General features: G+C 42.5%; 6 protein-coding genes, 1 long non-coding RNA gene and 1 pseudogene across 9 annotated transcripts; 7 read left to right on the top strand and 1 right to left on the bottom strand.

The window, feature by feature from the left end:
• Positions 1–2,316: 2,316 nt before the first annotated feature.
• On the bottom strand, positions 2,317–16,944 carry LOC113017964 (NLR family CARD domain-containing protein 3-like; the record flags this gene model as incomplete). The annotated part of the gene is made up of 10 exons (XM_026161044.1): positions 16,916–16,944; positions 16,748–16,831; positions 15,836–16,074; positions 13,134–14,889; positions 9,353–9,526; positions 9,024–9,110; positions 8,347–8,520; positions 7,003–7,176; positions 2,836–2,882; positions 2,317–2,687 (listed from the first exon to the last, which is right to left on the bottom strand). Coding segments are annotated over exons 2-10 (3,066 nt in total), but the record flags the coding sequence as incomplete, so codon positions are not given.
• Positions 16,945–33,294: 16,350 nt separating this feature from the next.
• LOC113017973 (uncharacterized) lies at positions 33,295–66,244 on the top strand. 2 transcript variants are annotated; one of them, XM_026161053.1, is made up of 5 exons: positions 33,295–33,427; positions 44,582–44,914; positions 62,966–63,298; positions 65,649–65,969; positions 66,060–66,244. In XM_026161053.1, exons 1-5 carry the CDS (start codon positions 33,394–33,396, stop codon positions 66,119–66,121), a joined length of 1,083 nt encoding a protein of 360 aa, XP_026016838.1. In that variant the 5' UTR covers positions 33,295–33,393; the 3' UTR covers positions 66,122–66,244. The 2 variants fall into 2 exon arrangements, with proteins under 2 accessions (XP_026016838.1, XP_026016839.1); XM_026161054.1 differs by lacking the exon at positions 33,295–33,427 and adding an exon at positions 43,900–43,922.
• A 5,630-nt stretch (positions 66,245–71,874) lies between these two features.
• On the top strand, positions 71,875–82,730 carry LOC113017970 (uncharacterized). The gene is made up of 7 exons (XM_026161050.1): positions 71,875–71,994; positions 73,892–74,239; positions 75,574–75,906; positions 78,102–78,200; positions 79,745–79,750; positions 81,895–82,230; positions 82,639–82,730. The coding sequence occupies exons 1-7, from the start codon at positions 71,958–71,960 to the stop codon at positions 82,728–82,730; spliced, it is 1,251 nt and encodes a 416-aa protein (XP_026016835.1). The 5' UTR covers positions 71,875–71,957.
• Positions 82,731–92,876: 10,146 nt separating this feature from the next.
• On the top strand, positions 92,877–235,633 carry LOC113017929 (uncharacterized). Its single transcript, XM_026161026.1, has 7 exons — positions 92,877–92,949; positions 96,667–97,014; positions 101,138–101,446; positions 101,539–101,632; positions 233,689–233,699; positions 234,916–235,260; positions 235,331–235,633. The coding sequence occupies exons 1-7, from the start codon at positions 92,877–92,879 to the stop codon at positions 235,420–235,422; spliced, it is 1,272 nt and encodes a 423-aa protein (XP_026016811.1). The 3' UTR covers positions 235,423–235,633.
• LOC113017981 (GTPase IMAP family member 8-like) lies at positions 136,887–148,603 on the top strand. Its single transcript, XM_026161064.1, has 5 exons — positions 136,887–136,910; positions 139,002–139,694; positions 140,665–141,288; positions 144,451–144,459; positions 147,371–148,603. Exons 1-5 carry the CDS (start codon positions 136,901–136,903, stop codon positions 148,117–148,119), a joined length of 2,085 nt encoding a protein of 694 aa, XP_026016849.1. The 5' UTR covers positions 136,887–136,900; the 3' UTR covers positions 148,120–148,603.
• LOC113017984 (uncharacterized) lies at positions 153,223–163,714 on the top strand. 2 transcript variants are annotated; one of them, XR_003271639.1, is made up of 5 exons: positions 153,223–153,360; positions 161,583–161,679; positions 161,774–161,797; positions 161,918–162,013; positions 163,210–163,714. It is a non-coding gene; the product is annotated as an uncharacterized LOC113017984 (long non-coding RNA). The 2 variants fall into 2 exon arrangements; XR_003271638.1 differs by lacking the exon at positions 161,774–161,797.
• Positions 190,819–192,916, top strand: LOC113017977 (GTPase IMAP family member 4-like). The gene is made up of 2 exons (XM_026161058.1): positions 190,819–190,967; positions 191,743–192,916. The coding sequence occupies exons 1-2, from the start codon at positions 190,958–190,960 to the stop codon at positions 192,513–192,515; spliced, it is 783 nt and encodes a 260-aa protein (XP_026016843.1). The 5' UTR covers positions 190,819–190,957; the 3' UTR covers positions 192,516–192,916.
• Positions 235,634–253,126: 17,493 nt separating the features above from the next.
• Positions 253,127–274,058, top strand: part of LOC113017962 (butyrophilin-like protein 2) — a 32,405-nt pseudogene continuing 11,473 nt past the window's right edge.

The raw sequence follows: 274,058 nt of genomic DNA, 5'->3' as shown, positions 1-274,058 counted from the left end.
TTGGGTTAAGTTTTCCCATTCCTTCTTTAGTTCTCCTTCATTTCTTGGCTTAGTGCCCCCATTTTCTTGCAGTTATGGCAGATACTGTCTTTACAAACACAGTACTTGCCAAAATGTGCCTCCCACACTCTTAGACACTTGATGTGCATCGGCTTAATTCATATTGTTGTCAGCTTTCCGTAGGTCTTTAGTGTTATTAGCTGCTGTTTCTCTTGCTTTAGTAATTTCCAACGCTTTCTTAAAGTCCAGTGTGGGCTCCCCTAACAACAGCATGTCATCCAGCATGCCCCCAACTCAGTGCTCTGAAAGCTGTCTCAGCTCCACCACATATGCAGCCATTGAAACTCCTGCGTGAATGAGTCTGGAATTTGAAATGCTGAACAGTCACGGAGGGTTTCAGGCAGTAATGATTTTGCACCAACGTCACCAGTTCTTTGAAGCTGAAGTCCACAGGTTTCCCAAGTATTGTTAGGTTACATATCAACTCTTACATCCTCGATCCACATGCACTGAGAAGACTTGACCTTGTTTTTTTTCGTCCTCAATGTCATTTGCCAAAAAAGTGTTCCAGCCTATCATATTCAATCCAGTCACCGTCTGTGAACTCCATGAGTGATCCAATCATAGTGATAGATGCAAATTGGTGATCTGACTGCAAATTCCGTAGCAAAAACTCAAAGCTGTCTACATTTAGTTTTTACGCTCATCACCAAAAAGGTGTTATAACCTCAGGAAAATGATGCTCGGAAACTAAGAGCCTTAATCGGGACATTTAATGATGACTTTCTGAGACGTCAACAGTTAGCCACAACACAACAACACATACAGAAACCTGAAACATTCCAACAGGGAAAACTCTGAAAAACCTCTGAAGGATCCAGGGTGCAACGCCACGAACACTCTGTACAACAGCCACATTAACCATTTACCCCACATATTTAAACTATCTGTCACCATGTATTTAGGTTTAGTATTATTCACTTATATCACAACTCTGCACCACATGTTATGTGAGCTCCTGTTAACCCACTGTTTTTTGTGAGATTTAATCATTAGGATTAACATGTAAAACACTGACAAACACATTTAGTCATAATTGTTGCAAAATCAGTCTTTGTAAAATTGAGAAAATACCTGTAGTTTAAACTTAAACTAACTTGACAAGGATTCAAAAGTTAAAAGCTGGCTAGAGGAGGGGTACAGGATCTTGGAGAAGTAGGGTCAGAAATGTCCCCATCAGCGCTTTCTGTCTAGATCCCGGTGCTTGTTTTGCTTGCTTTGCAATGTTGTTTTGCAGTTCATATGACCGTTTAATAAACTGCGTTTCAATAATTTATCTTTTCTAGAGGATATTTGAGTGCTTTTGATTTTAATTGGATCTTTCAATAAAAAGAAGGTGAATCTCTACATCATCCGGTGGCCATCATCTTGTCTTCAAAATTTGCGACCCAACACCCTTAAAAAATTTTAAAAAAAAAACAAAAAACTTGGTCATCTGTGCACATGAGCTGACATCATGTAGTTCATCTTCTCACCAGCAGAGGGTCACAAATCACCATCAATGAAGAGATCATGGAGATGTTAGTGACATGAGAGCTGTGCGTATTGATCTGATCAATACATGCAGTTTGTTTTATTGGATCAATTTTTAAAAGCAGCTGTTTTTATACAATGACAGAAACATGAGATGCTGAATGTCTTTAATAGTTTATACACAGTACTATTGGATGTCCACTCATTCAGCTATGATGGAACAATCCAATTAAGAAAGAAATCAAACATTTGGATTCATTTTAATGAGCTCAGACTTGGTGAAAATGCAGAGGAGCTGGTTGTGACCTGAGCTTCACAGAAACACCACATACTATATTCACTGTGACGCTTTGAGTGGGAAAAGACAGAAAAACAACATGTGGATCCTGGAATAACGGGAGCTTCCATCTTTAAAGGACTGAAGAGCAAGAAGTTTACAAGGAATCATTCAGAACAGTTTCAAACATCAACTGATTGAATCCATGAATCTGAAAACATGTTTCTGAGTGAAAGAGACAGACATGTACAGACTGAACTATCTGTTCAACAGTCAGAGTGTTTCTCTAACAGGAGACACTCTTTACACTCCACTCAGCACAGAGTCACTGAAGAATCATAGTCAAATGAAAACCCAGGATAAAGAGTTTGAGTGAATGTGGTGTTGAAGGTGTGGAGGTGGATCAGAGTGTCAGAGGAGACTCTGTAGAAGGACAGAGTGCCAGCAGGACAGTCCACATACACTGCTGCTCTGTTAGAGACAGAGGAGGAGGAGGAGGAGGAGGAGGAGGAGGAGGAGGAGGAGGAGGAGGAGATGGGTCTTTGTTTGTTGTTGTGCCTGACAGATTGAGGACCATCATCAGAGCAGATCAGACTCCAGGAATGAGCATTGTATCCAAGCACACAGTCAATGCCCTTTCCTTTCCTTCTGATTCTTCTGTAACTCACAGATATAAAAACTATTCCTCTCCACTCGACCTCCCAGTAACAGCGACCAGTCAGACTATTTTCACACAGCAGCTGTGGATGCCAATCAAATCTGTCTGGATGATCAGGATATGAAAAAGTCTCCCACACACGTGTCACCTTCGTGTTGTCGTCAGACAGTTTGAGCCATTTGTGAACTGTGTTTGTGTCGATTGTGAGTTGACAGGAATCTGATGGAGAGAACAAACACAATCCAGCTGCAGTTATTGATCCATCATCTGTTCATTGATTGACACTTTGATGATGACTCCTGACATGATGAAGATGGTTGAATGTGTGCTGCTTTGTTTTCATGAATCCCATTAAAAACACACTTACACTTCCTCAGACCTGGTCTCAACCATCGGACTCCAGCAGGCTCCACCCTGAAAGGAGGGGGGGGGGGGGGGGGTGTCAGACCAGCACAGCCTTAGCATGCACACATGGACATTGCATGGTTCTCATACACATACTATTACACACTAACAAAAGGAACAGTACAACATTTTTACAAATACACTTTAATCTAAACGTGGATAAAACTGCTGATGACTGGACTGATCCTGGATCTGTCAGTACACCACTGTATTGAATGAAATATGACTGACGGGGTTCAAACACTTTTTTCAGGGTTAAATTCAAGCACTTTAAGCACCTTCAAGGTCCATTTTAAAGGTTTTTCCAGCATACCCCCCCCCCAAAAAAAAGACAAGAATGGCAGTTTCGACTTGCATTACCTGAGCAAGACCATGTGAAAATTATAACAAATCCTCGGTGAACTGTTCCCCTTTTGTTAAAATGTAGAAAAATGCACCACACAAAAATAATGCAAAAGGAAAACTGTCAGGTTTTGTATTGTTGATTGTCATTTATGCTTAGAAATATCTACTTATATATGATTAGAGTTTTATAATTAGTTGTAGATTGGTAGAAGTTTGATCCTTAATAGTCTGCAAACTTTGTGTGCACACCTACATCCTGGGAGCATGGGAGAGGTCGTACATTGTCTTATTGTTTTATGGCAGGATAAACGTGGCTGTGTCTGTTTTAGGCTAAGTGCCTTTGGTTTAGATGAACTGCAGGACTTCCAGACCAGCAGGTTTAGGGAAGTCATTTATGGAGTCACACTCTGACCCCCCCCACACACACACACACACGGTACTCTTTGTTTGTATGTAGACGTCATATGTTAATGAACCTATGCATATTAATGTAACCTCAATAAAAGAGCAGTGTTACGGGGGAGCGGACGAGAGCAACTGGGGTCAAGCGAAGGAACGGTGCTTGTCCGGTTCTCTCCGTGCACGAGAAACACGAAGAACTTTGCCTACTTCGTGTCTTGCTGCTGTGTAATTATATTGTCTTCAACGTTCCAGCGAATAGGTTCAAGCTACAAACCTATCAAAAACGTTGCCTTATATAACACACATCTCACTCCTGTTGAAAAAAAAATTTAAAAAATGAAAACCTTCTCACCAGATAGATTTTTTTCTTTTGTTTTTTTAAAGCCAATTCCCAATAAAACTAACTGTAAGATGTTTAACTACATTGCTGTTTGTATTATTGCTCAAGTCCTAAATGATCGCTTTTAAAAGTGTCTGTGCTAATAACAGTTTGTCCCGTACTTCAGCTAGAATGGAAAAAAGACAAAGCTCAAGTTATTCTGCGTCTTTGCTGCACAGCTGCCTCTTCTTCTCTCATTCTCTCCCCTCCCTCTTTTGTTGCTCCATCAATCATGAAACTGATCAATGATCAGCTGATCTGCTTTTCTCTCTCTTTTTTTTTTTTTAAATAAAATCGCCCACTTTGCGCCAGAAAGCTTGATCAGCTGTTGTTAGAATGTATTTAATATTAATTTCTAGTATCAGCTGATGTTTGCTGGAGCCACAGCTGTAAAGCTGCTGGTCATGATGTCGGTTTGGATATGTGGTGAGAGGGAAACATGAAGATGAAACCAGGAGATGTCCTTACTGAATCATCAGAGCTGTGATGGAGAAACAGGTTTACCTTTTAGGTGACATGAATGAGTTGAAGGGAAGTTATGAACTGTTTCTGAGAGACAAATAACACCAGGATCCTTTTTTAGGTAGCTGACAGCTGGTAACTGTGCAGGGGCGGGTCTAGCAAAGTGTTGCCAGGGGGCCAGGTAGGGCATTAACAGGGAGAGGGATTACTTTTCTTTCTTAAGCTACGTCCACATGTACACTGGTATTTTTGAAAAACAGTTTTCCCGTTTTTGTTTTTTTAAAATCAGGGAAAACGCTGCTATGAACATGCCAAAGCAACAGGTGGCGATATATTCCTAACCGTATAGAAATGTTGGCCAATCTGAAGTCCAGAAGGCTGGGTGAGAAAGAATAAACAAAGATAGCACATAGAAGCAGAACTGAGTCCTGTGTGGAGGGACAGTAACTGTGTGTATATGTAAGCATTTAAACACTGCAGAGAGTAACAGTATTTTGTGCAAGTCCACCATTGTAGAAATTCATTTCACCGAGACAACACGGCGCACAGTGTGATGTCAAAAAAGGCGCACACCTTTGACGCTGTGTTTTCTTTTCCTCGTCCACACGTGAATGCAAAAACTGAGTTTTCAAAAATATCCACCCTGGCAGGCGTTTTTAAAAATCTCAGTTTTTAGTGACCAAAAACGCCGTTTATGTTTGGACGAAAGGTGCAAACGCATAGAAAAATCTGCGTTTTCAAAAATACCTGTTACATGTGGAAATAGCATTATTCTCATTTAAAATATCTAGCTTTTAAAAAAAATTATCTGAAATTTACAAACTATTAATACATTTATACCATCAAAACAGTGTACATCACTGTCACAACTAGGGATGGGTATCGAAAACCGGTTCTTGTTGAGAACCGGTTCCCACCGTTTCAATTCCTTGGGATCGTTTGCCATTTTTGCAAACGATTCCCTTATCGATTCCAGTCGCCATGAATGACGTCACCACGTTGCGGAGCGTCATTTACCTGGCAGGAAACACGGCACCTAAGCGGCTCAAACGCTCAAAAGTTTGATTATACTTTATGAGAACCGATGACAACAGGGCAACTTGCAAAGTAGATATTTCATTTAAGGGAGGAAACACTACAAATATGCAAAAGCATTTGCTCACAAAACACGCGATGACACGCGTTTTTAATTCCGCTCCGGACTCGTGACTCTCAACCCAGCAGCAGCGCTAACGTTTGCACGTCCTCTCCCGTTAATGCGGCAGGTAAATAATCAACTAACAGTGCATATTATGTTAGCGCAATCTGCCTTATTACAAGACCTGCCATTACTGTACATGTAGGTGACCATGATGAGACAGACAGACAGAGTCTGGCTGGCGCTCGCTGGCAGTTCTCGCTGCAGTCTACCGGTAGCGTCTCCTTTCAGGCCAGGATAGACGAATGTCACCGAGCAGTGACTAAGTTTGTGGTCAAAGGCTTGCACCCGTTTGCCACAGCAGATGATTTTTGGTAAGTGAATGTGTTTAATTGTAGGCAGGGACATTACTGGATATTCTTGTGTAATTGCCACAGAACAATTTATGTTATACTTTGTTATTGCTACAGAACAGGGGTGCTCACACTTTTCCGCATGTGAGCTACTTATAAAATGACCAAGTCAAAATGATCTACCCACTACAAAAATCCAAAACATATACTTATTTATAAATATATTGAGGATTCTTTATATCTACAATGTATATACATGCATAACCGCAATATCCAATATTTCACAACACAATTAACTATGTAAATTTTTTGTCATTACCTGAGTTTACTCTGATGACTTGCACTGAATTGAATCAGCCAGGGATGCATAGTCCGGACAGTAGCTGCTGACGGCCAGGTTTAAGAGAAAAAACCGAGAGCTAAAAATTGGAGTTAACTCGCTGACTAGCTTGTCAGTTTTACTACACTTCGCGCCGCTGTTTGCGCATGCGCAGCGACCTAAGCGTCAGAAAAAATCTGCTGTCATCTGACTGGCTTCCCTGTATCAATCAAGTGACGGGATGGATGATAGGCTGGCATCTATTTTTTTAATGCCATGCGATCTACCAATACTACCTTTGCGATCGACTGGTCGATCGCGATCGACGTATTGAGCACCCCTGCTACAGAAGAATATTTATTTTATTATTTTATATTTACAATTTTTTTCCTTGGGGACCCTGTGACACCACATTGAAGAGCCATAGGCTGGAACTCTTAAGATCTCACTGTTGGGTTTGTAAGGCCATGTTACTCCTAAATTTCTATCTTGTTCAAAGAGAGGATATAAAACAAAGTTCTAAGCTAATCGACCTTAGTGTTCTCCTTTTTTAAAAAAAAAAAAAGAATCGATAAGAGAATCGATAAAGAATCTAATCGTTAAACAGAATCGAAAATGGAATCGGAATCGTTAAAATCTGATTGAGCATGCATCAAGAAAAATAGGAAGTGAGTGAAGGACATAAGAAATGTTTCCAGCTCTTCCGCCTTTGTCAGGCATTCTCTCCATACCTGAGAGTGTCCAGTCTCCAACGTGGATCCTTTTGTCCAGCCGACAACAGCTCCATTCCTGAGTCTCCTGGATGATTGTAGCTCAGGTCCAGATCTCTCAGATGGGAGGGGTTGGAGTTCAGAGCTGAGACCAGAAAAGTACAGCCTTCCTCTGTGATCAGACAGCCTGACAGACTGCAGACACACAAAATAACAAGCAATCTGTGAACAACAATTTTATGGATGGCTAACACAACAACATCCATTTCCATCCATTATATTTAAAATGACTTTATTTATAAGATAAACTAAGTGGAGAGGAGAAAAAAAAAAGTTGAGGACATGCAGTAGTGACATATAAAAGCATCAGTAGTAAAACTAGGGGAGTGGAGAAGAAAGCAGAGAATCACGGGAAGTCCACCAACAGTCTGCGCCTGTAGCAGCATAACTAAGGGATGGTTCAGGGTCAACTGATCCAGCTCTATCTATAAGCTTTATCAAAAAGGAAAGTTTGAAACTGATCTTAAAAGTAGAGAGGATGTCTGTCTCCTGAACTCAAACTGGGAGCTGGTACCACAGCAAGTTGTCCTACTGTGAGAGAGACTTCAACACTCATATGGGTAAAGACAATGAGACTTGGATGGGTGTGATTTTAAGGAACAGCCTAAAGAGAGGGGCTGAGCTGTCAACTGATCACCACCTGGTAGGCTGTTGGATCAGATGGCGGGGAAGGATGCTGCACAGACCTGGCACACCTAAACCTATAGTGATCTTGCCCTAAGAACACTTGGCAGAGGCCCTGGTCTGCAAGCTCTTTAACCCCCACCTGTAGCTGAGCTTCTGAGGGAGAATGGGGACATTGAGTCCGAATGGATGATGCTCAACACCTCCATTGCCAAAGCTGCTGCACTGAGCTGTGGCCACAATCCTTAATTTTTATCTACAAGGGCCTGATATCAATTTATGACATCATACTGCCACTGTTCTATCAAAATTTAAAACATATGTGGATTTTATTTTTCTCAGAAACAAAAATTAGGTACAAAAAACAAAACAAATTATCTGGTAATTCTTTGTTTTTACATTCATCAGGTCCCAATCTCCCTCATAGCAAAGAGAAATTAAAAATGCATGCCATGACAGAGTTCGGGTCTTAGGAGATTAATCCCCCCACCAGCCCAACCAGAAACCTTTCTACCGGGTGCACTGCGCTGATTCATGTTTCTAAGCTACCACAGTGGTTCTCAAACTTCTCACAATGAGTACCACCTCATGGCTCTTGAAGTATCACCCTTATGATACTTTTTGTGCAAAGATATAAATCACATTTTAAACGATCCTCTGTGGAAAGATTTGAATCCTGACCTGAGAGTTTCAAGGTTACATTGTGGACTCTGCAGTGCAGCAGACAGAAACTTCACACCCAAATCATGCAGGTTGTTGTTACTCAGGTTTAGCTCTTTCAGACTTGAGGACTGGGAGCTGAGAACTGGGAACAGAACTTCACAACTTCCCTCTGACAGGAAACAGCTACTCAGTCTGAAAAATTATCGAGAACACAACACCTGTGTTAAAGTGTAATCGTAGTGAAGAGAGAAGTTATGAAATGATATAACACATAGATGACTTTTATTGAATTAGCTACAATTATTGGTTATTTTTGGCAACTGATAAAAATAAATAATACTGTTGATCTGACCTTAGTGTTTCCAGTGTACACTGTGAAGCCATTATTCCTACAGACCGAAGATTCATTCCTGAATCCCACAGCTCAGAATTATTCAGGTCCAGCTCTCTCAGACTAGAGGATTGGGAGCTGAGAACTGAGGACAGAGCTTCACAGCTTCCCTCTGAGAACTTACAGCCCATTAGCCTATTTAAAAAAAAAAAAAAAAAAAAAAACACCCACAAGAGTTAAAGTGTTGTCAGCATGGCGTTATTGCCAATATTCAATCCTGTTTTTTTAAGATGCAACAATGATTGGCTAAACTTTAATCAACTTATTGATTAATTCTGAAAAATAAAATGTTACTTGATCTGACCTCAGAGTAATCAGCTTGCAGTTTAGATTCTGCAGTCCAGCAGAAAGAGTTTCAGAGCTGCTCTCCGAGAGGTTACTGAGACTCAGTCTGAAAATTATAACATGAACAATGAAACACTCGTTTTACTAATAAGCTACTACATTTACCAATGTGTTTTAAAATAATCCTTAATGCCTGGGATTAAACGGGTTAGAAATGTGACAGTTTAACTTGGGGATAATGAGAAATACTAATAAACACTTATGAGTGGCATTTTTAACCGTTTCATTTGTCAGCTGAACAAGGGAGAAAAAAAACAAAAAACAAAACAAAAAACTGAATATACTGACCTTAGAGTATTCAGTTTACAACATGAACTCCCCAAGGCTGCAGACAGAAGCTTTACACCTGAATCGTCCAAGCTGTCGATCCTAAGGTCCAGCTCTGTCAGACTAGACGACTTGTAGCTGAGTACTGAAGTCAGAGCTTCACAGCCTGCCTTTGACAGCTCACAGACACTCAGCCTAAAAATAAAGAAGCATGAAATCTGTGACATTTGTTAAAAAGAGAGGGAGCAAAAATAAATAAATAACACCCCCACAAACACACACGCGCGCGCTGTAGGGACACTACAAGTCATGGTTAACTAAAAATTTCAAAATGTAAGCTGGAAGGAAGGAACAAGACATAGCACAGAAACCATAGAAACAACCAACATATGCAAAAGTAACCGTAAACAATAAATGTTACTGAGCAGCAACCAAGATAGTGTGTTTCTGGGATTAATTGTTTGTACATCTCTGTCCACACCTGTGTCTGAGCGCACTTGTATTCATAGGGTTTCTCCATGTAAATGTCTTATACTGGGTGTGGCGAGGAACAGCCCTGCCACATAGGACATGAAGCAGACATGGAGGAGACTCGGGCACCAGAGAGCCAGAGGCCCTTCCTCCCCAGAGCTCGAGAACCCAAGGAGGACCACAATCACACCACCCCACCTAGAAAAGTCACCCAGCAGCACAAGTCACAGGCGGCCGCAGAAATGAGCCCGCAGGCTCCACTGGCAGCTGGCCAGGCCAGAGCAGACTGAGCCCTGGGCCAAGCGAACCGAGGACCCTACACACCCCGGAAGAGGGAACCCCGTTCCCCGAAACCCAATAATAGCATGGTGTCCAGGCTCGGGCCCATCTAGATTGGGTACCCTGTGCATGCACTCACCCACCCACAACCTGGCAACACACCAGCCATGACCCAAGACCCCCAGAAGTCCAAGTCCCCAAGCCCACCCAGGACCCACCAAGGAACCACACAGCTACCAGGCATAGGACTGACATAGGAGCCTGAAAGAATCTTATTTTGGTATACCGTATTTTCGGGTCTATAAGGCGCACATAAAAGTCTTAGATTTTCTTCAAAAAGTGCGGCGCGCCCTATAGTGCAGTGCGCCCTGTGTGTGTTGTAAGGAGGACGTAGTAGAGATCACCATGAGAACGCTAAAGAGTGAAGTGTGGGCGTTGATTGTATATACCGCTACAATCGCACATACCTGTATAAAAGAACAGGTATGTGCGTTATGCAGAACTTTGTTGTTTTAACAACCCTGAAAATGGCAAAGAGACACGCTTATGAAACACAGTTTAAACTGAAGGCCATCAGCTACGCGGAGGAACATGGAAATCGAGCAGCCGCGAGAGAATTTAAGATTAATGAATCGATGGTTCGCAAGTGGAGGAAGTTGGAAAACGAGCTCCGAGAGGTCAAGAACACGCAGCTGACTTTCTGCGGACATAAGGCAAGGTGGCCCGAGTTGGAGGAAAGACTCGAGCAGTGGATCATCGAGCAAAGAACGAGTTGGAGAAGCGTTTTGACGGTCACCATTCGACTAAAAGCAGTTTCGCTAGCAGAAGAAATGAAAATTGAACATTTCCAATGAGGTCCGTCTTGGTGCTTTTGTTTCATGAAACTGTGCCATTTTTCCATCCGGACCAGGACTACGGTAGTGCAGCAACTTCCAGCGGATTATAAGGAAAAGCTGGCCATCTTCCGCTCCTACTGCAGCAAACACATCGCCGACAAACACATCCAGCCCAGCCACATCACTAACATGGAAGAGGTGCCGCTCACTTTCGACATCCCGGTGAGTCACAATGTGGAGAAGAAGGGGACCAGCATGGTAGCGATACGCACAACGGGGTATGAAAAGTCTTCTTTTACTGTTGTGCTTGGCTGCCATGCTAATGGACAGAAACTGCCGCCAATGGTGATTTTTTAAGAGAAAGACTTTGCCTAAAGAGAAGTTTCCAACAGGAATCATCATTAAGGCAAATGAAAAGGGCTGGATGGATGAGGAAATGATGAAAGAGTGGCTGAGGGAGGTGTATGTAAGGAGACCAGGTGGTTTTTTTCCACACATCACCATCGCTGTTGATCTGTGACTCTATGCGTGCCCATCTCACAGCCGATGTGAAAAAAACAAGTTATGCAAATGAACTGTGAGCTTGCTGTCATTCCGGGAGGCCTGACAAAGGAACTCCAACCGCTGGACATTGGTGTGAACCGGCCGTTCAAAGTAAGGCTGCGAGCGGCGTGGGAGCGATGGATGACCGATGGAGACCACAGTTTCACCAAGAGTGGAAGGCAGCACCGGGCGCGTTACGCCACAATTTGCGAATGGATTGTAGATGCTTGGGCTAACATGTCTGCTGGCACTGTTGTTCGAGCTTTCGCAAAAGCCGCCATAATTTCCGAGGAGCCGCACAGCACGGAAAGTGACTCTGACGGTGAAGAAAGTGAACCTGGAATGTTTGATGGAGATTTAGCGCAGCTGTTCAATTCAGACAGAGGATGAAGACTTCGATGGGTTTGATTGGTGACGATTACAGGTAATAAAAATGTTAGTACCAAACTCAGTTTTGCTCCCGCTTTAGTTTTAAATATGCATACTTGTATGCACCCTATAATCAGGTGCGCCTTATGTGTGTGTTAAATACAGTAATGGCACACATAACTGAGACTGCGCCTTTCAGTACAGTGCGTCTTATGGTCGTGAAAATACCGTAATGGATACTGGATGTGCTTGATGTTGCCAGCTGAACTGGATATAATGCACCAGATCAGGTTGAAGGGAAATAATAATGTTCCACCAAGAACACTTCTTATGAAATTTCTCAACCCAGTCTTGACTAGGTGGTGATGGAGGCGATACTGTGCAAAGGAGGTAACACCTCAAATCTGATGAAACACCTGGCGACGCATAGCGTTTTTTTAAAAGCCGCGAAATACATCGTATTTGACAGCTTGCTGCAAGACCTCACAACAAGCACATCTACTGCGGGTGTGGTGCCTGTTATCGGACCCGGAGTTAGCAACATCCCCCAAGAAACTGAAGAGTAGAGTCCTGGCCCCTAGCCCTGCCAGTGTAGCAGAAATGGCGACGGATGATGATGACAGCAGCAGCTGTTCTTCTCTGGGCGAGTAGCTTAATGTCGTTTGTGTGTAATTTACGTTGAGTAGGCTAACCACGTTATTACATTAATGCATGCAAGGTGAACTAGCAAACACTGTCGTAGTTACATGCGGCTGTCTTCTTGTTTGATGGCAGGTACTCCCTTCATGTTGTATCAACAGAAAAGGCTAACTTGGTTATCATTTTGCAGAAAAATAGAGACTGCTAAAAAAAAAACGTAAGAGGTTTTTGCACAAAGTTTGTGTTCTCCATTCTTTAAGCACAGTTTAAGAACCGGCACAGTTTCAAAAGTACTGGTTTGGCACTGTTATTGGATAAAACCTAAACGACACCCATCCCTAGTAACAGGACACTGGATTAGTCCATGAGTTTTTGGTATAAAGTAAACCGTTTTGAATAGTACTTTGGTAAGTGTTACACCGACAGATGTCTCAGAAATGTTGATACTGTCTGTTGCTTTGAATTTTTAGGAGAATCATATACTTGATTTAGTGCTGATGATCATTGCACTTTAAAGTTTTTTTTGTTTTTTTTTTTTTAAATGGACGAGCACCCATCACAGTGCTCGTCCAATTTGTTCATGGCACGATTGTGCCATGAACAAATTGCAATTGTTACTAGAATAAATATTTAGAAAATAAAAGCCTGATCAGAAATTTCCTTACAAAGCTTTGTTGGAGACTTTGATCACTGGCAGCAGCCCCACAAGAGCCCCTTCTGAAGCAGAGTATTTTTTCAGGTCAAACACATCCAGATCTTCTTCTGATGACAGTAACATGAAAACCAGAGCTGACCACTGAGCAGGAGACACTTTATCTGTGGAGAGACTTCCTGATCTCAGGGACTGTTGGACCTGCTCCACTAGAGAACGATCAGTCAGTTCATTCAGACAGTGGAACAGATTGATGCTTTTCTCTGCAGACAGCTTCTCATTGAGTTTCTTCTTGATGTACTGGACTGTTTCCTGATTGGTCTGTGAGCAACTTCCTGTCTGTGTCAGCAGGCCTCGTAGGAGAGTCTGATTGGTCTGTAGTGAAAGACCCAGGAGGAAGCGGAGGTACAAGTCCAGGTGTCCATTTGGACTCCTTAAAGCCTTATCCACAGCAATTTGGTAGACATGTTGTTTTTTCATCAGATTGACTTCAGAGTTGATGAAGGTCAGATGGACATGAAGAGCAGCCAGAAACTCCTGAACACTCAGGTGGATGAAGCAGAACACCTTGTCCTGGTACAGTCCTCTCTCCTCTTTAAAGATCTGTGTGAACACTCCTGAGTACACTGAGGCTGCTCTGATATCGATGCCACACTCTGTCAGGTCTGATTCATAGAAGATCAGGTTTCCTTTCTGCAGCTGATCAAAAGCCAGTTTTCCCAGAGATTCAATCATCTTCCTGCTCTCTGGACTCCAGTGTGGATCTGTCTCAGCTCCTCCATCATACTTGACCTTCTTCACTTTGGCCTGAACCACCAGGAAGTGGATGTACATCTCAGTCAGGGTCTTGGGCAGCTGTCCTCCCTCTCTGGTTTTCAGCTCATCCCCCAGAACTGTAGCAGTGATCCAGCAGAAGACTGGGATGTGACACATGATGTGGAGGCTTCGTGATGTCTTGATGTGGGAGATGATCCTGCTGGCCTGATGCTTATCTCGGAATCTCTTCCTGAAGTACTGCTCCTTCTGTGGGTCAGTGAACCCTTTGACCTCTGTCACCATGCCAACACAGTTAGGAGGGATCTGATTGGCTGCTGCAGGTCGTGTGGTTATCCAGAGGTGAGCAGAGGGAAGCAGTTTCCCCCTGATGAGGTTTATCAGCAGCACATCCACTGAGGTGGACTCTCTGGGGTCAGTTAGGATTGTAGCTTTGTGGAAGTCCAGAGGAAGTCGACACTCATCCAGACCATCAAAGATGAACACAACCTGGAAGTCTTCAAACCTGGAGATTCCTGCTTCTTTGGTTTCAGTAAAGAAGCGATGAACAAGTCCCACCAAGCTGAACTTTTTTTCTTCCAGCACATTCAGCTCTCTGAAAGTGAATGGAAATATGAACTCGATGTCATGGTTGGCTTTGTCTTCAGCCCAGTCCAGGGTGTATTTCTGTGTTAAGACTGTTTTCCCAATGCCAGACACTCCCTTTGTCAGCACTGTTCTGATTGGCTCGTCTCTTCCAGGTGAGGCTTTAAAGATGTCTTCTTGTCTGATTTTTGTTTCTGGTCTGTCTGGTTTCCTGGATGCTGTTTCAATCTGTATGACCTCATGTTCATCATTGACCTCTGCAGTCCCTCCCTCTGTGATGTAGAGCTCTGTGTAGATCTGATTCAGGAGGGTTGGGTTTCCTGCTTTAGCGATCCCCTCAAACACACACTGGAACTTCTTCTTCAGATTAGACTTGAATTTAAGATGACGATGACACTTTTGAAGAGCCTCTGAATTAAAAACAGTAAGAAGGATGATTAGTCTATTATGGTTTTTACAGTGTCAACCATTATTTATATAATCATGCATTTCCATCTTAATAACTTTCGTTAAAATCTCAGGAGATATTTGGGTAATTTGAACACAAATCAAATTGGACCTTTCATTGAACCATCTTCAATTAGCATGAAAATGACATGTCACAAAGGTTAGAAACATACAATTCTAGATATAGAAAATACTTAAATATTTTATTGAACAAGGTCATTTATTTATATTAACATCCATGAAGATGCTAAAAATGATAGCCTAAACACAGCATTTAATTAGTTAATAGACTGAATTGGCTTCTCTCAGTGTGTAAAAGAACCCACACAGATTTAGTTTTAACATATGGAATAGAAACTGAACATCTAACAGTGTTTACTGAAAACACTCGTCTGATCATTCCCTTATAACAAAGCCTAATACAATAACGGATTACACAGCAGTGGAGAGTAGATTTCACCTGCACCTTAAAGCGGGATGAAATCTAATAAGCCAGAGATGAAACAGCGTGTCACAAATTTAGAAGATCATAATTTAGCCTCGAAAAATAGTTGGTTGCTTTATAAGAAAGCCCTCCGCAAAGCCAGAACATCTTACCATTTGTCACTGATTGAAGAAAATAAGAACAACCCCAGGTTTCTCTTCAGCTCTGTAGCCAGGCTGACAAAAAGTCAGAGCTCTGTTGAGCCAACCATCCCTTTAACGTTAGCTAGTAATGACTTCATGAACTTCACAAATAAAATTTTAATCATTAGAGAAAAAATTACCCATAATCATCCCACAGATGTAGTATTAGCTACAGCTACTTTTAGTACCGTTGATATTCATTTAGACTAAAACAGCCTCAGTTTAATACATATCACAAAATTAATTGTGATAATGTTGTATCTGCATACTGCGCAGTCCGACCTTCATTCATCCTCTTTAAAATCGAGCTCGCCACCTCCAGTTCATTGCCCGCATACGTCTGCAGCACCAGTGTAACTGTTTTCAGTCTGTCTGCATTTTCCAGTTGGCGTTTAAAGACTTTGGGGAAGTCATCGCCAGGGTCATTGTGCAGGTAAAACTGGAAATGTTTCAGCTCCTCGTCTCCCAGATTGTTCAACATTTCAAGCAGCTGCACTTTCACTGCCTTCTCCGTCTTTGGCCTGTAAAACATGTGGACATGATTCATAGTCAGTAAGTCTCATCATATGTCGAATATACTTATTTAGGACATTAAACAGCAGAATAAATCTTTGCAACTGGATTATAAGGACCGAGGTTTTTTTAAACTGTCCATTTTACTTATAGATTTTTGTGGTATTTTAGTAAACGCATGAGGAGATAAGGCTTGTTTGTGTAACAACTTGCTTATTAAATTATAAATGATTTAAAAAAGTGACTAATTTTTATTATAGGAAAACAATATTTGTTCAAGAAAGTTAGTCTACTGCAAGAGGCAAAAAGTAAGATACAAATATCAGCAACAAGGATTCATCTACAAAACATGAAATGTAGAATCAGCAGTACTACATCTTGGCAATGACATCTACTAGGCATGTATATGTCACTTGATGTAACTTCAGCCTTGACACTGCTGTTGATATACACATTTAAGGAAAATTAAGAACACTGAGCAGCTGGAGTCCTACAGACACTCAGCCTCTTCACACCTCCTACAACATCCATTCTTTACATGATGCATTTGTGGAAACACTCCAACACACACCGCTTCACATATAAACATAGAAATGTGTGTGAAACACAGCTGAGCTGACATTAAACATGATGGAGGATTTATTCACAAACACTGAGACACAACATTTAGACACACATTACCTCTTTGCAGGAGGACAGATGTTTTCTTTAAACTCATCATCCATGTCCTTTGACTCGTCGCTGAGTGGAGGTCCAGGTTGGTTCCTGTGAATAATGATGGAGCAGTGATGTGAGTGCTGAGCTGTGACATGGAGAAGAGTCATGGACAGTTAGAGATGGTCATCTCACCTCTGAGCTTTGGTCTGGCTCTCATGTTCCCCACACAGAGTGCTTTTAGAGGGAGGGGCTCCCTCCTCTCTGTCCTCACACTGATCCATGCTGCTCAGCTCACACACACGTTCTACCTGCAGAGGAAACAAATCATCAATCGAGAGCTTTTGATGTGTTGGACTAACATCCACAGCTTTCATTTTTTAACAACAAAAAGTGTCACAGAGAGATTAGCCTCCAAATCCTCCATTCCTGTAGTCCTACAAAGCAGCAGGTCAAACATGGCCATAACAATGCCCAGGACCAAGCTGACAGTTCATATTCTAACTGCTAGCTAAACTAATTATCAGTTAACCCTTGTGTGGTGTTCGTATTTTTTGTTACTCAGCCAGTGTTCATGGGTCTGGTGGACCCGCTAGAGTTTTGGCTTTCCAAATTAACACTATCAAACAATTTTATGTTAAATTACTCAACAATGTTTACTTCATCCCACTTACAAGCCATATGAACAGCAAACATGGTTAATTTTTCCCTTTACCTCTGTTAGATCACATTTATGAATTAATGTGCTTCTCGTTTTTGTTTTGTTTTTATAAAATGTTATAAAAAATAAAATCAGTTATAATCAAGTGGAGTGGAAAGACAGCATTTCTTGGGCAAGAAGATCATTCAATTTCTCCCTTTTTTTTTTTTTTTTACATCCATATTTCTTCATTTGTTGTCTGGTGGGCTTGTTCTGGTCCTGGAGCTGGCTTCTCATGGGGTACTCATCTTCATTTGTTACTAAATGGCGCTCAACCTCACCCTCTTCTTCAAAGTCACTGTCAGACTCTGAATTTTAAAAAATGTGATCCTCATATTCTGAAACTTCTTCCCCGGCATCATCATCAGAAGCCCCTCTCTCTTCCAAAATCAATAAGGCCCTCGCAGCAGATAATCTTTTGCCATCTCGATCAGTTGTGATAAAGAACCACACTGGCAAAGTCTTATTTACAGCATTATGCCCCTAATTTGCAGGTGGGACAGGGTATGAGAACATAAAATTTGGATCCCTCAAGAAAGAGGGTAAAATGTGTGAGATGTCAGAGCAGACGGTGTTGGTAGTTGAATTTTCAACAATGTTGCAACTTTGTGCGGAGCAGGAGGGGAAGAAAACACTATCAGCAGCACCAGAAAGGAGGAGGACAGAGTGTGGGAACACAGGACCTGCACTTTCAACACTTTTATTAGACCTGGGTCCAGTGGACCCGAACACCTTGTAAATGCGTGGGGGGAGGTACAGATTTGTTTCGAAAAAAACTGAGTACGGGTCTCACAGACCCGAACACGGGTTAATCTGCCAGCAGTTACTGTGGAACAGCGGCCGAACTCCGTGTTTAGTCTGATTCCTGGATCACAAACAGTAACAGGAAATGGCGGACACACTCGGCCGAGTTACAACGGGCTGACTGTTTAGGAAACGACGGTTTTGTTCCGAAAATAAAAACAGTTTGTTGTTTAAAGAAATCAAACATGAGCTGAACTAATAGTAAAGTTCATGAAGACAAACTGTTAAAGGAGGAAACAAAGCAAACTTACAGTTTCTTCGCACAGAGACACGAACAGCAAGCTCCACTCCACACCCGAACACTAAAAGCTAATGTTAGCCCGCTGAAAGCTTGAAGCTCCGCGCGTATGCTTCAGAATCACTGTCTCAAAGTGTGATTTGTTTGGCCAGAGTCACGTGATCAGTGACGTCGAAGAATTCTTTAGAACTTAACTGTTTCGGTACCTGATTTAACGGTTCGTAAGGAAATGATTAAGTGATGGTCAAATGAAGCTTTCTGAAGCTCTTTATTCGAAGCTGTTCAACACAGTCTTCTCTGATGACATCAGATGCCCCAAAATATGAAGAACAGCTTTAATCTACAAAATAAAATGAACTGGTTCTTTATGAATTTCCACTCCACAGAGTGGAGTTCACAGTCTGATTTTGGGCCACCGTTGTGTTGCTTTGAACATGTATTTTTCGGGTACGTATTTTTGACCTGGGGATAGAATTGGTTGTTAAGTGGAAAGAAAAAAATGTTTATGAACTTGTAAAGTAAAATCATGGTGCATTTAAGGTTACCCTGTTTGGGTTTCATTTAAGAAGAGAATTTGTATAACCTTGAGACCAGTTTTCCCGTGCTTCACTCGTGTAGCCTACATTAGTTTGAAGAAGAAAAACTTCCACGGGACTGCGATGTGAAAAGATATAACAGAAATGTATTCCACAGCTTGCAAATCTTCTTACAGGAGTAATCAGGTTGAACTTATCCTCAACACAAAAAACTTGCTCTGTTCTCCCTGGTTGCAGCGTCCCTCCCACATTGCATGCACTCATTTGCATAAATCCATGTAAAGTATTATTTGGTCAGCTTTTTCAGCCTTAACATATTTCTGAAATTCCCTGGACTCTTTGAGGAGTGTGACATGCATGGATGATGAATTATGAAGAGAGCCTGAATATTAGTTTAATGACATTTCCTGTTCAATTTTCAAATCGTTGAGCTCATTCAAGTGTGAAATTTCTCACGCATGGGACTAATAAAGGTTTTCTTATCTTAAGCTATCCAGGGATTTATTTCTGTTTCTCTTTCCTTGATTTTCTTTTTGGATTTTATCCATGCGTGTTCCTGGACATATCCTGATGTTTCATTCAGATTTTCCGGAATTTTCTTCTCCTTTCTTGATCTATTTGTTTTCTGTAAAAACTGCCAAATTATCTCCGTTCCTCCTGGCGAATGAGTTTTGACAAATAGTGAATAAGTTAGGCTGATCCCTCATTCACAAGGGGTCACTGTTGCAGTTAGCTCTTATGATAGATGATGAATGAATAAATGGCCAAAGCATTAAAAGAGGCAACAATAAAAAAGAAAAAAAAATCCCCGAATTATTGACCAAATATGTTGTTGCTTGAAGCACCTACCATTCTTACATGCAGCATGTTCTAGATTTCACCATGAGAAACCAACGGAAACAATTATTCAACAAGTACAGTAATTAGCTGTTAAACATTTTAAATGTACATAGGCCTACTAAAACACAGTTTTAATTCTTTGTCATTACACTCAGTACAGTCACCCATTATTTTAATGAGTCATTTCTGCACTCACATCTAAAACTTCGTACACTCACATGAGACACGGACCTTCACAATAAAACCGGAAACAAGAAATAATTCATAATAGTGATATGCGGATCGATACTGAAATATCGATTTCCTCCGATACCAATCATCATCATCATCATCATCAATCATCTATGTTCTAGAATCGATTCTCACATTAAAATATCGATATTTTAGTAATTTAGGGTAAATTTGTAGTTTATCATTAACAGGAACACAGCGGAAAGAAACTATTTCATTCGGATTGTCTACAATTGGAAGGAACTACTTCCTCTTCCACCTTTCATAGTCATGTGCGAAATACGGCTGTATAAAAGTCTCGCAGCCCCTTGGCGTGCGCACTCACAACAATGGCTGAGCGTAATTGGCAAGGCAAGGCAAATTTATTTGTATAGCACAATTCAACAACAAGGTGATTCAAAGTGCTTTACAGAGACATTAGAAACAAAAACAAATAAAAAGCATGATTTAAAATTGATTAAAACAAGCAAGCAAACAAACAAACTAACTAAACACACACATTTACATTCACACCTGTTCGCGCGATCTGAACCCTTATCATAAGGGGAGCTACCAGTCCTTCTGTGGACGAGCTACTTTCTATTTTAAATGCCCTGAATTTAAAATACTCTCTAATTATTGGAGTTATGTGCGGACGTATTTTACATCCACAAACAGCCAAGACGTGGTTTGCGATACATGTGGCAAGAAAGTGAGGTGTTGAGGCAACACCACAAATTTGTCAAACACTTCAGAGTAAATCATATCACAGAATATGACCAGCGTATGTTGAGGCGACAGGTGCAGGCAGGCAAGGTGTTCAAATAGCACAACTTCAGGTTCTTTATTTCTATATGATGAACTCTGCATTATTAAGTGATAAGAACAAGTAATCTGATGTCCTATAATCATTATGAAACTATAATTTGAGATACAATAAATAAAATGAGTTTTTGTACAAAGTATCGGTATCGGATCAGTATCGTCGATACCACCCTGAATATTACTTGGTATCGGATCGGAAAGGAAATCAGTGGTGTAGGAGCCATATGAGTTGTTCCTTTTTGACTAAATGGGTTGGTTTAAATGGACTCACTGTATTGGTGCACGGGTGTGGGGCGTGTCTCATGGGTGTGGTGGATGATAAATGTGTTTGCACTCACCTAGTGATGGCCAAATGAAGCTTTCTGAAGCTTGTATTGAAAAACGGTTCATTACTCGAAGCTTTTCAACGCAGTTCTCTCTGGTGACATCTGGTGGCCAAAAATATGAAGAGCAGCTTGAATCCACAAAATAAAACCAACCGCTTCATGATTGCCCACTCCACAGAGTGGAGTTCTGTCTGATATTGGGCCTCCATTGTGTTGCTTTGAACGTGTATTTTTTGGTGGTTAAAAATGTTGTTTATTTCTTTAATAAATAGTTTTGACCAGTAAACTCTCCTTGTTCAAACATGCACCATGGTGTGGTCTTTCTTTGCTTGTGACTTCTTCATGTTAGTAAATACAATAATTGAAAAATACCACGTTACATATAATATACATATAATAATGTACAACACATTATGGAGTATGCTTCTGCTGTTAGGTCCCGCCTCCATGCAGGTATGCAATTAATCGCCGGAGGGGTGTATTTATAAATAATATTATATTAAGAAAATTTTCCGAGACATATTTTTGACCTGGGGGTAGAATTGATTGTGAAATGGAAAGGGAAAATGCTTATGAACTTGCAAGTTAAAAACATGATGCATTTAAAGTAACCCTTTTTCATTTTTATTTAAAAAGAGAATTTGTTCTAGTGTGCGATGGCCGAACTTGTTCCTTTTCGTGGAGATAATTTCTCCTGCCTTAAGGAAAATCCCGTCACATGGCACATAAGAGGCTGGAGTGCAGAGAAACTGGTAGAGATGCAGTTATACAGTCTACCTGGGCCCCACCAACTATCAGCTAAAGAGAATAAAGAAATTCAATTGCTGCACATTTGGCAGACTAACATTTTCAGATTAATTAAACAATAAAATATATATTTTTATAACATTACATGTAAAGAGTCAAGTGGAAGTTTTTCTAAAGTTATTTAATGATATTTATATTATGGAAGCAGATTTTTGACATTTTACCTTTTTCCCGTTTTCAGATATACACTCAACAAAAATATAAAGGCAACACCTTTGTTACTGCTCCCATTCCCCATGGGATGGACGTAGAGACCTAAAATTCATTCCAGATACACAATATAACCATCCCTCCCAAACAGTGGTCACAAATCAGTCCAAATGTGTGGTAGTGGGCACATCTGCCATATTGAGATAATCCATCCCACCTCACAGGTGTGCCACATCAGGATGCTGATCTGACATCATGAGTAGTGCACAGGTGTACCTCAGACTGCCCACAACAAAGGGTTAATAACGCTCACCTTCACTCCATTTTCAGAGTGAAACAATCACTTGTGTTAAAATCTGAACATGCCCATGGTGTTGATTCAAAATGTGCTCTGAACGGCGTTCAGTTCTGTGTCTCCATGTTGGGTGATTGCTTAGTATTAGTACATGTGTACACAAAGGGTTGTAATGCATGTTTGTGTCTGTGTCTGAAATAAAGCATCAGTCCAGTTTGAGTTCTTCTTGTTTGTGTGTGTTTTTTATTTCAAGCAGCAGGAATAAAAAAACAAGTAAAAATGTTAATGAAGTATTCATGTGTGAGACAGTATGCTGACAGTACTTTGTTCAGCTTTTACATTTTACCAGTCCTGGCCTCACAGCTTCTGCTTTTATTGAACCATAAGGGTTCCTTTTAAACTCTTTGCAGTGTGACTATTTTTATATGCAAGCTCTTCTTCAGCTTTCTATTTTGGCATCTCACTAATCTGCCACACTCTTCATCACCTCTGTTCTGGTTATAAGAAGAATTTTTAGATATTTAACACATTATGCATCTACTGAATTTCTACTTTGAACCAACCACTTATTAAACCAATATCAGATTACAGAAAAGCAAATAATAAATGCACTCTTTCACATCACAAAAGCTAAATAATAATCAAAGTCACCACTGAACAGCCAATATTTAATGCAGCTGTAGATGCGCACAGACAGTTTCCTGCTGCAGTTTATTTTAATTGGATTCTGTCACAGTCTCACAGTGAGTCATAGTCATGCCACTTTCACTTTTAATTCATGTTTTCCTTTACATTTTGCAGTATTTTATTTTTACAGTACTTTAGTGATCACTCTCCATTTACATGTTTTTTGTGATTGTGGTGTATTTGTTTCATACTAGTCAGAGATTATTTTGTAGTGTCTTCAAATGTCCACTAGATGTCACGAAAACTCCCCGAATATGGAACATGAAGTAGATCAACCTCTCTCGTCGTCTTTATGGCATCCTCTAAATACACATACATGCATAAAAAGCATTCACTCACCCATTCAGATCATTAAATTTAGGTGTTCCATCTCTCTCATAGTCACAAGTATATAATGTCAGCACCTAGCCATGCAGACTGCTTCAACAAAGATCTGTGAAAGAATGGCTCGCTTTCAGGAGCTCCTTACATGTCAGCGTGGTGTCGTGCCAGGATGCTACGTGCGCAACGAGTCCGGCCACGGTCCGTTAGGGTCATGGATGAGAAAGTCCGGTGTGGAAGAATTTGACTGGACTGCACAGAGTTCTGAGCTGACATTATTTCTTATGGATTAACTGTTGTTGTTGTTTTTGTTTTGTTTTTTAAAGTCAGTATTATTAAACTTAAGAGACGTGGTCAATTATTGATTATATTATTAATAATGATCATATTGATCCTAATGATTAATACATTCATATAATTTCATGTCTACAGCATCAAAGGTCTGTGATGATTTCTTAATAATGTCGTTATGAATTTGTTTGTGGAATCGGCTTAGATGAGAAAGTGGATCTGTGAAAAAGTGTTAGAGGTGTGTGGTGTCTGCCAGCAGTGTCTGCTGCTCCTCTTATCGCCTCACCCAGGCACTCCTCGTTTCCCCTTTCAAAAGGCTTCTTTTGTCTATTAATGAGGTGGTTAAACTAGCTAATCTCCACCTGATTTACCGGGTCTGCACCACACCCGCTAGTCGTTGAATCCAGCGCAGGCGTTGACGTTACTGTCGGCTGGACCTGCGGAGGGATTCTCAGCTGTGATGGGTTCTCATGATTAGAGTAGTTTGGTCAGAGACTGGAGAGTTTCAGGTGTGGCCTGTCATGATAACTGTGACAAAAAGATACCTGAATAAACCTGCATTTTAACAAACTATTACTTGAGATCGGGAAGCCCAGGGACGTATCTGCCTTCATGCATGAAGCTGAGCTGTGGATCAGCTTCATGCCTCACAGCCCTGTCAGACTTTAGCCTCACGCCGACACTTCCTGTCAAACCGAACCTAGCCTGCTGTCAGAGTCACAGCTGAAGGAAGAGCAGGAGTGTGTGGGAGCTGCTAACAGAACTTTGCGGTTTTTAAAGGAGGATGATGATGTTGCTGCTGCTGCTGCTGCTCATTAACGGTAAGAACCTCTCTGAATAATGATGGACCGCGGACTCTTTAGCGACATACACACACGCACATGCAAGAAAATATCAATTTAATATCTTTACTGGTGAAAGAGTGAGGGACGGTCTGAGGAATGCCGGTGTCCCCTGCGTCGGGAGGGCTCACTGGGCTGTCCAAATCACGGACAAACAGTGTTTCTACTCTGGTCGAAAGAATCCACGCTTCGTACTGATGTCCACAATTCTTTTATTCCTCTCACAATCATGGAGCACCGTGAAAACTAGAAACAAGTAAAATAATATCGATAGCACATATGATATTCATCTCAGCCACTTATTTCCTTTCACAAGGTGCACAAGTGTTAAACAAATAACAGCATAATGATTTTTTACCGTGTACGCCTTGTAAAACCAGCAGTAGAAAAGTTGTATATTCCGAAAAGTCCGCCGTGTTACCGTTCTGTCTTGTCTCTCCCGCGCACAACTTCCGGTTCCCGCAACTCACAGGAAGTGACTACTTCACAATAATATTTTAACAGAAACATTTCTTATAAGCAGGACATATCACTGGATTCATAGATTACCTTTCCTACTGCAAATGTACACAAGCATGAGAAGCAAATAAAGAAAACAAATAGAAAACAATAACGATCTCAGATTCACTTTGGTGTTGTCATGGCAACCCACACAAACATTTCAGCGTCAGCTACACTCCCACCAATTACCTTTGATTATTACAATTGAGAACGTAAATACACTTGCATTTCTCATTATATCAATGGTAATTCCCAAGCGCCATGTTGTTGTTTTAAACATTCTTGCATTGACATAAACAATATTCTTTTCTCAACAAATGAATTCAACAATATGAACAGTAGATTTTACATCTCCATAACATGTGCATGAAGTACAGCATAATGACAACTTCTATTTTAGAAGGGAAATCTAATCAATGAATGACATTTTTCCCATTTAGCTGTTTTTCACCAGGACCACTAATTTCTGAATGGGTCTCTGAATGATTGAGGGTTGGACGAGGCGTTCGCCTCCCTTTCCTAACTTCCGATCACCAGTCTGGATTGTCACCTTCCGTACAAGTCCATCATCATCCTCATGTGCTTCCACAACCCTAGCAAGTTTCCATTCATTGCGAGGAACATCTTCCTCTTTGAGAATCACAATGTCACCCACCTCCACATTACGTCTTGGTGTATGCCATCGCTGTCTCAGAGCAATATTGGCCAGGTATTCCTTTCTCCATCTGTGCCAAAATTGCTCAGTCAAATACTGTACCCTTCTCCACCGTTTCTTAGCATACAGGTCCTCCTTGACGAATTTACCTGGAGGTGGAAGTGGGACTGAGGATTTCATGGTGATCAAGTGGTTCGGTGTGAGTGGCTCCAAGCTTTTGGGGTCATTGATGTTATCAACAGTGAGTGGGCGGTTATTCACGATGCACATAGCTTCATAAAGGAATGTCCTCAATGAAGCATCATCCAACCTTCCCACACTGCAGGCAAGGACTGTGCTCAGTACGCTTCTCACTGTCCGGATTTGACGCTCCCATGCGCCTCCAGCATGACTAGAGTGGGGCGTATTCATCTGGAAGTCGCACTGATTTTCTGCTAGGTATGCAGTCACTCTTTCCTTATCAAGTTCTTTCAGAGCCTTTGCCATCTCGTTTCTTGCCCCCATAAAGTTAGTTCCCTGATCGGACCTAATGTGCCTAACAGCTCCACGAAGGGCAATGAAGCAGCGCAAGGCATTGATGAATGCGTCAGTCGTCAAATCCTCCAACATCTCTATATGCACTGCCCTTGAGCAAAAACATGTGAAGAGGAGGCCGTACCGTTTTTGATCTTTGCGACCTTGTTTGGTGTGAAAAGGACCAAAGCAGTCCATACCACAATAAGTGAATGGTGGTGTGGGATCAACACGGTCACTAGGTAGATCTGCCATCCGTTGCTCCTCTGGTGGCGCGCGGGCTCTCCTGCACTGTACGCACTGCCTGATGTATTGGGCTACAGCCTTACTTCCACCAGTGATCCAGTAACCATTGGCTCTCAGGGCATTGAGGGTTTGTCCTCTGCCTTGGTGTTGTATCTTGGTATGATGGTGTGCAATGATGAGGTTTGTAACAGCACCATCTTTAGGAAGGATCACTGGGTGTCTTAACTCAAGAGGCACAGATGCCTTCCTCAGTCTTCCTCCTACTCTCATTATGCCATCTTGGAGAAATGGGTCAAGCTGAAAGAGTTGGTGGTTGCAAGGCAGCCTTCCTAGTTTCTGGCTGAGTGTGTTTAACTCCTCTTGAAAGGCATCTTGTTGTGCAAGCTTGACGAGAGTCTGTGCAGCTTGCTTTTTCTCTTCCACGCTTAAAGGCTCAGCGGTCCTGATCCTCTTTGCCAGCCGCTGGATACGAGCAATGACGTTGACAGCTGTAGTCCATCTTGAGAACCGCAGCAGATGCTTCTGGATGTCAAACTGCCTTGCTACATCAACCTTCAACACCTGAGTAGTCCTCACCTCTGGGTCTCCCACCAGCAAATCTGAAGTAGCCTGTTTTGTGGCTATCTCTCTTTCCCATAGAAAGCTGGGACCAGAGAACCAATTTGACTTGATGAGGTCAGCTACTTTGAGGCCTCTCGAGGCATGATCAGCAGGGTTTTCTCCTGTGTCAACATAGTACCATTTCCGTGCATCGGTGGTTTCTCGAATTCTCTGCACGCGGTTTGCTACAAACACATGGAACCTTCTTGCTTCATTATTGATGTAACCAAGCACGACCTTTGAGTCTGTCCAAAAATATTCGTCATCAACCTTGAGTTCTAGCTCCTCTCTTAACATGCTGCTCACAGATGCCGAGGTTACTGCTGCAGTTAACTCAAGTCTCGGTATGGTAACTATTTTGGTTGGTGCAACCCTCGCCTTGCCCATGACCAAGGAGCAGCATACCCTTTCTCTGCTTACCACTCTGATGTAAGAGCACTGGCCATACCCTTGACTGCTTGCATCAGAGAAATGATGAAGCTCGACTCTTTGAATCTCGCCAAGGCTGTCAGGTATGAAGCATCTTTGAATTTCAATTCTTTCCAGGTTCTCCAGATCCTTCATCCAAGTCTCCCACCTTAACTTCAAGCCTTTGGGTAGTGGCTCATCCCACCCTGTGCCTCTCTGACACATCTCCTGCAGCACTCTTTTCCCTTCAAGAATGACTGGGGCTAGAAACCCCAAAGGGTCATACAAGGAGGCCACAATTGAGAGAATCCCTCGGCGCGTTGCTGGTTTCTCCTCAAGTGACACCTTGAAGGAGAAGCTATCATTTGCAACATTCCACCTTATACCTAGCACTCTTTGAACTGGTAAATCCTCGTGATTAAGATCAACATTCTTTACCTCCGTAGCACGCTCTGCAACATCGACAGAGTCAAGGACCTCTCGGCTGTTGGAGAGAAATTTGTGAAGGTGCAGCTTTCCTTTGGCACACACGGCTTGGGCTTCTTTGACCAGTTCAATTGCCTTACCCACCGACTCTACACTTATGAGACCATCGTCGACATAGAAATGTTTCTGGATGAAGTTAGCTGCGGAGGGGTACTCTTTCTCACATTGGCTGGCAAGGTGCTTCATGCCATAATTGGCGCAGCCAGGGGATGATGATGCTCCAAACAGGTGAACCTTCATGCGGTACTCTCTGGGTTCAGAGTTTGTGTCTCCATTTTCCCACCAGAGAAACCGCAGGTAGTCTCTATCATCCTCGCTCACATGAAACCTGTGGAACATTTTCTCCACATCACACATGACTGCGATGGGATGTTTACGGAAGCGGCACAGCACGGCTGTTAGGCTATTTGTGAGGTCAGGTCCTGTTAGCAGATGGTCGTTTAAGGAGGTGCCTTCATACCTTGCAGAGCAGTCGAAAACCACTCTGATTTTTCCTGGTTTTCTGGGGTGGTAAACTCCTTGGTGTGGGATATACCAGACTTTCCCCAGCTCTGCTTGGTTTTCCACTTTCTCTGCATCTCCATCCTTGAAGACACCTTCCATAAATCTCACGTAGTCTATTTTGAAATTGGGATCTCTGTCCAGCTTCCTCTTTAGATGCTTCAGCCGTACTAACGCCAGCCCTTTGTTGTCTGGGAGATGCGGACGTGCTTTGAAAGGGAGAGGCATCTCCAGGTGACCATCCTTATTTTGTTGGATTCTGTCTTTCAAGATCTGCAGGAAGCAAATATCTTCTTGAGATATGCTTCTGTCACCAGGTTTTGTGTCTGCAAAATCAGACTCCAGGGCCTTGATGACAGCAAATGGTGTTATGGGTGGCACCTCTCTGACAGACACTCGATGACAAAAACCAGTCACATCTTTAGCCTGCACACGCTGTGGTGCGCTTCCCACAATGCTCCAACCAAGATCCGTCTCAATAGCATAAGGCTCATAGTCACCCCCAGTGACGACCCTTCTTGGAATTAACGCTCTGGAGCAGTCGTATCCAATCAACAATCCAACACCACAGTCCATCAATGGGGGTATCTCCTGGGCCATGCTTACAAGGTGTTTCCATTTGTTGGCTGTCTGGCAAGTGGGAATATGTGTGCGGTCAAGGGGAATGAAGTCCCTTGTGTAGGCTGGAGGCAAACTGATGGAAACATTAGAGGAAAATCCTCTAACTTTGAGCTTGCATACTCTTTGACTCTTCACGACTGAGTCTCTCCCCATCATGGTGGAAAGTTTAAGTTTCACTGGTTCCATTGTTGCTTGTAGCTTTTCGCACACCTCCTGATCAACAAATGTGTGACTGCTTTGAGTGTCCAATAGTGCATACACTAGGGTTTCAGTGTCCGGAGCACTAAGTGTTGAGATCCACACTGGGACTATCATTGATGTACTCCCACCTTCACCTCCACTCACACAACATGATAATGACAACGTACTTTCTTCAACTGCGCCTTGTGTTGATGCTGCTGTAGAACGATCTTCATGCAATGGCGTTGGGTGACTCTTTCTGCATATGCCACACATGGCCCTGTTCCTACAGTCTTTAGAATTGTGACCCTTTCTTAGACATGCAAAACACAACTTATTTTCAAGTATGCATTTTTTCTTATCCTCTACAGACATGTCCATAAGCCTCTTGCATTTATGTATGGAATGGTTCTCACTACAGCAAATACACTGGCCATTATTGGAATTTTGTGTTGGTGTGGTCCATTTCTTTGGTTTCCCTGCATCTCCCAACTTGATTTCACCAGGGTCAGATTTGGCGGTGGAGCTTGATGGAATCGGGGGTTTCACATTTGTGGCAAACGTGTTTGCTTTTGAACGCTTCATCTCTCTTGCTGGTGCCTCTGCAGAGTGCCTTAAGGCATGTAAGGATGACACTGGATTGCATGCGATGCGTGACTCCTTAGAGATAAAGGAAGCAAACTCATGAAAGCTTGGATAGTCGTTGCCCCGATCTAGCTGCTCTGTGACATAACGGTTCCATCTAGATGTCACCCAATCAGGAAGCTTGACTAGTATTTTCTGATTCTCCTCACAGTCGTTAAGAACCTGTAAGCCCTTTACGTGAGGCATGGCATTACTACATGTTTGGAGGAAATCACTGAAATCTCTTAACTTGAGATATTCCTTTCCACCAATCTTCGGCCACCCATTTAGCTTATCTCTGAAAGCCCGCTGCACTACAAAGGAATGGCCATATCTAGCATTTAACCTATCCCATGCTTGTTGATAGGCTTCTTCATCTTTTCTGTAGAAGCTGCCTTCAAGAGAGGATTTTGCCTCACCTGCTATGTACTTTTGCAGGTAGAATAGCCTGTCTGCAGGGTCAGAGCATCGTCTCTCTATGAGGGCTTTGAAGCTTATGCTCCATTCTGTAAACTTCAGAGGATCGCCCGAGAATACAGAAGGTTCTGGAGTTGGCAAGCGAGTAAGAGCTAATGACTCTTGTAGCGATTGGACCAATGATGTCTCGTTTTGCACAACCTGCCGTTCTTGATCTGGGATGTGGTGAGCGAAGGGGTGTGCATCACTCACTTTGCTGAATGGAGGACTGCGTGTCCCATCCCTTCCCTCTTCTTCAGTGTAGACATTTAGCTTTGCCTGAATTACATCAATGTCCCTCTGATTTTCAAGTTTTCTCAACTGCTGACGTTGAGCTTCGATGGCAGCTTCCATATCAATTTCGGCTTTCTTTGCAGCCAGCTGAGCAGCCACTTCCGCTCTCATAGCTGGAATGCTAGGTGACTCTGAGAGATGGTTAGAATTGTGACAGCTGGGTGCAGTAACTCTGGAGGCTGTGGATCCATATATGGACCTAGCATATTCATTATCAAGTAGCATGCGTAACCTTGATCTTTCCGCCACCGTGTCAAACTCACCTTCATCTTCAGTCAGACGTACTCTCATCAGCTGCAGCAAGTCGGCCGTCACGGCTGAGCATGCATCGATCTTTCTTCGAAATTCTTGACTTGGTGAGGTTTGGAGTCGAATTCTGTCATACTGTTCCTTTAATTCAGACTCAAGCTTCTCAGCCTCATCCATCATATCATACATGTCACTCTCAGAGCATACTTGCTTTAACTTTGTGCGAATGTCTCTTACGTTGCTTTTCCATTTCTCGTATGTTGCTTTGAACCTCTTCTCCTTTTGAGTTAACTCTTGATCTTTCAGTTCCTGCATTTTTGGCGTTAATCGCCTTTCACGAGAGGATTTTCTTGTTTTTGTCTCAGATTTCTCAGACACTACACTTTTTTCCTCTTCCAAATCCCCTGCATCTTGTACTTCTGACATAACATCAGGGTGACTATGACCATCTTTAGACATTTTCAGACTTTAAAGGGGGTATCTTATGAAGAGGACAAGATAACTAAGGTAATTACAAGAATGGATGTAATAGGCGGAGAATTATTAAAATTAACACAAAGGAACCTTAGCTTAGATTCTTACGTATGACAGCAAATAAATTTTCAGTTTCAGCCTTCATGAAGCTTGCAAGCAACAGGTAAGAAAACAACAATAATTTCCAGAACTTCAACAGATTGTCCTTTTTTTTTTTTTTTTTACACAATCCGAAATTTGAACACTATTAATTCCTTGTCCATTACAGCAAATTTGTAGCTCATGTTCTATCCATCAACTCATGAGGCATAATAACTGCGCAATATGGCCTGAGGACTCACGCTTTAGCCTGAAACCGCTTCTTGGAGTGTCCGCTGAATCTGCAGCTCCCGATTGGTTGTCACAAAATGCAAAGCAACGTGTCCACTGAAGCCTGTAGCTCGCTGCAGGATGAGAAGCAACCGAGACCTGTAGCTTGCTGCAGGATGAGAAGAGCTTTGCACACCGAAGCCTGTAGCTTGCTGCAGGAGGGGAAGCGCGTTGCAAACCGAGACCTGTAGCTTGCGGCAGGATGAGAAGAGCTTTGCACACCGAAGCCTCCAGATGGATTGGGACACGTTTTCACTGTTTCTACTCTGGTCGAAAGAATCCACGCTTCGTACTGATGTCCACAATTCTTTTATTCCTCTCACAATCATGGAGCACCGTGAAAACTAGAAACAAGTAAAATAATATCGATAGCACATATGATATTCATCTCAGCCACTTATTTCCTTTCACAAGGTGCACAAGTGTTAAACAAATAACAGCATAATGATTTTTTACCGTGTACGCCTTGTAAAACCAGCAGTAGAAAAGTTGTATATTCCAAAAAGTCCGCCGTGTTACTGTTCTGTCTTGTCTCTCCCGCGCACAACTTCCGGTTCCCGCAACTCACAGGAAGTGACTACTTCACAATAATATTTTAACAGAAACATTTCTTATAAGCAGGACATATCACTGGATTCATAGATTACCTTTCCTACTGCAAATGTACACAAGCATGAGAAGCAAATAAAGAAAACAAATAGAAAACAATAACGATCTCAGATTCACTTTGGTGTTGTCATGGCAACCCACACAAACATTTCAGCGTCAGCTACAAACAGTATCCCACATTCTTGATTTTAGTTCACATACACTTATACTATAAAGCAGTGTCATCAGCCAATAAAGTGAATTTGGACAATTTAGACACATTGTGCATCATTTATGTACAACACAAAGAGTTTAGGGTCCAGCTCTGTGCATGCTGATATCTATCGTTAAAATAACTCATTAACAGTGAGTGTGTGTTGTGTTTATATCACATCTCTCAAGATTTTCTCTCAGTAATCTGGGCTCTGTTGTATCAAAGGCTTTTGTAAAGTCACAGAACAGCTCACACTGTATACACTGGTGTCCACTGCATTTGCTTTAGCTTCTATAAGCTGTATTGCGACGACTGGATTTAGAGCAACCTCACTGCTCTAAGTCCACACTGGTAACAACTCAAACTGTATTTTTCAATAAAATGATAAAGAAATACAGTTTGTCTAAAATCTTCAAGAGCTGGGACATTGATCTGTAATTGGAGTATGGATGTTCGTCTCTCGTTGTGTATGTTGAAATGATTTTTGCTGTTTTCAGAAACAAATACTTCACTGGATTCTTATTCTGGATGAAGAGTGAGGGTGACCTAAAGTAAGAATCCAGTGAGATATTAGTGTCACCTGTCCCTGTAATGGGAGTTCAAAGATGAGAATATTTGTAATCTGGGTAGAGTATTAAACTAGTGAAAAACTGCAGGATACAGTAGACTGCGGTGTTTCTGAGCCAGTCGCACCCGTACCGTAATATGCGGAAGAAAGGCGCAACATCGTTGTAGGTGCGGCTGGCTCGACTATGACTTCGCATGTGAGGGCTCACTCTAACGGGACTTTAAAACTGCGGTCAAGCGAGCCTTTAAAGGAGGATGAAGCTGCTGCAGCTGCTGCTCCTCGTCAGCGGTAAGAACCTCTCTGTTTAACCCGCAGTTTGAGCCTCATTACACGGATACATGCACTAGTGTGCGTGTGTCTGTGTTCGTGGGCCGGATAGCCGGACTCAGACTGTGGACTCTGCAGAGCTAGCCGTCCAGGCTAAAGCAGTGCTGGAGAGTAGCGGCTCTGAGCTCAGCACACACGAACATTTCACACTTTTTTACACTCTAACAGTTTAATTAGTTTTCCACGCGTGATGGTCACACGTGTTCCTCAGCTGTCGTAATAACCCACACCGAGACCGGATCCACCTCGGGTTAGATCTCTGTGACGCCATCTGAGTCCACGCTCACGGAGGATCAGATCAGGACAGGTGTGGTGCCAGAAAGAGACACCGCGGTAAAGTGAGCCGTCATTTCTGAGCCGCGGTCAAGCCAGCCGCCTCCTATCCGCCGCATAAATTTCCTTGCGCTTTTATACCAGTCTTTACGGTAGCGCCTTTTCGCTTTATATAAAAATTCATTAAAAATCATCCTGAGTAGTTGAGGTCCAACTTTCAACAGATTCTTTCTCTGGGACACCTACTGTACATGTGTGCCAAGTTTCAGCCAGATTTACTGTAGAATTCCTCAGAAATTAAAGGGTACTTGTATTCAATTCAATACAGCCAATACAATAGAATTATGTCAATTTCAGAAATTCATTAAAATCATCCTGAGTAGTTGAGGTTTCAACCCTTTTTCTGGTCAGTGGGTGTGTGGGCAGACAACTCTGGCTTGTCACCCAGTTGGATTTCCTTGTATTTGTAAGATGTCACTATCTACAAATCAGGACACATTAACTATGATATTTAAAAAATGACATGATGACATAGTCCTCGGTCAGTTTACCAAGAATTTCTCAGTGTTGTTCTTTATAGTTCTGTTCATCATATCATTGTTTGTGAGTCCTGGATTATTTGATGATATGTTTACATTATGTATTCTTTTGTTTGCAGTTCCATATTGCTTTTAAGTGTAGTGCTTTTTCAGCGTTCCACAAGTGGATGCAAGACTTGTGAAAACACTCTAGTGTTAAAGCCAGTCTTGTCTTCATGTATGTTTATGGTTTTGTCTGTGTCAAGCTCATGTGTCTTAGGTCTGTGTTTTAGTTTGGTGGCCTCTTGTCTCTTTCTTGTGTTGAGCCTTACGTCCACTGTCTTCTTATTCCCAATGTATCCCTGCTGTGTTACACAGCTGTCTCCAATTCCCCTAATCGCCACCCTATTTATACATTTTGCTAATCTCCCGGTCTGAAGTACTCGATTCTATTCTATTCTATTTATACAGGGAGTGCAGAATTATTAGGCAAGTTGTATTTTTGAGGAATAATTTTATTATTGAACAACAACCATGTTCTCAATGAACCCAAAAAACTCATTAATATCAAAGCTGAATGTTTTTGGAAGTAGTTTTTAGTTTGTTTTTAGTTTTAGCTATTTTAGGGGGATATCTGTGTGTGCAGGTGACTATTACTGTGCATAATTATTAGGCAACTTAACAAAAAACAAATATATACCCATTTCAATTATTTATTTTTACCAGTGAAACCAATATAACATCTCCACATTCACAAATATACATTTCTGACATTCAAAAACAAAACAAAAACAAATCAGCGACCAATATAGCCACCTTTCTTTGCAAGGACACTCAAAAGCCTGCCATCCATGGATTCTGTCAGTGTTTTGATCTGTTCACCATCAACATTGCGTGCAGCAGCAACCACAGCCTCCCAGACACTGTTCAGAGAGGTGTACTGTTTTCCCTCCTTGTAAATCTGACATTTGATGATGGACCACAGGTTCTCAATGGGGTTCAGATCAGGTGAACAAGGTGGCCATGTCATTAGTTTTTCTTCTTTTATACCCTTTCTTGCCAGCCACGCTGTGGAGTACTTGGACGCGTGTGATGGAGCATTGTCCTGCATGAAAATCATGTTTTTCTTGAAGGATGCAGACTTCTTCCTGCACCACTGCTTGAAGAAGGTGTCTTCCAGAAACTGGCAGTAGGACTGGGAGTTGAGCTTGACTCCATCCTCAACCCGAAAAGGCCCCACAAGCTCATCTTTGATGATACCAGCCCAAACCAGTACTCCACCTCCACCTTGCTGGCGTCTGAGTTGGACTGGAGCTCTCTGCCCTTTACCAATCCAGCCACGGGCCCATCCATCTGGCCCATCAAGACTCACTCTCATTTCATCAGTCCATAAAACCTTAGAAAAACCAGTCTTGAGATATTTCTTGGCCCAGTCTTGACGTTTCAGCTTGTGTGTCTTGTTCAGTGGTGGTCGTCTTTCAGCCTTTCTTACCTTGGCCATGTCTCTGAGTATTGCACACCTTGTGCTTTTGGGCACTCCAGTGATGTTGCAGCTCTGAAATATGGCCAAACTGGTGGCAAGTGGCATCTTGGCAGCTGCACGCTTGACTTTTCTCAGTTCATGGGCAGTTATTTTGCGCCTTGGTTTTTCCACACGCTTCTTGTGACCCTGTTGACTATTTTGAATGAAACGCTTGATTGTTCGATGATCACGCTTCAGAAGCTTTGTAATTTTGAGACTGCTGCATCCCTCTGCAAGATATCTCACTATTTTTGACTTTTCTGAGCCTGTCAAGTCCTTCTTTTGACCCATTTTGCCAAAGGAAAGGACGTTGCCTAATAATTATGCACACCTGATATAGGGTGTTGATGTCATTAGACCACACCCCTTCTCATTACAGAGATGCACATCACCTAATATGCTTAATTGGTAGTAGGCTTTCGAGCCTATACAGCTTGGAGTAAGACAATATGCATGAAGAGGATGATGTGGACAAAATACTCATTTGCCTAATAATTCTGCACTCCCTGTACAGCGCCAAATCACAACAACAGTCACCTAAAGACACTTTATGTTGCTGGGTAAAAACACAAGAATAATACAAAGAAAACCCCAACAATTTAAGTACCCCATATGAGCTAACATGAGTGGGAAGGAAAAACTCCATTTGAAGAGGTAGAAACATCTGGCAGAAACAGGCTCAAGGAGAGACAGCCATCTACTGTGACTGGCTGAGGTTGATGAAAAGGAGACAGGAAAACATACACACTGTGCAAGAGATACATACTAACTAATGATTAAATGCAGAGAGGTGTATAAACACAGAACGAGCAAAGAAGGAAAAAATTCATACATGATGGGAAGCCCGCAAGAGCCTAGGCTTATTGCAGCACAAATAAGGGAAGATTCAGGGGCACCTGATCCACTATAACTGTATTATTTGTCAAAACTGAGGGTTTTAATGCTAATCTCAAAAGCAGAGACGGGTGTTTGTCTTCTGAATTAATTTAGAATAGAATAGAATTCAACTTTATTGTCATTGCACATGTCACAGGTACAAGGCAAGAAAATGCAGTTTGCATCCATCCAGAAGTGCTTTAGCCATGATATAGATATATTAGAATTTATATTAGCAATAATATAGATATGTGAGTACATTACAGAAATGGGTCTATTATGGTATGTTACAATGTACACGGTATGAAGGTATGTTATGAATATGCTATAAGTATAGTTACAGGCTGTAGTGAGTACAAGCTATGTACAGGCTATGAACAGGATATAAATATAAAAAACTATACAGAATATGAAATAAAAAAAAAAACTATACAGAAGTATGAGATATACAGCTATACAGAAATGTGAACTATGCAGGTTATAAACAGTTGTAGAATTAAAAATGATCGTATTGTACAGAATGATGTGAGCTGCATCCACAGAAGAGAGGTCTAAGAGATGAAGACTCTGATTACCGTTCAACCTTAAACTTCTATAGGAACCACAAGTACACCTAATATTCCAAAATTAAAATCTGGATTTCAGAGCGAGTCAGTGAAGAAAAGCAAATATGCTGTCTCTTTATAGTCCCTGTCATGACTCTCTCAGCAGCACTTTTGATCCATCAATATTAAACAATTATTGATGCAGCAGATTGAGATGAAACCTGGCCCAGAGGTACAGTAGGTGTCCCAGAGGACGAATGTGTTGAAAGTTGGACCTCAACTATTCTGGATGATTTTTCCATAATTCTATTGTATTGGCTGTATTGCGCTGAATATAAGTTTCTTGTAATTTCTGAGTAATATTACAGTAGATCTAGATGAAACTTGGCACACAGGTACAGTACGTGTCCCAGAGGAGGGATGTGTTGAAAGTTGGACCTCAACTACTCAGGATGATTTTTAATGAATTTTTGAAAATTGACATAATTGTAGTGTATTGGCTGTATTGCATTGGATACAAGTACCCTTTAATTTCTGAGGAATTCTACAGTAAATCTGGCTGAAACTTGGCACACATGTACAGTAGGTGTCCCAGAGGACGAATGTGTTGAAAGTTGGACCTCAACTACTCAGGATGATTTTTAATGAATTTCTGACATTTCCATAATTATATTGACTTTATTGGGCTGTTTCATTGTAATTTGTGTGCGCGCATGCGCGTGCGACTGTTCGCGCGCATGCACATGTGCGCGGGTATAGGCTTTCAATCGGCACATAAAGTGAAAAGGCGCTACCGTAAAGACTGGTGTAAAAGCGCAAGGAAATTTATGCGGCGGATAAGAGGTGGCTGGCTTGACCACAAATGACGGCTCACTTTGGGCTAAAATAAGTCCAACGTGTCTCTCATTAATGATATGAAGTCACTCTGAGCAGAGAAAGGACTCCTGTCACATGAAAGAATCTGCATTCAGTTTCATGGATCCATCCTTATCAGTCCTTTATTTAAAAAGTGTCACTGACATTAAAAATGACCAAGAGCACAGCAGACACTGCAACAAATAGAAACTCACATATCTGTAGAGATACTTTAAGTGGGCATCAATGACAGATGGTTATTATACCTACTAGGGGTGCAACGATATTCGTATCGATATTGAACCGTTCGATACAGTGCTTTCGGTTCGGTACGCATATGTATCGAACAATACAACATTTGTAATTTATTTTATCAACTTTCCTTCTGACGATGCTGTCTGTGTGGAGCGCTCAGTGAAGCTGCGTTCGACTACTCCGCCTAGGCTGCACTGTTGAGCGCAGATCCACTGAGCGCTCCACACAGACAGCATCGTCAGAAGGAAGAGCGCAGGGCAAGCTAGCAAGACAGAAGTTAAGCTCTCCTTACAACATGGACCTCCCCCACCCTCATTCAGATCTGGCGTTTGGAATTATTTTGGTTTTCATGTGACGTATGACCCTGAAGGTAAGCGAGTCATGGACTAAAGTAAAACAGTATGTTGGATGTGCCATGCAATGCTCAATTACATGGGTGGGAACTAGTGTGTTAGCGCAGTTAGCTCGTTAACGTGTTGGCAGTCCAGCCCCATGCACGGGGCCATCGGCGGTAGCTCGTTAATGGAGATTTGCCGTGTTGTGGCGTTAAAGTCATTTCAACGAGATTAACCTGAAAGCACTAGTGGGAACACAACGAATATGACTGCACATTTACGCCGACATCATCCTAGTGCAAAGACAAGTGGAAGCAGACAAAAACAAGCAAGCATGCTACTAACTTTAGCCGAGTCATTTAGACAGCCGTTAGCACATGATTCTCCTTATATGTTTAATATGCTGCTGAGAATATAGCCCAGAAGAAGCGGATAGTATAGCTTTTATTTTGGAAAGAGACATTTCTCTGTAATAAACTCTCTTTTCCAAAGATGAGTGATTCCTCAATCAGATACAGGGCTCGCAATATCGCTACCCCGACGTCCCGGGGCTAGCGATTTTTCCAGTCGGGCTACCAAAATCTATCTCTTCCCTGCCCGTCGGGCTATTGTAGGAAGGAAAAATATATGTCAATGCTTTTGCATTCTTTCAGAAATGTAGCTGGGTAATTATGTCATTGGCATCGGTGAGCCACTGTCAATATGTGACATATTGAAATCGCGTTTGAATTTGCGCTTGTTTTTTGCTTCCACTTTGCAATCGTGCAAACTGTGTATAGAGAGCGACAGCACTGATCTGTGAGTGATGATAATTTGTGCACCAATTCCTCTGACATCGTCTTATTAATCGTTAGCTTACTGTGCAAACATGACAAGTGAAATCTCCCGCAGCTTAAACATGTGAGAGGTTGATCGCGCAGAGCATCGCTGAGCTTATGTGAGTGCGCGTGTAAAAGCAGCAGGATATATATTTTAGTTCTGCTGAGCCAAATAAGACAGGTCAGGGTGAAGAAGTGACAGCCAAAGAAAAGCTTACCACAAAACGGAGAAGTTATGACAAATCAGACTAGAAGGCACAAAGAAAGTGCAGCTTTATGGTTTCATGGACAAAAGAATTTCTGTGGCTGCGATATGACGAGCTAAATAACCAGGGCTGCACATAAGTGGTCCGCAGGTGCGCATTCGCTGTCAAAATAAAAAACACGCACAAGGGTTAGGGTTAAATTTAAAAACTGTACTTTTGAGTTAAAATATATATTTATAATCTTAATAAATGACAAATTAAAAAGGCATGAACATTTTTTTTGTATCGAAAAAATATCGAACCGTGACACCAAAGTATCGAACCGAACCGAACCGTGAATTTTGTGTATCGTTGCACCCCTAATACCTACATAATAACTAGAGTCATAAAGATCATTGCAAAACAGGTCATGTCTTTATTTAATATTTTCTCCTTCATAAGTCTTGTTTGTAAAGTCTCTGTATTAATATAAGTAAACATATTAGACACATCTCTGCTGTGGCTGTCAGAGAGCTGCCATCCATCAGTGAAGCTGAAACTAGATCAGATTACATGAAATGTTCATGCCGGGAGAATCAAAGCAGTTTTTCTCTAAATGGGATTCAGCATTTTATCCAATAATAGCACAAATAATGAAGTCCTCTATAAAAAGGCTGTTACACTCCATCAGTGTTTACTGGTTATACTCAGGTAAAAGTGAAAAAGTACAGACTCTGAAATTTAATCACAGTAAAAAAGTAAAAATTAGCTCCTCGAAGAACAGTTCTACTGATCATTATTGTACACAGGTAACCGAACGTTGTGCAAAATAATATAATAATAAAATATTATTAGTACATGAGAATTAAAAAAAAAGAATTCTAATGAATGTACTTGGCTTGAGCCTGTTATGTAGTATACATGCAGTGAGAGAGACAAAAAAAACAACTATTTTCTGTTGACTACACTTTAGAGGTGACTTTGCCTCACAAGCTTTAGTGACTGATGTCCACCCCCTACACTGACACTACCGTTTACAGTAGACAATATAAAGTTGGATTTCAGCGAATGAATCTCAGCATCATTATCTTAATTGCAAATTCATCTCTGCTATATTTGATGTAACCTAACTCTGACCATGATACCACAGCCGCTGTGTTATTACATAAATAATGAAATGGACATTAACATTTTTTTGTATTAATTTGAAGCATTTTAACTTTAACATGTTTCAAGACATTCGGGCATCAGTTTGGGACCAAAATCATTTTTCACCACTCAGATTAACAAAAACTAAGAAAACCAGTCAGGATGTCAGAATTCATGTTTTGGAGCTTTATGACAAAGATCTGCTGTTTCTCACTCTGATTTTTAGATTCAGGAACATGAACAGCTGCTAGCCCTCAACATGCCCTTCTCCTGTTTTCACAGCTAGCTTGTTAGCATTGTTGCTACAGTAACAGTCCTCTAACTCACTCAGCTGCTTCCAGAGAGAGGAATTCATCCTGCAGTTGGACACTCTCTAACATTGTTTGGCCTGCGGCTTTCGCTCTGTTCTGAGATCTGATGAGAGCTTTCATTTCTTTCAAAATAAAACACAACTACAACATGGAAAAAGACCCAGAGAAACCAAGTTAATGATAAAAACACAGAAAACCATAAATTTCACACTCGAGAGGCCCGGTACCGGTCCGTAGCCCGGGGACCGCTGCCTCTCTGACAGGGACAGCAGCACAGCTTCTCCCCCTGCTGCAGACTGAAGGCTTCTTGACAGCATTGTTAGCAGCAGCCTTAAATCATGAAGAAAGTGTCATATTGCCTGACTGCTTCCACATCTGCACAAACAGAACATTACTTCATAATCTGGTTGTTTAGTTGTTTAGAGATCTGTTTGTTTTAGACCTCAATAGATGTTATTTCATCTAAAAAAAAAAAAACAATGTCATTTCAAACAACTATTTGTAACTGTTGTCACTAGACTGCGTCATTAGTCTGCACTACTTCTTCAAAAAGTAACAGATTAAACAGAATGTAAACATTGCCAAACATGGAAAAATAAAGTTCAGTTTTATTTAAAAAAAAAAAAAAAGGAAATCCAGAAACTTGTGAACAGAGATGAAAAATATATAATTTTGTCACGGGGTGCCGAGGCAGGCTGTGTGTGGATTAGTAACGGACCCGAGATGCAGACTGCGTAGTAGTGAGTGAGCTTTATTTACAAAGGGTGAAGTTCAACACAAAAGAAAGGGTGGCGAGAAGCAGAACTGAAAACACTCTAAACTGGGAAAACTAAAACTTAACACGAACGAGGGTACCTTGCAGGGAGAATGACCAGGAAGACTGAAGAACAAACACAGAATGACGGCAGGGAATAACACAGACGAACCAGCAACTAACAGAGGCAGACATGAGGTTTAAATACACAGAAGGATAACAAGGGAATGAGACACAAAAGGAGGGCACCGCTGGGAGTAATCCGACCTGACGAGACAGGGGAAAGTAAACTGAACACACTGAGATCAGACACGGACCTTCAAAGTAAAACAGGAAACACATACACGTAATGACATAACACACCAACTTAACACAGACTGGGGGACACAGAACATAGGAACATGAACCATGAAACAGAAGAGTACAAACACCCAAGGTAACCAAAACCCCAGAATAAACAAGAACACAGAATATTATAAAGAAACACAAAACACTGAGTCGTCGGACTCAGGACCATGACAAATTTAGTGAGAGTTTAGTACTTTTCACTCTTAGTGGCTGCAGTGAGCCTGTTTTTGACTGCAGAGCTGTGGCTCTGCAAAATCACTAATGGAAACAAAGAAAAGATAAGCTAGAAAAAAGTGACGGGAAACCAGGGAACAAGGAAACTTAGAAGTTACAAGGAAGAAAACAGCATTCACAGGGGACATGGGAACGACAAGGAAGCAAAACTGGACAAAAGGACTACCAAAATAAAGGAGGAAACACAACACAGAAACATGACAGACTGCAAGAAACAAAAGATGAGACCAAGACAACAAGGACACAAAAGGGAGCAGACTAAATAAAAAAGTAACTGAGAACAAGAAATACAAATGATTAAACTAGGAGACCCACAGAAACTAAACAATACCAAACAAAGACTAAGAAATGTAGATCTGTATTTAACAAAAAATGACCATGATTACATTGATTAGAAGTGCTGAATATAGATAACCAAAAAATAAATAGTCTCACTGTAAAACTGGCCTCTGTATTTTTTTTCATGTGTCCTCAGTTTCCCGCCATGCCCTTACTGTGGTAGTGGAAGTATATGAAGGGGAAAGATCTGTCCAGCTGCCCTGTCAGTTCACAGATTTTATACCTGTGGACCCCACAGTGATGTGGATTCACAGGGATCTTCATCCCAAATCTGTCCACTTAAGACGAGAAGGAGGAGACGATCTCAGAGGACAAAACCAGCGTTACACCGGGCGCACATCAATGAGGCCTGATGCTCTGGACTCTGGAGACTTCAGCCTCACTCTGAAAAGACTCCAACTGACTGACTCTGGCAGCTACACCTGCTCCATCAGTGATGGGAGAGAAGAACTGAGACTTAAAGATTTACACCTGAAGGTCAAAGGTCAGCAATAAACTCCAACACCTACTTTATTTACAAGTAGTAATTACTAAAGTCTAGACTGTAGATACTCAGCTGTGCTCCAGCTACTGTGTCTACAATTGATCCTGGGCTTTACTGTCCTCTCAGGCGAGCAGGTGGAGGTAAAGGTGGAGGAAGGGTCAGAGTCTGTGATCCTGCCCTGCAAAACAACATCTGACCTGCCTGAGGACACCACAGTGGAGTGGACTCACTCTGACCCTGAACTGATGGTGGCCCAAGTGCATTCAAACAATAGTGATCACCCGAAACAGCTGGACAACCTTTACTGTGGTCGCACAAAGATGAACAAAGATCTGCTGAGAACTGGAGACCTCAGTCTGACCCTGGAATACCCCACAGAGAGAGACAGTGGAGGATACATCTGCACCATCTACAGGGACAAGGACATCCTGAGACAGAAAGTAGAGCTGCAGGTCAAAGGTCAGAGATGATGACACAGGTCAGAGGTCAGTGTTGTGAATTAAGGTCAGAGCTCAGAAGTCATAATGTTTTTTATGCTTTTCCACAGAACCATTTCCAATCTGGAACATTGTTCCTGTGGTTTTCTTGGTTCTCCTGGTTCTTCTTGTGGTTTCTGGACGTCTTTTATTTCATTTCAGACATTATTTCATGTCAGGTGAGTGTCTCCTACTACACTACCCATAATGCCGATGGTCAGCAGGTGTCCTCTGGTGGCTCCTTGACTGCGGCTCACACAAACTTGTTCCAGAAGCTGAAAGAGTTGAGAGTTACAAACAGCTGATACAGAGAGCTGAAGAGAAACTTCCAGGTTTGTTCCAGAAGTCAGAAAACCTCCTTCAGACTCAGTCATTGATCAGTGAAACAGCTCCACAACATGACTTTACTAAACAGTGTGTGTGCTTCACTGCATTGATCTGACACAGAGGCTGCATGTGGACAAGCTGTTCTTCTTCTGTGGTGGTAAACAGCAGCTGACATGGAAACATGTGCTGACAGTAAATGTTGCAGCAGCTTCAGTAAATGTTCCTCCTTGAGTTGTGCTCAGTCATGTGGTGGAGAGCTTCAGATGTTCAGACACATGAGATCTTCATGGTTTCTGTGCTGATGTGTGTGAGACATGGCCGACTGTGGAGGCTCAGTCTGTCTGTTCTTCTGCTCTTCATCCAACATGTCTGCAGCACTTTACAGGACGCTGCAGACTAGTTACCAAAGAACGAGTCAGCAACACATCAGGAACAAACTGAGACACAATCTGACTGAGACTAGAAGACAAGGAGGGACAGGTTATAATGTTGTGCTTTGTTGTCCTCTCAGTTTACCAGGTGGAGGTGTATCCAGGGGTGGAGTCTGTCCAGCTGCCGTGCAAAACCACACACCGCCTGCCCAAAGACGCTATAGTGGAGTGGAAGGATGCTTCTATGTATGACAGGAAGGTCCATGTGTATGAGAACGGCTCTGACCAGCCTGAAGAACAGCATGAAGATTACAGAGGCCGAACAGAGATGAAGAGAAACCTGCTAAAACCTGGAGACCTCAGTCTGACCCTGAAATACCCCACAGATGAAGACACAAACACCTACACCTGCACTGTTTACAGCAAGGAGGGAAACATCCTGATGAAGAAAGACGTGGTGCTCATCTTCAGAGGTCAGTGCTGTAGATACAGGTCAGAGGTCAGACTCATGATGGTGGTTCAGTCTCAGTGGCTCCATCCAATAATGTTACAGTGTTAGCATGTCTGATGTTTGTCTGTTTTGGTTTTTAATTGATTTCCAGCCAAATGTAAAAGCTTCAGCAGATGAACTGTAGGAGCAAAGTTCATGTGTGAGACTTCATCTGAAAGGTAACATCTTCTAGTTTCTGAACATGTGTTTGTTTAGGATGTGGCTAAAACACAGGCTAAGCTAAGTCAGCTCAAATCTCAGTAAAAACCTTCTTTGGTCCTCATCTATAATCAGTCATATCTGAGTCACAATAACTAGAAGATGATTTCTAGCAGAAGTGTGAATATCTCCACATCCTTTCTCCATGTTATCATCCAAAGCTGTGTGAAGTTTCAGACCTCTGCAGCTAACAAACGGAGACTTAAATGGAGTTGTGATGCACTTCATAACTGACATGGAGGTTGATGATGGGGTAGGTACAGGCTTGGGGTGTCTGGGGACACTCTTTTGAGGATGCCAATGTTCACATTTTGGACAGAGAGGACAGACGGTTTGAAAGAGGAGTGAAAGAAGCCATCTATGTCCACTGTGAGTGACCATCTTTGAACAGAGGCGGGGGTTTACGACACCAACTCTTTGCCATCTATAATCCAGTTTTGAGGTCCCTCCCCAGACGCCTTAACGCCCACTCACATCCTGGGTCATTTTTACCTCAATAAGTCATCTTATGGTGGGGCAAGGTCTAACAATTGGTTTACCCAATAATGGCTGATAATGGGCTACACCTTTTCTCACATCTTGGTTTATGTGATGAGTCACACATCAAAGGCCCATAAACCACCAACTCTGTTCAAAGATGGTCGCACAGTTGTGTCATACGTTTGTGAAGTGGCTGTTTGGTCTCTCCAATGTAGAGGTCTGGGCATTCCTCGCTAAACTGTACAGCTTACACATTGTTAAGTCTGTGTTTGAGTTTTGTCTTTGGAATGAACCAGTTTCTGTCTGAGTGTGTTGCTTGGTCTGAAATATACTAGGGGATGGCAATGTTGTTGCATTTGTCTTTCTTATCCTCCCTCGCTGGTGTCTGGTCTTCTTTTCTGTGCATCTTTGCTACCTTGATGAAAGCCCATCTAGGATAACCACATGTTTTGAGTGCTTCCTTTACATGTGCGTGTTTCTTCTGTTTCCCTTCACGCTTAGAGGGAACATGTTCTGCCCGGTGGTGTAGGGTCCTAATTACTCCAAGTTTGTGTTCCAGAGGGTGATGGGAGTCGAACAGGAGGTACTGGTCCGTGTGTGTGGGCTTCCACTAAACTTCAGTGTTTACGTTTGTTAACACCTCAATTCTTTCATCTTTGGGCCGAAGGAAGGACAACACTCGTTGTTCAAATGCTTAATCAACAATCTCTTTATTCCATACAATTCTTATTATTCCATACAACACTTTTGAGCATAAACCATCCAGAGGGGAGATGAGCGCGGGAGGATGTCCGCCTGATCTCGATGTGTCTGAGCATTTCTCACATTCTTATAGCTTCAGGAGGCCCCCACCTAGTCATAAAACCTAAACATCCACATTCTTTCTCTCTCAGTGAGCTTATGACCTTGGCTTCCTGTCCAGTATGTTCTGTTCTTTTCTAATCAGACAAATAAGGCCATGACTCTCTGAAAACAGTATTTCTTATAACTCAGTATAATGCATCATAAAACAATATCATTCATTCACCATAAATCAGCAGTCTAATGTAATACAAATATAATAGTCACCACCTTCTTCTGAGTCGGGAGAAATAATGCAAACTAAAACTACATAATGATTTCACAATCTTTAATTAGGTCTATAACGTGGCATAAGATAATATAATAATCCCTCAGGTTCACATTCTCTTCAATGCACACGGCGCAGTCCAGGAAAGGCAAACAGCTATCCTTTGTGTCTTCCCTGGTCAGTGCTGTAGATGTTTTTATCCACAGCGTTTATGTGCACTGTGAAGTAGGGCTGGGCTATATCAAAACGTTCACGGTAATACCGGTGTAATGTTGGGCAACGATAAGAAACTGAAATATGGCGATAGAATATGGGTAAAACGTGCATGCGCAGTGCCTTTGTTTACATACGCACATGGCAGCGACGCAGAATGAGAAGAGCGAAAGCAGATCGTTGAATGAAACGGATGAACCAGAATTGGTTTGTAAAAATGTTGCAACTTCAGTGGTGTGGAACTGGTTTAGCTTTCGCCCGTCAGATACACAACAAAGCACTATTTTTGGTAGAGCATGCTAGCGGGCCGTCGTTATTACCGTGTTGTTTGGAAAATACAACACACTTAAAATCAATCCTTTGATTTTTTTTCTGAAAATCGACAGTGCCCCTTATAATCCCGTGTGCCTTATGTATGAACTCTGGTTGTGTTTACTCACCTCAAAACTTTTATGTGGTCCACGGCACTCGAAAATCTGTCAAATGTTTTAGTGTGACTTTGCTAAGCTACAAACCCGCACTGCTTGATGGATTGTCGGAGCATTACGGCTATCGTAGGCAGGAGCCTCGCAGAGTGATACGTACTGTGCTTCAACATAATATTACCATATTACGGTGGCCCTGAGAGGCCAAACGGACTGCAACTTCAGAAAACACTTGCAAAAAGAAAAATGCTGCAAAAAGAAAAATGCTGCAAAAGCACACACAACACAACGGAAATAGAAAAAAAGACAATGGAAATGTTTCTGGGGAGACAATAACTGGACGGACCAGTTGCACGAACCAAAACATGTATGTATGGCTGTATCCCAATTCAGGGTCTGCAGCCTTAAAGGTCCTCAAGGGCCGCACTCAAAGACCGCTGAGGCCGGAAGTGCGAGGCTTGTAGGCTTGTGAGATGGGACGGTCTAGCCTCCGTCGTGCTGCCCAGGTTGCCTAGCAACCATGATACGAACAGCTGGAAACGTTTCATACAGCTTTGTTTGACAGAAATGAAGGAGAACATATTTTGTACATTTGTTTCTACATGAGCTTTGTGTGATTAGTTAAGTATCTGAGGCTGAGACCACAGGACTGTAAACATGATTGTTGGGCTTCATTTCTGTGCTGAACAGTCATTTAAGATTAGCTAGTAAATAACAATTAGCTAATGTTGTTCATGAGACTAAAGTCATCTCACTGTGGTAATGTAAATATAATATGGTCAATATTATATTAATCATTATTAGTTATTACAGCAGTGAACATGAACTCCGTGTCAAATACTGAGCTTCAGTAAAGATTCAAGTTGCATTTATTTATATTTCCTATCACCTTAAATCTTCACTCAAAGACAAGTATCTGTGACAGTGTGTATATAGATGTATTATATATAAGAGACAAATATTGTTTGTTTTACTATGTTGGCAATTACTACATTACTAAATTTGGCTCAGTGCTTACATACATGTGTGGAAAAAGCAAATGTACGAGCTGTGAAAACTGTTTCTGATAGAATGCAGAGTAGACTGATATATGAAATATCCTTTATTGGGTGAGAAAATCAGACCATGTCATAACTGCTTTCAGTCACACAGAATAGATATCAGAGCCTTAAACAGGCTGACTTCTGCTAAATGGGTCAAACTGGGCAGAAAGTAAACAAACACATAACATCCTTATAGAATATGATGTAACACTATAGATCAACTTAGCTCAGAATATATAAAGCATATAAACAATTACAGCAATATGATGCAACAAACACAGCAGTGCTACTGATCCAAAATACTCAAAGCTTCATAGAACTGAAACCAACATTTATTTTAGCTCCATTCTGCTGCTGATACATACTTTAGGTTTCTGAACATTAAACTTGTTGCTGCCTTTCATAGTGTGTAGCTTGAAGGCCCTGAGTACTCTGAGTACTTTCTCCCACACTGAAAACACTGGGATGATCACATTATTTGAACATTACCTAATAAGACTGATTCAGCACAGACAGTTATGTTAAACTTTCCTAGCAGTCCTTCACAAACAGGGAACAGTCTGTCTATTCTCTCCATCTGTCAGCTGCTGCTGGCTCTTCCTCCTCCTCTTCCTCACACACTGCTGAGTTTGTCCTGGTGGATCATCAGGGCTGCAAAGCCTCACAGATGATGTGCAGCAGTGGGTCCCTCAGTCTGTCCTCACTCTGGACACTTGCAGTCGTCACACATGGAAATCAAATGTGTGATAAGCTGCAGGATTCAAACACAAGTGTAACTTATAAACACATGTTCATACTTTTATTCCACAATCAGAGAGAAAGAAACAGAGAGAGAGTGCAGGACAGACAGACAGGTGACAGTCTCAGGTGTACACACTGCTACAAACAGCAGGATTTAGTGTTTGTGTTATTACGAAACAAGAAGAGTTCCAGATGGTGCAGTGGACACATGTGTGACTGCTGTGATTAAAGCATCTTTCTTTCAGCTTAACGAGTGAACCGTCAGCTCGTTCAAACACACGTTAAAGTCCGTTTGGCTCGACACCACCGAACAGAGGCAGCAATATAACATAGCTAACATTAACAGTGCAGTGAATCCTGCTTGTGCCGTGATATTCAGGACTGCAAACTGAGCAGCATCACTGACTTTCAGCTTGTTGTGTTTGTGGATATATGACTGACTTTAATTATCCATAAAATCATCACAATCTCTGTAAGATTAAGGTCGACTATCGAACGGCGTATGAAGCATATTCAGTACTTACTTTTGAAAGTTTACTCTTTGGCCGCTCCACTTCTTTGAAGTGTCTCCCAGTCCCAGTGCACTTTGTGACACACTTGTTAGCATTGTCACTACCCGATCCGTACTGGAAACCCGATTGGTGCCCCGCATGCGCGAAAGGTGTCTACTTCCGGTCGAAGCATTTTACGATAGTTACAGGTCAGAGTATCTGTTAAGATGTTAATGTGGCGAGACGAGGTTGGGATATAAAGTAAAGACTCTTCAGTTTTAACGAACGACAACGCCACCCTGGGAATTTCACCCAGAGAATACTGGAAATAACACTAAATCACCAAAAAGGCACTTAGGTTCGCTATACTCAATCCAGAGACGAGGTTCAATAATAAACAAATTGACAATTTATTGGTAATTATTTAAAACACCGAATAAAAACATAATCATAAATATTCAAATACAAATATGCTTAAAAAGGTATTCAGAGCTGAGGCTTACCAGTGGAGGGGCAGGGATGCCACACACACAACTAAAGAAAGAAAACACACCAAAACACAAGTGCAACACACTATCACACACTCACACTAATAAACTAGACAAGGCAGGTGTGTACACTCAAGGGATCCCACCACCAAGGCACCCTAGTCTCCTCCACGTCGGCACTCCGCATCTGAATAAAAGAAACAAAGAAAATTTTAATATATTACAACAAACTAATGTGTAGCACCGGGGGATAACCCAACTGCAGGACCACACTGGTGATCTACAGCTAGAAAAAGGGCCTCCCACCAGTAGTGTAACAGAGAATCCAAACTACAAATCAAAAAGCAATAAAACAACATACAATCTGAATAAAACTCTAAAATCTGGAGCAAACGGAATCGCCGTACTGCTCCAACTTGCCGTCCACACGACGATAAGTTAACAGTCAATCAATATGCACGCCAGCTGACTCCGATAACCGGCATGCATATGGCCGTTGTCCACGCCGACGACCACTGTAAAAGCTGACAGCAGCAGGGAAAGAATTCTCACAACGGGAACAGACGGTAAAAGCACAGCAAGGCAAAACAGCAGCACTTCAGTTCGCGTAGCTTGGCGCAAAACTAAGGCCCACACTTCCTGCGAAACATAATAAATAATTACTATAAAAGAACAATAGAAGGCAGAGAGCGTAACAAAAGTTGATTACGTACCAAGTAAGCCGGGTCACAGAACGTAAGCAGAATAGCTCAGAGGAGGCTTCTATAGCTACGACCAGCCGCGATGGAGGCTTCAGAAGAATAACCCGCAAATGATCTGGAGGCACCAAGATGGCGGCTTGAACAGTCGTGTTTTTTCAGGAGCTCCGAAAGACCGCAAAATTTACTAAGTAACTTTATTCTCTTTCCACTCGAACTATAACTATGGATGCCCAAAAGGTTATTAAGAATGCAAAGCTGCAATTTGTGCCGTCAAACCCCATTGTTAAGACGTCGTCGCATGCTAAAGTCAGTGACCATGGCTATGCTAGCACTGAAGCTGCCAACGTGGGCTTGAACAAGCGAGAACGGGGAACAGACTCGGCGCCGCCAACTCCTTCGAAACAACCGCCAGAGGAGAAAAGAACAAAATCTTCAGAGAAGGAAGATGATATCTCCAATAAAACTATTTTTGAAGCCATTATGGGACTTGACAAAAAATTTGAAGCACAACTGGAGGATATCAAGGAACAAAACAGACAAAGTGCAGCTATGGTTGCCAGCTTGGCTAAGGCTGTAGAGTTTAATGCTGCAGAGATAGTTGATTGCAAACTTAAAGTTGTTAAACTGGCAAATGCGAATGAACAGCTGCTTAAAGAAAATGAAGACTTGAAAAGAAGAGTGAGAGAACAAGAGCGCTACCGAATGAGGTGGTGCCTAAAACTGAAAGGGGTGAAGGAAGACAAAGATGAAAACATTAGAGTGAAGGTTTTGCAAACGCTTCAGAAGATTGCCCCTGACTTGAACTTAGAAGAGGCCGTGAATATTGTCCACCGCTTAGGGAAACGAGTTGATGGCAGAAACAGAAACATCATTATTCTATTCACACAGAGGCGAATTAAAGAAGAATTGTGGAGGCGCACCAAAGACTCTTCAACCTGCAAGCAAGAAGGCATCAGCTTCGCGGAGATGTTGCCGCAGGAGGACATACAAGATCGACAGCGCCTATGGCCTCTGGTGGAGGAAGCAAGACGTGCGGGTAAACGGGCCTACTTTCGTGGTCCACATGCCTTCATTGATGGACGCAAAGTTGAGGAAAGACAGGAGAACTAAAAATGACAAAAACTGAAATAGTGGAAACTTGTTCGCGGTCTGAGGAGCTCAGCATTTAGTACTTTTTTTTTCTTCTTTTTCTCACGTGGTGAGTGATATTCTGTCTATAGTTCATGTTGAATGTTAACATTTGTTTTGGTTCTTTAAATGTTAGGGGTTTAAGAGAATCTGTTAAAAGAAAAGCCTTATTTTTGTACTGCAAAGGTAAAAAATCAAACTGTATTTTCCTACAAGAGACTCATTCATCTGATAGTGATGTATCTTTTTGGTCAAACCAATGGGGTAGCAAAATCCTGTTTAGCCATGGCTCAATGAGGTCGGGGGGTGTAGCAATTTTATTCAATAACTTTCCCGGGGATCTTGTAATACAACGAACTGACTTGAATGGTCATTGGTTGATTGCTGTAATGAGAGTTGAAAGTTTGTTTTTCATTTTAGTCAACGTTTATGGATATAACAATGAAAGTCAGAATAAAATTATGTTAGAAGATATAACTTCAAATATTTTTTAACTTAAAGGTCGATACCCTACAGAATACATTTTAATGGGTGGTGATTGGAATATGACTCCTGATGAATGGACTGATAGATGGCCCTCAAGGACAGGTAGACCACAAAAAAATAACCTAATTATAGAATTTTTGATTAATAACAACTTGACAGATATTTGGAGAGTAAGAAATCCAGAAATTAAGAGCTTTTCCTGGTTTAAACCAAATGGAGCTTGTAAATCTAGAATAGACTATTGGCTAGGAAGTGACATCATTCTTAGCCACACTGTAAAAGTTGCAATGTCAAATGCACCTCTATCTGATCATTGCTTTATTGAACTGTGCTTAGAATCGGAAATTAGACAATCAAATAAAAGAACTTATTGGAAGTTCAATGCCAAACTTTTACAAAATGAAGACTACTGCAACATAGTCAAAAAATTATAAAAGATATTATGGCTGATCATCTAATTGTAGGATATATCAATAAATGGGAATTCATTAAATTCAAAATTAGAGAATTTAGTATTCAATTCAGTAAAAACATAAGTCAAAAGCAAAGAGAATATGAATGTAAATTATTCCAAGAAATTACTTATTGCTGTAGTAAAGATGATCTAAATACCCAAGAAAGGAGTAAACTTATGGAGTTGCAAACTAAATTAGATCAGCTCTACCTAAATAAAGCAGAAGGAGCTTTTGTGCGTTCACGGGCCAAGTGGATTGAGGAGGGGGAAAGAAATTCTTCATATTTTTTTAATTTAGAAAAGAGCAGACAGAAAAGAAATTTTATATCTTCTCTGTTAATTGATGGCATTGAATGTGACGAACCTAAAATTTTGGAGAATGAAACTTATACATTCTATTCCAATTTATACTCCTCACAGTTCTCCCAAGCAGATTGTGATGTCTTTTTTGATCAAATAGATAATCTGATCCCTAAAATTGATGAATCATTTTAGGAATTATGTGAATCTGACTTCAGAATTGAAGAGTTAGATGCATCTGTTAAGAAAATGGCACTTAATAAATCCCCTGGTCCAGATGGGCTTACAGTTAATTTCTTCCAATTTTTTTGGGAAGACTTACGGGAAATTTTATTCAAAGCTATACTGGCCAGTATTGAAAAGGGAGAATTGATGTCTAGCATGAAACAAGGATTAATTACATTAATTCCTAAACCAAACAAAGATAAACGACAATTGGATAACTTAAGGCCCATAACTTTATTAAATACAGATTATAAAATTTTCTCTAGCTCAGTTGCAACAAGGCTCAAACAAGGGGTTTCAAGTATAATTAGTGAGACACAATCAGGGTTTTTGAAAGACAGGAACATTCATAATAATATCAGATTGGTTTTAGACTTACTGGACTACAATGATCTGATTAGTGATGACAGTTTTATTCTTTTCTTGGACTTTTATAAAGCTTTCGATTCAGTAGAACATCCTTTTATTTTAGAAACACTAACTCGATTTGGATTTGGGGATAAATTTAGGAAGATAATAGATATACTGTATAATGATATAAATAGCTCTGTGTCATTAGGCTATGGCACTGGTAAAAGATTTAGCGTCAAAAGAGGAATTAGGCAAGGGTGTGGAAGCTCTCCGTTGTTGTTCATAATGGTTGTGGAGATGCTCGCAATTCTAATTAAAAACAGCAGCGTTGCCGGAATTGAGATTATGGACAATTCTTTAATAATTAGTCAACTTGCGGATGACACTACTCTTTTCTTAAAAAATGAACATCAGATTCCCCTGGTAAAACAAATAATCACTACATTCTCAAAAGCTTCAGGCTTAAAGTTAAATTTAAATAAATGTGAATTATTGGCATTAAAGGAGTGTAATTCACAATTACTGTACGATATAAAGGTGAAGAAGGAGGTAAAATATTTGGGCATCACAATTTCAAAAGATCACAAAGTCTTAGAAAAAGTAAATATTTTAGATAATGTTGACAAATGTAAGACAATCCTAAATAAGTGGTTACAAAGAGACATCACAATTTTTGGAAGAATATTATTAACCAAAATGGATACGTAGTTTATCTAGATTTATATATCCAGCTTACTCTCTATCAATATCGAATAAAGTTATTAAAACAATTAATAGCTTGAATTTTAATTTTATTTGGAGGAATAAGTGCCATTATATATCTAAAGATGATTTGGTTAAACCATACATTGAAGGCGGTGGAAACGCAATTGATTTTGACATAATGAATGGTGTTTTGAAACTTAAATGGTTAAAATCCTTCCTAAATAATCCACACTCCATTTGGTTTTTTATACCAAGTAAGGTCTTTAACACACTAGGGGGTATCGACTTTCTCCTAAAGTGTGACTTTGAAATTACTAAGCTACCTGCTAAACTCTCTGAATTCCATAAACAGGTCCTTCTTTATTGGAAAATGTTATTTAAACATAATTTCACTCCCCATAATAGCCCAATTTGGAACAATAGATATATACTGATGAACAGAAAATCTATTTTTATTCAAGATTGGTTATCAAAAGGTGTTTGGGCAATTGCCCATTTTGTAGATGAGGAAGGACATGTTCTAGGACATCAAGATTTTTGCCAAAAGTTTAATATCCAATGTTCTAAAAGTAAATTTAATCGGGTTATAAAATCCATTTCATTGTCACTTAAAAACATAGTTGTAAATGATATAATATATTCTGACATCTCCCCCAAGTTAAGGCAATTATATATAGATGGTATTCGATTTTGTGATATTAAATGCAACAATAAGTTTCTTAGATCTTCATTAAGGAGTCTTTATTCTCCAAATTTACTTAGACGTAATTACATATTAAAAGATTTCCAAAGGGAAGAAATTGGAAAAATAAGAACTGATTATATCACCTTCCCTATCCCTCCTAAAGGGAAAGAAGTCCAATTTAAAATCTTGAATAAAATTTACCCGACAAATAGACTCCTTAGTGATAGATTCAAAATAGAAGCGGGTAATTGTGTATTTTGTGAAACAGAAGAGGAGGATTTGGACCATCTATTCTTTTTGTGCAATTTTATACAAATATTTTGGTTGGATTTTCATACCTGGCTTTATTCCAGTGGGATTCAAATTACCCCATTTACCTTATTAAATATGATAATGTTTGGAGTGTTTTTGAAAGAAAAGAAAGCTAATTATGGTGTTAATGTGTTATTAATCTTGTGTAAGTATTTTATACATAAATGTCGCTTTTTTAAGATTAAACCAACACTGGCTCACTGGAAAAACGACTGAAACCTGTTGGTTAAATCTTTGACTTTAGTTAAAAAGAAAAAGGCTGCTTTTTTTGTTTCCTTTGTGGAAGATTTTGATTTAGTGAGTTAATAATCTGTTAATTTATGTGACCCATCTTTATATTTTATTTTCACTATATATGAAAGTTGCTAATATGTAAAAAATGTTTATTCTCTGAATCTGTAATATATGGTGCATTTTGTTTGTATGTTTATATTACTAATAAAAAAAAAAAAAAAAAAAAAAAAAAAAAAACATTGACAACTGAAAAAAAAAAAACCAAAAAAAAAAAAACCCCGCAAATGATCTCCACCACACCGAGGGGAAGTCAGGTGACCAAAAAGGAGATCACAGGCAAGCGACGCAGAGACACTCAAATGGCCACTATTTATACCAGCGCCCCCTAATGGGCCAGGCTGAAAGTGGGTTGGACCGAAGGATAACATTCATCCTGCCACATTAAGAATAACAAGTATCTCTTAAAATGTTTCCGATAATGAAACATTTAATATAATGTAGACAAAAACAAAAAAATAAAAAGATAGTGACAGATCGGGACTCCCGATCCTTACTGCGCATGTGCAAAGTCGGAGCGTACAAATCGGGTCTACCCGATCCGTACCGCGCATGTGCAGGGGTTTTCTTCTTCTTCTGTTCCTTTAATGGCAGTGTACTCCCCAGTGTATGAGGATACCGCCACCTGCTGACTGAGCGAATGAACCCTATTGTAAACTGAATTAGCGTCATTACAAACGTGTGTTAAATTTGATTTAGTGATAGTCGAGTGTGTTTATGCTCGTCTGTGTGGAGAGGATTGTTGGAAAAGTGATGATGATGTCCACTATCACTGTCAATTGCCAGTAAACACTTCATCTGGCTGATGAATCTTCACGTGACATATTACAAAGTCTGTATTATTAACTCTGTAATTAGGCACCATTCTTCTTATTTTACGGCGCTGTTGTTCAATCGGGGAACGCTCTCTGTTGAGGAGAAAAGCACAAATTTGTTGCAGATACGGATTATCCATTGTTTAAATGTCCCGGTAGTTTTTTTTTATTTTTTTTTTATTAGTAATATAAACATACAAACAAAATGCACCATATATTACAGATTCAGAGAATAAACATTTTTTACATATTAGCAACTTTCATATATAGTGAAAATAAAATATAAAGATGGGTCACATAAATTAACAGATTATTAACTCACTAAATCAAAATCTTCCACAAAGGAAACAAAAAAAGCAGCCTTTTTCTTTTTAACTAAAGTCAAAGATTTAACCAACAGGTTTCAGTCGTTTTTCCAGTGAGCCAGTGTTGGTTTAGTCTTAAGAAAACGACATTTATGTATAAAATGCTTGCACAAGATTAATAACACCATAATTAGCTGTCTTTTCTTTCAAAAACACGCCAAACATTATCATATTTAATAAGGTAAATGGGGTAATTTGAATCCCACTGGAATAAAGCCAGGTATGAAAATCCAACCAAAATATTTGTATAAAATTGCACAAAAAGAATAGATGGTCCAAATCCTCCTCTTCTGTTTCACAAAATACACAATTACCCGCTTCTATTTTGAATCTATCACTAAGGAGTCTATTTGTCGGGTAAATTTTATTCAAGATTTTAAATTGGACTTCTTTCCCTTTAGGAGGGATAGGGAAGGTGATATAATCAGTTCTTATTTTTCCAATTTCTTCCCTTTGGAAATCTTTTAATATGTAATTACGTCTAAGTAAATTTGGAGAATAAAGACTCCTTAATGAAGATCTAAGAAACTTATTGTTGCATTTAATATCACAAAATCGAATACCATCTATATATAATTGCCTTAACTTGGGGGAGATGTCAGAATATATTATATCATTTACAACTATGTTTTTAAGTGACAATGAAATGGATTTTATAACCCGATTAAATTTACTTTTAGAACATTGGATATTAAACTTTTGGCAAAAATCTTGATGTCCTAGAACATGTCCTTCCTCATCTACAAAATGGGCAATTGCCCAAACACCTTTTGATAACCAATCTTGAATAAAAATAGATTTTCTGTTCATCAGTATATATCTATTGTTCCAAATTGGGCTATTATGGGGAGTGAAATTATGTTTAAATAACATTTTCCAATAAAGAAGGACCTGTTTATGGAATTCAGAGAGTTTAGCAGGTAGCTTAGTAATTTCAAAGTCACACTTTAGGAGAAAGTCGATACCCCCTAGTGTGTTAAAGACCTTACTTGGTATAAAAAACCAAATGGAGTGTGGATTATTTAGGAAGGATTTTAACCATTTAAGTTTCAAAACACCATTCATTATGTCAAAATCAATTGCGTTTCCACCGCCTTCAATGTATGGTTTAACCAAATCATCTTTAGATATATAATGGCACTTATTCCTCCAAATAAAATTAAAATTCAAGCTATTAATTGTTTTAATAACTTTATTCGATATTGATAGAGAGTAAGCTGGATATATAAATCTAGATAAACTACGTATCCATTTTGGTTAATAATATTCTTCCAAAAATTGTGATGTCTCTTTGTAACCACTTATTTAGGATTGTCTTACATTTGTCAACATTATCTAAAATATTTACTTTTTCTAAGACTTTGTGATCTTTTGAAATTGTGATGCCCAAATATTTTACCTCCTTCTTCACCTTTATATCGTACAGTAATTGTGAATTACACTCCTTTAATGCCAATAATTCACATTTATTTAAATTTAACTTTAAGCCTGAAGCTTTTGAGAATGTAGTGATTATTTGTTTTACCAGGGGAATCTGATGTTCATTTTTTAAGAAAAGAGTGGTGTCATCCGCAAGTTGACTAATTATTAAAGAATTGTCCATAATCTCAATTCCAACAACGCTGCTGTTTTTAATTAGAATTGCGAGCATCTCCACAACCATTATGAACAACAACGGAGAGCTTCCACACCCTTGCCTAATTCCTCTTTTGACGCTAAATCTTTTACCAGTGCCATAGCCTAATGACACAGAGCTATTTATATCATTATACAGTATATCTATTATCTTCCTAAATTTATCCCCAAATCCAAATCGAGTTAGTGTTTCTAAAATAAAAGGATGTTCTACTGAATCGAAAGCTTTATAAAAGTCCAAGAAAAGAATAAAACTGTCATCACTAATCAGATCATTGTAGTCCAGTAAGTCTAAAACCAATCTGATATTATTATGAATGTTCCTGTCTTTCAAAAACCCTGATTGTGTCTCACTAATTATACTTGAAACCCCTTGTTTGAGCCTTGTTGCAACTGAGCTAGAGAAAATTTTATAATCTGTATTTAATAAAGTTATGGGCCTTAAGTTATCCAATTGTCGTTTATCTTTGTTTGGTTTAGGAATTAATGTAATTAATCCTTGTTTCATGCTAGACATCAATTCTCCCTTTTCAATACTGGCCAGTATAGCTTTGAATAAAATTTCCCGTAAGTCTTCCCAAAAAAATTGGAAGAAATTAACTGTAAGCCCATCTGGACCAGGGGATTTATTAAGTGCCATTTTCTTAACAGATGCATCTAACTCTTCAATTCTGAAGTCAGATTCACATAATTCCTAAATGATTCATCAATTTTAGGGATCAGATTATCTATTTGATCAAAAAAGACATCACAATCTGCTTGGGAGAACTGTGAGGAGTATAAATTGGAATAGAATGTATAAGTTTCATTCTCCAAAATTTTAGGGTCGTCACATTCAATGCCATCAATTAACAGAGAAGATATAAAATTTCTTTTCTGTCTGCTCTTTTCTAAATTAAAAAAATATGAAGAATTTCTTTCCCCCTCCTCAATCCACTTGGCCCGTGAACGCACAAAAGCTCCTTCTGCTTTATTTAGGTAGAGCTGATCTAATTTAGTTTGCAACTCCATAAGTTTACTCCTTTCTTGGGTATTTAGATCATCTTTACCACAGCAATAAGTAATTTCTTGGAATAATTTACATTCATATTCTCTTTGCTTTTGACTTATGTTTTTACTGAATTGAATACTAAATTCTCTAATTTTGAATTTAATGAATTCCCATTTATTGATATATCCTACAATTAGATGATCAGCCATAATATCTTTTATAATTTTTTGACTATGTTGCAGTAGTCTTCATTTTGTAAAAGTTTGGCATTGAACTTCCAATAAGTTCTTTTATTTGATTGTCTAATTTCCGATTCTAAGCACAGTTCAATAAAGCAATGATCAGATAGAGGTGCATTTGACATTGCAACTTTTACAGTGTGGCTAAGAATGTCACTTCCTAGCCAATAGTCTATTCTAGATTTACAAGCTCCATTTGGTTTAAACCAGGAAAAGCTCTTAATTTCTGGATTTCTTACTCTCCAAATATCTGTCAAGTTGTTATTAATCAAAAATTCTATAATTAGGTTATTTTTTTGTGGTCTACCTGTCCTTGAGGGCCATCTATCAGTCCATTCATCAGGACTCATATTCCAATCACCACCCATTAAAATGTATTCTGTAGGGTATCGACCTTTAAGTTAAAAAATATTTGAAGTTATATCTTCTAACATAATTTTATTCTGACTTTCATTGTTATATCCATAAACGTTGACTAAAATGAAAAACAAACTTTCAACTCTCATTACAGCAATCAACCAATTACCATTCAAGTCAGTTCGTTGTATTACAAGATCCCCGGGAAAGTTATTGAATAAAATTGCTACACCCCCCGACCTCATTGAGCCATGGCTAAACAGGATTTTGCTACCCCATTGGTTTGACCAAAAAGATACATCACTATCAGATGAATGAGTCTCTTGTAGGAAAATACAGTTTGATTTTTTACCTTTGCAGTACAAAAATAAGGCTTTTCTTTTAACAGATTCTCTTAAACCCCTAACATTTAAAGAACCAAAACAAATGTTAACATTCAACATGAACTATAGACAGAATATCACTCACCACGTGAGAAAAAGAAGAAAAAAAAAGTACTAAATGCTGAGCTCCTCAGACTGCGAACAAGTTTCCACTATTTCAGTTTTTGTCATTTTTAGTTCTCCTGTCTTTCCTCAACTTTGCGTCCATCAATGAAGGCATGTGGACCACGAAAGTAGGCCCGTTTACCCGCACGTCTTGCTTCCTCCACCAGAGGCCATAGGCGCTGTCGATCTTGTATGTCCTCCTGCGGCAACATCTCCGCGAAGCTGATGCCTTCTTGCTTGCAGGTTGAAGAGTCTTTGGTGCGCCTCCACAATTCTTCTTTAATTCGCCTCTGTGTGAATAGAATAATGATGTTTCTGTTTCTGCCATCAACTCGTTTCCCTAAGCGGTGGACAATATTCACGGCCTCTTCTAAGTTCAAGTCAGGGGCAATCTTCTGAAGCGTTTGCAAAACCTTCACTCTAATGTTTTCATCTTTGTCTTCCTTCACCCCTTTCAGTTTTAGGCACCACCTCATTCGGTAGCGCTCCTGTTCTCTCACTCTTCTTTTCAAGTCTTCATTTTCTTTAAGCAGCTGTTCATTCGCATTTGCCAGTTTAACAACTTCAAGTTTGCAATCAACTATCTCTGCAGCATTAAACTCTACAGCCTTAGCCAAGCTGGCAACCATAGCTGCGCTTTGTCTGTTTTGTTCCTTGATATCCTCCAGTTGTGCTTCAAATTTTTTGTCAAGTCCCATAATGGCTTCAAAAATAGTTTTATTGGAGATATCATCTTCCTTCTCTGAAGATTTTGTTCTTTTCTCCTCTGGCGGTTGTTTCGAAGGAGTTGGCGGCGCCGAGTCTGTTCCCCGTTCTCGCTTGTTCAAGCCCACGTTGGCAGCTTCAGTGCTAGCATAGCCATGGTCACTGACTTTAGCATGCGACGACGTCTTAACAATGGGGTTTGACGGCACAAATTGCAGCTTTGCATTCTTAATAACCTTTTGGGCATCCATAGTTATAGTTCGAGTGGAAAGAGAATAAAGTTACTTAGTAAATTTTGCGCTCTTTCGGAGCTCCTGAAAAAACACGACTGTTCAAGCCGCCATCTTGGTGCCTCCTCAATGTCCCGGTAGTCGAAAAGGAGGCAGAGCTGCTGAGAAATGCTAGGAGCTAACTGGGCGCTAACCGTGTCATTCAAATATATTGAATGTCGCAATGTTGACAAAGAGAGGAAGTGACGTAAAATTTGCGCATGCGGGGTACTGATTGGGTTTCCGGTACGGATCGGGTAGTGACAAGCATGTTTTGGTTCATGCAATTGGTCCGTCCGGTCATTGTCTCCCCAGAAACATTTCCGTTGTCTTTTTTCCTATTTCCGTTGTGCTTTGTGTGCTTTTGCAGCATTTTTCTTTTTGCAGCGTTTTTCTTTTTGCAAGTGTTTTCTGAAGTTGCAGTCCGTTTGGCCTCTCAGGGCCACCGTACCATATTGTTTGTATAACATCTTTTTAAGTTTTGTGGATATTATACATGGTTATGCTGAGGATATGTCGGCCAATTTCCACTGGAAATGCCTTTTGGTTAAACTGTCAGCAAGGAATTTGCATTTGCACTGTTAATTGTTTATATAACTTTAATTCACATAAAAAACTGCTGCTCGTTTAAGTGAAAATACATTGATGGGTTTTTTTTGCACTAATAAAGTTGTGCAGTTTTATTTTGTCTAGTGTCAATTATATCATCAGTTATATCGTTATGGCAAATTTTCAAATGTATATCGTGATAAATATTTTTGGTCATATCGCCCTGCTCTACTGTGAAGGATTCCACTTCTTGTGTTTTGATTTTGACTCAGTTGTCTCTACGTATCTGTACCAGTGGCTGGGTACTCTCCCCTTGAAAGAGCCAAGAGCCTTTCTTTCCACTTCCTCCATGTAAAGGTTGGCTACATGGCACAGCCATGTTTTCGCCTGTAGAAACCCTTGTTGCGTTTGAAATATGTGGTGGTGAGGCAGAGGTCTAACAGCGTGCAAATCTGATCAGGGGTGAAGTTGGTTCTGTCTTCTTGTAGGCGTTTTCTGACAGTCTCCACGGCCTCCGTGGTGGGTGTGCATGTGAAGAGAGAGATTACATCAAAGGACACCATGGTTTCATCTGGATCCAGGGTAAGTTTCTGGACCTTGTCGGTGAAGTCGGTGGAGTTCTTGATGTGATGTGGGGTGTTTCCCACAAGAGGTGCAAGGATGCAAGGTGTTTCAAAATGTTGTAAGTGGCTGAGTTTATGCTGCTAACAATGGGTCTGAATGAGGTACAATGCATTACCAGTGAAGCAGCAGCGTGTAGCAGTTAACACAAATGTCTCCATCCAACCTTGTTTTCTCCTATGTTGTCCCACAGATTACGCTGAGGTGAAGCCAGAGCACTCTGAGGTTGAATATGTCGAGCTGCCCTGCAAAACCACACAAAACCTGCTTGAAGTTGCTAAAGTAGAGTGGAAGGAACGAGGCAACAGGAAGGTCCACGTGTATGAGAACGGCTCTGACCAGCCTGAAGAACAGCACCAGGATTACAAAGAGCGAACGAAGATGAATGAAGACCTGCTGAGAACTGGAGACCTCAGTCTGACCCTGAAATACCCCACAGAGGAAGACTACTCCATCTACACCTGCACCGTCTACAGCAGGGAGGGAAACATCCTCCTGAAGAAGCAAGTGAAGCTGAAAGTCAGAGGTCAGTGCTGTAGATACAGGTTGAAGGTCAGAGGTCATGTAGGAGTTTATTTTCTAAAAGCTTTTAGTTTTAATCTATTTTTAGTTTATTCAAATGATATAAAATCTTTAATGTTTTGATGTAAAAGCCAAAAATGTCAGGTGGAGCAACTGTCCATTTAAATGAACAGACTAAGAAGACGATTAAAAATGAAGTTTTAACTATCCTAACTTCAAAATAAAAGCCTCTGGTGTGATTGAGTTTGGATCAAATCAGTAGTTTTGTTAGTTTTGTCTATCAGAGTATGAATGCATGTGATTGTCAGCACTATATGAGAACCAGTTTACCATTTACCATGATCCAGTCATTTGGGTGTTGTCAAATGTCAGGGTGTAGCAGCCATAAATATGAGGCTTTTATTGTGAAGTGAAAGATAATAAGAGTGAAAATGATGTGTCCATAGATTCTAAGTTAATACAGATAAAATACTATTTAAATTGGCAATTTGACTCACTGACAATAAACAGAGCCACACTTGCTGCAGTAAGTTTGACACCACAGCATCATGTAGAGGTATTCAATACATCCATCCATCCATCCATCCATCCATTCGCTTCCGCTTATCCTTTTCAGGGTCGAGGGGGGCGCTGGAGCCTATCCCAGCTGTCATAGGGCGAGAGGCGGGGTACACCCTGGACAGGTCACCAGTCTGTCGCAGGGTCAACACACAGGGACAGACAACCATTCGCACATTCACACCTAGTGACAATTTGGATTATCCAATTAACCTATCCCCACAAATTCAATACAATTTTATTTATATAGTGCCAAATCACAACAACAGTCGCCTCAAGGTAGGGCTGCTCGATTATGGCAAAAATGATAATCACGATTTTTTTCACTGAAATTGAGATCTTGATTATTTGACGATATTTATTTAACAATAACAATGTGTTGAATAATGGCTTTAAAGATTGTCAAAAAATCATATAAAATAGTTTGCAAATACTGATAACAGTGCAAGTGTTTGCAAATAAAAAATAAATGAAAAATGTAAACATCTATGTTTAGTGAACTTCAAAATACTGCATAATATTTATGCATACAAATAACCAAACATCAAGGCAAGCTGTGTAGCCACACAATGCACAATTGCATCAAACTGACATTGAGGTATGTCAATTTGTAGTGTTGCTCTGTGGTGCAGCTACGACACCGTAGCAAAGTTTACACACTATGTCTGCTTGATCCACGTCTGACTCCGCCAACCCATAATGTTTCCAACCACTGAAGTTGTTTTACTTCTCTTTTCAACCAACAGCATTCTTTCTTCAGCAGCCATTATCCTCTCATCTCTACAAATAACTTCTGCTTGGCTTTCCGAGCTTGCCTCGGGTGCTCTTAATTGTTTTGACGCGTGTTTGAAATGCAGAGAGGTGCGCTCGATTTGCCACACGGAGCAGCGCGAGAGTAAAGGACGAGGTGCTAATAGGGCGAAGTCAAGGAGGCCATTTACATGAAAAGGGAAAGACCATCTCTGAATCGAGGAGGGTACATCTGTGACCATCTTACAATGCTGTGATTGCAGACATTCCTCAACTCTCTGTGAATGGTACTCATGGCCATTGATCAGTGGTCTTTGATCAGTGAGCTTTGATCAATGGTCATGACAACTTGCAAATAAACAACCTGACCTCTCAGCCCCTTGTTCATTCAGTGATGCTAGTTTCAGTCATTATGCAAATGTACTGTACTGTTCTCAGTCATCCAGGTCATTGTAGTCTAAGGAGCTTGGAAAGAAAAGTGTCTGGACTTCTTTAAGTTTCTTGAAGATGGGCCAAGCTCCTTAGAATGCAAATGTATTGTTTATAAGATTGGGGAAACCTGCAGTCAGCTGAGACTGAAGAAGTCACTTGGATGATGATGAAACGTTTTCCCACTGAAAACACTATGTCCAGATGAACAGAATTTGGAATTTACTTACCTGGATGATTGAGCATGCATCAAGACATTTGAGTTGTTCCAGGCATGTTCCACTGGAAGGAGGCCCTGGAGTAGACCCAGGACTTGATAATGAGATCATATCTCTCACCTGGCCTGGGAACGCCTTGCTGTTTCCCTGGAAAAGCTGTAGGGGCTGGCTGGAGAGGGAGGTGTGGGCTTTGTTGCATAGACTGCTGCCCCTGCGACCTGGCCCCAGATAAGCAGAAGAGGATGGATGGATGGAATTATTTCTCTCCATGAGCTGTTTCTCTGCCTGAAGGAGGCGCCACTCCATCGCTTCATTTAGTGCAGAACAAGAGTCACATGATGCTGCTCTGAACACCAATCACACTTTGTACAGCTCATGTTGTGTTTGTTGTCCTCTCAGTGTGTCAGGTGGAGGTGGAGGAGGGGGCGGAGTCTGTCCAGCTGCCCTTCAAAACATCACAGAACCTGCCTGGAGATGCTGAAGTGGAGTGGGTACACTATAACCCAAAAAAGACGATCCATGTATATAAGAACGGCTCTGACCAGCCTGGAGAACAGGACCAGGATTACAGAGAACGAACGAAAATGAATGAAGACCTGCTGAGAACTGGAGACCTCAGTCTGACCCTGAAAACCCCCAAAGAGAGTGACAGTGGAGAATACAAATGTGTAGTGTATGGGAAGATCTGGAGAGCGAAAACTGTGCTGCTCAAAGTCAAAGGTTTGTTGGTTTGTGTTTGTTTGCACGTGTGTGTGGGTGGGGGGGCAGGCAATCGTTCGTGTGTCTGACTGTCTTTTGTCTCCTCTGCAGGTCAAACAAGGGACAATATGAACAGAAACAGCTGCATTGATCCGACTCCTCGGTCAGCTTAGGCCTGACATCATGTGCAAAACCTTTATACAGTGGTCCCTCGCTATAACGGGGTTAACTTTTCGCAGCCTCACTGTTTCGCTGATTTTTTGGGGTGCAATTTTGCATGCTTTTCTTTCTTTGTTTTGTACAGTGCATTGTGTTCTGCGTCCTGATTGGCTGCAGACCATTGTCAATCAATGTCTTGATGCATGCTCAATCAATCTTGTGCCGTGTCTCCTGTCCAGTACAAAATGCTTCTCAAATATACATAAATCTTGGCTAGCAGAAGACAACAAACACAGCAATGTCGACATCAAAGGCACCTGCGGTAGCACCCAAAAGGCAGAGGAAGATGCTAACCATTGCACAAAAAGTTGGACTTCTGGACTCTGGGCTGGACCAATTACAGCCGAGGAGGTTGAACTTTAAAGTTCCATATTGAGGTAAAAAGGAACATGATTTGTCCCGTACTTCAGCTAGAATGGAAAAAAAGGCACAAAGCTGGAGGTATTCCGTGTCTTTACGCTGCACAGCTGCCTCTTCTTCTCTCATTCTCTCCCCCCCTCCCTCTCCTGTTGCTACTTCAATCATGAAACTGATCAATGATCAGCTGATCGGCTTTTCTCTCTTGTTTGTTTATCGCCCACTTTGCCCCAGAAGGAGGAAACCAGCGGATAAACTACAGCACGTTTAAGCTTGATAAACTGTTGCTAGAATTTACTCAATATTAATTTCTAGTATCAGCTGATGTTTGCTGGAGCCACAGCTGTAAAGCTGCTGGTCATGATGTCGGTTTGTATATCTGGTGAGAGGGAAACATGAAGATGAGACCAGGAGATGTCCTTACTGAACCATCAGAGCTGAACAGGTGATGGAGAAACAGGTTTACCTTTTAGGTCACATGGATGAGTTGAAGGGAAGTTATGAACAGTTTCTGAGAGACAAATAACACCAGGATCCTTTTTTATGTAGCTGACAGCTGGTAACTGTGCAGGGGCGGGTCTAGCAAAGTGTTGCCAGGGGGGCCAGGTAGGGCATTAACAGGGAGAGGGGGGCACAAAGAAATTTCTTTCTTATTCTCATTTAAGATGTCTGGCTGTTATTAAATAATTATCTGAATCTTACAACCAAAGTGATCATCTGATTAAATGTATAGAAGTCCATTATTGTATATAGTAACTATTTAGTCTTATATATACCCTAATAAGCTATAGTACTTTTTTTCTTTGGGAATCCATCCATTCATTTCATTTTTCATCATGTCAAAGAGACTGAATAAAGTCCTGTCCCACTAACAGCAGCTCCATTGTATTTTGGACATTAGCGTGTCCCCTAATGTATTTTGTAATATATTCCGTTACTTTACTCAATGAGAGTAACATATTCTGAATACTTAATTACTTAATATATTGTCATGCTTTTTACAACTACATGAATGTACTATTGCTGTGTCATTTATTACTATAACTGAAGGTCACTCGCCATACCAACACCAACTAGATGTTTAAATCTTAATATAAATGAGTAACAGTAGGTGGACATTAGGTAAGGCTGCACTTTTTGCAGCGATCTCGTGTAGAAAACTATTCCCGTGTATATAAAACAGGTCCGCGGCTCCGAACCGTAGTAAAGGGACCTCTGGCTAATGCGTCGGGCTCTGTGTCGGGCTCGTAGCTGAAAACTAGCTTTACTTTGTTGTGTGGGTCAACTTTGCTTGCGAGAGACAGAGAGAGGCGTTGAAAGGCTGCTCCAACAGAACATATTGTTTCGGAGGAAAACACGAACACAGTGTACAGTCGAGTCTTAATAGCTTACTTACAGCTGGGCTCGTCAGGCTCTCTTCTTGGCTGCAGTGGTTATTATTATATTTACATGCTTCATACATGCTATGCCTGTAACTCTCTGCCTATTGCCTTCATATTAAATCATTTTTGAATAATACTTTTTAAAAATATTTCTTCACGTTATTATGTGGGCCGCAAGTAGAGGTGACATGGGCCGTGAGATTGAGACACGGGCATTAGAGCCTCCTAATGCATGTTTTGTTTGGGTTTCCACCGGCGTTGAATTACCCATAGAGGGCACAGCCTAAAATATGAAACAGGAAAAGACCGCCGTGTAATCAACAAAGTAACTGTATTCTAAATAACACCTTTTAAACGGTAACTGTAACTGAATACAGTTACTCATATTTTGTGTTTTAAATACGTAATGCTGGTGCATGTATTCAGTTACTCCCCAACACTGGTGACAGCTGGCAACTTTTCAGGGGCGGGTCTAGCAAAGTTACGCCAGAGGGCCAGGTATGGCATTAACAGGGAAAGGGGGGCACAAAGAAACACTTCTCTTTCTTATTCTCATTTAAAATCTCTAGCTTTAATAAATAATTATCTGAACCTTACAACCAAAGTTTGTATTTGCTGTAACATGTATAGAAGTCCATTATTGTATATAGTAACTATTAAGTCTAATATATACCCTAATAAGCTATAGTACTTTTTTCCATTGGGAAGATACCATCTGTGCAGTCTGCAATTCTGTTAATGAAAGATGTTGAATCTATTTAATTATTGTAGAAAAAATGATTTCTTTGTATTTGTTTTACACATGCATTAAATTAAAGTCAATTACGTCGATTAAGCATCATGAGGCAGAGGGGCTGTTCCCTATTTTTTTTTTTTTTTGCTGGGAGATGGCAACCCTGTTATTTAGGTTGTTTAATATTTCTGCTAAGTACTGTTTAGAATACCAGAATATGGAGGATGGTGCAGGTTTAAGTTTATTAGATTGATCGTTATTGCTGAATTGTAAAATATTGTGGGTGCAGTGTATTTTTTGCATACAGGTATAACAGAATAGCTTTAGTGTTTTGTTTTTTAAAACTTGTGCATGAACGTATACAAAATGCAGTAAGATATTAAAAATAAAAACAGTTTCATTGATTATAAAAAACACTATCGGATTTCTATTGGTAGCAATCTTAAGCTCCTCCATTGTTCATGAATGTGCACTGTCCCTGTGGAAAAAGTCCAAATAAAAACAACTGGCTAACCGTTAATCTGATCCAGTGTTTTTCTTCTTCTGTGGTGGATGTGTTTGAGGATAAAAGCGATCCTACATGTTCTGAAATTAGATTTAAGACTTTTTAATGTCACCAACAATGAAACCGTCTCTGACTGCCATCCATCAGACAGCAAGAAAGAGAGATCTGACTTCTCGTGTTTTTGAAGGTTTGATTTAAGACATTTTAATTTAATTAGACCAATTCAAGACTGTTTTTAAATAATTTAATTAACTGAAAGATTCAGCTTCATTTGCTTTATTTTTTTAAAAGAAAATTATCTTGTAAAGTGTCACTTGCTGTCTGCAACCAGCAGTGAGCTCTGCTGTCAGACTCTGCTTCTCTCTTCTTGTTGTGTGATGCCATCTAAAAGCCTCCAATCACCTTGCAGTAACAGTTTTAAGGCTATTTCCATGGAAATGGTAGGGTCAAGCAGGTATGAGCTCACTTCCTGTTCAGTTTTCAGTTTTATTTGTCATATGCAAGTTAGCACAGGGTCAACATTGCAATGAAATGTGTTTGACGAGCATCAGTCACTCAGCAGCATGATACAGTAGGAGAAAATATAATAAAATAAAGTAATAAAAAAACAGAAAAATAGTAAAGAGCAAAATATTAGAGAGACATGGTAAAAGAGAAAAGATGACTGAATATATATGTATCTATAAATATAAATATATGTACACTAGTGATTAAATAAGAAAATCTTGAAAAGAAATATGACGGGGGGCAGATGGGATATTGCACAGGAATGAGCAGCAGAAAATCACAGTATTGCACTTTTAAATAGAAATATCAATGACAATAAAGTGGAGTGACCAGTGCAGATTAAACAGAGTACTTGTGAAGCTGCAGGGTAGCTTCTGAGTGCTGTGTTGTGTGTGTTTAAGTGTTGTGGTTGAGGTGTCGTATGTCTTGGTGGTAAAAACTGTTTTTGAGTCTTATAGTCCGAGCAGACAGACTCCTGTAACGTCTGCCAGATGGTAACAAGGAGAACAGCTGATGTGCTGGGTGGCTGTGGTCCTTGATGATGCTGTGTGCTTTACGGAGGCATCGCTGGAGATAAATGTCCTGAATGGCAGGAAGCCTCGTGCCAGTGATGTGCTCTGCTGCCTTCACCACCCTCTGCAGTGATTTACGGCTGCTGGCAGAGCAGCTTCCGTACCAAACTGTGATGCAGCTCGTCAGCAAGCTCTCAATTGCACACCTGTAAAAATTTGAGGTGATGTTGGCGTTCATGCCAAACTTCCTCAGCCTCCTCAGGAAGTAAAGCCGCTGGCGAGCTTTCCTGATAGCAGTGTCTGTGTGAAGGGTCCAGGAGAAGTCCTCTATGATGTTGACTCCAAGGAGTCGTTGGTGTCGTTGTTGGTGGAGCCTTTGTGGAACAGGTGGATCGCTGATTACCTGGAAACACAAACACAGCTCAGACCACAGAGGAAAGGATGGCAGAACCCTAAAGGAAGCGTGTACAATTCAAACTGAATTGGTCCTAGCACAGAACCCTGTGGCACTCAACACACTAAGTGTCTGACATCGTCAGTGGCATTTCTGCTTGTGTTGGTGCCTCAGTGTTTAATGTGTGGTGGCATCTGAGAGAAACAAATAAAATGCTGGGACTCTTTACTTAAATATCCTAGCCTTTTTTTTTTTTTTTTTTTTTAACTAAATTGACTAGGATTTTTCATCAAAAACTACCAAAAATCAGCATTTGATAGGAGAAGGTTACACCATGTAGGCTCTGTGAATTTTTGTGGCCTGAATAATTGTTATGATTCATTACATAAAACATGAATGTAATTTTTAATCCTGTTTTCCTGAAACACTGAACAATCATTTTGCCAACAGCAACAAAGCTAAGTACCTTCTTCTTGTTAGTGTCTATAGAAACACTATTAAAATTTGCAAATAAACAAATGTACAAACTGGTTAAAGAAAACTGTAGAAGAACTATTTTAGCAGCAGACAGCAGGTAGGTGTTGATGTGTGGCGTTTCCCTGCAGTCCACAGGAAATTTGAGTGATGGATCTACAACAGGCACGACTGTGAGAACGTTCAGAGAGGTGTACTTCAAAGGAAATTCAACACTCACATAGCCTAAATTCATTTTTAACCTGTTCTCCTTCGGGCTCTGAGCATGCTCACGTCATTTCACAGTAATAAATAAATAAATAAATAGTATTATGTATATGTGGCCATCCCTCTGTACAACCCTTCCCCATAACACACTGTTTACTGCAACAGCTACACATGTTCTTTTTCAGCTATTTCTTAATAAGTGACTTTTATGTATATATGCCTGTATATATTGTACTATTCTTAGTTAGCGTATTGTCTGTCTTGTCTTAATGTTGGTTTAAAATGGAGCACTGTAACGAAAAATAATTTCCCCTAGGGATCAATAAAGTATTCTGATTCTGAAAAATAACAACAGCATTGAAGCTAAAAAATGGAAGACGCTTTTACTAATTGAGTTTAAATAAACTACAGCTGTTTTCTTTTAAATTGATGCCAAACACAAGAAATGACCACCAACATACTGTGATTTTCACTTTGCACAACAATGAGTAATTGTTGAACACAAAAAGCCCCACACCTTTCACCACTACTATCCAGGCTCCCTCTACCAAACGCAGAATCACTGATATCTGCGACACACGGAGACTTCCTGTTAAAACGAAAGTAAACTTTGTGCGTGGGCGTGTTTGGGAGCTGCAGGTGTGTCCAGGTGTGGGTTCGTTGGGTCAGCAGAGGATCTAACGGGACTTTGTGTCGGTTTGAGTTGTTTTTAAAGGAGGATGAAGACGCTGGTGGTGTTCCTGCTCCTCATGAACGGTAAGAAAGTCTCTGTTTAACCTGCAGCAGCTCCACAGTCCTCTTTGACCGTGCTACACTCAGGCGCAGCTCGCTCCTCTGACGAAATTCACACAGTGTTGGAAATACAGATTTAATCATGAGGATTTAATAGTGAAAGTAAGAGGGAAGGTTAGAAACAGACCAGACTAACAGACTGTGGACTTTGTAGTCACAGATTGGATACTTCTGATATGGCAGAGCTAGCTAACATGCTAAAGTAGCCTCGGGTTGCGCTGTTTCCGGTTTGAGCTGAGCACGTTCAACCCTCTGAGTACTAAAATTCACGTCATTGTACCAGATTGACTAGTGTATATATATATATATATATATACACACACATACATACATATATATATATATGTATGAGTTATACCCACATTTATATATGTATAAAAAATAGCATTTGTTCGGCTTTTCATTTCGCCATTTGTTGATTCACTTGAAGAGCAAGTAACGTAATATTGGTCAAGTGATCAGTTTGATATCAATCTTTCGTGATGCACCGTCATATTTACATTATTTGTACGGTACGAATGATTTGCTTTGGTACCTGCTCAAACTTAAGCTCTCCTTAGTATGGCTGGCTCCGTTTCTCCAACAGCGCACTCACAGGCAGCAGCTGCCCCGCCCCCTCGCTCAGTCGCTTAGTGCCTGAGCTCGGATCATACCAATATCAGGGGGGATTCACGCACAGTCGTAAATTCCCACAGTGTGCACTATGTGCTTCGAATATTGTGTGTACTTTTTGTTTTATACAGTTGTCAGCCAGGCATCTAACTATGAAAAATTACACTCCAAAAGACCCCGGGCTTCTGACAAAACAACCCGGGCTTAAGCCCAGTAAGCCACCCCCACGCTCCGCCCCTGATTGAGAGTATACCTTGAATTGTTCCATGGAGTACAGTCTGCCTTCAATCTCTCTGGTGTACCTCTTCAAGTGACTAGCCAAGGTGGTGAATCTTTGCTTAGCAGTTTTCAAGGCTTCAGGCATGGACAGCTTGCTGTACTTCTTAGACATCCCTTTCTCCATCGCACAATTATGCAGCTCTGGTAGTTTGCTAACTTTCTTCCATGCTATATTGATCTTGGCCTCTAGTCTCCTTCTTCATGGAGGGTACTGATTCTTGTGGCTGTTCATCACTGATCAATGCTGCCGTGGTTTAGATCAGTTGATTAGTCTCAATGATGGTCCCACTGGGGATTGCCTAGAATACATAATACAAACCTGGCCTGACATTCTTGCTCCCCCTTGGCGTAGCACCAGTTGTGGTCGCTTCTTCTGAATGTTATCCTCTTAATGCAACCCCCTTCTGCTTGAGTTACTTGCTTAGTAGCATTCCAACAGCAACATGTTCTCATCCTTTGCCCATTTATGTCTTCTTGTTTCAGTAGCCCACTTCTCATCAGTGTAATCTGACCGTTCACATCTGAGGCCGGCTGGGTTAGCATGGGGGTTATAGCCTGGGGACGCATAAAGGATAGAGACACCCTAGTTGGGAGTCAAACCCCAGACAAGAAGTTCCAAAGGCTACTCAGTACACTGGATAGCATAGTGTCATGTAAGCTTTGTGTCCCTGATCACTGATGTTAGAGTAAGTGGATCCAGATAATGAAAAGATATCCAGGGTATGCAGAACTCATAATATTTATAGAATTTCATAATAAAGGGCCAAGGTTTTGGTTAGCTGGCTTAGAGACCTGCAGCCAGCAGGTGTAGGCTCAAATGTCTCTGTCTTAAGCGTCTGATTTAATTAAATTTTTATTTGAGTGTCTAACTACAAAAGTGTTCTTTTTGCTCTCTGCAGATAAATGTGGGCTCTGAGACAAGCATCAACAAACAGTTAATTTGTTTTTCTGTTTGCGTGTTTCTTCACAGTTTTTCAGCATGCCCTGGCTGTCGTAGTGGAGGTGTATGAAGAGGAAAACTCTGTAATGTTGCCTTGTCAGTTCTCCAGTTATATACCTATACACCCAACAGTGATGTGGAATCGCAATGATATTGATCCCAAATCTGTCCATGTGCAACGAGAACGAGGAGATGATCTCAGAGGACAAAACCAGCATTACAGAGGACGCACATCAATGAAGCCTGATGCTATGGACACTTCTGATTTCAGCCTCACTCTGAGAAAACCAACAAAAGCTGACAGCGGCAACTACACCTGCTCCATCACAGATGGGAGCGAAGAAACAAGACTGGGAGATATACAACTGCAGGTCAAAGGTCAGCAACAGACCACAACATCTGCTGTAATTTCAGATTACATTCAGTTCTGTAGATAAAAGTCAGATTCAACATTTGCTAAATTGTTCTGAAACACCTGAAGAAATCAAAAACAACATTTCCCACAGATCTAGCCTTAGAGGAATTAGCAGCAAAGCTGAATAGAAGAGAACCTTACTGCTACAGCATTTGGAGTGTTTATTAAACATGGAGGCTAGATTGAGAACATTTAGAATGTTTTATTTACTCTAAAACACGGAGCTACCTGGACTAATTGGACTGATAAAATGCAAGTCCTGTAGGTTTTTAACTTGTCAGCAGAAATGGATCATCACTTTTCATCCATTTAGATATGATGTGAATGAGACTTTTAGGTTGGAACCACTGTCTTAGGATATGTCCATTAGGGTTGGGCGACTGGACGAATATATCGACTTTCGATAGTTTTTACAAGGGCTATTTATTTATTTACCCGTGAGTAAGTTTGCTAATAACGATGGAGCTAATAGAAGCAGTCAACAGAAAAAAAACTAATAGCGCTGTTTTAACAGCACCCTCTTTCATCTGCGAGCAGATGCACCTCCTCAGAGTGCCCCCAAGTGCTTGTCGATGGAGCTGCAGAATCTGGTGATAGCTTAGCATACTCAGCCAGATGGTGGACACGTACATGCTCATGCAAGTTAGTCGTGTTTGAGTGCTTTGCTCGCACTATATTTCTGCACAAGTGGCACACCACTTTGATTACATCCTTAGGTTTAAAGCCAAAGAAATCCCAAATTGGCAGCTTTATATTTTTTTCCTGCTGTCAGCGTTAATGCGCCGTTATCACGACTAACGCGATTAACAATTAATCCATCTGGAGCGCGTACTGAGTCAAAACCCCAGAAATGTCTCTGTCAATGCATTTCGGCAGTTTGTCCATTCTGCGCTCCAGATAGGTTGAGAGCATTAAAAATGTTAATTGTGATAACTGCGTTAACGGGGGGGTTAGTTTTTCCATGTTTGAACTTCTTCTGTGTTGTAAACGCACAAATCAGTCCGCGCATGCTTACATTGCCCCGCCTGTTTTTCCAAAGATTGAATTTGCAGAGGTTCTCCACTCAGGAGCCTCAGCAAACACACCCCTGATTTTGCAGTAGTTTGTAACTGTAGCAGCATTTTATCACTTTCAGTTTCCATTCAAACAAAAATGATCCAGAGACTATTATTATATATGATTACTGGTAACAGGTGAGTCAGAGGTCAGAAATGTAGATACTCAGCTGTGCTTCAGTTACCATCAGTATGACTACAACTACATCTACTGCTGATACTTTGGTTTATTGTCCTCTCAGAAAAGCAGGTGGAGGTGAGTGTGGGTGAAAGGTCAGAGTCTGTCATCCTGCCCTGCAAAACAAAACCTGACCTGCCTGAGGACGCCACAGTGGAGTGGACTCGCTCTGACCGAGAACTGAAGATCGTCCGTGTCCATGCAAACGGAAGGGACCGCCAAAATAACCAAAATGACCTTTACTGCGGCCGTGCAAAGATGAATGAAGACCTGCTGAAAACTGGAGACCTCAGTCTGACCCTGAAACACCCCACAGAGAGAGACAGTGGAGGATACATCTGCACCATCTACAGGGACAAAGACATCCTGAGACAGAAAGTAGTGCTGCAGGTCAAAGGTCAGTGCTGTAGGTCATAATAGACCTCTGGTACAGAGGAGAGATTTCCACCTCCTAAAAGACAGTTGTCTTGAGGCAGCTGTTGTTATTTGGCACTATATAAATAAAATGTAATTAAATCGAATTAGAAAACCCTGATGGGCGGTAACATACACTCAACAAAAATATAAACGCAACACCTTTGTTACTGCTCCCATTCCCCATGGGATGGACGTAGAGACCTAAAATTCATTCCAGATACACAATATAACCATCCCTCCCAAACAGTGGTCACAAATCAGTCCAAATGTGTGGTAGTGGGCACATCTGCCATATTGAGATAATCCATCCCACCTCACAGGTGTGCCACATCAGGATGCTGATCTGACATCATGAGTAGTGCACAGGTGTACCTCAGACTGCCCACAACAAAAGGCCACCCTGGAATGTGCAGTTTTTTGCGCTATTGGGGGTCTGGGGACCCAGAACCGGTCAGTATCTGGTGTGACCACCATTTGCCTCATGCAGTGCAACACATCGTCGCATGGAGTCTATCAGATTGTCAGTTGTGGCCTGTGGAATGTTGGTCCACTCCACTTCAATGGCTGTGCGAGGTTGTTGGATATTCGTGGGAACTGGTACACGCTGTCGTATACGCCGGTCAAGCACATCCCGAACATGCTCAATGGGTGACATGTCCGGTGAGTATGCTGGCCATGCAAGAACTGGGACATTCTCAGCTGCCATCTGCCCTGAACAATGTGAACCATGATTCATCCGTGAAGCGCACACCTCTCCAACGTGCCAGACGCCATCGAATGTGAGCATTTGCCCACACAAGTCTGTTACGGCGACGAGCTGGAGTCAGGTCAAGACCCCGATGAGGACGACGGGCATGCAGTTGAGCGTCCCTGAGACGGTTTCTGACAGTTTGTGCAGAAATTGTTTGGTTGTGCAAACCAATTGTTCCAGCAGCTGTCTGGGTGGCTGGTCTCAGACGATCTTGGAGGTGAACCTGCTGGATGTGGAGGTCCTGGGCTGGTGTGGTTACACGAGGTCTGCGGTTGTGAGGCCGGTTGGATGTGCTGCCATATTCTCTGAAACGCCTGTGGAGACGGCTTATGGTTGAGAAATGAACATTCAATGCACGGGCGACAGATCTGGTTGACATTCCTGCTGTCAGCATGCCAGTTGCACGCTCCCTCATTGCTTGTGGCATCTGTGGCATTTTGCTGTGAGACAAAACTGCACATTCCAGGGTGGCCTTTTGTTGTGGGCAGTCTGAGGTACACCTGTGCACTACTCATGATGTCAGATCAGCATCCTGATGTGGCACACCTGTGAGGTGGGATGGATTATCTCAATATGGCAGATGTGCCCACTACCACACATTTGGACTGATTTGTGACCACTGTTTGGGAGGGATGGTTATATTGTGTATCTGGAATGAATTTTAGGTCTCTACGTCCATCCCATGGGGAATGGGAGCAGTAACAAAGGTGTTGTGTTTATATTTTTGTTGAGTGTAAATAAAATCTCAGATTTCCTGCTAGGTCTCTGTGATGTTGATGATGATGCTGGATTACAGTAAAACCTTTGGGATTGCAATGATCATTGAATGTTGTGTCAGTGATTAAGGTCCTTGTATTTGAAAAAAAATTTAGAAAAGCTGTCCTCAAACATCAGCAGTGTCTGTATGTGTGTCTTCACAGTTTCCCAATACACCTCAATTATCAAGCTGCATGTAGGGCACCCACTTGTTATGCTGCCCTGTGAGTTTCACACTTTTGAACTGAGGGACCCTATAGCGATGTGGAGTCGCTCCGACCTCAGTCCTCCAACCGTCCACCAGCGTCAGGTTCAAGGAGATGAACTGAAAGATCAAAACCAGCGTTACAGCAGCCGAACATCCATGAAGACTGACGCTCTGGAAACTGGAGACCTCAGCCTGAACCTGACCAACCTCCAACTGTCTGACAGCGCCACCTACACCTGCTCTGTCAGAGCATTTGGGCTAGGACACCACACACTGAGAGAGGTGCAAATGCAGGTCACAGGTCAGCAACAAACAGCTGCTGTAGATACATCTACATCTCACATCATTAATATAAAATATTATATTAACAATGTTAGAATAACCATACTGGCTCTTTGAGCAAGTTATAGGGCTGTTCATTAATTTTAGTTTGTTTGTTGTTTTTTGTGTTTCTACACAGAACGGTTTCCATCCTGGGCCAAAGCTCTCCTGGTTCTCCTGGTTCTTCTTGTGGTTTCTGGAGGTCTTTTATTTCATTTCCGGCACTATTTCATGTCAGGTGAGTGTCTCAGAAAACCTTCAAACTCATTGATCAGTCACCATGTTTCTGAAGTTTTTGGCACTAAGTACAATGAACTCACTTTATCTGAATTTAGGAGAAGAAAATTGTCGAACATCCAAGCCTTCATGTCTTTAACACATTCCTGTAGTTTAAATCATTGATTTGTGTCATCTGGCATCATAGACAAATAAAACGGGGTATCATCTGCATAGAAATGAAAAGTGTATACAGTGTTTTCTAATATTATTACTAGGGGTGCAACAATACTCGTATCGATATTGAACCGTTCGATACAGTGCTTTCGGTTCGGTATGCATATATATCAAACAATACATAATGTTTTATTTATTTTATCAACTTTTCTTCTGACGATGCTGTCTGTGTTGAGCGCTCAGTGGATCTGCGTTCAACTACTCCGCCTAGGCTGCACTGTCGACTGCAGATCCACTGAGCGCAGCACAAGCTAGCAAGACAGAAGCTAAGCTCGTTGCAACATGGCAAATTGAACCTCCCCCACCCTCATTCAGATCTGGCGTTTGGTACTATCTTGGTTTCATCATTTCATGTGACGTATGACCCTGAAGGTAAGCGCGTCATGGACAAAAGTAAAACAGTATGTCGGATGTGCCACGCAATGCTCAATTACATGGTGGGAACTACTGCGTTAGCGCAGTTTGCTCGTTAACGTGTTGACGCCGTCCAGCCCCACGCACGGGGCGATCCGCGGTAACTTGTTAACGGAGATTTGCCGCGTTATGGCGTTAACGTCATTTCAACGAGATTAACGCTGACAGCACTAGTGGGAACACAATGAATATGACTGCACATTTACGCCGACATCATCCTAGTGCAAAGACAAGTGGAAGCAGACAAAAACAACAAGCACGCATGCTACAAACTTTACCCGAGTCATTTAGACAGCTGTTAGCACAGGATTCTCCTCATGGGGACCTGATATGTTTAATATGCTGCTGAGAATATAGCCCAGAAGAAGCGTATAGTAGAGCTTTTATTTTGGAAAGAGCCATTTCTCTGTAATAAACTCTCTTTTCCAAAGACGAGTGATTCCTCAATCAGATATTTTTTTATTATTATTTTGTTGTTTCAGCAACATTAAATTTAAAAACTGTACTTTTGAGTTAAAATATATATTTATAATTTTAATAATTGACAAATTAAAAAAGCATGAACATTTTTTTGTATCGAACAAATATCGAACTGTGACACCAAAGTATCGAACTGAACCGAACCTATTACCTAAGAGAAGCATGTATAATGTAAATAGAATTGATCCCAACACAAAACCCTGTGGAGCTCCATAACTAATTCTTGTTTGTGAATTCTTGTTTCCGTTACATGGAAGCTGGAATCTATCAGATAGATATGCGTCAAACCATTGCACATTGTCCTCTGGTGCATTCTGGCAATATCTATAGTAAATTACTGTGATAAATGGTATCAGATACTACAGTGTGGTCTGTCAGAACAAACCACACTGCCTCATTTCTTCGTCTCTTTCTTTCCCTCCAATGTCCTGTCAGTCTTCAGTACATCTATCTTATAAAGCCTGAAAAAGGCCAAAGATTTTTTTTTTAAAAGTCTACTGTCCGGAAAGACTATTAGTAACTTCACTACAGCTCATGTTGTGCTTTGTTGTCCTTTCAGTCCCCCAGGTGGAGGTGGATTCAGGGGTGGAGTCTGTCCTGCTGCCCTGCAAGACCGCAGTTTGGCTTCGCAAAGACGCTAAAGTGGAGTGGAAGGATAAATATAACAGGAATGTCCACATGTATGAGAACGGCTCTGACCAGCCTGAAGAACAGCACGATAAATACAAAAACCAAACAAAGACGAAGAGAAACTTACTGGAACCTGGAGACCTCAGTCTGACCCTGAAACACCCCACAGATAGAGACAACTCCACCTACACCTGCACCGTCTACAGCAGGGAGGGAAGGATCCTGGTGAAGAAGCAAGTGGAGCTGAAAGTCAAAGGTCAGTGCTGTAAATACAGGTCAAAGGTCAGAAGTCAGATCCATTTTATGCACTTTATTCCACTTATTCAGTCTGATGTTCTCTGATCTGTTTCTCTTGTTTAGTGTCTTAAAGGCTGCCAGTGCCTCTCTTTGCTTTAACCAACCTTTCTCTTTATTTCTGAGCTTTTTAAGGACTTTAACTGATGCATCAACCTTTATAAATCCCACAGTGTGTCAGACTGTCAGTCTTTGCATAAGTTGTTATTGGTTGTTAGTGAGACAGCGTATTAAATTGCTTTCTAACTACTGCAATTTATTTGGCCTTTCTGGTGGCTCTATAATGTGCTTATAATATCCTTGTAAGCTCGAGATGATCCTAACTCCAGCTCAGATCACGCAAAAAACGAATTCCAGCATTTTTTCAACAACTCAAATCACATAGTAAGGCATGAGTTTGTTTCAGAGAAACAGAACCTCATTTATCTTTGGTCACATGATATTCTAAAGAACGATATAGGTCTAAACCAGGGCTTCCAAATGTCTCCATCCAAGCTCATGTTGTGCTTTGTTGTCCTCTCAGTCCCCTATGTGGTGGAGGTGGATTCAGGGGTGGAGTCTGTCCAGCTGCCTTGCAAAACCACACTTCACCTGCCTGACGATGCTAAAGTGAAGTGGAAGGACAGTAGCTATGATGAGGTCCATGTGTATATGAACGGCTCTGACCAAAATGAAAAACAGCACCAGTTTTACAGAGACCGAACGAAGATGAATGAAGACCTGCTGAGAACTGGAGACCTCAGTCTGACCCTGAAACACCCCACAGATGGAGATAACTCCACCTACACCTGCACCGTCTACAGCAGGGACGGAAACATCCTGCTGAAGAAACAAGTGCAGCTGAAAGTCAGAGGTCAGTGCTGTAGATACAGGTCAGAGGTCACAGGTCATGCAGGAGTTTATTCTCTAAAAGCTTTTAGTTTGAATCTATTTTCAGTTCATTCAAATAAAATAAATTCTTTGATGTTTTGATCTAAAAGCCAAAAATGTCAGGCGGAGCAACTGTGTGTTTAAATGGACAGACTAAGAAGACCATTACAAATCATCCTAAGTTTGGGGTGGTGACTTGTACAGAATGAGAGGCACCCTGAACCAAAACGGCTACCACTGCATTCAGCAACACCATCCAGAACCCTCTGCTAGTTGGTCAGGGACTCATCCTACAGCAAGATAATGACCCAAAAGTGCAAGCTATGCCAGAACTACCTCAGATAAAAAGAACAAGGTGGTAAGCTTGAAAACATGGAGCGTCCATCAAGTATCCAGACTTAAACCCCATCGAGCTGGTTTGGGATGAATTGGACAGAGGAGTGAAAGCAAAGCAGCCTACAAGTGCAACATTTATGGGAACTTCTGCAACAGATATAGAAAGAACTTTCTGAAGAATATTTGATTTCTATTGTAGAAAGAACGCCCCAGGTGTGTTCAGCTGAAGTGCTCTAATAGGGTGATATGATACTACAAGGTCATTAAGATAGCGATAGAGAAGAGGGGGCCTGATTATTTAAGACCTTGTATGTGAGGAGCAGGATTTTGAATTCTGGATTTAACAGGAAGCCAAAACAGGAGAAATCTGCTCTCTCTTTCTAGTCCCTGTCAGGACTCTACTGCAGCACCATTCACACTTTGTACAGCTCATATTGTGTTTGTTGTCCTCTCAGTCTCTCGGGTGGTGGTGGAGGAGGGGGAGGAGTCTGTCCAGCTGCTATGCAAAACCACAAAAAACCTGCCTGAAGATGCTGAAGTGCAGTGGGAACGTGAAGAACCTGAACCTTCATTGATCGTCCACGTGTATGAGAACGGCTCTGACCAGCCTGAAGAACAGCATCACTTTTACAGAGACCGAACGAAGATGAATGAAGACCTGCTGAAAACTGGAGACCTCAGTCTGACCCTGAAACAGCCCAAAAAGAAAGACAGTGGGAGATACACATGTAGCGTCTTGACTAATGACAAAGTCACAATCAGATTCAAAACAGTGCTACTCAAAGTCAAAGGTTTGTACGCCCGCGTGTGTGTGTGTGTGTGCGCGTGTGTGTGTCTGTCTTATTTTCTGTGTGTGTGTACGGGTTCTTACTATCTTGGTGGGGACCAAAATCCCGGTCCCCACGGGGTTAAAAGCTATTTTCACACTCAAAATGTGGTTTTAGTGTCAGGGTTACAATTAGGTTATGGTTTAGGGTAAGGGTTAGACATTCATTTTTGATGGTCAGAGTTAGGGTAAGACGCTAGCGAAAACATTATGTCAGTGGGATGTCCCCACGAGGATAGCAATCCAGACGTGTGTGTGTGTGTGTGTGTGTGTGTGTGTGTGTGTGTGCGTGTATGTGTATGTGTGCGTGTGCGTGTGTGTGTGTGTGTGTGTGTGTGTGTGTGTCTCTGACTGTCTTGTGTCTCCTCTGCAGGGAGAGTTCAGGTCCAGGATCAAACAGGGGACATCAGGAACAGAAGCAGCTCCATTGATCCAACTCCTCTGATGGCTGATCAATCAGTTTGATCTGTGTGTTCTTTGATTATTGATCAGTGATGTCAGAGTGGAGTCAGTGTGATGTTGTTGTTGTGTGTTTGAGACTTTTAGTGTCCATGAAGGTCTCTGCTGCCGTAGATCCTCTGAACTGTGACAGAGGTCTCACTCTGGAGGAAACTCTCAGCACTTTCCAGCAGCTCCTCCATCATGGAGGACGTTCCCTCACTGTAACAGGTGGAGGAGAGAGGAGAGGAAGCACAGGTGGATCCTCTGAGGGAGAGGAGCGTTCTCACAGTAATGTTACAACATGAAAAACAAAGGACATTATCACATACAGGGCTCTAGAGTGCGACCAATTTGGTCTCAAATGCGACCAAATTTTTCAGTGGTGCGACTAAAAAAATATTTGGTTGCATCTGTGCGACCAACTGTTTGGGAGGCAAAAAAAAAAAAATCTGCAACCTTCCCTGTGGTCAACAACAGACACACATTATGCCCCTATCGTGGACTAAACCAATCAGAGATAGTCAGGGGCGGGACCTCTCTGATTGGCCGTGGTCCAGTTGAAAGTGCAGGTGGAAGTGGGAGGTGAGTAGCTTGAATAAAGCGATATCAATTCATTAAATCCTGGATCGACTTTTAAATATAACTGTGTTTTGCCAGAAACGCCAGATTCTCAGATTAAAGCTCACAAAACCAGTTCAACAACAACCAAACAGCAGATGAGAGCAGGTACACGGACTCCACACAAAGACGTAAACACAGAGCGGACGCATCAGAATCAGCTTTGTCTTTCTCGGCTTTCTCACCCGACGGCCCGCAGACGGACACGCTGTCGGAGCTCAGCGATCCTGATGCGTCCGGTCCGCGCTGTGTTTACGTCTTTTTGCGCTGATTCTGAGCTGCAGGTTTTGTCTCTCCAACCAAAATTCACCGAGCTGAATTTTGCTGTTTTGCTTCCACGACTATTAAAATCACACTTCCTGCACAGCTAGCTCTCTCTCTCTCTCTCTCTCTCTGTACTTCAAGAACAGTTTCCCGTCTCCAATCTCTGTTTTCTGCATTATTCATTCGCTTATTACCCACCAGTCTACCGTTGTTTACAGCGCTGTGGCTGCTGTCTTTTTCTTTTCTTTTTCTTTTTTCACTTAAATGACCTCGGACAAGAAAGCCTGTTTTTTCTGATGTTCAATACTGAAGAAATTTAAACTTTATATGCAGAAAATTGTAGAATATTTTTAAGGTTATCTGCTATAAAAAGCCAGACCAGGAAAATCTCCTTCATGTTTTTCTGTGTTTTATTCTCAGTTACTTTCACACAAAGGCATCTGCTGTGATGTTCACAATTCTGATGAAGTCAGTACTGATAAATGATCAGAGTTATAATATTTCTGACTGTCTGAGGCTAAGTTGAATCGAATCGGGACTTTGAAAACCGGAATCGAATGGATTGTAGAAATCAGTGATGATACCCAGCCCTAGTGAGCAGCCTAGGCACGACAGAAGTGGATGTAGCTGTAATAGGAAAAGAACTATTGCTAACTTTTCTGTTAAGGCCTGATCCTTCTGAAATTCATAGCCAGTGCTCTGACACGTGTCATCAATCTTTGAATGCTGAAAAAGCCCAGTGTATCCAGAAAAACACATTATATTATATCAATTATTAGAAAATTTGTGTGCGCCTAACTTTTGTGCCGGTGCGCCTAACTTTTTAAAGTTAGGCGCACCGGCACGCCCATGGCAAAAAGTTAGTCTAGAGCCCTGCACATAGTATATCACATCAGTCCATGCTGTCCCCTCACTGAGTGTCTTAACATTATTTACTCAGTAACCAACATGAACTTGTATTATCAGCAAGTGTGTGTATTTTTTTTGGTTAGAATATCAAATTAGTTTTTGATTGTTTTTGTGCAGCACTTTGGTCAGCTGTTATATTGTTTAAAAGTGCTTTAGAAATTAAAAGAAATGTGATAATATCGATCCTTTGACACCCCACATTCAATGGTTTTACAGGTGTCTATTGCTCCCTTCCATACACCTGAGTGCTGTGGCCCTGACACCATCGTGGTATAAGCACCAATAAAAGTCCACACTCATCTTCATTATGAAGGTCGACGGCAGAGTGTGAGCTCATCTCCATTAAAAGTGTCCTCAGACCTGGACTGAGATTCAGAGTGAGAGGAGAGCTCAGGGACCGCCTACAAAGTGCAACACCAACAAAAAAACCAATAAAGTTTGGTGACTGTGTTTTTAATGGACGTCTACTTTAAATAACTTGATAAAGTGTGTCGAGTTCATCACTGTAAATGTACATATTAGTAAAAATGGTTTGATAAAAGCAGATCATGAGGAATTTTTAGATTTTCACTGTGAGAAGAAGTTATTTAATAATTCTAATTTAAAAAGATCACATTTGTATTTATTACGGCAGAATGATGGACAAGATGGCCCTGCAGTATAAAGCGATCTGGGAGAAATGCCACTGTACATGATTGGAGCAGCAACATGTGTTACACTTTGTAGGTGGTCCCTGAGCACTTCACTCCACCCAGCTGCACCCCATTTCTTCATGCATATGGTGTCACATCCTGTAATGTGCATTATATATGCTTAAAATACATCAAATGCAGTAAGTATACACATTTTTCATATAAATATAGTGTATAACCTTCCTATTTTCTTTAGCCCACATAATAAACTTTACAGTTTCATAAAACATCTGAATTTATGTATTGTAAAGTTCATATAATAAATAAGTATGTAACCCAATAAATACAAAATTCTGAAAGCATAATTTGTTGATCTGAGGTCCAAAAACTGGCATTTTTTGACTACTTTTGATTCTACATTTGTTTTTCACCTTTAAAAACTATTTTCCTTGTTTGGTATCAACCTCATGTGTTTGAATGTACAGTTATTTTTTCATTGACATACTGTATTAACACAACTGATCTGAAATTACACAAAAACATAAAATTCTAGCAGTAGTTATATTTTTTTTTACTGTAAAAACATGTTTATTGAATGATTTTCATATTATGAAATGCAAATATGCATTTGTACATTTCAAAAACCTATGCATACATTTTGTAAACAATAAAGTTATATACAATTATTTACCTAAAAATGCAGCCCCTGCATCTGGCATGTTTTGTACAACTATTTAAAAATACTCAATACACAATAAGATGCCCTCAAATTTTTTGTTCCAGCACAAAAAATACAGCTGTAGCCAAAAGTTTTGAGAATGACACAAATATTGGTTTTCACAAAAATTTGCTGCTTCAGCTTTTATGATGAAAAAATGAAAATTAACTTGATCTTAAAACACCCATTTCCACTGCATTTCATTGCCGCCATAAAAGGAGCTGCTGAGATCATTTCAATAATCTTCTCGTTAACACGGGTGAAAATGTCTATGAGCACAAGGCTGGAGATCATTGTGTTGCGCTGACTGAGTTAGAATAGCAGACTGGATGTGTTAAAATGAGGGTGAAGCTTGAAATCATTGTTCTTCCTCTTAACCAGACCTTCCCAAAGTGTGGGGCAGAGCCATTGCAGGGGGGCTGCTGGATGAAAAGGGGGGAAAAAAACAAAACGCTTGGACACTGCTAGCACGGGCACCCACAGAAACGCAAAGCAGGAGCTGAAGCATCGCTGAATATGTTTCCAAACCAACTTCATTCTAAGCCAAAGACTAGAAAATATGGTGAAGCAAATCTGCCCTTTGGTTTCACCTGCACAAGTGCGGAGGTAGGTCTCCCTGCAGAATTGGTTTTCCCTGCGTCAGGAGCACACGCTGGGCTCTCCAAATAACGGACAAACAGGATCCCACATTCTTGATTTTTAGGTCACAAACACTTGTTGTAATGACTAACTACTCCTGACATTTTGGAGATGTTAGCTCTTTATACAGTAAAGTTACAGCAGGATACAAATAACATCAGGCTGATCCTGCCATGACTTGTTCCTCCGGTTTAAATCACGGACAAACAGGATCCCACAGCTGTTTATGTTTTTAAGCCCATTTTACACAGAGAGGCATTTTTTGAAAAATGTATTGATAGCAATGTTGAATATTATTACACAGGAAAAAAACAACTACACGTAAAATAATCTGCCTCTGCCTTTCTAAACGGAGGGACAGTAACTGCATGTGTGTATGTAAGTGTGTAAAACCTGCAGACAGTCAGATTAACAGTATTTTGTCTCTATCTGCAATTCCTCTCATGTAAACAATAACGTGGCGCGCAGCATGACGTGAAAAAAGGCACATACCTTTGACGTTGAGTGACCAACTCTGTATTCCTCGTCCACACGTGAACGCAAAAAAGGAGTTTTTAAAAAAATCTCAGTTTTCGGTGATTCGAAACGCCGTTTACGTGTGGATGAAACAGCTGCGTTTTCAAAAATACCCGTGTAGGTGCGGACGTAGCCTAAAAGAGTTAGTAGTTTATTTTCTTACTACCTGTAACTTATTGCAGATTACTTGTATTTGCTTAATTGTTTACTAAATGTTGGAGATGTGAAATAAACCGCAATGGAGCAAAATATGGGCGTGTGTGGCTGGAGGATGTGTGCGCATGCACGCGGGGGCGTGCGGACATTTTTCTTGTAAAACAAAGGGGGGCCCAGCAAAAAAGTTTGGGAACCACTGCTCCATGGTTAAGAGGAAGAAACACATGCAGCCATCATTGCATTGCATAAAAAGGCTGTTGTTGCTACTAAGATTGCACCTAAATCAACTATTCATCAGATCATCAACAACTTCAAGGGAAGAGGTTCAATTGTTGTGTGCGCCAGGACCGTGTCCTTGTGACAAAGTGGCTAGAACGGAATTAATTTGACATTTGTCACTTGCATATATTGTTATTTTGTGTTTTGTTATTTTACAGTCAGCCATAATGCTTTGATTTAGACATTGCTGGTGTAACTTCTCTTAACACACCCTGGTTTTGTTTGTGGTAGCAGTAGTTACATCCTTTACATCCATGCATGTGTTTTAAAGCAAACACTACTAACTATCAGGTCATCTGAATTTTCTTCTGTTTACAGACACATGTCTGGTAAATTATGTTTCTTTATGTTGCTTTGGTTATACTTACCATGTTGTGCATTCAGGTCCTATATGTGAGACAGGTGTAGGGGAAGGGCCGCCCACTATTTCCTGTTTATATAGGGTCATGAGGTCAATGATTGCATCACTGGGTGTAACCAAATGGAGAGTTTTTCATTTTGTATAGTATTGTTTGTTTTCTTTAAAGTAGCCTTTTGAGTTATATTGTATGCAGTGTTTTACTTTACAAACTATTTAGTTGAGTAAATGAGTTTGTCAGTTTCATGCATGACTTTATTCCTGTTCTTTGTTTAGAATTGTATTTTATTTGGTTTGACCTATTTGTTTCAATGGTAGGGACTAACGAGGTCAGGTGTGGGCAAAGTCCTGTATAAAGCAAGTGGGATTTTTGCATGCCTGATTGATTGTTTTATGGTAAAAGTAACTTAAAGAAGTCCAGACGCCTTTCTTTGCAAGCTCCTTTGACTACGATGACCTGGATGCCTGAGAATAGTGATGGCCAAATGAAGCTTTCCGAAGCACTGAAGCTTGTATTGAAAAATGGTTCATTACTCGAAGTTTTTCAACACAGTCCTCTCTGGTGACATCTGGTGGCGAATATTTTGAAGAGCAGCTTGAATCTGCAAAATAAAACGGACTGCTCAATCATCACTGCTCACTCAAGAGTGGAGTTCTCTCTGATATTGGGCCACCGTTCCGTTGCTTTGAACATGTAATTGGTTTTGTTTCTCGATTGGGGGGCTGGAAAAATGTAATGCGTATTTGCGTAATACATTTTGATCAATAAAGTTTCCCTATTTAAACATGCACTATGGTGGCCTTTCTTTGCTCATAACTCCTTGATGTTGGTAAATACAATAAGTGAGCAATATATACATTATACATATGATAACGCACAGCACATTATGGAGTATGCCCCTGCTGTGGAGTCCTGCCTCCATCTACTTGTCATTTAATACAAAATATTAGATTAGGCCAATTGTCCTATATATATTTTTGACCTAGGGGTGGGATTGATTGTGAACTGGAAAGGGAAAATGCTTAGGAAGCTGAGTACGGCTGCATCGTCACTGATTTGTAGAATCATTTTGATTCGATACAGGATCCGATTCAATTTGATTGGAATCTGGAAAGTTTTGCCTCAGTCAGAAATATTACAATTCTGATCATTTAACAGTATATATCCATAATTTCGTATCTATTAAAAGAAAGCTGACACATGTGAGACTTAATTAGAGATGTAAACAGAGAGTTATGAAACCTGCAGCTGCAGAAGCCAGCGAAGAAAAAAGAGGCAAACACAGCGCGGACACGCCGACACATCAAAATCTGACTCTGACGCGTCGGGTCCGCGCTCTGTGTTCACGTTTGTATGCAGAATCCGTAAACCTGCTCCCAGTTACTGTTTTAGCTGTATGGTGTTTGACGACATGTTGTGAGGTTTAACCTGAGATGCTGGCGTTTCAGGCATAATAACGTTAATTTACAAATCGACACGGGATTTTAATGAATCAATATCACTTTATTCAATTTAGCATGGATTGTAATCAGAAAAGCGATAATCAAAACCCACCCCTAATCAAGAACTTGCAAAGTAAAAACATGATCTATGTAAGCTAGCCCTTTTGTTATTTACATTTAAAAAGAGGATTAGTGTTACTGTGCGCTGGCTGAGTCTGTTTCTTTTCGTAGAAATAGTTTCTCCTGCCTTGGAGAAAATCCACTTGCATGGAACAGAAGAGGCTGTGGAGTGCAGGAACTACACTGCAAGCTGGTAGATATGCAGGTATTCCTGGGTCCTGCAGACTATCACCTAAAAACAATAAACAAAATGATTTTCTAAACTGTAGCAATGTAATTTACGTATAGTGTCAAATACATTTTTGTAGTCTTCATTAGCTTTAATTCACATGGAAGTGTTCCTAAAGTCATATGCTGTAATGATATTTACATTATGAAAACATGATTTTGGACATTTCAGGTTTTTCACTTCAGCAGATAAAATGAATTGAGCAAAATCAACTCAAAATATTTCCACACGCCATAACGTCCTCTCTTCCTCGCTGGCTCCATATCTGTCAGTGGAACGATCACCTCTTCGCTCTCTGTCACCATCAACACACTCCACGAATCCCGTGGATGATTCACTTCCTTATATCCGTTTGAATCAGGTACCGAAGCAGTTACGTGCGTAATGAAGCTTCGGACGTCACTGGTCACGTGACTTTTGCCAAACGAAGCAAGCCTCGACACAGTGCTTCTGAACCAGTGTGTTGTTTTTTTCGACACACGCTCCGGAGCGCCAGCTTCAAGCGGGCCATCACTACCTGAGAACCTTCACAGACATATGGTAAAAGGGAGATGCCAGCAATAAAGTATGCTTAAAAGAACTTCAATCGTCTGCTAATGCTATTTACTTATCAGCTTCCTTGCTGCTTAAGTTATGCTACATCACACTCCTAAAGATGATTCAGCTGCGGGATCAGACTACCACCAGTGCAGAGCTTGCTTAGGAATGGCAGCAGGCAGGTGTCAGTGTATCTGCATGCACAGTGAGGTGAAAACTTTGGGAAGATAGCCAGGTGTGAAGAAAGGTAGCAAAGAAGCCACTTCTCTCCAAGAAAAAAACAGAGACAGACTGATATTCTCCAAAAAGTACCGTGAGTGGACAGCTGGGAACTGGAATAAAGTCATTTTCTGTGATGAAGCCCCTTTCTGATTGTTTGGGGCATCTGTAAAAAGGATTGTCCAGAGAAGAAATGGTGAGCGCTACCATCAGTCCTGTTTCATGCCAACAGTAAAGCATCCTGAGACCATTTATGTGAGGGCTCACAGAGCCATGAATAAAGAATGGCACCAAAACATCCTCCGACAGCAACTTCTTCCAACCATCCGACAACAGTTTGGTGAAGAACAATGCATTTTCCAGCACGATGGAGCACCGTGCCATAAGGCCGAAGTGATAACTAAGTGGTTCGGGGAATAAAACACTGAAATTTTGGGTCCATGGCCAGTAAACTCCCCAGACCTAAATTCAATTGAGAACTTGTGGTCAATCCTCAAGAGGCAAGTGGACGAACAAAACCCCAAAATTCTGACAAAATTCAAGCATTGTTATGAAAGAATGGGCTACTATCAGTCAGGATTTGGCCCAGAAGCTGATTCACAACATGCCAGGGTGAATTGCAGAGGTCTTGAAAATGAATAAACAACATAGAAAGTATTGACTCTTTGAATAAACTTGATGTAATTGTCAATAAAAGCCAATGAAAATTATGAAGTGCTTGTAATTCAACTTCAACACGTCACAGAAACAAATGACACAAAGATCTAAAAACACGGATTCAGCAAACTTTGTGAAAACCAATATTTGTGTCATTATCAAAACTTTTGGCCGTGACTGTAGTTTCTGTCCACCACAAGACAGAGGAGCACATCACAGGCCTAAACCCTGCAGGCGTCAAAGCAGGAGGTGTTTCACTCCTGTTTTGCACCTGGAGACGGTTTATGCTGCAATCTGCAACAAACACGCTAAACATAACAAATCTCTCACATCTTAAAATTGACTGTTGATATCGTTCGATCTCTCTCTCGCTGCCGTCACTCCCAAAACTTTCCCTCTTCCTAAATATCCAAATCCCAGATGTTTCCATCTCATGTTTTTTTATTGGTTGACATGGTGCATTTTTCAACCAACAGGAAAGTGGTGGCATATTGCGCTGTCCTTAGAAAATAGTCCTAGAGCTATTTTGTAAACTTTGTAATATATTCTATTATTTAATTAGTCCAGTGTGTTACTGTTCTTCTCTTGGAGTTAATGTAGCCACATATTTTTCTTAGGCATTATTGAAGTATTTTGATTCTGACCATGTATTCTGAAAAAAAGCTTTTTTAATGATAACTCTGGTTTTAGTGGCCTATCAACATATTTTAAAAAACAGGATTTAGAAGCGTCTGTCAACCCCAAAGGGTTAATAACGCTCACCTACACTCCATTTTCAGAGTGAAACAATCACTTGTGTTAAAATCTGAACATGCCCATGGTGTTGATTCAAAATGTGCTCTGAACGGCGTTCAGTTCTGTGTCTCCATGTTGGGTGATTGCTTAGTATTTGTACATGTGTACACAAAGGGTTGTAATGCATGTTTGTGTCTGTGTCTGAAATAAAGCATCAGTCCAGTTTGAGTTCTTCTTGTTTGTGTGTGTTTTTTATTTCAAGCAGCAGGAATAAAAAAAAAGTAAAAATGTTAATGAAGTATTCATATGTGTACTGACAGTATGCTGACAGTACTTTGTTCAGCTTTTACATTTTACCAGTCCTGGCCTCACAGCTTCTGCTTTTATTGAACCATAAGGGTTCCTTTTAAACTCTTTGCAGTGTGACTATTTTTATATGCAAGCTCTTCTTCAGCTTTCTATTTTGGCATCTCACTAATCTGCCACACTCTTCATCACCTCTGTTCTGGTTATAAGAAGAATTTTTAGATATTTAACACATTATGCATCTACTGAATTTCTACTTTGAACCAACCACTTATTAAACCAATATCAGATTACAGAAAAGCAAATAATAAATGCACTCTTTCACATCACAAAAGCTAAATAATAATCAAAGTCACCACTGAGCAGCCAATATTTAATGCAGCTGTAGATGTGCACAGACAGTTTCCTGCTGCAGTTTATTTTAATTGGATTCTGTCACAGTCTCACAGTGAGTCATAGTCATGCCACTTTCACTTTTAATTCATATTTTCCTTTACATTTTGCAGTATTTTATTTTTACAGTACTTTAGTGATCACTCTTCATTTACATGGTTTTTGTGATTGTGGTGTATTTGTTTCATACTAGTCAGAGATTATTTTGTAGTGTCTTCAAATGTCCACTACATGTCACGAAAACTCCCCGAATATGGAACATGAAGTAGATCAACCTCTCTCGTCGTCTTTATGGCATCCTCTAAATACACATACATGCATAAAAAGCATTCACTCACCCATTCAGATCATTAAATTTAGGTGTTCCATCTCTCTCATAGTCACAAGTATATAATGTCAGCACCTAGCCATGCAGACTGCTTCAACAAAGATCTGTGAAAGAATGGCTCGCTTTCAGGAGCTCCTTACATGTGGTGTCGTGCCAGGATGCTACGTGCGCAACGAGTCCGGCCACGGTCCGTTAGGGTCATGGATGAGAAAGTCCGGTGTGGAAGAATTTGACTGGACTGCACAGAGTTCTGAGCTGACATTATTTCTTATGGATTAACTGTTGTTGTTGTTGTTGTTTTGTTTTTTAAAGTCAGTATTATTAAACTTAAGAGACGTGGTCAATTATTGATTACATTATTAATAATGATTATATTGATCCTAATGATTAATACATTCATATAATTTCATGTCTACAGCATCAAAGGTCTGTGATGATTTCTTAATAATGTCGTTATGAATTTGTTTGTGGAATCGGCTTAGATGAGAAAGTGGATCTGTGAAAAAGTGTTAGAGGTGTGTGGTGTCTGCCAGCAGTGTCTGCTGCTCCTCTTATCGCCTCACCCAGGCACTCCTCGTTTCCCCTTTCAAAAGGCTTCTTTTGTCTATTAATGAGGTGGTTAAACTAGCTAATCTCCACCTGATTTACCGGGTCTGCACTACACCCGCTAGTTGTTGAATCCAGCGCAGGCGTTGACGTTACTGTCGGCTGGACCTGCGGAGGGATTCTCAGCTGTGATGGGTTGATTAGAGTAGTTTGGTCAGAGACTGGAGAGTTTCAGGTGTGGCCTGTCATGATAACTGTGACAAAAAGATACCTGAATAAACCTGCATTTTAACAAACTATTACTTGAGATCGGGAAGCCCAGGGACGTATCTGCCTTCATGCATGAAGCTGAGCTGTGGATCAGACTTCAGCCTCACGCCGACACTTCCTGTCAAACCGACACTTCCTGTCAGAGTCACAGCTGAAGGAGGAGCAGGAGTGTGTGGGAGCTGCTAACAGAACTTTGCGGTTTTTAAAGGAGGATGATGATGTTGCTGCTGCTGCTGCTCATTAACGGTAAGAACCTCTCTGAATAATGATGGACCGCGGACTCTTTAGCGACATACACACGCGCACATGCAAGAAAATATCAATTTAATATCTTTACTGGTGAAAGAGTGAGGGACGGTCTGAGGAATGCCGGTGTCCCCTGCGTCGGGAGGGCTCACTGGGCTGTCCAAATCACAGACAAACAGTATCCCACATTCTTGATTTTTAGTTCACATACACTTATACTAACTTATTACTCTTGGAATTTTGGAGGTTTTAGCACTTTATACAGTAAAGTTGCAGGAGGGTACAAATAATTATCAGGCCTCGTTTTTTTAATAATCCCATCTGATAACACGTGAGAAGAATAAATGTAGCATTTTCTGTTGTCACCAACAAACAGATCGATTATGTACCGACACTCATCTTTCACTTTTTCACTGAAGTAAACCTCACTACTTCCCACGTCTAGTTGTTGGACTGGAGACGGAGTCAACTGAATCCGTTCTCCCTTCTGAGCGCGCTCCCGACTGGTGGTTATACCTACCTACCTTGGCACGACACATGGATTAGGACTGATACTGTGGATTATGTAGTGAAAGGTGACATTTGTGTCAAGGCTGCTGTGTGGCCAGGTTAGCCAGATGAACAGGTAAACGGTGAAATGGGCGTGTGGTGGATGTGGTTTTTCTTTCGATCTTTAAAAAAAAAAAAAGTAAACGCTGGAAATATTAGAATAACCAACCAGTGCAAAATTAAAAAACACCAAGTTACATGTAACGACTGTTTAATGGACAAAACTGTTTAAACCTGTGGTTCTCAAACTTTTCACAATGAGTACCACCTCATAAAATATATGGCTCTTGAAGTACCAGCCTTATGACCAACATTATAGTACAGTAGTATAGGCCTATTAACAGTTTACAGGAGACAATTTTATTTCTTATATGAACGTTATTTATTTTAACTGTCATGAACAGGATGTGACATAATGATAATGATAACAACTATACTGCATTAAAACATTCACAGCAGGTGGGATATCCAATATTTAAGTCATGACCTGATGAAACCTGCTTCCAGGTCCAAACTACTGTGTTTATTAATGTGCCTTATAATCCCGTGCACCTTATGGTCCGAAAAAATGCGTACTGCACACTGCAGTTTAATGTTGCAAAGCACCTCTTTTTAACTTCAGTGGATATTATACATGGTTATGCTCAGGATATGTCAGCCCATTTCTACTGGAAATGACTTTTGGTTAAACTTTCAGCAAGGAATTTGCATTTGCACTGTTAAAAGCTTTAATCTACATAAAAACCAGCTTCTTGTTTAAGTGAAAATAAATGGAAGGTTGTCTTTTTGATTTTCAAATATATATCGTGATAAATACTTTTGGCCATATCGCCCTGCTCTATTTGCATGTGCCTTTTTTTTATTGTGTGTTTAAAAATGAAGTGGCCATTTGGTTTTAGGCCACAGCGCATGTGTCTGTCATGATCCAAGCAGGCAACCAGGGTTTTATTTTCAGATCATTAGAGACTGTTGCAATTAAGGTGTGCATGGGTGAGAGTGAGTGTGGGCCCACCATAGTGTTTAATTATCTAGTTTTATTTGGTATTAGAAATTGTAGTGAATGAACAGTAATGAATACCACTTCATCAGTGGTACATATTAAAATAACACTAAACCCAATTGAATGAACTTATTTCCTTTATTTTGTCCTGAAATAAAGTCAAACTGATGCATTTCAGATGAAATCCTTGTCTTGTGGTTTATGTACATAGTTCATATTTTGGGTTCTGAGCAGGTAATATTGTGAGTAACCTAAACTGTAGAGACCCAGGCCCCGCTCACAATTACATGAGATGGCTGTGACACTTTTTATTTGGAGAACTGGAACCGCTTTAATTATGGTTGCAATACAGATATGACCGGGTCACGTCTCTCAGTGAAGAATTATCCTGAGCAAAACAGGATTTTTGGAGCACACAAAGAGACTGGACAGTGTGGAGTCACCTGACAGCACACACAGTACTCTGCTTTAAAGGGAACAGTACATACTGGGGAAGCATTAACAGAATCAAAACACTAAAATAAAATAACTGACAGACCTTTCTGCTCCTGGTGGGATAGTTTTGCAGTTGCAGCCTTTTAGCCTTCGCCTCTTAGTAAATCTGTCTCTGAATAAGAGAATATTTCAGAAGAACAGTGCTCATCCCTCCTCACAGAAACAATGCTGAGCAGCAGTGAAGCTGATCTGGAGGCTCACAGAATCCCAACACCTTACTGAGACGCTTCATTCTGGGATTTAAGTTCATTTATCACCAGTCCGTGTTTGTGTTGTGTTAGCTGCAGTTTTTTGTTTTTGTGATGAAAAACATGTTGGCTGTGTTCATGTGACTCATTCTGCCAGTTGGTGGTTTAGTTTGGTCTGTCTCAGAGAGATGGATCATGAGAGTACGTTCAGTTCAAAGGGAGGTTTCAGTACAGCTCATCGTGATGGCAGACTGTCACAGTGAACTCTTCAGAGGGAGCAGAAAACCTTCAGGTCCTCCAAAACATTTAACAAAGATGAAGATACAGCAGAGTTTAAAGGAAGTGCTTAGAAAATAAAGACCAGGAAGAGTCACATTTTCCAACATTTTCTGTAAACTCAGTAAAATGCACCAAACTGAGGCTGGTTCATGAGCACAGACACACTCAGTTTAATCTGTCAGGTCTTCACATATTAAATGTTCAGATTTAATAAATAAATGCATTAAATTTGAGAGTCTGAGTGTAAAACTGGTCTCTGTGTCCTGCTGATAAATGTGGGCTCTGAGACAAACCCGCTGCATGCAGATAATTTGTGTTTGTGTGTCCTCAGTTTCCCAGCATTCCCTGGCTGCGGTGGTGGAGGTGAATGAGGGGGAAACATCTGTCCTGCTGCCCTGTCTGTACTCAGGTTTTATACCTGAGGACTTCGCAGTTATGTGGACTCGCAATGATCTTCATCCTAAATCTGTTCACCTACAACGAGAAGGAGGAGACGACGTTACAGGACAAAACCAGCGTTACAGCAGGCGCACATGGATGAGGCCTGATGCTCTGCACACTTTAGACTTCAGCCTCACTCTGAGAAAACCAACAAAGACTGACAGCGGCAGCTATATTTGCTCCATGAGTGTTGGACGAGAAGAACTAAAACTGAGAGATATACAACTGCAGGTCACAGGTCAGTCAGAACTCTGGGTGGGTTAGAGACTCCACATGGAGCCTGTTATCTATGTGACATCTCAGAGTAAGAGGTCAAACTGAAGTTTTGTAAATTGTTGTGACTAACCTGAAAAACCAGCAGGAACATGTGGCTCAGAGCTAACTTCAATAGAAACAGGATGTTGCTGCTACAACAACTGGAGTCTTTATTACATGTGGAGGGTTACAATGTCAACATTTCCACTGTACACAGTGGAGAACATGAATTCTCTAACTGCAGCTTACAGAGCAGCAGGAAGTGTCCAGATGTTGTACAGACTCAGACTGGAACAGCTGCTATGAAACACAGACAGAGCAGAGACGGGTCATCATGTTTCATCCAGCTCTACCTGATGTCAGTGAGACTCTGAGGTTAATGACCGCTGTGTTAGGATATGTAGTGTGAATCATAGTGTGGTTCAGGTAACAGCGAGGGGACTGCAGAGTTAATGGCATAAAACTGTAGGACTGATGTTTATATTTTGATATTGTTCTGCTTAAGTTTTTATCTGTTACATTTATCAACCATCATCTCAGACAGCTGCTGCCTGACAGAAACACTTGAAATAGTTTCAATAGACTTTCCTGTAAGTTCATTATACACAAACAAAGCATTTACTCATTTGAGAGACATTTGTAAAAAACTAAATAGAAAGCATCTTTTTCAGTGGACTGGCTGTCCCAGAGAAAGATCCAGTGAATATTTTATGAAACCATTCAAGAGTAAAAGCAAAAGATCCCAGACACCCTCTCTACTTCTAAGGTTAGACTCCAAACTTTCCTTTTTTGATAGAGATTATAGTTTTTACGCTTATAGGGCTATAGATAGAAACAATATCAATCTGGCCAATGGTAGAGATTTTGACTATAGCTCAATGGCAACTAAAGAGTCAAGTATAAGTCAATTAAGTACCGTATCTACATTTCTTTCATGTATGCTGTCCAATAGAGGCTGAACCGTTTGAAGTCCGGCATCACTTGTGTCACTGCTCTGACTGCTGGTGGTTGAGACAGACAATGTATCTGTTAGACTTGGAGAGGAGGGCTCTTCCACATGTTGCTTCAGGACAGTCAAATCTGAGGGTGACAAATAAAAATATTACAATATAAGGTATCTACAATCAAAAACACAACACAACAAAGATACCATTTATACACAAAGGGCCAGTAAACTGCACGTGTCATGGGCTGGGTCTGTGACCCAGTGTTTGAGTTCTTATATGTATTTTTTGTATTCATTTGTGCCCTAGTTTAGCTCACCTAGTTAATTTCTAGATTGCTGTTTAGTCTTGTTCCTTAGTTGGTTATGTCATCTCCCCCTGTACTGTCTCCCTGGTTCATGAGTCATGTCTGCGTGGTTATGTTTAGTTCATGTCATGTCTAATGTCAATGTTTCCTGTTTTACTTTGAAAGTCTGTATTCAATGTCAGTGTATTCAGTTTCACCTCTCCTGTCCTGTCGTTAGGTTCATGTGTGTCAGCTGTGCTCCCATGTGTGGCCACTTCCTTGATCATCCCTCATGTGTATTTAGTCTCGGTGTTTCATGCAGTCTGTGTTGCGTCGGCTGTGTTCCCGCCCTCCGTGTTTCCATGCCCAGTCTTTTGTATCCCCAGCCATAGCATAGTTTGTTCCCAGTTTAGGTTTGTTTAGTTACTGCTCTTGTGCTGGCCTCTTTCTTGTTTGTTTCTTTTGTGATCATCAGCCACAATAGAAGGCTCGCTTTTGTTTAAGTTCACTCCCGTATCCTCACTTGTGTTCGCGCCTGGGTCCACCACACGCAACTCCACACGGTCTGTCTTCACAAACCGTGACAGCACGCTTTGATTAAAGTATATGTAACCCAACCAGTGCAGGGGCCTCCCTCCCTTGTGTAAGTTTGTGTTGGATTGGGGTGCACAGTAGAGAGACCAGTCGGACACAGGCCTTCAATTTGTGGCTCGGACCTCGCCGTTTATTCAAATGCTGGGGCAAACAACTCTGCTGCTGGCCCTTTGCAAATCACAGTAAACACTGCGTGATTATCAACATAGTAAAAAAACAACAACAAATATATAAAAAAACACATTAAGCAAAAATAATCATGTCTTTACAAAATTCCTCGATCTCAGGAATGTGTATGTTGCAAAACTAACATAGCAGGACTACCAGCAAACTGTAGCTGAAAAGCTAATGCTTCATCTTGCATTACTTTGCCCGAATGAATGCTCTGCTAACTAGCGGGAATGTAGCCCGAAATTGCGGCAGATATTACAAAATGGAACATGCACACAAACTGCTCATACTCTCATCAGACAATGCATGAACCTCTCAATACACAAAATATATGCTTAGCAAACCGCCATTTTACACAGTGGAACACTTATTTTTAAACAAAAAACCAATGCAGTACACCACTGGCAGTGCTTACCTTTGCAAATCACAGTAAACACTGAACCAAAATGGCGCCCGCACAAACAAGAAATCTGAACTACGGTGTCCTGCAGAGGACAAATGGCCAAAATTGCTAAAATTTAAAATGTATATGCAGCTCAATAATGACACCTTGTGACCAATTCCAGTCACTGCCTTACATATACTTTCTCCCAGGAGAACAGATGGTTATTTTGTATTTTATTATGGTAATATACAATTTACATACCACAAGGTGTGAGTGTCACATAGTGTGTTAGGTCTGAGCAGTCACGCAGCTTCTTGGATGATTGTGTTTCCAGGATGTCTGAAATGCATGTGATAAATCCAACTTACTGTTGTTACAGTAACCAGTTACAGTTACAGTTACCTGTTGTCCACAGGATATTAGACAAATTAAATAATGTTTATTTAAGAGTAACTGTACAAATCAAATCCTTCAAAACCTATCAGAGCATATATTTACTTACCTTCACCTGTATAGATGACAAAACACACCTCTTTGACTGCTGCAAGTTCAGGAAAGACATCCTCATCCACCTCTATACCCTGCTCATCCGTGACTTTCAGTGCTGCATTTTCCGGTATGAGAAACTTCTGCTGCACTGAAGTGAAATCATCACTCAGTTAATAACAACATTAGTACAAACCATAACTTACCTGCACTCATAAAATCTGTGAAGCTGACTTCTTCCAATTTTGCATATTTCTTTGTCTCTCTGTGTTTTACTTTTATCAACATCTTCGCCACCCACGGAAAAAAATACCTTTACTACTATGAAACACAACACAAGAAGAAGAGGTTGTTTATGGTAACTTTATGTGAACTGTGTATAACTTAATCAATAAACACTTTCTTACATAGAGTTAGCCTGTCCACACTAAATATTGCTTAAAATCTATTTAGCTAGACTAGGTTTAGCAGACAATGTGACTGCATGTTTGCCATGTCCTTGTCTTTACAGTTCTGGAGACAGGGTTGTGTGCATATCTCAGTGTGCAGCAGGACTAACTAACTGATGTTAATGGTACCTCAACATCTCATCAGTGCAGGCTGCACCTCTCTTTGGTTAAATACGGCCATTACCATGAGTCTAAACAGAATATTACTGTAGTTAGCTAACGTTAATTTAAACGTTAGTGTTAAAATTAAGAAATAGAAATAAATGTTTTCATTGACAACATGAAATGTGTATCTTAAAATACAGTAAGATAAGTTAGTTAGCTAACTTTTGACTAGCGTTAGCCTAGCTGCTATCTCCAAATCAGCATAACATACAGAAAACACATGTAGTGCTAGTTAGTTAACTTTATATTTTACTTATGCATACATGCAACCAAATATATACAAATAACATCACTACACTCTCAGAAAATCCCAAAGTAAATAAAGTATTTTTACCTCCTACATGTCGGAGTCCAAGAAAGAAACACAGATAGGCGGGGTAACGGTCGACAGACAAACAACACCAGTAATGTGTTGAATTAGACTCCTTAGCACCCAGTGAATGAACACCTAAATATTACACCACTTAGAGTACTCCCCAACACTGACTGTAGTATAAGGTGAAAAATAAACTCCAGGATATTTAACTCCAGAGATTTGCTGTGTAGATACTCAGCCATGCTTCAGTTACCATCAGTGTGACTGCTGCCACTTCTACACCTGTTACTGTGCTTTATTGTCCTCTCAGACCAGCAGGAGGAGGTGGAGGAAGGCTCAGAGTCTGTCATCCTGCCCTGCAAAACTACAGCTGACCTGCCTCAGGACACCTCTGACCCTGAACTGATGGAGGTTCATGTGTATCCAAACAAAAGTAACCTCCTGGATGACCAGGGCAGTTTTTATAGAGACCGAACAAAGATGAACGAAGACCTGCTGAGAACTGGAGACCTCAGTCTGACCCTGAAATACCCCACAGAGAGAGACAGTGGAGGATACATCTGCACCATCTACAGGGACAAGGACATCCTGAGACAGAAAGTAGAGCTGCAGGTCAAAGGTCAGAGATGTAGAAAAACACCAGGTGTTAGTGGAGGAAATTGAGGTCAAAGTTCAACAGTCATGTTGATATTGTTTTATGTTTCTCCACAGAACCATTTCCATCCTCGGCCACAGCTCTCCTGGTTCTCCTGGTTCTTCTTGTAGTTTCTGGAGGTCTTCTATTTTATTTCCGGCACTATTTCATGTCAGGTGAGTGTCTCCTACTACACTACCCATAATGCCGATGGTCAGCAGGTGTCCTCTGGTGGCTCCTTGACTGCGGCTCACACAAACTTGTTCCAGAAGCTGAAAGAGTTGAGAGTTACAAACAGCTGATACAGAGAGCTGAAGAGAAACTTCCAGGTTTGTTCCAGAAGTCAGAAAACCTCCTTCAGACTTAGTCACTGATCAGTGAAGAAGCTGCACAACATGACTTTACTAAACAGATCAATGCAGTGAAGCACACACACGTGCTTCACTGCATTGATCTTACACAGAGGCTGCATGTATACTTTATTTATCCAGGTAAAAATCTCATTGAGATTAAAATCTCTTTTACAAGAGAGGATGACGGAGGGCAGCAGAAGTTACAATGAAAACAACCAATACAAGTGAACAGAAATGTGAATAATATATAATAAGTTTACATTACGTTGTAGAAAACCAAGTATAATGTCAGCAGAAATGGTGACCTCTCTGTGGAAGTCCACGCCAAAGTTTTCTATGTGAAGAAAACTCCTCATTTACATGAACAAACTGGAATCTATCAGATATGATTCAAAGCATTGTAATAAATTCCCTTTAATAACTCTGGTGTGTTTGCAGTAAAATGTTGTGGTCTACTCTGAGGTCTAACAGGACAAGCACAGAAATAAGTCCTCTGTAACAGGTCATAAGGAGAACATTAGTAACCTTCACTACAGCTCATGTTGTGCTTTGTTGTCCTTTCAGTTTACCAGGTGGGGGTGGATTCAGGGGTGGAGTCTGTCTTGTTGCCCTGCAAAACCACAGTTTGTCTGCCTAGAGATGCTAAAGTGGAGTGGAAGATTGGTTCATACACCAAGGTCCATGTGTATGAGAATGGCTCTGACCAGCCTGAAGAACAGGACGATAAATACAAGAACCGAACGAAGATGAAGAGAAACTTACTGGAACCTGGAGACCTCAGTCTGACCCTGAAACACCCCACAGATGGAGACAACTCCACCTACACCTGCACCGTCTACACCAGGGAGGGAAACATCCTGATGGAGAAACAAGTGGAGCTGAAAGTCAGAGGTCAGTGCTGTAGATCCAGGTTAAAGGTCAGAGGTCAGACTCATGATGGTGGTTCAGTCTCAGTGGCTCCATCCAATAATGTTACAGTGTTAGCATGTCTGATGTTTGTGGCTGTTTTGGTTTTTCTTTGATTTCCAGCCAAATGTAAAAGCTTCAGCAGATGAACTGTAGGAGCAAAGTTCATGTGTGAGACTTCATCTGAAAGGTAACATCTTCTAGTTTCTGAACATGTGTTTGTTTAACATGTGGCTAAAACACAGGCTAAGCTAAGTCAGCTCAAATCTCAGTAAAAACCTTCTTTGGTCCTCATCTATAATCAGTCATATCTGAGTCACAATAACTAGAAGATGATTTCTAGCAGAAGTGTGAACATCTCCACATCCTTTCTCCATGTTATCATCCAAAGCTGTGTGAAGTTTCAGAGCTCTGCAGCTAACAGAGACTTTCAGTTTGCTGCTCTCTTCCTCTGACAGCTCCATTCTTAGGGAGCGTTAGTTCTCTGTTTCACTTTATTCCACTTATTCAGTCTGATGTTCTCTGATCTGTTTCTCTTGTTTAGTGTCTTCAATGCTGCCAGTGCCTCTCTTTGCTTTAACCAACCTTTCTCTTTATTTCTGACTTTAACTGATGCATCAACCTTTGAAAATGGAAAGAAATCAGTCAGATTCATGGCTGCATCAAAGTGTCCACATCAGCTGGATTATATCTATAGCAGCAAACAGCAGCTGATGCACAAATCTTTGTCTGTGTTAATAAAGTTGGATCAGTTCAAACAGTTTGTTGCTCTGCTTGAAAGCAGCAGTTTTTCTAATGCACCACCTTCATGTTTCCTTCATATTTGAATCCCCCTGTAGATGCTGACAGGTAACCATGTCACACAGAGCTCAAGCCTTTGAATCCAGCTGTGACTGTTGATTTTCTATTGAATGGACTTTTTCAAATCCAGCTGTAGGCCTGTGTTTGTGAGCTCATTAACAGCTGTTTGTTTAGAGAGACGTGGTCCTCACAGGACAGCCACTACAAACATATGATTTTATAGAATATGATGCATTACTGCAGATTCAACACAATAGAAAGGATTTGAAATGAGCTCAGCCTTAAACATGTGCAGCAGTAATATTGATCCACAGACACTGATGGGAACATTTTTCTGCACAATATTTCTACCCCTCCTAACTACCCTTTGTGAGTGTGGATGCTTCATCTCTTTGTTCTTTAAATGCTTTGCTTCTTTTATTGATTTTTATGCTGATTTCGTCCCCCTTTTTTCCATATGAGCTTACCTGCGATAGCTTCTGGACACTTATAGATCATTAGGACTAAAGTGTTCTTAACAGAAACAGCAACATTTTTATAGTTGCCTTATCCTCAGCGCTCCGTGTGTCTGTGGCCTAGACACAGCTGAAGCCTGTTTACAGCGTCTGGGCACCGAACAGCCTCAATAGCCTGGAAAGGGGCTAACCGCTAGGCTAACTAGCAACAAGATGCCTCTCCACAGATGACTACCACAGCCTCCTGCAGAAGATTGCAGTACTGGAGATAAAAATTCATCGCTTAGAAGTAAACGTGGAGGTAAATGGACTGTGTGGAAATGAAACAACCTTGCCTTTGATTCAAAACAATGGCGATGAGCAAGCTAGTACACAGCTAAGGAGCACAGATAACATGACCAAGAAAGTAGACTCTGTGCATTATTATAAATCCTCAAGTGATAATCCCCCCTTGGACTGTCTTGGTGCAAAACCAAGACATAAATCATGTCTCCTGGAAGGGGGAGGACGTACCACAGGCAGGGCACAGCGAGCTGAAATCTCTGAAACCGACTGGCCTTCACTTCCTACGAGACAGAGAAGCTCTTCTACCCCTGTATACGGGAGGAAACAGGACTGGACAACTGTGAATAGGAAGGTTAACAACAAACCTTCAAAACAACTGAATGTGAAACTGCAGAACAGATTTGCTCCACTATCAAAGGACCCTGGATCTATATCGGACAACCATCCATCTAAAAGTAGCGAAATAAGGTCTGAAAATCTGTTGAAAAGTGAAAGGCCACAGGGAAAGCTAAAGGCTAGGCCTGAAACTCTGCCGTAAAGGATGTACAAAGCATGTACAAAGCATGTGCGGTAAGAACACTAAAGTCCTCTGCTTTCCTAACGATATGGTCAACAACCTGAAGGAGAGAATTCTTCAAATTGCAGATGAATATCCAACTGTGACAAACATTGTTCTGCATACAGGGTCAGTCAGAGGTTCTGAAACGGGACTTTACTGGATTACTAAATACTGTAAACTCTCTGAATGCAGCTGTATTCATCAGTGGACCTGTACCACCCGTCAGAGGAGGAGACGGGAGATTCAGCAGGTTGTTTACACTGAATAAATGGTTCATATCAGCATGTGCTGACCACTCAGTGCATTTTATCAACAACTTTAATATTTTTTGGGAACGCAGGCATCTGTTTAAAGCAAATGGATTAAATTTTAACAAGTCAGGGGTGAAACTGTTCACCTCCAACTTGTTTTATTCCATACGTCATCCATCTGTGCTTGGTGCCAAGGCTGAGATAAACGAGGAGTTATCTCATAAAGAGGAACAAACAGTACTCCAAGAACAGACAAAGCTCAGCAGAAACCTTGAGGAGGAGCTCCATCTACCCCCACCCGGGAAGAGCCTCAGAAAGGAGAGACATCTGAGGCAAGAAGAGGGATCCCTATTTGCCTCCACCCTTCTCAACAACCAGGACCAGGGACCACGATCTTCCCCAGTGCCCCAAACCCCTGACAGGCCATCACCCCCATCACCCCCATCACCATCCTCCCCCTCGCTTTCTCCCTCCTCGCCACACCTGAAATTCACTGAGGAGATGATGGAGCGGGTCAATGCTGGGCTCAGATCTACCCCCCGGCCCAATCCCTTTTTGTCCCCATAAACCCCCCACCAGAGCAGCCAAAGGTTCAACATCGAGCCCTCCCCCCAACAGAGCAATCGAAGTCACATTGCCCAGCCTCGCCCCCCTTAGTTCCTCCTTACCACCTTCATGCCCTGTCTCCGCAGTCTGATGTGTGATGTGTGAAGGGTCCGGGCTGCGAGGATTATGGCAGTGGTGACTTTTCCCAGGAGAAGCTGGGACCCTGTTTACTAGAAGGTTTTAAAATTTCTGTACTTTTAGGTGACAGGAGACATGTGGCCTGGTCAAAACACAGAGAGCTGCACTCTAAAAGATCTTTAAACATAGTAAACATACCTCGTGTGCCACAGACTGCTCCCAAACACGAGGGGACAAGTAATACCTCTAAAACACTTAAGTTGGCTTTATTAAACGTTAGATCTTTAGCTGGGAAAACATTTTTAATTAATGATTTAATCACTGAGCACAGCCTTGATTTTATGTTTTTAACTGAAACTTGGTTGGACCAAAGTAACAGTGGAGCTGTTCTCATCGAGACGACCCCTCCTAACTACAGTTTTATCAGTGAGGCCAGGGTGAGCAGGAGAGGAGGGGGGGGGGGGGGGGGTTGCTGTCTTATTTAATTAATCATTTCAATGTAAGCAGCTATCTCCTGGAAGTTTTCAGTCTTTTGAATATGTGGCTTTACAGCTGAAGGCCCCATCCGAAGTTGTGTTTCTTAATGTTTACAGGCCTCCCAAATACTGCACAGACTTTTTTAATGACCTCAGTGAACTGCTGTCTGTGATCTGTGTTGACTTTGACTGTGTAATTATTGTTGGGGATTTTAACATCCATGTGGACAACCCTCAGGACAAAGGGACTAAAGACCTGAGTAACACTCTGGGCAACTTTGGGCTGACTCAGCATGTAACAGAGGCCACACATAATAGAGGACACACTCTTGACCTACTGATCTCCAAAGGCCTGAGCATTTCAAAGGTTACTGTGTCTGATGTGGGCGTGTCTGATCATTACTGTTTTCTTTGAAAGTAAAATCTCAGCCCACACAAATATATCAACAGCAGTGATCACAAAACGGTGTATAACTGAACACAGTAGTGAGATCTTTAACCAGGTCTTCCCATTAACACCTGACCTGTCCAGAGGTTCAGTCAATGAGCTCGTCAATAGCTTCAATGCAAAAATGTTAAAAAAATGTTAAATGTAATGGATACAATTGCTCCCATTAAGGTGAAGGTTATCTCTGGAAGGAAAAGTCTCAATGGAGAAACTCCACACTGGTGAAAAATGGAAAAAAGAGAGTGTAGGAAAGCTGAGCTCAGATGGAGAAAAACAAACCTCCAGGTTCACTATGACATCTATAAAGAGAAACTTCACAATTATAATTTACAACTGAGGAGTGCAAGGAGGTCCTACTTCTCTGACATCATCACTAAAAACAGCCATAATGCTCGGGTCTTATTTTCTACAGTTGACAGGCTAACAAACCCTCCTGTGCCAGTGGCAGCTGAACTTCGACCATGGCCTGCAATGACTTTGCCAAATTCTTCACAGAAAAAATCCAAAAGATTAGACAAGCAGTTGGTACATCAACAGCAGATTCAGGATATGTACTGTGTACACCGAAAAACTGTTTAAACACCATCAAACATTTTCACCCTATTAACAGCAAAGACCTGGAGGACATCTTAGGTCAACTGAAGTCCTCCTCCTGCTGTTTAGATGTCCTGCCAACACGTTTTTTCAAAAAGGTCTCAAAGACTTTAGAGTCAGACCTGTTACAGATTGTCAACTTTTCTTTAATGTCAGGTGTGTTTCCAGAATCACTAAAAACTGCTGTAATAAAACCTGTACTGAAAAAGGACAATCTTGACAAGACACAAATGAACAACTACAGGCCGATCTCAAATCTCCCATTTTTAAGTAAGATCATTGAAAAAGCAGTTTCTCAACAGCTCAGTTACTACTTAAAACAGAATAACTGCTATGATGCCTTCCAGTCAGGTTTTAGACAGAACCACAGCACTGAAACCGCTCTGACCAAAGTGTTTAATGACATACAGTGGGGCAAAAAAGTATTTAGTCAGCCACCGATTGTGCAAGTTCCCCCACCTAAAATGATGACAGAGGTCAGTAATTTGCACCAGAGGTACACTTCAACTGTGAGAGACAGAATGTGAAAAAAAAAATCCATGAATCCACATGGTAGGATTTGTAAAGAATTTATTCGTAAATCAGGGTGGAAAATAAGTATTTGGTCAATAACAAAAATACAACTCAGTACTTTGTAACATAACCTTTGTTGGCAATAACAGAGGTCAAACGTTTACTATAGGTCTTTACCAGGTTTGCACACACAGTAGCTGGTATTTTGGCCCATTCCTCCATGCAGATCTTCTCGAGAGCAGTGATGTTTTGGGGCTGTCGCCAAGCAACACGGACTTTCAACTCCCGCCGCAGATTTTCTATGGGGTTGAGGTCTGGAGACTGGCTAGGCCACTCCAGGACTTTCAAATGCTTCTTACGGAGCCACTCCTTTGTTGCCCAGGCGGTGTGTTTTGGATCATTGTCATGTTGGAAGACCCAGCCGCGTTTCATCTTCAAAGTTCTCACTGATGGAAGGAGGTTTTGGCTCAAAATCTCACGATACATGGCCCCATTCATTCTGTCCTTAACACGGATCAGTCGTCCTGTCCCCTTGGCAGAAAAACAGCCCCATAGCATGATGTTTCCACCCCCATGCTTCACAGTAGGTATGGTGTTTTTGGGATGCAACTCGGTATTCTTCGTCTTCCAAACACGACGAGTTGAGTTTATACCAAAAAGTTCTACTTTGGTTTCATCTGACCACATGACATTCTCCCAATCCTCTGCTGTATCATCCATGTGCTCTCTGGCAAACTTCAGACGGGCCTGGACATGCACTGGCTTCAGCAGTGGAACACGTCTGGCACTGCGGGATTTGATTCCCTGCCGTTGTAGTGTGTTACTGATGGTGACCTTTGTTACTTTGGTCCCAGCTCTCTGCAGGTCATTCACCAGGTCCCCCCGTGTGGTTCTGGGATCTTTGCTCACCGTTCTCATGATCATTTTGACCCCACGGGATGAGATCTTGCGGGGAGCCCCAGATCGTGGGAGATTATCAGTGGTCTTGTATGTCTTCCATTTTCTGATGATTGCTCCCACAGTTGATTTTTTCACACCAAGCTGCTTGCCTATTGTAGATTCACTCTTCCCAGTCTGGTGCATGTCTACAATACTTTTCCTGGTGTCCTTCGAAAGCTCTTTGGTCTTGGCTATGGCGGAGTTTGGAATCTGACTATTTGAGGCTGTGGACAGGTGTCTTTTATACAGATGATGAGTTCAAACAGGTGCCATTCATACAGGTAACGAGTGGGGGACAGAAAAGCATCTTACAGAAGACGTTACAGGTCTGTGAGAGCCAGAGATTTTCCTTGTTTGAGGTGACCAAATACTTATTTTCCACCCTAATTTACGAATAAATTCTTTACAAATCCTACCATGTGAATTCATGGATTTTTTTTTTCACATTCTGTCTCTCACAGTTGAAGTGTACCTCTGGTGCAAATTACTGACCTCCTGTCATCATTTTAAGTGGGGGAACTTGCACAATCGGTGGCTGACTAAATACTTTTTTGCCCTACTGTATGTCTGAATACAGACAGTGGAAAAATGTCAGTCTTAGTTTTACTTGATACAGTTGACCACAACATATTATTCAAACGACTGGAGAACTGGGCAGGTCTTTCAGGAGCTGTACTAAACTGGTTCAAGACATACTTAGAAAACAGGAAATACTTTGTATCAACAGGTAACTTCAGATCTGAGCAGACAAGTATCACATGTGGAGTTCCCCAAGGTTCCATCTTGGGACCCCCTCTGTTTAACATTTACATGCTCCCACTTGCACAGATTATAAAGAACAACAAAACAAACTACCACAGCTATGCAGATGACACACGAATATATATCACAATGTCACCAGGAGACCGAGGCCCTGTACAGGCTCTTGGTAAATGCATTGAGGAAATTAATGACTGGTTGTGCCACAATTTTCTCCAGCTAAACAAAAACAACACTGAGGTAATAGTCTTTGGCACCAAAGAAAAACGATTACAGGTCACCAGAAAACTTCAATCTATACATCTAAAAACCACAAACCAGGCGAGAAATGTGGGTGTAGTGATGGATGCAGACCTAAACTTAGAAAAACACATTAAGACAATAACAAAATCAGCTTACTATAACCTCAAGAATATTTCAAGGATAAAAGATCTGATGTCTCAACAGGACCTGGAAAAACTAGTCCATGCATTCATCTTTAGTAGGCTTGATTACTGTAACAGCATCTTTACAGGTCTACCTAAAAAAATCAGTCAGATAACTACAGCTCATTCAGAACTCTGCTGCTCGAGTCCTCACTAAGACCAAAAAAGTGGACCACATCAGTCCAGCTCTGAGGTCTTTACACTGGCTGCCTGTCCGTCAGAGGATAGACTTTAAAGTTCTGATGCTGGTCTATAAAGCTCTGAATGGTTTAGATCAGTGACCTCCTGACCCAGTATGAACCTTCCAGATCCCTCAGGTCATCTGGATCCGGTCTTTTATCAGTTCCCAAAGTCAGAACCAGACATGGAGAAGCTGCATTCAGCTTTTATGCTCCATATATCTGGAACAAACTCCCAGAAAGCCTCAGATCAGCTGAAACACTCAGTTTATTTGAATCCAGGTTGAAGACTGACCTGTTCTCAGCTGCATTTGAATAAAGTAGTAGTAGTATAGTAGTAGTATTTATTTATTGTCATTGTCAAGAACAATGAAATTGCGTTTGGGGCTTCCATACAACCCAAAAAAAAGAAGAAAATAATAAATACCCCTTAAAACCCAAGTGTACATATTTAACCCAGTGTGACTCCAATGCAATAAGACAATCCTTAGCAACAATGTTCGTAGAAATTCAGACAAAGACCTGAGAAACATGACAAAATACAACAATGCAACCCATTCAATATTATTGTACTGTGAGATATGATATCAGATATGATAGTTATCTATTTACGAAAGAGGGGGGGGGGGGGGCAGGGGGGGGAAGAGAATAAAGATATGATGCACCAATGCAGACCAGTTCATTGCTATTAAGAAGTTGGATATGGTTATTGTCCGTGAGAGGGGGGCAGAGAGTTCAGGAGCCTCACAGCCTGTGGATACAGGCTGTTGGCCAGTCTGGATGTTCTGGCCTGTATAGACCTGTACCTTCTCCCTGAGGGCAGCAGATGGAAAAGGTGGCACGCAGGGTGATGTTGGTCCCGCAGGATACTGTGCACCCTCCTCAGACAGCGAGTGGGGAAGATATTACTGATCTCTGGCAGACTTGTTCCAATAATTCTGCCAGCTTCTTTCACCACCCGCCGGAGTGCTTGCTGATCGGCCTTGGTGCAGCTGGGGAACCACACTAGAAATCCATACATCAGAACGCTGCTGATGGCACAGTTGTAGAAGTTCAACATCAGAGATCTGGGAATGTGTGCGCTCCGCAGTCTCCTCAGGTAGTAGAGGCGCTGTTGGGCCTTCCGTGCAACTGAGGTGATATGGTTGCCCCAGGACAGGTCCTCGGTCACAGTTACCCCCAAGAATTTAAAACTGCTCACCCTCTCCACCGCCTCACTGCCAATGAAGAGAGGCAGATGGTTGTTATGACCCTTCTTCCGGAAATCTACAATGATCTCCTTGGTCTTTTTGGTGTTTAAGACCAAGTTATTGTCGTGGCACCATGACTCTAGTTGTTGCACCTCTGTCCTATAGTTTGTCTCATCGTTGTTGGATATAAGTCCGAGCACTGTAGTGTCATCTGCAAACTTAACAATGAGATTGGACGCGCAGGAGGAAATACAGTCATGGGTGAAGAGAGTGTATAGCAGGGCTCAGAACACACCCCTGAGGGGCACCGGTGTTGACCACAAGGGTGGAAGAGGTGTTCTTACCCACTCTGACACTCTGTCTACGGTTAGTGAGGAAGTCCACAATCCAGTTGCACAGAGAGGAGTTAAGTCCCAGTTGGTGGAGTTTGGGACGGAGTTTGTATGGCCGGATGGTATTAAAAGCCGAGCTGTAGTCTACAAAGAGGAGCCGTGCATAGGTGTTCCTGTGTTCCAAGTGCTTCAGTAATGTGTGCAGCACTGTGGCGATCGCATCCTCGGTTGACCGGTTCTCCCTGTATGCAAACTGGTGCGAGTCCAGGGATGGTGGAAAAGCAGCTCTGATGTGTTTAATGACCAGTCTCTCCAGGCATTTGGCGGGAATGGGGGTGAGTGCCACAGGTCTGAAATCGTTCAGACATGTGACATTTGACTGTTTTGGGATGGGAACGATGGTTGCTGCTTTGAAACAGGATGGTACCAGTGAACAGGACAACGAGGTGTTATATATAGAGGTGAAGACGTCCGCCAGGTCCGCAGCACAGTCTTTTAGCACCCGGCCCAGCACTCCATCTGGCCCGGCTGCCTTCCTGGTGTTAATGCTCCGGAACACACGCCTCAGCTCATGAGTGCTCAGGACTGGAGCAGGATCGGTTGAGGGGAGAGGGGACAGGACAGGGTCGGTGTTCTCCCTATCAAAACGGGCATAAAAGAGATTTAGATCCTCAGCCAGAGTAGAACTGTCGGCTGAGGGTGATGGTGTTCTTCTTTTGTAGTCCGTGATAGCCCTGATGCCCTCCCAGACCTGCCTTGGGTTTGTGTTGTTCTCAAACCTGGCCTCGATACGCCTCCTGTGCTGCTGCTTGGCAGTCTTGATGCCTCTTCTCAGGTTGGCCCTGGCAGCACTGTATGCCTCCTGGTCCCCGGATTTGAAAGCGTTGTTCCTCGTTCGAATAAGTTGTTGAACTCCGTGTGTCATCCAGGGTGGATTATTAGGGAACACACGGAGTCGTTTCCAAGTTGTTACATTGTCCACACAGAAACAGATGTAGTCCAAGACAGTGGAGGTGTAACTGTCCAATGCGACACGATTGTCAGTGTCCTGCACCTTGAATACATCCCAGTCTGTGCAGTGGAAACAGTCCTGAAGCATCGGAATAGCATCCTGCGGCCATGTTCTCACGGTTTTGGTTGTAATCCCAGTGCTCTTGATCTTTTGTGTGTATATTGGGTGTAGCAGAAGGGAGAGATGGTCTGACACCGCAGATGCATGTTCCAGTAACTCCAGCGAGTTACTGGAACAGCTACTTCCTTTGTTCGTCCACCGCCTACCAGATGCATCTTGTTATTACACTTTTCTGGGCTTATCAGAACTAAACTGTCACGTATGCAGGTACACAACATTTGCAATCAGTTTACTCAGGCAGACTATGTGTCTGTGTTGTTAACCTTAGCGCATGACCTCCCTCTACGTCATCTGTTACCAGGCAAACTCCAGTGCAGCAGGCTACTAAATGCACACAGGCAACATGTAGTAAATTATACTGTAAACATGTAGGCAACCTTTCAATAGCTGAACTTTGCTCCATTGATTGGCCAGACAGCGCTGCCTGTAGCTTCAAACCATTAATTATGCAATATGTGTATAACATGATTACAGTTGCACCTGCAATGAAAGATTATTATGTGCTTATGCTAACACCTGAAATACAGACTTTACTATAACATCAACAGTTTCAATAAATGTGTCAATGAAATGACAATAATGATAAATCATAAATGATGCAACCATAATACTACAGATTATGAATAGTAACATAGATTATGAATGTAAAATAATATTTCATCTCGACAAGAAGAACTTAAAACACCTGATTTTCCTAATGTGTTCTCAGCCTGCTATCTAGACAAAGGGGGGTAGCAATTTTAATACATAAAAATATTAAATTTACAGTACTAGACAATTATAGATCCAGACACTCGTAGATTACTTAATTTAATAGACTATGCTGTGTGCTATGTGTGTGTGTGTGTGTGTGTGTGTGTGTGTGTGTGTGTGGGGGGGGGGTGACAAGATGTGACCCCATAAATGACTTCCCTAGGCCTGCTGGCCTGGAAGTCCAGCAGTTCATTTAAACAAAAGGCACTTATACTAAAACAGACATAGATGTGTTCATCATACCATAAAACAATAAGAGAAGGTACGACCTCTCTCATGACCCCAGGATGTGGCTGTGAATGCCAGAGCACTCTGGAATGCGCACAGAGTCTTTGCAGACTACTAAGGATCACACGTCATCTCACTACACAATCTATTACACACTGTTGCGGCTACTCCAACCAATGGCCGCGGCAGGCTAAACATGAGGACACCTGATGACGCGTAACAATTAACGCACAAAACACTTCTGTATCATTTGCTTCTTTATTTACACATGCCACTGTCCAAACTACAAATCAGCACATGGGATCAACTGTCAAACAAACGCACAGAATATCAAATCATTCAAGTTGCGATATGTTGCGATATGTTGCGGTCAACAGAAAGTTTTTGCCTCGTGCTCACCACACCTTCTGCTCATCACATCAGGTGCTGTGAACAAGTGAGTGCAACCACATTTACCTTATACCACACCCATGAGACACGCCCCACGCCCATGCACCAATACAGTGAGTCCATTTAAACCAACCCACTTAGTTAGACGGAAACAACTCATATGGCTCCTACATACCGGCCCCTAATTATTTTAGAGCAATAATTACATCATACTTACCAGGTAGGAGACATATTGATAAACATGATCTATCCTTTATCAAACATTCAAAATACAATTACAATTCCAAATAGACAAATATACATTAATACAAATAGATATTTGAAAAAAAAAAAGTCAATTTTCATGACTCTTCTGCTTCCTGTAGAAGACACACTTTAGTGATCGGCCTATCCAAACAACCAGTCTTTGTCTTAACATGAACCCGACGTACAAGTCCTTTACTGTCAGAAATTGCTTCCACAATCCTTCCAGTCACCCAAGAGTTACGAGGCGCAGAATCATCGACAACGATAACCACATCCCCCGGAATGAAGTTCCGTCCGATTCTCTGCCACTTCTGACGCTCTTGAAGCTGGGGCAGGTACTCCTTAACCCAGCGCTTCCAGAACAGGTCAGACATGTACTGTACTTGCCTCCATCGATGTCGTCCATACACGTCCCCCTTCTGAAACACTCCTGGTGGTATCAATGGCTTGGTCTTAAGCAACAACAGATGGTTAGGAGTCAAGGCCTCCAAATCATTAGGATCAGTAGAGGCTTTAGTTATTGGTCTACTGTTCACAATAGCCTCTGCCTCACAAAGAACTGTACAAAGGCCTTCTTCGTCCAAATTCTGCACTTTCAAAATGGAATTTAACACCTTCCTAACAGACCTTATAAGACGTTCCCAAACACCGCCATGATAGGAACCAGCAGGAGGATTAAAAATCCATTTTATGCCCTTTTGCAGCAGCATCTCCTGAATCTGTGCCTGATTCCATCCTTCCACTGCCTCTCTCAACTCGCGTTCACCACCCACAAAGTTGGTATCATTATCCGATCGTATCTCCAATACCTGACCTCGCCTTGATATAAAATCGACGAAGCGCATTAATAAAAGAATCTGTGCTCAAAGATGACAATACCTCCAAATGCACAGCTCTCACAGCCAGGCATGTAAAGATAATTCCATATCTCTTTACTTCACACCTTCCACGCTTAACTTGAAAAGGTCCGAAACAATCCACTCCAACCCAAGAAAATGGAGGTTCATCGGGTGAAATGCGATCTTGTGGAAGGTCTGCCATCATCTGATATCCTGATGCTGCATGAAGTCTGCGACACACTATGCATTTAGCCAAAATCCTCCTTATGGCAATGCTTGCACCTGGAACCCAATACCTTTGCCGCAATTCGGACAGCATGTGGTTACGTCCACCATGCCCTATTTTCTGATGTACATGTTGAAGTATTAGGTCAGTAATATGCAGATCCCTGGCTATAATTGCGGGATGCCTTGCATCTTCAGGCATAGCTGCTCTACTAAGCCTACCTCCAACTCTCAACACACCATTCTCAAATTTAGGATTAAGCCTATAGAGCTCACTACTCTTCTTCACCCTGTCACCCCTCTGCAACCTACTGATCTCATCTGAATATCTCCTTCTTTGACAAAAGCAAAGAACTGCATTCTCTGCCTTGTTAAGCTCTTCTACTGAAAGAAATCCTTTGGCAGCATGGTCCTTGACTGTTTGCAACTCTCTTTTAAGCTTTTCCTCAAGATTTTCTTGAGTCACGCTAGACGCAAAGCTCTCTTCCAGCTGCTTCCTCCTTTTACTAATTTCCTGCAACAAATCTTTGAATCTAAGAATCCATGCAACCATCCTCTTCAGACGAGTCCACGAAGAAAAATAAGTAATGAACTTCATCGCCCCATCTTTGGATTCATTTGTACCAACAGCATTGACTAGAACGGTCGTTTTAATCTCTGGATCATTTATGGAGCTCTTTCCAAAATCAAGATTCACTGGCCAATTAATTTCTGGTTCAACAAGAAACTTTGGCCCTGACAACCAAGAATCATCCTTCAAAAAGGTTTGCACCTTAACTCCCCTAGAGGCTAGATCAGCAGGATTACATGATGTATTAACATATTTCCACTGAGAAGGTTTGGACACTTCAAGTATCTCGGTCACCCGGTTTGCTACAAACACTTTAATCCTTGAGGTTTCATTGCTGATATACCTTAACACCGAGGTACTATCAGTCCAGAATACTGACTCCTGCAAATGCATTTGCAGCTCTTTTTTCCACATCTTATCCATTCTACTCGCAACTAAGGCAGCTGTCAATTCCATGCGAGGAATGGAAGTTTGTTTCAATGGAGCCACTCTTGCTTTACCCATTATAAACGCACAATGCACTTGATTCTGGGTGCTGCGCAACAGCAGATAAGTGACTGTGCCATAACCCTCCTCGCTTGCATCTGCGAAGTGATGTAACTGAGCAGAAGCAACGTCTCCAAAATCAGAAGGTTTAAGGCACCGGTCGACCTTAAAATCTGCAAGAAGGCAAAGATCATTTAGCCAAACTGTCCATTCTTGTTCAACAGTAACTGGCAACACATCATCCCAACCCCAATGACTTCTGCACAGTTTCTGAAGGATTAACTTAGCAGACAACACAACAGGTGCCAAAAACCCCAATGGGTCATTGATCGAGCTCACAAGAGACAATATCCCTCTCCTTGAGAGAGGTTTTTTTTTTAAGTGTGATCTCAAACTTGAATGTATCCGATTGGATACTCCACTGTACACCTAGTGCTCTCTCTACTGGCAAAACGTCACTATCCAAACCCAAGGCCTTAACGTCCTTGAATTGTTCCTGCTGAGGTATGGCAGCAAGTACTGCTCGTCTGTTTCTAATCAATTTGGTGAGCTTAAAGCCTCCCTTAGCACAAAGAGCAATAAGTTCCTGATAGAGCCTCACTGCCTCCTCTTCAGAACCAACAGAGATAAGGCAATCATCCACATAGAAGCTATGTAAAACATTGTTGACAACCTCTAGTCTGAAATGATCTCTGTTGTCCTCTGCACATTTCCTCAAGGCAAAATTCGCACAACTTGGGGATGAAGTAGCTCCGAAGAGATGTACTTTCATTCTATATTCCACCAGATCCTGACTATGATCTCCGTTTGGCCACCACAGAAACCTTAACAGATCTAAGTCATCTCTTTGTACTCTGACCTGATAAAACATGGATTCAATATCTGCCATGAGCACCACATGTTCTTTTCGGAATCTGGTTATGACCCCAACTAGCAAGCTAGTGAGAACTGGGCCTTCCAGAAGTTGTCCATTCAGAGACACTCCCTGAAACGAAGCACCACAATCAAAGACAACTCGCAACTTCTTCTTCTGTGGGTGATACACCCCATGATGTGGAATATACCATAATCCTCCATCACAGCGATCGAACTCTTCAACAGGCACCTTCTCTGCATACCATAAACTGCTGGTCTTCTTTAGACAAAGCCAACTGCTCATCTTGAATACATTCTGGAAAGTCAGTCTTCATTTGATGTTCCCACAGTTCATCCAATCTTGCCATGGAAATCCTATTAACACTCACATCAAAAATGTCAGTATTACAATCCTCTCTGAGAGGACCATTCACCGTCCAACCCAGCATAGTTTTTACTGCATAGGGACCTCCATCCTGACTTCTAACAACCTCCCATGGCTCTAAAGCCTTGGGCACATTGGTCCCGATCAACAGGTCTACCCCGGAATTTATCTCCAGTACATTAATATGGCGCACATGTGGCCATCTGTTGAGATCTTCCTGTCGGGGAATATTACGTTGATGAACAGGCATGCTTTTCTGAGTAAATAAGTTAAGCAAGTCACAGTAGTGATCTAAATCCAAACCAGCTACTTCCAAATCTGAAACCACATAACTACTCACCATTTTCTCCTGACCCATTGTCCGCAACAGAATGCCAGTTTTCCTTCCTGAAAGATTCAGCCTATTCATGAGCGCTTCAGTACAAAATGAAGCTGAACTCCCAGGATCTAGAAAGGCATAGGTTACCAATGACTGAGTACCTTTCTTAGACTTCACTCTAACTGGTATTACGGACAGAGCACTATTTTGCTCACCGGCCCCAGTAACAACACTGCTTTGCACAGCACAAGAAGGACCTTCATCTGATGGTTCTCTCCCTCCTATAGTTTGCACTGCGACACTTTCCCTCCGCTTGGAGTGAATATGTAAGAGTGTGGGGTGTTTCTGATTACAAACTTTACACAAGAGACGTTTCCTACAGTCTCTGCTTCTGTGCCCAATGCGCAGACAACCATAACACACACCATTCTCTTTCAAAAAAGATAATCTTTCACAGTGTAACTTTCTTTCAAATGAAGGACACAACTCCAACATATGCCCTGCTCCACAAAACAAGCAGGCCTTGGTCACAACTGAACCATTTTCTCGCCTCAATGCTGGCTCAATCTTCCCTTCCACCTTGGCCACTGTAGTAGCAAAACTACTCCGCTTAGCCTTAGGGTAAAACTGAGGCTTACTATTCCTCGCATCTTTTCTGGTGGCTGTCGGAGGATCCTGTATATCTCCAAACAATGGATCACTTGCAATCTTAACTTGCCTTTCAACAAACTCAACAACATCGCAAAAAGACACTTTACGTTGAAATCTCTCCTGCAAATCGCAGGCAACATTTCTCCATTTATCCCTGAGCCTGTAAGGCAACTTTTTTATAACTGCTTGCATATTAGCAGAGACATCCAACTCATGCAAGGACTCAACGTCTCCCATTGCATTGCAACATTGCCTTAATAAAAACCCATATTCCTGCAAAGCCTTCACATCATCAGATTTTATAGATGGCCATTTACTGACACTTTCAATGTAGGCAGCAGCAATTTTCAGCGAATTGCCAAAGTTCTCTTGGAGCAAAGATTTAGCTTTAGCATATCCATAATCAGCAGGCATATACTGACAGCTTCTGACCATTTCTCTTGGATTGCCTCTAGTATATTGCTCGAGAAAATATAAACAATCCTTAGCACTGTGAGCTTGACTCTCCACCATGTGCTCAAAAGCTCTCATCAATGTTTGATATTGCAAAGGATCGCCATCAAATAACTGAATGTCATGTCTTGGTAACAAAAACAGAGACTACTGCTCAGCTAATAAAGTTGTAATTTCATTTTGTTTCTTCAAAACTGTGACTAAATGATCATGACCCTCACCACCTTGCACTGTATGTGTGAGAGGTTTTGATTGTGCGTGAGACTGAAATCATCTGAGTAGTTGAACCTGCACCTGGAAATACTTGATGTAACTTCGTCTCTGACTTTTCCAATGAAACGACCTTGGGCTGAAAAGTATTTTTAACCTTGGGCCTTACATCCAATACCTGCGCTTGATGATCACTAGCGTCCACACCCTGATATGGTTGTTCTGGTAACAGGTTTGAACGTCGGAGCATTAGGATTTAAAATGCCTAAACTCCCCTGTTCTCGCTCTAAATACGAATTCATTCCATCTGATTTAACATTAACAGCACTTGAGACTCGGGACATTTCAGAAGTTTTTAAAACATTCACCTTTGCTGCTGAGGCTGCTATTTCAGTTTCCAAGTCAAGCAGCTCCTTTCTTTTCTTAAGCTGTATTTCTTGTTCTTCCAAAGCATGCTTTTCTTTCAACAACCTCTGTCGAACAAGAAGGGCAGCCATGTCAGCCTCTGCCGTTATGCGTGCTGACAAGGCAGATGAAACCATTGAGCCACTGAGTGATGATCTGCTTTTCCTACTTTTGTTTCCAACATTAGAGACGCTATCACTTGGTTTAACATCATCTATCGCAGCACCTTTACTAACATTCCCGGCGATCTTAGAAGCACCAGAACCATTTCCAGCAGGTAATACATCAGAAGACTCAACACTAGGTGGATTTAAATGTGGCAAATCAAGCTCAGACACCTGATTTTTGCTCTGAGGGTTTCCCTTTGCATCATGAAGCCATTTCTTTATCTCTTCCATAAACTCAGTATTATGTGCTCGCACACTTATAAACCAAGCAGTTTGTTTTTCTTGCTCTTCTTGAGGAAGCAAAGGAAGCAAGGTTTCATGCAGATGAGTCGCCTCATTAAGCAACACAGACAAATTCTCTAACTGAGCCTGAACAGTTGAAACGTTATCCTCAGATTGCTTTAACTCTTTAATAATTTTTATGACCTTTTTAATGTTATTAATCTTAGTGTGACGTTCTGTCTGAAGCCTTTCAATCTGATTCTCCAAAGCCTTAGCAGTCGGTTTCGGCTGTCTTTTCTTTCCATCCACATCACCACATTGTATTAATTGGTGTGTCTCCATTTTTCTTCAAAACATTACAAAATCCAAACGTTGAACTGCACCTATGCCACACAGCTTCATTCGAACACATCAACTTGATGACATTCCCCCTCATAAAACCTTGGACACACAATTAACAGGAGCAATATCCCCCACTAACTGCCTATTAAACCTAACTAACTTAACCTAGTCTTCCGTACATACTAGCGGTGGGTATTTATGTACCTCCATACCGACAGCTGTGAGGAAGACAAACTGTCTTAAACACAAACTGCGGCGGTACTCCCAAGCCAATGGCTTCAGCCGCCTGATGCACAATAACTAGAAAGCAAATCAGTACAACGCCTTGTGCAGCTGTACTGGTAAAACCTAACAGTGGAATAAAACTCCTGAACAAAAGGTGCTTGTGTAGCCAAAGGCTTAATCTAAAAGCGGGTGGTAAAAGGCAACAGCAAACTACAAAACTATCATCAATAAAACTCATCTATTTATAAATAATCCAATAAAACCTTAAAAGAGCCACTTTCTGTTGACAAGTTGTTGCGGCTACTCCAACCAATGGCCGCGGCAGGCTAAACATGAGGACACCTGATGACGGGTAACAATTAACGCACAAAACACTTCTGTATCATTTGCTTCTTTATTTACACATGCCACTGTCCAAACTACAAATCAGCACATGGGATCAACTGTCAAACACACGCACAGAATATCAAATCATTCAAATTGCGGTATGTTGCGGTATGTTGCGATATGTTGCGGTCAACAGAAAGTTTTTGCCTCGTGCTCACCCTACCTTCTGCTCATCACATCAGGTGCTGTGTACAAGTGAGTGCAACCACATTTACCTTATACCACGCCCATGAGACACGCCCCACACCCATGCACCAATACAGTGAGTCTATTTAAACTAACCCACTTAGTCAGACGGAAACAACTCATATGGCTCCTACAATACTAAAGGGACCTCTGGCTAATATGTCGGGTTCTGTGTCAGGCTTGTAGCCGAAAACTAGCTTTACTTTGTTGTCTTGGTCAACTTTGCTAGCGCGAGCCAGAGAGAGGCGTTGAAAGGCCGCTCCAACGGAACTTATTGTTTTAGAGGAAAACACAAACACAGTGTACAGTCGAGTCTTAATAGCTTACTTACAACTGGCACTCAGGCACTCTTTTTTAGCTGCAGTGGTTATTATTATATTTACATTCTTCCATCTCCCGTTTCTGGTCGGTGACAACTCATACTTTCGACTCTCCCTTTTCTCCCTCTTTCACGCTCACAGACACATAACTGTCATGGGCTGGGTCTGTGACCCAGCATTTTGAGTTCATGATATATTGTTTATTTCTTTTATTAGTATGGGGAAATGTTAAGTTCTTGTTTTGTATTGTTAGTTAGAACTTGAGGCTTCATGTTTTATCATTTATCATTTGGGTTAAGCTCATCTAGCTCCTGTAAAACCCCCAAGTGGTTCAGCCTTTGTTTTTTTTATTGATCCCCTCATTTCCCCTTTCCCTGGGCTTTGGTCTCACCTGCCCTTTGTGTTTGTTGTGGGATTTCTCTTTAATGTATTGTCCTTTCATGTATTGTCTTGATGAAATGCTTTCAAGTTACTTAGTTTAGTATGGGTTGTGGGATTTCTCTTTAATGAATTGTCTTGATGAAATGCTTTCATGTTACTTAGTTTAGTACGTCTGGTTTACACCTCATTCACGCCAGAAAACAGACGGTGAGAAACTGGTGAATGTCTCCCAGGAGACGGAAGCCAGGAGACAGAAGCTCACACAGGAGGACTTGACCCCAGAGTGGGGGAGATTCACATAGGTGATAGAGAGTCTTCCTGTTTAGACCCAAGGTGTGAACTGCAACTGTAAAAGCCTTTTGTTCTGCGACTGTGTATAAAAAGGACTTGAATTGTTCATTGTCAGAGACGACTTTCAGTGCCCCCTGACTGACATCCCTCCTTATGCATGAGATAGCTGAAATAAAGGTGTTGTTACAACTCATTGTGTCTGCAGGCTTTGGTAATTAAAATTTCCACAACAGTTTGGCGCCGTGAGCAGGGTGATCCAGTGTTCTCGCTGAAGGACGGCTCTGGGACAGCTGATCACCCCGAGGTAGCAATATGCTTCAGTCCTGCCAGCTGTTTAAAGCAAAGAGAAAGGCAGAGTCACAGAGCCTGTGCTTCAGCGACCACCGAGATCACCTTGACGAAACGAGGGGAAACTCCTGCAGAACAGTGAGCTGTATCTACCTTTTTAACAAGTCACGAGAGTTTTGTGTCTGGCCGTGTGAGCGTGTTGCAGCCTTCGCTCAAGAAGGTGAACGTGTTACGACCTTCCAGGGCAAGAGCTCCGAGGGAGTCTTCGTGTAGAATCACGGAGAGTCTTCGTGTAGAATCAGGGAGTGACATTCCTAGCGTCTTCTAAAAGATCCTAACTTCTTCAAAGGAGACTAGGGGTGGTGGTGTTCGTTCCTTGGTCCGTAGAAGTGTGGACAAAAGATATTTTATTTTGTATTCTTATGGTGACATTTTATAATCATAACTATCATTGATTAATCATTTATCATTGTTGAATCTGAGGACAGCATAATCTTTGTTTTATCTGAGTAAAGATTAATGTATGCATATTATCATCATTTTATCCACATTATTGTGTGTACACCTCTCGATACTGAGGGTCCAGTTGGGCCTTCCACTTGCAGGCTTACATAAACATGCACATACAGAGTTATGTAAAAACACCCACGTTCGTTCACATACACACTTATTAACAAAGGGAGGTCGTCTCAGGACATCCTCTCTGAATTGGACTCACAGTTTCACAAAATACACACATTTAAGTCCACACTACACGCACCTACATAGTCATGTAGGACACGCACACACTTATGGAGAACAGTGAGGGCGTCTCAGGACATGCTCTCTGTTTGACATACACACACAATAGACACGAATAGAGATACACACCACACACACTGTTTTCTCTGAGTGCTGGACTGAGTGGAAACATCTGGAGGCCATATAAGGAGAACTTTTGGAGTGAGGGGAACTTCCTGAGTTCTGAGAACTGACTGATACTTATCATGTGACTTGACGTCATCATTGCAATAAAAACCTAGTGAAGAGATTGTCCGGGGGAGATCAGCTCTTAAAGGCTTGTGATGCTCATCTTCCCCATATGTACATATGTATAATAAAAATCACTATTTTGACATCTATTGAGAGACCATGCAGGCGTTTGTCTCCTCCTCAAAAACTCGAACCTTGACAGAAGGCAAGGAACCTCACGGGGGATGCCTCGTGTAGTAGTATGGGCCGGACTAGCGGCTGGAGAGGCGGCTGTGGCAAGCGCTCCACGAGGTGGCCAGGGACAAAACTCAATATTTGACTGTATGGTTAAGAAATGGGGAATAGGGTGTATTAAACATGTTGTTAAGTGGCAAAAAGTAAACAGGTTTCCTGAAAAAGGATCCATAAGTGTTAACCAGTTAAAGAAAATAGAGGAACATTTGTGGGAGGAAGAAGCAAAATTATTGAATAAAGGGAAAGTTAGAACCATAGAACTGCGTAGGGTAAGCGATGAGAAGGAATGTTTGAAAATGTGGAAGCAGAAAGGAGAGCAAACAAAGCAGCTCTGAAAGAACTACCTAGATAAGTGCGTGGAAGGGAGGCTGACGCAGAATCTGCCTCAGCGCCTCTTCCACTTCTGTATAACATGGAGAACAAAACATAATTTCCCTGTTCATGCACTGTGCTTCCCCAGTTCAGACTGTTTTGCAGGGCCTGAAAGCCGATGCGGACCTGGACTCCTTTCCCTCCCTATCCCGCTCTGCACCACACGCCTCACTGCCAGAGGATGCCAGCGCCAATTCCACAACTGAGGAGCGACAGCCCCGCCAGGATGAAGCGGAAAGAATGACACTCAGATCCGACACAGCGCTCAGTCAAACACGGAGTGCGTCACGAGCTGAAGCGACGAAAGAGAAAACACAACAACGGAGAGGAAAGAGCAGAAGTAAGGACAGCCGCCATGGATATTATGCCTGCCTTTTGCCACGGATCAGCCTGAAAATTCTCTCACTGATGATGAGCGGGACGATACAGACAACGCAGACAGCAGCGAGGAGGTCAAAAAGTTCTAGACCGGGCAGAGAACGCGAAGACAGCGACAGGCGAAAGGACAACCCCTGCAGCTCCCGATGGTGGAAGTGGCGGGACCCGAGGGACCTATTTTAGTGGATCGCATGACAACTGTGTTTGAAGCTAATGGGGGAATACCCAAAGATGACATGACGGGCGCCTCCACTTCCACATATGAGCACCATCTCTGCGGCCATATTTTCCGGGGACTGAGATCAGATGTGGCAGCCGAGGTAAAGCATTCATACGTGGGGGGAGAAGATGAACCGTGGCTAACGGAGCTACGATGCCATGCCCGCCACACTCAGAGCCACCTGGATGAAAAGAAAAGCAAAAGAGAGGAAAAACAGAATGCCGACCTCCATAATGCAGCCCTAACACTGTATAAAGCCGTGGCAAACCCGCACGGAGGTTTCCACAACAGAGACAGTTGGCGTGGCCGAAGTGGGGAGAACAGACAAGACCGAGGACATTATCAACAACAACAGCAGTCAAGAAGAGATCGGGATGCCTGTTTTGTCTGTGGGGACTATGGACATTGGCAAGGAACCTGTCCTAACCGTGGCCGTCGTGGAGATAGACAGCAACAACACCGGAATTACCAAAGGCTGAGCCTACAGTCCCTATTGCCAGTCTAGGCAGCCGGGGGTCAGTCCGCCAGGGCCTCCGCTCCTGGCCGCCACCCGGCACACAATGCACCCGACCCCTATGGCGCCTCCTGCGGGTGGTGGGCCTGCGGGAGGATGGGCCCATGTCTCCTCTTCGGGCTGTGCCCGGCCGGGCCCCATGGACTATGGCCCAGCCACCAGACGCTAGCCCTCGGGCACCCTCCCCGGGCCTGGCTCCAGGGCGGGGCCCCGGTAACCCTATCCCGGGCAGGGTAAATTGTTCCCTCGATATTCTTTTCATAAGTGAGGAGGAACAATGCAGTTTTCGTCCTGGTCACGGAACACTGGACCAGCTCTTTATCCTCTCGAGGATCCTTGAGGGTGCATGGGAGTTTGCCCAACCAGTCTACATGTGTTTTGTTGACTTGGAGAAGGCATTCGACCGTGTCCCTCGGGGCGTCCTGTGGGAGGTGTTGCGGAAGTATGGAGTGTCTGGCCCATTGCTACGGTCCATTCGATCCCTATACAACCGTTGCAAGAGCATGGTTTGCATTGCCGGCAATAAGTCGGACTCATTCCTGGTGGGTGATGGGCTCCGCCAGGGCTGCCCTTTGTCTCCGGTTCTGTTCATAATTTTTATGGACAGGATTTCTAGGCGCAGCCAAGTGGCGGAGGGCTTTCGCTTTGGTGGCCTCAGAATCTCATCTCTGATTTTAACGGATGATGTGGTTCTGTTGGCTTCATCGAGTGAGGGCCTCCAGCTCGCACTGGAACGGTTCGCAGCCGAGTGTGAAGCAGCGGGAATTAGGATCAGCACCTCCAAATCTGAGGCCATGGTTCTCAGCCGGAAAAGGGTGGAGTGCCCACTCCGGGTCGGGGATGAGTTCCTGCCCCAATGGAGGAGTTCAAGTATCTCGGGGTCTTGTTCGTGAGTGATGGGAGAAGGGAGCCGGAGATCGACAGACGGATTGGGGCTGCAGCTGCAGTAATGCGGACGCTGCACCGGTCCGTCGTGGTGAAGAGGGAGCTGAGTGTAAAAGCGAAGCTCTCAATTTACCGGTCGATCTACGTCCCTACCCTCACCTATGGCCACGAGCTGTGGGTAGTGACCGAAAGAACGAGATCGCGGATACAAGCGGCAGAAATGACCTTCCTCCGAAGGGTGGCTGGCCTCTCCCTTAGAGATAGGGTGAGAAGTTTGGCCATCCGGGAGGGGCTCAGAGTAGAGCAGCTGCTGCTCCACATCGAAAGGAGCCAGCTGAGGTGGTTCGGGCATCTGACAAGGATGCCCCCTGGGCGCCTCCTGGGTGAGGTGTTCCAGGCATGTCCCACCGGGAGGAGGCTCCGAGGCAGACCCAGGACACGCTGGAGAGATTATATCTCTCGGCTGGCCTGGGAACGCCTTGGTGTTCCCCCGGATAAGCTGGAGGAGGTGGCTGGGGAGAGGGAGGTATGGGCCTCTTTGCTTAGGCTGCTGCCCCCGCGACCCGGCCTCGGATAAAGCGGATGAAGATGGATGGATGGATGGATGGATGGATGAGCCCACGGTGGGAGTAAGCGGACTGAGAACGAAAGGAAAGGACGCCAGAGTACGCTTCAGGCTGTGGTTTGCCCACCTCATCAGAACAGGAAAGTGAAAATCACACACACATACACACGCCCATTGATGTAGAAAGTGTTTTACACACAGACACACACACTTTAATACAGCACTCTTTTGAGCATGTAGAACACGTTTCTTTGTCACCAGCTGGTACATATGTACATTTAAATAGCGCGCCTTATAAATCACTGCCCTTGTATAAAATGTTAGTTTGTAATCAGGAAGGAGAATCTCTTGTAGATTCCAGGGCCACCCACTCTGTACTATGCTCAGATTCTCTCTCACCCCAGCCCGTGCTGGGTGAGAGGTTCACTCATTCTGTATCAGCATCAGGAACCATACAGAGAGAAACTTTCACCATACCCCTGTGTTGTGTAGACGGACAGGGTAGAAAATTCACACACGAGTTTGTGTTCAGACCTGTGCCCAGTCAATTTGCTTGCCAGAGATTTGATGTGCAAACTGAAAATAAGTTTAATCTCCTGCTATAATGGCATCACAATCACGCAATCTGACTATGATTATATGATGGTGAAATATGACCCCGTGACTCCAGCTTTCGCTTACGGGTGGAAGCTGGAGGAGGGGCCGCTTGTTACAGAATTCACACAAGCGACTCGCAACTGCATGCCTCCAGATGTCTGTTTTATGGCTCCTGGAGAGTTGAGTTGCACGTCTCACTTTTTTCTGCATGGCCTTGATGACAGTTATGAGGAAGAATGGTGCAGAACCGAGAATGATTTACTAACTGTGACATATATGTTTTGGAGCTCCACATTTGCCGCGCTTGCGATTTCTCTCACCGATGAGCAAAGAAACATGTTTACCCCACTCCACTGATGACTTGATCTTGGCCAACACCCTCAACGACTTTTACTGCCGTTTTGACGAGCCATCAGGCAGCCTTCACACCTCCAACGGCCCCAACAATAGAGACACTTTGGACACTCATTCCCCCACCTCTCCCCCCTCCATAGAGCCATCACCACCTTCAAACACTTCACCTACAACACCCCCCTCCTCACCCCACACAAAAGAGACTTTCACACCACCTCCTCCCGCCACAACTCTTCATATTCATGAAGCAGGTGTGAGGAAGCAGTTTAAGAGTCTGAATGCTCGAAAAGCTCCCGGCCCAGACGGTGCGTCTCCTGCCACCCTCAGACACTGTGCAAACGAGCTGGCCCCAGTGTTTTCTGGCATTTTCAACTCCTCACTGCAGGCATGTCATGTGCCTGCCTGCTTCAAGTCCTCTACCATAATCCCTGTCCCCAAGAAACCTAGGATCACTGGACTAAATGACTACAGACCCGTGGCTCTGACATCTGTGGTCATGAAGTTATTTGAGCGCCTGGTTCTCTCCTATCTCAAGACCCTCACGGCCCCCCTCCTGGATCCCCTGCAGTTTGCATACAGAGCCAACAGGTCTGTAGATGACGCAATCAACATGGCCCTACACTTCATCCTGCAGCATCTGGACTCCCCAGGAACCTACGCCAGGATCCTGTTTGTGGACTTCAGCTCTGCCTTCAACACCATCCTTCCAGACCATCTCCGAGGCAAGCTTTCCCAGATGAATGTGCCTGATCCCATCTGCCGGTGGATCACTGACTTCCTGACGGACAGGAAGCAGCATGTGAGGCTGGGAAAGAATGTCTCGGACTCCCGGACCATCAGCACCGGCTCCCCTCAGGGCTGTGTTCTTTCTCCTCTGCTCTTCTCCCTGTACACCAACTGCTGCACCTCCACCCACCAGTCTGTCAAGCTAATCAAGTTTGCAGATGACACCACCGTTATTGGGCTCATCTCGGACAGGGATGAGTCTGCCTACAGGAGGGAGGTTGAACGTCTGGTGTCCTGGTGCAGCCACAACAACCTGGTGCTGAATGCCCAGAAGACAGTGGAGATTATTGTGGACTTCAGGAAGCACACAGCCCCACTCCCCCCCATCATCCTGACTGACACCCCCATCACCTCTGTGGACTCATTCCGCTTCCTGGGTACCACCATCACCCAGGACCTGAAGTGGGAGCCCACCATCACCTCCGTCATTAAGAAAGCCCAGCAGAGGATGTACTTCCTGAGGCAGCTGAAGAAATTCAACCTGCCAACACGGACGATGATGCAATTCTACACTGCAATCATCGAGTCCATCCTCACCTCCTCCATCACCGTGTGGTACGCTGGAGCCACTATCAGGGACAAACAGAGACTGCAGCGTGTTGTGCGCTCTGCTGAGAAGGTGATTGGCTGCAGACTCCCATCTCTGCAGGACCTGTACACCTCCAGGACACTGGGGCGTGCAGCTCGGATCTCAGCTGACCCTTCTCACCCTGGACACAGTCTGTTTGACCTGCTCCCCTCAGGCAGGAGGCTCCGGTCCATTCGCACCAGAACCTCTTGCCATAAGAACAGTTTCTTCCCCTCTGCTGTCGGACACATGAACAATAACCGTATGACTGTTCCCACCACTAACACATGACCCTACACTGTGTTCACTGCATCATTTCATGTTTGGCACTGATCACCACCTGCACTCATGTATATATCATGTATGTATCTATCTACTTAGCACTTTTAATTCTTATTCTTATTTTTATTTTCATGTCTATTTAAGCGTAATTTATGACAGTATGTTTGCACTGAAGCACCGCAGCAATTTCCTAATGTTGTAAACCTGCTCAACATTTGGCAATAAAACCCTTTCTGATTCTGATTCTGATTCTTTACTATGGATGCATCCATCCCACATGTTTCCCTGGCAAAAGCTCACAGCTTCCAGTGGGAAGACATGGGAGAATTTATGCACCGGTGCTACCGCGCTTGCGATTGGGAGACTACAGAGAATCCCACAGTACTGTTTTCTCGAGAAATGAAAGCCTACAAAAAGACCATGACGTATACAGTCCAGTGTGTCCGCTCAGTTGAGCTAGTGAACATAGCTGTCGCACACTGTCTGTTTCAAACGACACCTCCTCTAAACTCCTCACACCCCCTGCTGACAGAGGTGCCTGACGGCCTGTGGGCCTCATCTAAGTATGATGTAGGCCTGATTACAGATTGTGAGCCAGTGGTAATCACTCCAAAGTCCTCGTTTAGACCATGCCAAAGACAACATCCTCGGAAACAGGAAGCCATAGAGGGGATTACTCCTGTGTTTGAATCCCTGTTAAAGGCCGGAGTAATTATCCCATGCCCCACCTCTCTGGTTCGCACTCCACTATTCCCTGTGAAGAAAATCAGAGGACCAAATGAACCTGTTGAGTGGAGGTTTGTGCAGGACTTACAAGCTGTGAACAAGGTTGTAATCCCCAGAGCCCCTGTGGTTCCTAACCCCCACACCATTTTGTCCCAAATCCCATCTGACGCTATGTGGTTTACTGTTGCTGACCTGACTAATGCATTCTTCTCTGTTCCAGTTCACTCAGATAGCCAGTTCTGGTTTGCTTTGAGTTCCAGGGAAAGGCTTACACATTCATTCGGTTGTGTCAAGGCTACTGTGAGTCCCCCACGATTTACAATGCCGCCTTAAGAGACTCTCTGTCAGACTTGATCCTCTCCGAAAGCACAGTGTTACTGCAATATGTCAATGATCTGCTACTGTGTGCACCCACACAAGAGCAGTGTCTGGCAGATTCTCTCACTTTACTGACACATTTGCATCACAAGGGCCACAAAGCTAGTAAGTCAAAACTGTAGTTTTGTAAAGAGCAAGTCACATTCTTAGGGCATGTGATTTCTTACAACTGTCACCAGATTTCCTCCAAGAGGGTGGAAGCTGTGATGACTATTCCAAAACCCCTCACCAAAAAACAGGTGATGTCATTCCTAGGAACCACATCATACTGCCGCAATTTCATTCCACACTACTCCTCTGTGGAGGCTCCACCTACTGCGCTCATTCATTGTGCAAGTCTGTCAGCCAATCATCGCATTTCTTGGAAACCACAGGCTGAAGCTGCCTTCACTTCCTTGAAACAGCTGCTGCAAACAGCGCCCGTTTTAGCGCTTCCAAACCCATCCAAACCATATGCACAAATGGTGGATGAAAAGAATGGTTTCATGTCCTCTTTTCTTTTACAGCAGCATGGTGATTCACTTCGCCCGGTGGGTTATTACTCTTCCAAGCTTGACCCAGTGGCTGCAGGACTGCCTGGATGCCTACGAGCAGTAGCTGCGTGTGAGAAGGCCGTGCTTGCCTCACGTGACATTGTAGGGTACTCTCCTCTGACAGTGCAGGTACCCCATGCAGTTTCTCTCATTTTGCTGGAGCAGAAAACTTCACACCTTTCTGCAGCTCGCTGGCTCAGGTAATCTTCTATACTGCTTGACATGCCCAACATCACAGTGAAACGATGCACAACACTTAACCCAGCCACTCTTCTCCCCACGCAAGAGGATGGTGAACCACACAGCTGCACTGCTGTATTGGGTGAAACTTGTACATCTCGGATTGACTTGTTAGATGTTCCCATCGAGAACTCTGACATAGCGTTATATGCAGATGGCTCCTCCTCACGTGATTCACGTGGAACTAACCGGGTGGGTTTTGCTGTGTGTTCTGATCATGCAACTCTCGTTTCAGGCTCGTTGCCCAGACACTTCTCAGCACAGACTGTGGCACTTGTGGTGCTCACAGAAGCCTGTAAACTTGCGGAGAGTCAGTCGGCCACCATCTACACTGACTCTCGCTACGCGTTTGGTGTGGTGCATGATTTTGGCGCCTTGTGGAGGCACAGAAAGTTCCTGAAATCTGATGGGAAGCCCATCCTCAATGCTAACCAGGTAGCAGCGCTGCTGGATGCCATCCTCCTGCCTGCTCGCATTGCTGTAGTGAAGTGTGCAGCACACACAGGTAAAACTGATTCTGTCTCCCAAGGAAATGCCGCCGCCGATGCAGCAGCCAAAGCAGCAGCCGAAGGAGGCCTACCCTTCCAACTTGTCTTGGCACCACTGTCCACACCTAACCTCACTGATCTTCCTGCTGTACAGTCATTTGCCTCCCAGCCAGAGAAAACTCTCTGGCGCAAACATGGCTGCACACTGGTCGAATCTGTCTGGCGATCTCCTGATGGCCGCCCATGTCTAACTAAACACTTCTTCCCCTGGTTTCTAAAATGGACACATGGGTTAGACCATGCGTCCAAAGGGGGGGATGCTACAAGCAGTAACATCATTATGGTTCACCAAAGGGTTTTCCACAGCAGCTGAGGGGTATTGTAAAAGGTGTCTCATTTGCGCGACCAACAATGTGGGACGCCCAGTACAGGTAAACACTGCAGCACACCCCCCACCAGACATGCCTTTCGACCATCTAATCACAACTGTCCACAGAGTTGTGCAACATTGAAATGATTGTGTACTGTCAAAATCTCTCCAGGACTCTTTCGCAGGTGCACTGAGCAGTGAAAGCAGCCCTGCCCAGGCTAGCAGAAGGACCCCTGCACCCGTTCAAACCAGGGAACTGGGTGCTAGTGAAGGATTTCAGGAGGAGACACTGGAAGGCGAAGCGGTGGCTGGGCCCATTCCAAGTCCTACTGATCACACAAACAGCGGGGAAGGTTGGAGAACGAGTTACTTGGATCCACGCCAGCCACTGTAAGCTGTTTGGAGGAGAACCACCCAGAATGGAGCAGCAACTAGAAAAGACGAACAGGGCAGAAAAATCCCCACACTTACTTGTAACGCGTTACTGTAATCCGATTACTTTTTTTGAGTAACGAGTAAAGTAAGGGATTACTATGGCAAAAACGGTAATTAGATTACCGTTACTTTCCCGTAGGAACGCTGCGTTACTGCGTTACTAAAACCGTGATTTTTTTTGCGAGAATGTCTCATGACAGTGACGTATTCGAGTGCGACGTTAGTGACAACAGCTGTGTGCAGATCAACAATGGATCACATATCGATTGTGGGAGAGAGTATGAGCGTGTAGCGTTTAAAGCGTGGAAGTACTGACCTTACTTTGAGTTTGATTCCATAAAAAGTGACAAAAACATTAGTGTCCATCGTGCGTGGGAAGAAAACTTCTTTTTACAGCGACAAAAACCCTAAACTTCCGAGCAAGCACAGAGTGCGCAACGACGTAATGGGAAACTCACAGAGCTGCCATATCCTTCCACTGACCGCTGTGGCACACCTGCACCAGGGTAAACCTCCGCCTACCCCACTCCTGCTTTACAGGTGAAAATAGAGCAACAGGACCGCTAGTCTTTGATTTTATTTATTTTCTGCTGTGTTTTACTTGCATCTATTTGAAAGACTGAGTGTAAACACAAAAAAAATAAATAAATTATGAGCTGGAATGTGCAGAAAATAGGTTTAAATATTAAACAAATTTCTTCCAGTCAGTGAATGTTGCAGATAATTACATGTTTGCTTGATGCATAAAGTTAAAAGATTAAAACTAATAAAACAAGTTTTAAAAAGGGACTTTTCCATTTGATTACATTTTGTATGATGGATTATGCAGAAAAAGTAGAATTGGGCTGAGAGATCTATCGCTTTATCACCTCTTCAGGTTGTAAATCGGGTTTTTAAAAAGTAACTAAGTAACTAAGTAATTAATTACTTTTGAAAATAAGTAATCAGTAAAGTAACGGGATTACTTTTTGGGGGAAGTAATCAGTAATTAGTTACTGATTATTTTTTTCAAGTAACTTGACCAACACTGGTCACCGCCACCATAGCCAAGCAAAGGTTCAAACCACTTGCGCACCCCTTCGTAAATTATCTGAATATCACCTCCCCAGAGAATGTCGTGCAAGTAGAGACGGGTTACATAGACAAAAATACTTGGCTTGACTGGATAACATGCACAGCCAGGGTAAACAACATGACAGACTGGCCTGCTCTGCAGCCTGCCCCACACTGTTCACTGTGCCTGCCCCTTTATTGTTTTGGGAGGACAGGCCAGGATTTGATTGCATGTTACAGCTCCACATGAGGGAGAGGGTGGACCATGATTGCGCTGTATTAAGTACTCCTTTCCCAGTGGTAAGGAAAAGTGTCACCCCCCCGCGCTTTCTCCCTGAAGGCCGGAAATTATACGTGCCTAACCAGGATAAATACCACCCCCGTAGGAGCTCCTGAAGATTCATGGTGTGCTAAAATAATAAATGTCACAAAATGGGAAAATATGAGCAACATTAATGTGGCTCGAGCCGATCTGTTCTGGTGGTGCGGTGACAAGGTGCTAAGAGACACTGTCCAGCGGCTGGTCAGGAACCTGCACCATTGTGAGGTTGGCATTCCCTATAGTGTTACCAGGGTCCCATGCAGAGGCCCATGTGGGAAGGGCCCATAGCACCACAACGGAAGATTTTGATTTGGCTAAAAACTCCCCAACTTATATAGATGCTATAGGTATCCCTAGAGGTGTCCCTGATGAGTTTAAATTGGCCAACCAGGTTGCAGGGGGGTTTGAGTCCATCTTCTTATGGGTAACTCCGAATAAGAATGTGGACAGAATCAACTATGTACATTACAATGTCCAACGACTGGCCAATCTGACACGGGATGCAGTGGCGGGCCTATCCGAACAGCTGGCTGCCGCATCCTTGATGGCCTGGCAGAATCAAATGGCTCTGGACATGCTCTTGGCTGAAAAAGGGGGGGGGTCTGCACTATGGTAGGTCCTCTGTGCTGCACTTTCATTCCAAACAACACAGCCCCAGATGGCACTATAACCAGAGCCTTGGAAGGTTTGCGAACACTGTCATCCCAAATGACAGAGGACTCCGGCATTACTAACCCATTAGACGGGTGGGTCAACAGACAGTTTGGGAAGTATAAGGCCATAGTAATGTCGTTGCTAATGTCCATAGCCACTTTTATTGCCATTCTCACATGCTGCGGTTGTTGTCTGATCCCATGCCTCCGTACTGAGTAGATTAATCACAGTGGCACTGACAAGAGAAAGCGAGTCTCCCAAATTGCAGCTCCCCCTATTGCAGGCTGAAGATTACATCGATGATAGTGAGAGCGAGGATGATTTTGATGAGTGAAATTATTTTCCTGACACTGTAAGAATGATGCATATTGTGAAACCTTTTGAGTGTGCAATATTGCTGATGTAATTAACAGAATGTTAGGAAGAGAAATCCTTGGTACTAGTGATTGAGATGCAATCAAGAGGGTGGGAACTGTTGTGGGATTTCTCTTTAATGTATTGTCCTTTAATGTATTTCTTGATGAAATGCTTTCATGTTACTTAGTTTCACACCTCATTCATGCCGGAAAACAGACGGTGAGAAACTGGTGAACAGGAGGACTTGACCCCAGAGTGTGGGAGATTCACACAGGTGATTCTTCCTGTTTAGAGCCAAGGTGTGAACTGCAACTGTAAAAGCCTTTTGTTCTGCGACTGTGTATAAAAAGGAATTGAATTGTTCATTGTCAAAGACGACTTTCAGTGCCCCCTGACTGACATCCCTCCTTATGCATGAGATAGCTGAAATAAAGGTGTTGTTACAACTCATCGTGTCTGCAGGCTTTGGTAATTAAAATTTCCACAACATGTTTCATGTGTCAAGCCCATGTTGTTTGGTCTGCCTCATGTTTCCTGTGTTATGTTGTAAGAGTCCAGTATGTTCTTTGTTCACTGTATTTAGGTTCCCTTCCCCTGCCTTGTTATTAGGTTCATGTGTGTCAGCGGTGTTCCCATTGTTGTTTATTGTGTCTTATGTGTCATGGTTCTGGTCGATGTTGTCATGCCTGTGTCTTGTCATGTTTTTCTGTTTATTTTGAAAGTCCAGTTTTCATGTCATTGTGTTTGAGTTTACATTTCCTGTGCATCGTTATGTTCATCGTTGTCAGCTGTTTCCTCATGTGTCTCGACTTCCCCTGATCAACTCATGTGTGTTTTTAAGTCCTCCGTTTTCTATGTTTCGTTGTCAGGTTGTCTGTTTGCATCCTCATAGTGTTTCGTCATAGTTTACTCAGTGTTCATAGTTTGTCATAGTATTTTCACTGAGTTTCTTAGTCCTTTACTTTTCTGAGTGTTCACAGTTTTCTTAGTTTTTCTAGCTTCATGCTTTTTCATGTGCCAAAATCCAAATAAAGGATCGTCTTCTGTTCAGCCAGCAACTCCGCCTTTTAGTGTCTGCTTCTGGGTCCTGTAAACTAAACTTATCGGCGCACCCCGCCGTGACACATAACGGGTATTTCAGTCCATTCTCCCTGCAGCACGGACTACACTGCTCATCAGGCTACATTCTTTAGGGCTATGCCTGTAACTCTCTGCCTATTGCCTTCATATTAAAGTTATTTGTTGAATAATAATTTTAATAATAAAAATAGTTCTTCACGTCATTATGTGGTCACATGGGCCGCAACATTGAGACACAGGCATTAGAGCCTCTTATTGCGCGTATTGTTTGGGATTCCACTGGCGTGGAATTACCAAAAATACAGATGGCATAGCCTAACATATGAAACAGGAAAAGACCGCCATGTAATCCATTTATTTCAACAATGTAACTGTATTCTGAATACCACCTTTTTAAACGGTAACTGTAACTGAATACAGTTACTCATATTTTGTATTTTAAATATGTAACGCCGGTACATGTATTCAGTTACTCCCCAACACTGTCTGTTGAGTGTTTTAGCACTCTGTCTTTCTGTACTTTCTGTAGATAAATTAAAGTAACCTTGCAATATCTAAAAACAACTGTTTGGACAAATTTTGCTGATAACTTTTGGAACTAATACAGGAAGTTTAACAATTGTCACTTTATTGATAAAAGTTCAACACTGCTGTATTCTGGTCAACCCACCAAATCATATCCAGTGGAGAGTCATAGACTTATTAATAAAGCACACAGATGGATGACCACCGAATCAGGACTCTGTGAAACTGCACTGTATATAATGTTTTTGCTGTTTGATAGCAGGTTCCCACTGATACCAGCAGGTGGAGCAGTTTTACCCACTCAGTGCTCAGAGTTCAGCAGTTTCTGATGTCTGATCTGTGACAGGGAGTGACACATTCAAGGGGAGGAGACTGGAGCAGGTTTTAAGTGAGAGCTGAGGGCGAAAGAAAGCATTCAGCAGCAGAGACACTGAAACAGACAAACATGGACAGCAGTGAGTACATGTATACATTTTATATATATATATATATATATATATATATATATATATATATATATATATATATATATATATTGTTCAAATGTCTTTTGTGTTATACATTTCTAGTTCACATAAATGTGGATGAGTACTAAAGATAAAGAGACACTCTTGACCTTTTGACCTGATCTATATGTCGACGGTTCCTTTTCTGTGAAGTACTCTGTGATGTCTGAGTGTTTGTTCCAAAGCTCTGAGAGGATTTCAGAATCAGAACACTTTATATTAGTAGAAATTATATGGCCACATTTCCTCCAAGACAGTAAGAACAGTCACAATTAAGTTAAAGTACCAACATTAAATAATACAATATATTACTAAATTACAAAGTCTTACAAAAAAATAGCTCTGATAATACATATCATGATATATTACACAAAATTTAATATAAATGAAGTTCAAACTAAGGTGCCCTTCTTACGATTTTATAATCCTTTGTTTATCCAGGTAAAAATCTAATTAAGATTCAAATCTCATTTCCAAGAGAGACCTGGCATACCGACCTTGTTAATTTCTCAGTGGAGGATGTGCAGATTTATGGTTTAAAGCAGCTGCAGACAGAAATCAGCTCTCATGTCTCAATGATTTGAGTGTCGCGGTTTTGGATTCTTTGCTTGTTCTTGCAGCAGTCGAACTAACAGTCAGCAGCATTGTGTAATTGTTCATTAATATACTAATTTCACTTTTACCTGTGTATAATGTTTAGAGTAAAAAAACACTGTAAAATGCTGTCAATAGCTTATACTGGTAAAGAATTAATATCTAACAACACATCATAATGCTCCCAAGCTCTTAAACCCTTAAACAAAATGTCGGCAATTTGTTTCTGAATATTTTACGTGTACATAGTTACTCTCGTTTACCTGTACATTTTGTTTTATGTACATTATTCGCGTTCAGTGTTTCTAGCAGAATACGGAACCTTGGGCCAGATTCTTTTACAGCTCTGTCCTAAAACTCATTCAGCCCTTATGCTGTTCAGAGCTGAGCCCATTTGTTTTCTGATGTTTTTCTTTTCTGACAATGGATCATTCATCTTTAACCCTTTAAAACCGGTCACAACGGGCACGCTCCGTTTTGCGTAACTATTTTTAAATCCCAGTAGCACTGCAACCACGTAAGCTAGCGCAATAAATTTTGTTGCATATGAAACCGGAGGAGTTGTACTTACATCTTATGCCATCAGCTTGTCCTCAGTCACAGTTTCCTTCCACATAAAGCTTTGCAAAAACTGCATAAAAAGAACTTGCAGCAACAAAAACATAATATTCCAGAAACACGCTTTGCCAAGCCGATCAGCTGTTCATAACACTTCCTACGTCCATCAGCGCGAACTATCACATGTCCGCCATGACCTGCCCGAAACCAGAAGTGACGTAATTTTTGCAGAAATGTAGTTTTTTACCATCAAGGCCTCATGAGCCTATAGTGTTATGTTTTGACTTTATGACTTTGTGTCGTTTCTGGGATGCTTAGGACTCATATTGCACTGCTGGAAATAGTTTATTTTGATGCATATGCTGCTTTTTTGCAAATTTGCAGTATAATATTTATTTTCGTTTTTCCTGCCGTGTATAGAAATTGGTGTATTTCAAAAATAAAACTATGAAGACACTCAAAATAAATTTCCTGTGGTGGGAAACTAGTTTGTGCAACTTTTTTGTATTTACAGTTTTGAGGGATAAGCCTCTTAAATTTCTCTAACTAGAAATATATGTTAAAAAAAACAATTTTAAATTTTTTTGTAGTTTATTGCACTTTTTTGCAATTTATGTAATTACTATGCACTTAGTGCATGCATATTATTAAAATTTAGGCTGTAATGGTTGTATTGATGTATAGCAACTTGAAATGCTCCCAAAAATGGCTCCACAGCAGGTAAAAATATAATATAAGCTCTGGCGGACTTGGTTCTATGGTAGGTCTTAAAGGGTTAAAGGCAGTAGATGGGTTCTTTTCTAGCGTTCGTATGAAGAACTGTTGTTTTCAGATAAAGCCTGGATTTCTTTACATCATCACTGATGTCTTTGTTATGTTCCCCAACAGCAGACCTCAGGATTGTTCTTGTTGGGAAAACTGGAGCTGGAAAGAGTTCAACAGGAAACACCATCTTAGGAACAAATGCTTTTCCTGTGTCGCCTAGGGCACAGTGTAAGGAGGAAACAGTAGAGATTTATGGTAAAACTCTGACTGTAGTTGATACTCCAGGTCTGTTTGACACCACAGTGACTGAGGAGCAGGTGAAGACAGAGATCAGTAAATGCATCTCCTTGCCTGCTCCTCTTGTGTTCCTGGTTGTGATCCATGCTGGCAGATTCACCAAAGAACAACAAAAAGCTGTGAAAATCATTCAGCAGATGTTTGGAGACAAAGCAGCACATTACACTATGGTGTTGTTCACCCGTGGAGACGATCTAGAGGCAGATAAAGCCAATATTGATAATATCATCAGTGCAAATCCAGCTCTCAGTGACTTCATCCGTCAGTGTGGAGGAGGATATCATGTTTTTAACAACAGAAGCACTGATCCTGCTCAGGTAATAGAGCTGCTGGAGAAGATCAGCAAAATGCTAAGTAAAAAAAAAAGAACAAGCTACGCTGATGAAATATGCACAGAGACTGACAGAGGGGAAAACAGAAGAGAGGACATGAAAAGACCTCAGAGCAACAATCCAGCGATGGTGCTTGAAGAAGCAGACGGATGGGCTCAGGGAGAGAATTCAGCTGCTGTTTCTAGAGGTACTCAAGTCCAGTGGTGACCTTGTATTTATGTTTTCCTTCCCTTCTTTGCCTTCGGCCTGTAGTGCCTTTTTATTATTATTGCCAGAGGAGAAGAAAATTGCATGTGGTGCTCAAAGCACCAAATAAAAAAATAATTTAAAAAAATTAATTAGATAATCAGAAAAACTCAAAAAGAATCTATTTCCAGAAATAATTTCCCATTTCACCTCCAAACCCCACCATCACCAGGTGAGCTGTACTGTTGGCTAGCTGCATGCTTCTTATGTTTTGCAGATGTATACAGAAAAAAATTCAAGCACCATTAAGTTCCATAATACTGAAGCCAAAACAGACACCTGTATAGCTGATATCTGCAAAACTCACAACAACATAACAAATATAATACAAATTACTGCAGGAATAATTATAACTTAGCTGCAGCTCAATGAAGTAAAATCTTTAAAATCTTTTAAACCCACATGCATAATTATGATTTTTTTATGGCTTTTTTCAGTAAATGGTTCATCTATAAATTTTTTGAGATCAGAAAGTTTTAATTTCACTTGTTTTTCATAAAGTGAAGATTTAATCAATGGGATTATTTAACATCTTTTAGTTTAAAATGATTACGTGTTGCTAACATGATTTTTTTTTCTGAAGCTGAGTATCTTTTCAGTGTTTGCACAATAAATGGAAACATACCACTTATCTTCATTATATAAAGATTATTTTAAAAAGCGAGCAGCAGGGCTGTTATACAACATGTGACAGGAATTACTTTAAAATTCTGTGTGGAAAGTCTGTGGCCTCTGATTGTTTAAAAAAGAAGGATCAACCAGAATCCAGACAGCTGTCATAAAGTGAAAGGTGGGGTACACTTGGACAGGCTACCAGATCATCACAGGGCCAACACATTCACTCTCGTATTCACAACTACAGCCAATTTAGAGTTACTATTTACTACTACTACTTGTGTATTACTGTCCAGCAGGTGCAGGAAAAGCAGAGGAAGAAGAGCTCCGGATTGTACTTGTTGGGAAAACTGGAGTTGGAAAGACTTCAGCAGGAAACACCATCTTAGGGCACAAAGCTTTTCAGTCCAACCCGTCTGCAACCACAGAGTGTCAGAAGAAAAAAGGACAGTTTGAAGGGCAGACCCTGGCTGTGATTGATACTCCAGGTCTGTTAAACTCCAGGCTGACTGAAGACCAGGTGATGAGGGAGCTCACTAATTGCATCTCATTGGCTCATCCTGGTCCTCATGTGATCCTGATCGTGCTCCAGGGGGGCAGATTCATTGAAGAAGACCAAGAAATTGTGAATAACATTCAGAAGAGGCTCGGAAAAGAAGCAGCAAAATTCACTATGGTGTTGTTCACCTGTGGAGATGACCTGAAGGCAGATGGAGACACCATAGAAGACATAATAAGTAGAGATAAAGCTCTCTCAAACTTCATCTGTCGATGTAATCAAGTATATCATGTTCTTGAAAACAGAGATAAAGATCCCTCTCAGGTCAAAGAGCTGCTAAAGAAGATCAATGAGATGGTTCAGATAAACAAAGGAAAATACTACACTACTGCGATGTTCAGAAAGGCTGAGAGAGCCATCAGTGAAGAGATGAAACACCCATCCAACCAAATCAAAACTGATAAAGTGGGACAAAAAGTGAATTTGGCAAACTGCAGCATATTGTAATATTCACTGTTTTTGATCTCTGAGCTGCCGATTATTAAAATCTCCTTAAATAGGAGACAATAAGAGTGTGAAGCTATTTCACTGACTGTATCACATTTACTAAAATATTTCTCTCTTAATTTTCCAGAACAGGAGCCTAATAACTAATGATTAATGACTATGTGGTGAACATTATCAATGAAGCCTGTTTTCTTGTAACCAACCAGTTAGTGCAAACAAATATTCACTGACAATGATAACAGTTCATAAATAGAATAAAGGAAACTCAATGAACTTACACAACATACTGTTATGATGTTTGAGCTCACATTTAAATGTATAAACTATGTGATGTCACGAAGAGACTGCACTAATGCATGATCATAAAGACAAGAAGTGATGATTTATATCAAATAAAGACAAATATATTAAACACAAATTTGTGTGTCTGTTAAACTAACTCCACATGCAGTAACCTGATGAATAAGAAAAACAATCAGTTTATTCTGGAGTCACCTGGAAGGAAACGAGCAGCTTCCTGCCTCATTAGTCTCTGTCTAGTGATCTGTGACTTAAACTGTTCAATATGTGAAGTTACATTAAAACATACAAACAAAAAAACTTTCATAAGAAGCAGTGATTAAAAAGTGGTGAAGAAACCTGAAACTGAAATTCATAGAGCATATCCTGTAGGTGTTGTTTTCATGTGGTTTAAATTCACACGCTTTATAAATTTTAATCCCTTTAAAGTTTTCCAAACTTTTGCAAAAAAACAGTTGAAATTTAGGTTAAGTGCCTCACATTTCTCTTTGTCATTCCGATCTAAAACATTGTGATGTTAATTAGAGTCCAACTGTGGTAATTCTGCTGCACTGACATAATATACAAAGGCACACACATGTATATATAAGGCCTCACAGCTAACAATGCATATCAGAGCAAAAACAAGACAAGAGGTCAAATCAGAATTCTTTTTTTAAAGTTTCCAAGAGCACAGCCGCCTCGGTAATGTTTTAAATGAAAAAGATTTGGCACATCCAGGGCTTTTATAAGAGCTGGTCACCAGGTCAACCTGAGCATGTGAGGAAGAAGGGCCTTAGTGTCAGAGGTGACGAAGAACTCGATGTTCACTCTGACAGAGCTCCAGAGATCCTGTGTGGAGACGGTATTATGGTTTTTCATTTTTTTCCTTTGAATAAAATTACAAAAAAACCCTACAATTCTGTTTTCAATTCAACGTACTGAGTGTAGATTACTGTGGAAAAGACCTTAAACAATGATAGTATCAGGCTGCAAAAAAAAAAAAAAAAAACAGTGCAGGGGGTCTGAATACTTTGTTAACTTACTGCATAAATTGAGTTCCTTCATTGTGGCTGACTGTACCATTTTTCATACTAACTAGTAACTAACTGACCACATGTCCAAAGATGCCAGTTTAACTTCCAGATGAGAACTCTGCAATGCATCCAATAAAACCACCAGCATGGACTTTTGTGCTTGCTGATATATGCGTACCTGACCGTGATTTTGTGTCTTCTTGGCCTATTTTAGCTACATGGCTTGGCACTATGAGAGCATGATGTGTTTACAGGGAGGAGCTTGAAACTCCATATAATACTGAGCTGAAGGGGAAAAGAAAGTATTCAGCAGCAGAACATCGACAGAGACACTTCACGGAACAACTGCCTGAAAGAAACAGAGATGGCCAGCAGTAAGTACACTTGTAGCATATATATACTCAGTGTTTGTAGACAGAGGGACATATACGTTTTTATATGAATTTGAATGAAGGGTAAAAAAGTTCAAGAACTCCCTGTTTAAGAGATTATTTTACTTTTGGATCTATATTTAATGTTGTTCCTTTGTCCAAAAATGTTGTTAAAAGGCAAAATGACTGTCTGAAATTCTTTTCTAGTGAATTGTTCTGTCAGCAGATGATTAACTGAGTCAGAGTCAGCAAGTTAAAAAAAAGTTTTATATTTTAAGCTAACCACTGTGTCATCTCTATTTTGCACAATCTTGGAGTGATTAAAGGGAAAAGATTGCCACGCATAAGTTTGTGCATGTCAAGAGCTGTGATCTTTCTGATAACTTTAACTGAAATCCCAGCTGCTCATATTCATCATCAGGAAAGGTCAGATGATGAACATTTCAAATCTTTCTAAAACCGCCGACTCCTCACAGCTCATCATAACAAACAGCAGCCAGTGTGCCAGTTTGGCTCAGTCAGTGAGCAGACAACCACATGGCTGCAGAAGAGAAGCACGGGTTTGAATGTGACCAATAGCCCTTTGCTGTATGTCTTTCCATCCTCTTTCCACTCCTGTAAATCATCATTGCACCACTATCAAATGAAGACAGAACGTTATCTTCATAAAAAATAAAAATAAAGCAGCAGCAGCCATTGTTCAATTTGACAATTTGTAGCACTCAGTGAAATGTTTTAATAAAGAACACGTCTCCTCATGTAAAGAACAGTAAAAAATAAAATCCCAAAATATGGACATTTCAGTCAGGTCCTGATTTTGGACCCAGGCATGGTCTTTTGTGTCGAATCTGTATGTTCTCCCTGTGCTCACATAGATGTTCTTTGGTTAAGTTAATGTCAATGATAAGTCAGTGTTAGCAGTATCTCATTCTAAATGACCAGCCAGAAACAACGTGGGATCTATTTGTACATGTGAAGGCACACTAGTTATTTATCTATTGATGTTTATATGACACCAGAGGTTTAAAATGGATTTATTTAAAATGTCTCATCCATGCATAATGTACCTGTGTAGAATAACCTTGAAAACATGTTTATCACATGTGGTAGGCATAAATCAGCTTTGTCCCAAATTGTGATGTTTTTCCTGAACTAAGTGTTAAGGTCAGAATACAAATATCCACATAACAATCACCCTGGTTTGTCTTTGTTTTATCATGAATTAATGAATACATGTACCGTATTTTCACGACCATAAGACGCACTGTGCTAAAAGGCGCAGTCTCAGTTATGTGTGCCATTACTGTATTTAACACACACACACATAAGGCGCACTGGACCATAGGGCGCATAAAAGTACCGTATGCGTATTTAAAAATAAAGCGGGAGCAAACCTGAGTTCGGTACCTTACTCACATTTTTATTACCAGTAATCGTCATCATCAACAACACACAAGCATACAAGTGTGCGTATTTAAAAATAAAGCAGGAGCAAAACAAAGTTTGGTACTCACATTTTCATCATCAATCAAACCCATCGAAGTCCTCATCCTCTGTGTCTGAATTGAACAGCTGCGCTAAATCTCCATCAAACATGCCAGGTTCACTTTCTTCACCGTCAGAGTCACTTTCAGGTAGCTCCATGCCCTCCTGGGTTTTAATTGCACCTTAGAACACATATGCATCAACACTACAATGAGCAGGTGGAGGGAGGTTTGGAGTCTTCTCCCACCCCCATTCTCTGCGGCCTGCTGGAGCGGGAGGGCTAGTAGGAGGAGTTGGCCGTCCGACTGCGGTCTGGGGTGTGGGGCCTCCCTGCTGCTGCGGAGTCGGGGTGGTCTGCCTCTCCCCACCGCAGGGAAAAGGGTAACACCACCTGGGTCTGGGTGCAATTCCCCCCTCCAGGGGCAAGGGTACCTAGACCCGGTTTGTAGAGTACGCTTGGGGAGTGTGATTGTGTGTACAGCGTCTCTTTATGTCTGTCTCCACGTTGGTTGAGTGTGGAGTGAGTGCATATGAGAGCATGAGGGTGGGAATGGATGTTTGTGTCTGTGTGTGCCTGTATGTCTGTGTCTATATGTCAAGTTGGGTATCAGACGCCACCTCTCTGGGGACACCTCAGGCCCTCCAAGGTTTGGAGGCCTATCTCCACCCACCACCACTTCCCCTGCCGGTGGCGGACTCCCTCAGGTGTCGGTGTGTTGGTGGTTCTTTGTGTCTGGGGGTGGGCGTCCGGGTACACACCGGCTCACTCCTTGGCGGCCGCTTGTCGGGGCCTGGGGCCTGGGGCTCGCTCGGGCCCCTTTGGAGGTGGGGTGCCCCCGGCCTCTCGGCCTGGGGCTCGGTCACTCAGGCACAGCTGGGGGCCGGCGGAGCTCACGGGCGCGTCACTGCAACTCCCCCTGACTTCTGCTCCGCGGCTGCTGGGCGAGCCCTCATCTGGGACTCTCCTCAGCTCTTACTGGAACAGTGGCGCGGCTGCCCCTCTGTTGGTCTTCCATGGTCTCTTGTGTTCTGGGGGCCTCTGGATGTCTGGAGTTCTGATCTCCTCCATACCCACTTCACACCCTGGAGGACGGGGCTGTGGCCCCCCCACACTCCCTAGCAGATCATTACATGGAGAAACCTTTGGAATGCAAGCATGCTGATCCACACAGGTATGCACACATGGGTATTCACAGACGCGGACTAAAGCTTTCTTGGCTGCTGCCTCAAAGCACACTGTGCGCTGTCTATCTTGCGTGCTGCACAATATCGTTTATTATTTAGTAAATATTGATATCTATGACCAGCTAGTTTATTGTGATGGTGCTTTGTTTTCTCTATTATTATGTTGCTCTTTGTTGTTTGCTGTCTCCTCTGTTTGTTTTTTTTGTTTGTTTTTTTTTTTTTTCTCCATACAGGTGACCCAGGAGTTCTTTTTTTTTTTTCTCTCTCTTCCCCCCCCTTCTCACCGTCTCTTCTCCCCTTTGGTTTTCTTTCTTTCTCTCCCCCTCTTTCTCTCATTCATTCCCCCTGTCCTATTTATTAAAAAAAAAAAAAAAAAAAAAAAAAAAAAAAAGACAAAGGATGAACTGAAGCTCTGCCATCACGTAATGTCGCATACTGCTGTTTCTGATGTCATTTAAGAAAAAAAAAAAAAAAAAAAAAAAAAAAAAAAAAAAGAGTCACTTTCCGTGCCGTGCGGCTCCTCGGAAATGATGCCGGCTTTTGCGAAAGCTCGAACAACAGTGCCAGCAGCCATGTTAGCCCAAGCATCTACAATCCATTGGCAAATTGTGGCGTAACTCGCCCGGCGCTGCCTTCCACTCTTGGTGAAACTGTGGTCTCCATCGGTCATCCATCGCTCCCAGGCCGCTCGCAGCCTTACTTTGAACGGGCGGTTCACACCGATGTCCAGCGGTTGGAGTTCCTTGGTCAGGCCTCCCGGAATGACAGCAAGCTCACAGTTCATTCGTTTCACTTGTTTTTTCACATCGGCTGTGAGATGGGCACGCATAGAGTCACAGATCAACAGCGATGGTGATGCGTGGAAAAAACCACCTGGTCTCCTTACATACACCTCCCTCAGCCACTCTTTCATCATTTCCTCATCCATCCAGCCCTTTTCATTTGCCTTAATGATGATTCCTGCTGGAAACTTCTCTTTAGGCAAAGTCTTTCTCTTAAAAATCGCCATAGGCGGCAGTTTCTGTCCATTAGCATGGCAGCCAAGCACAACAGTAAAAGAAGACTTTTCATACCCCGTTGTGCGTATCGCTACCGTGCTGGTCCCTTCTTCTCCACAGTGTGACTCACCGGGATGTCAAAAGTGAGCGGGACCTCGTCCATGTTAGTGATGTGGCTGGGCTGGATGTGTTTGCTGCAGTAGGAGCGGAAGATGGCCAGCTTTTCATTATAATCCGCTGGAAGTTGCTGCGCTACCGTAGTCCTGGTCCGGATGGAAAAATGGCACCGTTTCATAAAAAGTGAAAGTGAAACTGCTTTTAGCCGAATGGTGACCGTCGAAACGCTTCTCCCGCTCGTTCTTTGCTCGATGATCCACCGCTTGAGTCTTTCCTCCAACTCTGCCACACTTCACCCTTTAGCGTTCTCATGGTGTTCTCTACTACGTCCTCATTACAACACACAGGGCACACTGCGCTATAGGGCGCGCCGCACTTTTTGAAGAAAATCTAAGACTTTTAAGTGCGCCTTATGGTCGTGAAAATACGGTACATCAGAAATGTTTCAAATGTTTTCTTTACTTTGTAGAAATCATAATCAATGTGAATAACATGTACAATTACTATGTGTAACTGTTAAACAGAGAAACAGCTGAACATGGTGCTCGTTGGGAAAACTGGAGTTGGGAAGAGTGCAGCAGGAAACACCATCTTAGGAAGACCGGCTTTTAAATCTACATCATCTGCTGGCTCAGTGACATCAGAGTGTGAGAAGGTCTCTGGAGACTTTGAGGGTCAAACACTGTTTATTGTTGATACTCCAGGTCTGTTTGACACTAAAGATCAAGAGAAAGTGGTTGGAGAGGTCATGAACTGCATCATGTACTGTGCTCCTGGTCCTCATGTGTTCCTGATTGTGATTCAAGCTGGCAGATTTACAAGTGAAGAACAAGAAACAGTGAAAATGATTCAGAAGATTTTTGGAGAAAAGGCAGCAGGTTACACCATAGCCTTGTTCACCCGTGGAGATGACCTGGAAGCAGATAATATCACTGTAGAAAAATTTATCTGTGATAATCAAGCTCTCTGTGGCTTCATGAGTCAGTGTGGTGGAGGTTATCATGTTTTTAACAACAGAAGCAAGGATCCTTCTCAGGTCAAACAGCTGCTGGAGAAGATCGACACCATGGTTCAGAGAAATGGTGGAAGCTACTACACCTCTGAAATGTTAAAAGAGGCTGAGAGAGCCATAACAGAAGAGATACATTATCTTCAGAAGGACGATCCAAATCTGACAGATAAAGATGCAAGAAAACAGGCTCTTAAAAACCCATACTTTAAGCCTCCTAAAATCATAGTCGAAAAAGTGACAGAATTCTGTGTTATACTGTAATATTCAGTATTTCTGAGCTGCAGCTCATTAGAAATAGATGTAGGACAAAATAAGGGTAACAGCGTGAAGTTATTGAATACTTCACATTTACCTAAATGTTTCTCACATTTTACAGCACAGGAGCTTAATAATGATTAACGATTAATGACTATGTGCTTCTTGGTGTGCTCATGAACTCTTTGCTGTAAACCATTAACATTATATTAGATTTGAAGCTGCAGAGCTGTCTGCTTATTGAATGATGCATCATGAATCTATTAGATGAACATTATCGATAAAGCCTGTTTTATTGTAACCAACCAGTTAGTGCAGACAAATATTCACTGACACTAAAAACACGTCATAAATAGAATAAAGGAAACTCAATGAGCTGACACAACATACTGTAATGCTGTTAGAGCTCTCATTTAAATCTATAATGAATGATTGTAAAGACATAAAGTGATGATTTTTATCAAATAAAGACAAACATATTAAACACAAATGTGTGTGTCTGTTAAATTTACTCCAAATGCAGAACCTCATCAATAAGAAAATCAGTCAGTTAGTTTCTGGAGTCAACTTGAAGGAAACAAGCAGCTTCCTGCCTCATGAGTCTCTGTAAAGTGATCTATGACTTAAACTGTTGCAGGTAATGTGTAAACCTGGTAACTCTTGCATCTTGGCTTATGAAGCTCAGCTTATTATGTCTTAGCAGTACAAGCTAGCTACGTGTTTTGTAAGCTGCTGTGCTCATCACAAATAAAGCTGGAAGCAGCTCAGACTTTTAGAACCCCAAAGGACCCCAAAGCGCTTTACATATCCAGTCATCCTCCCATTCACGCATACATTCACACACTGGTGATGGCAGCTACCGTGTAGCCACAGCCACCCTGGGGCACACTGACATTTTATAATCATTACTTACATTTTGATTAGATACCTTGCGTTTGTAAATGATCAGATTACATAATTGGAATACAATGCATCCAATTCAGGGCTGCGGGAGGATGAAGCCTATCCCAGCTGATACAGGACAAAGACAGGCTGCCAGTTTATTGCAGGGCTAACACGATATGTGTAACAGAAAATCCACTTAAATGTTTGATATTTCTTATAATAATCATAATTATGACTATTATTTAAAGGTTTCTTTATAAATACATTTTGATTTTTTATAACCTCTAAAATATAAACCTGAGCTGTTAAATTCTGACCTCTGACCTCACTGCAGCTCCCTCTTGGAAGTACGTCTGCTTCTTGTCTACCCCCAGTGTTGACCGCCTGTCCTTGATATCACGTACTGTACCTGAGGAACAAAAAAGGACAAACACTTGCCTTCATTTAAGAAGTACATTCATACAGAGGTCATCTATGGAAACACACTAGTTCAACCTTTGGGAGGAATCAGTTCCTGTGAAACATTTCTTTAAATCAACATCGTGGAGAATGAATGAAATGAGTTCTTCAGGTGACTCAGCAGTCCCACACTGACAAATGAAATCTAGTTAAACTATTAAGCATATTTGCTCTTCTGAAATCTGTGTTAAACAACAACAAACATAAATTAGTAACAAAAACTACAGCTGAGTATAGGCTTTACAAACCACCAGCAGCCATAATGCTAAATTTTAATCTTCAAATGTTTCTGAGCTGTCTTCAACCTGCTTTTAGCACATTAAAGTCCCACAGTCAACGCAGCCTGACTCAATCCTAGATGTTCAGCACACAGAGACACAGAGGTGCCGTTTAAAGTTTAGTGTTAACCTGAGTCACTGATCATTTGCAGTATTACAGAGTCTGGCAGTCTTTGCATGATATCCACGTCACTGTACATTTCTAGCTGACTCTCAGGTGTGACAGGTGTGCCAGCAGGAAAGAGTAATAATAACCTGAATCCTGAGGTTTGTCATGCAGGATTAAAGGAGCCAGGCTTTGTTCACACAGCTGGGATTGTATTTTACACTGACCCTGGGTCAGTATAAGTATCATACAGTTTAAACGAAGCACTGAAACTTGCACATATTTATTATAGATGCACTGAAGCTAATCGAGATATTTGCTGTCAGTCTGTGGCTGTGATTAAACACTTTACTGGAAACTTTATTAACTAGTAACTTCATCAGTCATGACAGAAGCTAATATTTCTGTGCTAACATCGTTTAACCAGTAACAGCTTTACTCCAATATAAGCTAACGTTTACACCGTAACTTTAAGCTAGCACCATAAAGACGGTAAAACACGTAATAATATCTACAAATGCATCTTAAAGCTGTTATATTAGTCTTCCCACGCTCCTGTTAGTGATCCTCCATCTGGATGGATGAGAACAACCTTCTGAACAATCTAGCAGGAGATGGCCCATATCTATGGGACTGATTTGTGCTAATAACGCCCATTGTATGGACTGATAACACACTGTAAGACCGAATAGTAATAGTTTGATAAATGAAATGAGTTGCAACCACTTAAAACACCGTTATAAGTTCATACACCTTAATTTTTTTAAGTAGTTTGAACAAGTTTGTTTTTTCAAGTTATCAGTACTTGAACATGTTGATTAGTTTCAGAAATTTCCCTCGAATAATTTGAGTCGAGACTGACGTCACGTACGTGCCTACGTACGTACGTGCGTGCGCCACCTGTTCTTCATGAGGAGCTGGGAACTATCTTGGAATCGCCGCTTCGTCCGAATGCCCGCTCATTACTCCGAAAGAAAGCTGTGGAACGTTAATTTCCGAACAGAAATAAAATCACTTGGAAGGGTTTTTTGCTGCATTGCCTTTGACGCTGGATAAAGGAGGACGTGCTGTGGTATGTTACAGACCTTTGAACTGGAACAGCTAACGCTCTGCACTTGGCTAGCTGCATTTACCGCCTTTGCAGCAATTTTGTCTTTGTGAGCGCTTTTGTGGTAAGTTTTTATTTTTTCTGAAACCTTATTTCTCCTTTGTAATACGAATTTTTATCGTCATAAATGTTGAATTGTAGCAGGCATTTAAGAATTGCTTTTCTTTTTTTCTTTTTTTTTTAAATCCATGCCACCTTGTGTACAAATAGGGTTACAGTGTATGGTCTTGGTGGCATTAGCCCCAAAGTGTGTTTTGCATGAATTGTGCTAATAAGCTCACATTTAGTATAACACATTATTAGTCCCAGCAGAGGCGAGCACTAAAGCTAAGCCCTGCTCATACATTTCTAATCTCTTACTACTGTAAAATAAGTCTTTAGCAGGCATTTCTAGAGTGCTAAACAGATTTGTAGTTTATAAACTGCCTTGTGGATAAATTGTTGAGTCTTTGTTGCACTGCAGCGCTGCTTAGCTAACTCATTTGCCAACTGGTGGAACTTGAAAGCTATGTTTAGTTCTCTGGAATTATACATATTAAAACTGGGGCATCAATATTGTAGGCACAGGATGATATAAGGAGTTATCAATCATCATATAATTAGGTGGTAGAACTTGGTTTGGGTTGCAAATAATTCTGTATACAAGTAGGAATGTTGAATCTTCTGAACTATTAAGTTGTTGCGCCTGGTCTATTTCAGGTTAACTTGAGGGTGAATCCATCAATAATACATTTACCAAACAGTTTTTTTTCTCTAATTTTATTCTCAACCCCAGTGTACATTAGAAGGACTTTTTGAGTTTATTTTTGATGTTATATTGAAATAAGGTGAAATTCCTGTGTTATTATTAGTTAAGGGTTAGTTGACTTCTGGCCTAGTTATGTTTCATCTGTCACCTTGGTTATGTGTCTTGTCTGTTCTCTGTACAGTCCGTCTTGTCTTCTGTGTTTTACTTTTATGTCCATGCCCTCATTTCCCTAATCTGTTTCCTTGAGTCTCCCCATGTATTTATGCATGTTCCATGTTCTATTTGTCAAGCTTGTGTTGTCTTGACTGCGTCCCTTTCTTGTTTCTGTTTTACTGTGAAGAGTCTGGTGTTTGTAAAATTATGATATTATTTTATGCCATGTTAGACCCCGAAATAAAGATTGTGAATTATTATGTAGTTTAAGTTGGCATTATTCTCCTGAATTAGAAGAAGGTGATAATTATTGCAGTATTTAAACTGATTTGCATTGCATTGGACTGCTGATTTATTGTGAATGAATGATATTGTTTATGATGCATTATACTGTTGAGTTATAAGGAATACTGTTCGCAGAAAGTCATCGCCTTATTTGTCTGATTAGAAGAGAATAGAACATGCTGGAGTTTTCTGCCGCATCACAGCACGAGCAGATAAATGGGGAGCCAAGGTCGTAGCTTAGGCGCCGTGTGAGAGAAAGAATGTGAATGTTTAGGCTTTTATGATAAGATGGGAGAACCAGAGGCTATAAGAGTTTGAGCAATGCTCCACCACTTTGAGATTTGAGGCTGTCTGCATCAGTGTCCATCTCCCACGTGTGTGACCATTAAATCATCGTTTGACTCAACCCGACCGGACCAGTGTTGTTATTGTGGTTTTTCTCTTGTCTCCATCCCCAATATTTTGAACCTTAACATGTTCCATGTTCAGTTTGTTTTGTTGTACTTACCCTGTGGCATTCAGGTTCATTTGTGTCAGCTGTGTTTCCCAGGTGTTTCCATTTCCCTCTTTTCCTATGTATTTAAGTCCTCTGTCTTCGTCTGTTCAGTTTCTATTTATCTTCATGTCAAAGTCACAGAATTTCTGCTACTGCTCAGGTTCATGTTCATGCTCGTGTTTAGACTTCTTTCACTTTTATGCTTGCATGTCCCTGTTAAGTTTCATGTTGTCTCTTATTGTTTTCAATGTTAGTTTAGGTTTTCCGCAGTTAAGGTTTTAGTTTAGTTTCACCCTTGTTTCGCTTTGCCTGGCTTTTATGTTTTTGGACATCACCCTGGAATAAACAGCTTGGTTTTTGATTTTTTTTTTGTTTGTTTTTTGTTTGTTTTTTTTGAAGAGTCAGTTCTGTCTCACCTTCGTCTGCTTTTGGGTCCGCTCCATAAACACACCAGCGATCCCCGCATTACATTTTCCTTGTTGTTCCAGTTTTAATATGTTGTTTGTAACTCTTTGTCTAATTTGTATATCTATGTGATGGTATTAGCAAATGTTTAAAAAGTGGTTGTTGTTAGACCACCTGTATGTATACAGTGTTTGATAACTGATTATGTTTAAAAAAAAAAAAAAGTGACAAAGCGCTGGACAATAACGTATTATACCTATTTCTTTCTCTCTCTTTTCAGGTTAAGGCTGAAACTCCTTGCTGGTGTTGAAAGATACTATTTTGGTATGTTGATTGCTAAAAATAAGAAAAAACACTGATAGCACTTCCACAGTTACTTTAAAAAAGTAAAACAAAAATCATACAATGGCGTTCAAGTGCAAACTTTGTAATCTTATCTTTGGAAAACAGATAGAGGTGCTTGAGCACTATCGGTTACATCATAGGAATGTTTCCTCAGTCAGTCCTTTGCCATGTCCATATGATTGCTGTATCTGTACATTTCAGTCACTGAATGCTTTGAAAATTCATTTAACATGGATACATTCTCAGAAAGTTTTGCAAAGTAGAGATCAAAGTGCAGTATTTCTTTGCCCTCTTTGTGGTTGTAGCCAACCATTCAATGATAAAAATGTCCTTAGTCACTTAAGGACACATCTAAAACAGCATGAGACATTGGATTGCCCTTTCAAAAATTGTCACTACCGTACTAATGTGTATTCTTCCTTCAATACCCATAGAAGTAGGTGTCATCCTGATGGTGATATTTCAGCCTTTAAGTGTGAAATTATCCTTAAAGAAACTGCTAACCATCCTTTACAGAGTAATGTTGACTATGAGGATGCTGGTCCCTCAAACTATGACTATGAACTTCAAAGTCCTTCCTCTAATCCTTCTGAGTCCACACATGACACTGAGGAACTGCAAAATCAGTTAAAAAACAACTTGTCTTCAACCTTCTTAAAAATGTACAGTGTTCTTCATGTGTCAGAGAGAGCAATACAGAACATCATTGACGACTTGTTGCAGATATTCTCACTGTCCAAACCTCTTGTGAGAGACTCTATTACCAACATTCTGCACCAGCATAATCAGCCAGTGAGTGAAGTCGTACTGAATGAGTTGGTGGAAGCTGTTATGAACACAAATGTTTTTGTTAATGCAGCTACAGCAGGTGCAGAGTTATCCACTGCTAAGCGGAGGAAAACCTTTGTGAGGAGCCATTACCCTCTAGTAATGCCTGTCCAATACTCTCTAGGTTCTAGTGGTCCCACAGTAGTATATGTCCCAGTATTGCAGATGCTCCAGAGTATGTTCAAAAATACTGATATTCTTGATAAAATCAAAGAAACTAAACAATCACTACCTGGGGTGTACATGTCTTATACTGATGGGACATATTTCAAAGAGAACCAGTTTCTGTCAGCAGCCGGAGAGCTGAGGTTGTCACTGATTTTGTATGTGGATGACATTGAGCTAGCCAATCCTTTAGGCAGAGCTAGAAAGATCCACAAACTTACTGCAGTTTATTGGTTACTTGCCAATCTACCAAGTCAGTACAGGTCAAGCCTACATGTTATACAACTAGCTTTGCTGTGCAAAGTTTCTGACCTGCAGAAGCATGGTTATGAAAATGTTCTTTCCCCTTTGTTGAAAGATTTGCAAACTCTGGAGCAGGAGGGCCTCTTCATAGAAACCCTTGGTGAATGCATCAAGGGTTCTGTGCTCTTTGTGGCAGCTGATAATTTAGCTGCTCATGGTCTTGCGGGCTTTGTCCAGTCTTTCAGAGCACATCATTTTTGCAGATTCTGCTGTTGCACTGCAAATCAGATGTAGACCACTGAAGTTTCTGAAGGTGAATTCACCATGAGAACAATGGAGTGTCACGATCTTCTTGTGGAAAAAATTGTACAAGAAGATAATTTAAACCATGTCGGTGTAAAAGATGATTGTGTCATGGTCCTGGGTCGGTGACCCAGCGCTTTTAGTTTGTTATCATTTTCTAGATGATGATTGTTTAAGTTCTGTGTTATTTTCGATCTGCCTCTGAGTCTGCGTCTGTATCTGTCTGTCTATGGTGTCTCCCCATCTGTTTGTGAATCTGTCTGTTTAGTTCAATGTCTTGTCTGGTTCCATGTATCTGAGTTTCCTGTTTTATTGTGAAGGTCCGTGTCGTATGTGAGTGTGATCAGTTTACGTTTCCCCTGTCCCGTCAGCCCAGATTCCTCCCAGCTGTGTTGCCCTCCTGTCTCTCATCCCCTGATTACTGGTGTGTGTATTTAAGCCCTGTGTGTTCTCCTGCCTGTTGCCGGTTCGTCTGTGTAACTCCGCGACAGTCTGTGTTCCTCGGTGTCCTGCTCGTCTCTCTGCCTCTCTTCCCTTTTTTGTTTCATCTCAGGTTTGTCATTTAGCTTTCCCAGTTCAGGTCTTTAGTTTTGTCTTCCCTCTTGCCTGTTTTGCCTTCTCACCACTGTGTAAATAAACTCACCGGCATCTCATCCACTGCCTGCATCTTGGGTCCTTCTTCTAACTCCACACGGCTCGCCTCGGCAGCCGTGACAGTACGAACCGGCCAAATATGGACCCAGCGGCATTCGCACCTTCCAAGGAGCTTCGGGAGGAATTAACCGATTCAGTTTCCAGATGGACTAATCTGTGGCTAGAGCATGAGGGGGAGGAATTTCGTCATGCTCTGGAGGCCCGAATACAGCGGCTAGTTTCCAATCACCCCTGGTTGCTGGATTCACTTCACCCACTCCTACAGGACTTCATCCTCAACACGCTTCATCTTCACCCTCCAACTGTGACAGCTGACCTGCCTGGCTTACCGGAAGATTCTCTCCCCAGTCCACCAGAGGACTCTCTGCTGGACGCAATGCCGCCCGATCAGTCGGCTTCCCCCTCCTTCCGGGCAAAACGGCGGTCACGCCGCCGTCATCCTTCGCTTGCCAAACCAGCTCTCAGGGTCAGTGAGAGTGACGGTTTCATGTACATGCAGCCCCCCAGTGGCCAGCTCACACCAGCCCAGGCTTTTTACAAAGCACTGGGAATCATCCTCATTCCACCCAGCCCATCCACCTCACAGCAGGAGCAGCCACTTCAGAGCTGCCTCGCATCACCGTCCGCTTCCCCGGCCACTCTCGCCCCTTCTCCCAGGCGGAAGCGACGTCCGCACGGCCGTCAGTTACCGGCGGATTCCATGAGTCAGGAGCGCAGTGTTTTTTCTGCTCCATCTGAGCGTGCATTCATGAACACTCTGTCAGTTTTTCCTGAATCTAGTAATTCAATACCAGTCAACTCAGGGTTATTCAAATTTGAAAAGAGTAATTCGGAAACTGTTAATTCTTTGTCTGATACTCCAAGGTCCGTTAACACTCGCTCTGAGGATCTAGAGGACTGCTTTCATTCTGCCTCTTCCGAGTCCTCTGTTATGCCAACCCGGACTTTCAAACCAAAATCTGGAAATAAGAAAGACTATTTACCAGAAGCTCAGTTAGCCGCCCGGCCAGAAGCTCAGTTAGCCGCCCGGCCCGAAGCTCAGTTAGCCGCCCGGCCCGAAGCTCAGTTAGCCGCCCGGCCCGAAGCTCAGTTAGCCGCCCGGCCAGAAGCTCAGTCGCCACCTCCACCACCGTTGTCATCACAACCATTATGTCAGTCACCCTTAGTCCAGCCTCCTGTTCAGCAGCCGCTAGCCCGGCATCCTGTACCAATTGCTCCACCTGTAAAACAATACAAGTCAATTCAACCCGAAAAACACCATTCCTCGCCCGTCCATTCCAAGCAGAGGGACACACCTAGTAATAATGTCAACACTCCTCAAAGGCTGGCCAGTTCTGAAACTGAGGTGCACTCCAGGGCCTCCCCAGAGGCTGGGTTTCAGCCCCCAGCAGACTCCGGACCCCTGGAGGTTAAGAAGCCAGCTGAGGGCCGCACCCGGCTGTCGCTGCCTGAGCAGCGTCTATGCAGCTGCAGCCTGCTATGTGTTTGCCAGAGGCCACCGTGCCTGCTGGTCCTGTCCTGTCCCTGCCAGAGGCCCGTGTGCCTGCTGGTCCTGTCCTGTCCCTGCCAGAGGCCCGTGTGCCTGCTGGTCCTGTCCTGTCCCTGCCAGAGGCCCGTGCGCCTGCTGGTCCTGTTCTGTGCCTGCCAGAGGCCCGTGTGCCTGCTGGTTCTGTCCTGTGTGTTCCAGGGGCCCCTGTGCCCACTGGTCCTGAGACTGTTCTCACTGGAGGGCCCGAGGAGCCCGTCCAGCCTTTTGCATCATCAGCTGGGGGGCCCGAGGAGCCCGTCCAGCCTCCTTCCTCGTCAGCTGGGGGGCCCGAGGAGCCCGTCCAGCCTCCTTCCTCGTCAGCTGGGGGGCCCGAGGAGCCCGTCCAGCCTCCTTCCTCGTCAGCTGGAGGGCCCGAGGAGCCCGTCCAGCCTCCTTCCTCGTCAGCTGGGGGGCCCGAGGAGCCCGTCCAGCCTCCTTCCTCGTCAGCTGGGGGGCCCGAGGAGCCCATCCAGCCACCAGCTGCTCCACCAGCAGCCTCATCCACGCTTGCAGCAGCAGTTTCATCCATGCCGCCACCTGCTTCAGCGCCTCCGTCTGCATCCTCCACGCCGTCGCCTGGTCCGGATTCAGCCTCCTCAGCGTCGCCTGGTCCAGCGCATGCTTCGGCTTCATCCGCTTCACCTGGTCCAGCCTCCGTGTCTTCATCCTCGCCTGGTCCAGCCTCCGTGTCTTCATCCTCGCCTGGTCCAGCCTCCGTGTCTTCATCCTTGCCTGGTCCAGCCTCCGTGTCTTCATCCTCGTCTGGTCCAGCTCCCGCATCACCTGCAGTGGCCTCCTCTTCAGCATCAGTATCAGCTGCTTTGCCTGGTCCAGCTTCAGCATCCTCATCAGCTGCTTTGCCTGGTCCAGCTTCAGCATCCTCATCAGCTGCTGCCTCGCCTGGTCCGGCCTCTGCATCCTCATCAGCTGCTGCCTCGCCTGGTCCGGCCTCTGCTTCTGCCTCGCCTGGTCCGGCCTCCGCTTCTGCTTCTGCCTCGCCTGGTCCGGCCTCCGCTTCTGCTTCAGCCTCGCCTGGTCCGGCCTCCGCTTCCGCTTCAGCCTCGCCTGGTCCAGCCTCAGCTTCCTCGTCATCCTCATCAGCCTCGTCTGGTCCGGCCTCAGCTTCCTCGTCATCCTCATCAGCCTCGTCTGGTCCGGCCTCAGCTTCCTCGTCATCCTCATCAGCCTCGTCTGGTCCAGCCTCAGCTTCCGCCTTGTCTGGTCCAGCCTCAGCTTCCGCCTTGTCTGGTCCAGCCTCAGCTTGCGCCTCGCCTGGGGCTGCAGGGGCCACGCAGCCTTCAGGTCCCCTACTACCACCTCCACATCTTCGGTCATCTGCCAGGCCGCTTGTTGGGCATCTCCGCCACCGTGGACGCCCTCCTGAACGCCCTCCTGAACGCCGCCACTGCCTTCCGCGTGGCCGGCCTCCGGACTTGTTTCCACGCCGCCGTTGCCGTCCGCACGGTCGGCCCCCAGAACTGTTTCCACGCCGCCGTTGCCGTCCGCACGGTCGGCCCCCAGAACTGTTTCCACGCCGCCGTTGCCGTCCGCACGGTCGGCCCCCAGAACTGTTTCCACGCCGCCGTTGCCGTCCGCACAGTCGGCCCCCAGAACTGTTTCCACGCCACTGCCTACTACGTGGCCGGCATCCGGACCTGCCCCGTTGCCATTCGCATGGTCGGCCTCCTGAACTTGACCATCTGGGCCTTTTTGGACTCTGTCCCTCCGTCCTGGGCCCCCTCCGCCCGCCCTGGTCGGGTTGTTTTCTGTTTTGTTTTGGTCCGTTTTTTCGTTTCTGCTGGGCTGTCTGGTGCCAGCCCTTGAGGGGGGGGTACTGTCACTATGATGGTATACTGGTACTATGAACTTCAAAGTCCTTCCTCTAATCCTTCTGAGTCCACACATGACACTGAGGAACTGCAAAATCAGTTAAAAAACAACTTGTCTTCAACCTTCTTAAAAATGTACAGTGTTCTTCATGTGTCAGAGAGAGCAATACAGAACATCATTGACGACTTGTTGCAGATATTCTCAGTGTCCAAACCTCTTGTGAGAGACTCTATTACCAACATTCTGCACCAGCATAATCAGCCAGTGAGTGAAGTCGTACTGAATGAGTTGGTGGAAGATGTTATGAACACAAATGTTTTTGTTAATGCAGCTACAGCAGGTGCAGAGTTATCCACTGCTAAGTGGAGGAAAACCTTTGTGAGGAGCCATTACCCTCTAGTAATGCCTGTCCAATACTATCTAGGTTCTAGTGGTCCCACAGTAGTATATGTCCCAGTATTGCAGATGCTCCAGAGTATGTTCAAAAATACTGATATTCTTGATAAAATCAAAGAAACTAAACAATCACTACCTGGGGTGTACATGTCTTATACAGATGGGACATATTTCAAAGAGAACCAGTTTCTGTCAGCAGCCGGAGAGCTGAGGTTGTCACTGATTTTGTATGTGGATGACATTGAGCTAGCCAATCCTTTAGGCAGAGCTAGAAAGATCCACAAACTTACTGCAGTTTATTGGTTACTTGCCAATCTACCAAGTCAGTACAGGTCAAGCCTACATGTTATACAACTAGCTTTGCTGTGCAAAGTTTCTGACCTGCAGAAGCATGGTTATGAAAATGTTCTTTCCCCTTTGTTGAAAGATTTGCAAACTCTGGAGCAGGAGGGCCTCTTCATAGAAACCCTTGGTGAATGCATCAAGGGTTCTGTGCTCTTTGTGGCAGCTGATAATTTAGCTGCTCATGGTCTTGCGGGCTTTGTCCAGTCTTTCAGAGCACATCATTTTTGCAGATTCTGCTGTTGCACTGCAAATCAGATGTAGACCACTGAAGTTTCTGAAGGTGAATTCACCATGAGAACAATGGAGTGTCACGATCTTCTTGTGGAAAAAATTGTACAAGAAGATAATTTAAACCATGTCGGTGTAAAAGATGATTGTGTCATGGTCCTGGGTCGGTGACCCAGCGCTTTTAGTTTGTTATCATTTTCTAGATGATGATTGTTTAAGTTCTGTGTTATTTTCGATCTGCCTCTGAGTCTGCGTCTGTATCTGTCTGTCTATGGTGTCTCCCCATCTGTTTGTGAATCTGTCTGTTTAGTTCAATGTCTTGTCTGGTTCCATGTATCTGAGTTTCCTGTTTTATTGTGAAGGTCCGTGTCGTATGTGAGTGTGATCAGTTTACGTTTCCCCTGTCCCGTCAGCCCAGATTCCTCCCAGCTGTGTTGCCCTCCTGTCTCTCATCCCCTGATTACTGGTGTGTGTATTTAAGCCCTGTGTGTTCTCCTGCCTGTTGCCGGTTCGTCTGTGTAACTCCGCGTCAGTCTGTGTTCCTCGGTGTCCTGCTCGTCTCTCTGCCTCTCTTCCCTTTTTTGTTTCATCTCAGGTTTGTCATTTAGCTTTCCCAGTTCAGGTCTTTAGTTTTGTCTTCCCTCTTGCCTGTTTTGCCTTCTCACCACTGTGTAAATAAACTCACCGGCATCTCATCCACTGCCTGCATCTTGGGTCCTTCTTCTAACTCCACACGGCTCGCCTCGGCAGCCGTGACAGTTTGTCCCCTCAGAAAAGCACTGCAGCACTTTCATCCCATCACTGGTTTCCCACCAGACATACTGCATGATCTTTTTGAAGGGATTGTGCCTGTGGAGTTGGCGCTGTGCATTGGAGAACTTATTCGGCGAAAATACTTTTCTTTGGAATATCTAAATACAAAAATCCGCACGTTTCCATACCAGCACTCAGACAGACTTGATAAACCCCAACCGATTCCCAAGAATTTTGCATCCAAGCTAAGCATAGGGGGAAACGGGCATGAAAACTCCACCTTGTTGAGATTAATACCACTTATGGTGGGAAGTAAAGTCCCTGAGCAAGATGAAGTATAGGCTACAATGATGGATCTCAAAGAAGTTGTACAGCTTGTATTGTCTCCATCTTTCACAGAAGAATCTATTCAGTACCTGCAAACCAAAATAAAGGAGCACAGACAAGGCCTTAAAACAGTGTTTCCTGATTTTAAGCTCAAACCCAAGCATCACTACATTGAGCATTATCCTGAGCTAACAAAGCGCTTCGGTCCTTTGATTAACCTGTGGACCATGAGATTTGAGGGAAAACATCGTTTTTTCAAAGGAGTTATTCAGGATACAAAGAACTTCAAGAATGTTTTGGAAACACTTGCAACCAGGCATCAGCATATGATGGCATATCACCTCAATGGACCCTTGTTTTTCAAAGCGCAAGCTTCAAGTGTCACCTGTGTCCAAGTTGCAACTTTGCCTGAAGTAGCACAAGATTTTATCAAGACTAAGACAGACAGCCAAAACATATACACCACTCATAAAGTGTCCCTAAATGGAACGGAGTATGCAAATGGAATGTTTGTCTCTGCAGGCCAGACTGGAGGACTTCCAACATTCAGCAGGATTGAATATCTTCTGCTTGTAAACAATTCCATTTCCTTGTTTTGCAGGAATTACGAATGCTGGTACATTGAGCATTTGAGGTCGTTTGAGCTGACATTAACAGACAGTTTTTCGGTGTATCAGCTGCCGGAGCTAAATGATACAGTAAGTCTGACAGCATATACTGTTGATGGACATCTGTTGTTGACACAAAAAAGATTCATTCTGATCAGACAGTCTGTCTGATGTTCTGTCTCAGCTCTTCAGAACCTATGATCTCCAGGTAGGTGGGGTTTTGTCTTGGGTTTTTTTTTTAAATAAGATTTATTTAATTTGATCCATTTTAACTGCCATTCTTGACTAGGTAAGCCAATAATTTAAAAAAAATGTTCTTCTGATTTAGGAACAAGTTGATATTCATGCCCGACATGCTGTTGTGCTTCATGCCCTCCCTGCCTATTTGCACGAAGACACCTCTACCTTCATCAAAACGTGGGATGTAAGTTTTTGAACAGTATCCAAGTATCAAACTTGTTTAGATTTCACAAACCATTATGCCACTTTGACAGTGTGAGAAGTATCTCCATCCTTTGGGTCTGTCTACAACAGTGTCCATGTCACATAATGGGGGAAACACCACATATTCTTAATGTGTATAGACCCTACGCTTCTATAATGTTCCTAGCCCAACCATACATCACTGTACATTTATTTTTTTATTTTTTAATAATAGAACTCCCATTGACTTTCTGTAGTTATTGCCATGAAGAGGTATGACTTTGCTTTATGAGTACTAGTTGTCATTTTCATTTTTCTCAAGTTTTTGGTGTGTTTTGGCTTTTTTGTTGTTCAAACACTTGATTTCTAAGATGGGGATAATCCAGTACTTGTATAGTGAGTTGTGTAGATGAGACTAAGGCTATGTTCACACTGCAGGCAAAAGCGCATCATATTTTCTTTTTTTTGACCCTATGCAACCCATATCCGATCACGGTATGACAGTTTGAACGGCACAAATCCGATATTTTCAAATCCGATCTGGGTCACTTTCGTATGTGGTACTGAATCCGATACATATCCGATATTTCAGAAAGCGACTGCTGTTTGATGGTCATGTCGCATTAAATCCGTCTTTTAGGTCACTGACACAAGACAGACGCCAATTGTCAGCTACGGAGAAGCGCCCGAAAAGACATCGTGGACGCTTTCTGGCCATCCAGTGTAAATGTCAGTGAAACTGTTGAGAAGACAACATTTTATTTATACTGTATAACTGCAGATTCTGACAGAAACCTGCAACTATCCTTTGAAGCACCGCTCCTCTCTAAAACAGCAATAAGAATCATTATTAGTTTATCTACATTATTATGTAAATAACAAAATAACTTAAAGCAAAAATTGGGAAACGTGAAGTCCGAAGTCTTTATATTAAGGGCCATCAATCAAACAATACTGTTCGGTCTGGGTCTAAGCAGAGTGCATTTTGTGTGACGTCTTCTTTTGCGCATGCGGGGCCGCTTTGAGGGTTCACACTAGAGCGCGTTTGCTGTCGCATTTTAGTTGTAGTGTGAACAAGCAGACAAAAAAAATCGGATTTGATCAAAAAAATCGGAATTGAGCATCAAGACCTGCAGTGTGAACCTAGCCTAAGAGAAATAGGAATGCACTAACATGTAGTAATTTTGTTTTCTGTAGATGATGCATTCTGATGAACCAGATATTAGTGAAGTGCCACTTGGACTCCTCCTGATCAGAGCCAATTCCAGTGATGCAACATTCTTCTGCCCTGAGAAGATTGCAGTTTTGGTCGAGGGTAACATGATCATTGATTTCCCCACCCTGGCTGATGCATTTCTAGTAATATTTGGACTGACTTATGCCCTGCATCTAAGCTACCCAAAATGTTTGGCCAACACATTTGACTTTATTCAGAACGTGTTGATGGGTCTGGAGGGTGGGAAGTTGAAGCCCAAAGTGCTGAGTTTCAAAAATGATCTTTTGGCAGCAGAATAATGTCCAGGGTTCCTACACAGCCCTCAAGTGCCTGTTAAAGCAAGTAAATAGTTTATCATTTTTCCAAGTCTGGATAAGTTTAAAAAAGAGAATACAAGCAATAAAATGTTGACATTTGCTTACTCTCATTTCATACTCGATTGTCTAAAAGCCAAACATCCAAAATAAAAGGGGAAGGTGATAAGGAGTTTTACAAGACTTTGTTTTATGTTTCTAAAGAAGAATTTATCTATTTAAGGTTTTATTGGTCTGTTATTGACAGCATGATTGCACTGTACAGATGTGTATATTGGTTTAGTAATAACCCTTTGCTGTTTTTGTAATAACAGTATTGGCATATTTAAAAAGGTTCCCAATAATATTCCAGTGTATTAGCTGCACTGTAATTTACTTTCATTCAGTTTCCCCACCTGGCAATGCAGGATTTTCTGTGGGTTTTTTTATTTATTTATTTATTTTTATTTATTTATTTTTTAACAAAAATGCCATACTCAACTGTTAATGCCATCTAAATACTGTTGTATTCAGATTTCACATGTTGTGAAAGTCTGTATTTCTAATATTGTAACCTTGTGCCTACACTTGACATTTCTGAAATTATTCCCAATAATATTTGGTGAATTTGTCTTTGGGATTACCTGAGATTTTTTTTTTTAACTGAACATACATGCAAGGAAATTTAATTTGTCATTTATTACTGTACTGCATTTGTCATACCGAAAGAGGATCTCAGCTCGATCCCCTTGCTTCACACAAGTATTTTTGGTTCTCTGAAAAAAGGCAAATGTTAAGACATTGTGTCTTCACAAGTTAATGTTCCTCCATAAATTTGTAAATATAATTTAAGTTGTCGGTCTTGTTTGTCATGTTTTTACAAGTGTAGTTGCTTATTTCTAGCACTTTTTTTTAAAAATTATTATTATTATTTTTTTTATATCCAATTCAAAACACAGTAAATTTGGCTACCACAGGAGTTTGGGTGTATTTTAAAGTTTTGAGTATAATTAGCTTAAAATGGTTAACATTTATTAATTCCTTAGATTTACTTGATTTATACTTGTACTTGAAACTGAAAATATTAAGTAGAGAGTACCAAACCAAGAATGTGGATATAACATGAAAACATTTATCATTGGTACTTAAAAATATTTACCTATAGCTAATAAATAAAGTGTGTTTAATTGACTTTCATCTTTGAGTTTTAGTTACTTAAAATATTTTATGTAATCAGTTTCACCAAAAGTTTTGAGTAAAATTAACTTATTGGGTTTTACAGTGCAGCCGAAGCGGGTGAATAAAGTCACCCAGTAGCTAGCTGTGCCATTACCCAGCATACATCACTCCCTCCATAAATGCAATAAACGATACAAAAGTATCGTTCTACCTGTTTTTCAGGTAGTTGTTTACATTATATAATTTATTGTGTTCTGTATACGTCACTACAATGTGATTTGGAAAATGTCTAAATATACCGACAACAGGCACTTCCGCGGCAATCTCTTCAATCGGAGGACCCTTCACGTCAATTCCCGACGCGAGGGGGGTACCCTGCGTGTCCATAAGTGAAGCAGAGGGAGCCTGACAATGCGTCACACGTTTGACGAGTTGGGAGTGAGAACGTGTTGGCTGGAGCCACTCGCCTAGCTTGGGAGTCACCGCACCTAGTGCTCCGATTACCACGGGGACCACCGTTACCTTCACCCTCCACATCCTCTCGAGCTCTTCTCTGAGCCCTTGGTATTTCTCCAGCTTCTCGTGTTCCTTCTTCCTGATGTTGCTGTCATTCGGAACCGCTACATCGATCACTACGGCCGTCTTCTTCTGTTTGTCTACCACCACTATGTCCGGTTGGTTAGCCACCACCACTTTGTCCGTCTGTATCTGGAAGTCCCACAGGATCCTAGCTCGGTCATTCTCTATAACCCTTGGGGGCATCTCCCATTTTGACCTCGGGACTTCCAGGTTATACTCGGCACAGATGTTCCTGTACACTATGCCGGCCACTTGGTTATGGCGTTCCATGTATGCCTTGCCTGCTAGCATCTTGCACCCTGCTGTTATGTGCTGGATTGTCTCTGGGGCATCTTTACACAGCCTGCACCTGGGGTCTTGCCTGGTGTGATAGACCCCAGCCTCTATGGATCTTGTGCTCAGCGCTTGTTCCTGTGTATATACTGTGTATATTTATACTGGCAGTATGGAAAATGAATGTATATGTTTGAAATAAAAATGAACTGAACTGAACTGAACTGAACCACAGGTCTCTCCAGCACGGCTGGAGGGGAACTGAGCCTAGCAGACGGACAACACACACAGTTTATGGTTCTCTGTATTCCTACATAGCAGCACAGTGATTGACACTAAAGAGTCCAGAGATACAGTACTGTCTACTTCATACTTTCACGGAAGAAAACAATGCATACACAGGCTTGACACACACATGCACGGGTGACATAACCAGTGGGTTTCAAAACTTTCCTGTGCCAATGTTTTTGACCTCTCAGGGGACGTGCAGCAATAATCTGTATGTGTCAGTGACACTGATATAGGACCCAAAGCTTGGAGTCTCTGAATGAAAACAGTGCATTTATTTACAGTGAAAATGACAACAATGTGCAGAATTTTTCAGCAAGTGCTCCAGGTGACAGTGTGAGTAATCCCTTGTGAGGTCTAGTGTTGCTTTAACAGTTATTCAGCACTTTGTTGATCACTGTGTGGTACAGGATGAACCATGGAGAAAGTAAACATCTGTTACGCAATTTCAAGTTGATTCCTGTAACAACACACAGTGGTTAAAATGGAAAACAGGCGTGTTTTTCCCACACATTAAACCATATGACAATCAGATAACATTGAAAAACCAGTTCAGTGTCGCCTGTTTGACATTAAAGCACCATGATAGCAATGGAAACTTAGGGCACAGCTTCACAGATCATTAAAACTTTATTTGCGACTTGTTGAAGCACTTTAAACTAAAAGACATTGTTTCAGGTATCTGGATGACACCTGGGTTGACATCAAATCTCAGCACACTTTACTGATCACATCAAATTCAACAGGGAGGATATGAAAAGTGGCAGGTTAGCCTTCTGAGACTGTGGGATTTCCATGAGTAATGGGTGACATTTAAAAGTTGATGTGTACCATAAACCTATGAATATGGGTCCGTGTTGAAGGTTTGACTCTCATCATCCACCTGAGCACAAACTGGGTGTCATCAGGACGCTACAACATAGAACGAACACCATCCCCACAGACACAGTGGCCGGGGAAGCAGAAGAATATCACATCAAGAAGGCCCTGAGTAAATGTGGTTATCCCAGCTGGACATTTATCAAAGCTGGGAAGGCACCTAAAGAAAGCTCCAGTCAATCCAAGAGAGAAGGTCACATGCTGCCTAAGTGAAAACCCATAGTGATCCCTTATGTGTCAGGAGTATGGGAACAGTTGAGACGCATTTTCTCTAATCACTGCGTCTCTTTAGCTTTTAAACCCCAAAACATAGTGCACCAGGAAAAATTAGTCCACCCCATGGATCGACACCCCCGACACAAATGACCACCCTTATACAGCTCAGAGGCAGCAAGCCTTTCTGCAGACTATCCGTGATAAACTCCAGCAATTCATCACCCACCCAAAGGATTTGTAAAATTCGACCAGAGTTCTACCACTCTGAAAACTCATCAGAGCAGTATGAAGTTCATGCAAAGTTGGCTGAGCCTCCAATTTGCGATTGGCTTCAGCTGCCACCTGATGAAGTCCTTCGAAGAAACGATTGCACAAATTGGGATTATCTGAAAAATCGCTCTTTAAAAAGGTCCTTATAATAGCTGACAGCAAACGTGCTGATCTCAGAAGGATCTGACATTGTGGAGCCACTGCCAGACATTAGAGAGTAAACAATCTTTCTTTGCCTATTCTTTTTTTCTAGTCCAAAGAAGAAGTGAGACGGGGCCTCCATCTCTGTGATACTGAGGAAACGTCACCTGACCAAAGCCCCTTTGGCCGTCCTGCCCAACAGGTCGGCAGGTCAGCCTTTTTGGATTTGAGGGAATCTAAAAGCTCTTGGTTTCCTGTTTGAGTTATTTCATTGTTGTATGTTCTCTAAAGGTATAAAACGAGGGACCACCGAAATAAATTTTAAAAAGTATAAGAATGAAGAAAATGTAATTGACCCAAGACAGCAGTCAAAGCGATGTTTATTTTCTTTTGCATATCAGTAAATCTAAACATATTTTTAGTTGAATATGAGAAAATATTTTTTGTGACGTTAAGTTCTAAGTCAGTGGTTCTTAACCTTGTTGGAGGTACTGAACCCCAACAGTTTTATATGCACATTCACTGAACCCCTCTTTAGTGAAAAATAAAATATGATTTTTTTCAAATTCAAGACATACATATGTTTTTTACTGGTGCACAAAATGAACTGTGCATGTCACGGCGGAGGCTCTGCTGAGCCCCTGAGACCGATTCACCGAACCCCTAGGGTTCGATCGAACCCAGGTTGAGAACCACTGCTCTAGAGTCAAATGGAAGCCATTTGTGGACACCTGTGGATCTGTAACAGAATGCCAGAAAGAAAAAAAAATCTACATGTTAAATGCTTGAAGTTTAGCGTTTTCTTGGGTTTTTTTATACTGTAAGCTCAGGCCACTAAAGGGAGTACAATAGAGATTCATTCATTCTTCTCCTGTTGTATGACCATGCAAGGGTCACCAGATGAACTACCATCGCTACAAAGTTAAATGATTAAAAACAAAACTTTAAAGCAAAACATCATTGGACATTGAAGTCATTTCATACTCTGTCTTTCTTTTATTACCCTTCTCCAGAATGTCACAACATATTGATGTGTACTTATCTATTTGCTAGAAAAATTCTTTCACTTTTCATATTCTTAATTGGGCCACCATAAAAAGGGCAGCCCTGCCTGGTTGATCGCTGTAAATTAAAGGGTTTTGATACGTTATTATTAGTTAAAACTTGTGCTGTTGGATGTGTATACAATAATCGGATCCATTTCAGGAATGTTTCACCTAGTCCATATCTGGGGAGCACTTGTAAGAGATAATTCCATTCTATTCTATCGAAGGCTTTGCACGCATCTAGTGATAGCAGCACAGTGTCCTCACTATTGTTTTACTCATAAAGTACATTGAGGACACGTCTTATATTATGATAGCCTTGTCTCGTTTTAACAAAAACTTGTTGATCGTTTGTTATCAAATTGGGCCCATATTTATCTAGTCTCCTAGAGAGTGCTTTACACAAAATCTTCGTATCACATCCCATAAGACTAATTCCCCTATAAGAGGAGCATTCAGTCGGAGGCTTATTTGGCTTCAATAAAAGGGTTATTGTAGCTAATCTCAGTGAGTCTGGGAGTATTCCGGACTTATATGACTCCTCATACATGTTAAGAAGTGGCTGCATTAATTTATTTTTAAATATTTTATAGAATTCCATTGGAAGTCCATCAGGGCCAGGCGTTTTACCGCTATTCAGGTCGTCTATGGCTTCTGACAGGTCTTTTATTGTTAAAGGACTATCAAATGGTAAATGGCCTGTATTTATATAGCGCTTTACTAGTCCCTAAGGACCCCAAAGCGCTTTACATATCCAGTCATCCACCCATTCACACACTGGTGATGGCAAGCTACATTGTAGCCACAGCCACCCTGGGGCGCACTGACAGAGGCGAGGCTGCCGGACACTGGCGCCACCGGGCCCTCTGACCACCACCAGTAGGCAACGGGTGAAGTGTCTTGCCCAAGGACACAACGACCGAGACTGTCTAAGCCGGGGCTCGAACCGGCAACCTTCTGATTACAAGGCGAACTCCCAACTCTTGAGCCACGATCGCCCCGATCAAGGACTGTTTTATCCTCTTCTGAGAGGGTTTGAAATTTTAACTGATCAAGAAATGCATCTTGTGTTTCTCTGTTTCCTGTATATTCGGATTGGTATAAAGATTGATAAAACTCTCTGAAATTTTTGTTTATTTCTAAAGGGTCTGTTGTTATAATACCCGATTTGGACTTTATGTGGGTGAAGGCCTTTTCTGCTTGCATCTTTTTTATCCTCCAGGATTTTTATCCTCCATTGACAAATGATGGGTCCTTTAACAAAAATGTTTGCATCCTCCATCGCTTTACACCTTGATCAACTTCACCCAATCTAACTGATAGACATACTGCTGCGTGATCACTAATCACAATACTGTTATACCAACAGTTCTCAACACAAGGTAGTAACTCTGTAGAGATAAGAAAGTAGTCTATCCGCGAATGACTTCGATAAGAACTAGAATAACATGAAAATTCCCTGTTATTTGGATTCCTTGTTCTCCAGACCTCATTTGTTCTCAAATATTTAATATAGTTAAAAAGTATTTTTCTAGTCTGGGTATGAGTAGTGTCAGCTTGAGACGACCTATCCAGGTTAGGGTCCAGGGCATAATTGAAGTCCCTTCCTGTGATATAAAGACCCTCAAAGGTTGATATTGTGAGAAATAGATTTTCATAGAAGGATGGGTTATCCTCGTTGGGGCCATCAGGTTTATTTCTAACATGGAGATACAGCCCTGCACAATTACATATCTCCCGTTTGGATCTGTAATCACCCTCGTAGTTTGAAATGGGATTGACTTATGTATAAGAGTAATGACTCCTCTGGCATGTCTAGTAAAAGAAGAGTAATATACCTGACCCTGCCATCTTTTGGTTAATAAATGTATCTCTAATGCAATAAGTTGAGATTCTTGTAGGAAAATAATTCTAGAGTTAAAATTTTTTAGTCGGTTTAATACTTCTTTCAGTTTAAATAACTTCCGTATTCCCCTAACGTTCCAGGTCGTAATGTTAACGTTCAAAATGTTTTCTTTAGTTGTCCTCTCCATAAAATATTGTCAGACTGTTTACTTAAATAAACAAAGTAAAGGAAAAATTGAAGAAGCAGGTTTGCACATAAATTCACACACTCACACATACCAGATAAAAAACTTGTAAACAATTTCTGATTGAACCCTTGAACAAATTATTTGGAGGGCGTTAATCCACGTCACTGAGGAGTAACTAGTCAACGCGACCTCTCCAAAACCCCATAAATCAGACAGTGTACACTAACCATATAATGATACTGATTTTTCCCCTATAATAAAGTAAAGTTTACCCTTGGTAGGACAAAACAAAACAAAACAAAAAAAACGACTTAGTTGAGTTTCAGCTGTTAATATACAACCCAAAAACGATTGCGATCAAACTTAGAACGAATATGCGCTTAAAAACTCCCAGTTGTGTTAACATAAGTCCCACATAAATTCGAGCTCAGAATTTTATCTGTCTCTTATCAGTGACTCAATTACTGGCCGGTTATGTTGAAGCAGAGGCAGTCTTATGGAGTGTCTTAATGGTTAACCTGTTGTTTAACCGACTCACTGGTGATGAGCATCCTCTGCTGTTTCCTTCGGCAGATTCTTGTAGAATTTTTCGGCTTCTTGAGGTGTTGAGAAGAGGTGGATCGTTCCACCGTACAGGATTCTGAGTCTGCATGGGTTGTGCTGGAATCCACGGAAGGCATTGATATCAATAAACAGTTTGACAACCGGGTGAAATCCCCGTCGGATCCGAACCATCTCCGCAGACAGATCCTGTGCAAATGTGATCTTGGCCCCATCATGTGTAATTTGTTGTTTTCTTGCTTCCCGATGTACCAGTTCCTTCTCTTGGAATTTTAAGAAACGAACAAGCACCGCTCTGCTCTGGTTTGGTTTCCCGGAGACAAGCATGCGATGCACTCGTTCCAGTGTGAATGACTTGTCGGGCGCTAGCCCCAGCCACTTAGGTAGCATAATGTTAATAAAGTCGAAGAGTGATTGTTGCCCCTCTGCTCCCTCTTTTATGCCGAAGATGCGCAGGTTCTTTCGTCGGTTTTCCAAATCATCTGTTTTGCGAGTGCGATTCGTTTGATAGCCGAGTTCAGTGACGTTTCTGTTTTCTCAAGTGTGCTTTCAACTTCGGCAATGCGGGCTTCGGCCTCTTCGATATGAGCCCCCTGGTTCAATATGTCTTGCTTTACCTCCGAGACTTTACCCTCCAGTGCAGTCACAGCGCTTGCCATCCCAGTCAGTCTTATATCGATGCTGTCCAACTTGGCTCCAAAATCCAACCGGAGTGATTTGAGTTCATCCAAAACTTCGGCTATGCTAGCCATGTTAGCATCTGTGTCGGACGTTGATGGTATAGCGCCTGTCTTGCGTCTTCGGGTAAAGATTTCACACTGTTTCACAGATGAAGCTTTTGACATGTCAGTGCCGTATATTCCAGACCACACTAACAGCATATACAAGGGTTTTTTATGGAAAGTTTGTACACTGTCTTGAGAGCGACCCCGCTAAGCTGCCATCTTAAGGTTTGGCCACGTCCTGTATGAGTTAGTTAGTTAGCTACAGGGGCACTGGTACAGTCAGCAACACTGCCAGTGTTTGTTAGAATGTTAGATTAGGCATTAACTTGTTTTCAATATAGCTGTTTTTTGAGGGTCAGTCAGTGAGGTTCAGCTCCTGTGAAAGCCTGATTGGAAAAGATAAGCACCATCATATGGCTGCATTGCTCATTTGGGTGGAAAAGAATGTGTCTCGCACTGACGTGGAATGTGTGTGGAAAAGAGTAAAATCATCCAAAGCAGAAGAAATTGCTGCCAAGAGAGTGCCTGAGATGATGCCATCAACAACACAAGGTCACTCTCATTCGTTAAAAATTCTCTCTTTGATCTAATTATTCTCTGATCTTTAACTAATGCATTGCATTTTATTTTGAGACTCAATAGTGATTTTTGAGCTGTGTGTGTGCCTAGAACATATGGCTATCACACACATCAACCACATGGTCCCAGACACTGTCACTCCCCTCCTCTTTCCCTACTGTGACAGATTTAATTCCCTGACACATGCTGTGTGTTTTGTGGTTAAGCTAGTAGCCGTCAAGGTTTTGTAAGTGGACCCTTTGTGCTGCTCTGATGGACTTCTGCAATTTAAACCAAGCTCTCTTATACTCCGCTTCATGTCCTGACTTGAATGCCTCCCGCCTCTTCCTGATTTCCTGTCTTATGTCCCCATTAAACCAGGGTTTTTGGTTGGGAAATATACACACAGTCCTGGGAAGGGCACAAATAGACATCCACCAGCTAATGCAGTAAATATCAGTGTGAAATTCCAACAGGTTTTAAGGTATGAAGTGAAAATGTCAAATTACAGAGTTACATACAGTTGCCACTCCAAATACTAACAGAAAACTCTAAAGTGGATTTGAAAATGTTCCTGTGGTTTTCAGTTCCTCTGCAGAAACTCCAGCAAAGAAGTAAAACAAAGGAAGCGGGATAGAAGGGATGCTGACACACTAAAACTGTGTGTTTTTGGTGTCTGCTGCATCTTCCTGACTCATCCTGATTCTTCACTTCCCCATCCACATTCATGCACCCCAAGGTATACAGTAAGAAGACTTCGGCCAATCTGTGCATCGATAAACCATCAAAAAGACTGTCTGTAATACTTAAGCTGTGACTGAACAGGAAAGAAGGTAAGAAGACCATTGTCAAAACTATCACATGAGTACAGCCAATCAAACCTTATTTTCAGTCAAATGCACACAAAATTAGACAGAAAACAGGAAGACTGTTTCTGCGATTGTTGTTAAATTGGTCTAACAGTCTCCAAAATGTAGAAAATTATGTCAAATTACTAGTTAAAATGCAAGATTAAAGTATCATTGGATGATACTACTAGACTTTCCTGTTTACTAGAAGGTTTTAAAATCTCTGTACTTTGAGGTGACAGGAGACATGTGGCCTGGTCAAAACACAGAGAGCTGCACTCTAAAAGATCTTTAAACATAGTAAACATACCTTGTGTGCCACAGACTGCTCCCAAACACGAGGGGACAAGTAATACCTCTAAAACACTTAAGTTGGCTTTATTAAACGTTAGATCTTTAGCTGGGAAAACATTTTTAATTAATGATTTAATCACTGAGCACAGCCTTGATTTTATGTTTTTAACTGAAACTTGGTTGGACCAAAGTAACAGTGGAGCTGTTCTCATCGAGACGACCCCTCCTAACTACAGTTTTATCAGTGAGGCCAGGGTGAGCAGGAGAGGAGGAGGGGTTGCTGTCTTATTTAATGAATCATTTCAATGTAAGCAGCTATCTCCTGGAAGTTTTCAGTCTTTTGAATATGTGGCTTTACAGCTGAAGTTCCCATCCAAAGTTGTGTTTCTTAATGTTTACAGGCCTCCCAAATACTGCACAGACTTTTTTAATGACCTCAGTGAACTGCTGTCTGTGATCTGTGTTGATTTCGACTGTGTAATTATTGTTGGGGATTTTAACATCCATGTGGACAACCCTCAGGACAAAGGGACTAAAGACCTGAGTAACACTCTGGGCGACTTTGGGCTGACTCAGCATGTAACAGAGGCCACACATAATAGAGGACACACTCTTGACCTACTGATCTCCAAGGGCCTGAGCATTTCAAAGGTTACTGTGTCTGATGTGGGCCTGTCTGATCATTACTGTGTTTTCTTTGAAAGTAAAATCTCAGCCCACACAAATACAGTATATCAACAGCAGTGATCACAAAACGGTGTATAACTGAACACAGTAGTGCAATTTTTAACCAGGTCTTCCCATTAACACCTGACCTGTCCAGAGGGTCAGTCAATGAGCTCGTCAATAGCTTTAATGCAAAACTGTTAAATGTAATGGACACTATTGCTCCCATTAAGGTGAAGGTTATCTCTGGAAGGAAGAAGTCTCCATGGAGAAACTCCACACTGGTGAAAAATGAAAAAAGAGAGTGTAGGAAAGCTGAGCGCAGATGGAGAAAAACAAACCTCCAGGTTCATTATGACATCTATAAAGAGAAACTTCACAATTATAATTTACAACTGAGGAGTGCAAGGAGGTCCTACTTCTCTGACATCATCACTAAAAACAGCCATAATGCTCGGGTCTTATTTTCTACAGTTGACAGGCTAACAAACCCTCCTGTGTCAGTGGCAGCTGAACTTCATTCGACCATGGCCTGCAATGACTTTGCCAAATTCTTCACAGAAAAAATCCAAAAAATTAGACAAGCAATTGGTACATCAACAGCAGATCCAGGATATGTACTGTGTCCACCAAAAAACTGTTTAAATACCATGAAACAGTTTAAACCTATTAACAGCAAAGACCTGGAGGACATCTTAGGTCAACTGAACTCCTCCTCCTGCTGTTTAGATGTCCTGCCAACAAGTTTTTTCAAAAAGGTCTCAAAGACTTTAGAGTCAGACCTGTTACAGATCGTCAACTTTTTTCTATTAAGCTATTTTTCGGCTACGAGCCGACAGGGACCCCGCCGTATTAGTCAGAGGTCTACAGTTCGGAGTCGCGGACCTTCAGTAATAGTAATAAATCACACAGCAATAGTACATTCACGTTGTTGTAAAAAGCATGATATTATATTAAGTAATCCAAAGTATTCAGAATACGTTACTCTCATTGAGTAACGTAACGGAATACGTTACAGAATACATTTTGGGGCATGTATTCTGTATTCTGTAATGGAATACATTTTAAAAGTAACCTTCCCAACACTGGCCACGACCAGGTGAGAATCAGAATCAGAATCAGATCAGAATCTGATTCTGATTCTCATCTTTGCCAGTTTCCGGCCCTCCTCCAGCTGAGCCAGGTGTTCAGCAGATGGTAGCACCGTTTGACAAGGTTCTGTCCATGTGCACTGCATCACTAGCCATGGGTCCTAGGTGCCTACAACCCACGGGTCATTCCCATGGGCACCGCAGTGCTCATCGTGCTTCGTGCAGAGTGTGTGGCTCACATGAACACACAACCCATGTGCATTGTAGGCTGTACAAGCTATGCCACAGCTGCTTTGACCCTGGACACATGAGGGGTGAATGCCCACAGTTGCGCCAGAAACCAAGCATTTCAGTCCCTCCTCCGACCAATGCTGCTTTAAACTAGCCAGCCCATGTAACGAGAGGGGTAGCATGGGCAGTGTTGATGAAACCCTCATGAATGCAACAGACCCAGAAACCACATATGTTAACTGCTGTAGTAGCCTCTCTGATGAGAAGACTGTTATTATGAGTTCACAAAGAGTTGGCAGGGCTAGTGAGTAGTTTTACACTCCAGTGTCGGTCAGTGGCCGGTGCTCCCTGACAGGCATGTTTGATTCAGGAAGTAGGTCATGCACACTAAGTGAAGAGGCTGATAGCAAGCTAAGAGCTGCTGGTGTTGCTCTGATTCCACAGCATGCCCCTGAAAATGTGGTGCTGGCTGGTTGTGGTGGCCTTCTCACACAACCGAAATGCATCTATGATTTGGACATTGAAGTATATGGGTCTAGGTTTCTTGTGCCAACATTTGTGGTTCCTGGGCAAAAAGATGAACTCATCGTGGGGAGCAATGTGATCCGGCCCATCATTCAGAAGATGAAGGCTGATACAAAGTACCCATGTGGGGAGATCGTTGGGTCCCTATGAAAGCCCTTAACCCAACACAGAGCCCTGTGACACTTCGTCGCAATGCTAAGATTGCTGATGTCTTCCCTTGTATTGCTGTAGAGGACCTGCCCATCACTCAAGGTCTCTGCCAGACTCTGACTGACCAGCATACCAGTTTTTCCCCCTCATCAGACCCTGTGCCTGACTCTACACAGCTACTCAAAGACGCTGGGTTGGCTGATATTGACATTGAGGGCTGTGAAGTGTCAGATGGGTGGAAGAGGAAACTGGTGGAGCTTGTGTTGACTTACCAAGATGTGTTCTCTAGAGACAAACTGGACTGTGGTGAGCTGAAAGACTTTGTCCATCGTATCCACCTCACTGACAACCACCCTTTCAGGCTTCCCTATCGCAGAGTACCCCCGGCTCACTATCATAAGTTGCGAGAGGTGCTGTCAGACAGGGAGATGAAAGGCATCATCAGTAAGTCCACCAGCGAATATGCCTCACCACTGCTAATGGTTTGGAAGAAGTCAGGTGACTTGAGGATATGCACTGACTTCCGCTGGCTCAATGCCAAAACCATTAAGGATGCTCACCCACTGCCCCATCAGGCTGACTACCTTGCTGCCCTTGGTGAGAATGCTTTCTTCAGCACCATGGACCTCACATCCGGGTTCTCCATGAGTCTGGCAGACGGTAAACGGCTTTCACTACACCTCTTGGCCTGTATGAGTTAGTTTGGTTTTTTTTGGGGTTTTTTTCCCATATATTTTTATTGAAAATTTTTATAGTACAATACAAACAAATGTTGAACACCCTCACATTCACACACCCATCCATACATCAACCCTGCCTACATCACATTCAAATGTAGAAATGAGCATAGTTCTCACAGTAATACAAAAATACAATGGGTTAGATAGACAAGATTTTCCCTTCCTTCCCTTCTTCTTTTCCTTCCTTTTCATAAATGTCCATCACCTCCACTCCCTAAAATATCCATATATGGCTTCCACATATTCACAAAGTCCCATTGTTTGCCCTTGGCAATATAGGTTAGTCTTTCCAGGCCTAGAGAGACTGCAATTTCCTTCTTCCAGAGTCCCATGGAGGGAGCATCCATACTCTTCCAACATAGCGCAATGGCTCTTCTGGCTTGAAGTAGTCCGTAGTCCAGTAATTTAGTTTTTCTTTCCGATTGCTTAAATTCCCTTGGATATATTCCAAGTACACAGAGTTTTCCTTTTAAAGGGATTTTTACCTTAAACACTTCGGACACATATTTGATAACATCTTTCCAAAAGTCCTGGATTTTAGGACACTCCCATAGACAATGAAGAAGAGTTCCTTTTTCAACTAAACATTTAGTACAGATGTCCGGAATATCATTGGACATATGATGAAGCTTAACAGGTGTTATATAGGTTATCGTGAGCCATATTGCAGTAGTTTAAAGCGTGTGTTTATTGTTTGTTTTTGTGCCTTTAAGCAAGCCTGGTTCCAGTCATTTTCATCTATGTCCTCTTGGATCTCCCTTCTCCAAGCATCCAGTTTATCTGCTGCTGAGTCTTTGGAGGAAAGCATCAGTAAATTATAATATATAGAGAGAAAACCTTTCCCTTTTGTATTCTTAATGCATGCCTCCTCTATTTTTGTCAATGGTGGAAGTTCAGCAATCCTTTGCAGTTTTGATGACAAATAGTTTTTCAATTGTAAATATTTAAAAAAATGCTTTGGGGGTATTATATATTTTTTACATAACTGATCAAATGTGAGTAGCATGCCGTCTGCATATAGGTCTTTAATTTTTTGAACGCCTTTATTTTTCCATATTTTAAATCCTCCATCACTTTTACCAGGTGTGAACTTTTCATTTCCCCAAATAGGGGTAAATTGCAAAAGCGATGGAGGATCGCCCACATATTTATGAGCTGCATTCCAAATTATAATTGTATTTTTCAAGAAAGGGTTCCTTGTATTTTTTCTTAATGTCTTAGTGTCTGAAGAATATAGAAAAGTGTGTAAGGGAAGATCTGGAACAGATTTTAGCTCAATGTCAACCCAGGCTGGAGGTGTTGCTGGGCAGAAATAATGGGTGGCTGATGTTAGTTGGGCAGCCATATAATACCATCTGAGGTTGGGGACTTGGAGACCTCCTCTTTCATAGGGCAAGTAAAGTAGTTGTAAGCGGAGCCTTGCCTTCTTATTATTCCAAATAAATTGGTTAAATAGTTTGTTTAAACTGTCAAAAAATGAAGTTGGTAGAGACAACGGAAGTGTTTGGAAGTAATATAAAAATTTGGGTAAAATTGTCATTTTTAGGATATTTATCCAGCCTATCATAGATACAGGCAGGTTTGTCCAACGGTTTAGCATTTCCGTGACCTCTTCTACAAGGGGATCATAATTTATTGATGTTATGTCCTTGAGGCTTGGGGTGATCCTAATGCCTAAATATTTAAAGCCTGTTGTAGTTGTTTTAAATGGGGTGGCCACCACAGGGCTTCTTCTTTCTTCTTCATTAAGAAACATTAATTCTGATTTAGAATTGTTAATTTTGTTACCCTGAAAATTCTCCAAATGTTTTTATTAATGTTACTAAATTAGGGATACTATCTTTCAGATTAGTCAAAAGAAAATATAGTATCATCTGCAAATAAAGAAATTAGATGGTTTCTTCCTCCAATTCTTGTCCCTGATATTCCTGCATTTGCTCTCACAGCTATGGCCAGAGGTTCTATTGCTAACACAAAGAGAATTGGTGACAGAGGGCAGCCCTGCCTGGTTGATCGCTGTAAATTAAAGGGTTTTGATACGTTATTATTAGTTAAAACTTGTGCTGTTGGATGTGTATACAATAATCGGATCCATTTCAGGAATGTTTCACCTAGTCCATATCTGGGGAGCACTTGTAAGAGATAATTCCATTCTATTCTATCGAAGGCTTTGCACGCATCTAGTGATAGCAGCACAGTGTCCTCACTATTGTTTTACTCATAAAGTACATTGAGGACACGTCTTATATTATGATAGCCTTGTCTCGTTTTAACAAAAACTTGTTGATCGTTTGTTATCAAATTGGGCCCATATTTATCTAGTCTCCTAGAGAGTGCTTTACACAAAATCTTCGTATCACATCCCATAAGACTAATTCCCCTATAAGAGGAGCATTCAGTCGGAGGCTTATTTGGCTTCAATAAAAGGGTTATTGTAGCTAATCTCAGTGAGTCTGGGAGTATTCCGGACTTATATGACTCCTCATACATGTTAAGAAGTGGCTGCATTAATTTATTTTTAAATATTTTATAGAATTCCATTGGAAGTCCATCAGGGCCAGGCGTTTTACCGCTATTCAGGTCGTCTATGGCTTCTGACAGGTCTTTTATTGTTAAAGGACTATCAAATGGTAAATGGCCTGTATTTATATAGCGCTTTACTAGTCCCTAAGGACCCCAAAGCGCTTTACATATCCAGTCATCCACCCATTCACACACTGGTGATGGCAAGCTACATTGTAGCCACAGCCACCCTGGGGCGCACTGACAGAGGCGAGGCTGCCGGACACTGGCGCCACCGGGCCCTCTGACCACCACCAGTAGGCAACGGGTGAAGTGTCTTGCCCAAGGACACAACGACCGAGACTGTCTAAGCCGGGGCTCGAACCGGCAACCTTCTGATTACAAGGCGAACTCCCAACTCTTGAGCCACGATCGCCCCAATCAAGGACTGTTTTATCCTCTTCTGAGAGGGTTTGAAATTTTAACTGATCAAGAAATGCATCTTGTGTTTCTCTGTTTCCTGTATATTCGGATTGGTATAAAGATTGATAAAACTCTCTGAAATTTTTGTTTATTTCTAAAGGGTCTGTTGTTATAATACCCGATTTGGACTTTATGTGGGTGAAGGCCTTTTCTGCTTGCATCTTTTTTATCCTCCAGGATTTTTATCCTCCATTGACAAATGATGGGTCCTTTAACAAAAATGTTTGCATCCTCCATCGCTTTACACCTTGATCAACTTCACCCAATCTAACTGATAGACATACTGCTGCGTGATCACTAATCACAATACTGTTATACCAACAGTTCTCAACACAAGGTAGTAACTCTGTAGAGATAAGAAAGTAGTCTATCCGCGAATGACTTCGATAAGAACTAGAATAACATGAAAATTCCCTGTTATTTGGATTCCTTGTTCTCCAGACCTCATTTGTTCTCAAATATTTAATATAGTTAAAAAGTATTTTTCTAGTCTGGGTATGAGTAGTGTCAGCTTGAGACGACCTATCCAGGTTAGGGTCCAGGGCATAATTGAAGTCCCTTCCTGTGATATAAGTCAAAGTCAAAGTCAACTTTATTGTCAATTCTGCCACATGTACAGGACATACAGAGAATAGAAACTACGTTACTCTCAATCCCTATATAAAATAGCAAATGAACATTTAAATATAAGAGTGATTAAAAATGCAAGTAAAATAATTAAAAAGTAAAAATTTAAATAAATACAATACAAATTTTACATATAACAAGAAAGCTATACAATATACAATATAATGGGTAAATGACATTGGGTGTAAACCAGGCAGAGTAGTGCAAATAGGCAAATAGTGCAAATGGAGATTTAGTAATGTACGGTAAGAGATAGTGTAACAACAAAGTCTTATGAGGTAATGGCAGTCCAATGCTCCATAAAGTGACTGGAGCAGGCCAGTGAGTGAGTCAGAGAGAGTGTGTGTGTGTGTGTGTGTGTGTGTGTGTGTGTGTGTGTGTGTGTGTGTGTGTGTGTGTGTGTGTGTGTGTGTGTGTGTGTGAGAGAGACAGAGTTCAGTGAGACTGTGGTGGAGAAGAGGGGAGAGGGGGCAGAATTGGGAGGGAGTTAAGCTTCCTGACAGCCTGATGGATGAAGCTGTCCTTCAGCCTGCTGGTCCTGGCCTGGAGACTCCGCAGTCTCCTCCCTGACGGCAGCAGCTTGAAGAAGCTTTGCATTGGGTGCGTGGGATCAGCCGCTATGCAAAGGGCTTTTTTAGTGAGACGGGTGCTGTAAATGTCCTGGAGGGAGGGGAGAGAGACACCAATGATCCTCTCTGCAGCTCTCACTATGCGTTGGAGGGTTCTATGACAGGACGCATTGCAGGCTCCAAACCACACAGTGATGCAGCTCGACAGGATGCTCTCGATGGTGCCTCTGTAGAAAGAGTACATGATGGGGGCTGGTGCTCCTGCTCTTCTTAGTTTGCGGAGAAAGAAGAGACGCTGCTGTGATTTCTTGGCCAGTGCTGAGGTGTTGTACGTCCAGGAGAGATCCTCTGTGATGTGCACACCCAAGAACTTGGTGCTGCTCACTCTCTCCACAGACGCTCCGTCAATGGTCAGAGGAGCATGTTGGGTGTGCATTCTCCTGAAGTCCACAACAATCTCCTTCGTCTTCTCCACATTCAGAGAGAGATTGTTGTCAGCACACCACGTGGCCAGGCGTCTCACCTCACTTCTGTAGTCGGTCTCATCCCTGTTGCTAATGAGACCCACCACCGTTGTGTCGTCCGCAAACTTGATGAAGAGGTTGGAGCTGTATGATGGAGTGCAGTCATGGGTCAGCAGAGTGAAGAGGAGGGGGCTCAGCACACATCCCTGTGGGGCCCCTGTGTTTAACCCTTTAAGACCTACCATAGAACCAAGTCCACCAGAGCTTATATTATATTTTTACATGCTGTGGTGCCATTTTTGGGAGCATTTCAAGTTGCTATACATCAATACAACCATTATAGCCCAAACTTTAATAATATGTCTGCATTAGGTGCATAGTAATTACATAAATTGCAAAAAAGTGCAATAAACTACAAAAAAATTGAAAATCGTTTTTGTTTTTTTAACATATATTTCTAGTTAGAGAAATTTAAGAGGCTTATCCCTCAAAACTGTAAATACAAAAAAGTTGTACAAACTAGTTTCCCACCAAAGGAAATTTATTTTAAGTGTCTTCATAGTTGTCAGGGGTTTTGACATTTATTTTCACAAGTAAGAGAAAATAAGACACTTGCAGACCAAATCAGAGAGTTTTAAGACATGCGCATGGGTGTGTGTGCCTCTCAGCAAAATCACACACACAGAATTCATGTCTTGTTCCTTTATTTATAGGGTAAGAAACTAATTACATAGTACTTCCTCTTTTCAGTTACAGGAGGAGAGTTCAGGCATTATCTCAACCTGTCTGACCTTTCAGACTGGGGTAAAGAATACAGAAGTTTATCTGACATCACAGACACTAAAAAAGAATGCATTGTGTTTTGTTAACAATAGACTCGGTTATGTGAAAATATATGAACACTTGAAAATAAGGCACACTTGATTATATTGTATTTGAATATAAGGCACACTTGATTATACTTGATCATATTGCATAATAAAAATCCTCTATCAATAGTTTTATTTTTGAAATACACCAATTTTTATACACTGCAGGAAAAACGAAAATAAATATTATAGTGCAAATTTGCAAAATAACAGCATATGCATCAAAATAAACTATTTCGAGCAGTGAGACATGAGTCCTCAGCATCCCAGAAACGACACAGAAAGTCATGAAGTCAAACATAACTTTTAAAAACACAAGTATAAGCTCTTGAGGCCACGATGGTAAAAAAACTACATTTCCGCAAAATGACGTCACTTCCGGTTTCGGGCAGGTCATGCGGTCATGTGATAGTTCGCGCTGATGGACGTAGGAAGTTTTGCAAACAGCTGATCGAATCGGCGAAGCGTGTTTCTGGAATATCATGTTTTTGTTGCTGCAAGTGATTTTTATGCAGTTTTTGCAAAGTTATATGTGGAAGGAAACCGTGACCTAGTACAAGCTGATGGCATAAGATGTAAGTACAACTCCTCCGGTTTCATATGCAAAAAAAATGATTGCGCTAGCTTACGTGGTTGCAGAGCTACCGGGATTTAAAAATAGTTACGCTCTACAGAGCGTGTCCGCTCCGATCGGCTGTAAAGGGTTAAAATGATGGTGCTGGATGTATTACTGCCTATATATATATAGGGTCTTTATATATATATATATATAAAGACCCTCAAAGGTTGATATTGTGAGAAATAGATTTTCATAGAAGGATGGGTTATCCTCGTTGGGGCCATCAGGTTTATTTCTAACATGGAGATACGGCCCTGCACAATTACATATCTCCCGTTTGGATCTGTAATCACCCTCGTAGTTTGAAATGGGATTGACTTATGTATAAGAGTAATGACTCCTCTGGCATGTCTAGTAAAAGAAGAGTAATATACCTGACCCTGCCATCTTTTGGTTAATAAATGTATCTCTAATGCAATAAGTTGAGATTCTTGTAGGAAAATAATTCTAGAGTTAAAATTTTTTAGTCGGTTTAATACTTCTTTCAGTTTAAATAACTTCCGTATTCCCCTAACGTTCCAGGTCGTAATGTTAACGTTCAAAATGTTTTCTTTAGTTGTCCTCTCCATAAAATATTGTCAGACTGTTTACTTAAATAAACAAAGTAAAGGAAAAATTGAAGAAGCAGGTTTGCACATAAATTCACACACTCACACATACCAGATAAAAAACTTGTAAACAATTTCTGATTGAACCCTTGAACAAATTATTTGGAGGGCGTTAATCCACGTCACTGAGGAGTAACTAGTCAACGCGACCTCTCCAAAACCCCATAAATCAGACAGTGTACACTAACCATATAATGATACTGATTTTTCCCCTATAATAAAGTAAAGTTTACCCTTGGTAGGACAAAACAAAACAAAACAAAAAAACGACTTAGTTGAGTTTCAGCTATACAACCCAAAAACGATTGCGATCAAACTTAGAACGAATATGCGCTTAAAAACTCCCAGTTGTGTTAACATAAGTCCCACGTAAATTCGAGCTCAGAATTTTATCTGTCTCTTATCAGTGACTCAATTACTGGCCGGTTATGTTGAAGCAGAGGCAGTCTTATGGAGTGTCTTAATGGTTAACCTGTTGTTTAACCGACTCACTGGTGATGAGCATCCTCTGCTGTTTCCTTCGGCAGATTCTTGTAGAATTTTTCGGCTTCTTGAGGTGTTGAGAAGAGGTGGATCTTTCCACCGTACAGGATCCTGAGTCTGCATGGGTTGTGCTGGAATCCACGGAAGGCATTGATATCAATAAACAGTTTGACAACCGGGTGAAATCCCTGTCGGATCCGAACCGCCTCCGCAGACAGATCCTGTGCAAATGTGATCTTCGCCCCATCATGTGTAATTTGTTGTTTTCTTGCTTCCCGATGTTTTCTTTGTGGACTGGGGTTGGGTTTAAGGAGACGTTTATAAATTTGCTCTTAAAGTAACCTTTCACTTTTTCTTCTGCCTTTATTACCCCACCATAAAATAGCGACTGCAACCTCTGATAATGTGTCAGTGACAAAAGTTCATCAGTTTCTTGTAAATTGTAAAACTGTTGACCTTTTGTCTACTGACCCATTATCAAAGTTTTGAGCTGCCATTTTTTGGTGGGGTAATAAAGATTCTTTCCCCTTTCGTCGCCTGTCATGAACAACCAACAAACTGTGAGTCTATCAGCGGAGACAACAAGCAGCAGTGTATTTTCGTAAGAAGCTTGGATCTGGCGCATCGGCCTAACTAGGGGGCTCTTCAGCTGACAGGGAGTTTGTTCCATCCTTGCAGGAGTCAACTCTGCAGGTGGGGGAGAGTCATAGGAGAGGTGGAGAATAAACTTAACCTGGGTGTCTACTGTCTTGTGCAGTCTGGGAGACGATTGAATGTTGGGGTGGGTACAGTTTCCTCTGTGGTGGGGTCGGGTGGGCTGCCCCGGGTCCTGTGGGGCTGGGCATTCCTGATGCCGTAGGCCCCAATCTGGATGGGCCTGGGCTCCTTTGCCTTGGTGGGTGCCGAAGGACGTGGGTGCCTACCGGGGTCAGCGGGGGAGCTGGCCCCAGGGAGGGGCATCTTGCTCCTCCCTTCTTTTCCTCCCCATCCCCGGTTGCCTCCCTCTTCCCGCTCCAACATACCCACCCACACAAGTAGGGCCTTGGGGTGCGGGTGTGTCACCAGGGTGAAGGGGAGGCATCCCCCCCTCCCCTTCTGGCCACCTGTGCCTCAATTTTATTCCACAAATTAGACATCCACATTACTCACACTCTCATAACACATACATATAGGGCCTTGAGGGTGGGGACGGAAAGTCAGCAGGTCCTTAAACATGTCTTTGTGTGGCTGTTTTTGTGCACAGCCTTGAATCTAAGTTTGTGTCGTTGGCTGGATTTTCTCACGCTGGCTCACAGATGTAGGATATTGTTTCCGGGTTGTGATGAAATGAGTCATAGAGCTTCAGGGTTCAGGATCAGGTCTTAGTGCTGCTGGTTGAGCTTTGTCTCATGTTCTGATACTTAAATAAAGCAATTCAGGATTATTTCTTGTGTCGAGTCTTATGAGAGTTTTATGATGTCAGCAAATACTGGCAAAGCACACTGGTAGAATGTGTAAAATAACACAAAAAACATTGCGTATCACCAGATCACGATGCCAGCTGTTTAATAGCAAGCACTGCTTTTTGTTTTTTTTTAGTTTATTTTTTTCAGTAGCACATTGAAACATTTAGTCATTAAACTAAGACACTGATAGCCACATTTTCACTGACATTTCACTTTAATTAGTTACAAAGTCAGTGCTGTGTGTGAACTGCTGAGAAGAATTGGGGCTCGGCTCTAAACACTCATGAGGAGTCAGCGAAATGTTTCAGGAAAGGTTTAGCATTTTGTTCACAGCTTTGAGGGTCAATGATTAATATAAAGGCATATCAGGGTGTAGCAGGTTTAAAATTATTTGTAGATTGCTGTGTACAGTATGGGTGTTGTATCATATTATTTGTTCTCAGGTTTGTTCAGGGTGGGAGCAGAAAGCCTCCAAACATTAATGATTGATCAAATTAAAGTCATATCAGGGTGCGGCAGCTGTCCTTTGTGCTGTAAGTCGCAGCGTCAGGCTCTTTGATGGTGTGAAGTGTTTAATGTGACAGCAGCCTGTTACGGTAACTGGAGGACTCAAACCCAGAACTCTTTCGCCCAAAGGAAGAACAGGGGGTTTATTCACAAACACCAGGTGAAATGTGCGACAGTGGAGAAGCGCTATATACAAGGGTGCAGGGATCAGGTCTCCAGGAAAATCCACAGGGTAAAAGCAAGGGAAAAACTCTCACTCCTTTTCTGTCTCTCTTGGCGTCTCACCTGTCTCTTAGTCCTCTCTCTTACCAGAATTTCCCCAAGGACAAGACCAGGTCTCTGAATTCATCACAGCCTTTTTGCAAATTTGTGCTATCAGTATAAACCAATCAGATATTTGAAGTTTACACATCTACATGTTCACATAATTGCATCTTAAAACCTTAGTGACACAGAAACAGGATTATTTAAAATCTTTACAGTTTTATTTGATCACCTCCACCATTGATGCTTTTGAACTTCATTTGAAATGCATTCTAGGAAACTTGGGTTCCACACAAGTACCCACCTGATGCCAACTCCTTGATGGCAACAGTACAGTATATCCCAGTATTTGTAGTCCTACATTATGTGTACATTGAATTGAACATGTAGGTGTTATTCATGTTTTACAAATCCTCTGTGTGTGTGTGTATACTGAAGTACTCTAGAGCAGTGGTTCTTAACCTTGTTGGAGGTACTGAACCCCAACAGTTTTATATGCACATTCACTGAACCCCTCTTTAGTGAAAAATAAAATGTGATTTTTTTCAAATTCAAGACATACATATGTTTTTTACTGGTGCACAAAATGAACTGTGCATGTCACGGCGGAGGCTCTGCTGAACCCCTGAGACCGATTCACCGAACCCCTAGGGTTCGATCGAACCCAGGTTAAGAACCACTGGTTTAGAAGTATATAGTTGGTGGCATATTGAAAGAATGTCTCATCCTAGGAGGTCTGTAACATTCCAGGGTGTTCTGGCGTTCACCCCCACATCCTAGGAGTATGGGAGAGGTCGTACCTTGTCTTATTGTGTCCAAATAAATGCTTTCTATTTGTTTTTGAGTGACAGAAACATTCTTTCCTTCTTTATGGGATCATATCTGTGTTATTTAGAGAGGAGGTCAGAGGTGGATGGCAACTGTAATGGAAATGAAACAAGAAAGTTTGAAGAAATGATTTTGTGTCCCTAGGAACTGAGAAAAAGTGGGCAAGTGTTGTTCATCAACTTGAAGGATGTTGTTCAATGAACTCGACTAATTTTTTCATTTGTTGCATAATATTTTTCTAGTTACCATAAATCTTGTGATACAATGATTTATTTTTGGTGGAGAAACTGATTATGAGTCATAACTTAATGCAGTGTTTGTGGTTTTTGAATCATGAGCTGGAATACAGATGACCTTTGTTGTTTTTTCCTTTCTTTGTTTTCTCATGTGTGTGAGCAAGAAAAGAATCTGTGAAATGTCTAAAAGTCAAATTGATTAATGAGTTCAATCCAAATGAAACTAAAAAACAATGCTTGCCTGAGAAAGACAGAAAATTTAAAACAACAGATGTGTTTCCTCGCCTCTCACGCTCTACACAAACCACAAGGACCAAGAAAAAGGACCAGGAGATTCATCGCAACTGGACTCTGGTTGCAGTTATGTTTTACGGATTAACGTAGCTATATCTGTCTTAGTCTAAGTGCCTTTTGGTTTGATTAACTGCTGCACTTCGAGACCAGCAGGTGTAGAGAAGTCATTTATGGGGTCACACTCTGACCCCACACACACACACACACACACACACACACACACACACACACACACCCACTGAAGTATAAATAAAGACCGGGGCAGTCTCTCATGCGCGAGTCTCAGTTCTGGAGGCTGCCCTTGCTAGCAAGAAGTTCTGTGTGTTTCTGTTCTCTGAGTCTCTGCTGAAGAAGTGTTTTAGAATATATTTCTTAACACTAACATAAGAAAATGGGCGTGAAAATGTCATGAATAATGATACCTCTTTCCACCAAATCATGAACTTTAGATATTTTATCAAGAAAGATAACAATCGCACCATTCATATGACCTAAACCAGCCTCCTCCACCAAACAGTTCACAGTCTGTATGAGTTTGACAGCATGATGGCATGTCAGCCTCTCAAACTCTGTGCCAACTCAACAACGGGCCAAACCAAGCTCGCAGAAAACAAACAAACAAAACCACCTGTGTGTTGAAAAAAAAGTTACGCTTAATAGTAAGGATAGGAATGAACTCGAAAACAGAAAACCACTCCCTCCGACACTCCCGTCCACCGCTCAATTCATGCCGCCATTCACTCAGACACACAGAGAGAGAGAAAGATTTAGGTTAGTTTGGCTTTATGTCTTTATTTCGTCTATTCTAACAGCAGTTTTGATCGCTTCCTGTCCAATAGCATCAACTAGATGGACCCATTGGTTTTTCTTCTAACTGGGCAGTCGTGCCAGTAAAAGAACACTGAACTTCATGTTTTTTAATAAAAAGATTGAATATTAGTTATATCAAAAGATTATCAGGCTGAACACATACGCCTCTGAAATAGGTTGTGACATTTTACTGCCTCTCCACCACCATCCAGTCACCTACAAAGTTGGTGACAATTTAGTGGAGAAATCTGCAGTGAGGGAATCTCACGTCTCTGTTATGCCAAGGGACACACTGCTGGGACTGTTTGGATCCACAGGTATCCTTGTAGCACACATGATCCAAATGGAGCAATGAATGGGACTCAGATCTGAAGTGAATTGAAGTTTGTTACATTAAGTTCATTAAAATTGCATCATTCTGCTCAGCACCCGGGAGATCCGGGTGTTTCTCTGTGAATTTCACATTGCTGTAGCAGTGTGCTCGGAGCTCGCTCAGATTTGAAGTTTAATTTTTCAATGTAGAAAGAAGTTTTCTTCCCACACAGAGTGTACAGCAGACAGTAATGTTTTTGTTACTTTTTACAGGATAAAACTCAAAGTAATGTGAGTAGGGGAGACCGGGGATAGTTGTAACGTGGGTCAGTTGTAACACTTCCAATTTCTCCAATCAGGGCTAAGTTTCAAATGATGTGACTCATCCTGTGCATGCCCAACTCAGTTCTGCTATCACATGTGAAAAATCAGCACATTTCGTCAAACACAGACAATTTAACATGAAAAAAAGTAATTTGTATGCCAAAAAGTAAGTTTTTCTACTTTATTTCAGTGTTTAATAGCATTATCTGCTTTGCAGTTAAACTCATCAAACTTAAATTATGTTATTTGTATGTCTATGGGGATATATTCTGTGTAGGTCTTTAGTGCTAATGTTTTAGCCGTTGGCTGTAATGTTAGCTAGTTCATGGCTATAGGAGTCTGGGTCAGTTGTAACAGCAACAGTCTGGGTCAGTTGTAACAATAATGCAGATGTTACAACTTACCACACTATTACTTTAACTTATATTAAACGAGTTGGGGCAACGACATCAGCAGAAAGAGGTTCACTGGTCGCATTTGTATATGTGGTTAATGCCATTGGCAACACAATTCCTCCACTGTTTGTGTTCCCACACATACATTATGCAGACCACTGTGTCAGAGATGGACCAGTAGGAAGTACTGGTAGTGGAAATAAATCAGGATGGGTGCAAGAAACAGATTTCCTCATCTTTCTGAAGCACTTTGCAAACCACACCAAGGTAAGCCATGATAAAAAGTAATGGAATTGTGATGCTGGTGAACAACTACATTTTTTCAGCTTCATTGTTATGTTCAAAATTGGTGCAAGAGTTGTAGGTTATAATGCCCACTGAGCCAATGAGGCCAAACTCAAGGAAGACCAACCAAAATTAATGAAATATTCAGTTGCAGAAAATTCCATAATTTGTCTTTTTTGGGGGGTTGGAATATGTTCAAAAGCTAGATTTCTGCATTCTGTCACACACACACATAGCTACATAAATGGATGTAAGTGCATTCATGTGTTGAATAAACAAAGATTACATGTTAATGTTTTGTTAGTACCCTTATTTCATTGTGTTACATTTTACCCCAGGATATATGTTACAACTAACCCAGACTATGGGGTTAATTGTAACATTTCACTCTTTGTGTTTGAGACCATACCATGCAATGGGTAATTGTGCTGCAGAGAAAATAGCTGCACTATTTAATAGCAGAGACATGTAAATACTTTGCATTACATTTTGAATCCACTACCTTAAACGAGCTCCAATTTACAGACAGAAATGTCAAAAATGTTACAACTATCCCCGGTCTCCCCTACTTCCAAGAGTGTACACTGCATGGTCATACTCTCCCCCACACTCCATGTTATCCATTGTTGATCTACACACATCTGTTGCTGCCACGGACGTTGCACGCTCGTACATCATTGTCATGAGACACTCTCACAAACAAAGTCACCGTTTAGTAACTCAGTAACACAGCGTGCTTATGGGAAGGAAATAGTAATCTAATTACCTTTGTTGCAATAGTAATCCCTTACTTTACTCGTTACTTGTAAAAAAAAGTAATTCGATTACAGTAATACATTACTTGTAACGCATTACAAGTCTTAAGTATGTTTTACATTTTTTAATATTCCTGAACATTTTTTTTCAGCTTTTCACATGCTCAGTTTTAATTTGGGTCCTACATTTTAATTCTGTTTACGTACGCTCCAGATTCACAGAAGTGATATCACAGACAGATTAGAAATTAGCTCCTCCTCTGTAATGCATCCAATAAAACAGCCAGCATACATTGGTAGACTCTGATATATGCATACCTGACTTCCCATAATAGCCTAACATGAGGATACATGTGCTTAGAAGGAGGAGTTACAGCAAGGTTATAATCAGAGCTGAGAGGGAAAGAAGACATTCAACAGAAGAACATAGAGAGAGACAGAAAAAGTACTTGATATAGACAAACATGGCCAGTGGTAAGTACATCTATAACTTGAATGTGTTTCTAATTAGTTTCATTTTAATATTGGATAAAGTTAAAACAAAAACAGAATTTAAACAGGTGGCTCAAGAGCCAAATTTCTAAACGGTTGATTTTAGTTTTTTTCATGACATTTAAAAATAAATAAATAAATACATTTCTAATATTTTGACTCTATATTTAATGTATACATCAGATGTACTTTGTTCCATCTGATGAAGAAGTTGCTCCATAAATGTTCGACAGTGCTGTGCAAATGTCTGTCAAAAGCTTTTCCTGTGAATCGTTCAGTGAGTAGATGATCTTCAAATACAGCAAATTAAAGATGAAAGATTCTTTTCATATTTTATAAAGTTTCAAAGTGATGAAGGAAAGGACTTCCATCTATAGGTTTGAGCTCTGTGATAACACTCAGCTCTCAGACAGTAGTGAGCTTGATCCAGCCATTCATATTCATTCAAAAATATTTCAAGTCAGCTGTAGGATTTGGACTGGGAGAGGGTTCTTCTGATTATGCTGCAAAATCTGAGCCCAGAACATTCTCACAAAAGAGATTTTAAACCCTAAACATTCCATTCCCTCATCCTTGAAATCTTAGGTTTATCGGGTGTGTGATGCATAAATGTGATATTTCTCCACAACCATCATGTTGGTTGTGTGTTAGTTTCACGGTCAAATAATTAATATATCTACATGGTAAATGTTTCAGATGTGTTTCTTATTTTATAATATTGTTAACAATCTAAATGATATGTCTTATTGCCCAACAGACAAAGGAGATCAGTGTGTGAGAATGGTGCTCATTGGGAAAACTGGAGTTGGGAAGAGTGCAACAGGAAACACCATTTTAGGAAGAAAGGCTTTTAAATCTACATCATCTGCTGGCTCAGTGACATCAGAGTGTCAGAAGGAAACAGGAGAGTTTGAGGGTCAAGCTCTGGCTGTAGTTGATACTCCAGGTCTGTTTGACACTAAAGATCAAGAAAAAGTGAAAAGAGAGATCATCAAATGCATTTCCTTTGCTTCTCCTGGTCCTCATGTGTTCCTGGTTGTGATTCAAGCTGGCAGATTTACAAGTGAAGAACAAGAAACAGTGAAAATGATTCAGCAGATTTTTGGAGAAAAAGCAGCAGGTTACACCATAGCCTTGTTCACCCGTGGAGATGACATGCAGGCTGATGGCCACACTGTTGAAAAATTCATTAGTGAAAATAAAGCTCTCAGTGACTTCATCCATCAGTGTCATGGAGGAGTTCATGTTTTTAACAACAGAAGCAGTGATCCGTCTCAGGTCAGAGAGCTGCTGGAGAAGATCAACACCATGGTTCAGAGAAATGGAAGAAGCTACTACACCAATGAAATGTTGCAAGAGGCTGAGAGAGCCATAAGAAAAGAAGTGAAAAAATGTATGATAAAAAATCCAAATGTCACTGCCACCTCTGCAAGAGAGCAGGTAGAGAAAGACACTGAATTTATTGAGATGCTTTTGGGGCTCTTGATATCTGTTATAAAGGTTGCCACAATGGTTTGTGTTATACAATGAAAGTTGGTATTTGCTATCATTACTATCATATTTGCCAGCATTACACATCAGCTTATGAAAGTTACACTGGTTTTACTGAATTTATCAGCAACCTACATAGATTAGGACAATTTACCCTCAATAGTTATTAATTGGTGATGTGAATATTTCAATTTTTAAATATGAAACTATCAACCTGTCTAATAATGTCACATTTGTTAGGAAATTCCTGCATACTCACTAAGTGCAAAATCTTGAATGTTGCATCATGAATCAACCAGGTTATTGATGAAGGTTGTTTTCTTGTGCTGTTACTGGAGTGGGAACGAATGAAACTGAAATCAACTAGTTTCCAGAGAAGACAATGCACTGCTTCATGTTTCTTTTTTGTTCTAACATAATAATAAAAAAAAATAAAGCAATGTTGTGGATTTTTTTATGACATATATACCTGTATACACTGGACATATACTCACATATATACTATGTAGTCATTTATACTCATATACACTATACCTTCACTCGAGTGTTTTATATGATGGAATCACTGTGATAAGCATATAAATCTAACCTACATGTTCAAATCATAAGACCCACATATTTAGGTCAAATATTAACTACAATTATATTAATGAACATTGATGACATCATCTTTATTTACAGTGGAAAGCTGTAAACACAATAACTCCCCGTTGCTCCCTCGAACCCCGTGCGCGTCGAACTCCGACGTCTGTGCTCGTGCTCCCCGCTGTTGTGTTTCTGCACACCCTGTGCGTGCTGCCCTTCTGGTTCCTCGTTTCACCTGCAGGACAATACAGAAGCAGCCGTTAAACACTGAACCCGCGCGCACGCACACGATCCGCACTTCCTAATGCTACACACTGACTTGGAGTCTTAGCTTAATGATCCCGCGCCGGTGGGAGCTCCAACTCTCTCCTAAGTAGCTCCCCCGACGAGCCCTGATCACCAACAGGTGTGGCATGAACTTCAGGTGTGGCCAGTCCTTCCGCAGGGCCACACCCCTCAGGCCTGCAGGTGGCTGAGCTCCATCCTCCAGCCACACCCGCAGACATACACACCCATACCCTGCCTATACATATGAGTGGGACACAGACTAACACAGCACAGTGCAGAAAAACACACACATCACCAAAATAATAATAATAATAATAATAACAACAACAACAACAACAACATCACCAGTCAAAACTGCTTACGGACCCCGAGTCCTCCAGAGCTGGGTCCGTGACAGAGATAGATTTTGGTACCCCGACTGAAAAAATCGCTAGCCCCGGGACGTTGGGCTAGCGATATTGCGAGCCCTGTATCTGATTGAGGAATCACTCATCTTTGTCTTTGCACTAGGATGATGTCGGCGTAAATGTGCAGTCATATTCGTTGTGTTCCCACTAGTGCTTTCAGGTTAATCTCGTTGAAATCACGTTAACGCCACAACACGGCAAATCTCCGTTGACGAGCTACCGCCGATCGCCCCGTGCATGGGGCTAGACGGCCAACACGTTAACGAGCTAACTGCGCTAACACACTAGCTCCCACCCATGTAATTGAGCATTGCATGGCACATCCAACATACTGTTTTACTTTAGTCCATGACTCGCTTACCTTCAGGGTCATACGTCACATGAAAACCAAAATAATTCCAAACGCCAGATCTGAATGAGGGTGGGGGAGGTCCATGTTACAAGGAGAGCTTAACTTCTGTCTCGCTAGCTTGCCCTGCGCTCTTCCTTCTAACTATGCTGTCTGTGTTGAGCGCTCAGTGGATCTGCGCTCGACAGTGCAGCCTAGGCGGAGTAGTCGAATGCAGATTCACTGAGCGCTCAACACAGACAGCATCGTCAGAAGGAAAGTTGATAAAATAAATTACAAATTTTGTATTGTTCGATACATATGCACCCCTAACAAATATATATATATATAAATAAACACCCAGCACGCCCCCGCGGGCGGTTTATCCTTCAAGTTCAGGTCTTCTACCAGAGGCCTGTGAGCTTGAGGGTCCTGCGCAGTATCTTAGCTGTTCCCAGGACTGCGCTCTTCTGGACAGAGATCTCCGATGTTATTCCCGGGATCTGCTGGAGCCACTCGCCTAGCTTAGGAGTCACCGCACCTAGTGCTCCGATTACCACGGTGACCACCGTTACTTTCACCCTCCACATCCTCCCGAGCTCTTCTCTGAGCCCTTGGTATTTCTCCAGCTTCTCGTGTTCCTTCTTCCTGATATTGCTGTCATTCGGAACTGCTACATCGATCACTATGGCCGTCTTCTTCTGTTTGTCTACCACCACTATGTCGGGTTGGTTAGCCACCACCATTTTGTCCGTCTGTATCTGGAAGTCCCACAGGATCTTAGATCGGTCATTCTCCACCACCCTTGGGGGCATCTCCCATTTTGACCTCGGGACTTCCAGGTTATACTCGGCACAGATGTTCCTGTACACTATGCCGGCCACTTGGTTATGGCGTTCCATGTATGCCTTGCCTGCTAGCATCTTGCACCCTGCTGTTATGTGCTGGATTGTCTCTGGGGCATCTTTACACAGCCTGCACCTGGGGTCTTGCCTGGTGTGATAGACCCCAGCCTCTATGGATCTTGTACTCAGAGCTTGTTCTTGTGCTGCCATGCCTCTGTGCTGTCTTTCAGTCCAGCTTTGTCCAGCCACTGGTAGGATTTCTGGATATCAGCCACCTCCTCTATCTGCCGGTGGTACATACTGTGCAGGGCCCTGTCCTTCCATGATGGCTCCTCGTCTCCCTCCTCTTTCTTGGGTTTCTGCTGCCTGAGGTATTCACTGAGCACTCGGTCAGTTGGGGCCATCTTCCCAATGTATTCTTGGATGTTTGTTGCCTCATCCTGGATTGTGGTGCTGACACTCACCAGTCCCCGGCCCCCTTCCTTCCGCTTAGCGTACAGCCTCAGGGTGCTGGACTTGGGGTGAAACCCTCCATGCATGGTAAGGAGCTTTCTTGTCTTTATGTCTGTGGCTTCTATCTCCTCCTTTGGCCAGCCTATTACCCCAGCAGGGTACCTGATCACGGGCAGGGCGTACGTGTTGATGGCCCGGATCTTGTTCTTACCATTCAGCTGACTCCTCAGGACTTTCCTGACCCTCTGCAAGTACTTGGTGGTTGCAGCCTTTCTAGCGGCCTCTTCATGGTTCCCATTTGCCTGTGGGATCCCCAGGTACTTGTAACTGTCCCCTATGTCTGCAATGTTGCCTTCTGGTAGTTCAATCCCCTCAGTTCTGACTACCTTCCCTCTCTTTGTTACCATCCGACTACACTTCTCCAGTCCGAACGACATTCCAATGTCATTGCTGTATAGCCTGGTAGTGTGGATCAGTGAATCGATGTCTCGTTCACTCTTGGCATACAGCTTGATGTCATCCATGTACAGGAGGTGGCTGACAACTGCTCCGTTCCGTAGTCGGTATCCGTAGCCAGTCTTGTTAATGATCTCACTGAGGGGGTTCAGGCCTATGCAGAACAGCAGTGGGGACAGAGCATCTCCTTGGTAGATCCCGCACTTGATGGTGACTTGTGCTATGGGCTTGGAGTTGGCCTCTAGTGTTGTACGCCACATCCCCATTGAGTTCCTGATGAAGGCTCTTAGGGTCCCATTGATCTTGTACAATTCTAGGCATTCCAGTATCCAGCTGTGGGGCATTGAGTCATAGGCCTTCTTGTAATCAATCCAGGCAGTGCTCAAGGTTGGTCAGTCTGGTCTTGCAGTCTCGGCTGACTGTTCTGTCTACCAGTATCTGGTTTTTTGCTGGTAGCTGGTTATATATATATATATATATATATATATATATATATATATATATATATATATATATATATATATATATATATACCCATACCAACATACCCTTGCACCCGCACACACATGAAAATGTTAGACAACAACATCCATCCATCCATTTCCATCCGCTTTATCTGAGGCCGGGTCGCGGGGGCAGCAGCCTAAGCAAAGAGGCCCAGACCTCCCTCTCCCCAGCCACCTCCTCCAGCTTATCCGGGGGAACACCAAGGCGTTCCCAGGCCAGCCGAGAGATATAATCTCTCCAGCGTGTCCTGGGTCTGCCCCGGGGCCTCCTCCCGGTGGGACATGCCTGGAACACCTCACCCAGGAGGCGCCCAGGGGGCATCCTTGTCAGATGCCCGAACCACCTCAGCTGGCTCCTTTCGATGTGGAGCAGCAGCTGCTCTACTCTGAGCCCCTCCCGGATGGCCGACTATATCTAGCCGGTACCTCTCAACCTCACGCACTAAGTCCAGCTTGTTCCGCACCAGAGAGGTGACATTCCATGTCCCTATTGCCAGTCTTGGCAGCCGGGGGTCAGTCCGCCAGGGCTTCCGCTCCTGGCCGCCACCCGGCACACAATGCACCCGACCCCTATGGCGCCTCCTGCGGGTGGTGGGCCTGCGGGAGGATGGGCCCATGTCTCCTCTTTTGGCTGTGCCCGGCCGGGCCCCATGGACTAAGGCCCGGCCACCAGACGCTCGCCCTCGGGCACCCTCCCCGGGCCTGGCTCCAGGGCGGGGCCCCGGTAACCCTATCCCAGGCAGGGTAAACTGTTCCCTCGATGTTCTTTTCATAAGGGTCTTCTGAATCGCTCTTTGTTTGGTCCCTCACCCAGGGCCAATTTGCCATGGGAGACCCTACCAGGGGGCAAAAGCCCCCAGACAACATAGCCCCTGGGATCCCTGGGACACACAAACCCCTCCACCACGATAAGGCAGCGATTCAAGGAGGAGTAGACAAGAACACCCTATCAAATCTCTACCTTTTCCCTGTACCCTGTAAAAACCATAACCTTAAAACCGCTTTTTAAACTGCGCCATGCTTGGACATTGCTTCATATCTTTACTTAGTCTGTTCCACAGCTTCACTCCACACACAGAGATGCAAAAAAAACCCAAACTTTTTAATGTTGTACGGATACGAGGATGTTTTAAATTTAATTCCCCCCTCAAATTGTATCCCCGTTCCCTTTTAGAAAACATTTTTAGAATATTGTCAGGAAGCAGGTTATTTATTGCTTTATATATAATTTGTGCTGTGAGAAAATGAACCAGATCTGTGAATTTTAGAATTTTTGATTTTAAGAATAGTGGATTTGTATGATCTCTGTAACCAGTTTTATGGATTATCCTTATAATCCTTATTTTTTGTAATATAAAGATTGATGATAGCGAACATTTGTAAGTATTGCCCCAAACCTCTGCACAGTAATTCAAATACGGTGCAATCAGGGAACAATAGAGAATGTGGAGTGATTTGTGGTCCAGAATGTGTTTTACTTTACTCAAGATTGAGACACTTCTTGAAATTTTGTTATGTATATGATTTATATGAGACTTCCAGTTTAATTTATCATCTATAATCACACCAAGAAACTTATGGTAAAATGGTAAATGGCCTGTATTTATATAGCGCTTTACTAGTCCCTAAGGACCCCAAAGCGCTTTACATATCCAGTCATCCACCCATTCACACACACATTCACACACTGGTGATGGCAGCTACATTGTAGCCACAGCTGCCCTGGGGCGCACTGACAGAGGCGAGGCTGCCGGACACTGGCGCCACCGGGCCCTCTGACCACCACCAGTAGGCAACGGGTGAAGTGTCTTGCCCAAGGACACAATGACCGAGACTGTCCAAGCCAGGGCTCGAACTGGCAAACTTCCAATTACAAGGCGAACTCCCAACTCTTGAGCCACAATCGCCCCAACTTGAACTTATGTTCAAGTACTCTTTCAATTTCCACACCATCTACATGAATCTGCACTTGTGCATTTCTAATGGAATTCTCAAATAAGATAATTTTAGTTTTACTTAGATTTAGCGATAGTTTGTTCCTGTTAAACCATTTTTTAATTTTGCACATTTCTGAAGTAATTGTATCCAGCAGCTCCTTTAGATTCCCCCCAGAACAAAAAATATTTGTGTCATCTGCAAATAATACTAATTTTAATATATCAGATGCCTTACAAATATCATTTATATAAATAATAAATAATTTTGGACCCAGTACAGAACCTTGTGGTACACCACAAGCAATGTCCAAGCATGATGAGGAACTGACACCCAGCTTCACAAATTGTTTCCTGTCACTTAAATAATTTTTCACCCATTGCAGTACAACCCCCTGATCCCGTACCGTTCCAGTTTATTAATTAATATGTCATGATTGATTGTGTCGAATGCTTTCTTGAAATCCAGAAATACTCCAGCTGCATACTGTTTCTGATCTATAGCATTCGTAATCTCCTCAATTGATTCGATTAATGCCAGAGATGTTGATCTTTTTGATCTGAATCCATATTGACTGTCAGAGAGTAATTTATATTTATCTAAGAATTTGTCTAATCGTTTATTAAACAGGTTTTCTAGGATTTTGGAGAATTGTGGTAGTAAAGAAACAGGCCTGTAATTTGTGAAGTGGTGTCTATCCCCGGTTTTATACAGCGGCACAACTTTAGCTATTTTCATTTTGTTTGGCACTTTTCCCGTCTGAAATGATAAGTTGCAAATATATATTAGAGGTCCTACAATTCCTTCAATGACCTTCTTGACGATTTTCATGTCAATATCATTACAATCAGTAGATGTTTTATATTTACACATGTGTACAATGTCAATTATTTCTTTTTCCTCCACTGATATGAGGAACATTGAGTTAGGTTCCCACACACCTGCTTCTGATCAGGCTCATCGGGGGAGCTACTTAACAGAGCGTTAGACTCCATGTCAGTGTCTCAAGTACTGTGTCGCGGTTCGAATTTTGAGGAAGAGACATACGACTGAAAGTCCATAGTGGGTCAACACAAATTATTTTATTAAAACACATATATGTGGTGAAGATAGGCTATGCAAAACATCAGGCTCCATCTCCCACCTGACAATAGGTGGCTGTAATATTTATACTTATGATGACCAGTAACTCGCGTCACTAAAACAGAACAGTTCCTCTTTCAGTTCCTCCAGATACATCCTGTTATTCTACTTGTCCAGACTTAAACAACACTTGCAATCTTTTCACCCAGACAGGCTATGTGTCTGTGTCGTTAATCTAAGTGCATGACCTCCCTCTACATCATCTGTTACCAGGCAAACTCCAGTGCAGCCTGCTGAATGCACACAGGCAATATGTAGTAAATTATACTGTAAACATGTAAGCAACCTTTCAATAGCTGAACTTTGCTCCATTGATCGGCCAGACATCGCGCTGTCCGTAGCTTCAAACCATTAATTAACTTGACCAAGCTTCAACCCTTTAAAGCAAATGGATTTAATTTTAACAAGTCAGGGGTGAAACTGTTCACCTCCAACTTGTTTTATTCCATACGTCATCCATCTGTGCTTGGTGCCAAGGCTGAGATAAACGAGGAGTTATCTCATAAAGAGGAACAAACAGTACTCCAAGAACAGACAAAGCCCAGCAGAAACCTTGAGGAGGAGCTCCATCTGCCCCCACCCGGGAAGAGCCTCAGAAATTAGAGACATCTGAGGCAAGAAGAGGGGTCCCTATTTGCCTCCAACTCTCTCAACAACACCAACGACCAGGACCAGGGACCACGATCTTCCCCAGTCCCCAAAACCCCTGACAGGCCATCACCCTCCTCCCCCTCCCTTTCTCCCCCCTCCCCACACCTGAAATTCACTGAGGAGATGATGGAGCGGGTCAATGCTGGGCTCAGATCTACCCCCCGTCCCAATCCCTTTTTGTCCCAATCGAAGTCACATTGCCCAGCCTCGCCCCCCTTAGTTCCTCCTTACCACCTTCATGCTCTGTCTCCGCTGTCTGATGTGTGATGTGTGAAGGGTCCGGGCTGCGAGGATTATGGCAGTGGTGACTTTTCCCAGGAGAAGCTGGGACCCTGTTTACTAGAAGGTTTTAAAATCTCTGTACTTTCAGGTGACAGAAGGAGACATGTGGCCTGGTCAAAACACAGAGAGCTGCACTCTAAAAGATCTTTAAACATAGTAAACATACCTTGTGTGCCACAGACTGCTCCCAAACACGAGGGGACAAGTAATGCCTCTAAAACACTTAAGTTGGCTTTATTAAACGTTAGATTTTAGCTGGGAAAACATTTTTAATTAATGATTTAATCACTGAGCACAGCCTTGATTTTATGTTTTTAACTGAAACTTGGTTGGACCAAAGTAACAGTGGAGCTGTTCTCATTGAGACGACCCCTCCTAACTACAGTTTTATCAGTGAGGCCAGGGTGAGCAGGAGAGGAGGAGGGGTTGCTGTCTTATTTAATGAATCATTTCAATGTAAGCAGCTATCTCCTGGAAGTTTTCAGTCTTTTGAATATGTGGCTGTACAGCTGAAGGCTCCATCCAAAGTTGTGTTTCTTAATGTTTACAGGCCTCCCAAATACTGCAAAGACTTTTTTAATGACCTCAGTGAACTGCTGTCTGTGATCTGTGTTGATTTTGACTGTGTAATTATTGTTGGGGATTTTAACATCCATGTGGACAACCCTCAGGACAAAGGGACTAAAGACCTGAGTAACACTCTGGGCAACTTTGGGCTGACTCAGCATGTAACAGAGGCCACACATAATAGAGGACACACTCTTGACCTACTGATCTCCAAGGGCCTGAGCATTTCAAAGGTTACTGTGTCTGATGTGGGCCTGTCTGATCATTACTGTGTTTTCTTTGAAAGTAAAATCTCAGCCCACATAAATATATCAACAACAGTGATCACAAAACGGTGTATAACTGAACACAGTAGTGCAATTTTTAACCAGGTCTTCCCATTAACACCTGACCTGTCCAGAGGGTCAGTCAATGAGCTCGTCAATAGCTTCAATGCTAACATGTTAAATGTAATGGACACTATTGCTCCCATTAAGGTGAAGGTTATCTCTGGAAGGAAAAAGTCTCCATGGAGAAACTCCACACTGGTGAAAAATGAAAAAAGAGAGTGTAGGAAAGCTGAGCGCAGATGGAGAAAAACAAACCTCCAGGTTCATTATAGAATAGAATAGAATAGAATTCAACTTTATTGTCATTGCACATGCACAGGTACAGGGCAACAAAATGCAGTTTGCATCCATCCAGAAGTGCTTTAGTGATATAGATATATTACAACATATATTAGCAATGGTATAGATATGTAAGTATATTACAGAAATGGGTCTATTATGGTATGTTATAATGTACACGGTATGAAGTATGTTGTGAATATTCTATAACTATAAGTATGTACAGGCTGTAGTAAGTACAAGCTATGTACAGGATATAAATATGAAAAACTATACAGAATATGAAATAAATAACTTTACAGAAATCTGAGATATACAGCTATACAGAAATGGGAACTATGCAAGTTGTAAACAGTTGTAGGATTAAAGATTATTGAATGTACAGAATGATTATTTACACAGAGCTATACAGTAGTGCAGTTAAGATAAGTGAGGGTGTAGATAGTTTCTACAGAGGCTATATAAAGTGCTAGTGGTTGTGAGTGGTGGTTCAGTCCATGTTATTATTGTGTGTTTGAGGGTACAGTTGTCCATTGTGGGTGTGTGTATGTTCAGTCCATGAGTTTAACGTGGGTCAGATGTCAGGAGGCAGAGTTCAGGAGTCTGACAGCTGTGGGGAAGAAGCTGTTCCGGTACCTGGTGGTCTTAGTCCGGAGGCTCCTGTGGCTCCTCTCAGAGGGCAGGAGGGTGAAGAGTCCATGTGATGGGTGACTGGGGTCATTGATGATTTTCCCAGCCCTTTTCAGACACCGCTTCCTGTAGATGTCTTTTATGGCAGGAAGTGGTGCTCCGGCGATGCGCTGGGCAGTTTTCACGACCCTCTGCAACGCCTTCCGGTCCGAGGCAGAGCAGTTCCCGTACCAGTCTGTTATACAGTTGGTCAGGATGCTCTCGATGGTGCAACGATAGAAGTTCACCAGGATGTCTGAGGACAGGTGGTTCTTCCTCAGGGTCCTCAAGAAGAAGAGGCGCTGGTGAGCCTTCTTGACCAGCTTGGAGCAGTTGGTCGTCCAGGTGAGATCCTCGGAGATGTGGACTCCCAGGAACTTGAAGCTGCTCACACGCTCCACAGCCGTCCCCTTAATGTGGATGGGTGGATGTGGGTCAGCATTCCTCCTGTAGTCCACGATGAGCTCCTTGGTCTTCTCGGTGTTAAGCAGCAGGTTGTTTGTGTCGCACCACTCAGCCAGACGATCCACCTCCTCCCTGTAGGTGGCCTCATCGTTGTCACTGATGAGGCCAATCACCGTGGTGTCATCTGCAAACTTAATGATGGTGTTGGAACCATCAGCAGGTCTGCAGTCGTGGGTGAAGAGGGAGTAGAGGAAAGGGCTCATTACACAGCCTTGTGGTACACCGGTGTTCATTGTGCTGGTAGATGAGCAGTGGTTATCCAGCCGGACATGTTGGGGGCGGTTGGTCAGGAAGTCCAGTAACCATTTGCAGATGAGGGAGCTGATGCCCAGGTCTGTCAGTTTCCTGATGAGTTGTGAGGGGTGGATTGTATTGAATGCTGAACTGAAGTCTATAAACAGCATTCTGGCGTAGGTGTTGTTGTTGTCCAGGTCTGAGAGGACAGAGTGCAGTGCGATGGAGACTGCATCCTCTGTGCTCCTGTTCTGGCAGTATGCGAATTGGTGGGGGTCCAGGGTGGGGGGGAGACAGGATTTGAAGTGTGCTAGGACCAGCTGCTCTAAGCACTTAGTGATGATGGGGGTGAGTGCTACTGGGCGGTAATCATTGAGGCAAGATGGGTTGGAGTTTTTGGGTATCGGGACGATGGAGGTGGATTTGAAGCAGGCCGGTACCACAATGTGTGCCAAGGACAGATTGAATATGTCTGTGAGCACTCCTGCAAGCTCCCCAGAACAAGCTCTGAGAACACGCCCGGGGATGCCATCAGGACCTGCAGCCTTGTGGATATTGATCCTGCTCAGCACCGCTCCTACATCGGTGGGGGAGAGAGTCATAGGTTGGTGGTCTGGCGTCATGTCTGCTTTGGTTGTGGTTGTGGGGTTCCCTCACTCAAAACGAGCATAAAAGTTGTTGAGCTCGTTGAGGAAGGAGACATCAGAGGATGCGGGGGAGGGTTTGGTGGGCCTGTAGTCTGTGATGGTCTGGAGTCCTTGCCACATGTGTTGGGGGTTGGAGTTGGAGAAGTGTTCTTCTACCTTCTTTTTGTAATGGTGTTTGGCTTTTTTGATGCCCTTCTTTAGATTAGCCCTGGCTGTACTGTAGGCGTGTGCATCTCCTGACCTAAAGGCGGTGTTGCGGGCCTTCAGGAGGAGACGAACATCCCGGTTCATCCAAGGCTTCTGGTTGGGGTACATGGTGATCTGTTTCTGGGTGGTGACACTGTCTGTGGTTTCAGAGATGTAATCCAGTACAGATGAGGCGTACTGGTCCAGGTCTGTGTGGGTGAACATATTCCAGTCTGTGTTTTTAAATCTGTCCTGGAGCACTGCGTCTGTCCCCTCTGGCCACACTTTAATTGCCCTCACAGCAGGTTTCACACGTTGGATGAGTGGTGAATACCTAGGTGTGAGGAACAAGGAGAGATGGTCCGATTGTCCAATGTGGGGGAGGGGTGTGGCTTTGTAGGCTCCAGCCAGGTTGGAATACACATGGTCTAAAGTCTTGTCTCCTCTGGTGTGGCAGGAGACATGTTGGTGGAATCTGGGGAGGACTGTCTTTAAGTTGGTGTTGAAGTCGCCAGCAACAACAAAAGCAGCCTCGGGGTGTTTGTTCTGGTGTTTGTTAATGGCTGCAGAAAGTTCTTTCATGGCCAACCTAGCATTAGCGTCAGGGGGTATATACACGGCAGTGAGTATGATAGAAGTGAGTTCTCTGGGGAGGTAATAAGGTCTCCATTTGACCATTAAAAACTCCGCATTAGGTGAGCAGTGACTCTCAGTAGTAGTGGAGTTCATGCACCAAGCATTGTTAATATAAATGCACAAACCTCCACCTCTGGTCTTGCTGGAGTCATCTGCTAGCCTGTCGGCTCGGTGTATGTGGCGTCCTGCTAACTCGATAGCATTGTCCGGGCAGCTGTTGTTCTACCATGTTTCGGTGAAAAACATGGCATTTGAGTCCATAATCCGTCTGTTGTTAGTGATGGAGAGCCGTATCTCATCCATTTTGTTTGCCAGAGAACGGACATTGGCGAGGAAAATACTGGGTAAAGGCAGCCGGTGTGGTGTTAGCTTTAGCTTAGCCCGTAGCCCTCCGCGCCTTTGTTTACGATCTCGGCGCCGTCTGCGTGCACTTCCGCCCGGCCGGGGAGAGTGGGCAGCCTCCGGTGTTCTGGAGATCTCTGGGATGAGTCGGAGATCGGCGATAAAACTGTTGGAGTTGTGAGTCCAGATGTCCAGAAGCTCTTGTCTGCTGTAGGTCAGCAACGCACAGCAATTCTGGACGAATAATCCGGTTAAAAGTAGATAAAAAAACCGCTAAATAGCAGATTCTGGAGAGACACTGAGCCTCGCGTTGTTCACGCGCCGCCATCTTGAAAGACATCTATAAAGAGAAACTTCACAATTATAATTTACAACTGAGGAGTGCAAGGAGGTCCTACTTCTCTGACATCATCACTAAAAACAGCCATAATGCTCAGGTCTTATTTTCTACAGTTGACAGGCTAACAAACCCTCCTGTGCCAGTGGCAGCTGAACTTCATTCGACCATGGCCTGCAATGACTTTGCCAAATTCTTCACAGAAAAAATCCAAAAAATTAGACAAGCAATTGGTACATCAACAGCAGATCCAGGATATGTACTGTGTCCACCAAAAAACTGTTTAAACACCATGAAACAGTTTCACCCTATTAACAGCAAAGACCTGGAGGACATCTTAGGTCAACTGAACTCCTCCTCCTGCTGTTTAGATGTCCTGCCAACAAGTTTTTTCAAAAAGGTCTCAAAGACTTTAGAGTCAGACCTGTTACAGATCGTCAACTTTTCTTTATTATCAGGTGTGTTTCCAGAATCACTAAAAACTGCTGTAATAAAACCTATACTACCGTGGCTCAGGGGGTTGGGAATCGCATCTGTAACCGGAAGGTCGCCGGTTCGATCCCTGGGCTCTCTGTCCTGGTCGTTGTGTCCCTGGGCAAGACACTTTACCCTACTTGCCTACTGGAGTTGGCCAGAGGGGCCGATGGCGCGATTTGGCAGCCTCGCTTCTGTCAGTCTGCCCCAGGGCAGCTGTGGCTACAACTGTAGCTTGCCTCCACCAGTGTATGAATGTGAGAGTGAATGAATAGTGGTATTGTAAAGCGCTTTGGGTGCTTTGAAAAGCGCTATATAAATCCAATCCATTATTATTATTATACTGAAAAAGGACAATCTTGACAAGACACAAATGAACAACTACAGGCCGATCTCAAATCTCCCATTTTTAAGTAAGATCATTGAAAAAGCAGTTTCTCAACAGCTCAATTACTTCTTAAACAGAATAACTGCTACGATGCCTTCCAGTCAGGTTTTAGACAGAACCACAGCACTGAAACCGCTCTGACCAAAGTGTTTAATGACATATGTCTGAATACAGACAGTGGAAAAATGTCAGTCTTAGTTTTACTGGATCTCAGTGCAGCATTTGACACAATTGACCACAACATATTACTCAAACGACTGGAGAACTGGACAGGTCTTTCAGGAACTGTACTAAACTGGTTCAAAACATACTTAGAAAACAGGAAATACTTTGTATCAATAGGTAACTTCACATCTCAGCAGACAAGTATCACATGTGGAGTTCCCCAAGGTTCCATCTTGGGACCCCTTCTGTTTAACATTTACATGCTCCCACTGGCACAGATTATAAACAACAACAAAATAAACTATCATAGCTATGCAGATGACACACAAATATATATCACAATGTCACCAGGAGACCAAGGCCCTGTACAGGCTCTTGGTAAATGCACTGAGGAAATTAATGACTGGTTGTGCCACAATTTTCTCCAGCTAAACAAAAAACAAAACTGAGGTAATAGTCTTTGGCGCCAAAGAAAAACGATTACAGGTCACCAGAGAACTTCAATCTATACACCTAAAAACCACAAACCAGGCGAGAAATTTGGGTGTAGTGATGGATGCAGACCTAAACTTAGAAAAACACATTAAGACAATAACAAAGTCAGTGTAGGAATGTTTAGCTTATTTTAGAGTTTAGAAATATGTTATCATAGAATGTAGAATTATTGTAGGGACACTGTTTGTAAAGTAATAAAGGCCTCACTCTCTTGTGAAGTTAGGAGTAGATTTTAGAAGGCTTCTCCCCCACTGAGTGGAAATTCCCCAGAGGATGTCTTAAGGTGAGGGTGTTAGCATTTGTAACTGTGGGGGGAGTTTTATGACCTCTAGGGAGTCATCTACACCCACAGTGTTTTAACTGTCACGCACACACATCCACACGCACACTCACTCACGAGCACTCACATAGACACGTGGGAACGTGCACATGTAGGCATTCACGTGCTCGTGCACATACACACAGACAGAGTTTGCAGCACACCGTAGAGGGGTTTTTATGATGGGGTCACTTCTATAAAGCTGGCTGTAACTAACAAAGGGGTGAAGATTTTTGCAGAGGGACACCGGCCTCATCTTCCCTTCTAGAAGTGCATGCTTAAATGAAGATGAATAAAGATGAATAAAGATTTTGTAAAAATGACTACTGAGTCCGGTGCCATCTCTGGATGCTCGAGGAATAAAAAGAACCGGGGTAAAACTGATTTCGTGACATCAGCTTACTATCACCTCAAGAATATTTCAAGGATAAAATATCTGATGTCTCAACAGGACCTGGAAAAACTAGTCCATACATTCATCTTTAGTAGGCTTGATTACTGTAACAGCATCTTTACAGGTCTACCTAAAAAATCAGTCAGACAACTACAGCTCATTCAGAACTCTGCTGCTCGAGTCCTCACTAAGACCAAAAAAGTGGACCACATCAGTCCAGCTCTGAGGTCTTTACACTGGCTGCCTGTCCGTCAGAGGATAGACTTTAAAGTTCTAATGCTGGTCTATAAAGCTCTGAATGGTTTAGGACCAAAATACATCAGTGACCTCCTGACCCAGTATGAACCTTCCAGATCCCTCAGGTCATCTGGATCCGGTCTTTTATCAGTTCCCAGAGTCAGAACCAGACACGGAGAAGCTGCATTCAGCTTTTATGCTCCTTATATCTGGAACAAACTCCCAGAAAGCCTCAGATCAGCTGAAACACTCAGTTTATTTAAATCCAGGTTGAAGACTCACCTGTTCTCAGCTGCATTTGAATAAAGCACCAAATCCACACTTTTAAGCTTAAATTTCAAAACTTACATTTAACTACTGATTTTATCTACTGTTTTGATTTTATCTGTTTTGATTTTATATACTGTTTTGTTTGTTTGTTTGTTTGTTTGTTTGTTAAGTGGGTTTAGAGCTCTGGGTAGCTCCCCAGCTGGGTCTAGACTGGGTCTAGAGAGTATTTTAAATTCAGGGAATTTAAAATAGAAAGTAGCTCGTCCACAGAAGGACTGGTAGCTCCCCTTACGATAAGGGTTCAGATCGCGCGAACAGGTGTGGGTTTAGAGCTCTGGGTAACTCCCCAGCTGGGTCTAGACTGGGTCTAGAGAGTATTTTAAATTCAGGGAATTTAAAATAGAAAGTAGCTCGTCCACAGAAGGACTGGTAGCTCCCCTTACGATAAGGGTTTAGAGCTCTGGGTAGCTCCCCACCTGGGTCTAGACTGGGTCTAGAGAGTATTTTAAATTCAGGGAATTTAAAATAGAAAGTAGCTCGTCCACAGAAGGACCCGGTAGCTCCCCTTACGATAAGGGTTCAGATCGCGCGAACAGGTGTGAATGTGAATGTGTGTGTTTAGTTAGTTAGTTAGTTTGCTTGTTTTAATCAATTTTAAATAATGCTTTTTATTTGTTTTTGTTTCCAATGTCTCTGTAAAGCACTTAGAATCACCTTGTTGTTGAATTGTGCTATACAAATAAATTTGCCTTGCCTTGCCTTTACTTATGCAATATGTGTATAACATGATTACAGTTGCACCTGCAATGAAAGATTATGTGCTTATGCTAACACCTAAAATACAGACTTTAATCTAACATCACCAGTTTCAATAAATGTGTCAATGAAATGATAACAATGATAAATCATAAATGGTGCAACAGTAATAATAAGGATTATGCATAGTAACATAGATTATGAATGTAAAATAATATTTCATCCCGACAACTGTTAAGTGTATGCCTGCTGGAGTTGGTGCCATAACGGCTGCGTCTGTTGTTTTTTCCTCAGGAGGAGAGCGGAACACGGGACTGCAGGACGCACGGGGTGTGCGCAGGAATACCAGCACTTGGGAGAAGGCACAACACAGGAGTTGAGGGAGCACTCTGGAGACTTATTGTGTGGTGTATGTTACTCCACTGTAAATAAATGCACTGTTCATTGCACTAAGTCCAGCGTTTGGGTCCTTTCTCCAACATCCCCACGGCTTGCCCTAGCAAACCGCGACACATACTGTACTTTTACTGTTTTTTCTGTTCATATGACACTGTTTACTAAACTCTGTATTAAGAATTCTGCTCTGTTACAGAGGATTTTTTTAAGTGGTTTAATAATAATTGGAGCTAATAAGTTGGACCTTCACATCAATAGCGTGATAAGGTTATCATATTGGCTTCAAAATTTGCGACCCAACAGCAAGTGAAACCCTGTCGGATGTTAATTGTGAAACATTTTATTGAACAAACTAAATGTCTTCCCTTTTCTGAACATCTGACTCATAGCTTGACACTTTTGTATTGGAAAACACAAAAATGCATCAGTTGAAGGTTGCTGTTAGAGGACTATAAGAAATTAGAGCTGAACTGGCTGTTTTTTGACCTGAAGATTCTTTTTTACAGCTGTCACTGGTTGAGTGATGGGAAGGCAAGTGACAGAGAATGCTGTAGGTGAAGAAGGCCCAGAGCCATCCTCCCCGGCCATAAATGAGACGCCGTCATCAAAAAGATGTTGCCTGGCAGACTCCCCCGGCACAGCATCGCCTGCGGGCAAAGACACTACTGATATCTTGGAGTTAATCAATACGCAACTGTTCAGCTTCGATGCAAGGCTGTCCCTGGTGGAGGTTTTACACCGGGAATTTGAATCCCTGAGGGAATCCCTAGAGTTCAGCCGGCAGCAGGTGGAAAGACTCGCTGCTTAAAACGCCATCCTACGGCACTCGGTCAAGTCTCTTACCAAGAATGTGACCCAGCTAAACATAGAAAATAATTTTTTTAAAGAGAATGTTATTGATCTATTTACACATGAATTATGTATTTCCATTTACCTCACCCGTGTAAGCATCACAAACAGCGTGCAACATTAGCTACATACTGTCACGGCGAGTGAGAGGAGCCGTGTGGAGGAAATGAAGGAGGATACAAACGCAGGCAGTAGTGGAGAAGTGAGGGTGGTTTATTGAGCACAAAATAAGGACAAACAGCAAATGGAGCTCGAACTAAACTATACAGGGAACAGCTAAACTATAGCACAGAAACCAGAACATGAAGCAGGGCGAGCAGAAGCAGACGATGGTTAACAGCAGGGTGAACACACGAGCGAGACACGGTGGTTACACAGACGGACCAGCAACTACAATGACGGAGGACACGACTTAAATACACACAGAGAAACACGGGAATTACACACAGGTGGTGGACACAGCTGGGAATAATCCGTAAGACGAGACAGAGGTAAAACTGAACACACTCACATAAGACGCAGACCTTCACAATAAAACATCACACGCAGGCTCGACATAGAAAAACAGACAGGAAATGACATATGAAACTAAACCCACATCTTAAACCCAGATAAACAGAAACATGGAACTCTAATAATAGACATCATAATCATCACCATAACTCAAGAGAACAAGAACACAATCCCTGATGCAAACTTAAATCAAAACACAATAAACTCAAAATACTGGTCCAACAGACCCAGAACCGTGACACATACACTAAGGTTTGTTACATAGAATTTACATGGAGCTGGCTCCAGAGAAAAGAGGTTAAAGATATTTAACCACCTTAAAAAACTACATGCAGATGTTGTTTTATTACAAGAGACACACAGACCTGTCACAGTTACAGAATGTTAAGGTTTGAATTTGAGAAGAGACATACGACTGACGGTCCATAGTGGGTCAAATCAGATGATTTTATTAAAACACATACTGTATATGTGGTGAAGACGGGCTCTGCAAAACATCAGGCTCCATCTCCCGCCTGACAATAGGTGGGGTGTGATATTTATACTGGGCTCTGTACGCATTCGCCATGTTGGTGTACACCTGGTCCAACGTTCTATCTCCTCTGGTAGCACACTTCACATTACGGTGGAAATTGTGAAGTACAGATTTCAGGTCCGCGTGGTTAAAATCCCCGGCCGCAATAAAGACACTGTCCGGGTGTGCTACCAGGCTGTTATTGATGCTGCTGCTCAATTGTGCTAACGCTAGCTTAGCATTAGCATCTGGTGGAATGTAAACAGCGCAGATGTAAACGGCAGAAAATTCCCGAGGGAGATAGAATGGACGGCACTTTAACACCAACAGTTCTACCTCTGTACTGCACAGTCTTTCCGTTACCGTGACGTTCGTGCACCAAAAGTTGTTAATATAGATGCACAGCCCCCCGCCAGTCTTCTTACCCGAGTCCGCAGACCTGTCGGCTCGATAGGCGGTGCGGCCTGCTAGATCAATAGCCACATCGGGAATGGCGCTGTCCAGCCAGGTTTCAGTGAAAATCATGCACGAACAGTTATTAAAAGTCCGTCGAGTGGCGATCTGCAGTCGTATTTCATCCAGTTTGTAACGGATTGAACGGGCGTTGGAGAGGAATATGATCGGGAGTGGTGGTTTAAACGGACTAGTCTTTAGCCGTGCCCACAGGCCTCCCCGCTTGCCTCTCTTCTGCCTCCGCTCGCAACGTCTCCTCCTGCGACTTGCTGTTGCGGGTAGCCCCGGGGGTTGCTTAACGATCTCCGGGGGGATGAGATACTCGGATGTTAGTTGAAGATCTCCACGGCTTAGTTGTAGTAGATCATCTCTGTTGTATTGAAGTAACCCCAGACTGTGTGAAATAATACACAGTACCACCAAAAGTGCAAAAGTGTAGGAGCTCCGGGCCGCTGCGTCTGTGCGCGCCGCCATCTTGGCGGCACCAAAACCACACTTTTAAGCTTAAATTTCAAAACTTACATTTAACTACTGATTTTATCTACTGTTCTGATTTTATCTGTTTTGATTTTATATACTGTTTTGTTTGGTTGCTTGTTTTAATCAATTTTAAATCATGCTTTTTATTTGTTTTTGTTTCTAATGTCTCTGTAAAGCACTTTGAATCACCTTGTTGTTGAATTGTGCTATTCAAATAAACTTGCCTTGCCTACAATTTGCCAGTACTGCAGTTTTGTGTGTAGTGAGGTGTTTTCATGGTGTTTTCTTGGTGCTTTTACTAAAGGAAGGCTTCTATCAAATTCTTCCAAATGTTGTCAAACTGAGCTGTGTGATGAAGTGAGTGTGACAGAAACACTCAGACTGTGTTTCTCTGCTTCATCAAGTCAAATCTGGTCCTCAGAGACTGAATAAAGTCCTGTCCCACTAACAGCAGCTCCAACAGTCTGTTCACTGCTTTCTTCCTGTCAGTCTTCATCTTTCTGCTGCGTCTCCTCTTCACACTGACCACTTTCTATCTAACAGTGAGCTCCCAGTGAAGCAGCAGCATTCAGCCTGTTAGAGTCAACACAAATGTCTCCATCCAAGCTCATGTTGTGCTTTGTTGTCCTCTCAGTCCCCCAGGTGGAGGTTGAATCAGGGGTGGAGTCTGTCCAGCTGCCCTTCAACACCACACTTCACCTGCCTGAGGACGCTAAAGTGGAGTGGATGAATATATATGGGAAGGTCCACGTGTATGAGAACGGCTCTCATCAGTTTAAAGAACAGCACCAGTTTTACAGAGACCGAACGAAGATGAATGAAAACCCGCTGAAAACTGGAGACCTCAGTTTGACCCTGATATACCCCATAGAGTGGAAAAGAAACACCTACATCTGCACCGTCTACAGCAGGGAGGGAAACATCCTGCTGAAGAAACATGTGGAGCTGAAAGTCAGAGGTCAGTGCTGTAGATACAGGTCAAAGGTCAGAGGTCATGGTGGTCATGGTGGTTCAGTCTCAGTGGGCTCCATCCAATAATGTCACAGTGTTAGCATGTCTGATGTTTGTGTCTGTTTTGATTTTTATTTGATTTCCACCCAAATGTAAAAGCTTCAGCAGATGAACTGTAGGAGCAAAGTTCATGTGTGAGACTTCATCTGAAAGGTAACATCTTCTAGTTTCTGAACATGTGTTTGGTTAGCATGTGGCTGAAACACAGGCTAAGCTAAGTCAGCTCAAATCTCAGTAAAAACCTTCTTTGGTCCTCATCTATAATCAGTCATATCTGAGTCACAATAACTAGAAGATGATTTCTAGCAGAAGTGTGAACATCTCCACATCCTTTCTCCATGTTATCATCCTTTTTTTTTTTTTTTTGTCCCGTTTGGATCTATAGCCATCAGAATTGTTGTCTTGAGGCCAAGAAAGATGCCAAGCGGATTTATTTTACCAAGTGGATCATCATGGCCTTGCCATATTGGTCCATTTGATTGACCTTTATTATAATTATGAATTTATTTTATTTTCAGTTGCAAACGGGACAGACATGACTGTGGGATAGGACAGGGGGAAAGAATGAAAGAAAGAGGGGGAGAGAAAGAAAGAAAACCAAAGGGGAGAAGAGACGGTGAGAAGGGGTGGAAGAGAGAAAAAAAAAACAACAAAAAAACAAAACTCCTGGGTCACCTGTATGGAGAAAAAAAAACAGAGGAGACAGCAAACAACAAAGAGCAACATAATAATAGAAAAAAAAGCACCATCACAATAAACTAGCTAGCCATAGATATCAATAGTTACTAAATAATAAACGATATTGTGCAGCACGCAAGATAGACAGCGCACAGTGTGCCTTGAGGCAGCAGCCAAGAAAGCTGTAGTCCGCGTCTGTGAATACCCGTGTGTACACCTGTGTGCATACCTGTGTGGATCAGCATGCTTGCATTCCAAAGGTTTCTCCATGTAATGATCTGCTAGGGAGTGTGGGGAGCCACAGCCCTGTCCTCTATGGTATCAAGCAGGTATGGAGGAGATCAAAACTCCAGACATCCAGAGGCCCCCAGAACACAAGAGACCAAGGAAGACCCACAGAGGGGCAGCCGCGCCACTGTCCCAGTAAGAGCTGAGGAGAGTCCCAGATGAGGGCTCATTCAGCAGCCGCGGAGCAGAAGCCAGGGGGAGTTGTAGTGACGCGCCCGCAAGCTCCACCGGCAGCCAGCTGTGCCTGAGTGACCGAGCCCCAGGCCGAGAGGCCGGGGGCACCCCACCTCCGAAATGGCCCGAGCGAGCCCCAATAAGCGGCCCTCCATGTTATCATCCAAAGCTGTGTGAAGTTTCAGAGCTCTGCAGCTAACAGAGACTTTCAGTTTGCTGCTCTCTTCCTCTGACAGCTCCATTCTTAGGGAGCGTTAGTTCTCTGTTTCACTTTATTCCACTTATTCAGTCTGATGTTCTCTGATCTGTTTCTCTTGTTTAGTGTCTTAAAGGCTGCCAGTGCCTCTCTTTGCTTTAACCAACCTTTCTCTTTATTTCTGAGCTTTGTAGAATGTTTAGCTGATGTAGAGTTTAGAAATGTGTTATTGTAGAATATAGAACTATTGTAGGGATACTGTGTGTAGAGTAATAAAGGCGTCATTGTGTTGTGAAGTTAGGAGTAGATTTTAGAAGGCTTCTCCCCCACTGAGTGGAAATTCCCCAGAGGATGCAAGGTAGGGGTTTATGAGCTCTAGGGAGTCATCTACCCCCACAGTGTTTTAACTGTTACACACACATCCACACGCACACTCACTCATGTGCACTCACACATACACACAGGTATGCGCACACACTCACTCACGAGCACTCACATAGACACGTGGGAACGTGCACATGTAGGCATTCACGTGCTCGTGCACATAGACACAGACAGAGTTTGCAGCACACCGTAGGGGGGGTTTTATGATGGGGTCACTTCTATAAAGCTGGCTGTAACTAACAAAGGGGTGAAGATTTTGGAGAGGGACACCGGCCTCATCTTCCCTTCTAGAAGTGCATGCTTAAATGAAGAAGAATAAAGATGAATAAAGATTTTGTGAAAATGACTACTGAGTCCGGTGCCATCTCTGGATGCTCGAGGAATAAAAGAACCGGGGTAAAACTGATTTCTCAACAGCTTTTTAAGGACTTTAACTGATGCATCAACCTTTGAAAATGGAAAGAAATCAGTCAGATTCATGTCTGCATCACAGTGTCACATGTAGTTCTCCACATCAGCTGGATTATATCTATAGCTGCAAACAGCAGCTGATAGTAGTAATACGATGGCACCTGTCCAAGATGGCGGCCAACCAAACCGGTTTGACAACCGGTTTGACCGGTTTCGTGCGTGTGCGCATGCGCGTTCAGTAATACGATGGCACTAGTCCAAGATGGCGGCCAACCAAACCGATTTGACCAGTTTCGTGTGTGTGCGCATGCGCGTTCAGGTGTGGAAATACCACAGGGGATCAGAGGGGTTATATGAGTTTATGTGTTTTTAACGGGGTTTTAATTTAATCAAACCATAGGGTTTTTAATTAAACTATTTTTATCACTTAGGTGTATCGCAACATTCAGTTATGCATGTGTTCTTGAAAGCAATTCTTTGTTTCTTGTTTCATTCTTGGCGGAGTGGAAGCTGTTTTGGTTCACAGTGCGCCTTAACAAAGAGGGTGTGCTCTAGTCAAAAGTGTTGGTAATAGTGTTTTAATCACACTAATTTTCTAAATCTGACAATGTCTCAGCTTGCAGTGAGGCATGCATTTTATTTTATAAATGGCACAAATGGGAATTTCTTCTGAATGGGTGATGTCAGCATGTTCACAAGCGTTTCATTTAATCAAACCCCTAGTTTTAATTTAACTAGTTTTTACACATCTACTGGGGTTTCTTTCCAGGGTTGATGCGATCATTTTATTTAAAAATCGGGATTTCGGAATGTTGAACTAAGAGTGAGACAAAGCCAGCCAGCTAGTTTTTAACACACACTGAAAAAAATATGTTGTTGGATTTACTTAATTCAATGGTGGACATTTGTTGCACACAGATGTTTTGCTTTGGCAGCAACTTAAACCATTGAGTTAAATTAACACAATTTATTCATGTTCAATAAACCTGTGCAATTTGTGTTGATAAAATGTGACTTAAACATGTTTTGATAAAGTAATTTGAGCTCTTGGAATATTTTAATCCTTCACAATTTTCTCACGTTATCCCAACACGATTCAATAACTTTTACCCAATACTACTTGGTCACTTAAATACTACATGTTATCTTCAAATTACATTTTGCTATTATATTCTAGTATCAAATACACAATTTTCAAATGGAGGCCTTATAACAGATTGTATTGTTCTCTTCCAAGATGGTTGCTGGCATCCACCAGTAACCTTTCAAAACAACATGTCTAATTTCACTGCAGTAGGTAAAGAATTAAACTGACATTACTCCTCTACTGAATCTATATAAATCAACAGTTAAATAATGTCAGTTCTTCCGTGTTCTCTGGAATCAATCGCAGCAAAGAAATTAGACTGTTTCTTTTGAAAAATGTTGGGAAAGAACAATACAAAACATTCTATTTAAGGCCTCTGACATCAAGATTCAGTTAAACAACAATTATAACTAAACAATTTGAGGTAATGTTAGTTTCCATTAACATTAAATTAGGTTACTGAATTGGCAAACACCTTCCTATTAACACTACCTATTTTACCCCAATAACTAAAGAAATTAGCACTTGCAGGTCAAAAACTTTATTCAAGAGACGCAAAAATAACATTGATACAGTGACTGTCAAAAATTACAGCACTAATCATACTGTGACATATTGGTTCAAAACAGCACACTTAGAAATATTCAACGTTCTTTACTTCAACTGAATGAAACTGAAAATACCATTTCACACGACCCATATGGGATATTTAGACTGCATAACTGTTCACGCTACATCTCTTCACTAGTAAAAGAAAGAAAAAATACAAAGAGAAATTTAAAAATGCTGCCAAACAGACAGAGAACTTGTACAGAGCAAAAGGAAAAACAAACAACAACAAAAAACGGCTCGTCCTCATGGCAGTTGCAGAGTATATAAAAATGAACCCTGCGATCCGTTCCTGGAATTGAGCTTCAAAAATGCAGCAGAACAAGTGTGAGATTTAAATGTCCTCTCACCTAGAGCTGGTCACCTCACATGCATAACAGTGAGCTTCGTTGCAGGAGCAGTTTTGTCTTAGTTGTGAGCTTTTCTTGAGAGCTGAGTTGCATCCAACTCCATTACCACCCATTGAATCACCTCAAAAGTGTAGCAGAGTTGTGATGGGTAACTCATGTTGAAGGAATAAAAAAGGTCCAAACAGCATGGCTACTGCAAAGGTCACGTTATCCAGATCTTGAAGAACATCAGAAAAGTCATTGCCTGGCGCATCTCTGGAGACAGATGTTCATTGTGGTTTTCTCAATCTGTGCAGTGGCCTCAGTCAAGTCCTGGTTAAACACAAAACATTTCTTTAAGATTCCTTTTTAAACTCATCTCTTTTGAATCTACCAGTTCTAATGTTAGAGTAATTTAAACCAATGCAAGCAACATAGTAAATAGCTATAGCCAAAGAGTGGCCTGCCATGCTGCCATTCATGGTCTAACAGAGTTTCTAAGAGAGGGTGAAAAACATAATAATTTCAAATGCTTTACATTAGTTTTTGTTAGAAAGACACCGGCCCATCAGAAATCCAGGCTATGTCACTCAGAAGATGTTAGAATTTAGACTTTCAGCCCCACAATTTGGTTAGCTGTTGGTCATTTTTTCAAACAAAAGCTAATATAAATATTGGTCGGATTTTCCTTTGTTCATTAGAATGACAAATTTAAAGTTTTTTCACACTGATGTGACCCCTAATACAGGGGTGGGGGTGGGGCCTCAAGGGCCGGCGGCCGAGTTCACTACCAGGCCTCATGTGAACTTCAAATTATTAAAGAGGACTACTGGTCCTAACCAGTCCAATGAGGATCAAGTGGATAACTAAATGCATTTTTAAAGGTTGCAAATCCACAATCTACTCATAAAACACTCACCATGAACTCCTGCACCAAGATGTTGCAATTGTCTTTCACACAGATGCGGAGCACTTTGATGAGGGACTCCGAGCATTAATGTCATCCTTGACTATTATAACAAAGAAAACAGAGATTTGTGAACTTTTCAGTAGCACAGAAGAAAATGATCCCAGACAAAAACTCTTGACTTTTTAAACCAGTCAACATGCAACACCAGCATCTACAAAGCAATATCAAAAGTTCCTGTTTGACATCAACTTTATGGATATATAGTTTCCAGAACATTTATTTTTAAAAAAAGATAAATTTTTCTCAGTGGGCCAGTAAATGCATGACGAAAATTATGGCATCCTTTTAGTGGAATCATTACTCACAGGTAATAGTTGACTGTTTCAATGGATGTAGCATAAAAATTTTACTGACCTAATGCAATACATATACACTTTGTAGTTAAAGAATTTTAAAGTTCTTACTGTCATCATGGCAGCTACATCCTTTAGCTTTGTGCCCTGTTCCCCCGATCACTTTGCAAACACTTTCAGCAGACTGTCAGAGAGAAACTCAGCTCCGTCAGAAACCTTGACTGCAAAGGCATGGTTGGGATGCACTGGAATGCTGCATTTTATCTGAAATGACATAAAATTATTTTGAAATAACAGCAGGCACTGTGCTTGGTTAATCAGTAATGTTTTGTTGAATAAAAACTGTGTTTCCAGATCTTATGGGATTAAAAAAAATCCAAAGATGTTTGTTTCTGATTTGCAACCCAACAACCCACAAGTTACAACCTCATTTCAGTTCAAGTGTGCATTAATGCGAGTCCAGTAATCACCTTTCTGGCAATACATACAGGTATAAGTTAAACCTATGGCAGATTTTGGATCTCTCAGTTGTATTAATAGGGTGAGTATGCATGCACCTAATAATTATAAAAAACCTATTATAATTAAGTTACAGAAACGAAAATAGAATATACTTTCTTACCATAACACCTTGAACCCACAATCCATCAGCTGACTCCTGGTGAAATGCAGAATAGAGGTCGTCTCTCAATGTGCAGCAAAAAAACCAAAAACAAAAGGACAGCAGGTGAGGGCAGGAGGGGTAGGGATGTAAGCTAGCATAATGCCGCTGATGATATTAGCTAAAGCTGTTCAATGTCCAAAATCTCACTAACACCATGGTGCAGTAAATACACAATGTAACTGAAGAGTCAGTTGGCAAATCTATTCACACAGAAAACCAAATTATGTTATGAGTGCCTCGTAATTAGGTTTAATGTGATATTACGGCTCTTGTGCCAAAGACAAATTCAAATGAAAAAGCGCCAATTCTTTGACAACAGATAAAACAGCAAATAAGCTAACGGCTCTTTTTTAGCATGTTACATGGCGACACTCTAGACGTTTAACTACATTTGTCTGAAATATGGTAATTATTAATTCAAAAAATCAAGACATACCAAAAACGTAGAGTTGGCTGCTCGACTTGACTGAGATGGATGCCTTTTTTAAACCACGATCCAAAGCCCGCGAGATGAAATCACGCGTGGTTTCACGAGATTTAACGTTGCTATCTTATTGACTTACTTCACCTGAACATGATATGAACAATTTAATACACCCTTTCTGCATATCATGTAGTTTTTACACTATATAGTTACATTTAACTTTAAAACATGAGGCAATTGTGTTAAATACATGCAAGATGCTTACATAAATCCAAGAGATGGCCAGTCCCTTTTTTTCAGTGCAGTAAATGTTACAAATAGCATTCAGTCCTTTAGAAAATAAATGCTATAAGCAGCCAGTATCGCTCTTTTCAAACTAATCGTCTTTTAAATACACTCATTTTGTGATTCCGGTGTCAACACCTTGCACCAATGCAAGCATTTTATTTAATTAAAAACGGATCAAACGGGCCATTTCTTCTGTAAGGGGTTTCATGGTTTCAGAGTAGTTTTTAACACAACAGATAGTCGCAAATAACATTCAGCAAACGCTACAGTGATACTTCTAAAACGCTGCACACAATGTCGTCTTTTCCCCCAAAGCAACCAGTATCGCTCTTTTCAAACTAATCATCTTTTAAATACACTCATTTTGTGATTCTGGTGTCACACCTTGCACCATGCAAGTATTTTATTTATTTAAAAACGGATCAAACGGGCCATTTCTTCTGTAAGGGGTTTCATGGTTTCAGAGTAGTTTTTAACACAACAGATAGTCGCAAATAACATTCAGCAAACGCTACAGTGATACTTCTAAAACGCTGCACACAATGTCGTCTTTTCACCCAAAGCAGCCAGTATCGCTCTTTTCAAACTAATCGTCTTTAAATACACTCATTTTGTTGACAAAGCCAGCCAGCTAGTTTTAACACAGTAAATGTCACAAATAGCATTCAGTCCTTTAGAAAATAAATGCTATAAGCAACCAGTATCGCTCTTTTCAAACTAATCGTCTTTTAAATACACTCATTTTGTGATTCCGGTGTCACACCTTGCACCGATGCAAGCATTTTATTTATTTAAAAACGGATCAAACGGGCCATTTCTTCTGTAAGGGGTTTCATGGTTTCAGAGTAGTTTTTAACACAACAGATAGTCGCAAATAACATTCAGCCCTTTAGAAAATAAACGCTACAGTGATACTTCTAAAACCAGTCGCCCAGACCCGCTCCAACTTTTCAACAGCTGGCTAATTGTTTGAATTTGTTCAGGATTGTAAAAGCCCACCGTGGGTATCACTAGTTGAGAGTACCATGTGAACAAGGGCCCAGCCTATTGTTTAAAGTGGCCGGTATTGGCTCTTTTTGTAATTCCTCGACAAGGTAAATGGGGCAGGTGTACCAGTCGGGTGGCGACCCCGCCTATTGTCTGAAGTATCGGCTCCTTTGTAATTCCTTGAGAAGACAAAAGCCCTGAAGGGTCTCATTTAAATTGATTGGAGACATACCTTTTCTTTTTGGAAACACCCACCCTATATAAAAAAAACACGCTCAGAGCCCGAAACCCTGAGCCATTTACGCCTCAAGATTCGCTGCAGAGCACACCATTTTCTTTGCGATCATCAACACTAACATCGTTCTTTATAACATGGTAAGTAAACGGTAAGTAAAACAAAACCTATTATTGGATTTTTAAAAAAAGTGTTATGTTAACATATTATAGGATATTCAAACTATTTTTTTTCCTAAAACAAAAGCTTAATTTTTAGGAGTTCGGGAGAACGGCCCAGGACCCTTTTCTTTAGAAACGGGCGCTTTTACAGCTGGAACTAGTCCTCTAACAGGCACAAGGTGTGTACAGCATTACTGGATTTTAAAACGTATGTATGTTTTAAACTAGCGATTGTTTTAAATTATGTAATAACGTTTTTGTTTGTTCCAGGGTTAACAAACTGAGCAGGAAAACATTCAGACACCGCGACCACAGAGCCCAACCTTACATCAGGTGTGTATACAACGGGATGTATAGTTGTGTATTATTTTTTCAAAAGAAAAAAAAATTAAAAAGAGGTTTAAACAATTACAAATGTTCTAAACTGACCGTTTTACACATACAGAACCACGCCACAGAACCGGGTGTGTGGAGGAGCAGGACCATCCCGAATAACGCACACTACAAGGTAAGCATAGGCATATATAAATTAGATAAAAAGAGATAGAGAGGGAGACACGCTTATTCAGTTTGAAATGGGTACATGTATAAAATGTTTTAACACATGTCTATCTATCTTCACAGACTGCAGAACAGCACCCCTCCTCATAATGATCAGGACACCGTACGATTCCAGACGTTTTTGGAATGTTTAAGCAGTATCGACCTCCCAGAACAACAAAAACCTGGAGCTTTGTGCAACAGTGGAGAGTCAGAACAGATCTTCATCAGCGAACCTGCAACACCCCCGAGTGAGTGGCTACCTCGCGATTTCTCTGATGTTTTTGAGTACAGTATATCAGATTTTGATCTAGTTCATATACCCACCACCCCAGAATGTGACAGAAATAGCATTGATTCACACATAGATTTCGAAGAAGGCGGCATAACAGACTCTCAAATATCACCGGCGTATGATGCTTACATGAAGCTTCCAGACGCTCAGCCTGCTGAACAGAGTCATATAGCTTCAATAGCTGATAAATTATGTTTGATTGAAGCTAGACTCAATCAATACCACCAAGAAGCACAGGTACAAAGGCAACAGTTTACCAAATTCATAAACAAAGTGTGTAGTACATTAGACAACATCTGCTATGTTCTATTTAAACCCAGATTCCTTTTATAGTTTGCAGTGAAATTTCTTAAACCATTGTTTAATGGGACAGAAGTACAAGTCACTCTTTACTAACACACTGTAGATAAGTTTATTGCTGAACGACACAGCTAGCAGTCCCACACACTCTTTAGATTTTTGAAGTTTTGTGTGTGATGGTTTTGCCTCTCACACCTTACCCCTTTCTCCCAGTATCACAACAGTATGACTCCCAAAGTACGACTCAGTAAACAAACAAGGACTCTAAACTCGGAACAGAAAGATACAGTTGAAAGATTAGTGATATCTTTTATGATGCGTAATAAACTACACCCTCTTCTTCTCTGTATTTATGTTGTTTGTGTGCGTGCGTGCGTGCATGCGTGCGTGCGTGTGTGCGTGCGTGCGTGTGTGTGTGTGAATGCCTTAGAAGTCAAAGTATACATTAGCCATACTTACAAAAACATTTTTAATTTCATTTAGAACTGAGATTCTAAGTTGTAAGCAGAAATCGTATGCTCAACCAGGAGTATGTTTCCCCACTTTCACAATGCTGAGGCATCAAATCCATGATCCAACAGATGGTTTGTCACATGTGGGCGAGAAGGGCAAGCCAACCCTTACTTACACAACCTCACACACTATAGATTTTTAAAGCTCTTGTGTACAACGGTTTAGCTAAAGATATAACTTCTACTTTTGGTAAAGATCACTCCCTCTGCATATTTCTTAAGAAATGAAGTGTCTTTACTGGGATATTTATTGTCAAACTATGCGATTTTCCAAATGTGTGTGGAGTAAAATGTTGTGACCAAGAATCATTCAGGATTAACAACACAAACTGTTTTGATAGCAGAAACAGTCTGTCTTATAGTTCCCATACTTTACCGCTAGTTTTACAAACACATTCTTCTTCATATCGGTTTAATTGGTTTTTTATGAAACTGATGTTTAATAGTACAACCAAGGTCTAACTTTTCCTAGCTCCCCAGTATAAATGCAAGAATTTTGCAGACTTTATTGAAACTGTAACAATTTAACACTCAATGCCATAAACAGAGTTGATCCATGTTTCTATGGACAGTGTTTCATAAATCAACAGCTCTGAAAATCACTTTTAAAGTAATGTAGAACATGATCTCTCTCACTCTCAGCGTCTCTAAAAAACCCAGCAAACTGACAATCACCTCTAAACAAGGGGTCAGTTTATAGGCTTTTTGTTTGTTTGTTTGTTTGTTTTGTTTTTTATCAGCCGCAACACCATGTAATGCATGGATGTTAGACTCTTTCACCAGACCATGTTGCTAGCCCAACCACCAGGCTCAGGGTCTCTGAACTCTAACCCTGGCTCTGGCTGCCAAATGTGCCTCTGACCCTCTTGTGCCTGTTCACCACCAGACTAAGTTTGTACTCTCGCCTACTAACATTATTTTATTACAGGGCAATATTCAGCTAGGTTACTACTTTGACTTTCTTACTTTGAGCACATTTCCGAGCCCATACATTATCAAACTTTTACTTGAGTATTTCTGACACCAGCTATACTTTTACTTAAGTAAAAAAAAAAATGCCTGCACTATCGGTGTAAAGCTGTCTTTAATTCTTTAACAGTTCATGCAACAATTATAAATTAAACCTGCACCACAGCTAACTCTTTTTCATAACCAATAACAGGTGTATTTCTTAGATCTACAGAAACAGCCAAAGCACTCTGCTTGTATAATGCCATATTCTCTCCCAGCGTACCCTTGTCTCACAACAGGGTGATTCCCAAAGTACGACTCAATAAACAGAGACTCTAAAACCAGAACAGAAAGATAAAATTGGAAGATCAAAGATTAAGGCTAAAACTATGCACGTCTGCAATGCAAGTTTTAAATGCTTTTTCTGCTTCTGGTGTCCATTCTATTTTATCTTTCAGTGCTAGATTTTTTCCATAAATTAAGTTTTGCAATGGTTCAGCTAACAGAGCATATTCAGGTATCCAGCATCTGCAAAAATTGCAGAGACCTAAATAACTCATCATTTGTTGGCTCGAAGGCTCGAAGGACCAATTAAATGTCAGAGATATACAGTTATCAAACAGTTAGGTGAATAAACAACACTGAGACACTTGGAGACTGTTAACGTGCTGCACGGGTGAGGACTCAGAGAGGCACTCATGCCGAGCTACAGCAATCGTCTTTATTTATAGCAGGATGAAACAAGCATAGCAGTTTCCTTTAATTTTGCATACGTGTGTGTGTGTGTGTGTGTGTGTGTGTGTGTTATTCTCTTGTGGTAAATGTCACAGGGTGAGCTTCCTGTTTCTAGAGACAGAGCGAGTAGTACATTTTGTTCTTTTCCTATTAAGAGTAAAATATGAACATATACTTTAATGCAACATAAAACTCATAAAAGCGTTTCTTCCTTAACAGCATCAAATCAATAGTTTTGTTAGTTTAGTCCAAATCAGTGTAAATGTATAAATATCAATAGTTTTAAAGCTGCTGGGATCATTCAAACACTTTGATCCAGTCATTTGGATGTTGTCACATGTCAGGGTGGAGCAGCCATAAATACGAGGCTTTTATTGTGAAAATGCTGAGTGTGATGACCCAGAGGAGCCCATGGGGTGTTTGTGGCTGGATGCAAAGGTTTGTAGCTCTCCTTGTAAAGAGAAACAGCTTGAAGCTACAGAGGAGCGTCTGCAGAAGAAGACAGGGGAAAGAGGAAGAAGCTGAGGCCGCTGGAGAAAAGACAGGAAAAGGAAATCAGCTTCATTTGTTGGAGGCCGTTTGTTCATCACACTGAAATATTCCCACTTTAGAGACAGGAAACAAAGTGAAGTGTGGATTGATGTTTGTCTCCATGATTTGGGCCCTGGAGTCATTTCTTCATCTCCCACTTTAAGACATATTAATGTCAGCCTCACACGTCCCACAGTGGACACATTTCTATTTCTAGATGATATTTGGAGGATGGTCATGTGTTTCTCTGCTGTCACAGCTCTTTGTGATATTTGAGCGCAGCTGTAATGTTTGTGTGGTTAAAGCCACCAGACTCCACTGACAAAAACTCTCATTTTAGCCGGAGAACACGGGGCTGCTGTGGGACTTTGTGTTTGCAAAGGTTTCTATTGGAGGCATGTTTGCCTTTATTATATAGGTGCAGAGAGTAGACAGGAAAGTGGGGAGAGAGTGAGGGACACACAGGCACCTGTAGTAAGCCCCGCCTTCAGCCCACCTGCTCAGCCAGGTGAGCTATAGCGCTGCTTTAACATGTTGGTGTGATTGAGAGTGAATGAAAGTGAGTGATGGAGGCAGCAGGAAACTAACAGGCTGTTTGTTCTGAGAGGTCACATGACTGTTGTTCTCAGCAGAGTCTGATGATTTGATGAGACCATGAGAGCGGCTTCAGTTCCTCATCAGAAAGAGTCTGACAGAAGCTCCTCCCTCTGTACCCCAGTAGACTTCTATTAGACTGCTCCAGATTCCTGAGAGTTCACACAGAAAACTTTACAAACAGCCAAAGAAAAACTATTGAAAAGCTTCAAGATCACAAAGAGCTCTTTCACAGCACATATGAGCCATTAAGAAGTGCACATTTGTGTTTCCCACAGTCCATCATCCAATAATATCAAAGGACAAACTGTGAGGTAAAAAGCCTTCAGCTCTTTTTGAAGGAAGCAAAAAGACTTTGGTCCTGAGAGATGGTTCAAAACACAACTCAGACCTACCAAAGTATTATTTGTGCCAAACACATGAAGCCTTCCACTTTGTATGTGTCCAGTCAGTGTGCCAATAGAAGTCACTGTGAGGATTTTCAATGTGCTGTCAAAGAGCATCCAAACAATCAGGTGAGGATGAAGAGAATTAGTGTGGATGGACAGAAAATCCATATCCAGTGTGATTTAGGAGCAGCTCATATATAATGAGTGAAATGAAAGAAGAGCACAGACAGGAAGAACATGAGTGAGCAGACATTTTGGAGCTGCTGATCCACACAGGGCTGGATGGAAGGAGTGGGAGTCCATGATGGCTCAAAGTCTCTGATCTAACTGTTCCTGAGCCTCTCCCCCTGCCTCCTCTTTGGATCTTCTCCTCCTCTTCTTCCTTATCTGCCTCCTCCACCACTGCTCTCTCCTCCCTCATCTCCTCCTCAGCTGAACTGAAGTCAGGGCTGTAACATGAGGAAACGTGCAGAAATGACTGAGTCAGCATGTTGTTGAAGTGAGTTGAGTGATGGTGAGCAGATTAGATGTGCGAGCCTCCCTGTAGAGAAAAGCAGATCTTCTCCAGAGTTTCCCACCTCATGTTTTCCTGTGTCACAGCTGATTGTCACATCCTGGCTGTCACTAAATGAGTGGTCCAAAGGTGGAAGGAGGAGCACAGTTAGATTGTTCACCTCCTAACCTGTGAAATCAATGAGCTGAATGAAAAACACTGTGATCCTATGAGCTGCTATCAGGGCTGCTCCATTCTCAGGATTCTCATCTGGATGACTGAAGCAGATTATTGATGAAGTCAGCAAACAGCTTTCAAAATGGCTCTTTTTCCAGGGGAACTCCCTGAAATGTAAATCTCATTGGAATGAAGAAGAAGTCCAAAGGCGTGGTTAGGCCCAGACTTGTGGCTGTTTTCAATGTAAAGCCCATGTTGCAGGCAGCTGCTGCTCCTTACTGGCCCACAGCCTCCACTGATGGATGTGTCAGCTCACCTGTACTGTAGCCGTGGGGAGGGCGATGGTGAAGCTGACAACCAGAGGTGTAGCGCTATTTGTTGAAGTAGCCCAGCTGTGCCATGGAAGCACAAGTTTCCAGAGATGATTGGACTGTGAGCAGAAATGATCCATGTTGGACTGAACTGAAGAACAGATCATAAAGTCCTCTGTGTGCACAGCCCACCCGCCTGACTTCATCAGCTGCTACATGTTGCTTCCAGCTCTCTCCTCCCTGGATGTGTCTTCTCTCTTTCATTCTTTTCCTGTGGGATCGTTGCCCACTCTCTCTCTGACTTTTTCTCTCACAATATAACACGTAGCACATTTTAAATTCTGCTACTTCAGAGGAAACGTCACAGTTGGAGATATTCAGGCTGACTTTTCCACATGTTCAGTGTTTCACAATAAAAGCCTGGTTAAAGCCTTTTCTTCTACTCTGCTGTGGACACGGACAGCTGGAGACTCCACGGATGAGGAGTCCTTTATTAAACCCCGATTCTTTTGTCCCCCTGATAGAACAGAGAAAACCGACTCATAGTGTGTTAAAACATTTATATTTCTTTTTATTCAATCATCTTCCGGAAGAGAGAGACCCCTGCACAGCTAGAAACTAGCGGATGATACCGTGGAGACAAAGACTATCACAACGTTTCCCAACCAGAAGCCGTGGGTGGATAAAACCATCCGCGACGCTCTGAGATCCCGCACCGCTGCCTACAACACGGGACTCACGACGGGGGACATGGACCCGTACAAAGCCGCGTCATATAACGTGCAGAGGGCGGTGAAAGAGGCGAAGCAGCGCTACGGGAGGAAACTAGAGTCACAACTCCAACAGAGTGACTCTAGGAGCCTGTGGCGGGGACTAAGGACAATAACGGACTATAAAGCACCAACGACCGGTATGACGAACGCGGCCGTGACTCTGGCAGACGAGCTGAACACTTTCTATGCTCGCTTCGAGGCTGCAGCTAAGGACTCCAACGATGCTAATGTTAGCGGCGCTAACGGCTGCAGACAGGAAGATACTGCCAGCACCGGAAACGTGCTCGTCATCTCCGAGCATGAAGTAAGGAGAGCCTTCAAGAGAGTGAACACCAGGAAAGCAGCAGGACCAGACGGCATCCCAGGTCGTATCCTAAGAGACTGCGCATACCAGCTAGCTCCTGTGTTCACTGAGATATTCAACATCTCTTTATCTCAGTCGGTGATCCCCACATGCTTCAAAGAGTCCATCATTGTTCCTGTCCCGAAGAAACCCCACCCTGCTTCTCTCAATGACTATCGCCCTGTAGCCCTCACCTCAGTAGTGATGAAGTGCTTTGAACGCCTGGTCAGAGACTTCATCATTTCTTCACTACCAGACACACTGGACCCACTACAGTTCGCTTACCGTCCAAATCGTTCCACAGACGATGCCATCTCTCATCTCCTCCACACATCACTCACTCACTTGGACACTAGAAGGGGGAATTATGTTAAAATGCTCTTCATAGACTACAGCTCTGCATTTAATACCATAATTCCCTCCACACTCACCACCAAGCTGGAGCATCTGGGACTCAGCTCATCTATGTGTCAGTGGATCTCCAACTTCCTAACTGGCAGACCACAGGCAGTAAGGATGGGCGGACATGTCTCAGCCTCCACCACTCTCAGCACTGGAACCCCCCAGGAGTGTGTTCTGAGCCCCCTGCTGTACTCTTTGTACACATATGACTGTGTGGCCACTACCAGCTCCACCACCATCATCAAGTTTGCTGACGACACCGTCGTGGTGGGCCTGATCTCTGATAACAACGAGACGGCCTACCTGAAGGCGATTAGGAATCTGGAGAACTGGTGCCAGAGGAACAACCTCCTTCTAAACGTCAGTAAGACAAAGGAGCTGATAGTGGACTTCAGCACTAAGCAGGAGAGGAACTACCAGACCCCCGTCATCAACGAGTGCCCAGTGGAGAGAGTGGACAGCTTCAAATACCTCGGAGTTCACATCACGCAGGACCTGTCATGGTCCTGTCACATCAACACCGTGGTGAAAAAGGCCCGTCAGCGTCTCTACCACCTCAGACGCTTGAGAGACTTCCAACTGCCCTCCAAGGTGCTCAGGAACTTTTACTCGTGCACCATAGAGAACATCCTGACGGGAAACATCTTAACCTGGTTCGGGAACAGCACCATGCAGGACAGACGAGCTCTACAGAGGGTTGTGCGATCAGCTGAGCGCACCATCCGCTCCGAGCTCCCTGACCTGCACTCAGTCTACAGCAGGCGGTGCTGGACCAAGGCCAGGAAGATCGTGAAGGACCTCAGCCATCCCAACAACAGACTGTTCTCTCTGCTGAGGTCAGGAAAGCGATTCCGCTCCCTGAAGACCAACACAGAGAGACTGAGGAGGAGCTTCTTCCCGCAGGCGATACGGTCTCTCAATCACACCACCACACAGTACTGACCCACACATATAGTTCTTACACACACACTGGACTTTCTGGACTTTGTTTTCACTTCATCACTTAAATCACTGCTGCTGTTATTGTGTATATATTTATTTATACTTCTTGTGTATTTTGTTCATACATTCTTATATAGTTCTATATTGTGTATTTTGTTGTACAGTTATTTTATTTTCAATTTAATTTATATATTTTATCTTATTCTTTCCCAGTGTGTTGTACAGTTATTTCATTTTTAACCTTAATTTATATTTTATTCCTTCCTAGTTAAATTTACCCCTTTTAATTTTTCATATTTATTTCCTATCTTATTCATAGCCTTTTCCTTTTTTGTTTTCTTTAGGTCACGAGCAGTTGTCCAAGCATTTCACTACATATACTTCTTGTGTGGGCGACTGTGGCTCAGGGGGTTGGGAATCGCATCTGTAACCGGAAGGTTGCCAGTTCGATCCCTGGGCTCTCTGTCCTGGTCGTTGTGTCCCTGGGCAAGACACTTTACCCTACTTGCCTACTGGTGATGGCCAGAGGGGCCGATGGCGCGATATGGCAGCCTCGCTTCTGTCAGTCTGCCCCAGGGCAGCTGTGGCTACAACTGTAGCTTGCCTCCACCAGTGTGTGAATGTGAGAGTGAATGAATAGTGGAATTATAAAGCGCTATATAAATGCAACCCATTATTATATCGTACTGTGTATGACTGTGTATGTGACAAATAAAATTTGAATTTGAATTTGAACAGCCCAAATGCCAGTTGCAGGATCTTTAACATTAGAATCATAAACTGTGTCTCATATAGGTTTTATTTTGGTACTTTACATGGTACTTATATGGCAAAGTTCCTCTTTTCTGTCTGTATTTATTAATATGCTTGTATAGCTCTACACCAGGGGTCGGCAACCCTAGGCACGCGTGCCAAGGGTTAACTGATGGCACGACCAATGCTGGACTGGCCATCGGGCATTTGCTCGGTGGCCCGGTGACTTTTTTCCCCTTTGTAACAGTATAAACAATGAAAGGTGGTGGATTGACCAGATGCTGGTCGGTGTGTAAAAATAACTCAGTTGTTTGGTGGTGGCTATGGCGGAGCTTCCTCAGATTCAGTAAAATTAGCAAGTGGTGGAGGCCAGCAGGTGGATGAGGGAGAGGGGAGGTAGGAGGAGATCCCCGAGGCAGCCGCTGGTCCGAGTATCAGGTGAACTGAACTTCAGGTAAAAAGTTATGACCTGCAGTCTATCTGGGTCAGATATAAACCAAGTTTAGGTGGAGTTTATTTTTGTTGTGCTCAATTTTTACTGTCAGTTACAATAACTGTACTGCGTGCTAGCTAGGATGACGGAGTTTCTATACAGCTGGGCGGTGCTATGATGTTAGTGATACCATAGTGAACTGTATTTTGTTCATAAGGTTAGTTAGTAGAGTTGCCCGTAAAAAGACAGAATCGTCCCTCATTCAGAGAAAATATTACTCGTTTCGTATTGAGGTGAAAAGGAACAGTTTGTCCCGGACTTCAGCTAGAAATGGAAAAAGACACAAAGCTGGAGTTATTCTGTGTTTACGCTGCACAGCTGCCTCTTCTTCTCTCATTCTCTCCGGTTTCTACTTCAATCATGAAACTGATCAGTGATCAGCTGATCGGCTTTTCTCTCTTGTTTGTTTATCGCCCACTTTGCGCCAGAAAGAGGAAACCAGCAGATGTCGCGCTAAACAACAGCAGCACGTTTAAGCTTGATCAGCTGTTGTTAGAATTAATTTCTAGTATCAGCTGATGTTTGCTGGAGCCACAGCTGTAAACCTGCTGGTCAGGATGTCGGTTTGGATATGTGGTGAGAGGGAAACATGAAGATGAAACCAGGAGATGTCCTTACTGAACCATCAGAGCTGAACAGGTGATGGAGAAACAGGTTTACCTTTTAGGTGACATGAATGAGTTGAAGTTATCAACTGTTTCTGAGAGACAAATAACACCAGGATGCTTTTCTATGTAGCTGACAGCTGGTAACTGTGCAGGGGCGGGTCTAGGAAAGTGTTGCCAGGGGGGCCAGGTGGGGCATTAACAGGGAGAGGGGGGCACAAGGAAATACTTTTCTTTCTTATTCTCATTTAAAATGTCTGGCTGTTATTAAATAATTATCTGAATCTTAGAACCAAAGTTTTTATCTGACATGAAATGTATAGAAATCATACATATAACGTCGAAGTAGCTGGAATCCACAGCTGTGTGTGTTCATGGAGCTGCATGTTCACCTGCTGGACATCACTACCTGACAAGTTTAACTGTGTTCAGAACATTGCAGAGGCCTTATTGACAGTACTTGGCTCTACATATCTGTGTGAACAGATTTTCTCTCACATGAGTCCTCAGGTAGCCGTCTGAATGCTGGACACTCGGAGACCTGTGTGTCTGAGTGGGAGACCAGAGATCACATTAACATGTGTGTCTCTGTGTTAACAAACATGCCATATTGGCCCAGTTTATTTTTCTTATTGCTGTTGTGAGGAGACCATAAATAGCATTTGTATTTTCTGTTGTTCAGTTCATTTGCTGTTTTGGATAAAAAGTCTTTTTTTGTTTCCTAATAGCTGATAACTATTCGCTGACAGCTGCCAACATCTGTGAACAAATATGATTTTATAAAGTTGTTCTATATAGTGTGTAACTGTTAATATAGAGCATTATTAAATTTATTGCTAATGCAATCATATGGCACACTGGCTTCTGAGGAAATTTTTATTTTTTTTATTTTATTTTTTTTCTTAAGAAAAGATAGGAAAAGAAATAACTGTAAGAGCTCCCCGTTGTTGCTCAGGGGGCTATTCCGAGTGACTCAGGCAGTCGTGATAAACCTGCCATCCTCTCCTGCCACCTCTTCCTCTCTGTAAATTCGCCTGTGTGCCTCACCGCAGGTAAAATGATGAGGAAATTTTAAATGGCACTCGCCATCAGAAAGGTTGCCGACCCCTGCGCTACACTAACTTCCTGTTTTTCAGTCTGGCTGAGCACTTAGTTTGTGAGTCAAAAGTGGCCTTGCTTTACAAACCTTCATTATTAAAGTACATAAAAAATATAATAAGAAAATAAGCACTAAGGATAAATTCATTACATGACACCTTCCTGTTAGACTTCTTTGAAGTCCATGAAATCTGCCCGGTAACAAAAAAGGGAAAAGCCGACGTCCGCACAGCCCCTCACGCTCACCGTCTGATGACATTTACGTCACTGTGACCCACATGGACCCTCAGAAATGAAGTGTTTGTGTCCACTGACATGTTAGAGTGCTTTTAATTTAAAATGCACACAGGAAGTGATGTCTTTCCATAGAGAGTGTAGTGCAGTAAGTTTAAGAGAGCAGGGCCAAAACACACTGATGGATTATTGTGACATCACTGTTGGATTCTTCTATCGAACAGAAGAAGAAGAAAAGTTCTCTTCAGCAGGTGAGGTCAAAGGTTAAAGGTCAGCGAGTGGAAGAGAAAACACACAGTTCATGTGAATGAAGTAAAGGCCTTCCTCATTATGATAACCTTTGACCTGCTGCCTGTTATTTTCACTCATTAACGTGTGAAAGCAGCAGCTAGCAGCAGCTTTTAAGGTGGACTGTTTTCTTGCATGTTACTTAATGCAGGCGGTGATGTTGTGAAGTAATGAACACTTTAAGGGCAAATTTCCAAAGTGGGAAAATGATGGTGGAGACACAGGTTTAGGTTTCAGTTGGAGTAATGACCCACCTGCTTCTCTTAAACAGCTACTGCTTGATGGCAATCATGTCCATAAATCTGTAAATGTCTTTGTTTCTAATCACAAAGCTGATTTATTCTATACAGTTCAACCTGTCTGCTTCCCTCAGTCAGTAACACACTTCTTCATTTCTTTACACAACAGCTGGTGTTGTTGATTTAGTTAGTTTGGGAGGTTTGATGTAAATTTGTCAGCATCTCTGTCACATGTCAGAGTTTAGCCTTCTTACAGTGCGTGTCCATTTCTTCATAGTCAGAATCAGCACATCAGCCTGAGACAACATTAAATGTCACAAAGGAGAAATGTTGTACAAGTTCAGGTCTGTGGTCCGGACCATGTCCAGATTTATTCATATAAAGGATTTAGTTCTGCTGTTCAGGGGTTGGACTCCAATGGCAGGCAGAATCCTTGCAGTGATGGAGCACTGAGCTGAGGTTGAGATGGGGAGAAAGTGACTTGCATGAAGGAGTCTGCAAAAGAGAAAGAGAAATGAGCAGTGAGGTTTTTATTACACAGGGAGGAGGCTGATATGCTGGAAGAAGACGGGCAGTGAGATGATTGGACTAGAGCAATGATGTCAGTGTTGAGTTAATGATGTGGGAAAGTGGAAGCAGTGTAAAGAATAAACGAGTTGCAAAACACCTGGAAAGCAGACAGATGAGTAAATACAGATGTCCTTTATTGAACTCACACATGAGCTTCATTTCATTATCTATAGAGTCACGAGAAGTTTATTCTGTTTAGTGTACGCAAGTTCTCTTCACTTTTCATTCAGCCTCATTTATCCAAAGAGAGAAAGGAGCTTCCTGTAGATCCTTGTATGTGTGACCTCTGTGATGTCTCCTCTCTCTGTCTAATGAATGTCCTGAAGCAGCTCAGCTCTGTGCTCATAACGGCTTTATTCCATATCTGTAACCATGACAGTGGATCATCTCTCATCTAATCATCACTTCTAATGTTGCGTTTTTTTTTCTCTCAGTCTCTGAGTTAGAGGTGGATTCAGGGGTGGAGTCTGTCCAGCTGACCTTCAAAACCACACAAAACCTTCCTGAAGACGCTAAAGTGGAGTGGAAGGATGAGAGATCCAGAAAGGTCTACGTGTATGAGAACGGCTCTGACCAGCCTGAAGAACAGGACCAGGTTTACAGAGACCGAATAAAGATGAATGAAGACCTGCTGAAAACTGGAGACCTCAGTCTGACCCTGAAACACCCCACAGAGAGAGACAGTGGAAGTTTTATCTGTAAAGTTCAGAGTAGTGGAAACATCCTCAGGACAAAATCACTGCTGCTCAAAGTCAAAGGTTTGTCTTGTTTGTTGTCAAGTGTCAATGACAGGACAACCTGTCATTGACACTTCCTGGACTCTGACTCACATCATTTCTTCTTCTCATGTTTTATTTTCAGCTCACATGATTGCAGACATGAGCATGAAGAGCACTGACAGAAAACCATGTTCATGCTCTTGTCTGCGTCCATAAATGTCTAGATTAGAAACTGATCAGTCTATTGATCACACAATATTCCATCAATAGAACTGATTTGACTTTGATTTGTGTAACAAAGTGATTTCCACGTCTCCTTCATGATGTGACAGTGTCAGAGCTGAATGCACTTGTAGAGTATCATGTTTTTATGGCTCACATTTAAAGTGTTGCAGCTCTAATGTACAGCTGTCATATTAGAAATAGAAGCAGCTCTGATTTTAGTGCTCAAAGAAATCTATGAAGTGATGAATTCACACATGAACAGTTTTCTGCAGCGTTCCTCTCGGCCTTATTTGCAGCTCCACTCTTGTTTTTGCTCTAATAATTATTTCTCTCCATGAGCTGTTTCTCTGCCTGAAGGAGGCGCCACTCCATCGCTTCATTTAGTGCAGAACAAGAGTCACATGATGCTGCTCTGAACACCAATCACACTTTGTACAGCTCATGTTGTGTTTGTTGTCCTCTCAGTGTGTCAGGTGGAGGTGGAGGAGGGGGCGGAGTCTGTCCAGCTGCCCTTCAACACCACACAAAACCTGCCTGAAGATGAACAGTTGTTGTGGTGCCGTGAGGAACCCAAACCATTACTTTTGGTCCACGTGTATAAGAACGGCTCTGATCAGCCGGAAAAACAGCACAAGGATTACAAAGACCGAACGAAGATGAATGAAGACCTGCTGAGAACTGGAGACCTCAGTCTGACCCTGAAACAGCCCAGAGAGAGAGACAGTGGAGAATACAGCTGTGGAGTTGGCTTAAGGAAGGGAAACACCTTCAATGTAACCAAATACAAAACAGTGCTGCTAAAAGTCAAAGGTATCTGTCTCTCTGTCGTCATGTTTATATTTGTTTGTCCCTCTCTGACTGTGTTGTGTCTCCTCTGCAGGGAGAGTTCAGGTCCAGGATCAAACAGGGGACATCAGGAACAGAAGCAGCTCCATTGATCCGACTCCTCTGATGGCTGATCAATCAGTTTGATCTGTGTGTTCTTTGATTATTGATCAGTGATGTCAGAGTGGAGTCAGTGTGATGTTGTTGTTGTGTGTTTGAGACTTTTAGTGTCCATGAAGGTCTCTGCTGCCGTAGATCCTCTGAACTGTGACAGAGGTCTCACTCTGGAGGAAACTCTCAGCACTTTCCAGCAGCTCCTCCATCATGGAGGACGTTCCCTCACTGTAACAGGTGGAGGAGAGAGGAGAGGAAGCACAGGTGGATCCTCTGAGGAAGAGGAGCATTCTCACAGTAATGTTACAACATGAAAACACAAAAGACATTGGTCGTGTCCAAATTCATGGGCTGCATCCTCCTGAGGACCCGGCCTTCGCGGTCTACGTGGGCCGGGTCCTCAGAAGATCGGGTAGGCCGGAAGTAAACGGCCGTGAAATTGGACGGTCTAGCCTTCTGATTAGCATCACCGCTGTCTCGGTGGAGTTTAATAAACTCAGCCGTCTGCTCCTTGCTATCTAAAGTATAACAGGACACTGGCGTAAATTCTCAACTGTCTCACACTTCTGTTTAATCAGTTTTCTGTTTGACGTTTAGTCAGCTGTGTAAAAACCAAGGAGGAACCCACCCAGGGGATTAATAAAGTTTTATTTTATCTAATCTAATCTAATAACTTTAATCTCAGCCAAACCGATTTACTCACGAACAAACAAAACACTGAAAAAAGCCCAACAATATCATTTTTAGGTTGTCTAAGTGACTTATATATTACGTTTAACCCGAGCAGCGAAAGTCCGCGGTGATCTGAAAATGATGTGCCGGGAGTTGTGCCGTTCTCGGCCGCATCAGTAACCCTCGAGCTCCCGGCTAGCTATCGAGCTGGTGGGTAGCAGACACCTCCGAAAACGTCGAAGCACTTTTGCAAATATGCGATATCTTGATAAACCGAGCAGATATTTGATGTTTACACAACTACTTTCTCGCCTGAAAATATGTTAAAAGTTTATTTTGTGACCCAGAAAGATTAGTATGAGTAATTTTAAAACTTAGTAGCGGCCGCCATTGTTGGAAACTGGAGTTTGGCTGGGCCGCGCTATGAATTCTGGGATATGGTAGGCCACGAAGGACACACCCAACCCATCCTTCAAATTCGGGGAAAAGGAGGACGTATTTGTCGGCTGCATTCGGAGGAGTCTACGAATTTGGACAGCCTTCGGCGCGTCGCTGTGACGTAATCGGTCTACAAATGCGGCCTCAGGAGGATGCAGCCCATGAATTTGGACACGACCATTATTGCATAATATCATTATCAGTCCATACTGTCCCCGTCACTGAGTGTCATAAGATCATTTACCCAGTAACCAACATGAACAAAAAATAACTTGTCAACAAATGTGTGTATTCTTTGGCTCTAATATCAAATTATTTTTTCATTGTTTTCGTGCAGCACTTTGGTCAGCTGTTTTGTTGTTTAAAAATGCTTTGGAAATAAAGTGAACATGAAGTAAAGAGATGTGGTTTGATCCATAATAGATGCTTTTACTGTAAGACATGAATCACGGGTGTATATCACTCCCTTCTACACATGTGAGTGCTGTGGCTCTGACAACATTGTGGTATAAGCATATAAGCACCAATAAAAATCCACATTCATCTTCATCATGAAGGCAGACTGCAGAGTGTGAGCTGGTCTCCATTAAAAGGGTCCTCAGACTTGGACTGAGCTTTAGAGTTAGAGTGCTCAGGGACTGTCTCCAAAGTGCAACACCAACAAAACCCAGCAAAGTTTGGTAACTGTGTTTTTTTCAAAGGACATCTACTTTAAATTACTTTGTTAAAGTGCTTTGAGTACTGTTGTGTAAGAATTTCTTTTATTTATGTATTATTCACATTATTTTGTTGTACAATGTCTTCATGCCACTGGATTTTAACATGCCTCACACTAATGCAGTCAGATGGTGGGTGTCTGAAAGGAAGTTGGGGGAAGCAGACAACTCCACCAGAAGAGTCTTTTGTCTCTTCGAGGACTCTGGAAGGTAGCAAGGGAGTGTGAAACAGCTGTCTACTGCTTTTTGTTCCTGTAAGGGTATTTAACTGACAGCCATGCTAGGCTCAAGTAGAGACTCTGCTGATCGTCTGCCCCGTGATGATGCAGTCCCTCACCTGTTCTTGTTTTGATTAAAGAATGTTAGCTACCGCTCACCGCTTGTCTGCAGGCCTTATAAAATGGAAAACTTCCACAACAAGATGGCGTCATGAACAGGGTGGTCCGTGTGGTCGCTGAACAACGGTTCCGTGGACGGGCTGATCACCCCTGAGGGAAAAGGTACCTTTGTCCTACTGTTGAAGCAAAGGAAATGGAGAAGTTACGGAGCCGTGTGTTTTAGCCACCACCGAGACCATCGACTTTGAGGGGACTCCTGCAGATGGGTGAGATGTAGCTAACTTGTATACAGTCATTCAAAGTTTTTGTCTGGCCAAGGGAAGTTCGAGTCTCTGGAGGGAAAATCCTGGGGTTCAAGTCCCCAGGCCTGTGTTCGGTTCGGTTCCGGTCCATCACAGGTTAATAATCATTGTCTGCAGGCTTGATTAAACAGAAGACTTCCACAACAGTTCATCGCTGTAAATTTATATATCAGTAACAATGGTGAGACAAAAACAGGTCATGAGTAACTTTTATATTTTCACTGTAAGAACAAATTATTTAATAATTCTCCTAATTTAAAAATATCACATTTTTATTTATTACGACAGAATGATCGATAAGACCGGGATGGCCCTGCAGCATAAAGTAATCTAGTAGTAACACCACTATATGTGAATGAAGCAGCAACATGCCTTTGTCGTGTTGCACTTTGTAGACGGCCCCTGAGCACTTCTCTCACACCCAGCTACACCTGGATACCAGCGGTGTTTATTTCACATCCACCTTAATATTGTGAATCACGCACCCACACCCCGGAGTGTTTTGTCAACTTCAAGTTCAGACTCGAGGGACTCTGAGCCAGTTGATTTTACTGTATCCGAGCCAGGCAGAAAATCCTCTTTGTTTTTTAGCAGTGAGGCGGGAATGGCTGAGTGTTGAGATGTGGATTCACTCGGTTATGAGCGGAGTGATCAAGACTCGGTGCTGGCTGTCCTTGTTTGAAGGATGATGAAGACGTTGCTGCCATTCCTGCTCATTGGTAAGAAACTCCAAACATATGGAAAAGTTTTTGATTGCACATTTCAGACAGAACAGGTTTACAGCAGCCCTGGAAATGCTTTTCATGGATACCTGAGTAAGAGTAGTGACTGGATTAGGGCCTGTTATCTGTTTATTAGTTGAATAAACAGTGCAGAAATGTCACAGTCAGTCAAGTAGAGGGCCACATTTAAGGAATGTAATGATGTGTGTGTGTGTGTGCGTGTGTGAGGCTGAAAAGAGCAGCAGCTGAAAATGTGCTGAAAACAGTCAGGAAACAGATGAGTGTAAAAGTTCAACAAGTTTATACCTGTCACCCTGTTTTACGTCACTGTGGATCAGACTTAGTTAAGGTGTAGTGAAGTAGTTTTATTCATGTACAAACACTTGAGCTTGAGCTCTGTGTCTGTCACTGTCATTTAAATGTGATTTACTTTTTAACATTTAATTTGACTAAACTTTCCTTTCTGTTGCTGAAATCTCTACAGACACCAAAATAAAATGTTTTCATGAATTATTGTGGTCACATGGTAATCTAATATTGTGGCAGTCCTAATCTACAAAATTAGTGTTTTGGTGGTTTGTATGAACAGAGTAGTCTGGGGGGATTTCCTGCTCTGAATAACTTTCTCATTGTTAAAGCATAAAGGATGGTTTGAGACAGACTACGAACCATGATCAATAATCTGGTGGAGGTAAGCAGCCATTTTAAAGTTCCTTCAGCCTGGGAATACATCCAGCATGGCTGCTCTGAGGTCAGTTCCAATCCCGCTATTCCAATCCCAGCTATTTTTGCTGCTGACCTCTTTGCTTGTGTATTTATTATTTTAGTCTTTCTTTCACAGTGTAACATTTTAGAGGGAGAGCCTTAAAGATTCGTCTCTTCTCTACAGCTTTTCATCCAAAACATTTTGAGCAGAGATCCTTGTGTTTCTTCTCTTTTGTGATGTTGGTGTAACGATGGAGTGTTGGCAGGATGAAAGGGGAGGTAGACGGGTTCATATTTATAGTCAGGGCAGTTGTTTGCAGTGTTTCTGGTTTTTATTGCAGTGCCATGTAAGGTTCAGTCCAAAATAAAATCTGCTCTGTCCTCTATACCATGACCAGATGTACGAAACAGCTGAGCAGAAAGTCCGATGTGGTTACTTTTTAAAATAAATACACAGTAAATTTACACAGTGTTAAAGGTTAATCAAACAGAGCTATTCTCCACTTAGTAACTAAATCACAGATACACTCCTCAAAACAGGATTAACAAACTTCCTGAAGTCAGTGTAAATTATTAAACTCAGTGTATGCAGTTGTTCTCTTTGACTCCGTCCCTGATAACGGTCGTTATCAAACTCTTACTGAACTCCCCACTGAAACACCTCTGCTCACAAGTGGACATGCACAGGCATTTAATTTAGTCCAACATGTCACTGGCCCCACACATAACACTGGACCAGCCTGGACTTTAGCTTTTAGTCTCAGTTTATCTATAAACTCTCTGGCAATGTCGGACCTACTGTCCAATCACAAATAACCTTTAACAGAGTTCTGTGTCTGGTGTTGTCCTCCCAGAGAAAACTGTTCAGTCTCATGTCTTTAATGAGGTTTTCTTTGCTTTGAGGAAGCAGCCAAGGAAGGTGTGGTTTGTGTCTTTGAACAGTGTACACCTATGTGCACACCTGTGTGGATCAGCATGCTTGTATTCAAAAGGTTTCTTCATGTAATAATCTGCTAGAGGGTGTGGGGAGCCATAGCCCTGTCCCCCAGGGCATGAAGCAGGCATGGAGGAGATCCAGGCTCCAGACATGCAGTGGCCCCAGAATGCGAGAGCCCAAGGGTGGACCATCGGAGGGGCTACCGTGCCACCCTCCTGGAGCTGAGGAGAGCACCAGATGAGGGGTCCCACGGAGTAGAAGCCAGAGGGAGCTGCAGTGGTGTGCCCAGGGCTCTGCCAGCAGCCAGCTGTGCCAGAATGGACTGAGCCCCAGGCCCAGAGGCCTGAGGGCCCCCCACCCCCCGGAAGGGGCCCGACCGAGCCACGGGCTACGGACCCCACTAGGAAGCAACCACTGGGAGTGAGCCGGTATATACCTGAGCGCCCAGCCCCAGACACCAAGAACCACCAATACCCATCGGGGTATGGGTCATCAGCCACCGGCAGGGAGTGTGGTTGGGGGAGATAGGCCTCCATACTTTGGAGGGCCTGAGATGTTACAAGAGAGGTGGAGTCTAAGACCCAACCTGACATAGACACAGACAAACAGGCACACACACATACAAACGTGCATTCCCACCCTCTTCCACACATATACAAATACTCAGCACTCACCCAACGTAAACACAGACACAAATAGACACTGTACACACATTCTCACCCCCCAAACATACTTTATATCCCAGGTCCAGGTACCCTCGCCCCCAGAGGGGGAAACCGCACCTAGACCCAGGAGATGTTGCCCTTTTCCCTGGGGTGGAGACAAGCAGATCACCTCCAGCTTCACAGTAGCAGGGTAGCCCCACGTCCCAGCCCCCAACCAGACGGCCTTCCTTCCAGAGAGCAGCAGGTGACAGCACCTTCCTACCGAGAACCCTCATTCAAAATTGAGAGGTGGGCAGTGGCAGCAGAGGTGAGGTTGAATACACGGACCGTCCTCTGGACGCCATATAACGTGCCCAACCCCAAGGCCCTATGTGTATGTGTAATGAGAGTGTGAGTAATGTGGATGTCTAGGTTGTGGAATAAAATTGAGGCACAGGCGGCCAGAAGGGGACAGAAAAGCAATGCCTCCCCTGCACCCCAAGGCCCTCCATGTGTGGGTGGGTGTGGTGGAACGGGAAGAGGGAGGCAAAAAATAGAATAAAAAAATCATGCTACTCTTACTAACAGATTAAAAAACTGGGTTGGTGTCACTGGTGCTGCTCTCAAATGGTTTTCTTAATACTATCAAAGAGATACTTCAGAATTTATATTAATCAATGAATGGTCCTCATCTGCACCGTTTGTACGTGGAGTTCCCTAGGGCTCAATGCTTGGATCAGTTCTGTTTTCTGTTACCTCTGGGCCATCTAATTAATAGTTTTAATGGTTTCTCCTACCATTGCTTTTGTGGAGATCAGGGAAATTTTTTGGCTGCTACTGTTAATAATCATCATCATTACCATTGCATTAATAATATAATCTACAGCATTCATATTGCATTCAGATGTTTAAACAGTGTATGTGTCTTTCATAAAGACTAAGTTGCAGGCTGACAGGAAATTGCAGGTTTGCAGAGTGTGCCTTTTGCAGAAGTGAAATCGAAAGCAGAGTCAGGTGCAGGTTATTCTGAGGATTACATGTAAGGATGAGCCTCTGTTCTGGTGAAAGGTCAGAAGTGCAACGGGTGAGATGAGAGAGCATTTAAGGATGAGACACAGACAGTTAGTGAGTTCATTTATAGGTGAGAGGTTAATCATGTTTGCTTGTAACTGTGGGTTTTGAAGAAGCGGCAGTCAAAAGCTTGACAGGAAACATCTGCCATGAAGACAGAGACAATGTTCTTTTTAAACTGTGTTAAAAGTCATTGTGGTTTTGATGTGACCTATGTATGAAATGTATCTGTGACGTTGAAGGGTTGTCATTAAATTCAAACCCTGATGGTATATAATATCTGCTTATGCTTTGATTAGTCGGAGATCAGCGCTGTCTGCGAACGGAGTGATCTTCCCACGCGTGTATTTCATAAAATCAATTGTTTGACCAAGCTCTTCTGGACCATGGTTGTTTGTACTCTCCTTCCTCAATATTTGAACCTTAACACTTTACAGATTACACACACACAAAGTAACAAAAACACACAGAGCCCTACATAGACAGGCTCTTCTTAGATAGCAAAGCTTCTAGAAACCTTATCAGAGCAGCCAGCCTCTATGATCCTCTAACCAGGGTCTGTAGGTTTTCTTCACTCCGATTTTAAAACTAGAGGTGATCGTGCTTTTGAGCATGTTGCTCAGTCAGTCAGACCTCTAGAGAGTGAGATGTAAAACCGGGGCATGAACACGTGGTACAAAACCCAACTGTGTGGTATTTTCTGCTGAAACCACCAACTATATTCATGTTGATATGTTAGTTCACTGGTTCCCAAGCCTTTTTTGCTAGGCCGCCCTTCGTGCCCCCTGCCCCCGCAAACACATCCTCCAACCACACAGATGCATATTTTAAAATAAACTCCATTTATTTCACTCCTCAAGGCTCTTGTAAACAATTAAACAAATAAAAGTAAACTGCAGTATATTACAGGTTACAATAAAATAAACTACTATGTCTTTTAAAGAACAGGAAATCAAACCATTTTTATGGTGTAATTATTTTATCTGTAGTTGTTTTTTTACGGTCTAAGAATATTCAACAGTTGTAGCCACAGCTGCTCTGGGGCAGACTGACAGAAGCGAGGCTACCATATCGTGCCATCGGCCCCTTTGGCCATCATCAGAAGTGAAGAAAATATAATCTGATCAAACATTATTCAGCTTTAAATATTGTTCAGCTTTAAAGTTACTGTGCAACTGTGTAATAAAAATGTGCTCACGACTTTGGCCTTGAGAGCGATAAGAAGCGATCGCCTCATTCTGCAGGTGCAAGATATCTGCAAGCGAAGAGACTAGAACACCCAAGGCCGCTTTCCTTTTATGGAGTTGTTTTTCTGCTAATGCAGCACTGTCCTCACAACCCCCTCCTGTAAGTTTTAGAGAATATATACCCATCCTCACAGCAAATATTGGGAATCTCCTGATGTGAGCTGTGTTGAGAGGTTGTCTCTGTAACAATAAAAGTTCACTGATTCCCCATCTGCAGCAGGTGTCCGGTTGTCTTCATTCTCCGCCAGCCTGGTTAAGTCAATTCCTCCTTAACATCTAAAAGAACCTATTTAATGAAGGAAGACGGGTTCACTTTGTGTTTAATATTATTCTATTGCTGTTGTTGTTTTTTTTTATATCCTTCAATTGGCGTCACGAACAGGATCCGCTCCAGGGCAACTGGAACGGATGGGAGGAAATCGGCCGTGGTCTGAGTGAACGGAGTTTGGACAAAAGCTGTGTGCACACAAAAACAAGGTAAGCAGACCTTTTATTTCTGCTATATTGAACATTATAAAATACTTAGTGTCCAAACTCCTAGTAATTCATAACCAAAATTGTCTGGCTTACTTAAGGCTTGTTGAGAATCAGACAAGTGAATAAGAGATAAGTGAATAAGAAATAAGTGAATAAGTGAATAAAGATAAGAGTGAACTGAGGTCTGACCACGGTTGCAGCCGACGGGTTGCTCTCCGGTGTCGGATACATACCTCAGTGCAGGTCTGGGACCTTGAAAGGGTTTATTAGTAACGCCTTTCTAAACAAATTAAAAGGTTAAAGGCCTTGAGAATATTTTTTAGTAATATTCTCTAAACTACAGAAGGGTTAGGAAGGCCCAGAGGACTTTATTAGAAAAGATCCTCTAAAACTTAAAAAGGAGAAGTACTGGTTGGAGTCCAAAGGAGGGGTCCCTTTGATCAATAGGAGAAAACGGATCTCTTCTTAAAACCCCGATGATTTTAGTGTTTTAAATGTTTTGATGTTCTGTTTGATATTGGACACACATAAATACACGCTGAATGCTTGCTGTGGAACACTGGGCAGGACAGTTTGGTTCTCCGTTGTTCACAGATTACACAATTAAAGGAACTAGGTTCCTCTTTTGGTTAAAATAATACACCACACATAGAATTTTTTTACACATTTATTACATACATAAGGAGGGTAATGAGTGACTGCAGGTAATGTATGAAGTGTGAATGAGACGTGTGAACAAGGTGACAACCAACTAGCACCCCTATCAGGAAGCTCTAGGCAAGGTTACCCGCCAGACTCCGGTTTGGTAGAAGCCTGGTAACACCTGAAGGGATATTTCAGTGCTGACTCACCTTTAAAGCAGCGCCCCAGCTGTTAGTGCCTAACAGAGGCAGAAACCCAGCTGGCCCAAATTCTCCTTTAAAATCAATAAATAGAACATAAATTACCGGTGTGTGTAAATAAGTTGTATAAATCTGTTAGATCTGAAACTCCTGCTAAAAAACTTCCTCTCTACAACTCTTTTCTCTTCTCTCCCTCTTTCTCTCAGTTGGGATTCTGTGTGTGTATGTGTGCTGGAGAAATAAAAAAAAAAGGAAAAGGGTCTCTCTCTGTCTCTGTGAGAGGAAAAAGGTGGGGGCCGAGTGAGCCCGCGGGGCCGAGCGGGTCCGCGGGAGCGAGCGTGTATGCTGTATGAGGAAGAAGGGAGTGAGAGGGAGCGAGTGAAAAGAGTAATCGAGTATTTGGTGATTTTTTATTATTTCAGAGGCACTGGGTAAGAGTTTTGACTTTAGCTGTGAGAGTTGTGAAAAGAGCAGGTTTTTCTTTTGTTGTAGACTGTGAGTAATCGGTGTTTTTCTGCCTATTGTGCTGCGTGGAAGACACAGAAGTGTAGAAATGTTTGTGGTTTATCTTTGTTTGACGTTTTATATAGAGTTGGTTGATTCAGGGTGATTTCTCCCGTTTAAGGGAGGAGTTGCATTGTGGTTATGTTAAAGCTTTGCTGTAGGGGTATGTGTGTGATTTTGTGCTGGCTTCGCATGTTTAAATGGATGCATAGAAGTTTGTCAGTGAGAAATTGTTATGGTGGGGTTTTAAAGTTAGTAAAGAGTCAAACAACGCCCACTGTTTTAAAAAGGCCCAAAACATCATAAAAGACACCTCACATCCTGGCCACTCCCTGTTCGAACTGTTGCCCTAAGGCAGACGGTACAGGGCAATCAGAGCAAGGACTAATAGACTCAAACACAGCTGTTATCCAACTGCAATAACACATCTGAATACTACAAAAATGTCCACCATGCCACTCTTGTGTTAATCTATGCACGGTCTGAAGCATGACGGTGGGAATACTTAGTATTTTAAGTATTCTATCTATTTTATTGATTGAATTTTATTGTTTTTTTATATTTGATATTACTAGGGATGATGCAATGATCAGGGACCATTCTTAATGTCGTCGGTCTCATGACAATGACAATAAAGTTTTTGATTTTGATTCTGATTCTGAAATACACCCTCCTCAAGAGTTCAATGATTTAGGCAGTTATGTTTATACAAATACTAAATGTATGTTTAGTGTCTTCATACAGGTGTTTTTTCTTAACCTGGAAGCCTGAGTACGGCAGCAGAAGACAGGCCAAGCTTTGGCTAAAATTCACGGCTGGACACCAGAGTTGTCCTCACCCCTCCCGGTAAAACAAAAAAGAGAGAATGTAGTTTGAGGCGGGTTTTTCTCGCTGACCTGCTCTGGGTGCTGTGTCCCTGAATCTCACCAGTGTTAACCTCTGGCGGAAGACATGGAGAAAAGGAAAAGATGTTCCTGGTAAATCACTGAAACAAATAAAACCACACACAACCAGAGAAAGATATGAGAAGGGTGAGGAACAGACACATGTGCTGTTAGAGAAATGCCTCGTTTGAGAAAAAGTTAAAGTAACCCATATACAGACGCACCCATACATGCAATGAAGAAACAGCTTACATACATGTGCACGTACATGCAAGGTTAAAGTAGCGACACTTAACATACACCTGTTTTTAAATGATATAGTTCATACATTACTGACAATTAAACGCTTTGGGTTGCAGGACAACAACGTAACGTCAAAAGACAAAGACACTGGTCTGAGGATTAAGTGAGGACACGACAAATTTAGTGGTTAAAAGGGTCGACTTGGGACATGTTTTTGTTGATTGTTTAAGACAAATGACTACTGAATGATAGGAAATTCTTTTTTAGGTTTCTAAACAGGATCTAAAGAATTTTAACACGTACCTGTGTTGTCCTGTCAACTTGAGGGGTTATGAGTTGATTATATGGAGAAAAAAAAAAAAAAAAAAACAAAAACAAAAAAGGGGGGAGACGAGATCTCGTTGTTTCTCCCCTCTCGGGATAACACAGCCAACACAGCACAGCCAACACAACATCATTTTCCTGTTCGCCTGTTTTGTTTTGTTTTTGTTTTTTCTGAGAGCCGAAGCTGACCTGGACTCCTACCCTCCCCTCTATCATCGTTGCCCTCTCCGCGACCATCTTTGACCCTTTGACCCCTGAAGGCCACAGCAGCTGGACTCACAACAACAACTTGAGGATGTCAACAGTGCTGCAAAAGAGTGATCTCATGCAGCAGAGACGGAGAGCACTAAACCTAAAGCCCGTTTCACTACACGGGGGAAATTCCCAGGCTGCGTCAGCTGACAGAGCTGTGACGAGACGCGCATTAAGCCCGGAGGAAAAGGGACGGTGAGCAGAAGGATGCTGACCTCTGAGAAGAGCCGAACAGCAGAGCTGCAGAAGGCCGTGGAGCAAAGTAAGGAAGATGCAGGCAGCTGCAACAACGGATGAAAACAGACCCAAAGAGGAGGGGAGGACCCTAGGCCATGCGTCAGGCCGCTGGTTTACCTAAACTACAGAACAGGAAGGTGATGAACACAAACATATACCAACACACGAACACACACTTCTGCATGCGCCTACTTAGAATGAAGGGAAACACACACATGAACACTTATGCACTTGTTGAGGGAGTAAAAACTGATACATACCCATGCACTAAAATCAAAATGTTGATTTAATTTACTAAGAAGTGACACACAATGCTCTAGCTGCTGCAATGAAGAATGCTTTACTGACAAAGGCTCAATGCTGCACACAACAAAGTCAAATACAGAATTTGCTATAATAATAAGCCCAGAGGGCATTTGTGTGGTCTGGGGAGCAGAGTCCGGAGCGGTTTGGTTATGAAAATGATGCCCGTGCGAGATATCTGGGGCTTAAGGCCTCGACTTAATTGTTTACTCTACACTAAAAAGAAAAGAAAACACTCTGAGCAGTGGTGCAGAGTGAAAACGAGGAATTAACAGTGTGAGTTTTATTTCAGAGCGCCACGTCATTGTGATGGAGATTTAATAAAGGAGGAACACACGGACAAAGAAGAAGAGAAGGGGGGGCAGCCCTTGAACGCGATTGCCTGAGGCATTAAAGTTCTGTACTAAATTCTGGTTTCCAGTGTGAGAAAAGTCACGCAGTGCCAGTAGTAGAGCTAGGTTGAGTGATGATTCTAAATTACTGTAAGTAAATCATCGTACACCGTTCAAGTTTCATGATAACGGGGATCTAGACTTTGTTGAACCCTAGGCAATTTGAACAGGTAAAAGTCGAGTGACCAAGTAGCAGTTGAATAAAAGTCATTGAATAAGTGTTGAAATAAACTGGCAGAATTAAGAGAATTAAAACATTTCAAGAGCTCAACTTACTTAATGGTTCAATTTTGTTTCACGAACGCAAAACATATAGGTTTATGAATATGAAAAGGTTGAGGTGGTGTTGATTTGACTCTGTGTAGGTTTAGGTTGGTATTTTTATTGATGGGAAGAATATTCAGTGACAAGTCCTAAGACCCGGGCGTCTGCATTTTGTTTTTGTTATTTTTCATTTTATTTTGTTTTATATTTACTGATTTTTGTTTGTGAATCTTTTCTTTAAGCAGATCTGCACATCGGAAATTACAAGCATTACACGTCGGCGAGAAAATTGTTGTAAGTGAGTTTCTCCGCATTGAAATGGGTTCTGGAGGAAACACTTGTGGGGACAATTAGAAACGAGAGTCCCTGTTTAAAAAAGGATTCAGCGAGGTAATCCAAACTCAAGTTCTTGTTTCTTTTTGAGATGACGTCATTTTGCTGAGTGTGGAAACTAGATGCGACGACAGGTTTCACTATCAGCAAAGAACGGATGAATGGATGAAAGACTGGGAATAAAAACAAACGGACTGACTGGTAAAAGATGACAAGACTTGACCATGACTCAAGGTTAACCACCTCCACCTAGATAGGATAAAAGGGTGGATGAATTTATGTGGGTTTCTTTTACAGGAGTAGAAGGATGACAAAATATTCGAGGATGAGTGAACCTGTAAATGCCATTTTTGTGTCTTGTGTTGCTTACAGAGGTAACTGCGCAGCGTTACCATTTACATTTTCTTCCCTACAGGGTTACAGTTTTAATGTTTTTCTATTACAGGATTTCTGGGCGGATGTGTGAAGAAACGGTGTTTATGGGTTAGGAGTTGGGGATGCTATTACACTGTATTTACAGGAAATGTTTTATAGCACCTATGGAATGAGGATGCCTGACTACGGTCAATGTGCTGCTAATGTTTGCTTTGCTTTGGTGAGAGGGGTGCAGTAGAAAACAGACAAGTGACATGAAAACAAGTAATAATAACAAATAACAAATTTGGGGACAGTTTGACCTAGAGCCCACTAACTGGCCATTAGGGGCTCTCGCTCTCGCTCTCCCTCTCTCTCTCTCTCTCTCTCTCTCTCTCTCTCTCTCTCTCTCAGGTTGTTGCTCTTTAACTCCTAGAACACGCCCTTGGCGAGGTGGGGGGAACTGGACCACCTTTCTGTGCCCCATCATCCTCTATTAGACGACATCCAAGCTAAGTAAACATGTCTTGGCCCTTTCCCCCTGAAATGACAGGCAGGCAAAGATGTTGCGTCTTTGTTTGCTTCCTGGCCCTGGGTCTCATTCCCATTGGCATAATCCTGATCTGTGAAGGGCCCCCGACACTTCTGACACCTTCAAGTTCAAAAGCTTCGCCCCCTTCTGACAGTCCCAATCTGACAAATGTAGCCCCTAGGGTCTTGCCCACCACTTCCTCTCCAGTTTTGCCCACGCCCGATCCATTTAGAAAGAAACGAGACACGGTTACCTCCTCGCCAACGGATGATGAAAACTCTGATCGTGAGGGTGACGAACATTATCGTCTTTCTCTTGTTTAAATGCTTCTAGAATGGTTGTTTCTCTGTGGTGTTTTGTATTAGGCTTGTTATTAATTGTTTCCCTCACCCACTTCCTCTTGAAGGATATATCTGGTTGAACTGTGTCTGGTCGGGTTGTGAGGGTTAAGCGATGTTCTCAGGGTCTCCGGACTTAAGCCTGAGCGAATGTGTACTCCCACCACTGGATATAAATTGTTTTATTCCACACCCCTTCCTCACGTTTTACCATATTCACTTTTGAATGTCCTTAGCAGTTACCGTTCTGTGTTTATTTTACGATTGATTTATTCTTTCACATTTTCACGTTTATATCTCTCATTATTATAGTATACTCTGTACTCTCCACATTTTTATCATTACTTATGCTTTTTGGTTGCTGAGTTACAGGGACTGTTAATTTTGTGTCACTACCCTGGTTGCACTAACTCGTTGTATCCGTGTGTGCAGGACAGCTGTTACTGCTTTCGTCGGGAACCGAGACTGCTTGCAGCCGACCCCTGGGCAGGGTGGTGCCTGGACTCTTTTCTCCTCATCTGCAATGACAGATAAAGACAAATGATAAGACCCGAGGAGTTTTTCGAGCCAGGCTTCGACACGTCTCTGTGTTCCTTTGAATGTTACTTATTTTTGTGTGTTGACCCATTTAAGATGGGTCAAAAGGGGGATTTGAAGAAAATATAATCTGATCAAACATTATTCAGCTTTAAATATTGTTCAGCTTTAAAGTTACTGTGCAACTGTGTAATAAAAATGTGCTCACGACTTTGGCCTTGAGAGCGATAAGAAGCGATCGCCTCATTCTGCAGGTGCAAGATATCTGCAAGCGAAGAGACTAGAACACCCAAGGCCGCTTTCCTTTTATGGAGTTGTTTTTCTGCTAATGCAGCACTGTCCTCACAACCCCCTCCTGTAAGTTTTAGAGAATATATACCCATCCTCACAGCAAATATTAGGAATCTCCTGATGTGAGCTGTGTAGAGAGGTTGTCTCTGTCACAATAAAAGTTCACTGATTCCCCATCTGCAGCAGGTGTCCGGTTGTCTTCATTCTCCGCCAGCCTGGTTAAGTCAATTCCTCCTTAACATCTAAAAGAACCTATTTAATGAAGGAAGACGGGTTCACTTTGTGTTTAATATTATTCTATTGCTGTTGTTGTTTTTTTTATATCCTTCAGTAGGCGGTGGGTGGAGTGTCTTGCCCAAGGACACAACGACCGAGACTGTCCAAGCTGGGGCTCAAACCGGCAACCTTCCGATTACAAGACTAACTGCCGACTCTTGAGCCAACATCGTCACCTCTGCTGGCAAAGGCCTTACTCTTCTCCTCTTTCCTCAAACGCCGACCGCAGTGCTCAGAGGAAGAGGTGTTTGAGGTAGAAAAAGCCAAAGACGAAAAGGCAGACAAATAGGATAAAGTAAATAGTTAATAGTTACACCCTTTTTACACACGCTCTTTTCTACTCTGTAATATTCTTGACAATTTTCTTGATATTTATTTATAATCCCCTCTGTTAATCCTTGATATTTATAATTGAGTGATCTGTATATATTAGTGCTGTTTCTTAAATCTGTAACATAATGTATTGTTTGGAGTTTAGTCTGTTACTGTTGCTATTTTTACCATTTCTTCTCGGAGCAACTGTAACCACATTATTTCCTCAGGGATTAATTAAGTATTCTGATTCTGATTGGTTCAGGATGACCTGCCATCATCCAATCACACATCTGCTTACCTGTATCTTTTGCTCGTTTCTCCTCCTCTTCTTTTCTCTTTTCTCTAAACTGAGCACCTGATGGCTTTGAACTTTTCTTGTCCATCTTGGTTTAAATTTTGCACTCCAGTATGAACACAAATCCCCCAACTCGAGGATCACCACAACATAGCCAAATAAACCTACACCTTTGTCCACAGATTCACTTTGTCTAGGGTTTATTTCTGGGATTTCACACAACCCAGGATTCAAATCATGAATACATAATGGGCTTGGATTTACATCATTATGAATGAAATGTGCTCTATTTGGAGGCAGCACTCCCCTTTCCACAGGTTGTGTGAGACTTTAAATCATCAAACTGTAAAATATAAATTTTAAATTGTTATTGATCCCTTTGCCTCTGGTCCTAAAGTGTATATTTATTGTCTTACTCTTCTTATATTTATTGTTTGTTTACTTGCACCGCTGTAACTGGAGCCTCGTCGTCTCGTCTCTCTATATGCTGGACTGTTTGTAGCGGAGATGACAATAAAGTTTACTTTGACTTGACCCATGAGGCTACATTCTTTAGAGCTATACCTGTAACACTCTGCGTATTGCCTTCATATTAAATCATTTTTGTGAATAATTTTAAAAAATATTTCTTCACGTCATTATGCGAGTAGGGGTGACATGGGCCGCGAGATTGAGACCCAGGCTCTTAATGCGTGTTTTGTTTGGGGAGTGGAAACCAAAAATAGAGAGGGCATAGCCTAACATATGAAAAGCAAAATACCGCTGTGTAATCCCTTTATTTCAGCAAAGTAACTGTATTCTGAATACAACCTTTTTAAACCGTAACTGTAACAGAATACAGTTACTCATATTTTGTATTTTAAATACGTAACGGCGGTACATGTATTCCATTACTCCCCAACACTGTTAATGATAAACTACAAATTTATCCCAAAGTACTAAAATATTGATATTTTAATATGAGAATCGATTCTAGAACATAAATCACTGATATCGGAAGAATCTATATTTCAATATCGATCCGCACATCAGTAGCAAGCACACCTCACAAACGGAGGGCGCCCTTACTCTCAGCAAATGGGCGATAGAATATCGATCAGTGCCCAAAATGTGCTGGCATGATGTTGAGGCAGCAAGAGTACGAGCAGCTTTTTTTTGCTGATGCCCGTGATGCTGCGCCCACCACGATCAACCGCCCATGTCGCCCATATCAAAAACTGCTACTGCATTCAGTTTAAGGAACATGTCACTGAGGTATGCCAGTTTCATGAGAAAGTTTTTAGAGTTAAATTTGTTGGCAAAATCACTGTCATCGTCCTTCAAAAAGATGCAGATCACGTCTCGCAGTTCAAAGACCCTGGGCAGCACCTTCCCACGTGACAGCCATCGGGATTCACTGTGATACAAAATGGCTGTGTGGTCGGAGCCCGTTTCGTCACACAGTGCAGAATGTATCCGGGCTTTCACTGGTTGTGTTTTGATGTAGTTTACTGTGGTGATGACATCAGTCATTGCGTCACTTAGCTTAGGACTCTCCTGTATAGACGCCAGTCCTTCACAGTGTATCACACAGTGCGTCTACTGCACATTAGGGGAGACGTGCTTGATGAGCACTCGCATTGCATTTCATTTCATTTCCCAGCCATTACCTTCACCCTGTCTGTGCAGATCTTCTGCAGTGGCTCTGGCAGGAACTTGTTTGTAGAAAAGCAATTGCTTCCTCATCTCATCTCCATCAATGAATTTGACATATGTTATCAGTAAGCAGTCTTTGTTACTGTCAGTCGCTTCATCAATCTGCAGAGAAAAGCGGCTGTCACTCACCTTATCATTAAGTTGCTCCTCTGTGCTTTGACATATCATAAATGCGCCTGTCAATGGTATTATTGGACAAAGGAATAGCCCATAGTTTGCTGGCTGCTGTGTCATCAATCATAGTTGAAACCATATCCATGGTGCAGGGAAGTATTAATTCCTCTGCAATTGTCTGTGAGGCAAGATATGCTCCAATGTATTTTCTAGTCTTTGGCTTGGAAGGAACTTGGTTTGGATTTTATTTGGCATCACCGTCTGTTTTGCATTTGTGTGGGAGCCCCGTCAAAACCCTCTCCATTATCCTAGCAGTGTCCAAGCATTCTTTTTTTTAAAAATTCGTTTTATTGTGTTCTTCCAGTTTCCCAGGATGCCCTGGCTGTGGTGGTGGAGGTAAATGAGGGGGAGATGTCTGTCCTTCTGCCCTGTCACTACTCTGGTTTTATACCAGAGGACTCTGCAGTAAGGTGGACTCGCAATGATCTTTATCCCAAATCTGTTCATGCGCGAGGAGAGGGAGGAGATGATCTAAGTGAACAAAACCAGCGTTACAGCGGGCGCACATCGATGAGACCCGATGCTCTGGTCACTGGAGACTTCAGCCTCACTCTGAGAAAACCAATAAAGACTGACAGCAGCAACTACACCTGCTCCATCAGTGGTGGAAGAAAAGAGCAAAGACTTACAGACATACAGCTTCTGGTCAAAGGTCAGCTTCAAACACCTTGTGTACGGGTCAAAGCTCCTTCACAGATATTGAGCTTTAATCCTAGAAACTGCAGCAGAAATAGAGTGAGAATTTTCATCCAGTCAGTTCTGATGTGACTATTATGGTCATGTCAGGAACTACTCAGATATGTGTATGTATCAGTGTGTTGTGTAAATTTAGAGTGTAGCTAGTAACTGTACTAACCATGTGGGTAGATTTTTAAAATGTAAGGTTTTACACATTACATTATTCAAAGATTATCTAAGACAGTTGACTGCTGACATGAATACTTCAAATATTTTATCCTACACCAGATCAGGTGTTAGACGTTATACACACTAAAAAGAGGTTTAGATTCAGGAGACAGAAACCATCTCTGCTTTAAGATCAGGCTTCCCTGAACATCACTGAGTTGTACACGCCTTCTTACTCATATGGTCTGAGTCAGTCCTGTCTCTTTTTCCTTTCACATTCAGCGGGATTTTGCTGTCCTTCTCTGAGCCTGTTGGAAGTGTTGCGGGTTTCTTCCAATTAAAAGAGAGTTTCTCCTCCCTATAGTCACTAAGAACTCCTCATAGGTGGTCGTCTGTTGGTGGGGGTTTTAACACACCGTGACACAGTTCTTATTGTGAACACTGGGGACAGTGTAGCCAAACCTCACCAGTTGGTAATGTTGCAAAGTGCCAAATTTTGAACAAATTAACACATTTGTTTGTAGGAATTTACTTCAATTTAGTTGTAATTCCCCAAAATGAGTAAAAAAAATATTATTTTAATTATTACATTATAATACTGTTTACAGAGGTTCCAGAGGTCAAGAATGTACATAGTCAGTTCACTTACCATGACTACTGATGCTGCCAGCAAACGTTTACCACTGGGGCCTAGGTAGGGTGATGGTGGGAAAGTGTACTGACTGTGGGCCCCTGTAACAGGCGGAGGCCAGTGAGGTTTTCTGTGGGTTACCCACAGATGTAACTGATATTGTTGTTTATTGTCCTCTCAGACCAGCAGGTGGAGGTGAAGGTGGAAGAAGGATCAGAGTCTGTCATCCTGCCCTTCAAAACAACACTTGACCTGCCTGAGGACACCACAGTGGAGTGGACTCACTCTGACCTGGAGCAGATAGTTGTCCATGTGTATTCAAACAGAAGTGGCCACTTTAAGAAACAGGACAAGCTTTACAGAGACCGAACAACAGTGAACAAAGACCTGCTGAGAACTGGAGACCTCAGTCTGACCCTGAAATACCCCACAGAGAGAGACAGTGGAGGATACATCTGCACCATCTACAGGGACAAAGACATCCTGAGACAGAAAGTAGTGCTGCAGGTCAAAGGTCGTTTCAATCCCAGCGGGCAGCCTTGTGGGGGTTTGAACAGGTTCAGCTTTTTTAAACCTTCGATAAGCCAGGGCCAAGCCAGCTTCGATCACCAAGAACCCTGTTATCATGGTTCCGAATAGGTAGATATCTTCAACACTCAGGCTCACCCGAGCCCAGACTTCTCGTTGAGAAAAGGGTGTCAATTGCATTCAGGGACCAGTTGATCAAATCCATAATTCCTCTTTTAGTTTTAAGAGAACAGGCTGTGAGAAAGTGTTCCGGGGAAAGAGTGAGAAAATAGGCGAGACTAGACAAGGACACAAGACACTAAGCAGGGAAGATAAGGGAAGGGAGAAGAGAAAAGTGCGATCGGCTTTGCCAAGAGCCAGAAGAGAAACAGTGTGTTCAGTTTTTTATGTGACAAAATATTTTGATTAATGGAATCAAATAATACACTGCCGCACAGAAATAAGTTTACTTTAAGGAGGCCAGATATATGATCATTGTTAACTTTTACTACAGATCATGTTGTGATTTTTTGTCCTCTCAGGTTACAAGATGCAGGTGGATTCAGGGGTGGAGTCTGTGCAGCTTACATGCAAAACCACAGTTTGCCTCCCTGAAGATGCTAAAGTGGAGTGGAAGATTGGTTCATACACCAAGGTCCATGTGTATGAGAATGGTTCTGACCAGCCTGAAGAACAGCACAAGGATTACAAAGGCCTAACAAAGATGAAGAGAAACTTGCTGAAAATTGGAGACCTCAGTCTGACCCTGAAATACCCCACAGTCACAAACACCTACACCTGCACCATCTACAGCCGGGAGGGAAACATCCTGCTGAAGAAAGAAGTGCTGCTCAGTGTCAGAGGTCAGTGCTGTAGATACAGGTCCAAGGTCAGAGGTCAGACTCATAATGGTTGTTCAGTCTCAGCTCTCAGCTCCATCCAATAATGTCACAGTGTTAGCATGTCTGATGTTTGTGGCTGTTTTGGTTTTTATTTGATTTCCAGCCAAATGTAAAAGCTTCAGCAGATGAACTGTAGGAGCAAAGTTCATGTGTGAGACTTCATCTGAAAGGTAACATCTTCTAGTTTCTGAACATGTGTTTGTTTAGCATGTGGCTAAAACACAGGCTAAGCTAAGTCAGCTCCAATCTCAGTAACAACCTTCTTTGGTCCTCATCTATAATCAGTCATATCTGAGTCACAATAACTAGAAGATGATTTCTAGCAGAAGTGTGAACATCTCCACATCCTTTCTCCATGTTATCATCCAAAGCTGTGTGAAGTTTCAGAGCTCTGCAGCTAACAGAGACTTTCAGTTTGCTGCTCTCTTCCTCTGACAGCTCCATTCTTAGGGAGCGTTAGTTCTGTTTCACTTTATTCCACTTATTCAGTCTGATGTTCTCTGATCTGTTTCTCTTGTTTAGTGTCTTAAATGCTGCCAGTGCCTCTCTTTGCTGTAACCAACCTTTCTCTTTATTTCTGAGCTTTTAAGGACTTTAACTGATGCATCAACCTTTGAAAATGGAAAGAAATCAGTCAGATTCATGGCTGCATCACAGTGTCACATGTAGTTCTCCACATCAGCTGGATTATATCTATAGCAGCGAACAGCAGCTGATGCACAAATCTTTGTCTGTGTGAATAAAGTTGGATCAGTTCAAACAGTTTGTTGCTCTGCTTGAAAGCAGCAGTTTTTCTAATGCACCACCTTCATGTTTCCTTCATATTTGAATCCCCCTGTAGATGCTGACAGGTAACCATGTCACACAGAGCTCAAGCCTTTGAATCCAGCTGTGACTGTTGATTTTCTATTGAATGGACTTTTTCAAATCCAGCTGTAGGCCTGTGTTTGTGAGCTCATTAACAGCTGTTTGTTTAGAGAGACGTGGTCCTCACAGGACAGCCACTACAAACATATGATTTTATAGAATATGATGCATTACTGCAGATTCAACACAATAGAAAGGATTTGAAATGAGCTCAGCCTTAAACATGTGCAGCAGTAATATTGATCCACAGACACTGATGGGAACATTTTTCTGCACAATAAGTACTTTGACTTTTCATACTTTATGTACAATTTGCCAGTACTGCAGTTTTGTGTGTAGTGAGGTGTTTTCATGGTGTTTTCTTGGTGCTTTTACTAAAGGAAGGCTTCTATCAAATTCTTCCACATGTTGTCAAACTGAGCTGTGTGATGAAGTGAGTGTGACAGAAACACTCAGACTGTGTTTCTCTGCTTCATCAAGTCAAATCTGGTCCTCAGAGACTGAATAAAGTCCTGTCCCACTAACAGCAGCTCCAACAGTCTGTTCACTGCTTTCTTCCTGTCAGTCTTCATCTTTCTGCTGCGTCTCCTCTTCACACTGACCACTTTCTATCTAACAGTGAGCTCCCAGTGAAGCAGCAGCATTCAGCCAGTTAGAGTCAACACAAATGTCTCCATCCAAGCTCATGTTGTGCTTTGTTGTCCTCTCAGTGCCCCAGGTGGAGGTGGATTCAGGGGTGGAGTCTGTCCAGCTGTCCTTCAAAACCACACTTCACCTGCCTGAAGACGCTAAAGTGGAGTTGAAGGAGAACAAATACAACTGGAAGGTCCATGTGTATAAGAACGGCTCTGACCAGCCTAAAGAACAAGATCCAGATTTACAGAGGCCGATCAAAGATGAATGAAGACCTGCTGAAAAGTGGAGACCTCAGTCTGACTCTGAAATACCCCACAGACTGGGACACAAACACCTATACCTGCACCATCTACAGCAGGGAGGGAAACATCCTGCTGAAGAGAAAGGTGGAGCTGAAAGTCAGAGGTCAGTGCTGTAGATACAAGTCAGAGGTAATGTAGGAGTTTATTCTCTAAAAGCTTCTAGTTTGAATCCATTTTCACTTCAATCAAATAAAATAAATTCTTTGAAGTTTTGATGTAAAAGCCAAAAATGTCAGGTGGAGCAACTTTGCGTTTAAATGAACAGACTAAGAAGACGATCAAAAATGGAGTCGAAATTATCCTAACCTCAAATAAAAGCCTCTGGCATGATTTGGGTTTAATCAAATCAATATTTTAGTTTAGTCCAAATCATTGTTAACTGTATAAATATCAATAGTTTTAAAGCTGCTGAGATCGTTCAAACACTTTGATCCAGTCATTTGGATGTTGTCAAATGTCAGGGTGGAGCAGCCATAAATACGAGGCTTTTATTGTGAAGTGAAAATGCTGAGTGTGATGATCCAGAGGAGCCCATGGGGTCTTTGTGGCTGGGTGAAAAGGTTTGTAGCTCTCCTTGTAAAGAGAAACAGCTTGAAGCTACAGAGGAGCGTCTGCAGAAGAAGACAGGGGAAAGAGGAAGAAGCTGAGGCCGCTGGAGAAAAGACAGGAAAAGGAAATCAGCTTCATTTGTTGGAGGCCGTTTGTTCATCACATGGAAATATTCCCACTTTAGAGACATGAAACAAAGTGAAGTGTGGATTGATGTTTGTCTCCATGATTTGGGCCCTGGAATCATTTCTTTAATCTCCCACTTTAAGACATATTAATGTCTATGTTGTCTCCTTGGTAGCAGAGCCCCTGGGGTAAATGAAGTCCGCCCTGAGTTCCTGAAGGCTCTGGATGTTTTTAGGACTGTCTTGATCTCCACACCTCTACAATGTTGCGTGGAGATCAGAGTATCTCTGGACTGGCATACTGGGGTGCTGGATCCCATCTTTAAGAAAGGGGACCGGAGAGTATGTTCCACGTATAGCGGGATAGCACTTCTCAGCCTCCCTGGGAAAGTCTATGCCAGGCTGTTGAAAAGGAGAGTCCGTCCGTTAGTCGAATCTCAGATACAGGATGAACAATGTGGTTTTCGTCCTGAATGTGGTACTCTGGACCAGCCCTTTACCCTCTCAAAGATACTTGAGGGTGCATGGGAGTTTACCCAACCAGTCTACATGTGTTTTGTGAACTTGGAGAAGGCATTCAACCGTGTCCCTCAGAGTGTCCTGTCGGGGGGTGCTCCGGGAGTATGGGGTGTTTGGCCCATTGCTATGGGCCATTCGATCGTTATACGACCGTTACAAAAGCTTGGTCCGTATAGCCAGCAATACGTTGAAATCGTTGCTGCTAGGTGATGCACTCTGCCTTGGTTGTGGCTGCAGTGATGCGGATGTTGCACTGCTCTTTTGTGGTGAAGAGAGAGCTGAGTGTAAAGGTGAATCTCTCAGTATACCAGTTGATCTATGTCCCTACCCTCACTTATCCCCTCGGGATGTGGGTAGTGACCGAAAGAATGAGATCACGGATACAAGCGGGAGAAATGGGCTTCCTCTGAATGGGGGCTGGCCTCTCCCTTAGAGATGGGGTGAGAAGTTCAGCCATCTGAGAGGGGCTCAGAGTAGAGCCGCTGCTCCTCTACATCGAAAGGAGCCAGTTGAGGTGGTTTGGGTATCTGACAAGGATGCCTCCTGAGCCCCTCCTGGATGAGGTGTTCTGGGCATGTCCCACCAGGAGGAGGACCCGGTGCAGACCCAGGACACGCTTGAGAGATTATATCTCTCGGGTGGCCTGGGAACTCCTTGGTGTTCCCCCAGACAAGCTGGAGGAGGTGGCTGGGGAAAGGGAGGTCTGGGCCTCTTTGCTTAGGCAACTGCCCCTGTGACTCTGCCCCGGATAAGCGGAAGAAGAGGGATGGATGGATGGATTAAACCAACTGTGAGTAACTCCAGCAGCTCTACACTTGTGCCAACAACCAACCAATGCCTGGTTGCTGAGAAATACTTAGAGATCAAGAGACAGCTTGATGGGTGTTTCAGTTGTGCCACAGTCCGTAAAAGCTCCTCCACAAAGACTGAAAGAAAAGTAGATCAGATATTGTGGATTTCCTCTCATTCATTTGATCCTTCGGAAAGTTTGGAAAGTGAAGACGTTTTTCTCTCAATGCCGTAATCTGATGAAAACTTGACGGATTTCAAAGACGGTCCACTGCGCTTCAAAGAACTCTGGGCAAGGGATGTGCGATATGATAAAAATCCCATATCCCAATACAACGAATTTCTTGTGGCCCCCATATAGACGAGAAGAAATATTTTTTAAAAAAATTAGTGTTCAAAAATATATTTAATATGAAAGCAATATGAGCAGAGTGTTACAGGCATAGGCTTTTAAGTATGTAGCCTCATGGGCAGTGTAGTCCGTGCTGCATGGAGAATGTGTGGCACTGCCCCTTCCATTGTGTGTGTGTGTGAGCCCGAGGGAGGGAGAAAAAGGGGAGTTGAAAAGTGCGAGCTGTCCCCGACCAGAAAAGGGAGATGGAAGCATGTAAATATAATAATAACCACTGCAACCAAAAAGAGTGCCTGATGAGCCCAGTTGTAAGTAAGCTGTTAAGACTCGACTGTACACTTTCAACGCCTCTCTCTGTCTCTCGCTAGCAAAGCTGACCCAGATAGTAAAGCTAGTTCTCAGCTACGAGCCCAACACGGAACCCGACGTATTAGCCAGAGGTGTCTTTACTACGGTTCGGAACCACGGAACTGGCCGAGGTAACAAGAGAGTACAAACAAAATAAAAATTTTTGCTCACAGTCAAAAACTGTGTACTCTTTTGTTTGCATTTTTATTTTGTTAAATGCGAACAAAGTTATAGCAGAAATTCTGCCAGAAAGAGAGTACCAATTTGTTTATTTGGTAGTTCAATGAAAGGCTTCACTTAGTTAGGAGTGAGAAAAAAAATGTGTTCACGTTTGCAGTTTTCTCTTGTTATACAATATTTGAAATAAAAAAAAACAAAAAAAAACAAAACACAACATTTTAGGAAATACTACTTGAACACTAACGTCCAATGAGATGACGGTGCAGTGGCCCGCGGCTCATTTGAGTTTGAGACCCCTGCTATAAAGTTTTAGACATGTGTTTTCTCAGCCGCTATTTTCTTTGCAGTTTTACATGTCATGCTGTTCTAAAGTTTGAGTCTAAGGTTTATTTTGAGCACCTGATGGCTCTTTTTTGCTTCTCATCCATAAACTCTCTGCATACTCTTTCAGGTGATTCTTGCGTGGGTGGTAGAAGAGGTTTGCCGCGTTTGAGTCTGTGGTGGGGACCGGTTTGCGGCATAATTTGCATAGTACAGTTTTCTGGTCCATGTCAGACTTGTCATAACCAAACCATGTCCATGCTACAGAGGTAGCCCCTCGTTTAGGAACAAGGTCCTCGAATTGTTTTGACCGGTACGTCTGTTTGGAGCTACCTGGTTCTGCCTCATCTTTACTGGCCATGGTGGTATTCTCTGTGGCTCCATCACCGTGGTAAATGTAAGTGATATTTATAGTTACTTTATGGTTTTATTTATTTTATTTATTTGAGGTAATTTGTTTTATGCATAGTCTGACATTTGATGTTTGGGAATAATATAAATTTTCATCATTTCAGTTTATTTTAAAAAGTCTCAACGGGATCTTCAGCTTCATTGGGAAAGGTTTATGTGGTTCAGATCATTCAGAGTGTCTGTGTGTGTGAGGGAGGAGGAATACCAGTGGTGGTAGGAAACACTGATGAAAATGTTTCTCCCGTTTCCTCATGAAAAGAGCGTCAGGGTACTGACACAGCTTCTTTTGCCTGATGACTTATGAAAATGATCTCAAACAGAATCCATAATTGATCAGATAGAACCTCATCAGCTCAAAGCCTGGAGTTCATACTGAAGCCCACAGTTATAGGTAGGCCAACAACACGCTGAATTTAACAACATGAATTTAATGTAATGAGGAACTCTGTGGCAAATGAGTGAGTAAGATCATCAACATGGATCTTAAAATCAGCAGCTTAGATCATGTGATCACACATAAGATCCTTGGAGCAGAAGATTGAGCAGCAGGTGGAGCTGAATGCTTCATCAATGGGATGATACAGCAGATTTTCTCCACCTTGCACAAACTGTCCTGTTAGTTATTATGACTGGATTGTTTAGAGTCTAACTGAGATGATAGGGACTAGGACCTGTGGGATGTCAGTCAGTGATGGAGCGGTCAGCAGGTGTGGGCAGATGTGGACAGGTATGTGATGGAGTGTTTCCTGCACACTGGACTCCATATGATATGTTAGCAGAGAGGATTGGCTCCTGATTGGTTGAAGTGGAGCCCATCTGCTCCAGAAAGATACCTCCTGCCCCAGAAAACATTAAAGTTGTCTCTAAAGCCCAGGCTGAGGGAGTCAGAGCCAGGCATGGAGGCCGAGCAGCCCGCCCAAACGGCCCAATCCATGGCCACAGATGGGAGTGGGCCGAAGACAGAAGAACACTACGGTGGGCTTGTTTCACAGCCACACTTTCACGAACCGGGCCGCATGGTCATGACAACAAATATAATAAATAAACAAACAACAAACAAAACAGAAAAGAAAACCTACTGTCAAAAAGCAAACTGTGGTATGTGTAGTCAGTACCATCAGCAGTGTTGGTCACTTGAAAAAAGTCATCAGTAACTGATTAGTGATTACTTCCCAAAATCCCAAAACTTATTTTCAAAAGTAATTAGTTACTTAGTTACTTTTTAAAAACATGATTTACAACTAGAATAGGTAATAAAGCAATAGATCTTTCAGACCAATTCTACTTTTTGTGCATAATCCATCATATAAAATGTAATCAAATGAAAAAGTTTATTTTTAAAAGTAGTTTTATTAACTTTAATCTTTTAACTTTATGCATCAAGCAAAAATTAAATTATATGCAATATTCTCTGACTGGAAGAAATGTGTTCAATTAAACCTATTCACTCTTTCAAAGAGATACAAGTAAAACATAGCAGAAAATAAATACAATCAAAGACTCAGCAGTCCTGTTGCTCTATTTCCACCTGTTCAGCTGTGCCGCAGCAGTCGTGTCAGTGGGAGGATCCGGGAGTTTCTCTGTGAATTTCCCGTGGCAGGTTACTCAGTGCTTGCTCAGGAGTTTAGGGGGTTTTCTTTCGCTGTAAAATGAAGTTTTCTTCCCAACTAGTGAACAGCGGACGCTAATGTTTTTGTCACTTTTTATGGAATCAATCTCAAAATTAGGTCAGTACTTCCACACTTTAAAAGCTGCACGGTCATACTCTCTCCCGCACTTGTTATATTATCCATTTTTTACCTGCACACAGCTGTTGCCATGAACGTCGCACTCACCTACGTCATCATCATGAAACACTCAAAACAAATGAAATCAGTAGTAACGTAGTAACGCAGCGTGCTTACAGAAAAGCAACAGTAATCTAATTACCTTTTTTGCAATAGTAATCCCTTACTTTACTCGTCACTTGAAAAAAGTAATCGCGTTACTTGTAACATGTTACTGCCCATCTCTGACCATCAGTAGTGTGAGGTAATGGATGGTAGTAATAATGGTACATGTAATGGCGTTAAAGGCAAAAGCCAAACCAAACGCAACCAGAGTCCAACATGGTGTCTCAGGGGAATGAGCCAAAAAACAACTATGCCCTAAAGGCTTTTTATATAGAGCCCTGGCACACTGGCCCAGGTGTTGGCAGTGTCACTGATTGTAAACGGGAACTCCGCCTCTCCAACGCCTGCAAACAAGACACAAATAAGCCAAAAGGAAGGCAGGGCGCAGTGGGTCGTCACCTCCCCCTTCCATAAGACCGGAGTCCTCCACTGGATCTCCGTTCCCTGAAAAAAGATGTCAAAACCCTATGAGTACAATACATAATCTCCCTCATGGTAAGGCAAGGCAAGGCAAGTTTATTTATATAGCACAATTCAACAACAAGGTGATTCAAAGTACTTTACAGAGACATTAAAAAACAAAAACAAATAAAAAGCATTATTTAAAATTGCTAAAAAAACAGTAGATAAAATCAGAACAGTAGATAAAATCAGTAGTTATAAGGTAAGTTTTGAAATTTAAGCTTAAAAGTGTGGATTTGGTGTTTTATTCAAATGCAGCTGAGAACAGGTGAGTCTTCAACCTGGATTTAAATAAACTGTTTCAGCTGATCTGAGGCTTTCTGGGAGTTTGTTCCAGATATATGGAGCATAAAAGCTGAATGCAGCTTCTCCGTGTCTGGTTCTGACTCTGGGAACTGATAAAAAACCAGATCCAGATGACCTGAGGGATATGGAAGGTTCATCCTGGGTCAGGAGGTCACTGATATATTTTGATCCTAAACCATTCAGAGCTTTATAGACCAGTGGTACACTACACTATTCAGTCAATCAATCAATCAATCAATCAAAGCTTTATTCGCCACATACAGGTTGCCCTGCAGTGAAATGGGACCCCACCCAACCTTACACACACAACACAGACATCACATGGGGATACAAGTCGGAGATCGGTAGCGTTACAGAAAAACACTGAAATGTACACTACAATTGGAAAGTATAAGAGGAAAAAAAAGAGACCTCTACTCATGCTGTGCTTCCATGGTAGGACAGCATGAGAACAGGAAATAAAAAAACTCCTCTGCACAAAAAGCACATAAATGTCCACAGCACAACATTGTGAAAGACATGACAAACCACAGGGTTGGGTGGGGGGGTCAGGAGTAATCCGAAGCGCTGCACAGCGCTACCATTCCAGCACGGCACACAGACCCGCTGTGTTCCCCCGCAGGAAACATGCATCGAAGGCGTTTGGGAATTGGATCTCGAGACAGTGCATCTGCAACTACATTATCGCAGCCTTTAATGTGTCGGACATCCAAAACATAGGACTGCAGAAACAGTGACCACCTAATCAGCCTCTGATTAGGGCACCGCAACAAATGCAAGAAAGTCAGTGGGTTGTGGTCTGTATAAACTACTATAGGCTTTACAGCAGCGTCCACATAGACAAAAAGATCCTGCAGAGCCTAAATCAAAGACAGGGCTTTCTCAATCAACCCCCTGTTCATCTGCTTGCAACAGGACAGCCCCCACATAACTTGCATCCACCTGCAAAACAAAAAGGTGGTCAAATCTTGGTGCAGCCTGCACAGGTGCTGAACACAAAAGGGACTTAATACCATCAAAGGTCTGGGCAATCCGTTGACCCCACAAATGGGACTTTGGTCTTTGGTGAGTGGTACAACCACAGTAGAAAAGTTTTTACAAAAACCACAATAATACCCTACCATTCCCAGAAACCTCATCAATTCCTTCTTTGTAGAAGGTTGTGGAAAATGCTGGACTGCCATCACTTTAGCCTGCACCGGAGCGACACACCCTTGCCCAACCAACCGACCCAGGTAAGTTACAGTAGCCCAATGAAAATCACATTTTGAAAAGATTTTCTATGAGGTTTGCCTCTGTCAAACAGTCAAACAGAGCCCTAACTCTCTGCATATGAGAAACCCAAGAGTCACTGTAGACCACCAAGTGATCTAAATATACAGCACAACCTGCCAACCTAGCCATGACATGATTCATAAGATGCTGAAATGTGGCTGGTGCATTCCTAAATCCAAACGGCATTACTTTATAAGAGTACAGCCCTGATGGAATAATAAATGTTGCCATTTTCTGCGCTGTTTTTGACAGGGGAACCTGCCAATAGCCTTTCAGCAGATCAAACTTGCTGACATACTTGGCTGCACCAACTTGGTCCACACAACATCGAATAACTTTGCTGGCTTCCGTTGACCAGGAGTTGAAATCAAATAGTTCTGGTCCAAAACACGTTTGGCAACTGCAAAAGGACCGGAAAACTTAGCCTGAAAAGGAGAACTCACCAACGGACAGAGAGCCAAAACTTTGTCACCAGGGCTAAACTCATGCACTTTAGCGTGACGATCGTACCTCTCTTTCATTTTTGCCTGCAACACTGCCAACGTGCCTCTTGCCAGCTCACCTGCAACATATAACCTGTGTCTAAAGCCATTCACATAGCCAATCAAATTTATGGGTGGGTCTGTTTCTATCCACCCATCCTTAAACACAGATAGTTGGCCCCTCAGTGTGGCCAAATACTAATTCATTTGGGCTAAACCCAGTACTTTCCTGGACCACCTCCCATGCAACCAGGGAAGCCCCTCTTCCCAGTCAACCCCCAGCTCAATACAATGTGCACACAGAAGGGACTTGAGTGTCAGGTGAAAATGTTCAAGAGCACCTTGACTCTGGGCATGATAGGCCGATGACTGATTATGTTTGACCCCCAACATTTTTAACACTTGGGCAATCAAACGGGAAGAGAAATTTGATCCCTGGTCGCTCTGGATGACCTTAGGTATGCCAAACACAGAAATAAACTATGTCAAGGCCTTCACCACCAACTTAGCTGTAATTGTATGCAAGGGATATGCTGCTGGATATTGGTGACAAAAGATATTGACTACCAGACTTGGCACGCATCAAAGGCCCAACACAATCAATAAGTAAGTACTTAAAAGGCTGACTAACAGCTGGAATCGACTACAGTGAAGCAGGTTTAACAACCTGATTCGGCTTACCAGTTTCCCAAAAGTTTCTAATGTGTAATGATACATCCTTCTTCAAATATGGCCAAAAAAAGTGCCCTGACCTATCATGAGCTAGGTTCAACACCTGACTGATGGAATTATTACCTGAAACACTGGACCCCCCACAAATTCCTATGCATGGGGCACCCACTTCATCACCAGAATACCATCCTGCAAAAATAGCCACTAGCCACACTTTTCACCTCCGGAGCTGACAACACAGACTCAAACTGCCGTTTCAAGGATGGGTCGGCTCTCTGTGCACCTCACTGTGGGGCACATCCAAAGGTGAATCAGGCAAAGTCAGTAAAGCAGCTTGATCCTCAACATCAACTTCTTTAGACTCACCTTTACTCATTGCCCTTGTAACAGAAGAGGCTGGGTAAGAGAAGTGACAACTGCTGGCACTATCCAACTGATCTAACCTGGAAGGTGAATCCGTGACTGCTGGTGCTGATGACACCTTTCCCCACACACGACCACCATCCAAATCATTACCCAAAATGATTTCCACACCTTCCACTGGCAATGCAGGCCTAACCCCCACTAAAACCTCACCATGCACCAAATCACACTCAATATTCAACCTATGCACTGGAACCGGAACTACCATCATCCCCATTCCTCGCATAAGGATATTATCCCCAGTAGCAGTCTCATCAGAAAACAGGATAATGGACCCCACAGCACAAGAGTTGACAGCGCCAGTGTCTCTCAAGATCTTAACTGAGACTTTAGTGTTCCCCCCAGGCAGGGTAACTGTGAGATGCACTCCACATACGTACACACACACACACACACACACACACACACACACACACACACACACACACACACACACACACACACAGTTCTTTATTGCCAGATGCCACATTTATTTTGAGTTTTCGTTTGTTGTGACAGTCCACAGTCTGGACAGCTCCGGTCTCAGCTGTTGCCAGCTTCCCCTCCGCTCCTCTCCCATCTCACTAAAAAGGGGAAGGAAACCGTCATCAGACCAAACGCCATCAGCTGTGTTCTCACCTGCCTCTCCAGGCACCACTCCTCCCCTGCAGCCACGCACGGGACCACACCCCTGGGGAGCTGTCCGGCCGAACCTACTACCTACTACACTTCTTCGGGTTGGCCGTGAGCCGCGCCCTTCTCAGGGACTCCAGGACCGCGGCCACCCGCTGCACATGCTCCGCCCAGGTGTCGCTGTGGTCCATGAGGTGCTGAAAGGTGGCAGGAGCTCTGAACAAGCCGAACGGAAGCGTAATGAATTGTTACAAACCGTACGGAGTGGAGAAGGCCGGTTTTTCCTTGGACTCGGTAGACAAGAGAATCTACCAGTAGCCCTTGGTTAAATCCAGTGTTGTGAAAAAACGGGCCATGCAGAACCAATCCAGGAGCTCGTCGTCCCGGGGCGTGGGATAAGCATCAAAGCTTGACACTTCATTCGACAGAGAACTGTACAGACCCATCCTTCTTCACCACAAGAACTATGGGGCTACACCAGGCGCTGTGCAACTTCTATCACTCCCATTTTCAGCATTTCAGCCAATTCCCTCTGCATAATTTGCCATTTATCCTCAGCAAGCCTGTAGGGCCGTGAACGCACCGTCACGCCGGGCTGTGTTTCAAAATGATGCTCAATGAGAGACGTTCGGCCGGTCAGGGGGGAACACATCTGCAAACCGCTGTTGTAACGCGACAACGTCCGCTCTCTGGGCCTGTGTGAGATGGTCATCACAAGGGAGGGAGGTGGAGATGATGGAATTTGGTATCTCCGGCGCCAAATCATCTCTCTCCTTAACTGGGCTCACCAGAGAAGCAGTTTCAGCTTTTCTCCACGCTTTAAGGAGATTGAGGAGATAAATCTGCGGCGCTCCTCCCCTGTCTGACCGAGCGACCTCATAGTCAATGTACCCAATTTGCCGTGTGACCACAAAGGGTCCTTGCCACTTTGGCAACTTTGAGCTGGAAGAAGGGAGTAATACAAGCAGTTTGTCTCCCGGTGAAAATTGCCTCAGTCTAGCCCCTCTGACATACAGGCAGTACTGACGCTGCTGAGCCTGGAGCAAGTTCTCCCGTGACAACCTCCCCAAAGTGTGGAGTTTTGCTCTCAGGTCCAACACATACCGAACCTCATTCTTGGCGGGGCTTGGACCTTCCTAGCAGCGTTCTTTAATTAGGTCGAGCACCCCACGTGGGTTCCTGCTGAACAGCAGTTCAAAGGGAGAAAATCCCGTGAAGGCCTGGGGCACCTCCCGTACTGCAAATAATAGGGGTCTAGCCAGCGATCCCAATTGCGTTCATTGTCATTAATGAACTTACGAATCATGGACTTTTTTTTTTGTGTCCCGTTTGGATCTTTAGCCATCAGAATTGTTGTCTTAAGGCCAAGAAAGATGCCAAGCGGATTTATTTTACCAAGTGGATCATCATGGCCTTGCCATATTGGTCCATTTGATTGACCTTTATTATAATTATGTATTTATTTTATTTTTAGTTGCTACAAACGGGACAGACATGACTGGGGGATAGGACAGGGGGAAAGAATGAAAGGAAGAGAGGGAGAGAAAGAAAACCAAAGGGGAGAAGAGATGGTGAGAAGGGGGGGGGGGGGGGGGGGGGGAGAAAGAAAAAAAAAAAAAAAACAAAACCAAACAAAACACCTGGATCACCTGTATGGAGAAAAAACAAGAGAAAGCAAACAACAAAGAGCAACATAATAAAAAAAACAGCACCATCACAATAAACTAGCTAGCAGTAGATAACAGTAGATATTAAATAATAAACGATATTGTGCAGCACGCAAGATAGACAGCGCACAATGTGCTTTGAGGCAGCAGCCAAGAAAGGTGTAGTCCACGTCTGTGAACACCCGGGTGTACACCTGTGTGGATCAGCATGCTTGTATTCCGAAGGTTTCTCCATGTAACGATCTGCTAGGGAGTGTGGGGAGCCATAGCCCCGTCCACCAGGGTATGAAGCAGGTATGGAGGAGATCCAGGCCCCAGATATCCAGAGGCCCCAGAGTACAAGGACCCGAGGAGGACCACCAAAGGGGGGGGAACCGTGCCACCCTCCTGGGAAGAGCTGAGGAGAGCCCCAAAGGAGAGGTCACCCCACAGCTACGGAGCAGAGGCCAGAGGGGGTTGCAGTGGCGTGCCCGCGGGCTCTGCCGGCAGCCAGCTGTGGCAGAGAGGACTGAGCTTCAGGCCCAGAGGCCAGAGGCCTGAGGGCATCCCACTCCCCGGAAGGAGCCCAGCCGGGCCACAGGAGCCCGGCCACGCCAATCAGCCACCAGGAGTGAGCCGGTACATACATGAGCGCCCAGCCCCAGACGACAAGGACCACCAACACACCAACGTCTGAGGGCATCAACCACCGGCAGGGAGTGTGGTGAGGGGAGATAGGCCTCCGTACTTTAGAGGGCCTGAGATGTACCCAGAGAGGTTGAGTCTAAGACCCAACCTGACATATAGACACAGACGAACAGGCACACGCGGACACAGACGTGCATTCCCACCCCGTATGCACCACCAAATACTCGGCACTCACCCAACATGTAGACAGACACAAATAGACACTGCACAGACAGTCGCACTCCCCAAACATACTCTATATCCCAGGTCCAGGTACCCCCGCCCTCAGAGGGGCAAGCCGCACCTAGACCCAGGACATGTAACCCTTGTCTCTGGGGTGGAGGCAAGCGGACCACCTCCTTATCTGCAGTAGCGGGGAGGCCCCGCATCCCAGACCCCAGTCTGACAGGCAGCACCTCCTCCCAGCCCCCCAGCCCTGACGGCTAACAGAACCGGGGTGAGTGAAGACCTCAAACCTCCCTACGCCCGCTCATATGTAGTGTTGCTGTGTGCTGTTCTAAAGTGCGATCACCGCTTATTGCGGTGATCGCTGCGCAGACACTACACGCTACTAAAGGTCATTATCGCATCCCCGCGTACTGCCCTAACAGATGATGAAACCCCGGGTAATTTGTGTTGTGCCCAGAATTAGCGGATGCGACAGGAGCTAACTAACCGCAGCCTTCACTCTGTGCATTTTGCCCTTATATTTTAATAACAGCGGAACTATAGGATACCTGTGAATATCACCATGAACACACTTCACCTCCACCCATTCTGCCTCCAGCAATGCCCCGAGGCGAACTAAACTTTGGTGCACGAGGGTCTGCGTACAGCCTGTGTCCACCAAAGCATGGCGTATACCCCCTCGAGTCCTTACCGGAATGCTGTATGTCCCTCCTGGACCGCGAGAGGGTGCTGGGGCACCGCCGACACGGAACTCAGGTTTCCTGGTTGCCCGCACTTCCAGCACTCCTGCCCTAGCGTCTATGCAGCTCTCCGTGGCTCAGGGGCGGCAATGCTCATTTCTAATCGCCACCAATAGTGGAGGGGCCTTCGGCGGCGCAGCGGCTCCAATCAGCCGCTCCAGAACCTGGGTCTGTCGGTCTGCCTGCTCCTGCAGCTTTGCAAGGTGATCACGCTGGGCAGCCGCCTTGTCTTGGCTCATCTTCGCCATCTCTGCCATCATTTGCGCCAGGAACTGCAAAGGCTGGGCGGGCGGCGCAGCATGTGGGTCAGATATCCCCATGCAGACAGGGATTCGGCACCACTTGTGAGATGCACTTCACATACATACACACACACAGTTCTTTATTGCCAGATGTCATGTTTATTTTGAGTTTTCATTTGTTGTGACAGTCCCCAGTCTGGACAGCTCTGGTCTCAGCTGATCCCAGCTTCCCCTCAGCTCCTCCCCCTTCTCACTAAAAAGGGGAAGGAAACCTAGCACCTAGTGCAATAGAATTCACCCGTTCTTTTGCTTGCTCAGTCACACACAAATCCAGTTTGAGGAAGTAAGTGTGCTGTTTGGAATCTGGTTTGTGCCCATGTGGATAACGATGCTGTCAGCCTCCGGACGGGATTGTATTCAGCCTGGAAACTATGACGTTATTTTTGTGGCACTATTCTGAGTGCACGTAAGAAAAAAATTTGAGTGCACATAAAAAGAATTTGCAGGTGCAAGTGTTGCATTTTGAAAAGAAATTTGTTTTGAGCGAAGAATAGCTAGATATGAGTCGACAAAGTTCATTGCTGCGTGCAAAAAATATATTTCAGTGTTTGCTACTATCCATATACACACAAAATAGCAGCCCCTCTGGCTCAGTTTTTGCATTTGCGCAATGTGCTGCCCGTGCGCGTACATCGTTATATTTGTGTGACAAAACCAACCAATCACAGACTCGGATGCAAAAAAATCTGATTGGCTGTTTTGGTCTCCAATCAGCTCGAAATGACGAAATGCAATATCCCAGAATCCATTTCGTCCAAAACTCAAACGAGGCAGTGGCGGAGGAACACAGAGTGGCGGAGATTGAAATATTACTCTTTCTGGGTCACAAAATAAACTTTTAAGATAATTTCATGCGAGAATGGTGCTGTGTAAACTTCAAATATCTGCTCGATTTATCAAGACATCACATATTTGCAAAAGTGGTCTAACTTTTTCGGAGATGCCTGTTACCCACCAGCTGACCGAATAGCTGGACTGGCTATTGGGCATACCAGGCAAGTAGGCACAAAGCTGGGGTTATTCTGTGTCTTTACGCTGCACAGCTGCCTCTTCTCTCATTCTCTCCCCCTCCCTCTTCTGTTGCCACTTCAATCATGAAACTGATCAATGATCAGCTGATTGGCTTTTCTGCCACAAGTCCTGTCTCTCTTCTTTGTTTATCGCCCACTTTACGCCAGAAAGAAGAAACCAGTGGATGTTGCGCTAAACAACAGCAGGATGTTTAAGCTTTATACGCTGTTGTTAGAATTTATTTCATGTTACTTTCTATTATCATCTGATGTTCTTTCTGGTGCAAAGTGGGCGAAAAACAAATCGCCACTTGGTGTTCCTCCGCCACTATTGTGTGTGTATATGGATAATGGCAAATTTTTTGCACGCAGCAATGAATTTTGTTCACTCAAATTTAGCCTTTCTTCACTCAAAATAAACTTCTTCTCAAAATGCAACACTTGCACCTGCAATTTTTATTTTTACGTGCGCTCAGAATAGCGGCACAAAAAAATAACGCCATACGAAACTTGTCTAAAATGTCCCAGAGCGTCGGGCCGGGAAAAGACAGAGCGTACGGCTCCTTTATTGTGAAATTCCTCACCATGGTAACTGATGCTGAACACATCAGCTGGTCTGCAGCAGGTCATGTTCAGAGTTTGAGGCTCAAAGTGTCCCATTTTCACTGATTGTTTCCCGACGACATGCTTCACGTGTGATATGGATCCTCTGCTGAAGGAATCTGCTTTCTATCCACAACCTGTTGATCCGTGTCTGACTAACAGCAGCGCAGGAAGCCCTGCAGTTACAGAGAAACTGTCTGAGTCGCATTGTTGCTGCAGTTTACCTGCAACTGCTGTGAAGAAAAAGTCTCACTGTGTTTGTGTTTGGTCCTAATCTGCTGCCTGTCTGTTTGACATGCTGGATTTCCAGCTGATAGATGACAGATTAGAAACTGATCAGTCTATTGATCACACAATATTCCATCAATAGAATTGATTGGACTTTGATTTGTGTAACAAAGTGATTTCCACGTCTCCTTCATGATGTGACAGTGTCAGAGCTGAATGCACTTGTAGAGTATCATGTTTTTATGGCTCACATTTAAAGTGTTGCAGCTCTAATGTACAGCTGTCATATTAGAAATAGAAGCAGCTCTGATTTTAGTGCTCAAAGAAATCTATGAAGTGATGAATTCACACATGAACAGTTTTCTGCAGCGTTCCTCTCGGCCTTATTTGCAGCTCCACTCTTGTTTTTGCTCTAATAATTATTTCTCTCCATGAGCTGTTTCTCTGCCTGAAGGAGGCGCCACTCCATCACTTCATTTAGTGCAGAACAAGAGTCACATGATGCTGCTCTGAACACCAATCACACTTTGTACAGCTCATGTTGTGTTTGTTGTCCTCTCAGTCTGTCAGGTGGAGGTGGAGGAGGGGGCGGAGTCTGTCCAGCTGCCCTTCAAAACCACACAAAACCTGCCTGAAGATGCTGAAGTGGAGTGGTGGGATGTGAGTTCATACCACAAGCTTCACGTGTATGAGAACGGCTCTGACCAGCCTGAAGAACAGCACCAGGATTACAGAGACCGAACGAAGATGAATGAAGACCTGCTGAGAACTGGAGACCTCAGTCTGACCCTGAAACAGCCCACAGAGAGAGACAGTGGAGAATACAGATGTGGCGTCTACAGGAAGAACATCTGGATCAGAGGAAAAACAGTGCTGCTCAAAGTCAGAGGTGTGTGTGTGTGTGTGTGTGTGTGTGTGTGTGTGTGTGTGTGTGTGTGTGTGTCTGATTGTCTTGTGTCTCCTCTGCAGGGAGAGTTCAGGTCCAGGATCAAACAGGGGACATCAGGAACAGAAGCAGCTCCATTGATCCGACTCCTCTGATGGCTGATCAATCAGTTTGATCTGTGTGTTCTTTGATTATTGATCACTAATGTCCAGTGTTGGGACTAACGCGTTATTAAGTAACGCGTTACAGTAACTACGTTATTATTGTGGTAACGAGCACAGTAACTAGTTATTATGCCAAAATCAGGTATGCGTT

This window comes from Astatotilapia calliptera, unplaced genomic scaffold (genome assembly GCF_900246225.1).
Source record: "Astatotilapia calliptera unplaced genomic scaffold, fAstCal1.2 U_scaffold_3, whole genome shotgun sequence".
In the NCBI taxonomy this organism is placed as follows: Eukaryota; Metazoa; Chordata; class Actinopteri; order Cichliformes; family Cichlidae; genus Astatotilapia; species Astatotilapia calliptera.
Note: the sequence above shows the minus strand (reverse complement) of the source record. Positions and strands in the feature narration are given on the sequence as shown.

Bases quoted from the DNA above. Each gene is read 5' to 3' on its own strand.
- LOC113017970 (XM_026161050.1), top strand. From the start codon at position 71,958: ATGAAGACGCTGGTGGTGTTCCTGCTCCTCATGAACG. The intron at 71,995-73,891 runs GTAAGAAAGTCT...GTTTCTTCACAG, and splicing joins GTTCCTGCTCCTCATGAACG to TTTTTCAGCATGCCCTGGCT. The intron at 82,231-82,638 runs GTTTGTACGCCC...TCTCCTCTGCAG, and splicing joins AGTGCTACTCAAAGTCAAAG to GGAGAGTTCAGGTCCAGGAT.
- LOC113017929 (XM_026161026.1), top strand. From the start codon at position 92,877: ATGGCTCGCTTTCAGGAGCTCCTTACATGTGGTGTCGTGCCAGGATGC. The intron at 101,447-101,538 runs GTCAGAGATGTA...GTTTCTCCACAG, and splicing joins AGTAGAGCTGCAGGTCAAAG to AACCATTTCCATCCTCGGCC. The intron at 235,261-235,330 runs GTATCTGTCTCT...TCTCCTCTGCAG, and splicing joins AGTGCTGCTAAAAGTCAAAG to GGAGAGTTCAGGTCCAGGAT.
- LOC113017981 (XM_026161064.1), top strand. The intron at 139,695-140,664 runs GTACTCAAGTCC...ATTACTGTCCAG, and splicing joins TTCAGCTGCTGTTTCTAGAG to CAGGTGCAGGAAAAGCAGAG.
- LOC113017973 (XM_026161053.1), top strand. From the start codon at position 33,394: ATGAAGCTGCTGCAGCTGCTGCTCCTCGTCAGCG. The intron at 63,299-65,648 runs GTCAGTGCTGTA...TTGTCCTCTCAG, and splicing joins AGTGAAGCTGAAAGTCAGAG to TGTGTCAGGTGGAGGTGGAG. The intron at 65,970-66,059 runs GTTTGTTGGTTT...TCTCCTCTGCAG, and splicing joins TGTGCTGCTCAAAGTCAAAG to GTCAAACAAGGGACAATATG.